Below are 288,358 nucleotides of genomic sequence, written 5' to 3'. Positions count from 1 at the left end.
CATTCTGGAATGATTTAGCTATGACTTGATGAGTGGCACAGATGTTGCACACTGTGAAAACTCAAAGCCTGGACATGTTTTCAGGTGCTGACTTGATTTCGACTCCAAAGTGTGAGGAGCTGCATCAGGGAGCACATCTGTGTGTTGTCTTGATTTCTGCTGCTGCTGCTCAAATGTATCAGGTGTTGCATCGTATATGTGAGGGAGCTGTTGTGCTGAGGGAGAAATGAATGAAAACACATACACATGCCCAACAAATGATAAACATGAAGAGAGAGGAATAGGTTAATACTCACAAGCAAATGTGTGAGCCAGTTTTTTCTGTCTGGAGGTGCCACATCTCTGATGACCCTTCATGATTATCAACCTTCCACTATGGTGTACAGAGCATGACTGCTGAATCCATCTGATGGTTAGTTAGTTTTGACACTTTGGATGAGTAGGGTGGGTAGGTGACTGCAGCAGTATAGAAATTGGGAAAACTAATTTGGGTTGGCAGCATTTCAGGGTGCATCGTGTCATCAGGCCCATTGTCTTGGATTCAGACATTATCAGTCATGTCATGGTAAATCTGATAACCTGGTAGACCACAAGAAGTTTAACCAGCTTGGATCACCATCCTGGATTCTAAACTTAGAAACATGCAGATTGCTTCGGTATCCTCAGGCCCATGCAGACTTGGTCAGTATCCTAAGTACACGATCTTGTACTGCCTACCTTGCAGACTGCACTAAGGTCAGTCATCAAGGGTTTTATACTAAGTGGCCATTTTTGATTCTATACAAAGCACAACTGACCTACTTCCAATGTGATGTCAGGGAAAAACCCATTAAGACAAATTGACTAGGTCCAGCATCTTGGATTCTATACTTAGCACAATTGGGCTTCTGGAAATCTGGGGAGGCATTGAATTTCAGAGTTTAAGTCTGACAGAATAACAACATTTAATGGTTGATCTTTTGGTAAAGTGTTAAACTATATGCTTATCAATAATACAGACTCTGATATATGTATTAAACGAACTGATTTTGGTGCAAAATCCACTTATTTCAACCCAAAATTTGTTGATTCTGTCCAAAACTCGCTGATTTCAACCAAAAATTGACAGTTTGTTACAATTTTGCTTATCATATGGCAGTTTGTTACAATTTTTCTGTAACATGGTATAATTGTTGCAATTTTTGTTGTAACCTGAGTCTACTTGTTACGGTTCTGATGCAACCAGTGGCAGCACCAGGGATGGACCAGGGTAGGCTGGGGCTCACCCAAAATTTTCTTGGTCCACTCTCTTGCTCACTCAAACAAGGAGGACAAATTTCAGAATCTAAGTACAAAGTCAAACTTTATTTTATAAAATTATAAAATTAAAATAACTTGCATACACTTATAGACATATGGCAAACCACTCTGTTAATTTGTTAAACAATTTTTTATTGTCCCATATTAAAGCCATAAAATAACACACATTGAAAGGGGCATTATATAAAATTAAAATAACTTGCATACACTTATAGACATACACCAAACCACTCTGTTAATTTGTTAAAAAAAATTTGTATTGTCCCATATTAAAGCCATAAAATAAAACACATTGAAAGGGGCTTTATGATGACAAAGTTAACATTGACCTATCTGTTGATTCGTACCTGTTGAACAACAAGTGAACAAACTAGTCGATCGTTCTATCGAACGAACAGTTCTTCCTCACTGTCTGTTCTGCGTTTGCATGTGTGTTCTATAGTTTACATTAATGGTAATCAACAAACGCATATTTGGTTTCATTGCCGTGTCAGTTTTGATTCTGGTAGTGAATTGTACGTGTTATAGAAAGTGAACATAGTAACATGGCAAAACAGCCTGGTATATCAGATTTCTTCAGTCAACAACAAAAAAACATTTAAACCAAATGAGGACCATTGAAGAATTAAACCAAATGAGGATATTACAACGTCTCTGTGACTGCAGACACTAGTTTCCATGATCCAGAAAGTGACATAGAAATTTTGTTGTTTGATGATGATGGCAAACAAGAAGAAATGGAAGTAGGAAAAGAATTAAATCAGTTGGAAAATGAAAAACTCAGTGAAAATAACGGTAAAGATTTATTTTCTATTCCCAGAAGTAGCACCAGCAGCACTGATCTTTCTACTTCAGTTTGTGATACATCTACGGAACATACTGAAGAATCAAACAGCCTCTATTTAGGCATTTTCCTTTTCACATGCTTGGAGATAGAAAAAGAAATTTCCAGCCAGGGTGGTACAAAGTTCATCCATGGCTAAAAAGTAGCATCGTACACGATGCTGTATATTGTCTGTCAATTTTTCCATCCCAAAATGCAAGGCACAAAAATCAAATTGTTTGATTTTCTAAGTGAGGATTTCACTGATTGGAAAAGATAAACAGAGTCTAATTCCAGCTTTAAACAGCATGGGAACAGCATCACACACAATGATTTTGTAGCTGCTCAGGACTCTTTCAAAAATCTAAAAGGTAAGTCTCAAGAGAATGCATCAGTTGTTACTGTGATAGACTGCCCTTCAGTATTTCAAATAGGTCATAATAAATTGAAACACAGTGCAAATAAGGGAAATTTTTAGAGATAATAGGCTTATAGGGCAAAAATATCTGAGTGTTAGGTAAAAACTTGAATCAAAAGGTAAAAACTTGAATCTAAAATGGAAAAAATGCACAGATCATGATACCGAAAATGAAATTCTTGGCACCATGAGCAACATCGTACTAGTAAATATCTCAGACGAAGTGAAGAATGCCCAGTCTTTTGCTCTAATCGTTGATGAGTCAAAAGATTTTTAAAAAACTGAGTAACTATCAATTATAATTCCATACTATTTAGATGGTAACGTATATGAAACGTTTCTAGGCTTTGAACCTGCAAAAAAACTGTATGCTTCTTCTTTATTAGTCTGCAATGAAAATTAACAAACTATAGAATTAATGTAAATTACTTTATTGCTCAAACATATTATGGAGCTGTGATTATGAGTGGTTCCTGTGCAAGTGTACAAGCTGTTTTAAGGGGGGAAGTCCCATAAGGCATCTACACACACTGTATGAACCGTACGTTGAATCTCATCATAGTAGCAACATGCAGAGGGATCAAGTCGGTTACAGATGTGTCAACACTGCATCAAATGTTCATTGGCACACACATAATAATGAAGATTGTAAAAGTGGAATTAAAAAAGTTAAGTGACACTGGATGGGTCAGTCAGTATGGTTCATGTCAGGCTGTGAAGAAGCAATTGAAGCTATCATTGTAACCTTATTAAACATTCAGGTGGAAAATTCAGAACGAGCTGCAAAAGCATCAGAATTTAGTGTAAAATTAATGTTTTCTTTTGTTTTCCTCTTATACTTGTTCACTTGATTGCTAGAAAAGTGCAAGTCACTATCTGATTTTCTTCAGTGCAAAGACTGTGATATTGTTGCTGCAGTCAACTCAGCAGGAGCTGGAAGGGATCAATTCAATCAAATGCTTAAACCAGACTCAAGTTTCACTTACGTATGGCAGATTCCCCTTCTCCTGATGGAATTTGAAAGTTTCCACAACATCTTGGGGAATATGTTTGTGATTTGCTGAATAAAGACAGCCTGGAACCTGTACAACTAACTGATTTCAAATCTTTAGTATTTAATGAAGTTTTACAAATAGTAGACACTGAACTTGAGAGACATTTTATTTCAAATGCTAGAATAGTTACAGGAAAATTGAATGTTCTCTCAAATTTGCATATTTTCTGGCATAATTTGTTTTTGTTGTGTGCTTTGTTGGGAAGTGGGTGTCATTCCTATCAGAATACGTTATATGTAAACACTACATCGTAGCAGTTTTAGGTATAGGGTGTTTTGGTTTTACCGGCAGAGGTCGGGCCCACTTGACACGTTTATGGTACTGCCAAACTGAGCAAACAATTACTTTGTAGCCTTCAGCGAAAATTTAGTGTAGTCTGCTTTGCCTTGCATTGTGCGTTGATTGTTGTTGTCTTAGTTTGAAACGAGTGAAGAAACTAAATAAGGTCCATGGTGGGTGTGAGTATGACCTTCACAACAGCAGAACAGATTGGCGATCTCTTATGAGCATTACTTTAGTTCTGCTTTTACAGGAGCACAGAACATGGACATAGGCTGCCAGTCCTGGGAGAGGAAGGCAGGTCTTGTTTCCTCTCTCTGCTCCTGTCAAAATTCTCATTTGTTTTTGCTGCAGCTAACTGCTGCGATACAGTGTCGGAAGATACTTTACAAGACTTTGCCTTTAACAGGATATACATCCCCCCCATGAACCATGGACTTTGCCTCAGCGATACAGATAGCCATAGCAAAGGTGCAACCACTACAGAGGAGTATCTGTTGAGAGGGCAAACAAACATATGGTTCCTGAAGAGGGGCAGCAGCCTTTTTAATAATTGCAGGATTGACTGATCTGCCCTTGTAACATCAAGCAAAACTGCCTTACTGGGCTGGTACTGCAAATGGCTGAAAGCAAGGGGAAATTACAGACATTATTTTTCCCGAGGGCATGCAGCTTTACTGTATGGTTAAATGATGGTGATGTCCTCTTGGGTAAAATATTCTGGAGGTAAAATAGTCCCCCATTTGGATCTCTGGGTGGGGACTACTCGGGAGAAAGTCATTATCAGGAGAAATAAAAGTGGTGATCTACAGATCGGACTGTGGAATGTCAGATCCCTTAATCAGGCAAGTAGATTAGAAAATTTAAAAAGGGAAATGGATAGGTTAGAGTTAGATATAGTGGGAATTAGTGAAGTTTGGTGGCAGGAAGAACAAGACTCCAGTCAGGTGAATACAGGGTTATAAATACAGAATCAAATAGGGGTAATGCAGGAGTTGGATTAATAATGAATAAAAGAATAGGTATGCAGATAAGCTACTATGAACAGCATAGCGAACACATTATTGTAGCCAAGATAGACACAGAGCCCATGCCTACCACAGTAGTACAAGTTTATATACTAACTAGCGTTGCAGATGGTGAATAGATTGAAGGAATGTATGATGCAATAAAAGAAATTATTTAGATAGTTAAGGGAGATGAAAATTTAATAGTCATGGGGGACCTCTGAAGGGTGGAATAGTGAAGGCAGCAGAGGATCAAGTAGGTAAAAAGGTGAGGGCTATCAGAAATCCTTGGGTAACAGAAGAGATATTGAATTTAACTGATGAAAGGAGAAAACCTAAAAATGCAGCAAATGAAGTGGGCAAAAAGGAATACAAACATCTCAAAAATTAGATTGACAGGAAGTGCAAAATGGCTACACAGGGATGGCTAGAGGACAGATGCAAGGATGTAGAGGCATATATCACTAGGAGTAAGATAGATACTGTGAGACCTTAACTGGTGAATTGAATGTTCAAATAGCTTACGGGTTGGCTGCCGGGTGACGTCATCGACCACCGCCGATATTTCGACAGGAGCACACCCTGCCATTCTCAAGGCACAACTGCAAGGAGGAAGCAATGTGCAAGGGAATTTAATACCTCAGTTCACAGAGGAGAAACAAGGAAGACACCATGCATGGAACAAGTAACTGCAGAGTCAACACACAACCAAAGTCAACCAACATCAGAAATGTCGAAAGTGACTATTAATCAACATGTGAGGTAGCACTAATTCTGTCCCTCTGTCTTTTGATGAGAGACAGAGACAGATTCCAAGCAGCATTTAAACAAAATCCACCATCTCTGTTTATAAGGTTGCTTGATATTTTGATTTCAATAGCTTCCTTAATAACACTACCCCAACAGCTGGACGTGCAAGCCAGAATTTCCATGTTGTTGTATTCCATAGGATGACCAGTGTCAAGGCAATGTTCTGCAATAGAGGATTTGCTCGGATGTTGTAAGCGTGTGTGATGCTTGTGTTCAATACACCGGTCTTCCACAGTCATGATTGTCTGACCAATATATGACATGCCACAGCTGCAAAGAATACGCGACACCAGCCTTACACAAACCAAGATCATCTTTTATGGATGCCAACAGGCCTTAATCTTAGAAGGTGGTCAAAAAACACATTTCACATCATATTTCCACAAAATATTGCCAATCCTGTTGGGAATGCTTCCTGCGTAAGGCAAAAATGCTGTAGACTTAGGTGCCACTTCGTTGCTAATGTGACTCACCCATTGCACAGAAGGCTGATAGCGCAACGCACGTTTGATCTGCCTCTCGCTATAACCATTCTGATGAAAGGTGAATTTGAGATGTGATAGCTCAGCTGCCAAACTTTCAGGGTCTGAGATAACGTGGGCCCTGTGAACCAAGGTACAAACTACTCCTTCACGCTGAGCTGGATGGTGACAACTATCAGCTCACAGATACAAGTCAGTGTGAGTAGGCTTCCTATAAACAGAGTGTCCCAACGTACCATCAGTCTTCCTTCTGACCAACACATCAAGGAAGGGAAGGCATCCTTTCTTTTCCACCTCCATAGTGAACTGGATATTTGGGTGGATGGAAGTCAGGCGTTCCAAAAACCAGTTTAAATTCTCACTACCATGAGGCCAAACAACAAAAGTATTGTCTACATATCTGAAAAAACACACAATGACGGATGAGGGACAGCATCATGCCAGAGATGAATGGTCTGCTTCAACTTGTCTTTGAACACTTGAAAAAAGAATTCATTGCCTTAATCTCAGAACTTTCTGTAGATACCTTGCCCCCATCTTCTATGTAGAGGCTCCTATGTCCTAGCACAAAGGATGTCTTGTGAATGAATGGAGCACTCTGATTGGCTCTTACTGAATTTACCCGGCAAACTGCTGCTGCTGTCGGTGTGGGAGCACTCTCCACCATTTTTCTGCAGAAGAGACTTTCAGCAGCAAAACTATTTTGTACAGATTGTAATACTGTACTAACAGTTAAACCCTGCAAAAGTCATCTACAAATCATCAAATATGGAAAGACACTTCCTCAATTAAACTGCTCTGCCACTGTCAACAGAAGCTTGAATGTTTCAGCGTGAAACCGGCCTCCACGTACCATATCGATGTAGTAAACACACAAGTCATATCCTGCGCCATACAAAATCATCACTTCTGCATCCTGCATATAGCTAGCGACCATCAGACACTCATACATATACTGCGAAGAGAGATAGGATAGGCACCTGCACCATATATACTCCTCAGAGCACTAGATATTTCTCGCGAGGTCGGGCAGTCATCCATTTCATCCAACGGTCACAAGTCATTCATCCCCCCCCCCCCCCCCCCACACACACACACACTGGTCTGACACATGACCAGAGCACCCTCAGTGGACCAAGGTCACTCTCCAAACTGTTGTACAAAGGCTGGGTCGGGTACTGTCGGCACAAAGGCTTTGCTGTTTCTGGTCCCTATCTACTTGCTTGTTTTCTATGCCCATCTCCAGATTCTGGGATTACAAGGACATTTATATTTTCACGTGGTTTACAGGATACCATACCATTTTCATGATACTTCTCGATATCAAGCACATAGCAACATCACTTACATAGCAGTATTGCTTGCGCAGTATAATTCTGAATTTGTAGACTGGATTATTTCTCTAGAAACCTGAAATTTTAGGAAGGTGGAGCGTGCTGCAAACCACTGAGCAACTAGAAACTTATTCCATGAGTGAAGACCTTTACATGAAATCTCAAAAAAAAAAAAATTAATAAATAAATAAAAAAATATAAAAATAAATAAATAAATAAATAAATTTAGAGGAAACTGATATTTCCTCTCTCGAATATGATGTTGGTGACATAACAGATTCCAAATCATCCTTATAATTTACAAAGTCAACTAAGGTGCTTTCATGTCTAGAGAACCAGAAAACATGTCTTTCACCTTTCTTTAACCTGCTAGATGCATACAACACATACCACAATCGATGTACTCTCAACCAAATAAAGATGGGAAATGTGCAAAAGCAGTCAGCTGGACAGTTTACATGGGAGGGAATAATGAGCAACATACTCGATCACAAAGACTGCCCAACACATTCTGAGTATTAGTTCACTATTCAGCCATCTAGAGGATGACAGACACAGTTAGGTCAGGTATATTCCTGTACCCTAACAGGCCTTTCCATTCAGGCAGCTCCTGCCATTAGCCAGAAACGTGATTCATTCCCGCCACAGGCCACCGCCGCTATGCGCCACATACCTCCAGACAGAATCATCCTAGGAAACTGGCCACATACATATTTGATCACTACACTTACAATTAAATATTACAATCGTGGTCTCAATTGGACGACGTTCCACAATGAGCAAAGTATCGAAAATAGCCCTGCTGACACCTGTGGCTCTGGAAATAGAAATATCTGTACCATTATTTTGACTTGACATACTTTTCCAAGTAAAACGAAAAATCTTTCATTCCCTTTGCGGCTATTGCAGTATTCCATGTCAAATTCATACCTTCCTTATGATTGGACATAGTCATTTTCATTGCACATATCTGAACACACACAAACATACATACTTTGTAATCCTGATGCCCAAGGTGAACCTATCACGCATCCCCTACTACTAAGTATAATACTTCGCTAATAACTGATTGCTGCCAATACAAAAAAACTACTGAGCGAAAGTCAGCGATGGGTGGACATGTCTCGTAAGTTTTTCTTGCAAGTGGTACCACAGTGTCTTAGAAAGGAGACGTAATCATCTTACAAGCCACCAGATGTCAAAAACATGAACACAACCACTATGTTATTGTCACAAGTGGTCTTGGTTCTATAGGTGCTCACAAGTATCACTAATGAAGTCCATGTTAAAAATTATACAAGCCTTATAAATCATGGTATGGCATTACCTCCAAATGAAGTGGTTTTTCCACACAAATACTGAAACACCGGATATAGATGTTGACCGCCGGATTGTATATTAACAGACCAAAAGTCCGGTTACACATCACCGATGGTTTAACCTCGTAATAAAATCACTGAATTCAGAAAGTGATTCAGCTAAGGAACGCAGTATGGAGCCAGTATTTGCAGCTCCCTTATGCCACCACTGCTAGATATTCCTCTAGTATTTGTAACACATTCTGACTTGATGCCATGTCAGAGATTCTGCGATACATCCACTGGGTTATAGGTGATGGTTGATTGAGAATGATCACAAATAGCAGATGGTGTGCTGATTGAGGTCATAAGAAATGTACACAGGCTTCTCAGATCGCTAGTGCCATGCTTTCCGCTAGGACTGCTGTCTGCAATTTGGAGTCAAGTCTTTCCATTCGACCACATACCTGCATTGGATCCTATGGAGAAGTCTTTTAATGACTGCAGCCACCAGTGAATCATATTTGTGTCATTCTCGTATCTTGAAATGGGTCACCTGTTTTGAACCTATCTGCTACAGTAAAATTTTAGATAGACCCTATGCATCTTGCAACTGCCCCTCAGACTGTGCGTTACCACCCCTGCAGCTTTGCGCATGTGATCATTCCAGTTTAAGACAGAACTGAGTAGAAGTCAGAGAAAGCTATATCTATCACATTCTGCAGTCCGTATAGAAACACGCTAAGCTGTGTTAGTGTGATAGGACCGTGTTTTGACCATCGATGGAAATGGGAACATGTTGTAGCTCCGCCAACAGTGGACAACGTGCAAGGTCGGCACCAAACGAAGCCCGCTCCTGCAACATGAAGTAGTACAAAAGACACTACAGGAACTAGGAGGAGGACAAGGATTTTTCTACTGCATTGTGGTGCATCTCCAAATTACATACAGGTACAGCAGTCTGAAGAATATCTGCGGCCCTCAGGCCTATTCGCATCTATCATCCCTACATGATATCATCATTATTCTTCACCATCCAACAGAGAAAAATTATGAACTACGAAAGCTCCACTAACTTCATCCACTAGAGAACTCGATAAGATTTTTACCACATCTCTCTCCTGCCATATATCGAAAACAAATACCATCTGCATGCCGGCATTGAGCACATGTGGTGATCCTATTAAATGTACAGACCAGTGTAAAGATTCATCGTCTGTACTGTAGAAGTCAGAGAAAGCTATATCTATTGCATACTGCAGTCTGTATAGAAACAGGCTAAGCTGTCTTAGTGTGACAGGAACTTGTTTTGACCATCAATGGAAATGGGAACATGTTGTAGCTCTGCCAACCATGCACAACATGCAAGGACGGCGCCAAACTGTATGCCACAGATGATATTATAAGTCACAAGAGATGCTCCCTGTGACCATGCATCATTGTTTGAAACATTGTTTTTTTCTGCTGTAGCATGCTTTGTACACTGTCATAAAATTTGTGTTTCCCGCCACGACTTAAAGGTCTGTGTCAGGTTCTAAACTGACATTAACACATTCTGAGCCATTGCCTCTCACAGAAAACTACACATCACATGGTGCAAATCATGTTGTTGCTGCTGCTATCATAACACACACACTGGATGATTTTAAATAAAAGACAGTTACAACATAAGGAAACTGGAAAAGTTTTGCGGTGTTATGGAGCTTTTCCAAACTGTTCTCTGAAGGTGATTGACAACCTCTACATTTAAACTCATCTGTCACAGTGACAGGATAGCTGTTGCTCCTCCACCAAAACTATTTCTCCATCTCAAACAAGTGATGTCAGTCAGTCATTATGTGGTAACCAACAATGTACCAGTGGGTGGATGGGATGGAAAAGATACCATCGATGTACTGTAATAATAAGCATCACAGTTGATAGCGCAAACAATTTTAGCAATTTTACAGTAATTTCAGCAGTGGCCCATGATGCAGCAGCATGCTTTTCGGTTTCAGTATCATTGCTAAACAGCCCCATCCTTTACTTTGTGAGTACCACTGCGAATCTAGATAGATGACTGTGCAGTACATCCATTCATTGTTAATTGTCGAACATATACATCATCAAAGTATAACAGGCAGTGATCTACATATTTCTAGCACCTCGAGCATAGTGCATGATTTACAGTTTTTCTCTATGTGGATGGGAGTCACAGGGCAGCCTCGGTTTCTTGGATGAAGTTAGATTCTGAAAGACCCCTTCGCACTGTCTTTGACCAACCTGCCCTGCAACACTGTTACCGATTTAATCTCCAGCTGACCAGAAGCAGACCGCTACATTCCAAGTCTGGTGAATGAATGGAGCTTGCCGAGTCTGTAACTGGTGTTCTGCACCCATCCAAGTGCACAATATTTCTACAGGTAGATGCATGTCGAGGTGTTTAGCATCCCTTATCTGTGTATAGTAGTAGATTTTAAAGTGTTGTGATGCAATAGCAGATGGTTAATTGTTATGCATGGTGGAGCTCCAGGCAGAGTTTGAAGCATTTTTCTTAAATCCATGGGCTCTGCACTGGTGCAAGCTCCATCCTTGAGTGTTACAGTCACTTGATGGCTGCTGCTCGGGTGTTGGTTGAGGTTGTTTCTTCAAACATTCACAATATCCGCAGGTATACGAGATCCATACAACAAGACAGTCAAGGGTTAGAGTTAGAGGTACAGTTGTAGCACTGGGAGTAGTCACTTGGTGCATATAATCTTTGTCATTCCATTCAATGATATGCGTGACTGCGTCATCAAGAGTGATTTGTCCATGCTCTTTAGCTAATAATTTGTTAACTGAATCTAAAAGTCAAATTGCTGTGTAACATCTGCAAGCCAGAAGGGTGTGATAACGCTGTAGGTACTTCAAGCAGGTATAACACCAAAGTGTTAAGAATAGTGTTGTGAGAGTAGGTTAAATGAGCAGAAAGCTTAACAGTGGGTGTAACTATGTCGTAGGAAAAAATGTTAAACAATAATCCACTGTTAGTTATGATGACCCAGTACATCTGAGACATGAGCATAGACAGACAGCAGATCAAAATTACTGAGAGAGATTGTGGCAAAAACTACAACAAACTGTTTCCGACAGAGAGGAATAAAGGTTCATGTGTCATAAGGCCTCTACGAAGGCAAGGAGGGGTTTTAGTCTCTTCTAGGAATAATGTGATTTCACAGTTCCTCCAGAGAGCACATGTAATAATTGGTGTGGGTACAAGACTGAAATCCATTAGAGATATTGTCGCATGTGTGATCTTTACTAATGATCAGGACATCCTGGGTTTGCTAGAGGATGTGTTTCTGGGTGGATGACCAAGTAACTGGAAAAGAGAATAGACAGTAACACTTGTATTCACAATTGGCACAAGTGACAGATAGAGATATTAGTGCCTGTAAAAAGTCTACCGATCACCATCAGTACACCTTGGCAATTGCATAATAATACACCAGAGATGATTCCCATATAAAGTAAACCATTTGCATTGGTGACCGTAAGTGAAAAGAAATGTTAGTGAGCCTTTGCAAGAACAGTTCAACAGGTAATAAGTTAGGGCTAAATTTTTGTTGTAAACCTAGCTGAATAATAGCTTGCAATGTAATAGCATGTAATTGGGCTATGTGGGTGTTATACAGTAGAATTTGTAGTGTGTTAATTCCTTTCAGGGTAGTGATTAGGTCTGACAGCTCCTGCTTCATAGCAACCAATTCATGCTAGACTGAATTCCTCAGTTCCTCATATTGTTGTGGCAGGCAGGAGATTGTCCTCGGTATGAGTGAGTGGCACATGCTGGTGTATGAGGGTTTAATGGTTTTGGGCAGTAAAAGAAATGACTTGTCGAAGAGTTTTATCTCAACAACCAGCATCAGCTCAGTCGAGGGTGCCGAATACTGTTTCCAGCACAGCATCGCTCGCATTAAATCTAGTTGGCTTGGTGTGTTACAGTGGCACAGCATACAAAATGTTTTGCAGTCATACATCAGCGGTAATACGCACCTGTTCACTGTCCTATAAGGCATGAAATGTTCCACTTCGGCCTGATCTTCGCAACAATGTTTCACATGCCATTAATCATTTGGTAATTTGTTGTAGTGCTATTTCTCCTCCTTTTGAAACTGTTAAGTCCAAGTGAAGGATGCACTGTACATTATCCAACTGCTCAAACATTAAATCACATGAGGATGGATGGTTTTGGAAAGGTGGATCAGCAGTAACCCAATACAGCACCTCATGGTACATATTGGTAGCAGCTGATGAGAGTGCAATGTTACTTAATTGTATCAGTGAATCTTGATATTATTTGTCTGTTTGGTTTTGGTAGCAGTGGCATGTGATATAATCCAGATGCCTACTATAATAAGTACAGTGTTATATTAAACTGAATAAGTTCTAGCACTGCTTCAGTTACTCAGCTTATTATGGAAAAGATGTATTTCACAAAGATAACAGCCAACAGGAGGCATGTTGGTATGTAGTTACCTGTATGTTGTTGAACGAACTGATGAAGTATGATATGTGGAATGTGGCAGTGTGAAACACCAAACTTGGACAGCAACTGATGGAACGAGCCACGTTCACACATGTAACAATAATACTTCACATCAACCCAAAATTTGAAAAGAGGGGGAAAATATGAGGCATTTTGCAGCTGCGAATACTTACAAATTATATGGGCTGGTGATTGTGTGGAAGCAGGTGTAATCAGGTGCCTGGAATTGTTTGTCTTATGACCCATGGATTTGGTCAGCAAAATTGATAGGACAGCAGGAAGTGCTAATTTGGAGTGGCAAGTAATGGAAAAATCCAAGCAAGCTCAGCTGTAAGCTTGGATGTACAGTTAGAAAATAGTGAATATTTCCTTACAGTGGCTAAGAGAGAGGCAGGAGGCTGATACAAGTAGTTCAGAAAAATGGTTACCAGGTGTAGCATGGGAAGCCCATTAGTAGTGATGTTATAGCTTTGAGGAGCCAGAAATTCAGTTATCTGTACCATTAGTGGTAGAATTATAGCAATAAAGACAAATTGTGCTCTCTGAACAGCAGGAAATTACTATTTAGTGTAAAGTGTTGTTGCATGTATGAAGAGTATTTTGTAGCATACTAAGTAGGTAACATTAAGACATACCAGATAATTGTCGAGTCTGACTGAATGGTACTACATGGTATATTAGAGCAAATCCAGATGGCACTCCCACATCACACATCCGTCAGTTTTGCAGGGGATCTCTCACAAGTGTACTTTATTGAACAGCAGCAATTTGTCTTTTAACATGCACATTATCAGAATTAGTCAAGAGGGAAAATGTGTCACACCACAAGTGTCCAAACACACGAAAAACATAAAAATGAAGACATGTATAGCAGTAAAACAATAGAGAAGACTGCATTGCGCATACACATTTGGCGTTGCGCTTGAATACAGGGAATCAGTGTGTGGCTGTAGGTCGCCAAGCACATTTGGCTGAATGGCTCTGAGCACTATGGGACTTAACTTCTGTGGTCATCAGTCCCCTAGAACTTAGAACTACTTAAACCTAACTAACCTAAAGACATCACACACATCCATGCCCGAGGCAGGATTCGAACCTGCGACCGTAGCAGTCCCGCGGTTCCGGACTGCGCGCCTAGAACCACTAGACCACCGCGGCCGGCGCCAAGCACATTTCCTGAGCAGATAAGGGACATAGCCTGTGGCAAATCAGTCAAAAGTATGCTGTCCACATTTTTCTGTGGCTTTTACAACCCCTGATGAATTTTCTTCGAAATAAAAATGGCTGATGGAGAAAGCAGACATGTATGACATATATTCATGTGAAATTGCTAAGTTCAGAAGATAGAGTAGCAGCAGTAGCGTCAATAGGGCGTAAATGTAGGTAGCAAAAGATGTGTTTCAGGCCTAGTGTGGGCTGCAATTATAGGGTTTTCTTCCTGGAACTGCCCAAGCACTTAGTGATTGGTCACTGATACAAATGGTTCAAATGGCTCTGAGCACTATGGAATTTAACTTCTGAGGTCATCAGTCCCCTAGAACTTAGAACTAATTAAACCTAACTAACCTAAGGACATCACACACATCCATGCCCAAGGCAGGATTCGAATCTGCGACCGTAGCAGTCGTGTGGTTCCAGACTGTAGCGCCTAGAACCGCTCGGTCACCCCGGCCGGCTCACTGATACGTCGTTTTGTGCTTCAAAACATTGGACGTCCAATTTGTTAACAGACTGAGACATCCCCTGTGCCTTACGGTGAGTAGTAGGGCAAAGAGAGCATGACCCCATATTGTGTGTTGCCTACTTCAGGGGCAAGTATACACTGGGTGGCAAAACCTATTGTTCTCTTTTCATTGACAGATCCTTAACCTTTTGTTCTGGTAAGAGGATTATGACCCCTGGGGATAACGTGTCCTTTCGATAGACAGGTTCTTAACTTGTTGTTCAGTTAATTGGTTTACCAAGAAACACCCGTGAAAGGCAGCATGGAATATTTAAACAATTGTATGCTGTTTTGTTCTAATTGCGCATGCAAACACTGAGTGGGCTCAGTTTATATTTGCTGACAGAGTCAGGGATGTTAAGGCTCTTATTTTTCAGTTTCCTCACTTTTCAAAGCACACTGGTTTCTAAGCACAGATGGGAAAATCAGAACAATTTACTTATCTAAAAGTTCATGACATATTTCAAAACCCACCGCCACTTTATGCAGATGGACAAATTACTAGAATCTCAGCAGCAAACTATTTTGTACGGATAGATAAACATACAGCAGTCATATTGCACTGACACTTAAACAATGCAAAACAGATCTACAGATCCTGAATGGAATGAAATGTGGTATAGCAGCCACAGTTTGGAGTCTCCTACGTGTGTGTCTATCATCAGGACACTGCCACAAAGGTGACCCACAATAGACTTGTGTCAATTTGATATCAATGATGTGCCACCTGGCAGGTGGAAGCAATGTGTTGGGTACCACAGGTATGATTTTTAACTTGGAGTGGTAATCAGGCATTGTTTTTTGTTATGGCGGATTCTTATAACAAAATATCACCTTCCCACCTACACAGGGAGAGATGACCATTGTAATAAAATCAGATACATTAAGGAATTTATAAAGTGGTATGTAGTATAAGCCTGATATTTACAACTTTTCTGTGCTGTTACCTTAGGATATTTCGTGTGTGGCAAAGTGTTTGGCTACTTTAAGGGAGTTCCAAACTGGGGAGGCATCCTATGATGTAGGTAGATCTTAGTATTCCATCATGAGCCAAAAATGAGTTTAATATTCTAGTCCTCCCCCCATGAACCATGGACCTTGCCGTTGGTGGGGAGGCTTGCGTGCCTCAGCGATACAGATAGCCGTACCGTAGGTGCAACCACAACGGAGGGGTATCTGTTGAGAGGCCAGACAAACGTGTGGTTCCTGAAGAGGGGCAGCAGCCTTTTCAGTAGTTGCAAGGGCAACAGTCTGGATGATTGACTGATCTGGCCTTGTAACAACAACCAAAACGGCCTTGCTGTACTGGTACTGCGAACAGCTGAAAGCAAGGGGAAACTACAGCCGTAATTTTTCCCGAGGGCATGCAGCTTTACTGTATGATTACATGATGATGGCGTCCTCTTGGGTAAAATATTCCGGAGGTAAAATAGTCCCCCATTCGGATCTCCGGGCGGGGACTACTCAAGAGGATGTCGTTATCAGGAGAAAGAAAACTGGCGTTCCACGGATCGGAGCGTGGAATGTCAGATCCCTTAATCGGGCAGGTAGGTTAGAAAATTTAAAAAGGGAAATGGATAGGTTGAAGTTAGATATAGTGGGAATTAGTGAAGTTCGGTGGCAGGAGGAACAAGACTTCTGGTCAGGTGACTACAGGGTTATAAACACAAAATCAAATAGGGGTAATGCAGGAGTAGGTTTAATAATGAATAGGAAAATAGGAATGCGGGTAAGCTACTACAAACAGCATAGTGAACGCATTATTGTGGCCAAGATAGATACGAAGCCCACGTCAACTACAGTAGTACAAGTTTATATGCCAACTAGCTCTGCAGATGACGAAGAAATTGAAGAAATGTATGATGAAATAAAAGAAATTATTCAGATTGTGAAGGGAGACGAAAATTTAATAGTCATGGGTGACTGGAATTCGAGTGTAGGAAAAGGGAGAGAAGGAAACATAGTAGGTGAATATGGATTGGGGGACAGAAATGAAAGAGGAAGCCGCCTGGTAGAATTTTGCACAGAGCACAACATAATCATAACTAACACTTGGTTTAAGAATCATGAAAGAAGGTTGTATACATGGAAGAACCCTGGAGATACTAAAAGGTATCAGATAGATTATATAATGGTAAGACAGAGATTTAGGAACCAGGTTTTAAATTGTAAGACATTTCCAGGGGCAGATGTGGACTCTGACCACAATCTATTGGTTATGACCTGTAGATTAAAACTGAGGAAACTGCAAAAAGGTGGGAATTTAAGGAGATGGGACCTGGATAAACTAAAAGAACCAGAGGTTGTACAGAGATTCAGGGAGAGCATAAGGGAGCAATTGACAGGAATGGGGGAAATAAATACAGTAGAAGAAGAATGGGTAGCTTTGAGGGATGAAGTAGTGAAAGCAGCAGAGGATCAAGTAGGTAAAAAGACGAGGGCTAGTAAAAATCCTTGGGTAACAGAAGAAATATTGAATTTAATTGACGAAAGGAGAAAATATAAAAATGCAGTAAGTGAAACAGGCAAAAAGGAATACAAACGTCTCAAAAATGAGATCGACAGGAAGTGCGAAATGGCTAAGCAGGGATGGCTAGAGGACAAATGTAAGGATGTAGAGGCCTATCTCACTAGAGGTAAGATAGATACCGCCTACAGGAAAATTAAAGAGACCTTTGGAGATAAGAGAACGACTTGTATGAATATCAAGAGCTCAGATGGAAACCCAGTTCTAAGCAAAGAAGGGAAAGCAGAAAGGTGGAAGGAGTATATAGAGGGTCTATACAAGAGCGATGTACTTGAGGACAATATTATGGAAATGGAAGAGGATGTAGATGAAGATGAAATGGGAGATATGATACTGCGTGAAGAGTTTGACAGAGCACTGAAAGACCTGAGTCGAAACAAGGCCCCCGGAGTAGACAATATTCCATTGGAACTACTGACGGCCGTGGGAGAGCCAGTCCTGACAAAACTCTACCATCTGGTGAGCAAGATGTATGAAACAGGCGAAATACCCTCAGACTTCAAGAAGAATATAATAATTCCAATCCCAAAGAAAGCAGGTGTTGACAGATGTGAAAATTACCGAACTATCAGTTTAATAAGTCACAGCTGCAAAATACTAACACGAATTCTTTACAGACGAATGGAAAAACTAGTAGAAGCCAACCTCGGGGAAGATCAGTTTGGATTCTGTAGAAACACTGGAACACGTGAGGCAATACTGACCTTACGACTTATCTTAGAAGAAAGATTAAGGAAAGGCAAACCTACGTTTCTAGCATTTGTAGACTTAGAGAAAGCTTTTGATAATGTTGACTGGAATACTCTCTTTCAAATTCTAAAGGTGGCAGGGGTAAAATACAGGGAGCGAAAGGCTATTTACAATTTGTACAGAAACCAGATGGCAGTTATAAGAGTCGAGGGACATGAAAGGGAAGCAGTGGTTGGGAAGGGAGTAAGACAGGGTTGTAGCCTCTCCCCGATGTTGTTCAATCTGTATATTGAGCAAGCAGTAAAGGAAACAAAAGAAAAATTCGGAGTAGGTATTAAAATTCATGGAGAAGAAATAAAAACTTTGAGGTTCGCCGATGACATTGTAATTCTGTCAGAGACAGCAAAGGACTTGGAAGAGCAGTTGAATGGAATGGACAGTGTCTTGAAAGGAGGATATAAGATGAACATCAACAAAAGCAAAACAAGGATAATGGAATGTAGTCTAATTAAGTCGGGTGATGCTGAGGGAATTAGATTAGGAAATGAGGCACTTAAAGTAGTAAAGGATTTTTGCTATTTGGGGAGCAAAATAACTGATGATGGTCGAAGTAGAGAGGATATAAAATGTAGGCTGGCAATGGCAAGGAAAGCCTTTTTGAAGAAGAGAAATTTGTTAACATCCAGTATTGATTTAAGTGTCAGGAAGTCGTTTCTGAAAGTATTTGTATGGAGTGTAGCCATGTATGGAAGTGAAACATGGACGATAAATAGTTTGGACAAGAAGAGAATAGAAGCTTTCGAAATGTGGTGCTACAGAAGAATGCTGAAGATTAGATGGGTAGATCACATAACTAATGAGGAAGTATTGAATAGGATTGGGGAGAAGAGAAGTTTGTGGCACAATTTGACCAGAAGAAGGGATCGGTTGGTAGGACATGTTCTGAGGCATCAAGGGATCACCAATTTAGTATTGGAGTGCAGTGTGGAGGGTAAAAATCGTAGAGGGAGACCAAGAGATGAATACACTAAGCAGATTCAGAAGGATGTAGGTTGCAGTAGGTACTGGGAGATGAAAAAGCTTGCACAGGATAGAGTAGCATGGAGAGCTGCATCAAACCAGTCTCAGGACTGAAGACCACAACAACAACAACATTCTAGTCCTGTGATGCATTATGTAACAGATATTAAGCTGATTAGAACAGATTTTTTTCTACTTGATGAGAAAATACTTAGAGGAATTGTAGCCTATGCCAAACTGTTACAGGATTTTCCAAATAAGTAACAATAAGAATGAGATTTTCACTCTGCAGTGGAGTGTGCGCTGATATGAAACTTCCTGGCAGATTAAAACTGTGTGCCCAACCGAAAGTCGAACTCGGGACCTTTGCCTTTTGCGGGCAAGTGCTCTACACTATCAAATTTTTTGTTTAACACCTTGCAGGACTCAAGTAGATCATTAAAACACTCATCTCCACCTTACGTTAATTCTTCTTCATAATAAAATATGTTTTCAAGGTTTGAGTGTCATATGCGAACGTTGTGGAAATCAAGTCACGAAATTCTTGCCAGAAATAGATCATAGTACTAAATATATCCAAAGTCTTGTATGCACCAACCTCTGAGAGCACAATGACCATCCTCCACCACAATGTTTCCACTAAATATATCTGGCCAAAAAATAAAGAAATTATACCAATCACACAAACTAGTGATCGCGAGGAGCACTGTTCACCGACTACAGGGTAGCCCCATCCACACCAGCCAAGAGAGAGACCCACACCCATGCAGGCCATGCCTGCCCATACCAAAAGCATACATGGTCACAATACAACTATCAGAAACAATAAATTGATCAATCGGGAATTTATGTTGCGATTGGATTTTTAGAGCACTATAGAATTCCTAAATTTAACACTACATTCGGAAAGAGGAGGAAGAGTCTATCACGTGATGGGATTGTGACAACAAAGAATACCTCTGCACGACAGAGTTCACTGCAATGTATTGAGAAGCACTATACATGACATAATTCAACCATGAGCCAATCCATAGCGATAAGTTGTCAGTGCTAGATGTTAGACATCGCTGTTAATCAGGAATTTGATGCCACGACTGGGTTTTTAAAGCACTATAGGATTCCTAAATTGGTTCTCTCCCCTACATTTGGAAAGAGCAAGGGTCTACTGTGTGATAAGATAGAAACAACAGCAAGTACCACTGCAAGACAGAGTCACTGCAGTGTATTGAGAAGCACTATACAGGCCACACTTAAGCCATGACCCAGTCCTTAGCAGTAGTTGTCATGGATAGAAGTGCTAGTGTTTCAGCAATCTCCGACATCTATCCATGACAACTACTGCTATGGACTGGATCATGGCTTAAGTGTGGTCTGTATAGTGCTTCTCAATACACTGCAGTGACTCTGTCTTGCAGTGGTACTTGCTGTTGTTTCTATCTTATCACACAGTAGACCCTTGCTCTTTCCAAATGTAGGGGAGAGAACCAATTTAGGAATCCTATAGTGCTTTAAAAACCCAGTCGTGGCATCAAATTCCCGATTGACAGTGATGTCTAACATCTAGCACTGACAACTTATCGCTATGGATTGGCTCATGGTTGAATTATGTCGTGTATAATGCTTCTCAATACATTGGAGTGAACTCTGTCTTGCAGAGGTATTCTTTGTTGTCACAATCCCATCAGGTGATAGACTCTTCCTCCTCTTTCCAAATGTAGTGTTAAATTTAGGAATTCTATAGTGCTCTAAAAATCCAATCGCAACATAAATTCCCGATTGATCAATTTATTGTTTCTGATAGTTGTATTGTGACCATGCTTGCTTTTGGTATGGACAGGCATGTCCTGCATGGGTGTGGGTCTCTCTCTTGGCTGGTGTGGATGGGGCTACCCTGTAGTCGGTGAACAGTGCTCCTCGCGACCACTAGTTTGTGTGATTGGTATAATTTCTTCATTTTTTGGCCAGATATGTTTAGTGGAAACATTGTGGTGGAGGATGGTCATTGTGCTCTCAGTGGTTGATGCATACAAGACTTTGGATATATTTAGCACTACGATCTATTTCTGGCAAGAATTTCGTGACTTGATTTCCGCAACGTTCGCATATGACACTCAAACCCTGAAAACATATTTTATTATGAAGAAGGATTATCGTAAGGTGGAGATGAGTGTTTTAACAACCTACTTGACTCTTGCAAAGTGTTAAACAATTAATTTGATAGGGTAGTGCAAATAGATTATTTCCTCTATTTTTCATATCGAAATTGCTTCAGCTCTCCTTTTGTCTCCAGCTTTAGCCACTAGGAACACTGTATTCTGAGGGGAGGTGAAAACCTCCGTCTACATGTTTTGAGACGTTGGTTCACACAGACAAACAGGAAGTGGCCTCTTGAGAAAGACAGAGACAGGAAGTGAGTCTGGAATTTCACAATCAACAGAATGCTGCCATGTGATGCTTTGTTTGGGGACAGCAAAATCAAAGGAGGCCAATAATCGCTCTGTGGTTGGTGGCATATAGTAATGTGATCTATAATTAGGACCTTGGGTGGTTTTGACCTTTGTGGCGGTGTCCTGACGGTAGGTACATGCATGGGAGACTGCAAATGGCAGCTACTATAGTACACTTCATTCCATTCATTATCTTTAGACCACTTTTGCAGGGTAACTGTCAGTGCAGTATGAGTACTATATGTTTCTCAATCTGTACAAAATAGTTTGCTGCTGAGATTCTAGTAATTTGTCCACCTGCAGAAAGTGGAAGTGAGTTTCGCCAAATATGTCATGAACTTTTAGACATGTAATTGTTCCGATTTCCCCATGTATGCTTAGACACCAGCATTCTTCGAAAATTGAGGAAAATGAACAATGAGAGCCTTAACATCCCCGACTTGGGCAACAAATTTAAAGTAAGCCCACTCGGCATTCACGTACACAATCAGAATAAGAAAGTTCCACAGTTGTTTAAATATTCCATACTGCCTTGTCACCCTCAAAATACTTGAATAAAAATAATTCCACACACTGCAGTCAATTTCCTATTAAATTTTTTGAATAAAAAAATAAACTATATTGCAGATACCCTATATCTTGAATGACAATTTCACTCTGCATCAGAGTGTGCGCTGATATGAAACTTCCTGGCAGATTAAAACTGTGTGCTGGACCGCGACTTGAACTCGGGACCTTTGTCTTTCACAGGCAAGTGCTCTACCAACTGAGCTACCTAAGCACAACTCACGTCCTGTCCTCACAGCTTTACTTCTCCCAGTACCTCGTCTCCTACCTTCCAAACTTTACAGAAGCTCTCCTGTGAACCTTGCAGAACTAGCACTCCTGAAAGAAAGGATATTGTGGAGACATGGCTTAGCCACAGCCTGGGGGATGTTTCCAGAATGAGATTTTCACTCTGCAGTAGAGTGTCCACTGATATGAAACTTCCTGGCAGATTAAAACTGTGTGCCAGACCAAGACTTGAACTCGGGACCTTTGCCTTTCGCGGGCAAGTATTCTACCAACTGAGCTACCCAAGTATGACTCACTCCCCGTCCTCACAGCCTTACTTCCACCAGTACCTCATCTCCTACCTTCCAAAGTTTACAGAAGCTCTCCTGCGAACCTTGCAGAACTAGCACTCCTGAAAGAAAGGGTATTGCGGGGACATGGCTTAGCCACAGCCTGGGGGATGTTTACAGAATGAGATTTTCACTCTGCAGCAGAGTGTGTGCTGATATGAAACTTCCTGGCAGATTAAAACTGTGTGCCGGTTCGCATGAGATCTTCTGTAAAGTTTAGAAGATAGGAGACAAGGTACTGGCAGAAGTGAAGCTGTGAGGATGAGGCATAAGTTGTTCTTGGGTAGCTCAGTTGGTAGAGCACTTGCCTGAGAAAGGCAAAGGTCCGAAGTTTAAGTCTCGGCCCAGTACACAGTTTTAATCTGCCAGGAAGTTTTGTATCAGCACACACTCCCCTGCAGAGTGAAAATCTCATTCTGGAAAAATCCCCCAGGCTGGGGCTAAGCCATGTCTCCACAATATCCTTTCTTTCAGGAGTGCTAGTTCTGCAAGATGCGCAGGAGAGCTTCTGTAAAGTTTGGAAGGTAGGAGACGAGGTACTGGCAGAAGTAAAGCTGTGACGACGGGCTGTGAGTCATGCTTGGGTAGCTCAGTTGGTAGAGCACTTGCACACGAAAGGCAAAAGTCCCAAGTTCAAGTCTCGGTCCGGCACACAGTTTTAATCTGCCAGGAAGTTTCACCCTATATCTTATAAATTGCTTAAATAAACAATAGTCCACACATTGACTTGTCTACCAGAAATTGTTTAAATAATATTCCATATTCTACAGTCGATTTCGAATCATGCTCTTTAAATAAATAAATAAACTATATTCCATACACTGACTTGTATCCCATAAATTGTTTAAATAAACAATAGTCCACACATAGTCAAAATTTGTTTAAACAATATTCCTTACACAGGTACCAATTTCCCGCCAAATGGCCAGTCAACAAGTGGGGGAGGGATAGGGCCGAGGATGTTTCCAAAAAAATGGTCCAAATAGCTCTGAGCACTATGGGACTGTGGTCATCAGTCCCCTAGAACTTAGAACTAGTTAAACCTAACTAACCTAAGGACATCACACACATCCATGCCCAAGGCAGGATTCGAACCTGCAACCATAACAGTCGCGCGGTTCCGGACTGAGCGCCTAGAACCGCTAGACCACCGCGGCCGGCAGGATTTTTCCAGTGGGGGGTTAATTAATTGATCAATTTAATTGATTATTCAATCAAATTGATATCAGTAGTGTGCTTGTATCCGTGAGGTGAGATCCCAGAGGGATACGGAGGAGGAAGGGGAAGAGAGGGGGAGGAGGAGAGGGAGGGGTGGGAGTTACTTGGTAACCACATAACCCAGTAATAGATTAAGAACCTGTCAATCATTAGGACAGATTATCCCCAGAGAATCATAATCCTCTTAGCAGAACAATAGATTAAGGACCTGCCAATCAGAAGAGAACAATAGGTTTGCCCCTGAATGTATACTTGCCCCTGAAGTAGGTAGACTACAATGTTGGGCCGTGCTCTCTTTGCCCTACTACTATGGTGAACCACAGTGAAACTAAATATGGAATACTGCAGCAAAGGAGGACCAATACTTCGTTGTTGTTTGATGGAAAAGATGAGATAGATTAGATGCTGTCAGAATGGATCAGTCCAGATTATCCTCGGCTGACCACTCCATGACAGAAGAAGGAAGTACAGAATAGAGTTGGTAATGTAGTGGTAGGGTAAGAAATACAGAGGGAGGACTTAAAAATTTACTGCAGCAGCATCCAGTTACGGATGCCCACCAAAATTTCACTGGCATAATGGATATGTGCACGCCATGCCCTGTCAATAGCATTGAGTTCACTCTGTTCTCCACAGGAAAAAGCGAATTTTCCCTCACAGGTAAGCCAGCAAACGCCCTGTCAACAAAATTGATTGTTCCCTCAATGTCATACATCATTGTTACTCAATGATGTAATGGTAAGCTGATACGTCCTGTATGGTGCCTCTAGAATGGTAATGTTATTAATGGGATCACACATCATAGACTTTTCTTGTCACAGTTAACTACTAACAGATCTTTTGGAAATAACCCAAGCTAACTCGTGCTCAGTTAGAATTGCTGTCACAATCGAAATCGAAGGTCAATATGGCAATTCATGTTAGGGGGCATGTGTTCCATTACAAATCCAACACCATAACATCTAGGGGCTTCCACGGGGTAAAACAAAAAGTCAATGAGTCAGCCACAGCAGTGGAAGTGGTTGGTTGGTTAATTTGGGGAGGACCAAACAGCGAGGCCATCTGTCCTGCATTACGGAAGGATGGGGGAGGAAATCAGCCGTCCCCTTTCTAAGGAGCCATCCTGGCCTTTACCTTAAGGGATTTAGGGAAATCACGGAAAACGTAAATCAGGATGGCTGGACGCGGTTTTGAACTGTCGTCCTCTCGAATGCGAGTCCAGTGTGCTAACCACAGCGCCACCTCGCTCCATGCAGTAGAAGTGACGTTAATGTTAGGAAGAAGCTTTTCCTTAACAATGTTATTTATAAATAACAAATATGAATAGACACACTCTACGTACTTTTATCAAAACATGTTATTGAGCAAAGCCTAGCTGCATTAAGGCACTACCTTTCATGAATTAATTTTCAGTATATACATGACACAAAAATGGGCTTAAACTCGGGGGCGGGGGGGATGGTCACTCTTTACATAAAACCTAATATACACAGATTCAAAAACAGCAAGAGGGATTTCAATAACCTTATGCTAAACACAATAATCATTATTAGTAGCTAGAGCAGCAGTTGACAAAGTCAACTCTTGCATTACTAATTCTGATGTGGTTCCCTCTTATCTTTTACTTTTCAACCTCTCAAACTCATAAAGGTGTTTTGAAAAGTTTGCTCGATTAACCTTTTTACATCTCATGTTATCATTGCTTTTTGAGTCTCCTTGGTAACGAAAAACTGTTTCCTTGTATCCGTTAAACTGTTACTGGCTCTCTCACATGCTTTTTTTATGGAACCTCCTCTCGTCGTTGATGTCACTGAGGCAGAGTGCCTCTATTTCAAACGTGAATCTGCATGTGATTTCGGACTTCAGTGACTTGTGCTTAACTTATCTGTCTATAAGAAAAAACGGCTGTGATGGATCAACGACTCTCGTAGGCAGTGTCGACAGTTCTTCAGTGACGAACTTACCTGTGTAGATGGGAAGTTTCATGCCGGTGCGACGAATAATGGGAGCTCAGTAATATACATAATATGCATTGTGCCTTTTTAAAAGAAGCATTGGACTGCCTTGGTGCGAAATATAGAAGTTGTTCCTGCCTTTAGGCGAATAAATCAAAATAACTGGGCTCATGAATATCTAGTTCATGTTCAAGTTTAGAATATATCATGGTACTAATAATAATACAACAATCAGTTTTCCACCATTGAATTTACTTGTAGTACTGCAGCATGTGTTTCATCATCAGCGTTTCAGTATTTACGTAAGTCTTCTAGTGCAATATTGTACGATTAAACAGGACAGAATATGCAAATGCAAAGAGTATCTCAAGTGCGTGGAATACAACATCATTATCAAAATTTTGAAACTGATTTGGTACTGTGTTCGATTGCTATAGATCTACTGTGTCTCCAGTGTGTTGTACTAGTGTTCAAAAGATTGATGTAACCTGACGTGATTGTCTAGCAGCTACTGCATAATTCCAGCACGTAGTGCAAGCTCGCCAGGGGCTCATTGCAAAGTTTGTAACACCTCTTTAGTCAAGGTTTCGCCAGTAAATCAGATGTAGGTCCTCCAAGGTGCATGGGGGTAAGCATATTAAGTAGGGAAGTTGCATAACTTGTGTCCTAAACGGTGTAGAGTTCTTTATGTTAGCAAAGTTTTTAAAGTCGGTTCTACTGGGTCACTAGTGCACTCAATAGGGATTGTTCGTGGTGCAGTGTGTTGTTTATGGTGCTCGATATGTGCGATTTCAGCAGCGCCAGGTTGCGCGCCCACAAAAGCGGCTTCTGGAGGTGCGTTGTTTTGGCTCCACAGGCAACTGTTAAGAAGAATATTCATGACTAATAGGCAGCAATATTCCTTTTTATTAGGTGGCATCAACCCCTACACTAATTTGTGGTACAAGCAAAAGACGTACAAGGAGTTCATGTTTATGCTAATGTAGCAAAATATTCAATGCGTATTTACTAATTTCAAAGTTGAAAATTGATAGCATGAATGGCTTCGTAGGCTGAATACACAAAATCAGTTGCGGAAGTTCAGAGTTTTAGTGTGAAACTGTTGACTACACAACCTATTTCAACTTGGTTTGATTGTGAAATTAAGGACGGTATTCTCGAATAAGTGTTGTCTGTAGCTTGACCAAGATTTCATGTTGTTGTTGTGGTGGCCTTCAGTCCAGAGACTGGTTTGATGCAGCTCTCCATGCTACTCTATCCTGTGCAAGCTTCTTCATCTCCCAGTACCTATTGCAACCTACATCCTTTTGAATCTGCTTAGTGTATTCATCTCTTGGTCTCCCTCTATGATTTTTACCTTCCACACTGCCCTCCAAGACAAAATTGGTGATCCCTTGATGCCTCAGAACATGTCCTACCCACCAATCCCTTCTTCTAGTCAAGTTGTGCCACGAACTTCTCTTCTCTCCAATCCTATTCAATACCTCCTCATTAGCTATGTGATCTACACATCTAATCTTCAGCATTCTTCTGTAGCACCACATTTCAAAAGCTTCTATTCTCTTCTTGTCCACACTATTTATCATCCATGTTTCACTTCCATACATGGCCACACTCCATACAAATACTTTCAGAAATGACTTCCTGACACTTAAATCTATATTCGATGTTAACAAATTTCTCTTCTTCAGAAACGCATTCCCTGCCATTGCCAGTCTACATTTTATATCCTCTCTACTTCGACCATCATCAGTTATTTTGCTCCCCAAATAGCAAAACTCCTTTACTACTTTAAGTGTCTCATTTCCTAATTTAATTCCCTCAGCATCACCCGACTTACTTCGACTACATTCCATTATCCTCGTTTTGCTTTTGTTGATGTTCATCTTATACCCTCCTTTCAGGACACTGTCCATTCCGTTCAACTGCTCTTCCAAGTCCTTTGCTGTCTCTGACAGAATTACAATGTCATCAGCAAACCTCAAAGTTTTTATTACTTCTCCATGGATTTTAATACCTACTCTGAATTTTTCTTTTGTTTCCTTCACTGCTTGCTCAATATACAGATTGAATAACATCGGGGATAGGCTACAACCCTGTCTCACTCCCTTCCCAACCACTGCTTCCCTTTTATGTCCCTCGACTCTTATAACTGCCATCTGGTTTCTGTACAAATTGTAAATAGCCTGCCGCTCCCTGTATTTTACCCCTGCCACCTTCAGAATTTGAAAGAGTGTATTCCAGTCAACATTGTCAAATGCTTTCTCTAAGTCTACAAATGCTAGAAACATAGGTTTGCCTTTCCATAATCTTTCTTCTAAGATAAGTCGTAGGGTCAGTATTGCCTCACGTGTTCCAAACTAATCTTCCCCGAGGTCGGCTGATACCAGTTTTTCCATTTGTCTGTAAAGAATTTGCGTTAGTATTTTGCAGCTGTGGCTTATTAAACTGATGGTTCGGTAATTTTCACATCTGTCAACACCTGCTTTCTTTGGGATTGGAATTATTGTATTTTTCTTGAAGTCTGAGGGTATTTCGCCTGTCTCATACATCTTGCTCACCAGATGGTAGAGTTTCGTCAGGACTGGCTCTCCCAAGGCCGTCAGTAGTTCTAATGGAATGTTGTCTACTCCCGGAGCCTTGTTTCGACTCAGGTCTTTCAGTGCTCTGTCAAACTCTTCACGCAATACCATATCTCCCATTTCATCTTCATCTACATCCTCTTCCATTTCCATAATATTGTCCTCAAGTACATTGCCCTTGTGTAGACCCTCTATATACTCCTTCCACCTTTCTGCTTTCCCCTCTTTGCTTAGAACTAGATTTCCATCTGAGCTCTTGATATTCATACAAGTGGGTCTCTTTTCTCCAAAGGTCTCTTTAATTTTCCTGAAGGCAGTATCTATCTTACCCCTAGTGAGATAAGCCTCTACAACCTTACATTTGTCCTCTAGCCATCCCTGCTTAGCCATTTTGCACTTTCTGTCAATCTCATTTTGAGATGTTTCTATTCCTTTTTGCCTGCTTCATTTACTGCATTTTTATATCTTCTCCTTTAATCAATTAAATTCAGTATTTCTTCTGTTACCCAAGGAGTTCTACTAGCCCTTGTCCTTTTACCTACTTGATCCTCTGCTGCCTTCACTACTTCATCCCTCAAATCTACCCATTCTTCTTCTACTGTATTTCTTTCCCCTGTTCCTGTCAATTGTTCCCTTATGCTCTCCCTGAAACTCTGTATAACCTCTGGTTTAGTCAGTTTATCCTGGTCCCATCTCCTTAAATTCCCACCTTTTTACAGTTTCTTCAGTTTTAATCTACAGTTCATAATCAATAGATTGTGGTCAGAGTCCACATCTGCCCCTGGAAATGTCTTACAATTTAAAACCTGGTTCCGAAATCTCTGTCTTACCATTATATAATCTATCTCAAACCTGTCAGTATCTCCAGGGTTCTTCCATGTATACAACCTTCTTTCATGATTCTTGAACCAAGTGTTAGCTATGATTAAGTTGTGTTCTATGCAAAAAACTACCAGGCGGCTTCATCTTTCATTTCTTAGCCCCAATCCATATTCATTGTTTCCTTCTCTCCCTTTTCCTACTACCAAATTCCAGTCACCCATCACTATTAAATTTTCATCTCCCTTCACTATTTGAATAATTTCTTTGATTTCATCATACATTTCATCAATTTCTTCGTCATCTCCAGAGCTAGTTGGCATATAAACTTGTACTACTGTAGTAGGCATGGGCTTCGTGTCTATCTTGGCCACAATAATGCATTCACTATGCTGTTTGTAGTAGCTTACCCACACTCCTATTTTCCTATTCATTATTAAAGCTACTCCTGCATTACCCCTATTTGATTTTGTATTTATGATCCTGTATTCGCCTGACCAAAAGTCTTGTTCCTCCTGCCACCGAACTTCACTAATTCCCACTATATCTAACTTTAACCTATCCATTTCCCTTCTTAAATTTTCTAACCTACCTGCCCGATTAATGGAACTGACATTGCATGCTCCGATCCGTAGAATGCCAGTTTTCTTTCTCCTGATAACAACGTCCTCTTGAGTAGTCCCCGCCCGGAGATCCAAGTGGGGGACTATTTTACCTCCGGAATATTTTACCCAAGAGGATGCCATCATCATTTAACCATACAGTAAAGCTGCATGCCCTCAGGAAAAATTACGGCTGTAGTTTCCCCTTGCTTTCAGCCGTTTGCAGTACCAGCACAGCAAGGCCGGTTTGGTTAGTGTTACAAGGCCAGATCAGTCAATCATCCAGACTGTTGCCCCTGCAACTACTGAAAAGGCTGCTGCCCCTCTTCAGGAACCACCCGTTTGTCTGGCCTCTCAACAGATACCCCTCCATTGTGGTTGCACCTACGGTACGGCTATCTGTATCGCTGAGGCACGCAAGCCTCCCCACCAATGGCAAGGTCCATGGTTCACGGGGGGAGGAAAGATTTCATATAACCGTGATTTTATCTGCAGTGCTGATAAGCATCAGCTATTTCACGCAAGGTTCAGAAGTTTTCTTCTCTTCCTCGCTGTGGGAGAATCACAAAGATATACACAATATTATAAATATATATGGACTTTCATTAATTACCTATGCCACAACTGGTAACACAGTCCAAGCCATCTGAAGAGGTGTCAACCCCATATCATAGGAGGGCGAGCAAAATTATGTTTAGCTAACAACTAAATTGCCCACAGTATTAGTTCCTGTGCATTAAATCGCGAAATCAAATTAATTGTGGAACCCAAAGAAATATTTTCAAAGGGCCATGGTCAGTGGATGTTATTATGAAAAAGGCTTAGTTTCGAAAGAGTACTGAATATTTCAGGAAATGAGCCATGAACCGTTTGTTCGGTATATTACAGTGGTACAATGCATAATCTGATGTCCATGAGTCAAACATTAGTCTAAATGTGCGATCAGTTCATCAGTAAATCTTTGAATTATGGTATTTCTTTTCCATTATTCTTGAAGAACTGCAATGGGATCGAAATCGTGTTTTTCCTATTGGGTGGTAGTATTAGGAACGGACGACAGAATGAGTTAAAGGTTGTGTCACACTTTGTTTACCTCATGTGGGTGCTTAGGGCATGACCGAACACAGACAAGCGCCGTGCATTGTGCAGGGATTGGGTACGTTCCGCGTGTCGTTTACGTGCTACGCGATGACTGTGACTCAGTGAAGAAGGGGAGACCCACACTCGATGTGATGGTGTATCAATATGGCGTCCTCACGAAATTTATTGGTATTCTCAGTTTATATCTATATCGCTGTGTCCTAATGAGATAACATTATGGATTTTTCTAGGTAATCCTTGGCTGCATAGCGCGAATACATGTTTCTCATAATATTCCTTGTGGTACTGTACTGCATGTCTCAGCACTGGCGAAAATAAACTTACCTCGGTTGACTACTTAGTTCAAAACCAGGTTCCTATTATTGCAAAGACATGGACTGCTAAGTATATTTGATCAATAGTGATTGCTTGCAAAATAACTCGTTAAAGGAACACAGCCTGCCGGAGTGGCCAAGCGGTTCTAGACGCTACATTCTGGAACCACACAACCACTACGGTTGCAGGTTCGAATCCTGCCTCAGGTATAGATGTGTGTGATGTCCTTAGGTTACTTAGGTTTAAGTAGTTCTAAGTTCTAGGGGAATGATGACCTCAGAAGTTAAGTCCCATAGTGCTCAGAGCCATTTGAACAAAGGAGTGTAAAATGGTTGGCAATTATGTCATCTACTTCAGAATCATTTCCTTAAATAACTTGAAAAAATACAATTACTTTACATATTAGTTGTTTCAGTGATTTTACTCCAAGTAATTGTAAGTCTTCCTAACTGACGTTGTTATGTAGATGTTGCTGCCTGCTTATTCGGTTAATGAAAAATACCAATTCAACAATATAATCTTATTTTCTCGATAGTCTAATGTGTCCAATAGGCCATTGCTTAGCTGCATAGTAGACTGACTGAGAATGAATAGTTAACCATGTGGTGGTATAGCATTAAGCTTGTTATGTGTCAGCGGAACCAGTGAGAAAGTTCAGCACACTATCTTCCTGGGAGAGTCTTGTTCGATCACCTTATTATAATAAATTCATTGAGTGTCACTGAGAACTGCATGGAAAGATAAAATTGATAGACTTTCTACCAGAAAGTAATTCATATTCTTTACATGTATACAGCCACTTAAGTGAGGTGTGTGCAGAATGTAAATGTTGTTATGAAATTGATTACTGGTAAGCATATGAGAGGCACTAAGTAATATTTGAGCAACTATTCTCTTTTGCTTATATTCCTCAACTTTATCTAATATCTGTCTGGCACAAAGTCATATTGTGTTAAATGAGAGTCATTAAGACCATGCGGAAAAAATGCAGTAAAACTTGGAAAAGCATATCTTCTTTAGTACAGGGTTGTGACACATACAATCTAGGTCACTCATATCTTGGCAGTTGCTATCAGTTTGACTCGATAGCTAATGTTCTCGAAGGCCGAATAGTACCTTCACAGTTTTTCCCTCAGTACTCCGCACAAACTTCCACAATTGCAACAGCTTCTACAGTTCAGTAGACCACCACTTCACACATCTTCTCCTATAAAATAGCACATTCTTATTCCACTGCTCTAGTTACTATTCCTTGAAGCTACAACCTACTCTATAGCACAGCACATATATATATGATACAGTGACACAAGCATCATCTTCTATCATTTTGAGGGGCAGTATGCATCTCTATTGCAGTTAAAACTGTCCATCTGACACATGTTTATATATACGCAATTCAAATAAAAAGCAAACTGGCACTGCAGTCTTCCTTATATCTGTACATAAATTATTCCTTACATTTTTATACTCTACTATAAATCTGATTATGCATTTTCTTTTCTGCTGACAGAACAAACTTAGTCCCTAGATCTTAGGGCAGAGGGCGTCTATTTCTTAAGGCTCATTGTTCGTGAGGACATGTGACCAGTGGCTTATCCTTCATTTTCTTTACTTTTTTTGTGGCAGGGCTAAGTGGTACAGCTGCCAGCGGCACAGCTGGGTCATGGTACAGCTTAAGCTGCTCAAAATGCACCGTCAGTATGATCACCTGTAAAACAGTGCAAGGACCCTCATACTTTTTAGTTCTTCCTTTCGTGCTATGGATTTCGGAGAAGCACCGGATCACCAGGTTTGTACTGCGGAGGCGTAGCCCCTTTGTTACTATGCAGCAACTGTGAGTAGTTTTGGCATTTTTTGCTTGACCTGTTTTCAGACTGGTTTAATTCTTTTACTTCGCTCATGTTTACTCCAGTGGGAGTTTATCAAATTCAAACAGGGGGTTCATGGGCCTTCCATAGACGGCCTCGTAGGGTGTACACCCAGTTGATTCGTGCATATGGCTGTTATACGCCAAAACAACATAAGCAACACACTTATCACAGTCTAAATGAGCCTTCCCCGTGTAATAAGACAGCATTCGACGCTCGTTCGAGGCGGCCATTAGCCTGCGGATGAAAGTGTATTGTGGGCCATTTCTTGATTCTTAACAGTTTGTATATGAGTCGCTTAGATGCAAAACTGACCATGTCCACTTTTTAAAACAATTGAGTTGGCAACTCTGGATTGTAGAACATGACACTTTACACATGCTTGAAATGCTATTTATGCTCAAAGCTCTCCATGTCCTATGGAAAACAGCTCACAAAAAGTGAAGTTAGATTCAAAACTGTCCATGTCCATCAGTAAGTTGGGTGCAAAACTTGCCTTGTCCCTTTTGACAAATCACATTGCAGGCTGGGGTCATGTGACTGTAATGCAAGATGGCTACCATATGCATGTAAACATTGTACTTGTGTGGTCTCTTACAGCTGTTTATTCTGAAAGTTATACACATTTTTCATCTAAATAAATTATAAATTATGGAACATAATCAAGGCATGACAGAAAGACAATCTGACTGTTTTTGGAAGCAGGTATGCTGTGAAGACCAGTGGAAACGAAATATGGCAAAATTGAAGAGGTATGTATTATTTTTGTCTTTACAACATGCAGTAAATGGTGGAAATCTGAACATTAGAATAACAGTTCAGGGTGTTAAGAAAAAATGTATACCCTATTAATTGTATTTGTGTGAAAGTAATAAATACGTGTGTTGACTATTATTATTGACATGACCTAACATTGATCTAGGAATAACTTTGTTTATATGTGTGATTTCAGCTATTCGTCAAAATGACTTCCTGAGTATCTTAAATGTGATCATAGAGTCGGATGGGACTGTACTAGCCTGACAATGACAGATATTAAGTCTTTTCATACCAGCTATTATGCAAAGTGTGATAAAATTTGCCAAGGTAATTTCCTTCTGAAATACATGACTATCAAGACACCTTCGAGATTTTGTTGTAAGGGAGAAAGACAAATCAACAGAGGACAGACAATCTCTTATTTCGTATGAAAAAAGGTACCTGGTGGGTCAGTGAAAGTGAAAGTATGTCGTGAAACATTTTTGAACATTCTTGGTGTTTCAAAAGCAAGAGTGCAAAACATCACACGCCATCACCTCAAGACTGGAGATATTCCTAAGGAGAGAAGAGGAGGTGATTACTAGATGATGAAGAATGAGCCCAAATGACAGGAAGTAATTGCTCATATAAAAAGGTATGTTCCAACTGAGTCACATTACTGCAGAGAGAAAAGCTGTTGCGTGTATTTACCTGCGAGTCTCAACATAGAAAGATGTGGCGACATTACAATTCTGTCGTTACTCCTGAAAAGCGAGTCATGTGGAATTTTTATAAGAACACATTTAATACAAAATTTAACATTGGATTTGGGTCTCCAAAATCAGATGTTTGTTCCATATTCTTCAGACTTTTCGAGCAGATCAAAACTGAAAAGTGTGACATTAAGAAAGCTCAACTTATGGGTCCAAAGAGACTTCATAACCTTAAAGCAAACAGTTTCTATTCACTGCTGAAGGAAAAGCAAGACAACCTTCTGACAATGTCCTTTGACTGCTGAAAGAATTTACCCTTGCCAAAAATATCTGATCAGAGTGTCTATTATAGTAGGCAATTATACCTACACAATTTTGCCATTGTAGTAGGTTCCTCTAAGTCAAAGTTAGCCACTAATAATGTCTTCATGTACACTTGGCTTGAACATGAAAGTAAGAAGGGTCAAATGAAATGTGTTCAGCTCTTTACCACCGTTTGTGCCATACAGACATGAGCAACGCACAATTTTTTGATTAATTGCCGGTGGATGCCCTGGGCAAAATAAGAACACCTTAGTTGTCTCAATACTGTGTCACTGGATGTACAAACATGCACCAGGCATAAACAAAATAGAAGTTATTTATCCCATAACTGGACATTCATTCATGCCTCCTGATAGAGTTTTTGGGCTCATTGAAAGGCAACTGCGGAAATGAAAAGTGATAGTTCAGCCATCGGAGTACCATAACCACTTGGAACAGTATGGGACCCTTCACATAATAAGAAGAGACTGGAAGGTAGTTGACTGGAAAGGAGCCATTCAAAACATCACTAAACCTGCAGCATCATTCCCCTTCGAGATAACGAAAGTAAAACAAGTGTGCATCATCCATGATTCTCAGAATGCTATAAAAGTCCAAGGGGAGCCTAATTATAATTCTGAAATCAACCTACCAGTGTCTGTATGCAAACGTGGGAAACACTTAGCACACATAAACTCGAGCTGCATTACGAACACGGTTGTCCCTATTAATGAAAAGAAACTGGAGGATGTTTCAAAACTCCTCGAGAAACACCATGGTGATTCCTGGAGGGAATGTGAATCCCTGTTGTGGTACATGAAATTAATAGGTTCCAGTGGGTCAGGGGCATAAGTTGAATCAGAATGCCTAACAGGAGAAGATGAAGACATTGTTCCAGATATGATGTATTAAGTGGATTGCAGTTTGTCAGTTGTTACACTATGTACCTTCAGAAATATTAAGAGAAATTAAAACTGAATACACAGTTTTATGTTCACCCCATATCCTCTCCTCATATACAACTAGTAAGGTTCAAAACTGTCCATATCGATTTCAGTTCCGTGCAAAAGTGGCCATCTGCAAAGTCAGACGCAAAACTGTACAAGTCCATTTTTATTTTGCTTATATTACATGCATTGAGTTCCTGATTTTTTTTTAATAGCCCAAATGGTTTTGTACTAATCCATACTTGTGTATACAACATACAGTGTAGGGCAGTGTGTATTTACCCAGTGAAAACAGTTTTTCCACTTTTTCTCAAAACCAGTTATGGAGGACATTGACAGTTTTGCATCTAGGCGACTCACTTGTACTAACAGGGCAGACATGAAGCTGGGGAACCTTGGTCAGTTAATATAGCATCCGGGTCTCTGAATAGGAGAACTAAGCGATTGGCAAAGGCGCAAGTGACTGTTTCGGCGGTCATATCTGCTGGAATTAAGTACCGAGAAAAGTGATCAAGAATAGACAAGATGTATTATTTTGGGCACTTTGTTGAAAGGGACCGACAGTGTCTAATGCGACGGTCTGAAATGCTCCTGTAGCTTTTGGGAGCATCTAGAGATTTTGTTCCTTGGAGAAGACGCTCCCTGTGCACAAGTTAAACAATTTTGAATATATTTCTGTACATCTGTTTTTCTTGCCTTTCCACCAAAAATGAGACTCTATCCTAGCATTGGTGGCATGTCGCCACTTATGGCAGGCCTGCAAACTGTCTTGACATTGTGCCATAACACGCTGCTGTAAGTCTTTAGGTATTACCACTACGTTACCCAAGGGGGCCTTTCGGTCGAGAATACTGTCTTCGGTGACAAACTCTTGGTGAGATGCGTACTGGTGACATTCTACATCCCTCTTGTGCTTTCTTTAGCTCCCCTATTGAACATCATCTGACTAAACAATTCTGACATTGCGACTTAACCCTTCTGCATTTTGGTGAAGACAGCTGGGTTTGCGACATACTCTATAATCATACTCTACCAGCTTCAACACCCATCGAGTTAAGTGACTACTCGGTCCTTTAAACTTAACATCCACTTGAAGGCTGAGTGGTCAGTGACCCTAGTGAACTTGCGCACCAGTTAAAAGTTTTCAATCACCCATGAAAACATTTACATACCTTTTTCAATTTACAAACAAAGCGTACTAAGTAAATAGATCAAGTAAGTAGACTCTCTCCATCATTAAGTAGAATACAATATGGTCTAGATTTTAGCCTCTTCTGAGTATCCACCCTTTGACCTAAGATCAGCTGCACAAACTCTCATCACACTGGAGATAACATGTATTTCTTCAGATATTGAGTCCAACATGTCTGTAAATTATTTCATAGATCCTCAGCATTAGATGACCCCATTTTTCTGACCTCTCTGTCCAGTTTATCCTATAAAAACTCAATGAGATTTAAGTCAGGTGACTGCCTTGGCCAAATCATATTCTTCAGTTCCCCACACTTCTCTTTTCTATTTACATATCCTCTGTACAAATGAGAATCATGTTTGGGATTATTGTCATGCTGCAGAACAAACCCACGACCAATAAGTCTTTTGCCAAATGGAACAGTAATCTTGTGACATCTTTCCTCCTTTAATGTTCCATTTATTATCACTAGATCATCGACTTTACCAAGTGCAAAACTTACCCACGCCTTGTCCGCCATGTTTCACCGTTGAGGTCACATACTGACCATATGCCCTCCATGAAGTCGACAAATAAACATTCGACGATGGCTTTCGAAAACTTCATGTTAGATTCGTCTGTGAATAACACATTGGACCACTGCTGCATGCTCCAAATTTTATTCTGCTGTGCCCATTGCAATCATCTGACCTTATTTTGTTTCTGTAACTAAGGCTTTTTGACCGCTATGCACCTTTCAAACGCTGTTCATGAAGACGGCGTTGCACGGTTGAGACAGAGATTGGAGCAGCTCACATACTATTTACTTCTTCTTTTCTGGTGCAGTACGACTCCTATGACGTTTACTCAGTACGCGTATGATTACACATATGATATTCCCTAAATGATGTTACTTGGTCTATTTCAGATCACGAAACACTTGCATTGGCATTAGTTCATTTGAACCGTTGTAATGCATACCTACACCACTGTATATTCGGCTGCGGCAACTTTTGTTGCTATTGTCCTATTAGAACAGCCTATCTAGTGCACAGCTCAGAGCTACACATAACAGCAAGTTTTTCAGTTCCAGTCTCCCACTTCCGTCCCGTGAGGAGGTAATATGATACAAACCTGATCAGGCATACAAACACACTGTTACATGCACACAGTGTACTGTAAACTAATGCAAACTGATTGGTACCCAGACTGCTGAAAGAATGAGATCCATTCGAATGGAACCGCCTTGGGTAAAGGCTCGTCATTGTTGTTACGGATACTCAGCAGCGCACCTCTACGCGAACAGCCAGTCAGATACACAACCCGGGTGCTTAGTCTTTACATTGTTATTCTAGTTTTATTATCAGAACAGGGATATGTAGAATATTCAAAACGAAATCCCTGTTTTGACCACAGATACATAGTTGTCGGAGATGATCGAAAACTTATGACCGGTAGTGTAAGTAGCATTCAAAATAGTTCACTCCAAACATACAGGCTAAAAGCTCGTTCCCGGTAGTTTTATAATTAATCTCAGCTAAATTCATCTGCCTACAGGCATAACCTATAAGTCTTTCCTCGCCATTGTATTCCTGAGAAAGAATTGCGCCCACAGTGTAATCAGATGTATCTGTGGAAACAATAAATGATTTTTCAAAAGCTGGATAGATTAACAAAAGTGAACGTGTTGAAACGTCCTTAATTTTATTTTTCGTATAGCTCTGTCACATTCCTCTGTCCACTGGAATTCAACACACTTCCTTAGCAACTTTGTCGATGGCTTGGTTATCATAGCATAATCCTCCACAATACAGCGATAGTAATTTGCTAGTCCCAGAAGTGATTGCAAGCCTTTAACGTTCGTAGGCACTGGAAAGTTATCTGCAGCTTCTGTCAACCTAGAATCTGGCTTAACTCCATCTGAACTAATAATATGTTCCAGGTACTGGACCTGTGAACAATTCTCTATATTCAAACTTAGATGTGTATTTTGCAACCTAGACAACACACTCCTTAATCTCTCTGTGTGTTTCTCAATTGTCCTTGAAAAATTTATCATGTCATCCAGATACATGAGACACATAGTAGGCTTCAAACCTCTCAATAGTATTGTATTGTATTGTATGGAACTGGGGACCTAGAAACGACGGAGAGGCTTCGTCCCCACCATAGCCCTCAGTGGTTCACAACTCCACAACAGGCTACAGCAGTCTATTCACCCCACCGCCGCCCCATACTGAACCCAGGGTTATTGTGCAGTTTGGCCCCCAGTGGACCCCCCCCCCATCCCCCCCCCCCCCCCCCTCTCAGGGAACGCCTCACACCAGACGATTGCAACCCTAATGTTTGCATAGTACACGTGTTTGTGCAGCAATCGCTGACATAGTGTAACTGAGGTGGAATAAGGGTAACCAACCCGCATGCGCCAAGTCAGATGGAAAACAGCCTTAAAATCTATCCACAGATTTGCCGGCACACTGGACCTCGACACTAATCTGCTGGGTGGATTCGTGCCAGTGCTTTATCTGATAACTACCTTGAGCAGTTAAACAGAGAACCGACTCGTGGCGATAACATATTAGACCTTCTGGTGACAAACAGACATGAACTATTTGAAACAGTTAATGCAGAACAGGGAATCAGCGATCATAAATAAAGTGGTTACTGCATCGATGACTTCAGCCATAAATAGACATATTAAAAAAGGTAGGAAGATTTTCTGTTTAGCAAAAGTGACAAAAAGCAGATTACAGAGTACCTGACGGCTCAACATAAAAGTTTTGTCTCAAGTACAGATAGTGTTGAGGATCAGTGGACAAAGTTCAGAACCATCGTACAATGTGTGTTAGATGAGTATGTGCCAAGCAAGATCATAAGAGATGGAAAAGAGCCACCGTGGTACAACAACCGAGTTAGAAAACTGCTGTGGAAGCAAAGGGAACTTCATGGCAAACATAAACATAGCCAAAGCCTTGCAGACAAACAAAAATTACGCGAAGCGAAATGTAGTGTGAGGAGGGCTATGCAAGAGGCATTCAATGAATTCGAAAGTAAAGTTCTATGTACTGACTTGGCAGAAAATCCCAAGAAATTTTGGTCTTATGTCAAAGCGGTAGGTGGATCAAAACAAAATGTCCAGACACTCTGTGACCAAAATGGTACTGAAACAGAAGATGACAGACTATAGGCCAAAATACTAAATGTCTTTTTCCAAAGCTGTTTCACAGAGGAAGACTGCACTGTAGTTCCTTCTCTAGATTGTCGCACAGATGACAAAATGGTAGATGTCGAAATAGACAACAGAGGGATAAAGAAACAATTAAAATCGCTCAAAAGAGGAAAGGCCGCTGGACCTGATGGGATACCAGTTCGATTTTACACAGAGTACGCAAAGGAACTTGCCCCCCTTCTTGCAGCGGTGTACCGTTGGTCTCTAGAAGAGCGTTCCAAAGGATTGTAAAAGGGCACAGGTCATCCCCATTTTCAAGAAGGGACGTCGAACAGATGTGCAGAACTATAGACCTATATCTCTAACGCCGATCAGTTGTAGAATTTTGGAACACGTATTATGTTCGAGTATAATGACTTTTCTGGAGACTAGAAATCTACTCTGTAGGAATCAGCATGGGTTTCGAAAAAGACGATCGTGTGAAACCCAGCATGCGCTACTCGTCCACGAGACTCAGAGGGCCATAGACACGGGTTCCCAGGTAGATGCCATATTTCTTGACTTCCGCAAGGCGTTTGATACAGTTCCCCACAGTCGTTTAATGAACAAAGTAAGAGTATATGGACTATCAGACCAATTGTGTGATTGGCTTGAAGAGTTCCTAGATAACAGAACACAGCATGTCACTCTCAATGGAGAGAAGTCTTCCAAAGAAAGAGTGATTTCAGGTGTGCCACAGGGGAGTGTCGTAGGACCGTTGCTATTCATAATATACATAAATGACCTTGTGGATGACATCGGAAGTTCACTGAGGCTTTTTGTGGATGATGCTGTGGTATATCGAGAGGTTGTAACAATGGAAAATTGTACTGAAATGCAGGAGGATCTGCAGCGAATTGACGCATGGTGTAGGGAATGGCAATTGAATCTCAATGTAGACAAGTGTAATGTGCTGCGAATACATAGAAAGAAAGATCCCTTATGATTTAGCTACAATATAGCAGGTCAGCAACTGGAAGCAGTTAATTCCACAAATTATCTGGGAGTACGCATTAGGAGTGATTTAAAATGGAATGATCACATAAAGTTGATCGTCGGTAAAGCAGATGCCAGACTGAGATTCATTGGAAGAATGCTAAGGAAATGCAATCCGAAAACAAAGGAAGTAGGTTACAGTACACTTGTTCGCCCACTGCTCGAATACTGCTCAGCAGTGTGGGATCCGTACCAGATAGGGTAAATAGAAGAGATGGAGAAGATCCAACGGAGAGCAGCGTACTTTGTTACAGGATCATTTAGTAATCGTGAAAGCATTACGGAGATGATAGATAAACTCCAGTTGAAGACTCTGCAGGAGAGACGCTCAGTAGCTCGGTACGGGCTTTTGTTGAAGTTTCGAGAATATACCTTCATCGAGGAGTCAAGCAACATATTGCTCCTTCCTACGTATATCTCGCGAAGAGACCGTGAGGATAAAATCAGAGAGATTAGAGCCCTCACAGAGGCATACCGACAATCCTTCTTTCCACGAACAATATGAGACTGGAATAGAAGGGAGAACCGATATAGGTACTAAAGGTACCCTCTGCCACACACCGTCAGGTGGCTTGCGGAGTATGGATGTAGATGTAGATGTAGAAAAGCAGTTTTGGGTCGATCTTGTGGTGCAACAGGAATTTGGTGGTACCCAGAACGCATGTTAAGCGTGGTAAAATACAGTTCCATAATCGGTCCAATGTTTCGTCGATACGGGGTAGAGGGTAAATGTCAGGAGAAGTGATTTTGTTTACTGCTCTCATGTCTACACATAGGCGATAGGACTTGTGGGGTCCTGCGCACCCGTCTTTTATAGGGTGCCTAAAGGATGCTGCTTTCTCAGATAGCTATACAACAATTCAAGAAATCCATTAATGCTTTTTATTACAATAAAGTAGATTGAAAAGACTTAAGTTTGTATTTACAACGAATTGTCACAAGCGATGGACGACATGGAAATAATCATTATCCTTTGTTATAGACAATGGCCATGAATGCAGTTGATGTAAGGCACAAGTCTCAGTAACAGTTAGGATGACGGCTCTTGTAGTACTGCTATTCTGCTAATGGCAGTCTACTCCTGTCCGACCGAGGCTGGCAGGAGCGGCGCTTATATGCTCTTCATGTAGAGGCCCCTCCTAGTCAGTGGGCTATTGGCTGACGTCGTCTCACAGCCTTCTCTGCTCTTGCGTTCTTAATCTTCGTGCAGGCGCTTCTCGTTACACTGGAACAATCCTCACCCCCCCCCCCCCCCCCTCACCCCAAAGCGACCGACCGTCGTCGTGTAGGGGTTGCGACCACGGCAGGGGAGGCAGCAGTGTGGGTGTATCGCGGGACCGGAAGCTGTGGCTGCAGGGGGCGGTCGTACCCCACCTTTGCTCTGGCGGAAACGTCCCCCTAGAAAATGACCAGAAGGGTACGTGTCCACCCCCTGAAGCCAGGAACCATATGAAGAAGGCAGCGACTGCTGTGGTGTGGGTGAGTCCAGCTCCATCGGTAGTACAAGAAGGGGCGGAGGAGGCGAAGGCTCCATCTCTGTGGGATCATCCTGCAGTGTCGTGATGACACCCTCTGGCGGCTGCTGTGATTGCACTGTCCTCTGGATCCGTGAATCTGGGGGAAGAGACACTGAAAGATCATCGTGCACATGACAGAGGCGAAGTTGGTTTTGGACCTGAAATAAGATACATGCAAGCACCAAGTCGACGGACGATTTCGCCTCGCGCCCACTGTCTGCTGTCGCTAAAAACCATGTAAAAGACAATATCACGTGGCGCGAAGCAATACTTGCAGCCTTCCTTTGGCGCCAGATGCTGAGAAGGGTGGAGCAAGTGGAGCAGTGTCCGATGGCGGCGGCCATGAAGCAATTCCGCCGGCGATGGTCGATCCCTGGTGTGTGCAGGGCGAAGTTTGGCTATCTGCTGCTTGAAGGCTTTGACGAAACGTTCCGCTTCGCCGTTTGACTGTGGATGGAACGGTGCACTAGTTAGATGCTGTATGCCACTGCGTTCACAGAATGTTTCAAATTCATTTGACGTGAACTGAGGGCAGTTGTCTGACACTACTACTTCAGGTAAACCTTCGAGGCAAAAAATAGAACACAGTACCTGAATTGTGCTACGTGACGTTGTCGAGTTCATTGTCACAGCAAAAAGAAACTTGCTATACGAGTCAACCACAAGCAACCAGCGAGTGTTCCAAAAAGGTCCCGCAAAGTCTATGTGTATACGTTGCTATGCCGATTGCGACTTAGGCCAAACAGAGAATTTTGCGACGGAGCAGACTGATGTCCCGCTCGTGCGTGACACTGTGACTTCATCTGTTCTATTTGGGTGTCCATACCCTGCCAAGTACAGTGTCGACGCGCTAACTGTTTCGTACGAACAATCCCCCAGTGTCCTTGGTGAAGTAACTGCAACACTTCTTTTTGCAAAGCTTTAGGGATCAACACACGTGACTGTCCACTGCCATTCTGAACAAGAATCACACCTTTCCGTACAGCGAGGCTATTCCGACGTGCGAAATATTGGCGCACTACAGAGTTCTTTATGCTATGCATGGAACGAGGCCAAGATGTGCGTAGGTACGTTAGCAAAATTTTCAAATCTGAATCAGCTTCCGTGGCCTGTGCAGTTTTCCTATAGTTCAGCGGCAAAGGCTGAAGCAATTCAGAATCCTGAGCGTGGTTGTGACAACAATATGCAGCAGAAGCGTCAAAGTCTCTATCAGCGCCAATCGAAAGACGTGAAAGTGGGTCCGCATTACCATGTTGAGCCATCGGAGTATACACAATCTCGTTCTGGTATTGAAACAACAAAGTCCATCTTTGCAATTTTTGGGCAGTTCGTACAGGAACCAGTTTCGTCGGATGGAACAAGGACTGCAAGGGCTTGTGACCCGTTACTAAGTAGAATTTTCTGCCATATTAGTGGTAAAATTTGGTGACACCATATACAGTAGCCAAAGCCTCTTTCTCAATTTCTGAATCGTTACACTGAGCCTTAGACCACAATTTTGATGCGGAAGCAATAGGCCTGCCTTTATCATCAATTCTGTGCGAAAGCACTGCACCGATTCCGTAAGAGGACGCGTCAACTTACAACACAACTGATTTGTCAAGATCAAAGTGAACTAAGCATCCATCACTGACCAATGCATCTTTAAGTTTTTGAAAAGCTACTTGGAACTCATCTATCCAAACAAAGGGGACATTCCTGCAACGCAAGCGACGCAATAGAGCTGCGATTTGTGTAGCATTCGATATGAACCGATTATAATAGTTCAGTTCCCCTAAAACTGACTGCAATTCTGTGACACTGCGAGGAACTGGCAAATCTCGTATGGCTAACAAATGCGACTGAAGAGGATTTACACCTTGACTGTTTATGACATGATCAAGATACTGCAACTCAGGTTTAAAAAAATCGCACTTGCCCAGTCTACACTTTAGTCCTGCCTCAGATAACACACGAAACAAAGCACGTAACTTTGCAATATGTTCTTCAGGTGTACAACCTGCTACGACAATATCGTCCAAATAGTTTGAACAGCTTGGCACCTGTGCAGTCAGCTGTTTCAAACACCGTTGGAAAATGGCGGGGGCGGAAGCATTGCCAAAAGGCAAACGCAAATATTTGAACATACCCAAGTGAGTATTCACTACACACATGGTTTGAGATTCTTCATTGAGTGGTATTTGAAGATATGTGTTGCGTAAATCAATTTTTGAAAAGTAGCGACCAGCACCTAATCTTTCCATGAGATCCTCTGGGCATGGCAATGGATAAGTATTGATCATAGTTTGTGGGTTGACTGTAGACTTAAAGTCAACACAGTGGCGAATGCGACCTGAAGGTTGGGGGAACAAAACCAGTGAACTTGCCTACTGACTAGCTGATATGGGCGCAATAACTCCGTTATTTTGCAATTCTTTAAGTTCAGCAACGACTTTGCCCCGTAATGCAACAGTTTTGGCCCGCCAAATTTTGGTTGAGCATTATCTTTCAGAGTAATATGTGCAACAAAATTGTTAGCTTTGCCTAAACCTTCAGAAAAGAGTTCCGGGAATTCTTTTAGCAACCTAGCGACAGTGTCTTTTGCATGGAATGCAGACACTGATAACACATTGTCCTGAATGTTAAAGCCAAACAAATCAAAAGAATCAAGACCAAATATGTTCTCACAATCGCATGATTTTAGAACTGTAAAAGTCACTGTTCCAGTATGCGAGCGATACATGGCAGGCAAAGAACAAGTTCCGAGAACAAGAATGTTTTGTCCATTATAAGCCGTCAGTTGCGTGCTAGTTTTAGACAGGCGTGGAAGCCTAGCAGTTCATATGTGTGACGATTGAGAAATGTGACACAGGCACCCGTGTCCAACCAAGATTTTACACATTTTCCACAAGTAAATAAACAAAAATTTGTTCGACTGGCAGATCGCTGAAGAAACTGCACCATTGCTGGTGTTGCTACTGCCCATTGCAGACTTTGGATGTACTGCATTAATGACATGGGCCTTGTGACTAGATTTTTGTGAGTGGGCCGAATTCTAATGTTTGTTCCGTTGCAAACATACGGATTGTACATGTCCTTTCCTACCACAAACGGAACACTGAGCTTGTCGGGAAGGGCAGTCTTGGTGTTTGTGCCATGAATAACACCAAGGGCAAGACTTAATTCTGTTCGCCTGTGTAGCCGCCCGTTTAGCGAGCTGCTTACGTGGCGTGGGGAAGTGTTTACTCGGCTTGACTGCACAAGCTTCCGCGAAATGGGCCGATCACACAGAAGGGACTCAACCCAGCACATAGATGGCTGCTCAGATTTATGAGTCGACAAGGCACCGGAATCGTACTGATCTAGTATTTGCACTATCTGTCGAAATGATGGGACTGTTTCAAAATCTCTTCTCTGAGTTTAACATTAGGTACATGATCGCGTCACGCAACATAGCACCAGAATATAAAGCACCGCAAGCACATTTGAATTTGCATTTCCTTGTCATACCCTGAAAATCTGTTACCAACTCGCGATAAGTTTGTTCTCACCGTTTTCTGCAATGAAAGAATTGATACCAAGCTGCTACCACATTCATTTGTAGGTCATAATACCAGCTGGTCGTAAGTAAGTTCACTCGGAGTGGCGTTAGGAAAAAGTTTGTTTATGAGGTGGAACACTGTGTGGCGTTCGCTGTGTTATTCAGTGGTTTGGTATTTAACTAATTTGTAAATGGAAATGATAATCTTATTTTATTACATTGAGTAATTACTAAATAATTTTTCTCCCGGCTAAAGATTTGATCAAGTTGCTGAAGAACTCCAAGTTAACGTCGTGTTGAAGTGTTGTCTGTAAGTTGTGTAAGTGTCACTAAATCACAGTTCATACAACAGATTCAATACAACTATTGATTAAGATGGAAGCAGTTATCTTCAGCAAAATGATCATTAAAACCGTCGAATATCAGCCGCGCACAACACTGACGTATGTTACCTGAAACAATATTCTTCGCAACTCGTGCGTAATTAATTTCGGCTCCATACATCAGCTAGAAAAGTTTCTTATAAGGATCGTGCTATGAGCACTGTTTTTAAAGAAACAATATAATTCGAATCATTTTCATTAAAATGAGTTCGGGACCATCGGTGCACATTTATTTTTTACACATTTGTATTACGTTCAGCATTTGTGTCTGCAGAGTTGCGTAATTTGAATTTTCCGCTGTGATAATTGTTAAGATGGCGGCAGACGATTGATAGAGACTTTCTATTGTTAGAGCAAATAAGTATTTTAAATGCTTATTGAACTTTACAGAAACTCTACTTTCGTATTGTGCACTATTTAGACTTCATCAAGCAAACATTTGATTTGTTTCTAAGGAAAACACAGACAAAAGCGCTATACAAACCGCTGTCATCAATGGCTGCGCTCCTTGCAGCGGAAAGAAATAATTAACACAGATAATGCTTACTGAGAGAGGAATTAAAGTTACAAATAATTATTCACTCATATTTATAATAATAATGAACTCTATTTTCAAGTAATAATCAACAAATAATTACAATTTCTTAACAGACCTCAGTTTGATAAGCGTCCGCAATCTACATAAGCCAACCAACAAAAGGTAAAAACAAAGGAAGACAAACGCAGATCATAAAAGGAATTTACAATTATCATTGTCTTTGTATGATACACATCGATATGTCTAATTACATCATAGAATATTATATAAATAATAAATATTTATAAGTTTTCACTGTTTTTTCATACGTCGAATACATAATGTTTATAACTGTTAGAGGCATAATTTCCTCTCGTCGCACTGTAACCAAAAATTTATCACGTGGATGTTACAACTGCACTTCCTAAAGTGGATAATAGGGATGGAAGTTTCACAGTAATTGGTACGTTGTGAGCAAGAAGATGCGCTTCCAACTGGGACAACCACTCGAGCCATTCCTCTTCTTTTTCATTAAACTGTCGAAAAGGCGGTATAGCAGTAGGTGTTGCTGTAGGTGTTGGTTGTTCCGTCGGGCGCGCAGCGTTGGCCAGTAGCTGCTGCATCATGTTTAGCAGAGTGATTTACTGCGTCTGGAACTGAGACATCTGCATTAGCTGTGTTGCATCTATCGCTTGCGACTGTGGTGCCTGAGCAGGGGGCATGATAGATGGGGTGGGCATCTTGGGAGAGACAAATGCAACAAACAGACCGAGGCAAGCAAGCAAAATAAGGACAAAAGCAAAGAAATTTTCTGCAACGCCCCCCAGAAAACACTGATAAGCAAAAATGACAAGAAAGTGTTGAAGCACATAAACGCCCCTGGAAAGTAAAGACAAGAGTGAATTAAGGCTCCAACAAACAAAATTCCACGGCCGTCAGGTGCGGGGTTTGTCGTATAGCACGTCGCCAATGTGGGGTCCTGCCCCATCATCTCTTATAGGGTGCCTAATGGACACTGATTTCTCAGATAGCTATACAACATTTCAAACAAATCCATTAATGGTTTTTATTACAATAAAGTAGATTGAAAAGAGTTAACTTGGTATTTACAACAAGTTGTCGCAAGCGATGGGCGACATGCAAATAATCATTGTCCTTCGCTATAGACAATGTCCATATATGCAATTGATAGAAGGCACAAGTCTCAGTATAGCAGTTAAGATAACGGCTCTTGTAGTGCTGCCTCTACTGTCCTGGTCTGCTAGTGTCCGTCTTCTACTGTCCGGGAAAGGCTGGAAGGAGCGGCGCTTATATTCTCTTCGGGTAGAGGCCACTCCCGTCGTGGTGACGTCCTAATCAGCGGGCTATTGGCTGAGGTCGTCTCACATCCTTCTCTGCTCTTACGTTCTTCATCTTTGTGCCGGCACTTTTGGTTACGCAGGAACAGGATTCCTCTCCATTTAATGATCTTATTGGGACCTCTACTACAGAGTACGACCGTGCGCTTGCAGAGGTATGAATTGTCCCTGCAGCGAGCTGCTGTTGAATATAATTGTGTAGGTTTCCGTGGACAGAGTCAGTCGACATAAAAGTTTTCTACGTATGGTACCGCGTCATAATGCTGCTGGAGAAAAACCAACGTTTCGGCCACGGTTGCAGTGGCCTTCTTCTGGGTCTAATGGTGCGTTCTAGCTATGCAGTGTCCTTTACATGTTGTTGTTACTGTTCACTGGGCATGCCATTACGTCATAATTTTAAAAAGGCAGTTAGATTCATTGGTCACTTAAGGAAGAAGGAGAGGGAACTTTATTTTAATAGGTTATGGCGATGGAGGGAGAATGTAACCTCTGTTGTCTATTGGCTCTTGTGTTATGTGCCATGATTGGTGGTCAGCGTCGAATGAGATGTTGGCTGCTGTTAACCATCTGCTGGACGTCGGCCTCAGGCGGCAGTTACTCTCCGGCAGTACTCGTGCCTCGTGTTGACCGTTGCGGTCTGTTGGGCTCTGATTGCTGGCAGCCAAGTGAGGCAAGCCTGAGTCCATCCTCCCTGTTCATGTTATTAGGATGTTTAAGTATTCCGGTGGCCTCTCTGATTTTGCGTTTCGTTATAACCGACTGCTTGGCCAACAAATAGTCTTCGCTGAATTTTATTTCTTTTCCGCAGTCTTGCTGATGTTCTGCCACAGCAGATTTGTTATGTTGCCCTGGACGAATATAGTGCTCGTGTTCCCGAATCCACGTTGCTATTGACCTACCAGTCTCGCCGATGTATGCCTCTCCACATTCGCATTCCACCTTGTTAACGGCTGCAGTGTGTAATGCATCCACGTTGTCCTTAGTGGAGCCTAGCACGTGCTGGATCCTACGACCACTATAGAAGACAGGCTGCACCCCAATGTGGCGAAGGTGTTTACCTATTCGGTCAGTAACATTTTTCACATAAGGTGAGCGCCCTGTTGGCTGCAGTTTGTCTATTTCTTGTTTATCTTTCTTACTTTTGTTCGCCGGCCGGGGTGGCCGAGCGGTTCTAGGCGCTACAGTCTGGAACCGCGCGACCGCTACCGTCGCAGGTTCGAATCCTGCCTCGGGCATGGATAGGTGTGATGTCCTTAGGTTAGTTAGGTTTAAGTATTTCTAAGTTCTAGGGGACTGATAACCTCAGAAGTTAAGTCCCATGGTGCTCAGAGCCATTTCAACCATTACTCGTGTTCATCGACAACGCTGTGTGGATCAATTTGTGGCTGTAGCCTCTGGCTAGAAACGTTGTGCGTAGCCTTTTAAGCTCAGGTGTAACGTATGTTTTGAGCATCACTTAGGCTCTGCGCACGGATTGCCAAATAACGAATGACAGAGTTCTTCTGCGCTGTGTGGTGGTAGGATTGGGCGTGGAGATACCTGTCTGTAAGTGTAGGCTTGCGATATACTCTGTGCCCCAGTGTGCTCTCCGTTCTCCTGTATACTTCAATGTCTAGAAATGGAATTGCACCATTCTTTTCTACTTCGAGCGTGAACTGTATCTTCCCGCGCATGTTGTTCGAATATTTGTGAAACTTGTGTAGCTCCGTTTCACCATGAGGCTATATAGCGAACGTATCGTCCACTTATCTAAACCAGCATCGTGGGCGTAAAGGAGCTGTACCGAGGGCCATTGCTTCAGAGGCTTCCATGAATATGTCGGCTGCCAGTGGAGATAGGGGGACCGGGGGACCCCTTGCTATTGCTACGCCATCTGACTGCTCGTAGTTTTTTTCCTTGCCATTTAAAGTACGTTGAAGTCAGGCACAACTCAACCAGGTCGCATATGTCTGGTGGGACATGCTCCTGAAGGATGCGGATAGTTTCATCTACTGGCACGTTCGTAAATGCTGTTGAATAGTTTTTTCAACGACAGATTGTAAATGACATGGTAATCTATATGGTTTCTGAGCGCTCGGTCTATCGTATCCCGTAGGAATTTCGTGCTGTACGACGTCAGCTGCTGACAAATACTGCCGTTCCTCGAATAACCACGCATATTCCCCACATCTGGGTAAAAAAGGTACTGATCTGACGTAGGCAATGTGACAACTTCTCTCGCAACAGACTCCTTAATATAGGCGTAATTGCAAGAACCTTTCTCACTGATAAATTCTTCCTCTTACTTTGCTTAAACTGTTCTTCACAATGAACTTCTGTTTCTATAACCTCTTCTCCACCTGTTAATAGCGTTCCACGAGGAATCACGATATATCGTTGAACGAAATTGTCAACGTAAAATGGTACTCTAAATTTCTGTCCTAAAACGTCTGGCTTACTTATGCTTTTCTTAAAATGGATTTGCAAACAGTCGAGAAAGTCGTTCTGGCTGAGCGGATCGACCAGGAAACCCGATCTTGGCAGCATTCGAGTTTCCACATCAATCCAGAGAACTTTTCCCATAACTCCGCTGATTCTGCACGGTGTTTTTAACGCCCATCGTTTACGGTTATGTTGGAGCCTTTGGAAGAGGTCTCGTACTACAAGTTCCTCGCGACCGAGGCGCGCGCTTACTGCCAAAACAGTGGGTTGCCTCAATGAACTGAAAAATTCCCGTCTTGTAATTCATCACCACCTGAAAACGCTGCGGGATATCATTCCCTATATAAAATGATATCGAAATCTCGTCTGCGTCTCCACACTACTTCCATGTCAAACCCATATTTTTTCCGTCAATTGCATGTCGACAGAAGAAGTACCAGCCTGTATTATTATCTCTCACCTAAGCCACTTGTATTATACCACGGCGGCTTCAGCGCACGCTTGTCATGTTGGGGCACAAATAAAACACTAATTTGAGCTCCGGTGTCTACTATCATATGGACAGTCTTGCCTCTGAGCATACCTCCTAGTATTAAATTTGGTACCTCATTAATCCTTGCCTTCTTAACTGGATTCATAGTTCTGGATTGGGACGAGGGTGTGTGGCAGGGCATGGCCCTCGCTCATTTCCCCAAAAAATGGTTCAAATGGCTCTGAGCACTATGGGACTTAACATCTGTGGTTATCAGTCCCCTAGAACTTAGAACTACTTAAACCTAACTAACCTAAGGACATCACACACATCCATGCCCGAGGCAGGATTCGAACCTACGACCGTAGCAGTCGCGCGGTTCCGGACTGAGCGCCTAGAACCGTTTTTTTTTTTTTTTTTTTTTTTTTTTTTTTTTTTTTTTTTTTTTTAAAAAAAAATCTCATGTTTGTTCGTCTTTTCGTTGTGTCTGCTCGGGGCGGACGTCGCAAGACACCCGTTTCAGTTCGTCATTGATCCATTAGCTCAGTTTTTTTTATTACAGAGGGCAGCTAACCCTCTGACCGAACACGCTGAGCTACCGTGCCGGCTGTTGGACCACCGCGGCCGGCTCTCATTTCCCCATTGTGTATTGTTCCACTGAGGCCTCTCATTTCGTCTATCATTTTGCGGAGCAGCCCTCTGTGGGGAACTTTGTATCTTGTACTGTGGACATTTGTCGCTCGGATGCCCGATCGTGCGGCATTTTCCGCACCAAGGTGCGCGACAATGCTCTGCAGTAGAGTTGGGCAACACGATTCTTTTTCCCGATTCGATTCCTACGATTCAATCTCACATTGCGAATCGATTCCTACGATTCGTTCACGATTCTTTCACGATTCATTCTAGTCTGCGCTGGCACGATTCTTACGGAATGCAAAAAGTTCTACATCTTACTCACAGATGGCAGGGACATGTCTGAAATTGTCAATGGGGTTAGAATCGAACTGTGTCATGATAAGATATGCCAGAAATAGTTTATTTATGAGTAAGCACGCATATGACGCTACAAGTGTGATTCTCGATTTATACGTGTGATGCCTTAATTGATGAAAGGTCAAATGCCGGTTTGGTTGTGTGGCTTGAACGTATCTAACTGCAGACGTCTGTTTTATAGTAACAAAATCTAGCAGTGAGGCAGACGTGGTTTGGCTCATATCATCCTATGTTGTTCTTTGCTAAGATGTCTTTCCAAGTCCACATCACCCTTGTAATTCATAACGCAGCTGACAGCTCTCCCACACAGCAAATTTAGCTTAACTTTCATTTCTTCTAAACACAAAGCATGGGTATTCTGCTTTTAATTTGTCTGAGAACTTGCCGCTGTCGCTACTATTTACGTGAGAAGACGACATACTTCTAAACAGTAAGATTCAATCGTATACAGCGACATTACTTCACTAAAATTTTATATGAATCTGAACATGATAACATTCTAAAACTCGAACTTGAAATTATTAATTAAAAAGTTTTTGTTTAAAGCGATCCGCCAAGAAAAGTATTGGTTAGAGAGCCTATATTCTCTCTATATAGGCTCTGTAATATTGGTCTAGTGCGACAGCCATTTTGTGGCAGCACTGGTGGAACTAACAGAATTAGCAAATTAGCAGTGAAGTAATGTCGCTGTATACGATTATATCCTACACTTTAGAAGTATGTCGTCTTCTCACATAAATAGTAGTGGTAGAAGCAAGTTCTCAGACAAATTAAAAGCAAAATGCCTATGCTTTGTATTTCGACGAAACACAAGTTAAGCTAAATTTGCAGTGTGTGAGGGCTGACAGCTGCTTTATTACGAATTATAAGGTGCTGTGGAATTGGAAAGAGCACAGAAAAACGTAGGATGATACGAATCCGCGCATGTGCACTATGTAGGGATAACTCGTGCATTGGCACAAGGGGGTACTACAGTCAGCTTTCTGCTTATTTGTTTATCGTTTACTGTTGCTATTAACCTCTGTGACCAGATCCCAACTTCAAGCTTTTATATAGAAGATTTTGTCCATTCTTCAAATTTTCATAAATACAGCAACTAAACAATTTTTTTTCCAGCAGACTTTCTTTACTCAAGCTATTTTCGAAAGAGATTCGTGGTACTTTGATTGCTTCGTATTCTAGAAATAGAATGGATCAAACAAGCATTAATCGCCTTAATTCAGGCATACTGCGAAGAAAGGTGTTTGTATTCCTCTCACGATCCATTGTATCGTGATTAGATACGCCACCAATCGTTTATTTCTGAGTAATCATGCATATGACTTTACAAGTGTCATTTTCGATGTGTATGGGTAATGTCTTAAAATTGACGAAAGGTCACGTTTGATTTGATTGCATATTTTGCTTTGTTTTAGTACGCCAGGAAAAAAAAAACTGACAGAAGTCGGTGAGATGGTCCGATCACGAAATGAATGAATAAACTGTGTGGATTTAACTTCTTCATTGATAGTATGATATGAGCCACATCACGTCTGCCTTCGTCCCTTCTTCCCAGTCATGGTTTAACCCAACAACGTCTAGCTTTTCGTCGTCGTCATCCTGCCCTATTCTTAGAGGTTACAGGCCAGCAGCTGGAATAACAATGCGTCCTCCATGGGCGAAATGCTGTATAAATGTAAATTTAGATAAATATATGCTTGTGCAACTTAAGTGCCATAAAGTAAAACGAATAGTTGAGACTATAAGTCAGAACACTAATACTGTAACGTAATTCGGTGATAGCTATATGAGAGAACAATTACTCAAGAAAAAATGACAATAAAAAGTATAACGACTACTTAATAAATATGAACTTTAAGCTCTCAGAAAATTTAATTAAAATGAACGGCTTCACAAGAAATCAGATGGTTCCCTAAGAGTTTTAATGTCATCTAGTGTGGATGCACCTATTCGCGTGAGGACTATCACCCGTGCATCGTCTGATCGGGCAACGTGAACCGGTCTGCAGTTCCCGATGTTTATGTTTAGGGAGCTGATGCGTAGGTGAACGCGATAGGCGTATCGTACAATACGGCCTTAAGAGCGTGAACGAGACAGTGCTAGACATATTACAATATATCAAATAGCGATATCTTAAGCTTGACTATGAATGAAAGATTTATCCAGTCACACCATTGGTTGCGAATCCCGTGAAAAACATACAGCCAAGAGTTTGCAATCTATACCTCAGTTCAATTACGCTATACTTAACTTCCTTACATGATTAAATACATCTTTGTTTCCACAAAGCACGATATTTCTAAAAAACAAAAACTCTGCCGAGCACTAAAAAAGGAACAAAAAAGTCGAACATGTCCGGAAAAAGCCGGACCGTTGGTAACCCAGTAAAAGCGTAATGATTTAATGGCAAGGTGTTACAACTTTACTGAGTTCATAACAATCGACATTTATTCTAGGGTTGGATCAAATAAATTATACATGATTTTAAAAGTGTTGCAAATATTTGGAAACTACTGTAAACATACTATAATTCGTTGAAAAAGAAAATGATTTACTAAGAACTGAGAGAATATAAGTTACATGTTCTTTATTTTTCTTCATTTGTTGGCTCTCCCGAAATGGGCAGAAAACAGGAATGTTTATATACTTTCATCTCTTGAGTTACTTGCGTCGTCGTAAACAGAAGTGATTGTCGTCTTCTTTGTATATGTGCATGTTAAAGTGTTAGTGTTTCTCAGTAAAATGGATCGTGATAAGCGAAAAAAAGGGTTATCTGGAAATATTTTCTAGAAATTAACCCTGGTCGTGCTAAATGCGAAATATGTTCTAGTATTTATTCTTTCAAAGCTGGAACGACTTCCAATTTAGCAAGACACTTAAGAACACAGCATCCTACTGCTGTTCTCACACCCGAAGGTCCTCAGTTGGTTATTGAAGACGAAGTAGAGGGTGTTACTGAAGTAAGAATATCATTATTTTCAACGTCTGCCATAGTGCCCTCAGCATCGTATTCTATACCCTCGACGTCGACCAAAGAATCGATTCAGCCACCAACAAAAAAACAGAGAACAGGACAGAGCACAATTAGTGATTTCGTCACGAGACCGTACCAGTGTCGAAGACCAAAATTTTGGACGGAATTGTTCTGAAATTAATTGTGAAGCAGTTTCACCCATTCAGAATAGTTGAACAGCCAGAATTTAGAGAACTGATACAGAATCTAAATCCAAATTATGTATTACCTTCGAGAAAGACCCCTCGAACGCACTGTTGGATTCAACGTACAATAGTATGAAAGAGAAAGTAAAAGCAAACATGTCTCAAGCTGTTGCGTGTTGTGTTACTACAGACAGTTGGACTTCGGCTGCTGGCGAAAATTATGCCGCAATAACTGTGCACTATTTAGATGAAGCCCCTAAATTATGCAGCGCGTTCCTTGATTGTTTTGCGTTCAATGAAAAACACGCAGCCGAAAACATCTCCCACGAAATAAGGAGGGTTTGTCAAGAGTGGGAAATTGACAATAAAATTGTGGCAATTGTGACTGACAATGTCGCTAATATGATTTCAGCTGCGAGATATTTGGAGTGGCAAAGTATTCCATGTTTCGCTCACACCCTAAATCTGGTTGTGCAAAATGCAACAGCTGAAATTTAAGAGCTACAAACAAAAGTAAAAACAGCAGTGGAATATTTTAAACGAAGTCCCCATGCACTTTCAAAATTAAAGGAAGTGCAATAACAAATGGGTCTTCCAGAGCAGACTATGAAACAAGACGTTCAAACAAGGTGGAATTCAACCCTGAAGTGTAGTGAAGAGCAGGGATGCTATTGTTGCAACTTCAGCAATAATGAATCCTGCAATAGTAATTGCTAAGGAAGACTTTGAAATGCTCGAAGAAATGTGCAAAATTTTAAAGCCTTTTTTTACATATCACTGAGGATGTGAGTTCTGAGAAACAAGTAACTATATCTAAACTAATTCTATTTTCTCGGTGCTTGAGAAAACATTTTGAGAAATACGATACTGCCAACAAACCTAGACAGGTATTATTTGTTATTAGAAAAATATAGGACGAACATGACAGACGTTTCAAAGATATTGAAGATAGAGCCATGTTGGCCGAAGCTACCTTGCTTGATCCCAGATTTAAAAAGCAAGCGTTTCTGTCAACAAATTCGTACAACAAAGCAGAACAGTCTGTTATACAAAAAGCTGCAGCATTAAGAACATCCAGCGACGAAGAGGCAAAGCAGCCTGAAGAACAGGAACACTCAGCATACACGGAGGAAGATTTATTTTGTGAAGATTTTGACTCCAGTGTTCAACGCTCTTCGAGTCAAACTATTATACCCAAGACGTCTACAACAATACAATTCGACAAGTGTATCGAAATTGATTTAGATGGTGGAGTGAACGTAAGATATACTACCCGAGACTGTACCAGCTCATGTTAAGACGCTTGTATGTGGTGGAAAGCTCAGTTCCTTGTGAGCGTGTTTTTTCAAGGGCTGGAAATACTCTCACAGACTTACGACGACGTCTAAGATCGAGTAAATTAAGAAAGATAATGTTTTTGAACTATAATTTATAAACTGTGTGTGTGTGTGTGTGTGTGTGTGTGTGTGTGTGTGTGTGTCTAGAACTTTTTCGCGAACTGAGCCTGAAATGTATATGTTTGTGACAATACTTGCTTTGAACTGTGTTTAGACAAGAAACTTTGATACAGTTATGCAAGTAATCAGTAATCTAATGCTGTAATGTGCATATTACTCTTGTTATTACCATAATGTGTGGAAGACCGAGCTTAGCTCTGTTTCTTTTTCTAAAAACGTGTTTTGGGAGAAGCTATTTATTCAAATAAAGTTGAAAACAAACAGTTAACTAAATATAAATTTTCATTTCCGAGATACCAGCGAACATGTTCTGAGGCATCAAGGGATCACCAATTTAGTACTGGAGGGCAGCGTGGAGGGTAAAAATCGTAGAGGGAGTCCAAGAGATGAATACACTAAGCAGATTCAGAAGGATGTAGGCTGTAGTAGGTACTGGGAGATGAAGAGGCTTGCACAGGATAGAGTAGCATGGAGAGCTGCATCAAACCAGTCTCAGGACTGAAGACCACAACAACAACAAGGAAAGACATCTACATAAAGATAAACATAAAAACATAAGAAAACATAAAAAAGATAAACATAAAAACCAAGACCTTAACTACATTCAATAAGTACTAACAAAGTTTTACGAGATGGCGTTAATGTGAAATAGCGTTTTTATAATATAAAATTGCGTTTTTACGAATGGAACTATGTAGGATATATATATTGTAAAATGGACTTTTTACGAAAGAATGCAACTATGTAGGTGAACTCAAAAGGCAAAAACCAGTCTAAATACAAAATTTCATCCAAATCGTTAGGGCCGTTTTCGAGATGCGCGAAATATAATACATAATCCAAGTGCTATTGCTCGTGTGTAAAGAAGGTGTGAGTGTTTTGCATTGTATCTGCAACAAATAAGAGGTACGTATTTATTCATCACACGCAATTGCTCTTACGATTCATTTGAACGACGATTCGTCCGTATCACCATTCGATTCTTACGATTCTTTATTTAGAGTCGTTCAAATGAATGACTCATTCACGAATCGCCACAACTCTACTCTGCAGTGTGATTTGACTTGCCACACCGCTGGCACTTGGTATCGTTAACAAAAGCTTGGCGCAGTTCGTTTCGGGGCGCGGGGATCGAAACAAACCGTCTAGCTTCTTTGCGGATTAACGCTAGTCGAACTGCCTCATGCAGAGAAGTACGAGAGACTACTTTTACCTCACTCCCGATCTCCCGGTTAATTCTCCGTATAAATACCGCAATCGTTCTTGCTTTGGCCTCCTCAATTCTTCCCTAAGGTATAACTGGGGCAAGATACAGGTCTGATGCGATCACCAAAGGCTTCGAAATCTCTCCCACTCTTCTATCGGAGTGTCGATAACCGATCTTGGTAATAACTGACACATCATTTGTTGGAGTAGCGCTCTACTAACCCCTTCTCCAGGACGTCGGACCGAGCGAGGTGGCGCAGTGGTAGCACACTGGACTCGCATTCGGGAGGACGACGGTTCAATCCCGCGTCTGGCCATCCTGATTTAGGTTTTCCGTGATTTCCCTAAATCGCTCCAGGCAAATGCTTTGATAGTTCCTTTCAAAGGGCATGGCCGACTTCCTTCCCTAATCCGATGAGAGCGATGACCTCGCTGTTTGGTCTCTTCCCCCAAAACAACCCAACCCCCAGGACGTCGAAAGTAACTGCGTCACGCAATGCGTCGATTGACTCCATATATGTGCATGCATCGACAGAAAGTTTTAATTTTGTTATGTTTAAAAGAAAGCCGTCTGGCCAGAAACATGGTTGCCCTACATCATGGATATTTTGGAGGAATGTGGAGAGATTTTCAGGTGATTATCGAGAAAATGTAGGTACAAAATTAAATGCCGGGAGCATACTGGTTACATTAGGCAAATACATGATAGGATCCCTTGCAGCGGCTTTAGAAGAGCTTGCAGCTGTCTGTATTGACTCCTGCCGGGTTTCACAGTTTCATCAAACTGTCTCTCTTACTCTAATTTGTCAAGCGCCGTTTGCTTAAGCTGCATTTGTAAGAGCCCGAGGCGATCTACCGCGTTGTTTGAAACAGCAGCGGCTGCAGATGTCATTTCTGGCTGCTCTGGCAAGAAAGAGAACGTGTATAAGACCTGTTTACAATATCAGGGCCCAGATTTCTGTAGACCAATAACATTTCAATAGAGAGGTCTCAACAGTAACCTGTATTACATTAACACTAGAACAGCAGTTGGGTCACTCGTGGCCCAGTTCTTAATTCATTTGTTTGTCACATTTTTGCATTATTGCCTAGAGTGCTGAATCTCTGTGATTTTTTATGAACTTAGGTAATTAGCGATTATACTTAATTTTACATTTTATGGGGAAACTTTAAAAAATAAATATGAAGATTGTCCTAGAACTGCGGACCCCTCTGCTACAGCGGCTACAACAATCGCATTTTTCGTTTAGATGGTGTTTGGTCAACAATCGCAAAACTTCCTTTTATCTTACTGCTTGATGTCGTTGCAGCTTTCCAGCACTGGAGGAGAAGGAGAACAGGTTGAAACATGTCTGTCCTTGTATACAAGTATTATGCAGCCACTGCTTTGTTTCATGCAATACGGTTTCAGTAATGCATTCTGTGTAAGTAGTGATTGCCACATACAAACTTATTATGGCCAAACGTCTATGGAGAGAAGAACACATTATAAATGCACTAAATGAGATTATGGATAATGAATCTGACGGCGAACAACTGGAGTCTTCATCTGAGGAATAATTACCACCAGCTGTAGTTTCAGATTTTTCATCAGAAAATGATGTTACTCCTCAAGATGTTCTACTCAGTATTGATGAAGAAGGTAAGCATGTTTATGTTGTTTTTATAATAATTATTGTTAATGTTTGTACTGCATAGACACAGAATTAAATTACAACACTTATATTTACACTCCTGGAAATTGAAATAAGAACACCGTGAATTCATTGTCCCAGGAAGGGCAAACTTTATTGACACATTCTGGGGTCATATACATCACATGATCACACTGACAGAACCACAGGCACATAGACACAGGCAACAGAGCATGCACAATGTCGGCACTAGTACAGTGTATATCCACCTTTCGCAGCAATGCAGGCTGCTATTCTCCCATGGAGACGATCGTAGAGATGCTGGATGTAGTCCTGTGGAACGGCTTGCCATGCCATTTCCACCTGGCGCCTCAGTTGGACCAGCGTTCGTGCTGGACGTGCAGACCGCGTGAGACGACGCTTCATCCAGTCCCAAACATGCTCAATGGGGGACAGATCCGGAGATCTTGCTGGCCAGGGTAGTTGACTTACACCTTCTAGAGCACGTTGGGTGGCACGGGATACATGCGGACGTGCATTGTCCTGTTGGAACAGCAAGTTCCCTTGCCGGTCTAGGAATGGTAGAACGATGGGTTCGATGACGGTTTGGGTGTACCGTGCACTATTCAGTGTCCCCTCGACGATCACCAGTGGTGTACGGCCAGTGTAGGAGATCGCTCCCCACACCATGATGCCGGGTATTGGCCCTGTGTGCCTCGGTCGTATGCAGTCCTGATTGTGGCGCTCACCTGCACGGCGCCAAACACGCATACGACCATCATTGGCACCAAGGCAGAAGCGACTCTCATCGCTGAAGACGACACGTCTCCATTCGTCCCTCCATTCACGCCTGTCGCGACACCACTGGAGGCGGGCTGCACGACGTTGGGGCGTGAGCGGAAGACGGCCTAACGGTGTGCGGGACCGTAGCCCAGCTTCATGGAGACGGTTGCGAATGGTCCTCGCCGATACCCCAGGAGCAACAGTGTCCCTAATTTGCTGGGAAGTGGCGGTGCGGTCCCCTACGGCACTGCGTAGGATCCTACGGTCTTGGCGTGCATACGTGCGTCGCTGCGGTCCGGTCCCAGGTCGACGGGCACGTGCACCTTCCGCCGACCACTGGCGACAACAATGATGTACTGTGGAGACCTCACGCCCCACGTGTTGAGCAATTCGGCGGTACGTCCACCCGGCCTCCCGCATGCCCACTATACGCCTTCGCTCAAAGTCCATCAACTGCACATACGGTTCACGTCCACGCTGTCGCGGCATGCTACAAGTGTTAAAGACTGCGATGGAGCTCCGTATGCCACGGCAAACTGGCTGACACTGACGGCGGCGGTGCACAAATGCTGCGCAGCTAGCGCCATTCGACGGCCAACACCGCGGTTCCTGGTGTGTCCGCTGTGCCGTGCGTGTGATCATTGCTTGTACAGCCCTCTCGCAGTGTCCGGAGCAAGTATGGTGGGTCTGACACACCGGTGTCAATGTGTTCTTTTTTCCATTTCCAGGAGTGTATATGTTGTTGCTTTGTTGAGTTTTTGTGCCAGGTGTGTTTTTTGTTCTAATATACCAAAATATATTGAATACCAATACGTGACTATAGGGACTACCTTCATATGAGTCCATTTTGTTAGTGTAGGCAGCCTACATCAGGGGCAGATATGCACTCAGGGGCAAACCTATTGTTGTCCTTTGATTGACAGGTACTTAACATATTGTTCTCCTTTGATTGACAGGTACTTAACCTATTGTTCTGTTAAGTTGTTTTCCATGTCACCTGCATTTCCTTTTGATTGACAGGCAGTTAACTTGTTGTTCCCCCACCCCTTTGCAGCCCCTTCCCCCCTCAGGAAACCTTCCCCCTCACTGCTACAGGCACACTTTCTGGTCTGAGCTATTGTAATAGCTCCTCTCACTCTTATCAGTTTGATTAACTACTTAATTAAATTGATCAATTAATTAACCTCTCACCCACTGGTAAACCCCTTCCCTCAGAAAATGGCTAGAAGTTCAAATTCCATCAGGACAATTCAACACTCCTTTGATTGACAGGTACTTAACCTAGTGTTCTGTTAAGTGGTTTTCCATGTCACCTGCATTTCCTTTTGATTGACAGACAGTTAACCTGTTGTACTCCACCCCTTGCCAGCCCCTCCCCCCTCAGCAAACCTCCCCACTCACTGCTACAGGCACACTTTCAGGTCTGAGTTATTGTAATAGCTCCTCTCACTCTTGTCACTTTGATTGACTACTTAATTAAATTGATCAATTAATTAACCTCTCACCCACTGGTAAACCCCCTCCCACGGAAAATGGCAGGAAGTTCAAATTCCATCAGGACAGTGCAACACACCTCTACTAACCTAAGAAAATGGCGGGAAAGAAAAGGTGCTTTGGCTACCTCCACTAACCTAAGTCATCCGACCACCATCTTGTCTTAGGAAATGGCGGGAAGAGGACTCAACTTGTGCTGGACGTAAGTCTTTATTTTGCATATACTATTTATTTAAACAATTAGGGGCATTACCACCATCAAGTGTAGTCGCCATGGGGTCTGGAGTCCAACTGACCTAGTACACAGTACTGCCACCAGAGGGTGCTGTTGTCTGTTCTGTGACATAATCCAAGGTGGCAGGGGAAAATGGAGGGAAACAGTGTGGTCGCCATGGGGTCCAGGCCTAGTACACAGTACCACCACCACAGGGCGAAGTCACCCATTCCGTGATGTAACCCAAATGGCTGTCTGGAGGGGAAAACGACTCAGCCTGTGCTGGGCTGCTGGAGAGAGGAAGGGGTGTACTTTATTTATTTTGGAGCAATTTATTAAGGGATGGAGTTTAGATAGTATATTTATCAGACTGATACAAAACACATGCTCTGACATGCTTGGGGTCATGCCACACAGCCTAGAGACCTGTAAACTACTCAGATATTACTGAAATAATGCTCTGCAGACACACAAACAACTCCTAAATTATTGAAATAATTTCAGTACACAGACATGCAAACTACTCCTAAATAATGCAGTACACTGATGTGCAGATACGAAATAAACTTGTAAACTGTCCAAATAACGCATAGCACAGCCTACAGACCTGCTCACAAAATAATGCAACTGACACGCATACAACACGCGCAGGTACCGCCCGCTGCCCCCTATCCACTGGACTGCACAGGATGCTACCGCACATGCTCCCAGAAGTAGGGATGCACTGACAACTGCCAAGCCACGCACAGGCGCCCGTTCGGGTCCCTCAAGCATGAGGCGGCGGCATCCCTTTCATACTTGACACCTGAGAAATTCCTCTCGAAATACGCGATCACCTAAGCACTGTTGCTGACGCGACTGGACGGATCCAAAGATCTATTTGCATAGCAAAGACCATCCAAGCACATGTACCCAGCCGTGCACGTGTACCCAGGGTGACTGATGCATCATGCCAAATGTTTGTCCTGCTATCAATATATGCCTCAGAAATGTTAAATGTTCTCACTGCTAAAAGCTTGTGCAGCCTCATGAAAACACCATTAATCATAAAAGCATTCTTGTTGTTTGGAAAGAGAGCATTCTCTAAGGACAGATGGGCAAACACTCTGCAAATGTGGAGGTGACTAGACACAGTCGAGTACAGTACTATACTACTCAATGCATTTGGGCTAGGTGTTGGCAGCTGTGCTATATTTACAAGCAATTTTAGAACACAGAACGGGAGGTTATATCATGATCGAATGGATAGATCTGACATAAAATCGATAGAATTGTGAAAAAGGACAGGGAATAGGTATAAATTAACTGAATATACACCGAAATGTGGGGTAATTGAGGAAGTATTTGCGTATCTTCTGGTTCGCAAAAACAATTTGTACATGGGCAGAAGTATGTGGCAGCAAGAGGAATCCTAGAAAACGTCGACATGGAAGTGAAGGGAATCAGGGCAGCAGTCAACTTTTCTACATCAAGGCAGCATTATACTGTGTGTCTATTGAGGTGCCAGTCATACACACGAGTTGACTAAAGTATTTGACGCTTTTCAGGAAGACAGAGAACCATCCGCCACTAAACTTACATGCATCTGCGTTAAAGGATAACAGAGAGTGGATGGACTGATCGATTGAGATGGAGCTGTAATAAGGTACGATTTAGTGGTAGACTGATGATGCATTCAAGAGAGGGAGAAGTTGGTGCTGGTCAATTTTTCCTCTGTTTTGTCTGGCTGCATCAGTCGCATGACATTGTAAGACGTATGTGTTGCCGGCGATGGGCGAGGCATGGCAGAGTCTCTGACCAGAGAGCAGTATGTAGTTAGTTGTTGCTTGTCGCGAGTCGGTAGTAGTCGGCAGTAGTAGTCAGTCGGCTGTAGTCTTCAGTCCGCGTTAGCATGCAGTAGTCTGCAGGTGTCGGCACGTGCCTGCGCGTGTCGGCAGTCTGCTCTGGTCGGGACTCTGTAGGATGAGTATTATTGTAGAAGGTAAAGAAGCAGCCTTACGCATATCTTGTAATGTATATTAACTGTTATTAACTTCTTTCAAAAATGCTGCAATAATAATTTTCATAATATAAAGTAATTTTTTAAAGAAAAGCATTCATTTCAATTTAAAGAATATTTCCAATGCATTCCTTCCAAGAATCAGAAAAAAAATATACGCCAGCATTGCACGAAACTGTGCCAAAAAATTTCTACATAAGAGCAGATATATTCGCAGTTTTTATTGAGGTAAGAATTTTTGCTTTTTTATTCAGGATACAGGGCCGAGGCACAGCGTTGCTGTCGTCATAAAATTTACCAGGTTACTGAATTTTTTTTTATTATTATTTCCGGGTTTAGGAATTGAAGTTTAAAAATTCATTTAATTATTATTTTTGTGCGGAAGTTACACTTGGCTCATGGTTCATTTCATTATTTTTGTGGGGAGTTTGTTCTAGGTTCATCATTTAATTATTTTTTTTTTTTTTTGTGGGGAGGTTACGCTTGGTGACATCCGGCCAGGATCGTATTTCTTTGTGAATCTTCTGAGAAGTAGTCATATATCTGCTCTTATTTATTTAAATGTAGTTTGCATCTGGCGCAACGCATTTACTAATTTGTCACTCTTTCTTTCACAGATAATCGGCAATTTGTTGCTCTTTGTTGGAATTGTGTTTGTTGCATTTTGCATTGTCTTTGTTTCATTTGTGTTTAATTCTGATTTTTGAAAAATGCCGCGAAAAACTGTTAACAGTACATCGCGATGTACAATGAGTGAAATAGCCGACTCTAATAATTTGACCGATAATACTTACGACACTCAGTGTCTTAATGATAGTCCTCCATGTACAGACAATCAGTGCCTACCGACCACTAGTAATGATTTTAATGCTAATGATGAGCAAACAAATTCAATTGTGTCCTCCGTTAATTTAACGACAATTGAAGACGCGGGACGTTCTGTTACAATGAACGCTGCCCAGCTTGACACACCCGGTTTGCAAAATTTACGTAACAAACAGATAAATGTTTCTAACGAAAATGAACAGTGTAATCAGAATACGTTAAAATTATTTAATTCCGGTGTTGTGACTAACAGTGCACATCCGATTGGCAAACCTTTTCGAGAATCACAGAATAACCAAATGGTTACAGAAAACGCGACAAAAGCAGATACGCCATCAAACAGCATAGAGAATAGAGTAGGTAATATTGACTGGGATCGAGTCATAGCTTTAATGCTACAACTTCATGAAAATCTCAAACAACAAATTAATGAAAGCAGTAGAAAACAAGACGACAATTTCAAACGACTTAAGGAATCGTACAAACAACGTAATGAAAATTTCGACAACCATTTCAAACAACTCAATGAAAAATATGACTGGTCGATCAAACAATTTAATGAAAGTTTCAAACTGCCGAACGAAAAACACAACAACCTTAACGAACAGAACAAACAAGTTAGTGAACAGATTACAGCTGTTACCGTGCAACGTCACGACACGAATGAACAATTATGTGAGGAAAGTAAGGCTCATGCTAGGAACAGTAATGAAGAAATTACATCTGTTGTACAAGAATTATGTAGTACACGTGTAGGCACAACAGAATCACTTAGAGATGAAATTAATGCAGTCACTGAACAATGTTCAGAAAATGCGACACAGATACGCGACGAGTTTAATTTAAAGTCACCAGAACTTTCACACACTCTGGATACGGAAGTCGATAAGAAATGTGAACAGCAGAACAACCAAATTGACGGACGTATTAAAGTAACAGAAATGAAAAATGTTTCAGTCACTAACACGTCACAGCATACGGCACATTCCGAACATTTGTCACACTCACACAGCCAGTGTAACTTCAGTAATTTACAGAGACTACGTGACTTAGAATATGAAGTGACACAGACAAATAGATTCTCATGCAATCCTGAACCTGTTCACAAAGTCAGAGACGATAACCTCGATTATAAGCAATTTTTATCTGTAAGAAAATCTAAGGTATTTGAAAGTGACAGAGCACATGTACACGCTTTGAACTGTATACGACAATTTATTTTTGTACTTTCACGAGCATTGCCTGTAATGCAGAAACTAGCTTTGGACTTGATACAACAACTTGCTTCTGAATTTTCAACGGCATTGCCTGTAACGCAAAAGCTAAAATTTATTTGCAGCGCGTAATAAACCTCAGGGGATTCATTACACTTTAATGAATATGTGCCATAGCGTGCACAGGGCCCCGAGCCATAGTAGTGCTGTTTCATCTTTAGTTTTCTGCACTGCTGCCTTCTCTTCTACTATCCTTTATATCTATCAAAACAGCTCTTCAACTATCGCCCTATCTATGTGTAAGAATGTGTAAAGAAAACCCGATAAGACAAGTTTTACCGAAAATGACAATTTTATCATTATACGTTCCCGAAATGACAAGAACTATCAGCGTAATGTTAATATCAGACAAAAATTTAATCATCAGTATGTGTAAAATTATCAGTAACAGCAAACATATTTTTGGTAACAATAGTGGTTTTTCACCGCAATAGCAACAAAACCAGCCGGTTAGCATACCTAACCAACAATGTAATGTACAAGGTCAACCAAGCTTTAATGTTTCGCCGCCTGCACGTATAGCATCAGCTCCAACAAATAGTAACGCACAGCAACATGGAAATAGCTACGTACAGAAAACACACCATTTCAATTCCTATCGCAATGCGCCGTATAGAAATGATTATCATGAGAGACGTCAAAGTAATGTGCACAATTTTCAGCGTACATTTAATAACAGTCGGTGTTATCAGCAGCAAAATCATCCGCAACAGCATATTATCATGAATGAACCAGACAGTAGGTATCATCCCGAACGAAATACGTCAGGAAGAAATAACAGAACAGTACAAATAGTGGAAATGCCGCAGCATCCTCCCGGAAATAATAGCACGTCAGATAGAATTTGACTAAATACAGTAGAGGTTGCATCTTCCAGTAACGCAAGCAATACTTTTGACACAGAGAATCTTGTACACGAAAATGTTATTACTTTTGACGACATCTGAGACATACTTTTACATGAAAAACCAATTGTCTAAATTAGTCAATCTGAAACATGCTTTGTTGAATGCACCTCTTTTATCGCACCCAGATCTTACTAGAAATTTTTCCATTGCCACCGACAGTTCTAACACCGCTTTAGGCGTACATATTTTTCAGGAAATTGAAGAAATTGGTTCTACAGTAATTAAAAAAAATCGCCTTTGCGAGTCGCATTCTGTCACCTGCTGAACGTAATTATTCTGTTACAGAGCTTGAAACATTATGTGTTGTTTGGGCATTTACGAGATTTCGGCATTTTCTTTATGGAAGACATACGACCGTTTACACAGACCATAGAGCTATACGGTTTTTACTTTCCGCTAAATTTACACACGACAGATTAAGTAGATGGAAACTTTATTTGCAGGAATTTAATTTTACAATAGTTCACATTCCCGGTACACAAAATGTTGTAGCAGACGCATTATCCCGTTCTCTCAGCAACAATCAGCAAGACATCGCAACCAACTTCTGCAAAGCAAATTTCAGCGTCATGTACATTCAACGAGTTGCATTTGAAAATTTCATTTCGTCGTCATTACGAGACATAGCACAAGAACAGAGTAAAGACAACGTATGGAAAGAAATTAAACACCTTTGGCAAGATAGGAATAATGTTACCATTAGAAACCATTACACTGTACGCAATAATATTCTGTTTCGCCGCTCTCACCCTGACAGCAACAATTGGTTATTATGCATTCCTGACGAGCTTGTTAACAAATTAATCTGGTATACTCATTTAAGTTACGCACATTACGGAGCCAGAAAATGTTTTCTTATACTGAGACAGAATGTTATTTTACCAACATGGAGAAACGTATTCGACGAGTTTTAGCGTCATGTAAAATTTGCCAGAAAGCTAAGTCAGACACGACTTCACATATTCCTCCGTTACATCCCATTGTACCTGTTAAATTGAGGCACATGCCCGTTGTAGATATTTTTGGTCCGATTCCCAGAACTAATAGAGGCTTCTGCTACATCTTTGTCGCTGTTGAACTCACTTCAAAATTTGTTACCTTCATTCTGTTACGCAAAGCTACTGCTAAAACTGTTTCGAAAGCATTTGTAAAACATTTTCTATTTCATGTAGGGCATGTATTGAAAGTAATTTCCGACAATGGATCACTGTTTCGATCTGCTATATGGACACGTATGTTACGAGCCTAGAAACATTTCTCCGATCTATAAATCCAGGTACCATGCTTCTTCGAACCCTTGTGAACGATTAATGAAAGAAATTGGTAAACTGTGTAGAATATACTGCCATAAAAGATATATTGATTGGGACACACACATACTCTCATTCCAGGATGTAATTAGTTCCATACCAAATGAATCTACTATGCTATCTCTGTCTGTTATACTGAAAAATGTTGAACCACCTAACAAAATTAAAGAATTAGTAACCTTTCCTACATCTCGTCAACTACGACACCATGAAATAATTGACATTGCGCTGAACAACATCAAACATGCCGCAGAGCGCCGGAGAAGACAGCAGAAACAGGTTTGTACACGCCGTGATTTTCACATTGGACAGAAGATATTAGTACGTACACACTATTTATCCAACAGAGGAAAGAGTAGATGCAGTAAATTTGAGCTTCTATACGCAGGTCCATATCGAATTCGCAGCATTCCTCACCCCAGTGTAGTACACGTCGAAACTTCGAGAACCAGAAAAACCAAAGGGAATCACCATATCTCCAACATCAAACCCTTTATTGAATGAACATACTTTATGATTTATCACACTGTAATGCCATTTCCTAATTTTTTTTATGACCACTTATGCAATTATATTCAGATGGACACTTACTGATGATTATCGTATTTTTTCTTGGCAAGTGCCCGGCAAGGTAAGGTTAGCAGGTCGCTCTTCTTGTCGTTACACATTAGACCGTGCACATTTTTCCAGATGAACTTACATATTTTATGACCACTTATGCAATTATATTTATGTGACTACTTTCTGATGATTATCGTATTTTTTCTTGGCAAGTGCCCGGAAGGTAAGGTTAGCAGGTCGCTTTTCTTGTCGTTACACATCAGACTGTGCACATTTTTCATGTATGTATGATTGTTTTCCTATTTTGTTTGTATGCACTATGAAATATTTAAGATGTAACAAACACCAGTTGACTTTCACATTATGCCTTATGATATCTCAACATCGTGACTATTTTACTTTTTTTTTGCTGCTACATTGTGATACTCTGTGTACTTTTTTGCACCTGCACACTATGTTTTTGACATATTACGTTTTCTGTCATGCTATGCTGTATGCTCAGTTATATCACTAGAAACCAGCTTTTATTTAGTGGGTATATGATTTAAATGCAAGACATTAATATTTGTTCATCATTTTCAGAAAGAAATAACGTGTAAAAGAAATAAATTAAACAGAAATGAGAATTTCACCTTCGCAATGAACGAAAAAAAGGATGCAGTACCTCGTCACGAAGAGTAAATGGATCAGAATTAACAAGCATTAACAAGAATATACTATACACATCGTAGAATAGCAGTCTTAACTAATTTTTTCTTTCAGAATATGAGGCGATTGATGCAGGCTGTCAGACAGAACTACACATCTTAATTTTAGTCATGAAATATGCTAGAATTAAGGAATAGTTGTATAATGAATAATGAAGTGACTTTTGCAGATGATAATGAATGGTGATGAATAATGATGAAGAATATAGTGATATGAATTATGAAGTTTTTCTTTGCAGGTGATGAAGTTTTTCTTTGCAGATGAAAATAATGATGAAGTTTATATATTTACTGTTAGTTAAGAAATGCTATGTAGTTATTTAAGTATTTGTTGCAGTTCGTTTTGACAGTATGTCTTATGTCGCATGGTATGATGACTGAATGTTTTGGAAAGGACAGCTAGAGAACATATATATTTTATACACATTTCATTACCTGTTAATTCGAAGTTCACTACTTTTCAGCATAATATGTGTTTCTTCTTTCAGTTTAATAATACCTTTTGTATTTTTTGCAGGAGAAATTATTCATGAAATTAATGTGCTATAAGCAGTTGGTCATTAAACCTGTGTCATTTATGAATGTGATCACATATACTGCCTTTGTTTCATAACCTTGCTACAGCTGACTCAGGACGAATGACATTACACATCTTCATTTGCAGCAATAACTCAAAAGCAAATATTGTTATGCCCCAGTAATTAATTATCGATCCCAATGCAATGCATTGCTAGCACAAAAAAAATGTATTACCAGTCTCAAATAATGCTACCAGTTTAAGAGAGTTCTGAGTAATACTGAATAATGTTTTCTAATCACAGACGTTGAGTAATAGTTACAGTGTGTTACATTTTCAATATCTCCTATGTCACTGGAATGATCAGTTCTGAGTAATATGTCATTTGAATGATGAATTCTGAGTAATACTGAATAATGACTCCCCCCATGAACCATGGACCTTGCCGTTGGTGGGGAGGCTTGCGTACCTCAGCAATACAGATGCAACCACAGGTGCAACCACAACGGAGGGGTATCTGTTGAGAGGCCAAACAAACATGTGGTTCCTGAAGAGGGGCAGCAGCCCTTTCAGTAGTTGCAGGGGCAACAGTCTGGATGATTGACTGATCTGGCCTTGTAACACTAACCAAAACGGCCTTGCTGTGCTGGTACTGCGAACGGCTGAAAGCAAGGGGAAACGACAGCCGTAATTTTTCCCGAGGACAAGCAGCTTTACTGTATGATTAAATGATGATGGCGTCCTCTTGGGTAAAATATTCCGGAGGTAAAATAGTCCCCCATTCTGATCTCCGGGCGGGGACTACTCAAGAGAACGTCATTATCAGGAGAAAGAAAACTGGCATTCTACGGATCGGAGCGTGGAATGTCAGATCCCTTAATCGGGCAGGTAGGTTAGAAAATTTAAAAAGGGAAATGGATAGGTTAAAGTCAGATATAGTGGGAATTAGTGAAGTTCGGTGGCAGGAGGAACAAGACTTTTGGTCAGGTGATTACAGAGTTATAAATACAAAATCAAATAGGGGTAATGCAGGAGTAGGTTTAATAATGAATAAAAAAATAGGAGTGCGGGTTAGCTACTACAAACAGCATAGTGAACGCATTATTGTGGCCAAGATAGACACGAAGCCCACGCCTACAACAGTAGTACAAGTTTATATGCCAACTAGCTCTGCAGATGATGAAGAAATTGATGAAATGTATGATGAGATAAAAGAAATTATTCAGGTAGTGAAGGGAGATGAAAATTTAATAGTCATGGGTGACTGGAATTCGTCAGTAGGAAAAGGGAGAGAAGGAAACATAGTAGGTGAATATGGATTGGGGGGAAGGAATGAGAGAGGAAGCCGCCTTGTAGAATTTTGCACAGAGCATAACCTAATCATAGCTAACACTTGGTTCAAAAATCATAAAAGAAGGTTGTATACCTGGAAGAATCCTGGAGATACTAAAAGGTATCAGATAGATTATATAATGGTAAGACAGAGATTTAGGAACCAGGTTTTAAATTGTAAGACATTTCCTGGGGCAGATGTAGATTCTGACCACAATCTATTGGTTACGAACAGCAGATTGAAACTGAAGAAACTGCAAAAAGGTGGGAATTTAAGGAGATGGGATCTGGATAAACTGACTAAACCAGAGGTTGTACAGAGTTTCAGGGACAGCATAAGCGAACAATTGACAGGAATGGGGGAAAGAAATACAGTAGAAGACGAATGGGTAGCCCTGAAGGATGAAGTAGTGAAGGCAGCAGACGATCAAGTAGGCAAAAAGACAAAGGCTAGTAGAAATCCTTGGGTAACAGAAGAAATATTGAATTTAATTGATGAAAGGAGAAAATATAAAAATGCAGTAAATGAAGCAGGCAAAAAGGAATACAAACGTCTCAAAAATGAGATCGACAGGAAGTGCAAAATGGCTAAGCAGGGATGGCTAGAGGACAAATGTAAGGATGTAGAGGCTTGTCTCACTAGGGGTAAGATAGATACTGCCTACAGGAAAATTAAAGAGACCTTTGGAGATAAGAGAACCACTTGTATGAATATCAAGAGCTCAGATGGCAACCCAGTTCTAAGCAAAGAAGGGAAGGCAGAAAGGTGGAAGGAGTATATAGAGGGTTTATACAAGGGCGATGTACTTGAGGACAATATTATGGAAATAGAAGAGGATGTAGATGAAGACGAAATGGGAGATAAGATACTGCGTGAAGAGTTTGACAGAGCACTGAAAGACCTGAGTCGAAACAAGGCCCCGGGAGTAGACAACATTCCATTAGAACTACTGATGGCCTCGGGAGAGCCAGTCATGACAAAACTCTACCATCTGGTGAGCACAATGTACGAGACAGGCGAAATACCCTCAGACTTCAAGAAGAATATAATAATTCCAATCCCAAAGAAAGCAGGTGTTGAGAGATGTGAAAATTACCGAACTATCAGTTTAATAAGTCACAGCTGCAAAATACTAACGCGAATTCTTTACAGACGAATGGAAAAACTGGTAGAAGCCGACCTCGGGGAAGATCAGTTTGGATTCCGTAGAAATGTTGGAACACGTGAGGCAATACTGACCTTACGACTTAAGAAAAGGCAAACCTACGTTTCTAGCATTTGTAGACTTAGAGAAAGCTTTTGACAATGTTGACTGGAATACTCTCTTTCAAATTCTGAAGGTGGCAGGGGTAAATACAGGGAGCGAAAGGCTATTTACAATTTGAACAGAAAACCAGATGGCAGTTATAAGAGTCGAGGGGCATGAAAGGGAAGCAGTGGTTGGGAAAGGAGTGAGACAGGGTTGTAGCCTTTCCCCGATGTTATTCAATCTGTATATTGAGCAAGCAGTAAAGGAAACATAAGAAAAATTCGGAGTAGGTATTAAAATTCATGGAGAAGAAGTAAAAACTTTGAGGTTCGCCGATGACATTGTAATTCTGTCAGAGACAGCAAAGGACTTGGTAGAGCAGTTGAACGGAATGGACAGTGTCTTGAAAGGAGGATATAAGATGAACATCAACAAAAGCAAAACGAGGATAATGGAATGTAGTCAAATTAAGTCAGGTGATGCTGAGGGAATTAGATTAGGAAACGAGACACTTAAAGTAGTAAAGGAGTTTTGCTATTTAGGGAGTAAAATAACCGATGATGGTCGAAGTAGAGAGGATATAAAATGTAGACTGGCAATGGCAAGGAAAGCGTTTCTCAAGAAGAGAAATTTGTTAACATCGAGTATAGATTTAAGTGTCAGGAAGTCGTTTCTGAAAGTATTTGTATGGAGTGTAGCCATGTATGGAAGTGAAACATGGACGATAACTAGTTTGGACAAGAAGAGAATAGAAGCATTCGAAATGTGGTGCTACAGAAGAATGCTGAAGATAAGGTGGGTAGATCACGTAATTAATGAGGAGGTATTGAATAGGATTGGGGAGAAGAGAAGTTTGTGGCACAACTTGACTAGAAGAAGGGATCGGTTGGTAGGACATGTTTTGAGGCATCGAGGGATCACAAATTTAGCATTGGAGGGCACCGTGGAGGTTAAAAATCGTAGAAGGAGACCAAGAGATGAATACACTAAGCAGATTCAGAAGGATGTAGGTTGCAGTAGGTACTGGGAGATGAAGAAGCTTGCACAGGATAGAGTAGCATGGAGAGCTGCATCAAACCAGTCTCAGGACTGAAGACCACAACAACAACAACAACTGAATAATGTTTTCTAGTCACAGACCTTGAATAATTGTTACAGTGTGTTACATTTTAAATATGTCCTATGTCATTTGAATGATGAATTCTGAGTAATACGACACAAGTACCGTTATTCAAGATGACGGCAGCCACTGTGTCCACCGCAGCTCCATGGCCCAACTGACGTAGTTCATATTTTCAACACCAGAGGACACCATCGTGACATCGCGTGAATCCGCAAGATCGTCTGCTCTCTCTCGCGCGCGTGTTCTAAGCGGACACGCGCCGTGCCACGAGGCCCGCGGGCGTCCAACCGCTTACATCACACACCCTTGGCCGCCATCTCCATACAAGCGCCGGACATAGTCTTCTGTAAATATGGTAACACTCACATTGCAAATCTAATCTGTCAATTACCTAATTAATGAATTCCATTTCAATTGTAATCACATTCAATAATACAATTTACAATTTCAATATATAATGATCAAATTAGAAGTTCCACATTTTCCCACTATATGCACGGCGTTCAGTCATGACCTACCACCCCCCCCCCCCCCAGCCCTAGAATGCTGCACCAATAGTCACGTGACTCTACGTAAGAAAACTGTGGGAAAGAAAGGGCACTTGTACTAACCTCAGCCACCCGACCGCCACCTCCTACTAGGAACCGGTGCCGAGTTTGAATTCTGACAATAAAGAAAGGTCACTTGTGTTTTTGCTACCAACGTAAGAAAACTGTTGCAAACGTAGCTCACCACCACCACTAACCTAAGTCACCAGGCCACCACCCCTTCCTATGGGCTGCTGGTAAAAGGACTCAGCCCGCACTAGGCTGATGGAGAGAGGAAGGAATGTATGTTATTTATTTGGAGGCATTTTATTTAGGGGTGGAGTATATGTGTCACAGATCACACGCACTGACATGCCCCACAGCATACAGATCTGCAAACCACTGCTACATAACTCATTTATAAGGCTCTACACATACCATTGTAATTGTAAACCGTCAAAAACAACGCACTGCACAGCCTACAGACATGCAAACCACTCGTAAATAACGCAATACATTTACGTCCAGATAGCCAAACAAATCCCAAATTGTCAAAATAATAATCCATCTAAAACACTCTCCCTGCTAATTGTCAACTGTCGAAATTATACACCACCCTTTATTTAAACAATTAGAGGCAGCACCACCACCATGTGTATTCGCCACTGAGTCCATAGCCCAACTGACTTCTTCATATCGATGCACTAGAGGACGCTGTAGTGACGTCAGGTGATGATGCAAGTCCCTTAAACCAAGATGGCGCCACCTAGTGGGTTCACCACAAGCTCCAGACCCCAACTGGCTTAGTACATTTCGTCGCCATCAGAGGACGCCACCGTGACAACAGCTGATGATGCAAGTACAGTTATCCATGATGGCGGCAAACACTATGTTCTTCATGAGGTCTAGTACTCAGTACCACCAACAGAGGACGTTGTCGCCCGTTTCCTGATGTAAACCAAGATGGTGAGGGAAGACAACTCAGCCTGTTCTGGGCTGCTGGGGAGTGTATGGAATGACTGCACTCTATTTATTTTGGAACATTTTATTTATCACACTATCACAAAACACCCACCCAGATGTGCCTGGGGTCATGTTGCACAGCCCACTAATTTCAGCAACAATAGCAAACTGCTAATAAATAATGCAGTACACATATCTGCAAACACGCTCAGTACCCATATACTGTCCAAATAACGCATAGAACAGACTACAGGTCCGCTCGCAAAATTACGCAACAGATGCGAGCAAGCACCCGCCATCACACCCTGTCCTCCGCGAAGTCACATGCCCGTCGGCTGCCAAACCGCGCACAGGTCCCTGCTCGGCTTCCGCAAACGTGAAGTGGCGACAGCCGCATTCATACTTCACATCCGTGAGATTACTATCCAAATAAGTGTTTACCTAGACGCCAACGATGACGCGAGCAAAGCTCTTCTGCACGTGCCACAACCCTGGCGAAGTGAGGCGACCATAGCTCGAGTCCCGCGCGCTCCGTCACGGTCCCTGAGCCAGCATCGTCAAACACCGGTGAAAGTTGCATTCCAAACAGCGCTCACGCCAGCCTCATATGCCAGGCATCTCCAGGTGCCGCTTGTCTCTGCCATTGAAGGCATAATAGCACAGGGCGTGTTGACACACACACACGTTTAACCACACTTAACTACGCAGCATGGCTCTCGCCTCGCCGCGAAACGTCTGCGTGACGACTCGCCATCTAAAACGTTCTCAACGTTATTCTTACGTCACATCGCAATGTAAAAAAATAACACACAAGTCAATCTCTCGGAAATTGTATAATGTCCCAGAAATAGTTAACGCTCGCTTGCTAGATGTCTCAGGTTGTGTGCACGGAAATTCTTCCCATAACAGAACCTGTTCACGAAAATAACATCGAATCCACTCTTCCGAACGCTCCTAAAGTTGTGCCCTTCCTGCTCTCAACATACGCAAACTTTCCCTCCTATATCCCACCACAATCAATCGAGCATTCTGATTCGCTCTTATCGAATTTACCCGCCGAATTAGTGATGCAACCTTTATCGAAGCATGATCCACTTATTCTTTCTGAGGTTTTCTGTGCTTATTTTGCACATATCGCTAAATTGCACTGACAGTTGAACACGCAAAATTTCCTACACATTATCAAATACACACCAGATTCACAAGAATGTTGGAATGGAGGAAGACATTTACCAGTGTAACTAAAATTAAATATTATATTGCTGCTACACTCTGACACCGGACTACAGTTAATCTCTCCTCTTGACGGCTGCACCTCAGTATCTATAGCGCAAATAATTTTCCACGTAAAAAATCGATCACCGTCATCTATGTACTCAATCTATACGTCCCTCACGATAGGACTCGCAGTCATCCTCTCTAGTCATCCCATAACATAAACAATAGTAACTTTACAATGCAATATATACACACTTTACACAGTGTAAGCCACACTAACTTTAAAATACAATACATGCACATTCTACAGAAAAAGCGCACTTATCTTTTATATCTGTACAGCACCCGAAAAAATTATGGTATGCCCACATTCACACTGCCTATATGTCACGATGCTCCCCCAGTCCTAGGGAAGCACTGTCATCCAGTTCTTTCTTTCTACAGACGCTACACTCAACGGTAAAAAACTAGTTTACACTGATCTCCATTTTGCACCGACAACTAAACATCACAATGTTGTCTACAGGTCATCAAATACATACCAGACTCACAGGAATATTGGAACGTCAAACCTACCTCCAACCAGGGAATATATCACCGAGTACCATCTCGATCTAGTAAACATGCAATTCATACCCCTCACCATACCAAATCATCCCCCTTACATCAGCGAACCGAAGTCATTCTCAGAACTGATGTGCAAGGAGAGGTTTTCCGCTTTCTTGAACACATTCCTACAGACATCTCCAGACTCATCGATTACAAGAACACCCATATATTCGCTATAATATTATACCATTTTCGCTGTACTTCTCGTTATCAAGCACCAGGCAGCATCCTACCGATCACTCACGAAATATAATTCTGAACATATAGACTTGGAATTATTTCTTTATGAACACGAAACTTCAGCTAAGTTGAGCCTGCTCTAGACAGCTCAATAACTAGAAACAAACAGACAATCCAACCTCGTTATAAAATCGCTTAATTTTGAAAGTCATTCTGCTAAGGAACGCGGTATGTGACCAGTATTTGCAACTCCCTCACACTGCTAGTTATTTATCCAGTAAGTGTAACGTCTTCTGTCTAGATGCCATGTCAGAGGCTCCGTTATATATCCACTGAGTTAAAGGCGATGACTGATTGACAAGGAACACAAACAGTAGTAAATCGTATGCTTATTGAGGTCGTAAGAAATGTACACTAGCTTTTCACACCTCTAGTGTTACGCTTTCCGCTAGAAATGATGTCTATGATTTGGAATCAGGTCCTCCCATTCAGCCACATACCTGCGCTGGATCACAGCCACAAATGAATCATATTTCTGGCACTCTCATATCTCGAAACGAGTCACCTTCCTCGAACCTATCTGCTACAATAAAAATCCAACATGGTCTTAGTCAGTCCCTACACATCTTGCAACTGGTTCCATTTCTACAGCTTTGCGCCTGTGATCATACCATTTTGAGTCCGAAATGGGCAGAAGTCGGCGAAAGCCATACCCACCACCTTCTGCAACCTGTCTAGAAACAGAGCGAATTGACTTACTGCGACAGGACCGTGTTTTGACCATTCGGCGGAAATGTGCGCATTGTGGTGCGTTCCCAAACGACATACAAGCACTACAGATCTACGTCCATTCAAACCTATAAGCCCAACATGCTATCATCGTTATTCTCTATCCCCCAGCACACGAAAATTAACAACTATAGAAGCTCAAATAACTTAATCCGATATAGAACTCACACAGACGCCATTACTCGTGCGATGACGCAAAGCTGCGTTGGGGGTCGAGCGCGGAGAGAGAGCGCCAGAGAGAGAGCCAGAGAGAGAGAGAGAGAGAGAGAGAGATTTTGCAATGCTTCTCAGAATAGCACAACGTGCAGCCTTCCAGGCATTCCTAATGGCATACTTCGTCCCTCACTGGATTTACCTGTCAAACTGCTGCTGCTACTGCTGCCTATGTGGACCGAACCTTTTAAATACACACGTACTGATACACTACAGAGGGTAGTTTAAAGTTTTATCACCTCTTACTCTAGGAGAATGATCGTATCCCACGTACAACACTGTAAATTGGAAGAAACGCCCCCCGTGAACCTGTTTAGTTGTTTGAAACACTGTTTTCTAACGCGCTCACCATCTTGGTTTACGTCACCATCTTGATTTACGTCAGGAAACGGACGACAGCGTCCTCTGTTGGTGGTACTGAGTACTAGACCTCGTGGAGAACATAGTGTTTGCCGCCATCATGGATAACTGTACTTGCATCATCAGCTGGTGTCACGGTGGCGTCCTCTGTTGGCGACGAAATGTACTAAGCCAGTTGGGGTGTGGAGCTTGTGGTGAACCCACTAGGTGGCGCCATCTTGGATTAAGGGACTTGCATCATCACCTGACGTCACTACAGCGTCCTCTAGTGTATCGATATGAAGAAGTCAGTTGGGCTATGGACTCAGTGGCGAATACACTTGGTGGTGGCGCTGCCTCTATTTGTTTAAATAAAGGGTGGTGTATGATTTCGACCATTGACAGTTAGCAGGGAGAGTGTTTTAGATGGACTGTTATTTTCACAATTTAGGAGTTGTTTGGCTATTTGGACATAAATGTATTGTACTAATTAAGAGTATTTCGCATGTCTGTAGGCAGTGCAGTGCGTTATTTTTGACGGTTTACAATTACAAGGGTATGTGTAGAGCCTTATAATGAGTTATGTAGCAGTGGTTTGCAGATCTGTATGCTATGGGGCATGTCAGTGCATGTGTTCTGTGACACATATACTCCACCCCTATCATAAAATCCTCCCAAATAAATAATGTACATTCCTTCCTCTCTCCATCAGCCTTGTGTGGGTGGAGTTCTTTTACCAGCAGCACGTAGGAAGAGGTTACATCCTGGAGGCGTAGGTTAGTGGTGGTGGTGAGCGACATTTTGAACAATTTTCTTAATTGGTAGCAAAAGCACAAGTGACCTTTCTTTAGTGCCAGAATTCAAAGTCGGCGCCAGTTCCTAGGAAGAGGTGGCGGTCTGGTCCTTGAAAAGTAGTGAAACTAGGTAGCTGAAAGCATAGCAAAACCCATTTTCCTAGTTATATGATAATTTAGGAGTTGTTTGGCTATCTGGATGTAAATGTATTGCATTATTAACAAGTGGTTCGCATGTCTGTAGGCTTTGCAATGTGTTATTTTTGACGGTTTAGAATTAGCAAGAGTGTGTAAAGCCTTATACATGAGTTATGTAGGAGTAGTTTGCAGGTCTCTATGATGTGGGGCATGTGAGAGCGTATGTTCTGTGATTGATATGATTGATCCCTAAATAAAATTGCTCCCAAGTAAATAAAGTACACCCCTTCCTCTCTCCATCAGCCTAGTGCGGGCTGAGTCCTTTTACCACCCGCCCCTAGGAAGAGGTGGTGGCCTGGTGACTTAGGTTAGTGGTGGTGGTGAGCTATGTTTGCAACAATTTTCTTATGTTGGTAGCGAAAGCACAAGTGACCTTTCTTTACTGCCAGAATTCAAACTTGGCGCTGGTTACTAGGAGGAAGTGGCGGTGGGGTGGCTGAAGTTAGTACAAGTGTCATTTCTTTCCCACAGTTTTGTTACGTAGATTCACGTGACTATTGGTGCAGCATTCTAGGGCTGAGGGAGGGGGGGGGGGCGCTAGGTCATGACTGAACGCTGTGCATATAGTGGGAAAATGTGGAACTTCCAACTTGATCATTGAATGTTGAAATTGTAAATTGAATTATTGAAAATGATTAAAATTGAAATGGAACTAATTATTTAGGTAATTGATAGGTTAGATGTGTGATGTTAGTGTTAGCATATTTACAGAAGACTATGTCCGGCGCTTGTATGGAGGTGGCGGCCAAGGGTGTGTGACGTAAGCGGTTGGACGCCCGCGGGCCTCGTGGCACGGCGCGTGTCCGGTTATAACGAGCGCGCGAGAGAGAGCAGACGATCTTGCGGATTCACGTGATGTCGCTGTGGTGTCCTCTGGTGTTGACGATATGAACTACGTCAGTTGGGCCATGGAGCTCGCAGTGAGCACTGTGTCTGCCGTCATCTTGAATAACGGTACTTGCGTAATGATCTGGCGTCAGGAGAGTGCCCTCTGGTGACACCGATATGACCTAAGCCATTTGGATGCCAGACTCAGTTGCGAACACACCTGCCTGAAATTCGTTAACTAATAAAGACAAGTCTGTTTTTCCCGCCATTATGGTAGATGTACCGTATCATCAAGTTGGAAGTTGCACTTTGTGTGGTTTTTATTTTGGAGGGGTTAGGTTAGTGGAGGTAGGCCAAGTGTCGAATCTTACACCACGTGGTGGATACACTGGGTGCAGCCATTTGGACCAATGTCACGGTCGCCATCTTGGATTATGTCACGGTGGCGCTCTCTGGTGGCGATGATATGAACTAAATCAGTTGGGCTTTGAGCTCATGGCGAGCACACATGCTAGAAATTTGTTACATAATAAAGACATGTCCATTTTTACCGCCGTTTTCCTAGGTGTGACGCATAATCATGGTGGAATTTGAGCTTCCAGCCATTTTTCTAGGGGAGAGGGCCGTGGCACTTTCCCACCGAAATTCAAACTTCCAGCCAAAATCCGCCATTTTGAATGACGTCACGGCCACCATATTGGATGACGTCATCGTCGCCATATTCGATGACATCATCGTCTCCATCTTGTATAACGGTACTTTGTGCCAAAATCACCCCTGTCCCAATACTCAGGTGCACAGCCTCCTGCATCTCTGCAGGGGGCGGGGCGGTCGATATCTGCATGGCGGCGTACACCACTACCGGCCTCCTCACAGGGGAGGTGGGGTGGAGAAAGGTGTCTTTTTCTTCAGAAGCTGCAGCTCCTCTAGCAGCTGCTGGAGCTGGCGATGGACAGCTGCAAGTTCGTCCTTGAATGCGGCCCTTACGGCCGCAAAGGCGGCTTGGAAGCCGGCCAGTGCGTCGTCGGTGGCGGCCAACGAGTTAAAATTTCATAGAGTGGCTGAGATACTAGTTACAGCGCTCCTAGCGGCAACCAACGCTAACTCGGCCGCCATGTTCTCCTTAGTCAAATCATTAGGAAAGCGTTACTGTTGTTTGTGTTGGAAGTGTGTCAGCTGTTGTGATATTACTGCAATATTTAACTTTTCTAGTTGACTTTTTTGTTACAAAATATAAAGTCAACACGCCTGCAGTGTGTTCAGCGTTCAACTGCACAAATCGCAGCGATAAAACAACAAATATTTCATATTATAAGTATTTTAGTACCGAAATACGACACACGTTTTTTAATGTTTATTAACGAGTCATTTGCATTGGAACTGTAATTATGCTTAAGACAAATGCAGGAAGTAATTTATTTATCGTTGATTACAGATTTCCTTTAAAAGATAAGGAAATTAGAAAAAGATGGGTTATAAATATGAAGCGAGAAAACTGGTTTCCTACTACAGCCAGTTACCTCTGTTCAGTTCATTTTGAAGAGAAATATATGTACCACACAAATGTCCAGAGGCGCCTTTTGTCAAAACCAGTACCTACTATCTTTAACTTTCCACCATATTTACAAAAGCAAGATTAAGTATTACGACCACAACCCAGAAAGCAATCTTTCGACAATTTGCAAGATAGTGCTATTACAGTGACATCATTAGCACAAAGTAAGTCAATAATTTAATTTTACTCCGTGTTCTTATTACTTTGAATTACATACTTTCTATTATAATCTTATGGTGTAACTCTGTTATAAACTTATGATGTAACTACATTCTTTCAGTGCCTGTCGGACCCACATCTGTTTCTGCTGACCACAATTACTGTCTACCAAGCCCTAAGAAGTTGAAAACACAATATAACAGAGTACAAGCAGAGAATGTGCGACTAAAGAAACGGATAAAGCAAATGAAGCAACTTAGTGTATGACACAAAAAAGAATAGTGCAGTTACAGACTTTAGTTGCTGGTTTGAGAAGAAGGCTATGTAGTTCAGTTTCTGATATGTTAAACAGTGAACATGTAGTTGGTTTGTTGAAGGAGCTATTGGAACTTCAGTGCAGTGCTAAAATATGCCATTATTCTCAACAAATAAGGAAATTTGCCCTGACCCTACACTTTTATTCTGCCAAGGCATACAGCTACTTACGAAAATTTGTGAAATTACCCCACCCAAGAACGCTTCGACTTTGTTATTGAATTACTATGCTTGTGTTAACTACTTGTAACACATATTTCAAATAAATTCTCGTTCGCAGTGTACTGGTTTTTGAGGCTTTGACTGTTTACTTTGAAATAGCGACAAAAATATCGCATTTCTGCGCCCTTTACTGTTTGTAATAGTTAACCACAGCATGTTTAGAAGTTTCACCGTAATATTCTGGTGGTACCTGCTCTAATTGCATTAATTTATGGGCAACAAGTAACGTTATAGTGGATGGACAGACTTATTTGAGTTGTCTTGTAGTGTTATCTACATCGAAAAGTTTAGCCATATTTCGACAAAAAGATCCCTTTTTGCTGTCAGTGTACACTGAAATCACTGCTGTCTATTGCTTGTTTTAGAAAAAATAAAGCTAGTATGGGCTATTTCAAGTAAGTCAAAAGCAGTTACAAGGGGGCGGGACACAGCAGACGAATGCCTTGACTAAAGAAAACATGGCGGCCAGAACTTCAATTTGCTTCAAACATGGCGGACCTATAGCCACTCTATGAAATTTTAACTCGTTGGTGGCGGCTTCTAGTCGGCGAGGCCCATTACCCTCACCAGAGCAGGGGGGGGGGGGGGAGGGGGGTCGTCTTAGCGCCAGACACCACCACAGGACGTGTCGCGGCGTGCTGGCGGCGGATCACCTTGAGGTAGCCGCAGCTATGTGAGATAGCGGCGTGGGGCCCGCCGCAGTTCACGCATTTGCAAACCACTCCATGTGACTTGGGGCAGTTGCGAGTGTCATGCGTTGCCACGCACTTCAAGCATGCAATGGCGCCCTTGCATGTACTCTCAAAATGCCCCACTCACTGGCAGCTGTAACACTGCAGCATTGTGTTATTTCGCTTGGGCTGTCTTTTGTGGTTGCAGTTACTTCCCACAGCGTCTATGAGCAGCTCAAGTGCGGCTGCAAGTCTGCCACCCTTGCGTCCAGCCATAACTTGCGGCTAGTGACGTAGGCGAGCGGCGATAGCGAAGTGAGCCCCAGCGAGTAGAGCAGCGAAGTGTGTAGCAATCTCCAGACTTCGTTCTATCGTTCTAGTTGGTTTACAAGAACCACGAGTGGTGGATATACAGTCACATCGCCATCCTAGGACACCAGAATAGTGTAGAAGGAAGGAGTTTTATCATTTTAAAGTTTTTCACTGTAGTGACTGGGGTAGGAAACTTATGGGTTGGTTGTATGTCTGACGTTGGACGAATATTTTGTGCATTATAGTATTGAGAGCGTTGCATTTTGCACGATGAATACTTCGGAAACTGTGTGGCATTAACAATATAGCATTTTTTAGGTGCAGAGCTGTGTAGCCATAATTTCTCTCATGCTGGCACCTTATTGGTACTGACTCTAGACAGTGAGATAATGCTTCAGAATTGACAGCGCAGTTGATTTACGTGAAATGTTTCAAACTCCATCCAACTGAAGTTCCATCTTGTATAAACCACAAGTTTCTTCTTAACCATCCGTCATATCACCATGACACTCTCATGTCTACTGTACACCAATAAGAGGTACTACTCTCCTCGACATGCACATTATGTGGAGAGATCTTGTAATTCTGGATGGATGTCATGGGTAAGATTGGTGTAGCAGCGAAGACTGATCAAGGACAATGTGGGAGGGATCTGTCAATCTCAGGCTTTATCTTACGAATGTGTGAATATTCTGTGATGCCTATCCACTCAGGTAAAGATGGCCAGTCGTAATCGTAAATTCCGCACTATGACTGACGCGCTGGAAGTATGTGGGTAACATAATTACGTCGGTATAGGACGCCAGCTGGTATACTTTGGCGTATATGGTCGAATGGACATACTGCACAGTTATCTAGCTGAACTCGAAATCTAGTATAGTGTAGCTGCAAAGTAGTCGAGGGGTGATTTACCCATGATACAGAAACTGGGAAAAATTCTACTGTGTCACTGGCTGGTGCTGAAATTACGCAACAACTGAGAAAATTGCTGAAATTGATCGTGATATCAACTGCAGAGTGTATTACTTTCCATCACCCCATATCAACAGTGTATTTCGCATCCGTCCGTCGACTGGTGCACTGTTGATTACCACATAATGATTGACTCACACCACTTGCTTGAGATTAAGGGAGCCTTGGCGGAACACTGGATATCTGCTGCTTGTCACTATGGAGAATGGGATTAAATGTAGAGACAGTTGTTTAGAAGCATTCCTCAGTGCTGCAGACTTATCCTATTTTCACATACTGCGGCCGGCCGCTGTGGCCGAGCGGTTCTAGGGGCTTCAGTCTGGATTCGCGCGACCGCTATGGTCGCAGGTTCGAATCCTGCCTCGGGCATGGATGTGTGTGATGTCCACAGGTTAGATAGGTTTAAGTAGTTCTGGAGCAGAGTGTGGAATGTCAGATCCCTTAATCGGGCAGGTAAGTTAGAAAATTTGAAAAGGGAAGTGGATAGGTTAAAGTTAGATATAGTGGGAGTTAGTGAAGTTCGGTGGCAGGAGGAACGAGACTTCTGGTCAGGTGACTACAGGGTTATAAACACAAAATCAAATAGGGGTAATACAGGAGTAGGTTTAATAATGAATAGGAAAATAGGAATGCAGGTAAGCTAATGCAAACAGCATAGTGAACGCATTATTGTGGCCAAAATAGATACGAAGCCCACGCCTACCGCAGTAGTACAAGTTAGTATGCCAACTAGCTCTGCAGATGACGAAGAAATTGAAGAAATGTATGATGAAATAAAAGAAATTATTCAGACAGTGAAGTGAGACAAAAATTTTTATAGTCATGGGTGACTGAAATTCGTCAGTAGGAAAAGGGAGAGAAGGAAACGTAGTAGGTGAATATGTATTGTGGGTAAGAAACGAAAGAGAAAGCTGCCTGGTAGAATTTTGCGCAGAGCACAACTTAATCATAGCTAACACTTGGTTCAAGAATCATAAAAGAAGACTGTATGTATGGAAGAATCCTGGAGATACTGACAGGTTTCAGATAGATTATATAATGGTAAGACAGAGATTTAGGAACCAGGTTTTAAATTGTAAGACATTCCCAGGGGCAGATGTGGACTCTGACCACAATATATTGGTTATGAATTGTAGATTAAAACTGAAGAAACTGCAAAAAGGTGGGAATTTAAGGAGATGGTACCTGGATAAACTGAAAGAACCAGAGATTGTACAGAGTTTCAGGGAGAGCATAAGGGAACAATTGACAAGAATGAGGGAAAGAAATACAGTAGAAGAAGAATGGGTAGCTTTGAGGGATGAAGTAGTGAAGGCAGCAGAGGATCAAGTAGGAAAAAACACGAGGGCTAGTAGAAATCCTTGGGTAACAGAAGAAATATTGAATTTAATTGATGAAAGGAGAAAATATAAAAATGCATTAAATGAAGCAGGCAAAAAGGAATACAAACGTCTCAAAAATAAGTTCGACAGGAAGTGCAAAATGGCTAAGCAGGGATGGCTAGAGGACAAATATAAGGATGTAGAGGCTTATCTCACTAGGGGTCAGATAGATAGTGCCTACAGGAAAATTAAAGAGACCTTTGGAGAAAAGAGAACAACTTGTATGAATATCAAGTGCCCAGATGGAAACCCAGTTCTAAGCAAAGAAGGGAAAGCAGAAAGGTGGAAGGAATATATAGAGGGTCTATACAAGGACAAAGTACTTGAGGACAATATTTTGGAAATGATAGAGGATGTAGATGAAGATGAAATGGGAGATATGATACTGCGTGAAGATTTCGACAGAGCACTGAAAGACCTGAGTCGAAACAAAGCCCCGGGAGTAGACAACATTCCATTAGGACTACTGACAGCCTTGGGAGAGCCAGTATTGACAAAACTGGTGAGCAAGATGTATGAGACAGGCGAAATACCCTCAAACTTCAAGAAGAACATAATAATTCCAATCCCAAAGAAAGCAGATGTTGACAGATGTGAAAATTACCGAACTATCAGTTTAATAAGTCACGGCTGCAAAATACTAACGCGAATTCTTTACAGACAAATGGAAAAAACTAGTAGAAGCCGACCTTGGGGAAGATCAGTTTGAATTCCGTAGATATATCGGAACACGTGAGGCAATACTGACCCTTACGACTTATCTTAGAAGCTAGAGTAAGGAAAGGCAAACCTATGTTTCTAGCATTTGTAGACTTGGAGAAAGCTTTTGACAATGTTGACTGGAATACTCTCTTTCGAATTCTGAAGGTGGCAGGGGTAAAATAGCAGGGAGCGACAGGCTATTTACAATTTGTACAGAAACCAGATTGCAGTTATAAGAGTCGAGGGATATGAAAGGGAAGCAGTGGTTGGGAAGGGAGTGAGACAGGGTTGTAACCTCTCCCCGATGTTATTCAATCTGTATATTGAGCAAGCAGTGAAGGAAACAAAAGAGAAATTCGGAGTAGGTATTAAAATCCGTGGAGAAGAAATAACAACTTTGAGGTTCGCCGATGACATTGTAATTCTGTCAGAGACAGCAAAGGACTTGGAAGAGCAGTTGAACGGAATGGATAGTGTCTTCAAAGGAGGATATAAGATGAACATCAACAAAAGCAAAAAGAGGATAATGCATTGTAGTCGAATTAAGTCAGGTGATGCTGAGGGAATTAGATTAGGAAATAAGACACTTAAAGTAGTAAAGGAGTTTTGCTATTTGGGGAGCAAAATAACCGATGATGGTCGAAGTAGAGAGGATATAAAATGTAGGCTGGCAATTGCAAGGAAAGCATTTCTGAAGAAGAGAAATTTGTTAACATCGTCTGTAGATTTAAGTGCCAGGAAGTCGTTTCTCAAAGTATTTGTATGGAGTGTAGCCATGTATGGAAGTGAAACATGGATGATAAATATTTTGGACAAGAAGAGAGTAGAATCTTTCGAAATGTGGTGCTACAGAAGAATGCTGAAGATTAGATGGGTAGATCACATAACAAATGAGGAGGTACTGAATAGGATGGGGGAGAAGAGAAGTTTGTGGCACAACTTGACTAGAAGAAGGGATCGGTTGGTAGGACATGTTCTGAGGCATCAAGGGATCACCAGTTTAGTATTGGAGGGCACTGTGGAGGGTAAAAATCATAGAGGGAGACCAAGAGACGAATACGCTAAGCAGATTCCGAAGGATGTAGTTTGCAGTAGGTACTGGGACATGATGAAGCTTGCACAGGATAGAGTAGCATGGAGAGCTACATCAAACGAGTCTCAGGACTGAAGACCACAGCAACAACAAGTTCTAGGGGACTGATGACCTGCGATGTTAAGTCCCATAGTGCTCGGAGCCATTTTCCACATGCTGGTATGCCCTCGTAATGTTTCTATTTCAATTTTTCTCCCATAGTATAACAGTACCTCTACTACCTCATGCGTGTTGTAAATGGCACCTCTCTGGCAACAGTCAACACCGGAACAGTAATCATGTACCTCACTGCAAATGCGGAAACAATGCTCTTTGAAATGGTACACCGAGACATCTGCTACACTGTCGATGTGGAAGATGAGGTTACCTGTATGTGTCATCAGCTTTGGATAGCTGTAAGGGCAGTGTGGCAGATGGTCTAGTGTGTTTGAGATTGCCGACACAGCTGTCGATGTCTGGGATGGCGGCATGTGGGTAGGTGGGGGGGTTTCTATATTTTAGACAAAAAATTTGAACTTGGGGTAGTCCTCCATTTACCTTCCGTTTTTTAGTTGACTACAAATATTTTTTTGTTGGCGAAGGTCTGTCACGTCAAGGTGGTCAGCGACTGCAGCAAGCATATGCTATGCCTTGCAGGCTACTCTGGCTACAGCTGATGAATGTTGTGCTCACAGGTACAGTGGGGTTTCCGGTCGCTTTAGGAGGAGGGCTTCCTGTTTTCCAAGTCATTTTTGTTTCTTGGGGGATCCAGCCTATCCAAGAAATACTTTAACAGATGGCAATAAGCATTCTCTTCTTGCCTTTGTCTATCTGTGACTGATTTCCACACACTGGAGTCAGTGTATCAATGCGACCAGAAGGATCCCTTTGTGGACCACTAACGGCAGGGTCGAACAACCTCTGTCGTTGTCCACAGTGAGGAGAGAGAGGGAGGAAGGGGGGGGGACTAAGACTGCCTCCAGGTTGGTTAGTTCGTAAGTGCCCATTGAGGAGAACGCACATTCAACTACCACCCCCCTCTGCAGTCATTTGGATCGACGATTTTCCCCAGTACATGTGTTGCATTATGACCCATTCATTATGAGTACTGGTTTTTTCACGACCATTTCGAAGTGTAATTAGAACAGTGTAGCATTTTTTACATTAGTGTGTACTGTCTTCGATTACCTGGGCTGCAAGGTGATTGTCGAGCAGGCGTCTGTAGCGAACCCTGGTATCAAACAGCCATATATACAGTCCTCAGATTTATGCTTACAGGTAATACACTTATTAAACTCATCTCTGTTCAACACCAGCATCTTGTCAGTAGAGTATATTTCCGCCAAAAAAATAAAAGAAATAAAGATAGTGCCTTACACCTCACCCTTTTTTTTGCAGGCTTGTAGTTGTATGGTAGAGTTTAAGTGCGTCTGCCACTAGTTTAGAGTCATATGGTAAATTTTTTTACCAGCAGGATAACACCAGGTGTACTGTGTCGTCAATATTTGAGCTGTATTGCGACACTGGGCAGTCCTTGTTTAACGCTATGGATATAGTTGTCTAATTAGGCCTATCTTTATGACTAATTACGTAATTAGGACCGATATTTACTTCAGTTTTCCAACCAAAATAAATAAAATAATCTAACATAACCTTACTCTCCCCTATCTGGGCAGCTTACATGTGTTGGGGTGTGCAATTGGGCTCTCTGTCCAGGAGGAGCAGGGTTCAAGTCCCAGAAAGGGCACTGCCACTTCTGATTTCCTGCCAATTCACAATTTGGGGGGGAGGGGGGGGGAATAAGTCAGCACAGCCCAGGGACAAAGATATTCCCCCAACAGGTAAGGAGGGGGAGTGGGCTTGGACCCAAGTTCAGGCTTAGGAAAACACATGACATCATCTGGGGGTAGGGGTTGGTGGTGCGGTTGGTCGGCAGTGGAGTGGCCGTGGTTGGGGCTGTAATTAATTTATCACCTTAATTAATTTGCATACCAATATGATATCAATTTGATATAAAAATTGCGCCGATACCCCAAGACCCTTCTACTCACACTTTGTTCAAGCATAAAGCATGTGTACGCATGTACCGTAACTGTCACTCGGAACTGGCAAGAATGCAATCACTGTCAGTGCCTCGAGCTGTGCGAATCGCCTACATTCTTGAATTGGACTATAGTGCTTCAGTAATGGGATTCCAAAGACTCAACGTTTTCTGTGACAAAGACTTGTCACAAATTCCCTGATGACATTCTAGGTTTCACAGTGTCCTTCAGAAACATCAACAAATTGAAATAAGAGCATTCTGTAACAATGATGCCATTTGCAAAATATCCTGACTTTGAAACTGGAATTTTTCTTAGTTCTACTGCAAACTAGTCTCTCAAATACATCAATTTCTTTCTTAACATGGTCTCTACAAATTAATTATTTTCCATGTTCCAATATTGCTGTGTCCTAGAAAATATTACTGGCGATTAAGAAAACTTCAACTTAAAACTTGTATTGATTTTATCATTTCATTTTAGGTATGTAACCAATAGATCATCTTTTAAGACGCTTGCATATAGCGGTAGGGCGAGGACATCAGCTGTTGGCAACGTTATAGATGAAACTGTTGTTGCATTGTGAGAGCAACTGCAACCAAAATACATGCCTGTTCCAATGATGGAGACTTTCAGAGGTATAGCAGAAGCATTTTATAAGACATGGAATTTTTTAATGCTAATGGTGCTATTGACAGCAAACATATTCTGAGCCAATGTCCGAAAAATGCAGGATAGATGTTTTCCAATTACAAGAAGTTCTTTTCAGAGTCCTACAGGCTATCACCCATGTTCATTTCAAGTTAGTAACTATGTGTCAATGGATGTGGTAAACAGAGAAGCAGAGTGTTGGTGGAATATTTCAACCATCTGCACTCTTCAGCTACTAAAGGACAAAAGACTGGACATTCCAGAGTCTAGCTTTTTGCCTCAACCGAATATCCACTACTACCTAACATTCTGAAGCGGTATGGTGAGAAGACATTAACTGTTGAAGAGCAATGCTTAATGAAACGTCTATCCAGGTGTACAAAAATGCTGGATTCTGCCTTTGGTATTTTGGCATCGAAATGACACTTATTATCGAAGAACATAGAAACCAATATGAGCCTCACAGACAGTACTATGAAGTACGTTTTTGTGCTGCATAACACCATGTTAGACAAAGAAGGTTTTCAGCAACACATAACTGATGTATTCTACAGTCAAGGGGAAAGTCGATGGCAAACTGTGAAATGACCATCAAATAAAAGCAAAACCCTTATAAATATAGTTATGGCATAGGTAGCAAATAGTCCCTTATGAGAACAAAGTATTTCACGACTGTTGTATAAAGCATTCTCGAGCTCCTTGCCTCGTCGAGCTTTCTACGATTTCCACTATCATCTTTGTCAGGAGAAACTGACTGTCAAAATTGCTACTGTGGTGGCCTTACATAGCCCAAAGAAGGCTTCTGATTGGTTGGTAGCTACATCACGCAGCCGCAGGTGGTGTCAACGTCTGCGCTGGTGGCTCCACCACTCCCAAAGTAGTGTAAAGCCGGGTTCACACAGGCAACAAAAGTATCGCCACTGCTAATGGCGAACTGCAGTGGCTTTGTAGTTCCATGTGTGAACGCCTAGTTTTCGGTGGCGCCATTTAAGAAGCGCAACTTTTGTCACGCCACGAAAAGTTGAACTTGTTCTACTTCGCTGCGCCATTTTGCCTTCTCCACAGTCGAATAACGTCATTCGATTGCTACCTCGCGGCTGGATTCAAACCTTTCTAGTGCGTATTCGTTCGCAGATAGAGCTTTTGTTTGTGCGTTTGCTATTAATATGTCGAAAACGTGGTCAACAGCGACAATTATCTGATTCTTGGAGGTGTATCAAGAATGAGAATTCCTTTGAAACTGCAAAAGCGAATCATACAAAGACAGAAATTTGAGAGATGCTGCATTAATTGAAATAGTTAACAGTATGCGTGAACATGTACCTGGAATTGTTGTAGCTACAACAAAATTAAAAATTCGAAGCATTCGAAATGCTTACATGAATGAATATAAAAAGTACTGAAATCACTTAAAAGTGTTGCATCTACAGATGGTATTTATAAACCCAGCCTTGCTTGGTTTGAAGCTGCAGACCGGTTCTTAAAACATGTAGTCGAGACAAGAGAGACGAGAAACACTTTGGTAAGTAATATTTTACATTTATTATGTTTCCAAAACATCTTATTTAGTAATATGTACAGCCGTTTAATAAGCTGAGACAGGTGACGCCATTTTACAAAGTGCGCAATTACGAAGAATTTGTGGCGACCTGTGTGACCAGTAGCTCACAGCGCCACTCCAAAATGACTTGACTTGTGGCGATACTTTCGTTGCGTGTGTGAACCCGGCTTAAACATTGTGACGAATACCTCTGTCTGTTCTCTACATAGAGAGTTCGCTTCCACCCACCACTAAGATTATATCCGCTGTTACAGTTGAAGGTTTTCTCACACATTTTTATTTCTATTGCTTCTTTAATTATTGAGTCCAGTATGTGGAAGCCCGGGAGAAATTTTTGTTTCGTCAAACAGTATTTTCTGTTTGTCTGTGAGGCAACTGTGACTGTTGATTTCTGCAGTTCTAGATTTTTAACATGCCTTAGATATTCTTCACAGCAGTCGGAAACGGTACAGATGGACTAATGGGTGTAACTGCTTCGGCCCTCACATTGGGTGCTATATATCCCAGAAATCCTGAGTCTGCGATTGTCTTTAATGGGGTGTAGATCTGCTTTATCTTCTTAGGCAGTCGGAAAATACAAGGGCCGTTTTTTTTTCAACCTCCGATAGGCTATAAACAAAAGATAAGTATATAGAAAACAATTATTTTATTACCAAAAGTTTTGTACACTTATGGTTACTTTTCAACATAATCACCGAAACAATTGAGACATTTATCGTACCTGTGGACAAGCTTTGCATTACCCTCTTCAAAAAATGTTGCCACCAATGATTGCAAATGAGCATTGACGTTGTTTTGAAGACCTTTGTTGGCCTCAAAGTGTTGCACTGTTCAGTTCAGGGAAAAGGAGAAAGTCGCTGGATGTCAGGTCAGGACTGTACGGTGGATGATTGAAATGTCCCATTGAAATTGTTCAAGAAGCCATTGGGTTGTGCCAGCAGTGTGTGGACAAGTGTGGTCATGGATCAACACAATTCCTGAAGTCAAATGCAAATTTGGTCATTCAAAACAAATGACTGACTGTAGACATGGCAAGGAGTGCAGCGCTCTCAAACCAATGAAGATCTTTGAAACAACGTCAATGCACATTTTCAATCATTGGTGGGAACATTTTTTGAAGAGGGTATTGCTAAGCTTATCCACTGGCACGATAAATGTCTCAATCTTTTAGGTGACTATATTGAAAAGTAACCATAAGTGTACAAAACTTTCGGTAATAAAATAATTATTTTCTATGCACTTGTCTTTTATTTATAGCCTATCGGAGGTTGAAAAAAAAAAGGCCTCGTAGATCTGATACCTTATCTTTTAGGGACTCTTCCTATTTTGCTGGCTGTAGCGCCGCAGAGGGGAAGGAATGCAATCGGTGGTTCATCACCTGAATGTTCAACATTTACACGTGTCGTTTTTTTGGAAAATGCTAACTTGATGTCATATTACCCACAGTAGTTCTTTCAGAACACGTATTACAAATGATTAATTTCTAAAACCACGTGGTCCCCGTCAGAAACGGCTTTTGTTCAGTGTACTAGTGTGTTTAATGCTGCTCTCTTCTAGACTGGATGGTGAAATCTATGGTCGCTAAGATATAAACCAGTGTGCATCGACTTGCAGTCAAAATCTGTTTAATAAACTACAAAGATTAGAGCTATGTGGAATTTACAACTCAGAATCTAATAATTTCCAGGTATGCAGCCGGATCCCGTCGACATTCTGCCACGATATTTCGGCCCAGAGACCTCCGGCCATCATCAGGTGAGTAAACAACTACTGAAGAGCTCAGGCAGTGTTGCCAACTCTAAAAAACCCGAGTCGCTAGATTCAATATCAAAAGTCGCTAGAAAGTCGCTATAACTAATTTTACTAGAGGTGTACTGAAAATTTCGTGCTGTGAATGGTGCAATAAGCCAGTGGGGGGAGGGGGGGAATAAAATATTAATAAAAATTGTCTCATACGTAATTGCTATATTGTCTTAATTAAATGATGCATCGCTTGCAACGACATACATATAAATACGCTAATGTTTAATTAAACATGTTACCATAATTGATGCAACACATAAATTGTTGTTTCAATCACAGTAGTCAAATATACTAGAAATATACAACTATATTTGTAACAAAAGAAAGTAAGAACTCGAATTAGGTTACAAAATACCTGGTGATCAAAAAGTCAGTATGAATTTGAAAACTTAATAAACCACGTTCCTTCCACATGCCGTGAATGTGTCGTCGAAAATAGGCAGGTTACTGAAGAAAAATAAAATCAAGGTTATCTTCGTCCACCAGCAAAGAACCGGGCCCTGGTTGGATCCATTAAAGACGATTTACAACTGAAGAAAGCAGGCGTCTACAAAATTCCCTGTGAATGTGGTTCTGCATATATTGGCCAGACGACAAGAACTGTCCATGAACGATGCACAGAACATGAAACATACACCTGTCTAGACACTGGACTCGCATTCGGGAGGATGACGGTTCAATCCCGCGTCCGGCCATCCTGATTTAGGTTTTCCGTGATTTCCCTAAATCACTCCAGGCAAATCCTGGGATGGTTCCTCTGAAAGGGCACGGCCGACTTCCTTCCCCATCCTTTGCTAATTCGATGAGACCGATGACCACGCTGTCTGGTCTCCTTCCCCAAACAACCAAACCATACACCCGTCTGCGGCAGCCGTCGAAATCGGCAGTAGCAGAGCACTGTATACCTTTGGGACATTCAATGGAATACAGTGGAACAAAAATTTTAGCTCCGGTTTCCGGATTTTGGGATTCTGTCATCAGAGAATCAGTGGAAATACATTTTATCATCTTATATATCGTGACAACGGCTTTCAGCTGGATAAAAATTCGAATCCTGTTATTAAAATTATACAGTCACAACGGAATCGATGGCGACATTCGATACTCAATGACTAGATGATCTTTTACTTTCACCACCGAGGGCAGCACGTACAACTCGGCTATGCCGCGCATGTCAAAACCTGGCGCAAGCGCTGTAGGATGCCAGTACATTTCGCGTACGCGAGATTCGGCATAAATACCGCGACTGTACCTGGGCTCAGTGTTGCCAACTTAGTGACTTTGTCTCTAGAAATAGCGACTTTTGCCTTCGTCTTAACGACAAAAAAAGCTTTTTAGCTACAAAAATTATTTAACGACTTATCTGGCGACTTTTGGAGTACTGACGACTTTTGAAGTACAAATCAGAACTATTTTGGGCCAGTATTTTCATTAAGATAATTAGGATTTTAACTATAGAATGGGTACTACACTGACTTTGTTCTAGATTTACTAAGTTAATTAAGTTCTTAGCAGATCATGTAGCATTGTTTAGCATTTAGTAAACCTGAACGTGGGAATTGCCTACAGAATAAGAAAACCTTGACTATAGGACAATTCATTATTCATTACCCACCAGCCTGTTATCGTCGATAGCGTATCGATCTATAATTCTTCAACTTTTGAAGTCACTTTATTTTTCGAATTGTCAAAAAACATACATAATATTAAGTATAATAAAATACATTTCTGTCCAGCAACCTCTCATTTTTCGAAATGTTAACTCACAGTCAAATTATTACCACATGCACAGCGGTAACGCAAGAACAATTCGGTGGGGGTATCTCAGACATTATTACGTTTTAAACAATGAACAATAGGACTGATATCGAGTCACCGAGTGAGTAGATTGTTTCATGACCTCTAGTTCGCCTGAGTTTTAATGTATTTTCAGTGATTATAAATTGGTGAAACTTATGTTGTGGTGGCTTACGTAACGGATTTACCGCAGAAGAAGAAGCAGTACGCTCAAGAATATCGGAATGCGTGGGAAGCAGAACCTGAATTCAATGGGTGGCTGAAACCAGTCGTTGGAGACTTATCCAAGGTAAGATGTCAAGTATGTGCAACAGAGTTTATGCTAAATTGTGTAACATTAGAAAGCATTCGAAAACTATTAAGCATAAACAAAAAAATGATTTAAAAAGAACACAAACCACCTTACCTGCGAAAATTGTTCAGAAAACTACAGTTAGAATAGCAAGCAGAGCGGAAGGCGCCCTTTCTTTATTTATTGCTGAACATTGCTCTATTTTAGCTGTAGATCATTCAGGAATACTGTGCAAGAAGGTGTTTTCCGGTGATGATGGCGCTAAAAACATGCAATTACATCGTACAAAGTGCACTAACACTGAAGTTTTGGCTCCATATTTTACACAATCATTGGTTGAAGATATAGGTAACCAAAAATACAGTGTACTAATAGATGAATCCACAGATGTATCAATATTTAAAATGTTAGGTATCGTTATACGGTACTATAGTGTAAACAACAAACTCGCTGTAGTAGAAACTGCAGATGCAAGAAATGTGGCTCCTGTTCTTGTGAATTCTTTGAAAGATCTCAAACGTCCAGTCACTAATATGGTAGGAACTGGCACAGATTATGCTTCTGCAATGGTTGGAATAAACATTGAATGTCCCAAAGAAATACAGTGCTCTGCTACTGACGATCTTGACGGCTGCTGCAGACGGGTATATCTCTCATGTTCTGTACATCGTTCATGGACAGTTCTTGTCGTCTGGCCAATGTATGCAGAACCACACTCACAGGGAATTTTGTAGACGCTTGCTTTCTTCAGCTGTATATCGTCTTTAACGGAGCCAACCAGGGCCCGGTTCTTTGCTGGTGGACGGAAGATAACCTTGATTTTATTTTTCTTCAGTAACCTGCCTATTTTCGACGACACATTCACGGCGTATGGAAGGAACGCAGCTGCTTTATGGTCGTCATCAGCGTCCTCAGTGCGTTGCTTTTTGTTGTGACAGTTGCGCATGGCCTTCCTTATTTGGCGTGAAGTGTAGCCATTCTCTTTAAAAACCTTCTCCAAGTGTTCTAATTCTGTGTGGAGGTTTTCATCGTCCGATATTACATGCGCTAGATGTATTAAGGTACTGAGAACACCAGCTGTTTGTGCTGGGTGATGGCAGCTTGACGCCTGGAGATACAAATCTGTGTGAGTCGGTTTCCTGTACACAGAATGTCCTAATGACCCATCATTTTTACGGCGTACTAGGATAGCTAGAAATGGTAAAATGCCATCTTTTTCAATCTCCATTGTGAATTTGATGTTCTCCTGTAGTGAGTTTAAGTGATGAAGGAATTTCTCCAGTTCCTGTCTGCCATGAGGCCATACAACAAAAGTACCATCTATGTACCGCCAGAAGACCGTAGGCTTTAAAACAGCAGACTCAAGTACTTTCTCCTCAAAATCTTCCATAAAAGGATTAGCTACCACAAGGGACAAAGGGCTCCCCATGACGACGGCGTTTGTTTGTTCAAAGAATTCGCCATTGAATAAAAAGTACGTTGAGGAGAGTATATATTCAAACAAGGCCGTCAGTTCTGCACTGAATAAGTTACCAGCACGTACAACTCGGCTATACCGCGCATGTCAACATCTGACGCATGCGCTGTAGGATGCCACTACATTTCGCATGCGCGAGATTTGGCATAAATACCGCGACTGCACCTGGGCTCTTCAGTAGTTGTGTACACACCTGATGATGACCGGACGTCTCTGGGCCGAAATATCGTGGCAGAATGTCGACGGTATCCAGCTGCATTTCCGAAAAGTATTAGATGAAGAAATACGCTGGGAAATTTTCAGAAGTCAACTCAGAATCTGACTACAATGCTGCGAAATAATTTAAGACCACTGAATAAAAACAAGCTTAGTTACCATTAGAAGGGTTGGGAGATAAAAATAGGTAGCCACAATTTTTTCAAAATTGAGTTGTTGCTACAACTTTATTCTGACTGGTCATTGTGTATAGCCAGGTAAGTCAATTATTCAATGGAAAGAAGCAGACAAGTCAGCAGTGACTCTTCCAGTTGTGAGAGAGCAGAGCAAACAGAATTCTCATGCAATCACTGCCCCCAGTAAACTGGAGGCAAGGAAAAACGAAAAGAAGGCAGCTGTGAAATTAAAACTTTTCCTAGCAAATTAAATGTTCGAAGAAATTTCGGGATTGCAGCCAGTCGTCGTAAACATCACTCCACTCTACGTGTGGACACCTGCCAGTCATCTTCAGGTGGGCCATCAAAGACTGACGAAGACGTTCTCCACTCCGCCCTACATAGTGCACTGGGAGTATTGCCGCAGAGTCACAGTGACAGATGCACCACAGTGCCTAGTGCCAGCGCCCTCGCTCTTGGAATCTCAAAGATTAGCTGTCTTTGGTGTTGCCATTCGCCGCAGTCATCGAAGTATTCTGGCGTCATCGTCTGGAGCAAACGGATTCTTTTACAATGGAGTCCCAACAAGATGTTGCTGTGGCCAAAATTAAAGTTTTGTCATACTCCATTGAATGTCCATTGTAGATACAATATTCCGCATTTACAGACTTGCTGGGTTGCAAAAGGAGGGTGTAATATTTTTGTACAGCGTTCTTCCACTATGTGTGTTGTTTGTCCTGTATGCACCATACCACACTGGCAGGTATTTTGTAAATTTCTGCCTTCTGCAATAAAAAAATTATACTTCATTGATCACAGCAGGTCTGAAATCTTAGATGGTGGTCGGAAATCACTTTCACCTTAAAATTACTGAGGATTCTTGCTATTTTGAAGGAAATAGTTCTGCCGAAGGGAAGAATAGCTAGCGACTTTGCTGGCACATTCTCCTCTTTATCCACTTCACAGTTCTTGTTTTTAGCTGAGAGTACCTTGCTAATTTGCTGGATAGAATATCCATTGTCTCTGAACACTGTATTTAAATGTCCAAGCACTTTAGGCAAACTATCAGCATCCGACACTGTATGGGCTCTATGTACAAGGGTTTTAAGCACAGTCATGGTTTGGGAGGGTGATGGCAACTTGAAGAATGTAAGTACAAATCAGCGTGTGTTGGCTTATGATAAACAGAGTGCCTCAGACAGCTATCATTCTTCATCTAACCAAAATATCCAGGAATGGGGGACAAGCATCTTTCTCTAATTCAATAGTAAATCGAATGTTCTCATGAATGTAAGTAAATTGATGTAAAAACTCCATTAACTTATCTTCTCTGTGGGGATCACTATTAAAGTATCACCTACATCCCTCCAAAACACAGTTGGTTTAAAAACCACTTATTCAGGAGCTCTTCCCTCAAAATCCTCCATAAATAAATTAGCCACCAAGGAAGACAAGGGGCAGCTCATGGCGATGCTGTCAGTCTGTGCAAAATATAAAATAGATTGAAAAAGAGCATGCTGAAACAAAGCAGTGAGGCCCACCTAAAACTATTTACCAATTAGTACCAAGGAATTAGCAAGAGGTACCTTTGTAAAAAGAGATACTACATCAAAACTCACTAAAAGTTTTGCACTACTTGGGTGGAGAGTCCCCTGTCTGTTGATAAAATCGAATGATTTCTGTATGATGTGGACATTTGCCAACCAATAGTCTCAGCAAGAAACAAGCTGTATGGCTAAATCATATGTGATGGTGTTAATTTTACTCACTATAGGCCATAAAGGAAGACCATCTTTGAGCACCTTAGGAAGGTCATACAGTCTTGGTGGTACATTGCCATGTAGTCTTAACCACTCAGTGGCGTCTGGAGGTAACGAGGAAGAATTCAGGAACGTATATGTCTTCCGTTACACATGTGCTGCATGGTCGTGATCAATATCCCTGCACATAGAACCACTAAGTAGGCCATACATCTTCTCTAAATCCAAACTATGAGGTAACAAAACAGTTGAGTTACCTTTAGCACTCTTCAGTACCACTATGTCTGGATCCTGTTGTTCAGCATTTTCTTCAGAGGTTGTGTTACTGCATTGAGAAGGATATTGCAAAAGAGCAAGGCTAGTTTCCCTTGTTCTTTCTTCAGAAGCATCCATAGGAAGACGTTGTACAGCTTCGTCAACACCACTCACAAAACTTATCGGAGATAGTGCACTAGGTGTAGGGGCAAAATTGCGTCCTTTACCCAATACAGACAACATCACATGGTCCAAATTCTTCTCTGTGAAGTTTTCAATATAGAAAAGATGAAAAAGTGCTCATAGCTCTTAAGGTATGCACTTCAGAGCCCACGTTAACTAAGAATTTTTTCTTGTTTTGGTCTGTAGTGCTTCCTCCCAAACTATAGAAAGCAAGGAGCACAATGTTTGCATACCCATGCTGTAGGCCTATCCCACAATCTTGAAAGATTTGTGGGTGAATAAATAAATAAACTTAATATTTAACCAAAAAAGTGAGTTGTATAATCTTTGTGATTTGTAAGATGAGGCACTGAATAGATTGTGAGTTATATGTCAGAAACAGCCTCTGAGTGTGATATGGCAGCTGTTAAACTAAAAATTAGTTATTCAAAATACCTAGATCAACGAATGCAATAAAATTCTATAATCTTGTAAGAGTAACATCTCTGCAGATGATGTTTATACATGCCATATATTGGTTAGTTTGTCATAGCGGACAGCATTTTCTTCTTCAATTGCATTTCTTATGTATATGTATTTGTGGCCTCTGATTTATCACTGCACAAAATCTATTTTCGGATCTAATATATAGGTTTTGCCTCCCTTGTATATAACTGTTGACACAGTTCTAATACCATAACCCACTTTATAATACTAATACCCACCCATATGGTTTCATTTAACGCCATGTTGAAAACTGTCCTGCAACATAGCATTTGTGGCATCCTGTGTGATTGGTAGGTCATGGTGCTACTACAGAAATACACAAGCTGTGGATCACATTTGTTACTTGTGTGAACTAGTCTTAAGGTCAATTCTAACTGGCCATCACATGTGATGCCACAGATCTTTTTACACTGGCCATCATATCATGGTACTGTTACATCAAGGTGTATTCACACTGTCCATCATGTCATTTCAAGTCAGTTCAAGTCACAAAGAACAAATAACAAAGACATTGCATAACAACTGACATTAACTAACAAAAACCGTAACCTAATGAAAGCATGGCAAAACGAACTATGGTGGATGGGAACATGGCAGTGTATTGGGTGGAGGATGAGAGCATGGCAGTGTACTGGGACGAAATGAGCTCGAGGGTCATGTGATCGATAATGGACGATGATGTGGTACCATGTCCCAAACTGATATGAGGGTCAGTGTTGATGCTACCATTTGAAATCCATTGTGAAATGTTTTGACGTTATGTGATGTGATGGCCAGTGTGAACTGGAAAAAATATCCTTAGCGTTGTACCAAATGGTGAAAGTGAGGTTAAGAGCTACCATCCATGATACAAAAAGTTGGAGTATAGTATTGGAACTGAGGAACTAAAAACGTTAAATTTTATTAATGGCCAAACCAAACTTAAGGGTGAACGATCATGAAATCGACCAAAATGCCAATTTTCAGTTTTTTTCATTTATTAGCAGAACTCATGGACAATAAGTTCCAAAAGTTTCAATGACGATATTGCATCCAGAGTGCCTGAAAAACAATTGAATATGTGATGCAACCTTCCTCCACCACCACTTTTTGAAACACTTCAATAGTAGACACCAATTCACATTGGCCATCTTGTCACATCACATCCCTTTCAGTCAAAAATTCTGCAGTGCATTACGAATGGCCTCATGCACACTGACCATCCCATCCCATCACGTCACACAATGGCACTACCAAGGTTTCTGAGGAAGCAAGTTTTGACAGCTGACACTGACTGTCCATTGTTGACCACATGGCCCAAGGCTATGTGCAGATCTCCGTATTTCGTTTTGTCGTGGTTTTCATGGTTGATATTAGTTTTTATTGTTGGTTGTAAATTGTTTCGTTACGTTTTTCTTTTGCTAAAGTTTATAATAACTCACGAAAGGTTAATTGAAGTTGTGATGCAGCAGTCTGAATTGTACGACATGAGTCTACAAAATTAGTTGCCCTCTAATACATTTATAAAGAGCATTTTTGTACATACCGATTCCATATTTTATATTTTACAATGAAATGGACTGAAACATTGCTGCAACTTCAAGTGAAGAAAGTACTGTGGGTAGAATCAGATTGATTAGTAGGTGGAATTTATTTGTATGTTGTCAGACATTCGTAGTAATTCATACAGAAATGGACTGAAACCTTCAGACACTGCAAGCTGTTTGATTAAATGTGTTTGTTGTGTGTTTATTTATTGTCAAGTAACTGTCTGGATTCTATGTGAAACAGTTTTGCAAGCATCAGTGGTCAATATTTACATGGTTTCTCTATCTAACCCCAGTACACGTAAGGCACTATTAAAAGACAAATACAAGATGTAAAGAAAACCTATAAATCTTGAAGTAAAAGGTATTTGAGGGAGATGAAATGAAATGATCATATGGCATTGTTAGCCAGGAGGTCCCATTCAGGTTTGGCCACCAAGCGCAAGTCTTATTTCAGGCGACGCCACATTGAGCGACTTGCAGCCGATGATGAGGATGAAATGATGATGACAACACACCACCATGTCCCTGAGTGGAGAAAATCTCCAACCCGGCCAGGAGTCGAACCAAGTACATTACCACCCAGCTAAGCAGGAGGACATTGAGGGAGATATGACTACTGCACAAAAATTTGCACTGAACCAGCAATTAAACTTAAACCAATTTTTCATGCAGTGTTATGGCTGTTCATAACACTGTCTTTCTTTTAGTAATTCTGAGTGCAATTTGATGAAACAAATGAGAAGAAGTGATGTTTCGACTTTTTGAAATAAAAAATGCAGTTTCTTCTTCCTTGACCTCCTTGTATAGTGTGTGAAACTCCCATTTTGTACCACGTATTGATATTTTCGTACCCACACTCTTTTTTGTGTTGCTTTGCATTTCTGTCTTCCTTCTCTAATATATAATCTATCCCTACAAGCTGCAAACCATTTGAGTCCAATAAAAGTCATTTTTGTACAAATGTGGACTTCAGCATCCATGTACACTACCACAGTGTATGTGCACTTTGCATGTGAGAAATGTTGAAAGTCATCTTGTGAAGATCGCAATTCCTGCAAAAAAAGAAGTAAAAATTTGAGGGCAGCCATGCAAGAATTCACTTTGACGTGACAGTGTGCTGACGTGATGGTGTCATGATGACCAGTGTGAATTGGCCTTAACTTGGTGAACAACGATTCCATGGATTATTTTGAAGCAAACTTGCATAGGATGCATCTGGAAGGTTGTGATACATAACCTTTGGTTTTATGGATCATCTGTGACTCTGTTTCGTATGAACAACAAACGAACTATTCTTGTTTTGTCACATTTTTATCTGCTACAGTTGTCAAAAATTACAAGTTATGATGCAATTCTTGTATTTAATGACAGGAACTTACGGACTATGAAGGTATTAGAGGAAATGAGCTTTAAGGTGGGAAAATTCACCCGAGATATCTTGAGGAAAATGGATTTACACCACCTCTCTGGAGCTAAAAAGTGATTGGAAGACCTGGTAAGGGAAAGAAGGCAGAGAAGAAGAAACTAGAAGAGATGCCTTGAAGGGAAAAAATCTGGGAGGTCTTCTGAAGAAGTGCCATAAGGAAAAACGTTAGGTTGAACCTGAAATAGCATTTCCTGAAAATTATGTTTTCTTGTCGTTTATGTCCCTTTTTCTCAGAATCTATGAATGATAAAATTATGAAATTTTGTACATCTATTTCTATAACCCCAATAAATATTGTCCCAACTGTAATTTTTGAAATTCTGAATCTAAGTTGAGGTATGGGAGAAAGTGCTTGGCATTTTGCTTATAGAATTATAACTAAAACATTATTAAAATTCTCCTATATATTCAAGAAACCTCATGAGAGAAGCTTACTATACACAAAGAGATTAAACAGGGACTACTTTCTAGAAATCTCTTTAATAGTTTCCGAGAAAATACAAGGAAATTGAGAGTAAATGTGTTAATTTCATGTATAGGATGGAACAAAATTTCACTGCCATATCTTCAAAATTGTGGAATTGATACATCTTTTAAATAGTGTGTGTTTTCATCAATTTTTATTCCTATTCTGCCAATGATATTTCATCCTATGTATAGGATAGAACAAAATTTCACTGCTATATCTTCAAAATTGTGGAATTGATACATCTTTTAAATAGTGTGTGTTTTCATCCATTTTTATTCCTATTCTGCCAATATTTCATCCTTCGAATAGACGCGCTTTTGAGGAGAACTATGTGATAGAATCGGAAATATTTCCTGAATGTACATAACATATATGTCTGAATTTACTTCTTATGGATTTCAAGGATTTTTTTAAATCTCTCTCTAATAAATTGTACTTTTTTAAACATTAAAGGCCACAAAACAGTTTCTGTTGGTTTTGTAGTTCAAAATTTATTTCTAATAACGTATTACCATCCTGAGTACAAACTGACCAATTTTTATATTTCTAAGCAGTTTATTTCAGAAAATAACATCAGCTGAAAAACATAAAATGTGCTTTTGAGAAAAATCAATATAAAATTTAATACTGCAGTTTTAGTGTACTTAATTATGAGAATTACTTGCAATTAATATTTTCCTGTGCCATATTGAGCATCATCTGAATCATCTTGGTCTTCTTTTCTTCTCTTGATCCATCTTATTTTTTGTCTTGCTTCTTTTGTGCATTTTAAATTAGCACTTTCTGCTGTGCAGATACTCTCTTCACCTATTTGTACCAATGATTTTTTAGTATTTCCACTAGATTTTATGCCCAGTGCTACCAAAAATTCAGTTAGGGAAGCAAAAAATTGCACCATAAACACCAAATTTGAGAGCTGCAATTTGAACAAATACAGTTTTTGATAGCCAGGGCCAAATGACAAATTTCACACATTCATTTAAATTTTGTGTTTTCTGCTGAAGACATTTCTCCAATGAAGTATATTTATAAAGATCTCTAAATATACGTATCACTTCTCATGTATTTGCACAAAGTGTCAGGATCAGCTGGGTGAAGAAAATGCAGAGGATTTTCATTTGTGGAAAGCTTATGGAAAAAAGAGTGATTGCAACTTTTTTCATATATTTTTAATTCCCAACATTTCTTCACATGCCCAAGCCATAGTAATTCTGTAATTATCTATTTTAACATTTGTCAGGCTACCTTTACTACATATCCTCCTACCATGTCCCAACACTATTTTGAAATTTAGTTCGATAAAATTCTCAAATGGGACCCCCTTCTCTTCTGAATGTGCCCAGTGTATTCTAATTTGGAAATTGTGACACTTGGACCATAAGGTTCTTCTGGATATATCTGGTCATAAGCCTCACTGTTACAGCCCCGTAAATACTGTATGTATCTACCACCTCTATTTGCATCTGAACAAACAATTAAAAATCCTGAGAACTCCTGCTACTTCCATCTCACCACTTGGACCAGCATAATTCTTCTGAGAGTTTTGTTCATCCTCTTTCTCAGTTCGCTGCCACAAGTAACACAGTACTTGCTTAGAATCTCTACATCAGTTACCTTGCTGGTATCAAATTATATAGTCATTTAGTGAAGTATGGGTACATTTCTGCCAGTTGCCATCAAAACGTGAACAAATGTATCCATTTTCACTGTCTTAACTTTTCTTGGGTGCTTCTTCAGCTGCTTCCTGCATTGAAAGGTTACATACTTCAGCAACAACACTTCTGATGATTTCATCATAAGTCATAAATTTTGCAGGAGTATTTAGAATGTGAGGCATTGCACGAAAGAGCTTGGCTGCCTCCATCCCCTTACCAACTGATCTAAGACCACAAACTTTTCTTATGTTATACTTGAACAGACCATTTTGCATCTGTGATGCCATCGTTGTAATGACTGCTTCACACTTTGCACAATTCAATGTCAGTTTTGACACAATCCTTTTGTGAGGATAGTGATTCTCTCCCAAAAATATGTGACTACCACACATTCTACGCACAGTATTTTTGGAAATAAAATAACAAAGCATATTGAAGTTCACCACAGTATTTTCAAATGAGTGTCCATCTCCACCAGCTCACTATGGGGAAAAGCCTTGAAGATGCTGGATCTCTTTCTTGAGGGACTGATTTTCTTTGATCTGACACTCTTGGTTTCTTTCATGTGCCTTTACACATTTATTTCCTCTGAATTTTATTTTAGGAGAGAATTTCTTTACTTGTAACGTTTTTATAAAGATGTGTGAACCCAGAGAAAATATAAATCAACACCTAGCTCACTCACAACAAACTTCACTAAGTACAAATAACAATGCTCCAAAACAATAAAGGCAGGTTTCCATACTCATGAATTTCTTACATCGCCTATGAACTTCAGCAGCTGCCAGCAGGTGGAACTGCTCTCATTATGCTCTGGTTTGTTGGACAGTACTGATCCAGACTCTTGCGTTTCTTTATGTGAAAAGTTAGCATCATTCCAGAATACTTGGCTTGGTCTTCAACTAGGTAAATAAATACTTTCTAAAATGGCAAATTGTTTCTAAACAGTGCAACATGAACAACTTTTTAGCATTTAACAACTGTAGTCACTATTTGTAACAGAGTTACACAACACCGTTTGAAGTGATGAAACGGATTAAACAGTGTTGTAACTGTGTGATGTTGCTAAGGCTAATTTTACTGCAGAGCAGTCAATACTCGAGTGTATTTTTTATTTTAGTATAATGGTAATTTTTACTTTAGTCATTGACAGTAAATATTGCGATGAAATGGAAACTCATTTGTGGTTTTAGAGATTTAAAACTTCTCTTGGCTCTCATTAAAATCCAAACAAATGTAACTGTTTGTACTAGGGCTGTCATTGAGTAATGACTGTTCCATACAGTAGCACAAAGACTGATTATAAAATTAAGTACTATACCCGGTAAAACAAACTTATATTTCTAGCACCAGTGACAGATCAGATCATTGACTAACCCTGAAAATGAAAGCAATGCTGAACTGCTGAGACAAAACCTACTCTCTGATGTACTTTCAGTGTATTGAAGCTAACATAGAAATTTAAAAACAGTGGTTTTTGGAATGAAATACCTGTATTGCAGTGACCCCAGCCACCAGATATTTCAATGTTACTTGTGATTTAATGCGAGTTGGAATGGTATCTTACATATGTGTATTGGACTTACACTGATCAGCCAGAACATTATGACCACCTACCTAATAGACGATATGTCCACCTTTACGAAGGATCAATAAGGTCTTGGTGAGTCGCTGGAGGGAGTTGGCACTGCACAAGTCACCTAATTGCTGTAAATTCCGACCAGGGGGCGATGAGCTCTGACGCCACATTCAATCACGTTTCAGATGTTTTCGATCGGATTCAGATTTGGCGAGTTGGGGAGCCTGCACATCAATTGGAACTCGCCACTATGTTCCTTGAACCGCTCCATCACACTCCTGGCCTTGTGACATTACACATTATCTTGTTGAAGAATGACACTGACTTTGGGAAACATGATCGTCATGAAAGGGTGTAGGTAATCTGCAGCCAGTGTGTGATACTCTTTGGTCGTCATGGTGCCTTGCACAAGCTTCACTGGACCCATGTATGCCCACGTGAATGTTCTCCAGAGCAAAATGGAGCAGTCGCTAGCTTGTCTCCATCCCACAGTGCAGGTGACAAGGAGCTGTTCCCCTGGAAGCTGATGGATTCGCGTCCTCCCAACGGCATAATGAAGAAAGTACCGGGATTCATCAGACCATGTAATGCTCTGCCATTGCTCCAACGTCCAGTGCCGATGTTTATGTGCCCATTTCGGTTGTAGTTGCCAATGTTATAGTGTTAAAACTGGCACATGCATGCATCGTCACTTACAGAGACCCATCATGGTGTGTTCGATGCACTGTGTGTTCAGACACACTTGTACTCTGCTCAGCATTAAAGTCTGATATTAGTTCCACCACACTTCACCGCCTGTTCTATTTTACCAGTCTGCCCAGCCTACAACGTCCGACATCCGTAATGAGGAGTGGCCGTCCAACCCTATGACATCTGAACCTGGTTACACCTTGGTTTCGCCACTTGTTGACGACACTCACCACAGCACTCCTTGAGCACCTGAAATGCTTGTGCTAAGCCTCCGGGCCATCACAATCTACCCTCAGTCAAACTCAGATAGATCCCACGTCTTCCCCATTCAACAAACGGAGAGCATGCTCATTGGTACTACATGCGCCATGGATATGTCTGACTAGAAGTCATTCTTTGCCAGGTGATGCTGCTGTCATCTGGATAAGTTTGTATCGATAGTAGTTTGGTGGTCTGTATTGAGATATTGTCTATGGAGAACATGTGGAATATTTCTTAGTAATGTACATTTTCGTTTGTTATACACTTGTATTTATTTATACTAAGTAAAATAATTTGTAATATTGTATTTACGTCTTATATGTATTCTGCTATGTGAAGTATCTACCACCATCATCATCTTACCATAATTTTTAACTGACTTTTCGTACATCATGATACATTTTTTTGTACAAAATGTGTCATCTGTAGGACTAATAATAAATAAGTAAATAAATAATGTTCATGCTGGTCAGTGTGTGTAAAGAGCCAGAAATATGGCTCAAAAATACTTCAAAATTGATTTTTCTCATTCGAAAATGATTTTCAAACGTAACGTCGCCCTCGGCAGATAGCTTGATTACTAGCGTATTGGATGTCCCAAAATTATTCCTACAAGATGTCCATTTCCATACTCAACATATGTGTGTCCGAGTTTTGTTCATCGATATCAGTATAAACTCTCCCGCTAAAAACTCTCGTATGAGTAAAGTAGGGTAAGCAGCATTTGCAACTTCGACGTGTGGGAACGGTAACGTACTTGTTAGCCTAGTGGTATGGGGAAGCAACTGTAAGAAATTCATGCCTGTGAAAACATGGCTTAACAAACGCAATCGGAACGGAGGATATCGATAGGAGATACAGAGTAGGGAATCTTGACCAGCGAGATCTATACTATTGAGCTCACTGATCTCGACATGAAAAAGCAATAGATGCCGCAAATGGCTACGAGAAATATCAAAATCGGTGCAATTTTCACTGCGTGGTACAAAAAAGAGGGCATGGCATTTAAATGAGGGATCGCACAGAGCATCATGAAAATAATCACAACTCACGAACAATTTGTGCCGTTTACACGGGGATTAGCGGGCTTTTCAAACACGTTTTTTTTAAGCCATTTGGCTTCTGTCTCCCCTTAACAACCCATGTTCTTGATCAATTCCATGTGGTAAAGTGCTAATGAAATATAGACATACAAACATATAAAACAATATTTATAAGGAAATAAATAGAGGCGGTTTACATTATCCATGTTTTTTTCCCTTTTGTAACTAATAATGTCATATACAACTGGATTTTTCACCCTGCCAGAACTCACTTTTTCACTAAAATTTTGTTAAATGATACTGCTTCTTTCATTTATATGTATTTATTTATAAATATCAGCTCCGTTCTGTTACTATAAAGCTATAATAATTTTTCGTTTTCAGATATCTGACTTCGCTTATGAAAGACCATGCAATGGAAAAAAAAGTCCAGTTTTGCCACGAAAACAAAGCACAGTAATGAAATGAATGTTAAGAAGATAAAAAAGTACAAAATTCATTACTATAACCCACGAAAACAGGTTCACTTTCGACATTACCAGACGACCATACTATGAAGACTTTCCTCCCAAAAACCTTAACGTGACGTTAAGTCCCATAATGTGATAGTCAGTTGAAGGCCTGCGTGAGTGCCGCCGTTTGAAATGTGTTTTGGAATGTTGATCAAATTCAATGAGAATTGAAGTTACTTTTTGTTATATAATATGATGAACTAAAACTATGCCATACATCGCGAGCTAAATAATTTGACTTTTATTGACCATCTTTGACTGATATGAACAGTAATTTTTACTGCCAGTTTCCAACATTTTAGCTAGCTCCCAAAATAAACGCCACAGATATTCCTGTGGCGTGTGGTGGACAGTAGGCAAGGAGGTGTGTTTTGTCATGGCGCGGATCAATATGTGATAGTGTTTGTGTTAATTTTGTAAATACTTTTTTCGTTGTTGTTGATGGTTGTTGGACGTGTTTTCTAACTTCTAAATTAACGAGAAGCAATGAAATGGCTCAGTCATTTCATTTGCTTTTTTCTGATAACTGCTGGTGTTCATGGTTTAGGTAACCCATATCAAATTTTAGGAATACATAGGAGAGCAACACTACAAGAAATAAGGAAGGCATACAAGCAGTTAGCGAAAGAATGGTGAGTTTCATTGCCTCTCAGCTTTTCAAAGGAACGGTTTTAAGCGTTCATAACAGTTGTCAGTAGTTTGTTAAATGAAACTGTGCAAAACAAAAGCCGCATTGCTGTATTGCGCTCAACGACATTTGACGTCTTAAAACACGTCGTTTGTTCTAGGCATCCTGATAAAAATAGTGATCCCGCCGCCGAAAATAAATTCGTGGAAATAAACCAGGCATATGAGGTAAGAATGACGTTTCACAGTTTGTTGTATAGCTTGTACTCACGTCTGCACTCACCTGAGTACCAAGTAATTGTAATGCTCTAACGATAGATATATTCGGGAATTCTCATCTTATTGGAAAAAATGTGCTGGTGATCTCGTGTATTTTTGAATAATCACAGCTGTGTTTGTAGACATCAGTTGTTCGTAACTCTAGTTGCGCTTTGATTTCACAACCCTTGTGGGCATTAAGCCTGAACGAACTTGCTTGGGCGCGTCTGGAAATGACGAATACGCATACTACTGCAAGACCAGAAAACAAGACTCAAATGGATTCCAACACAGACTCACTAAATAATACGCAACATCATTACTGCCTAAAAATGTTTTAAATCTCGATACGTATTGTACAGAATCATTAATATAGATCGGTTCTTGTGTACTGACATTTGTTTACTTGATCTATCATGGCCTGAAACATTATTTAGCCAACACCCTGTTTTTTCGTCTTCAGCGCAATACCTAATCAGAGACTACGGGTGTAGGTGTGAAAATTCTGTTCTGTTTACTATTTCGAAAAACGAATATATAGACAAAAAACATCATGCCACAAATATTTAGTAGGGACATAATAAGAGCAGGCCGAAGTGGCCGTGCGGTTCTAGGCACTACAGCCTGGAGCCGATCGACCGCTATGGTCGCAGGTTCGAATCCTGCCTCGGGCATGGATGTGTGTGATGTCCTTAGGTTAATTAGGTTTAATTAGTTCTAAGTTAAGTTGCATAGTGCTCAGAGCCATTTGACATAATAAGAAGTGTATTGTATTATATTTTGGAAGCATAATTCTGGTTGTACCTAAAGGAACAGCATGCCAATTGTATTTCTTTCGCGCCACAGCCAAAGTTGTTGTTTGTAGAGCACTTACATACAGATTGAAAAGAGCTGATATTTTATTAATGTAGATTCTTGGGATATGGCTGCAAGACTTGGATTATGTCATTATAAAAGAAACGTGTAAGACTAGTTTATAGAGTAAAATACTGGCTAATTTGTAGGCCTCCTGTTGACAAAACTCTAATGGCATAGCATTCTCCACAATACCATCATTGATGATGTCATTGTGTGACATAAAGTCTTGTAGTTAAAATTCGTCAATAAGTGTCTTTTATTTGCTATACAGTGTGTGGTTTTGTCACTAACGTCTGGCTTATTTTGTTTATTAGTCATCCTGAGAGTTTCTCCACTTGCTGTCAGGAGTTCTGGTGTTTTACATGTGACTGGTGACAGCAAACATAATGTTCTTGGCCACACCTGATTGTGTCCCTATATCGTATCCTGATGAATCTTTATTATGCTAATGCATTTAGTATATAATAAATATTTACTTCTAAAATTGTATGCCGTCCTTTGTATTACAAGTTAATGGTCTATTCCCAACTTGTTTACAGCTGTCTCTGAGGTCTTATGAACAGTGTCACTGATGACACAGGTGTCCATTGGATAGTTTCTGTAATTGTGGGGGGGGATTGTCTATCTGGGACTGTTTTTACATAACTCCGTTATGCAAACTGAGAAGCTATTTAACAAATAAATACTGAACTTGACCTGCAGCTAAAGAGCCACACAATATTTATTTGTTGATGCCCAACGTACATTCTACTTTGCTAATGAGCAATATCAGTATGAATGTCCAGAATTCTACTACAGTTAATGTCATACTTCTTCCTGATGGGATAGCATTATTTTCTTTCATTTTTAATGAAGATGATACTTCGAAAGTTGGATAAACAATTCGAGACCAGGATGTATGTTCTTAATATGGATTATTCTATTCTTGTCACCTGTTAAATGAAGATACTGCTTTAATTTTGTGTGTGTGCTAGCAGTAAGTCTATTACTTTTGAAGTATTTTGATGTAAGTTCCCTGTGTTACAGTAGTGAACATGTGATATTTAAGCTGATCGTACAGGTAAACTGTGAAAGAGGTAGACCTAAGATTGCGAAGTTGTATCCCATTGATTTACTCCAGATTTTTCACCGTGACATTGCCTAGAACCTCTCTTCTTATGAAGCAAACATAAGAAGGAATAGGCCTTTACAACATGTATTGTACCAAGCAGTATAATATTAAATTGAATTACATTTTATGAATCAAATTTCTGTGGTCTTGCAGTGAGATATGTGCAAACCTGAAAAGTTAGATGTGTACAATTTAGTTAAGTGTAATACAACAGTGACTTAACGAAATATTATAGTTACATTGCTGATGTCTGCAGCTCATGATCTTGCGGTGGCATTCTCACTTCCCGTGTACGGGGTCCCGGGTTCGATTCCCGGCGGGGTCAGGGATTTTTCCTGCCTCGAGATGACTGGTGTTGTTGTGCCGTCTTCATCATTATTCATCCCCATTACGATCGGATGAAGGCAATGGCAAACCACCTCCACAAGGACCTCGCCTAGTACAGCAATGCTGGTCTCCCACATCGTCCCCTTCACTCTTTGGAGTATGGGACCTCATCATCGTCACATTCCTAATATTAATTGTAACATTAGCCTAGAATTTTGAGTCGCAGATAGGCACAACAAAAAGACTATCACAGATAAAGCTTTCGGCCAATAAGACCTTCATCATTAATAGACGACAGACACGCACACACACACACACACACACACACACACACACACACACACACACACACACACACACACACACACAAATGACTGCAGACTCATGCAACTGAAACCACACTGCAGGCAGCAACACCAGCGAATGATGAGAGTGGCGACTGGGTGGGGGGTAAAGAGGAGGCTGGGTTGGGGAGGGATATTATGGTGGGGTTGGTGGACAGTGAAGTGCTGGAGGTTAGACGGATGACGGGGGAGTGGTGGGGAGGAATGATGGAAAAGGAGAGAAGTTAAAAGACTGGGTGTGATGGTGGACTGATAACTGTGTAGTGCTGGAATGGGGAACAGGGAAGGAGCTGGTTGGGTGAGGACAGTGAGTAACGAAGGTTGAGGCCAGGAGGGTTACAGGAAGATAGGCTGTATTGCAGGCAAAGTTTCCAGCTGCTCAATTCAGAAAAGCTGGTGATGGTGGGAAGGATCCATGTGGCACAGGCTGTGAAACAGTCATTGAAATGAAGGATGTCTGTTGGGCAGTGTGCTCAGCAACAGGGTGGTACACTTATTTCTTGGCCACAATTTGTTGGTGGTCACTTATGCGGACAGACATCTTGTTGGTTGTCATGCCAACATAGTATGCAGCACACTGGTTGCAGCTTAGCTTGTAGATCACATAACAGGTTTCACAGGTAGCCCTGCCTTTGATGGGATGGGTGATGTTTGTGACTGGACTGGAGTAGGTGGTGGTGGGAGGATGTTTAGGACACGTCTTGCATCTACGTCTGTTACAGGGGTATGAGCCATGAGGTAAGGGGTTGGACGCAGTGGTTGTGTTTGTTACATTCCATCCTGGATTTTCCACTGTTTGATTTTAGCCTAGAATTTTAACAGTTCCTGTGAAGATCCTCTGCAGTGGAGTAGAATTATTTTCTCATCATTTGATTCCCTGAAATTCAATTGCAGCAGAGTTTCACTAATCCATACCCCAGTAATCTGAAAGTTTGGTTAATCCGAACATGAAACATGTTAGTCTAAGTATGGAAAACTGTGTGGTAAACTGCCCCACATACACACTATTTTAATTTACACAGTACAGTAAACATGTATTAGAAAAATTGGTAAGAAAACATTAGGTTAAACAATGCATAACAATGAAAGAAAAGCTGTCAAACTTACTAAAATACAGCCGACATTTTATCCCTACTTTTTAGATGAGAAAAACTCAGTCATTGTTTTCTGGCATAATGAAGACAGCCTGTTATATGACACATAGTTGTGCGATTGTCTCATAAACATAAAATCAGCAGGTGTAGCAGTGGGCTGTTGCTCCAAACAATGCAGCACGAGGTCAAGGGCTTCTGCTGCGTCACTGTGTGGCACCAGCTGTCCTTTGTTGCTTTCAGGCTCATTGTCACTTCCATCGCAGCAGTCCACTTCTTCCTGGTCACAGCAGCAACTAAATCAGCATCATTGAGGTTCTCCACACATGCCCCATCTGCTGCCACCCACTCATCTACGTCTCCTTCACTAGCTTCTTCACATCCAGGGAGTGTCTGTATCATTTGTAGTAGATTTTCCTCTTCATTTTCAACCAGGTTGCCCTGAAATTCAAGAGATGTCCACAGTTTTCTCCATGATTTTCTCATAGTATTTTCTGAAATATTCTGCCATGCCTCAGCAGCTCAATAAACAATATCCTTCACGTTGGTCTTTTTTATTTTGCCCACGAAAGGAATGCTATCTTCTTGGATCAGCATTCTTAAAAATTGTTTTCTGTAGATCAATTTTGATGTTTTCAGTATGCCCTGGACCATCAGCTGTAGAAGTGGTGTAACATTCGGCAGCAAAAACTTCGCCACAAATTTTCCATTACATAATTCCTCCGTGCTGGGGTGAGATGACACGTTATCAATCAATAGGATTGCACAGGGAGACAAATGATTCTCCTTAGAAAACTGTTGAACAGAGGGAACAAACTGGCCGTGAAACCATTTTTTGAACAGCTTACCATCCATCCGTGCATTTTTCTGGTTGCTATAATATACGGGCAGGGACTTCATGTTGCAGTTTTTAAAAGCTCTGGGCCTAGCATATTTGCCAATCAGCATTAAAGGCAGCTTGTGATTACCAGCAGCATTGCTACATGCTAATAAAGTCACACGATCTTTGCACATTTTAAAACCAGGAGCATGGTCTTCTGCTTTTGATGTCAGGCTTTTTGTTTTCAATGCCCTAAAATTAAGGCCAGTCTCGTCAGTGTTATAAATTTGTTGGGGAGAATACTCTCCCCCTCATATCATTTTTTCAAGCTTACCCAACTATTCCTTTGCTGCATCATGGACAAAAGAAAGCTTCTCTCCAGTAATTGTTAGCTGACGGATTCCATGGCATTTTTCGAATCTGTCCAACCAACCTGTGCTCGCACTAAAAGACTCCTGACCATCCATTAGCTTGGTCAGGTAGACAGCCATCTCCTGAACCTGTGCTCCACGTAGAGGAGTTCCCCTTTCTCTTTCCTGCATAAACCAAAGGAAAAGAGTTTCATCCATTTTATCATACTGGGACTGTTTCAAAGTCTGCCGAATTTTGAGTGTTTTTCCCGAAGATATTGCACAAGACTGTTCAAGCTTCACTCGGTTCTTCTTCCAATCACAAATGCTTGCTTTGGCAACACCCAGTTCCATTGCAAGTTTAGATACATTCTCACCATTGTCTCTCCGCTTCAAAGCATTCAGTTTTTCTTTGAGAATTAACATTGTATGTTTCCATTTACTCATAATGAAAATATGCACACCACTACACCTGAACGAATACAACACAAATGTTACGCTTGCCAGCTATCAATAACTTAACATAACCCAGCGCTTTGTGAGCCAATTGGCAGTGCACTGACTGCAGCTGTGCAACACAGCAAGCTCTTGATTCCCATGAAGTAATGAGTGCTGTTGACAAGGGATCTCAGATTGATTCCATATTCATAGATTTCCAGAAGGCTTTTGATACCGTTCCTCACAAGTGACTATTAATCAAATTGCGTGCATATGGAGTATCATCTCAGTTGTGTGACTGGATTTGTGATTTCCTCTCAGAGAGGTCACAATTTGTAGTCATAGATGGTAAATCATCGAGTAGAACAGAAGTGATATCTGGCGTTCCTCAAGGTAGTGTCATAGGCCTTCTGCTGTTCCTGATTTACATATAAATGATCTAGGTGATAATCTGAGCACCCCACTTAGATTGTTTGGAGATGACACTGTAATTTACCGTATAGTAAAATCATCATATGATCAATTCCAGTTACAAAATGATCTAAAGAGAATTTGTGTATGGTGCGAAAAGTGGCAATTGGCACTAAACAAAGAAAAGTGCGAGGTCATCTACATGGGTACTAAAAGAAACCCGATAAATTTTGGGTATACGATAAATTGCACAAATCTGATGGCTGTCAATTCGACTACATACTTAGGAATTACAATTACGAGCAACTTAAATTGGAAAGACCACATAGATAATATTGTGGGGAAGGCAAAACAAAGACTGCACTTTGTTGGCAGAACACTTAGAAGATGCGACAAACCCACTAAAGAGACAGCCTACATTACACTTGTCCGTCCTCTTCTGGAATATTGCTGCAGAGTGTGGGATCTTTACCAGGTAGGATTGACAGAGGACATCGAAAAAGTGCAAAGAAAGGCAGCTCGTTTCGTGTTATCGTGCAATAGGGGTGAGAGTGTCACTGATGTGATACGCGGTTTGGGGTGGCAGTCAATGAAACAAAGGCAGTTTTCTTTGCGGCAAGATCTATTTACAAAATTTCAATCACCAGCTTTCTCTTCCGAATGCGAAAATATTTTGTTGACACCCACCTACATAGGGAGAAATGCTCATCATAATAAAATAAGAGAAATCAGCTCAAACACCGAGCGAGGTGGCGCAGTGGTTAGCACACTGGACTCGCGTTCGGGAGGACGACGTTTCAATCCCACGTCCTGCCATCCTGATTTAGGTTTTCCGTGATTTCTCTAAATCGCTCCAGGCAAATGCCGGGATGGTTCCTTTGAAAGGGCACGGCTGACTTCCTTCCCCATCCTTCCCTAATCCAATGAGACCGATGACCTCGCTGTCTGGTCTCCTTCCACAAACAACCCAACCCCCTCAGCTCAAACATAAAGATTTAGGTGTTCCTTTTTCCCACACACCATTCGAGAGTGGAATGGTAGAGAAGTAGTATCAAAATGGTTCAATGAACCATCTGCCAGGCACGACAACTACGACAAGTTTTGCTACCAGCAGAATATCTGATCACTGCAGAAGATTCTCATGTCAGGCTATGTTTTAATTCATTTTAGGTGGGCCGATCCCGGCGGTACTGTAATGCCGGGCCAACTTGTGACAGAGGTGGAGCAAGCCCCTAGCACTCTGTCATGAGCCAAAAATGAGTTTAATATTCTGGTCCTGCGATGCAGGACGTATCAGATATTAAGCTGATAAGAACAGATATTACACTTTGATCTTAGCCAAGTGTGAATTGCAGAGTAACCATGTAGATGTAGAGAGGTCTCAACAATGCACAACAACAAGGGCAGGGAGTGAGAGTGAGCCATTGTTCCCACACTTGTTCCCATTTGTTACCATGGTGTACCTACTTATCTGCTTGGTATACTTCATTCTAGAAACTCGTCACCGTAATTCCGGCTAATCCGAACAAGGTCCAGTCCCAATTACTTCACCGAGCGAGGTGGCGCAGTGGTTAGACACTGGACTCGCATTCGGGAGGACGACGGTTCAATCCCGCATCCGGCCATCCTGATTTAGGTTTTCCGTGATTTCCCTAAATCGCTCCTGGCAAATGCCGGGATGGTTCCTTTCAAAGGGCACGGCCGACTTCCTTCCCCGTCCTTCCCTAATCCGATGAGACCGATGACCTCGCTGTCTGGTCTCCTTCCCCGAACCAACCAACCCAATTAGTTCGCATTAATGGGACTCTACTTTGCATGGGTTATATTTTTTACATTCCATGCTGGATTTTCCACTGTTTGATTTTAGCCTAGAATTTTAATAGTTTTTGTGAAGATCTTCTGCAGTGGAGTAGAATGATTTTCACATCATTTGATTCCCTGTTAAATTCAATTATATTGCTGTGAAATATTGAATTTGCTTTACCAGGTTGTTGCATTTACCTTTTAATATCACTTGCCTATAATAACCTCCTCCTTCAATGTACAAGGTCTGCACCAACTTCCTTATAACCTGCTCTGGCTCCTGAGATATGAGGGTCACCTTTTATGATTTTACTAATGACTGTGACTGATGTTGAGGTATGACATTACCATGATTCTACAATTTACCATTTGTTGTTATTAAAGCAATGGCAGCTCAGAAATGGGCCAAGTTGTTTATATGCCAGCTCAGAAATGAGCCTAGTTGTTTATATGAAGTGTGCGTGTGAACAAAGTGTAGTGAAAAAAATGGAAATTTCCTGTGAATGTTTTTGACAGCGGATTTTTTAACCGTATTTGTTACAGCTTCAAATAACAATGTTTCAAATCACTTTTTTCACCTTTTGGTAATCAATCAGCTTCAGAAAAGATTGTTTGCGATTGATTTGAAGAATTTTGCTATCAGGATACTTCCGGCAGAGATGAATTTTGGAAAGATCGAACAAAAGCCATTGATCCAAAAGATATCAGTGCTGTGCTCAGCATAATTGAAGAGGACCAGCACTTCCCTTCCTGTGAGACAGAGACATCCTTAAGCATATTGAAGATTGCATGTACATTTAGCTCTGAAAATATGTCGTACTGATGGATTCTGCACAGGTTGACCTAAACAAAAAGAGGCCTCATGTCAATTCATATCATAAAATGCCCAATAAAGTCTGTTGTATAAATGTAGAACCCATATACTACATTGTAACAGGATGCGAAACCTGAATATATTCATTGAAGCTGGAAACTAAACAGCGATCAACTGTTTGTGTGTTCCAAGATGAACCGAAACCAACAAAATGGTTTATTTGTCTTTTGTTATATTGGGATGTCGCAATCATTGCTTTACAGCAGTGGTTCCGAACCTTTCCAATGCCATTTACCTGGGTGTAATGAGATCTTAGCTAGTACCCCTCCTTCCCCACCATCCTTAACATTAGCATGTAATAAAACTTCTGAATGAAAAAGAATTGTCTTTGAATACTTTCATTTTTAAAATGATGAAAGGTAATTGAGGTTTAGGTGTTGTGTTAAACTACCAATTAAAAAGTTTGAGAGACAGTTGCGTCTACATATTTGTAACAAGCTTTTTAATAGAATAATGAAGCAGTTCTTAGTGCATTGTGAGTTTTACCTAGAGCTACTTCTCGGAAAAGAAATCTAACCGTCCATATTATGGGTAGACACACAGTACAACATGTGGTTCCTGCACGCCAATCCTCTCCCAAGGAATACTTGCTTCAACCCATCCCTGCACCACAATTTAAAATCAACCAAATTAAAATGTGTGTACTGTACTTAGGCTTGCTGTTTGTAAATCACTTGATTGCTGGGCTTCTTACTTCTGAAGTGGCAGAAATTGGGAGACTTCAGTTTGCCATTCCATTGTTCTGTGTTTGACGACTAGCAATAATAATAATAATAATAATAATAATAATAATGTTTAGGATCTACAGCAATGTGGTAGCCATTATGTGGTTACTGTCATGTTGTGCTGTCAATTAGTTTGTTTATCTGTTATGAAGTGAGTAATGAAGCAATTTTTGGTCTATTGTAAGAACTATCATGAGATATTTGAGCATGATGTATACGTCTCAATTTTGCTGACATGAATGCATGTACATAATGCAAACTTCACATGCTGTGGGTAAACTGCATGAGGAAGATGTTCATACATTTGTTCCACAAGCTATAACCTCCAGAACATTGTTTCATATATTAATGTTAGTATTTTGAAAAAAAAAGAGAAAGAAAGAAGAAGAATTTATTGGTAACTTATGGAATCAGCATTACAGTCCTACAAAATAGTGATAATACTATCAATCTTTTACAAATAACTTTATTTCATGACTGAAACACAGTTAACCTTTTGTTTTTACCCCTCGGAACATTATGTTTAACCCCCAGGCTAGGAACCAATGCTTTAGAGGATCAAAGAACATTGAGTGCTGAATAGTATACAACAGTTTGTTTGCTATAAGTTATCATTGATACCCGAATGAACAACTGAAAAGGTCATGTCGTTCTTCATCATAACAATGCACTAAATGAGTCAACTGAACCTACTGATACTGGATGTTGGCTTCATCCTGTGACATAACGATTTTGGGGTGTGTGACTTCATACATGCATGAACAGGTAGAGAACAGACTGCCGTGTGTGTGTCATCTTTTTTTTTTAAATTTTGGTTGTGGTGACACTGATCTGTAGCACAAACTGATGTATGTGCTAGGTTGAAGGGTGACAATTTGCTTATGAGTTGGTGGCTTCAGATAGTATGACCAAACCATAAATTATTAGACAGAGAAAAGTTTGGAATTAATGTCTTGTTGTCCCAATGTGTGGATAGTGATTTTTACTACCTCAAGAAGCTGTTGATGCTTTCCAAGCCCATGTACTTTAGCACCTACACCGGAGTGGAAAAAATGTTTCCAGTATTGGTTTGAACACACACACACACACACACACACACACACACACAAAGAAGTATGAATTTTAAAAATGAGTATTTAGAAGGGAACAAAATTATTTGTACACCAAAATTTCTTTCATTGTTTTTGTAAATAGTTACAAGGCAAGCCATTCTACGTTCCCAGTGGAAAGAAAATAAAGAACACCTTTCTCTGCAGCATTACCCTATGATGTGTGGATTCGCCCTGTGCCATCAGTGTGTGACACTTGTGGTGGGTTTACAAGTCGTCGATAATACCAGATAAAACAACTGAAGATGCTATGTCATTCTTCGTGATGACAATGTCAGTTGTTGCACAGCAAACCATATAAATCAGCTGACAGTACCAATACCGGAACTCAGTTTCTGTTCGCCACATTTTGACGGGCTGTATGTAATCTCATGTTATGGACAGCAACCAGTTTACCATAAATCTTCCCTCTGTGTTAAGTGACAGTGAGATGAGTGTGATAAATATTGAACATTTGATTACATATATAGGGTGATGGGCTATTAACTCTTCCTCAATCACCTGTTATGCAGTTTTATGACTGGTGTATTGAATTTTTAAAATTGTTTTATGAGTACAGGGCAGTACCAAAAGTTGTGATACTCCCAGACGGCTTTGATCTGTGATGTTGTCAAGATGATGCAGTAATGCACGAAATATTTAACTCATGCAATAATATGAAATGAACAGGACAGCTGTGGGAAGTAGGGAGTTTTAGGTGGGACAAACTGAATACATGACAGTAAAAATTGCATTACTATTCCAAACAAATACTCAGCCAAAAGTAATGTACATGAAATCGATAATCCACCCTGACAAAAAAATGCACTGTTAGTAATTTAGGGTTTCACTTGACCTATAAAGCTCAAACAAAGACAGCGATACCAACAGCCCACACACAATATAAAAACCTGGTACCATAAATTTTGCTTGAGCTATATAAGTCAAATGAAGACGGCAATACCAGGAACATCCATTCAATGTTAAAACCCAGTACCACAAATTTTGCTGGAAAGAAAGGTAGCAGTACCAGGATCCCACAACAGCTCAAAAACCTGCTGGTGCAAATTTCATCTGACCTATATAGCTCAAACAAATTCCATTGTACCAACAGCTCAGACAAGCAGAACTAAGTATTTTAGAGAGAGTGAGATAGAAGAAAAAAAAGGGAACACTGAACAAGACCAAAATACATACAACACACTCCATGATACGCACTACTATAAACTACTGAACATGAATTTATGCTACCAACACAAACCACACACACACAAAAGTACTCCAACATAAATTTTGATTTCCACTTATCAATGAAAATTATGAACACAAGGAAACACACTACACTTCTTTTGATAAACATCAAAAATACAGGAAAATATACTTACCACTCTAGGTCAGCTGACAAGTAAAAAAAAAACAGACGCTAAGAAGCCAAAATAAACATCCCTGAAAACACTGCCACATACACCTGTCCCAGGTTTGAGAAGCAGAGATTTTTTTCAATTTCATAAATTCTGCACACTGCTGACACTGTAAACATTCCACCATGAAGTCATACAACTGAAGAAATTCAATTGTAGCATCCATACTGTCACCCATAGCACCTACCAACAAATGACTGGTAAATTTTGTCATAACATCCATGCCAATTGAATAATGAAAAATTAACTTTCAAACCATTAACAATAGCGCAACTAAAGATCTCAAAACTGAAGACTGATCAGTGGCCACTAATTGGCGACATTAAAAAGCTCACTGACAAGTCAGTCTGTTTGGATTCATATGTGTTATGTAACCACTGAAAGCAGATGTTTCCACATGATATCAGTCACCTTTACCTTGTGCAAGTGCAGTTCCTTTTATGTCACTGGCTGTGTGTCACGATTCTCCCTAATTGGGCCCAAGATTTTTCTTTTCTTGGTTCAAATGTGTAGGTCAGACCTTTCCTACTCACTTCAAGGTATTTTGTTGCATTTAAAGCCATTCATCTAACTTGACATTAAACAAATAAGATATTTGCTATAACAGGAGTGGACTGTCTTCGTCTTGAGGTAAATGCAGGTTACACAAAGCAAAATCAGAGCCACAACAGTACTATAAACTGAGGCACTGAAGGTTGTAATGCTATTCTGCTGCCTATTGTGATACTGCCACACATACTGAAACATTTGCTCAGCGATAATACACCCCTTTTTTGCTGTAACTTAATTTCATGAGTGATGTCATTTCTATGACTTGATATGACCTTTGATACTGTAAAAGGATTTTTTTTTCATTTTACCCTTCGGTGTGAAGGGATTTGCCAGCTTAATCCGTTGATCAAATCTGTTCGTAGGTAGTTTGTCAACACGTCATCCCACTTGCTCTTGCCAGCTGCTCGAATGCTTTTGTATTCACTTTTGTCACAAATTTCCACACAACCTATAACACCTTCACGAACATCTTCACAGACTCCCTGTTTTTCCCAACTTACGGCTTAGTCACTTCAAAAGGCGACTGCATCTTAGAACTATGTATTGCCTCATATGGTGAAAGCACACTGCTATCATGTATTTCAAAATTGTATGCAGCTGCAACATCACAATTGTTGTAATTTCAGTTCACGTAATTAGCTTAATATTTTGCAGACTGTGTGATGGATATGTTTCTTTCTTCCATTTGATTGAGGGTGGAAGTCACTAGTTCTTAGCATCCACATTTGCAATATATGGCACAACTGCTTAATCAGCTTGGACGTGAAGTTAGTGTACTAATCTGTAATTATTGTGTCGGAACACCAAACTTCAATAACCAGTTGTTTACCATTGCCTGAGCCACTGTATTTGCTTGTTGATTTGAGATTGCAGCCATCGCAACATAACATGAAAAGTGGTCTATGATGGTTAATATGATGCAGTTACCTGCCAGTATTAGGTTGAAATGACCGAAAATGTCCATTCTCACCATTTCAAATGTCTTGAATGCCTCGTATAATGTCTGCACTGTGTGTGATGATGGTTGATATCAGCACATTGTGCACGTGGTATGCAGTTCCTCACATGCTGATCAGCGTCCTGTCTCTCTGTCCTCCACCAGTAATTGCTCAGCTGTTTGACAAAAAGTTGTTTTGTGCCCTCCGTGACCTGCTAACACTTGTTTGTGTTCTAATAGATCTTATAATTAAATGTTTCCCTGAGACATTTAAGTCTCTTTTTATTATCTACGATAATGATCGAAGCAGACAAAATGAATTAAAATTTGTGCTGCAGCCAGGACACATGTTTGTGTGCTTCTCTGAACACTTTGTCCCACAGCGCTGTGGGTACACCACAACACAAGGGCCAAACTTTGTCAGCCTACACAGCAGCCCCTCATGCATCGAGAAGTGTGGATGTGTTGTAAATAGCTGGCAGTCTGCTCCTTTTGCCACTCTGCAAGGCTTCTACCAAGCACTCTTACAACTCCAGTCTATCTGCTCAAGCAATTGGCATTGCTGCTTCTTCCAGGTTTGTGTACTAACTCATAATCAAATTCACTCAACCTTAATGCCTAGCAAGTTCATAGACAGACTTTCTTTTAATCCACATAGCACTCCATTCAATAACCTCTGGAACATTGCCAGCATATTCATGATTCCAAACAGCAGGCATTGATGCTGGTAGTGTCCCCGTGGAAGAGCGAACCACTTCCAACTGGTGACATCCACTCTTTAAATCTGTCATTGAGAAGCATTGACACTGACCTGTAGTCTCCAGCCGGCCGCAGTGGCCGAGAGGTTCTAGTCGCTTCAGTCCGGAACCATGCGGCTGCTACAGTCGAAGGTTCGAATCCTGCCTCGGGCATGGGTGTGTGTTATGTCCTTAGGTTAGTTAAGTTTAAGTAGTTCTAAGTTCTAGGGGACTGCACTTATAAATGCTGTAGATTCTCGCACAGTGCAGATGCATCTATGGCGTGCTTGTGGCAAAGGTCTTCACTTGACCTGTATAAATCGTCCTCGTCTAGTATGTCCAAGTAGGCAATCAATAATCCCTTTAACAGCTCCACTTAGTCAGAGACAAAATTATCCACATCCACTGGAACCATGTAATCCCCATCTACTGCCTGTATTTATATGCAACTCTTATACATACAAAATTATGCAAATTATCCAATTCCAACAGCTCCATAGCAGTACCCACACACACTCAGAGTAGCATCCCTGTACCTCTCGGCACTTTGTCATCCGAATTGGGCTTTAGTGAATGTGTCTACAGTTTACTCGACTCGACCTTCATGATTGGCGGACCGTTTTGGTTATTGTTCCAAGCAGGAACAGTCTGTCACCGAGCACGATAGTTTGCTGCGAAAGAACAGTTCTTCCGTGATGCTTATTCAGAAAATTTAGTCCTAGGATTGTTCAGTATCCCCACTAACACAGGGCTGTACTTCCATATATGTCTTGCTCCAATGAAGAAATTGAGCAGAGTTTATCCCAAAAATGTCACATCATTATCCTCTACTCCACATAACCTGTATCTTACCCAATTCAGTCTCTTTCTACTCAGGAGGTCCATACTAGTTACTGACACATGAGCCACAGTGAATGCTAGAAAACTATGTTCCATTCTGTTCACAATGCCCACCAAGCAGCACTCTGTCTCTGCATATGCCTTCATAGCTTAATGCTTCACTGGGAAAGCCATAAGTCAGCTGAGGAATTGCTGTTGATGTTTAACAAGCCCTTAGCCTCATACCATCCTCTTTGCTTTCTATGCTAGTAGTTTTGCACCCATTGCTCCACCACCTGCATTTAGCATTGTGATCAGTGGCATTGTTTCTGAATGTAGGGCTACGTTTGGAAGCAACTCAGTCCACACCTTTAACACTTCACATCAGAGGAAAAAACACTCAGTTTATCTCGCACCTTAGTCACTATGTCTATTTCCTGTAGTTCCATAGCAACCTTAATGGCAGCAGCCAGACCCTTTGCATTCTCCGTCCATACCATACCATACCATACTATATCAAGTGGAAGTCCTCTCAAAAATATGTCTAGCACTCTCTGTTCCTCCTCTTGCAGAATAGGTTTATCCATCTCCTCATTCTGTATTAACTCATATGTTTGTGCATTGATTTCCCTGTTCCTACCTAAGAATGCTTGCACCAATACGTTTTATTTCTGGGACATCCCATTCAGTTGCATCCTGAAGAATCTAGCACTATTCTGCTTGTGATAATGCTGATAAAATCCTTTCTTAAGTTGTTCGAATGTGACACCTTATTCATGACACATTATGTATTTCTTTGCTGCATCCACAAACTGTAACATGGTCTTGGGCAAACATACATTTTTCTGACCAATTACCCAGAGTAGCAGAAGGATACAGATTGTGAATAAAGGGTGACACATCCTCTGTTGGTTTACGCGTAAAAAAGAGCATCAAGACTTGCCACGCTGGGATCCACAGAGGGAATGGGTACACTAAATTATGCTTTTGCATCTACCGTCGCAGCTAGTTCACCTTGTTTGCACTTATTATCTGCTGTTAAAGTATATGCCTGCCTTGTAGTATATCATTCTTCTGTGGTACTGAAACCATCTGTTTCAACAAAGTTTCAGCTCCTTCCTGTATCATCATTACTTGTGTTTGTGGCATTTGCACAAACTCTATTTAAAAAAAATTAAAGTACACCACATGACAACAAAGCAAGGCCACCAAAAACCCTTGGGCAGGTGTACAAGGAAAATAACATAAATTCTAACAACAGATCATAGTCACACTAGGCTCTGAGCATAATGCCCATGATGTCGGCAAGTCCCACGCATAGCTTGTACTGCCTTCATAAACAGCAATTAGTTACCCCACCAAATTACAATATTTAGATGTATCTGGCCGCAAAGTGTACCCTCTACAATTCCCTGTAAACTGCGATAAGTTGCATGTTTCTCAAACAGCACCTGCAAATTCTTGTGCACTTCAGTCCAATCCACCATTACCGTACACAAGAGCAACACAAAAACACACCAAAAAAAATAAAGCCCATTCACCATACACCTACTGTTCAAACCACATCCAGAGCTGATGATTGCTTTGCAGCTGCAGTGTCCTCTTGACAAATGGCAGCAGCTGATGTTGCATTAGACACTTCTGACACCAGATTGTTGACACTAGGTTGTTATCACAAAAGAGGCAGAGGAAATGGCTTTTCAGGATGAAGCACTGCTTCCTTTATCTGCAAATGGGTTGACAGTGGTGGTGGTGGTGATTGGAATCAAGTGGTGGACTGCTAGTGAGACATCCATGGATGGACTAGACTTTCAGCCATGTTAGGTACAGAGGTATTATTGCTGCTGGAGTGGGCACTGTTGGCCTTGGGATGACACAGCAGGCCGCAGAAAGTGAGCAAGCCACCACCAGCATGACTGCTTTGACAGCTGTGTGCATAGGCAGTGTCACCTAGTGATGTCACCAAGATGTCAGTGGCTGACAGAGAGACTATGCACCACAGCTGATGAACAGCAGCCATGTCCATGCTGCATGCTCACCTAGAGCTGCTGAATACACTACAAGGATGAACGATACTCAAACTGTATGCTCCACCATAACTGACATCAAAGGTGTATACCTACCTTGGGTGATGGTCAGTGACAGGGTGGTCAACAAGAATCAGAGTGCAGCGAAGTACCAGTTGGGTTGGTTGATTTGGGTGAGGGAACCAAACTGCGATATCATTGATCCCATGGATTTGGTAGGGGGGAGGAAGTAAGTCAGCCATGCCCATTCAAAGGGACCATACCAACATTTGCCTGAAACGATTAGGGAAATCACAGAAAACCTAAATCAGAATGGCCGGACACGGGTTTGTACCTTCATCCTCCCGCATGCGAGTCCAATCTGGGTGGCATACCAGTCCAGACTTGAATACACATCCCAGCAGGGAAGCAGACATCCTCTGGAAGTAGTCACCTGGTAGGTGATTCTGCTGTGTGAAGACTGCAGGTAGTCCACACATGATCTTTGCCCTTGTGGATGCCTGTAGCTTGTGAAGCCTAAGTCCAGAGGGAAGGATAGCAGAAGATGGGTGTGGGGAGAGAACAGTCCTGTCTGGTGGAGCATCCAGAGACTAGGAGGGGGCAGGATAAGCCTGCAAGGGGAAGGGGGGACCCATTTTCAAGACAATGTAAATCCTTTCAGGCTCAGCCACTTTGAAAAATAAGTCATTGCACAATTGTATGTTGGAAACGAAACATGTCATCAACAATCTAGAAAACTATTTGGTTGTATTACATAATGAAGCCAATGGCAAGGTCTCAAATCTGTTAGAAAAACTGGAGATATACGTCCACAAAATCAAAAACCAGAATCGATGGTAAATGAACAAACAGATTTTGCAAGCCACAGCTATTTCAGTAATTTTAAAGATCTGTTCTAAAGTTATTTCCTACATGTATCAACTGTTTCCTACATATGTCAATTGTTTAATAATTTTATCTTTAGCACTATGAAAAATTCATTATTGACCACACCATGTACAAAAACATCTGTGAAGTGTTTACAAGCATGTGTTTGCAAATGTGCCTCGTGAATGAAGTAATATGTTTGTAATCGATGGAGGAGAAAACTGATGCTGCTGCTAAAATGTTAAAAACACTTTTCTTGGATTATTTGGTAAGTTTACACTATTCACCTTTTCCAGTATTTCACACACATTTTCCACGTCTGGCTCATGAAATTCATAAACTAACATGAAATCTTTTCGCGACAGGTATATGCACTTCATCTTATTCAAGAGAACAAATGAAGCCTGTATTAAGACGAATTACGCCTGAAGATGCACCTATAGGGTCCGAAATGCGTCGTGTACTGAATAAAACATGAAAATTTGTGACTGAAGGCCTTTTTTGCCCCCCCCCCCCCCCCCATACCTTGAGTGTAATGATATAATAGCTGTGGAATCTGAAGAACATTGTGAGAGGTGTTCAACAGCAACAAGATGATGGGCATCAGGGTTCTTGATGCTTGGGGATGTAGGGTTTGTGGATTTTGAGGAGCATTTACAAGTTGAATTTGTGGGTTGTCTTGGGTGTAAGGAGGGAAATGGATTCAGAGGAGAGGTTCTGGAAAGGGCCTAACTCTTTAAGTAGGAATTGCAGGTCATGTTAGGCCTCTGGGATGGGATCACTCTAGCAAAGACTATATGTGGAGGAATCAGACAATTGGGAAAAGTCTTCTGCCAGGGAGTCACTGTGATTCATAAAGACAGTGGTGGAACCTTTGTTTGGATGTAGGATGATTAGGTGAGATCTGTTTTGAGGTTCTGTATGGCTGTCATTTTTTTCTGCTGAAACGCTGGTGTTCTTGCGAAGGTACTTGGGGAAGGATAGTGAGGCCAAGCTGGAGGTAAGGAAGTCTTGGAAGGTGCAAGGGGTGTGGGTGGAGTAGAGGATTACAATTGGATGGTCATATGAAATGAGGCTGGGTTCAATGTTGAGATTATGACTGCCATGGTTGAAGGGATTGTTGGGAAAGAAGTGTTTCCATCCATTGCTTGGATCAGGAGAAGAAGAGTAGGAGTTTGACAAGCCCAGCGTGGTTAAATTTGGATGTAAGGCTGAAGGTTAGGCTTTTTGACAGGACTAAAACTGCTGTGAGGCTGAGGATTTTGGTGGAAAAGGTCAGTTAGGTAGCATCTGGGTGCTCGGAGGGGTTAACAAGGAAGAACACTGTGGGTAGGATAAGGTTTGGATAGTGGTGCCCCAAGGTGGCAGTAGGATGTCAGCAGGTTGGATAACTTGTGGAAGTGATGTCTGAAATACCCTTCCACATGCTGGAGAGCAAGGGATTGAGTTTCAGAGATATGATGCGTGTGGTAAGAATTGCACAGTAGAAGTGTCTTGTGGAGGGAGCAGAGATATACTCTGATGCCTGTGCTATGGAGGTACTTTTTTGGGAGTACCAGGTTCGTGGTACACACACTGAAATCTGAAAAGGTGAAAGTCATTGTGAAAAGAGGGGTGGGGTCCAGAGAAGAAAATTTTTATGATTAGGCTGTTATGGACAATTCCAATGAAGGCATTAGATGGCTTATGGGAGCTGGATAATAAGGAAAAGACAAGCACAAATACGTACACACACACAAAAATATGCACAAATAATGTAAAAAACATGTACCAGTATGTAAAAACACACATCAGTATGTAAAAATATTAATCACTACTGAAAATATGTAATAATATGAGCAAACAAATTTATGAAAAAATATTTTAAAAAATGTGGGAAAAGGGAAGAAATGGATGAAGTGTGGGAGTATTCGCGTTTTGGGATAAGGGAAGAGAGAGGGGAATTCGTTAGGTCGAGATTCACAAGTTCATGTGACACAGCAAGGTGGGGGGGGGGGGGGGGGACGTGAATATCTGCGAGGATGATTAATGTTGATACAGTGTAGCTGGTATGTCAGAGCGTGAGGGGTTTGGAAGGTGATGAAAAAACCACACCTTACTAACTTTACCCTAACACACAACTAGTACTTCTCTGTAGGGAGGCTGTACAGACAGACCTGTGGCACAGCCATGGGCACCCGATAAGGCACACTCCGACACAAACATGTTTATGGGCCATGTAGAGGAAACCTTCCTAGCCTCCTAAAAGCCCAAAATTGCGGTCTGGTTCAGGTTCATTGAACGATAACTTCATGATCTGAACTCAGGGCTAAGAAACCTATCCTCATTCCTTTGCAACCTCAACACCTTTTCTCTTCTCCACTTCCCCTGGTCCTTCTGAATTCAGTATGCCACTTTCCTCGACTCCACCTCCTGCTCTGTGTTGGCTCCATCCACAAGTCAGTCAATATTAAACTCAGCAACCACCAAAGTATCTGCATTTTGACAGCTGTCATCCCACCAAAAAGTCCCTCCCACATCGCCTGGGGTATGATGTATCTACCTGCAATGACAAGTACTCTCTTTCCCAGTATGCTGAAGGTCTTACAAAGACTTTCACAGACAGACACCTGTGGAAGACCTACATGCAAGACCTGCCCAATCCACTCACCCAGCACTGCCTATTCCAGTCCTGACACAGGCTTATACTGTCCTATCAGAGGCCGGGCCACCTGCAAAAGCAGCCATGTCATATACTGCAGTTGCAGTCACTTCACATACTTTTGTACTGGTACGACTACCAACCAGCTGTCCACCAGAAAGAATGGCCACCACCAAACTGTGCCTAGAGCTTGCTAGGTCACCTCGTGGCACGACATGCAGCTATACATAGCTTGCTTGATTTTCATGGCTGCTTCACAATCCAGGCCATCTGGATTCTCCCCTCAACCACGAGGTATCTGGAACTGCACATAGGGAGTAACCTTTACAAGCATTCTCCACTCCCAAAATTATCCTGAACTCAATCTACAATAACCTACTGTTCCCACACCCTCCACCCAGCCGTTTCTGACCCCTGTCCTATAAACTCCACCCAATTCATGTCCCCTCTTAATCATTATGTTCACTCTCCGCCAATGCACCCAACACCCCTCCCCTCTCTGCTCCTCTTCCTTTCCACCACCTCTCCTCTCATCCCATTCCCTCTGCCACTGCCTCTCAACAAAGCCCCTTGCAGGCTTGTCCTGCCACCTTCTAGTCTCTGGAGCTCCGCCAGACAGGACTGTCACCCCCCCCCCTCCCCTGCCCATATTCTGCTGTCCTTCCCTCTGGACTAAGACTCCACAACGTACAGGCATCCACAAGAGCAGAAGGTCATGTGTGGACCATCTGGAGTCTTCACACAGCGGAATCACCTACCAGGTGACTACTTCCAGAGGATGACCATTTCCCTGCTGAGATGTGTGTTCAAGTCTGGACTGGTGTGTTACAGAGCTAGGTGGTGCAGTGGTTAGCACATTGGACTCACATTCGGGAGAATGAAGGTTCAAACACTGTGTCCGGCCATTCTGATTTAGGTTTTCTGTGATTTCCCTAATCATTTCAGGCAATTGTTGGTATGGTCCCTTTGAATGGGCACGGCTGACTTCCTTCGCTCTCCCTACCAAATTCATGGGACCAATGATATCGCAGTTTGGTTCCCTCGCCCAAATTAACCAACCCAACTGGTACTTCGCTGCACTCTGATTCTTGTTGACCACCCTGTCACTGACCATCACCCAAGGTAGGCATACACCTTTGATGTCAGTTATGGTGGAGCATACAGTTTGAGTATCGTTCATCCTTGTAGTGTATTCAGCAGCTATAGGTGAGCATGCAGCATGGACATGGCTTCTGTTCATCAGCTGTGGTGCATAGTCTCTCTGTCAGCCACTGACAACTTGGTGTCATCACTAGGTGACACTGCCTATGCACACAGCTGTCAAAGCAGTCATGCTGGTGGTGGCTTGCTCACTTTCTGTGGCTAGCTGTGTCATTCCGAGGCCAACGATGTCCACTCCAGCAGCAACAATACCTCTGTACCTAAAATGGCTGAAAGTCCAGTTCATCCATGGATGTCTCACTAGCAGTCCACCACTTGATTCCAATAATCACCACCACCACTGTCAACCCATTTGCGGACAAAGGAAGCAGTGCTTCATTCTAAATATCAATTTCCTCTGTCACTGTTGTGATAACCACCTAGCCTCAACAATCTGGTGTCAGAAGTATCTACTGCAACATCAGCTGTTGCCATTTGTCAAGAGTAGTCGTCAGCTCTGGATGTGGTTTGAACAATACATGTTTGGTGAATGGGCTTTATTTTTTTGATGTGTTTTTTGTGTTGCTTTTGTGTATGGTAATGGTGGATTGGACTGAGGTGCATAGGAATTTGCAAGTGCTGTTTGAGAAACCTGCGACTTGTTGCAGTGTAGAGGGAATTGTAAAGGCTACACTTTGCAGCCAGTGATTTCTATATATTGTAATTTGGTGGGGTGACTAATTGCCATTTATGCAGGCAGTACAAGCTATGTATGTGACTTTCCGACATTATTGGCAAGAGGCACATCAGTGGTCAGAGTCTATAGGGGCCATGATCTGTTGTAAGATTAATGTAATTTTCCTTGTACATCTGCCCAAGTATTTGTGGTGTCCTTGCTTCGTTGTTATGTGGTCTACTTATCCTACCCCCATCAGAAGCTGGGTCACATGTGAAAGCAGCCATGTCATATACCAGCTCTGCTGCGATCATTGCATGTGTTTTTATATTGGTACAAACCACTACCAAACCGTGCAAAGAGTGAAGAGGACCAGCCTATGACACTTGCAGCTGAACATAATATGCTTGATTTTAATGCTGCTTCACATTCCAGGCCAGATGGATCCTCCCCTCCAACACCAGCTTTTCTGAACTGCACAAACGGGAGTTATCTTTACAACACATTCTCTGTTCCCAAAATTATCCGAGCCTCAACTACAATAATCTACAGTTCCCACACCCTCCACTCAGCAGTTTCCACCTCATCTGTCCTGTAACTGCTTACCAGTTCATGTACCCTCACCCTCCTTGTTCTCACACTCTTCTAATGCATGCACCAGTCTTTTCCCCTCGCTGCTCCTATTCTGTTCCACTGCTTGCCCCGCTCCCATTCCCTTCCCCACAGTCCTAACACTGTCTCTTGCAGCCTTTTCCTGCCCCATTCACATCCCTGCATACTCTTCGAGACAGCGCTCTTCTCTCCGCCCTTCCTCACTCCTGATTGCTGCTTTCATTCAATACAACAGCTGCAGTCCAGCTAGAGCGACCAGAGATGTTGGTTATCTTAGTGTGAGGTGTCTGAATGTGTATTCGTTTTCCTTTCCTTTTTGAAAAAGGATTTGGCCGAAAGCTTAACATGTAACAGTCTGCTCGGTGTGCCTGTCTGCATCTCAATGTGTTATCTTTACACTGCATAGAAATCAATCCTTCTCAAAATTGACATTCCAACCATTGTTTAAACGTAAAATATTGCATGTATGTTGACAAAAGATATGTTATTGTTTGATTACACTATTTCAAAACAGTCACTGGCAACAGTTACTTCCATAAAATATCTAGGAGTATGTGTGTGGAGTAGTTTGAAGTGGAAGAATAACATAAAAATAATTGTGGGTAATGCAGATGCCAGACAGATTCATTGGAAGAATCCTCTAGAAATGTAGTCCATCAGCAAAGGAGTTAGCTTACAAAACCCTCATTTGATCAATACTTGAATGTTGCTTATCAGTCTGGGATCTGTACCAGATGGTATTGATAGAGGAAATTGAGAAGACCAAAGAAGAGCAGCATGTTTTATTACATGTTTGTTTAGTAAGTGCAGAAATGTCACGAAAATGCTTAGCCAGCTCCAGTGGCAGATGTTACAAAAAAGGCATTCTACATTGGGGTGTGGTTGCTGTTAAATTTCTGAGAATGTACATATGTGTAAGAGTCAACCAGTATATTACTTGCTCCTACATATATCTTGCAAAAGACCGTGAAGATAAAATAAGATTTGAAGCAACATGGAGGCTTACCAGTAATCGTTCTTCTTGGAAACCACTCACAAGTGGAACAGAAAATGGGAAAGTGACAGTGGTATACAAAGTACCCTCTGCTATGCACCATGCGGTGGCTACCGGTGTATAGGTGTATGTATGTAGATAGAGGTAGATGTAGATGTATGTTCTCCCCTCAGTCCACCTGAAAAACTGAGTCAGCATCTCCCCATGCTGAGTGAGATGTTGAACTGAGAATAATGACAAGACGTTACTGTCATGCACTGAAGATCTTGGCACATGATTCTCTTGCAGAAGTGTTACAGTATTGTAATGTGACAAGATGTTTAGTAACCCCCTTTCATTAAGGACCACTAAAAAAATCTGAATCTTCTAAATAATCTTTGATTACATATAATGCCTTACTTGTTTTAGTAAACTTTTTCATGTTCTTGGGTAATTTGTTATATTCAGTTTCATTCCCTGCCAGAAAATGCTGCTTTAATAATCCAATGTCTCATATCCCAAGCGATACATGCAGATGTTTATAAGTAAATAGAGAAAGGCAGCTGGGAGTAACCATTGATCTGGCCCTACGTCCCATCCTGTTTTTTAGTGACAGTAAGTTTTCTGCAACAGTTGTCAATTAATGTTGCTAATTAAGTGAATACAGTGAAGAACAAACTTGTTTGAAATTCTTCCCCTCTCCCCACCCTCTTTGTTAAGTTCAAAGAAAATTTATATTTAAATCTGTAACATAGTCACAGTGGAAGAAGATGAGAACTCCCAGGTCACTGACATTATGCCATTTATGCCATCGTTGAATTTTTGTACAGTTATTTAAAAAAGGCCTTGTCTGGATGTGCGCAGTTGTATACAAATAAAGAAAAAAATAACAGCTACAGGCAGTATCAGGTCATGCAAAGAGTTTGTCGGGGATGCGGACACAAGTTCAGTGAGGATCTTTAGTATTAATGTTTTAGAGATGGACATGTGTACCATATGCAGTAATTAAATGTTTATAAATATTATAATAGTCAGCATAATAATATTTTATTTCCTTCCATTAAGCTTTTAACTGATCCTGAACGAAGAAAGAAGTATGACAATTTTGGGATAACGGAAGAAACTCCACCTCTACGTCCAAAACGTGATTATAGTCAGTATCGAAGAGATCCATTTGATGATCTCTTTGGCACTCATGGAGGTAGTTTTAAATTTCAATTTCAGGATCGTGACATCACTACGTTTCATCAGCTTAGTGTCACAACTCGGTAAGTGATCTTCAGGGAACTCATCATCTACAATTTTATACTATCAGTGTTTTTTATTATTTGTAATTTTGTACAGTTTGATGTTCACAAATATTTCCATCTTTTATACTAATTTTATATCAATTTTCAGGGCTTTTGAGAACAAAATTGTACCAAAGAGTTTCAGAATTCCATATCTTGTAATGTTCTACTCGGATTGGTGCTTTGCTTGTCTGCAAGTGGAGCCAGTATGGAGAAGATTAATAGAAGAATTGGAGCCATTAGGATTTGGCATTGTTACAGTTCATTCAGAAAATGAGCCAATGCTGACAAAAAAAATTGGCATCCATACACTGCCTACCCTTGTTGTACTGTTGGATGGGAAAGCTAGTATTTATAGAGACTCACTTTTTAGTGTTCAAAAAATTGTTGGTAAGAATCAGAGAATTATTGATATCTGTGTATTGTTAAATAAAGTTAACATTGTTTCATAATTCCAAAAATATTTTCAGAATTTGTGAGAAGTAGATTTCCATATCGATTAGTTCAGCCAGTTGAAGATGAAACAGTCTCCTTATTTCTGAGTGGTTGGAAAGACAACAGAGTTAGAGCACTTATATTTGAGCGCCACGATTCAGTGAGGTTACGGTACCTATTAATGGCATTTTTCTACAGGGAACGTGTTGCATTTGGGTAAGTGTCATCTAAAACTACAACCTGATGTGAAGCTAGTTCAGTAGATATTATTTAAATTGATTTTGTGTGTGCCATAAATGACATGTAAGGGTATCATTTTCATACAATTGCAACCATGAAAATATCTTGATGGCACAGTTCTTTATTAAATATGAAATGTTTCGAAAAATCATTGTCAGACAAGGTATGGGACAGGGTACACAAATTTCTGTACATTGCCCCACAGCTTTTGTCTGACAATGATTTTTCAAAACACGTAACATTTGTGTGATCAAGACTTCTACATAGTTGCAATTTGTGTCAGATCTGAATGATCACCTACCCCTACTGTATAAGAAATCCTGTCAAGTAGTGGAAGTCATTTCATGTGTTGTGAGAACATGTAGCTGTCAACTCCCCCAAATTAACTTTTCGAAAAATTGACTGTACCATTGCAGTATCCGAACAGTGAGAAAGTTTCTTACCTTTTCTGAAGGCAGTAGAAAACTGAGTGTAAATTTCCTTATTGCCTTCGTTAATTGCTAGCAGAAGTTGAACCCTGTGTAGTTCTGGTCTTAAATGTTGTCATAATACTTTCCATATTGTTTGATGGAGAGTTCAAAGCTATTAGCCGAGCGGTCTAGGGCGCTGTAGTCATGCACTACTGTGCGGCTGGTCCCGGCGGAGGTTCGAGTCCTCCCTCGTGCATTGGTGTGTGTGTGTTTGTGCTTAGGATAGTTTAGGTTAAGTAGTGTGTAAGCTTAGGGACTGATGACCTTAGCAGTTAAGTCCCATAAGATTTCACATACATTTGAACATTTTTCAAAGCTTTTAAATCCTTGCCAAGTAGATTTTTATTTCCTGTTGTCAAATTTACTCAATATCTGATGTGTGTGGACAGTCTAAGCATATTATTATTATTATTTTTAATGTACAAGCATTGTGTCTCCTTAAAGGTGCAGTACAACCCCTAATTATCTTGGGAGTTAAAACTGCAATATCAGAGTGTCAGCAGAAGTCAGGCTGCACAGTTATAATAGATTCACACATATTAAAACCAGAGAATATAAAAGCACTAGCTCACTATTTTGAACGAACACTATTTCCCCAATCCTGTACAGCATCTGTCGTCCAAATGGAAGTAGACTGCTTCCTTTTTCATAATGTATGTAGTTAATTCACACATGCTTACGTATTCATCTGTTTCTACATATACTCTCCACAAGCCACTCTTCAGTGCTTGGTGAAGAGTACTTCTTGCCAGTGTTAACCACTCTGCCCTACACCATTAACATGTAGTACAAGGAAGGAGGGACACCCTACACCTCTTCACACACCTCAATCTCTCCCATTTCCCTTGTAGGTGGGATTGGATATGCATTTTGTCATCTAGATATATTGTCAAGGATGTAGAACACATCATAAAAACAAGACTACATAATACAGAGTAAGTAAAATGATCTGAAATGTAATTTAATTTTGGAGGTAATTTGAAAAGTTGTTACAGATGTGTTAATGTAGGTACACTGAAGTACATAAGAAAAGTCTTAGGCTATTGTAGCCAAGCATCATCAAGCAGAAAGCAGTTTGCAACATTTATTTACATTGATCATATTACTGCGCTGTAGATGTGCTGAAGTCAAATTTTATGTAACACATTTGGTATTACTAATAATTTTATTTGTTTACATGTCTAGTTTTGTAGGATCAAATTAAGGAGCCAATCTCCATGGCACAAGTCAGTACATGAAATTACACCAGAAAAATTAATAATTAATAAAATAAATTTCACATGAATGCTTTGGAAATGACAAACTGCTGAATATATATTCACAAAATCAACAATATGACATAGGAATTTGCTTAAATTTTCCCATTATCTCTTAGACAGATTAGAAGGAGTGACCTATGAAGAAATTCTTCAGTTTAGATTTGAAAGTGCAAGGACTACTGCTAAGATTTTTTGTTCTTCTGGTAGCTTATTGAAAATGTATGCAGCAGAATACTGTACACCTTTCTGCGCAAGAGTTAAGGAGATGCGACCCAAATGCAAGTTGGGTTTCTGCCTAGTATTAATTGAATGGAAGCTGCTAATTCTTAGGAATTAACTCTTATTATTAATAACAAGAAACTTTAAAGAAAATGTTTTAAGAGGACAATGTAAGGATTCCCAGAGTTCTGAACAGGGGTTCCCAGAAGTTTCATGAACTTGTATCGCATATTGCCAAAATGTCCATTTCTGAGTCAAAAATATTCTTTGAGAATGGGAAGAGTTAACCCAGAATATAATGCCGTACGTCATAAGCAAATGAAAATAAGGGAAGTAGACTAATTTTTGTGTTGGATGACCACTTATTGCAGATTCAGCTCTAATTGTAAATATAATAGTACTGAGGTTTTTTTTTAACTAGATCCTGAATTTGGGCTTTTCATGACAGTTTACAGTCTATCTGAGCACATAGGAATTGAGATTATTCAGACTGGCTAATCATATGCTCTATCTGTGTATTCAGAATGCTAGTTTTAGCTAAATTGTATGTTTGAAACTGTGAAAACTGAGTCTTAATGTGATTTGGCATCAATTTATTTTCTAGAAGCTGTTAACTTATGTCTTGAACTTTACTATTTGATATGTAGCCTACATTGCACTCAACATCCTTCACTACCAGCTAATGTCATCATCAAATAGAAATATTTGAGAATCATCTGTCATTAGAAGGTATATCATTTACACAGGTTGTACCTCCTAAGAGTCATCAGGCACAAACAAATACTGCTAATCACATCTTTCATGCAATGCCCAGTGTCGACAGAAAGTGTCAGTTTGTTTCCTGTTACAAACAAAATGATTTTCAGAGCAGAATTTTATTTGCCCGTTCGATAGATCGGTTCCAGATCAGTTTAGTGTGATATTTGTTTTATCAATATGTATTAACAGGGGCAGTAAAACATGAAACGTAATCAGTACTCCAGCGTCAACTGACCAGTGCTGCAGCATAGCAATAGTAGTCAGCACAGACTGGGGTGGTGGTGCTGTCACTGCTGGAGTCCTGGTTATTTTTCATGTTTTGCTATCTCTGTTAATATGAAGATGTGCTGAAAAGTAATGCCTCCGAATTTTGTATTCTCTTCTCAATATCAGTCGAGGTATTAAACGTCATGCATATTACTCGGTCGACTTTCCCACTTCGGTAATGAAAGTTGCAGCCCTCTGCCGCTATAGCACTCAGAATTGTAACATGTATTGTAGCAGTGCGTAAAGAAAAAAATCTGCTGTGCAAAAAACAGTGTGTTGTAATCGAGTTACTACTGCAGAAAACATTTGTTCACACATGGAACACCCTCTCCTTCAGCATGACAATGGCAGACCACAGACGATCACTACAACAATTTGACGCCTTGGGTTCACTGTCATCAGTCATCCTCCGTACGGTCCCAACCACATCCAATTTTCATCCGTTTCCAAAACACCTTCAAGGACTTCACTTTGATAATGATGAAACAGTGCAAGCAGAGGTAAGGTTGTGGGCCTGTCAACAGAGTCAGTCATTCTACAGTAATGGTATCAACAGACTGGTCTCTCATTGGGAGAAATATGCTCATACCTGGATGAATACGTTGAGAAATAAATATGAACACATGAAGAATAAGGATGTAGAATGTAAACAAAATTTTTATTATTTAAAATTATTTTAAATTATTTTCACATAAAAAATTCAGAGGCATTACTTTTCAACTTGCCATTGTCCATATCAGTAAAATGAGGATCACAGTAGACTACCTTCAGACCATTCTATCGAATGAGCATGTCAGATTCCACTTTTAAAATCATTTTTTGTGTAACGGTGAAACAAATCGACGATTTGTGTCCTCACTGAACATTGCATAAAAGATGTGATGAACAGTATTTGTTTGGGGTGACTCCAGCTATACACTGTAAAAACAAAATTGCAAATAGCTGCCGAAAAACCAGACAAAATGCACCCAAAGACTCAGAGGGACACCTGGTATATATACTGTTAGGTTCTTTATTTTTGTTAGGAGAAGTACCTTTTATTTCTGCAGATTTGAAGGGAGCTGCCACTTGTTACCTGAAGCGAAAGTTCTTAGTTATTCTTCATTTCTTTACAATTTCATGATCATCATGCTTTCATATTGGCTGTGGAGACATCTGCTGGCCCTATCTGTTAAATCCTCTGTACGTGTTGAGAACATTATTTTATTGATTATTTTATGTCTCAGTGGTGCGCATTTGATGTTACTGTTGAAAATTTATGCGGTGCAACATATTGGATTCTGACAGTGAAAAATTCTTCAGCTAGTACGTATTTGTGAAGTATTCCATATGGTCATCTCAGTTGGCAATATGGTACATTGGGGAACACCTATTAAAAAGGGAATCTACCTGTTCAACTGTGTCTACTGTTTGCAAGATATAGGATGAAAAAGTAATCCATGTTTTACACAAATGATTTTTTTCTGAACACATCAGAGTCTTTGAGGGATTCTGTTTTCTTGGAAAATTTTATAATACTGGAGTTTATAATATACTCCAGTAGGATTCTGCAACACATGGATGCTAGAGATACTGGTCTCAATTAATGCATCTATTGTTCTACATTATTAAAAATGAGTCACCTACTCTCTTTTTCCACTTGCACAGGATCCTTTGCTACCAAGGAGATTGTCAGGAGATTGTGTAGGACAGGAAGTAATTCAGCAACATATTCAATGCAAAACCTAATAGGAGTTATGTCAGAACGTAGTGCCTTGTTATTTGTGTATTGTGTTAGTTTATCCATTGGAAATGATTGGTAGAAACCTGAAACTGTAAAAACAATGTTTTCGTTTCAATTGTTTCTCAATACTAAGAGTGCTTATTTTGTTTTCACCTGTTTTGAAGTTGGTACAGTTTTTCAGCAAAGCTAAGGTAGTAGAATCTTGGTATGTTTTCTGAGTCTGGTCAAAGAGAGACTGTGGATTTACTGAAAGTTATTTCATCAATATGTGATTGCAAAAAGTATTGCAAACTTTACTTATAATTCTTGCAATGGCTACATGAGCTGCCATTAAGTCTCCTCTTCCAATTTCCCTAAATGTCTCTTATGTAATGAGAGTGTAAAAAAAAACTCTAAAATTTACCACTAAATTGAGGTAAGTCTTTGTCTGGTTTTGTTGCTTTGCTTTTTTAAGTAGTGCCATTTTTTTTAACTATGTCTCTCCTACATTTTTCTGCAAAACACGTCAATTTACCTCTTGAGAAGGATGTTCATGAATATAATTTCTGCCAAATACAAATACTTCCTCAGTCTTCTTAATGAACTTTTGATGAAGTTGCAAATCCCTGTGCCTTGGATGCCACTGTTGAAAATATTCTGTGGTGGTGGTGCTGGTGGTGGTGGTTGTTGTTGTTGTTGTTTTTGTTGTTCAGCAAGACTATTTATCGTTACCGTCACTAACATGTGCTTAATTTTCCTTATAACAACAATATAAGTGTAGAATTTTTATAATATTGAATGTAGCTCATCCTAGAATCACACTGCTACTATTTTGCTTAAAGTTGGCAGCTGTCAGAAAAATCAAATAACTGATTTGAGTCCTCCATCAGTGAATATTCTTGTTCATGTTGTCTCTTCTTAACCTCACTCAAGACCTAATGTGAAAGCTTGGTCATCATTGAAATACAACACGTAGCATTGAAAGCATTTAACACTATGATACACTGCAAACTATGGATGAAGGGCAACAGACAGTTTGCATACTCCTAGATTTCCAAAAGGCATTTGACATGGTACTGCTCTGCAGACTGTTAACAAAGCTACAAACATATGGAACAGGTTCCCAGATATGTGAGTGGCTAAAAGACTTTTTAAGCTATAGAACCCAATACATTCTTCTCAACAACAAGTGTTCATCAGAGACAAGGGAATCATCAGGTGGGCCCAGGGAAGTGTGATAGGACTGCTATTATTTTCTGTACACATAAATGATTTGGCAGACAGAGTGGATAGCAATCTGCAGTTGTTTTCTGATGATGCTGTGGCGTAAGGGAAGGTGTCGAAGGTGAGTGACCATAGGATGATGCAAGATGACTTAGATAAAATTTCTAGCTGGTGTGATAAAGGATAGTTGGCTCTAAATGTAGAAAAATATAAGTTAATGGTGATGAATAAGAAAAACAAACCCGTAATGTTCAGATACAGCATTGGTAGCATTGTGTGTGACACAGTCACATTGTTTAAATATGTGGACTTCACATTGCAAAGTGATATAAAATGGAATGAACATGTAAGGATTGTGGTAGGAAAGGCGAGTTGTTGACTTTGCTGTATTGGGAGAATTTTAGGAAACTGTGGTTCATTTGTAAATGAGACATATAGGATACTAACGTGACATACTCTTGAGTGCTACTCACGTGTTTGGGATCCACACCAGGTCAGGTTAAAGGAAAGCATCAAAGCAATTCAGAGGCTGCCTGTGGTTTGTTACCAGTAGGCTCAAACAACACGCAAATGTTATGGAGATGCTTTGGGAATTCAGTTGGGAATCCCTGGGTGGGAGGCTATGCTCTTTTCAGGGACCACTATTGAGAAAATTTGGAGACCCGGCATTTGAAACTGAGTGCAGAGCAATCCTAGTGCTGCCAACACATATTTGGCTTAAGGACCACGAAGATAAGATACTAGAAATTAGGGCTCATATGGAGGCATATAGGCAGTGGTTTTTCCCTTGCTCTATCTCTGAGTGAGTGAAACAGTAAATGAAACAACTAGTTGTGATACAGGGTACCCTTTGCAATGCACTCTATGGTGGTTTGTACAGTGGTTTGGTCCTCATACAACTATTGAATGTTACAGGTAAAGAAACATTGCAAATATAAGACACCACACCGATGGCTCTAGAGCTCACAGCATTCTTCCCTTTCCTGCAGAAATAGTAACCCACTGTTTCAGAAGCTGTCATTGGAGCCTACTATTGCATTCTGGATCTAGATCTTGTCACTGTACAACAGTGCTGGTGGATCCTCATATTCTGGTCGTATTGTTACATCCTCTAAACTATGACGAGCATCGAAGTAACCCCTTCCGTCAAAACTTTGCAATCATGAAGTGAGTTGTCAGATTCCTTGAACCTCTCATAGTCTGTCTTTGCCTCTGGACAGTAGTAGGGCTACATGTGGAAGACACAGACATAATCTCTGCGTGCTGACTTCTTAACATTGGGTCATAATCCTTTACTTAGGTATCCTGAGCATTGTCCAGATGAAATAAGAACAGGGTTTCCATTATCATTTCAGCCTCAAGACCGTGGAGCAGAAAGAACAGTGTGAAACCTGTTTTGTATGTTGTGTATTGTTTCACTGTGTTGTATGTGAAGGTCACAATGTGTTTTGTTGTATCCCAATTTCTACATTTGACACCAATGTAGATTGAGACCACATCTGCCAGCATGTCATTAAAGTGCTCTGTAAGGCCATTCTATGTAACAGATCTACTAAGGAGACTGCCTACACCACGCTTGTCCGTTGTCTTAAAGAGTACTGCTGCGCAGTGTGAGATCTTTACCAGATAGGACTGATGGAGTGCATTGAAAAAGTACAAAGAAGTGCAGCACATTTTGTATTATTGCGAAATATGGGAGAGAGTGTCACTGAAATGATACGGGATTTGGGCTGGACATCATTGAAAGAAAGGCAATTTTCATTGCAACAGAATCTTCTCACGAAATTCCAATCACCAACTTTCTCCTCCAGATGCAAAAATACTTTGTTGACACTGACCTACATAGGGAGAAATGATCACCATGATAAAATAAGGGAAATCAGAGCTCATACAGATAGATATAGGTGTTCATTCTTTCCGTGCTCTATACGAGATTGGAATCGTACCGAATTGTGAAAGCAGTTTGATGAACCCTCTCGCAGGCACTTAAATGTGATTTGCAGAGTATCCATGTAGCTGTAAATGTAGATAGATTCATCTGTGGATGCTAGGCAGTTGTCATCCTGTGGGTGATATTACAATGTGAAGTTACCTCTGGTGCGAGCCTCAAATGGAAAACATCTCCATGCTCAGAGATTGTCACACAGGGTGCTTCAGAATGGTGGTGTCCACAAGGAATTTTTCCATTTCCAGAGCGTTAACAGTCGGTACATCTTTGGTGACAGAGTAGTGGGTGAGGTAGTCATTGCCGACTATTATCTATAAATTCCCCTTTGTCAGCTTTGTGACTCTTGCCAAGCCGCCAATTCAAATGTGGTGGAATAGTGCTGCTGTAGGTGGGATTCATACCTGTGCTCCGGAGGTAACTATGTCACGTGCTTCCATTGTTGGAATACCTCACAGTGGCTCACATAGTGCTGTAACAAATTGACGGGGGCATGATCAGTGATACTTGCCTCTGATTCTCTACAGAATCTTGATGAATCCAAGGTGATCAGATGTTGGAGTGCTATAAAAATACTTTAGGATCACTGGCTGCAGATGAGGTGGGATGAGAGGCAACCATTTCTGCCCCATTGGATCATAGTTCCTCTTATACAATGTTTCATTTATTGACTGGAATCCTCCTTCGATCGACTCATCATTCTTCAATATTTCTGTAGTTTCCAGCAGTGCTGTGTCTTCCTCCTGTTCAACAACCATGTCATTTAATGCAGAGTGACAAAGATTTTGTCGATGCTGCTGTGCTCCACTATTGGGTTCCTTGAAAAATGGTCAGCATCATTCTGTTTGCATTCTTTTTTGTATGCCATTGTGATGTCACACTCCTGAAAGTCTCAATGCCCCTCTCACTGGTCAGCTTGACAAATACCTTCAGCCTACTCAACAAGCATAGAGAGTGATGATCCATCACAGTGGTGAATGATTTCCAAATAAATACAGCTGGAACTTGTTGATAACTCTGACAACTGCAAGGCACTCTTTGTCTGTTGTAGAGTGGCACTTCTCAGATGTGGAAAGTACTCTGCAAGAATAAGCTATCAGTCTTTCAGCACCTTCCTGAATTTGTACTACAACTGCTGCTATGCCAAAACAGCTTGGTCAGTGTGAACTTCCTTCTCAGCATTCTTGTCATACAATAATAGAACGGGACAAGATGTTAGAGCCTCTGCATTGACAAAGAAAGATTTTTCTTGTGCCTCATACAAAAAAAAATTTTGTGTCTTCCTGCAGTAGTTCTTGCAGGAAAGTTTCATGGTACAGAAGTCCTTTATGAATTGCTGATAATATGGGCACGTTCCAAGAAAACTTCTCACATCACAGATATGCTGAGGAGTCATAAAATCTGCGATTACTATTACTTTCTTTGGATCAGGACGGACTCCTTCACCATTCGTCAGGTGCCCCAAGATCAACATTTCTTGGGTGATGAAGAGGCACTTTTTGAGATTCAGGCAAAGAGGGTTGGGTTGTTTGGGGGAGGAGACCAGACAGCGAGGTCATCACTCTTGTCAAATTAGGTAAGGATGGGGAAGGAAGTTGGCTGTGCCCTTTCAAAGGAAGCATGGTGGCATTTGCCTGGAGTGATTTAGAGAAATCCAGGAAAACCTAAATCAGGGTGGCCGTACGCGGGATTGAACCGTAGTCCTCCCGAATGCAAGTCCAGTGTGCTAACCAATGCGCCATCTCGCTTGATCAGACAGAGACCTACCATCAGAACACACTTCAACATGGTTGTCAATTGGCGTAGAAGTTCTTCAAACGTCTTCGAAAAGTGACAGTGCCGTCCACATAGCAAAGACACAGTGTCCAGTTTTGGAGCAAAGCAGGTTGTCCATCATATGTTCGAAGAGGGCTGGAATGTTAAGTCCAAACACCGTGACTTTGAACTCCTAGAGGTTGTCAGGAGCTATGAAGGCAGGCCTTTCCTGGTCAGCCTTCTCAGCCTTGTTTTTCCTGGAACCTGTGTGAATGTCCATAGTAGAGAAATGCTTTGCTCCTTTCAAAAGTCTAGGGTATCATTAGTGTGCAGCAATGTATATACATCATTATGAGAAGGAAAGTTGCTACTCACCATATAGCGGAGATGTTGAGTCGCATATAGGCACAACAAAAAGATTTTCACACTTAAAGCTTTCAGCCAATGGCCTTTGTCAACAGTAGACACACATACTGGTGCGTGCAAACGCGCGCGTGCACACACACACACACACACACACACACACACACACACACACACACACACACACATTTTGCAGTTGCAGGCAAGTGAAACTGCAATGTGTATATATTGTTAACAAAGGCCAGGCCAAAAGCTTTAAGTGTTAAAATCTTTTTGTTGTGCCTATCTGCAACTCAGCATCTCCGCTATATGGTGAGTAGCAACTTTCCTTCTCATAATATTGTTACATTACATCCTGGATTTTCCATTGTTTGATAATGGATAGACATCTTTACTTGTGATTTGTCACTGGTAGTCGATACAGAAATGCTGTGTGCCACAGGAGAGGACCAAGGACTATGTGAAAGTTCAACAAAGTCATCTTGTAGCATCTCTTCCACTTCCTTAGATTATCCATTGTTCAGCTGGCAATACTAGTTCTGGCTGATTGGTGGATGATTTCCAGTGTTCATAAGGTGTTTTACCGTGGGCTGCTTGGTCTGTGTTTTCTCCACTCTGGATTTGAAAGCATCCAAAAATAGACTCACCAACATTGTTCCTCAGTCAGGCCAAATCCTATTTGCGTTCGATAGTAACTTTGTTCCCTGCATTGTCTTAGTGGTAGCAAGGCATATTTCTTCATTAAAGCCCATCCTTTCACAGTTTAACTGTGCGTCTTCATTGACAACTGGAAAACTTATTATTGATGATCACAGGATAATTATGTTTTCAACAGCAGCAAACAGCTGCCCGGAGAGTCTTTGTTACATGTGATTGTTGGAATAGCTTCAGCAGTCTGGAGCTGTGATCTTCTACATTCTATGATTGCTTGTGTTGCTTGCAAGAAGCTCTGGTGGAGAATGACATTATGATTGCATTCTGCTAAAATGACGAATTCGAAGGGCTGCGTTCTGTCATTGTTAGTTATCCTTGCAATACATGCTTCTGTCAAGTGGTTGTATTTTTCATTCACGACCTTCAGTGCAGTCACTTTTGTATCATGGAACATAGTCTTCTGTAGCTGGTGATAAGCATTTGAGATTCCAGGAAGAAAGGGCCGGAGTGCTGAGGGTATTTTGCCTGTCTCATACATCTTGCTCACCAGGTGGAAGAGTTTTGTTGTCATGGCTGACTCTCCCACGGCTATCAGTAGTTCTGAGGGAATGTTGTCTACTCCCTGGGCCTTGTTTCAACTTTGGTCTTTCAGTGCTCTGTCAAAGTCCTCATGCAGTATCATATCTACCATTTCATTTTCATCTACGTCCTCTTCCATTTCCCTAACATTGCCCTCAAGTATATCACCCTTGTATAGACCCTCTATATACTCCTCCCACCTTTCCGTTTTCCCTTCTTTGTTTAGGACCAGTTTTCCCTCTGAGCTGTTGATATTTGTACAGGTGGTTCTCTTTTGTCCAAATGTCTCTTTAATTTTCTTGTAGGCAGTATCTATCTTACCCCTAGTGATACATGCTTCTACATCCTTACATTTGTCCTCTACCCATTCCTGCTTAGCCATTCTGCACTTCCTGTAGATTGAATTTTTGAGGCATTTGTATTCCTTTTCACCTGCTTCATTTACTGCATTTTTATGTTTTCTCCTTTCATCAATTAATTTCAGTAACTCTTGTGTTACCCAAAGATTTCTTCTAGCCCTCAACTTTTTACTGTCAGTATTCCAATCCTATGTTGCCTTCACTATTTCATCTCTGAAAGCTACCCATTCTTCTTCTACTGTATTCCTTTCCCTTGTTCTTGTCAATTGTTCCCTAACGCTCCCTACGAAACACTCTGCATTCTCTGGTTCTTTCAGTTTATCCAGGTCCCATCTCCTTAAATCCCTACCTTTTTGCAGTTTCTTCAGTTTTAATCTGCAGTTCATAACCAATTAATTGTGGTCAGTGCCTACATCTGCTCCTGGAAATGACTTATGATTTAAAACCTGGTTTCTAAATCTCTATCTTACTATTACATAATCAATCTAAACCTTGCAGTTTCTCCAGGTCTGTTCCACATGCACAGTCTTCTTTCAAGATTCTTAAACCAAGTGTTAGTTATGATCAAGTTGTGCTCTGTGCAAAATTCTACCAGGCAGCTTCCTCTTTCTTTCCTTATCTGCAGCCCATATTCACCTTCTACTTTTCCTTCTCTTCCTTTTCCTACTATTGAATTCCAGTCCCCCATGACTATTATATTTTCATCTCCCTTAACTATCTGATTAATTTCTTTTATCTCATCATACATTTATTCAATTTCATCATCTGTGCAGCCAGCTGGCATATATAAGGTGGAATCCTGAATTTTCGAGACTGGTGCTGCCATCTGGAAAGTAGGAGTAGTAGATCTTTGCACCGCTAGGTGGCGAGAGCTGCATATCTTATGAGTCAGTGTGCAGAGTGGCATTCAGCTGGGAGGACATGTTGCGTGTCCACAGTGATTTCCGTAATACTCTGTGTTTGGTGTGTGACAATTTTATGATGGATCCGTGAACAGAACAGCGCGTGTGTATCAAATTCTGTGCAAGTCTCAGGAAAAGTGCTACGGAGACCCTTGCAATGATTCAACAAGTGTTTGGAGGACAGAGCATGAGCCGTACGCATGTGTGAGTGGCATGCGGTTCAGGGCTGGCCTTACAGATGTTGAAGATGATGCTCACACTGGAAGGCCTGTTAGCTGCACAGCACCAGACGTTGTTGCCAAACTTCAACAATTGGTTCGTGCGGATCGACGTTGAACCATTCAGGAGCTTGCGGTTGAAGTGGGTATTGGTTATGAGACATGTCAACGGATGTTGACTGACGAATTGGGCATGCATCGTGTCACTGCAAAATTTGTGCCAAGGATCTTGACTGCTGATCAGAAGGCACAGCATGTTGAAGTGTGCACAGACCTTTGTCAGACTGCATCTGATGATCCAGCCTTCTTGTCACGGGTTATAACCGGCGACTAGAGCTGGATTTATGGTTATGACCCAGAGACAAAGCAACAATCGTCCCAGTGGAAGAGCCTGGGCGCTCCAAGACCCGAAAAAGCAAGACAGGTGAAGAGCAAAGTGAAGAATATGATCATCATTTTCTTTGATACCAAGGGAATTGTGCACAAAGAATTCGTCCCACCCAAGCAAACAGTGAATTCCGCATACTACTGTGGCGTTTTGAGACGGCTCCATGAAAACATGCGGCGACAACTGCCCAAACTTTGATGTCAAGGGAACTTGCTGTTGCATCACGACAACAAGCTCTGTCGCAGGTCCTTGCTCACTAGGACCTTTTTGGCAAAAAACAACATGGCGGTTGTACCCCACCCACCGTACTCGCTAGATTGGCACCTTGCGACTTTGCGCTAATCCCAAAACTGAAACTCAAGTTGAAAGGCCGTTAGTTCGACACTCTAGAGAGGATTCAAGAAGTATCGCTGGCGGTGATAAACACCCTCAAAGAACAGCACTTTCAGGAAACACTTGACCAGTGGCAGAAGCACTGGGACCGGTGTGTACGTATGGATGGGAACTACGAGGCATATTTTTTAAGTAAGTACCGTTTTGAAATTTAAAAAAGACATGCTAAGATATCTGAATAATTTTATTTTTACATGAAAGCCTGTACCTTAATTTACTTTTCTACATAATTTCTGTCAATATTGAGGCACTTGTCATGACGTTGTACCAGTTTTTGAATACCCTCCTCATAGAATCCTGCCGCCTGACTTGTTAACCACTGCATCACCACTGTTTTGACTTTGTCATCGTCTTGAAGATGCTGACCACCCAGGTGTTTCTTCAAGTGCAAGAGCAGATGGTAGTCACTGGGCACAAGATCTGGGCTGTACGGAGGATGATCTAGAGTTTCCCATCAAAAAGATGTGATCTTTGGTCTGATTCGTCACGTGCGGACGGGCATTGTCTTGCAGCAAAGTGACGCCCTTGCTCATCTTCCATGAACTGTTGCTTTGATTCTGGTGTGATGTAGGCCACCCATGTTTCATTGCCCATAACAATTTGGCTTAATCAATCATCACCGTCGTTGTGGTACCACTCAAGGAAAGTCGATGCACTGTCTAAATGTTTGGTTTTGTGCACATCCGTCAACATTTTCAGTACCCAACATGCACGCAGTTTTCGGTAATTCAAGTACTCGGTCACAATGCCATACAAAACAGTACGAGAAACATTAGGAAAGTCATCCTGCAAGGAGGAAATCGTAAAACGTCTCTTTTCTCTCACCTTATTGTCCACTTCCTGCACCAAACTTTCATTAACGACCGAAGGACACCCATTCTGTTGTTCATCATGCACATTTGTGCGGCCATCTTTAAATGCTCTCACCCACTTTCTTACCATTCCATCACTCATAATGTTTTTTCCGTAAACTGCACAGATCTCACAATGAATATCGATCACTTTTAGGCCTTTGGCACTAAGAAATCTTATAACAGCCTGTACTCCACAGTCGGCGGGACTCATGATTATCGGAGGCATGTTAAACACTCAGTACACAATCTAAACAAGGAAGAATCAGACTGTAATGGCGTCAGTGCCTAGATTAAGGTACAGGCTTTCATGTAAAAATAAAATTATTGAGATATCTTAGCACGTCTTTTTTTATATCAAAACAGTACTTACTTAATAAAACATGCCTTGTACTTCGAGGGTGATGGTGACAATTGGTCCAAAGGTAAGGTTTTCAACAGATGGCAGCACAAGTCCCGAAAATTTTGGATAGCACCTCGTGAACTTGCACTACTGTGGTAGGTGTGGGCTTCATGTCTATCTTGGCTACAATAATGCGTTCACTATGCTGTTCATAGCAGCTTATCCGTGTTCCTATTTTTTATTCATTATTAAATCTATTCCTGCATTACCGCTATTTGATTTTGTATTTATAGCCCTATATTCACCAGACCAGAAGTTCTGTTCCCCCTGCCACTGAATTTCACTAAATCCCACTATATCTAACTTTAACCTGTTCATTTCCCTTTTTAAGTTTTCCAACCCCCTGCACGATTAAGGGATCTCACATTCCACACTTCGATCCATAGAACACCAGTTTTATTTCTCCTAATAACAACATCCTTCTGAGAAGTCCCTGCCCGGAGAACCAGATGGGGGTCTATTTTACCTCTGGAATATTTTCCCCAAGAGGACGCCATCATCATTTAACCATACAGTAAAGCTGCATGCCTTCGGGAAAATTATGGCTGTAGTTTCCACTTGCTTTCAGCTGTCTGCAGTACCAGCACAGCACAGCAAAGCTGTTTTGGTTGATGTTACAAGGGCAGTTCAGTCAATTGTCCAGACCGTTGCCCCTGCAACTACTGAAAAGGTTGCTGTCCCTCTTCAGGAACCACATGTTTGTCTGGCCTCTCAACAGATACCCTTCCGTTGTGGTTGCACCTATGGTATGACCATCTATATTGCTGAGACCCGCAGGCATCCACACCAATGGCAAGATTCATTGTTCATCTTATATCCTCCTTTCAAGACACTGTCAAATTTATTCATCCGCTCTTCTAAGTCCTTCACTGTCTCTGACAGAATTACAGTGTCATCAGCAAATCCCAAAGTTTTTATTTATTATCCCTGAACTTTAATTCCTACTCCAATTTTTTTGTTTTTTCTCTACTGCTTGCTCAATGTACAGACTGAATAAAATCAGGGATACACTACAACCCTGTGTCACTCCCTTCTCAACCATTGCTTCACTTTCATGTCCCTTGACTCTTATAACTGCTGTCTTAGAGATTTTCTCCACTTGTGGACTTGGTGTTGTGTTGTCATCATTATCATTTCATCCTCATCCCCGTCGCACAAGTCGCCCAATGTGGCGTTTTGCACTCGGCGACCGAACTCACCCGGATGGGGCCTCCCGGCTAACAATGACACACACTCATTTCATTTTGCCTTGTGCATTCCTAAATTTCTCCGGAATCCAAAGTGAGCTTCCCTGAGGTCGGCTTCTACCAGTTTTTCCATTCTTCTGTAAAGACTTCATGTTAGTATTTTGCAACAATGACTTATAAAAATGACAATTCAGCAATGTTCCCACCTGTCAGCAACTACTTTCTTGGAATTAGAATTATTACATTCTTCTTGAAGCCTGATGATATTTTGCCTATTTCATACATCTTGCTCCCAGATGGAAGAGTTTTGTCATGGCTGGCTCTCCCAAGGCTATCAGTAGTTGGAATGTAATCTCGTCTACTTGCAGGCTCTTGTTATGACTTACACCTTTTGTACAGTGCTCTGTCAAATTTTTCCCATACTATCGTAACTCCCATCCCATAATCATTTATGTCCTCTGTTTCTGTTATATTGCCCTCAAATACATCTCCTTGCGCAGAACCCCCATACGCTCCTTCCATCTTTCAGCTTTCCCTTCTTTACTTAAGGCTGATTTTCAGTCTCAGCTCTTGATATTCACACAGGTGGTTCCTTTTTTCCAAAGGCTTCTTTAATTTTTCTGCAGGTGGCTTCTAGCTTTCCCCTAGTGATATATGTTTTTACACTCTTATATTTGTCCGCCCATTATTCCTGCTAAGCCATTTTGCACTTCCTGTCAATCTCATTTTTTAGTCTTTTGTACTACCTTTCACCTGCTTCATTTACTGCATTTTTATATTTTCTCCTGTTATCAACCAAACTGATATCTCTTATGAAACTTCCTGGCAGAGTAAAACCGTGTGCCCGACCGAGACTCGAACTCGGGACCTTTGCCTTTCGCGGGCAAGTGCTCTACCATCTGAGCTACCGAAGCACGACTCACGCCCGGTACTCACAGCTTTACTTCTGCCAGTACCTCGTCTCCTACCTTCCAAACTTTACAGAAGCTCTCCTGCGAACCTTGCAGAACTAACACTCCTGAAAGAAAGGATATTGCGGAGACATGGCTTAGCCACAGCCTGGGGGATGTTTCCAGAATGAGATTTTCACTCTGCAGAGCACTTGCCCATGAAAGGCAAAGGTCCCGAGTTCGAGTCTCGGTCGGGCACAGTTTTAATCTGCCAGGAAGTTTCATATCAGCGTACACTCCGCTGCAGAGTGAAAATCTCATTCTGGTGATATCTCTTATGTTACCCAAGAATTTCTACTTGGCTCCTGATGCCTTCTGTTATCCATGAGTTCTTTTTACAGTTTTTGTCATATGCTGTTATGAAGGGGAAGCATTCATCGAAAAAACTCATGAATTCTGATACGAAAGCATTGTAGTTTGTGTTTACTGAGTACTGCTTGCTGAAAGACCAGGATGTTTCATTTAGTCTTGAGACAAATGTATTTACATTGTGTTAGCTGAAGTTGCTGACTCGTTTCACTGTTACAGTTTTATCTAAATTTGTCAATGAGTTAGTAAAGCAGTAAAGGAAACAAAAGAAAAATTTGAAATAGGAATAAAATCCATGGAGAGAAAAAAAAAAAAAAAAGAATTAGAGGGTTGCCGATGACATTGTAATTCTGTCAGAGACTGAAAAGAACCTAGAAGAGCAGTTGAACAGAATGGACAGTGTCCTGAAAGGAGGATATAAGGTGAATACCAACAAAAGGAAAATGAGGGTAGTGGAATGTAGTCAAATTAATTCAGGCGATGCTGAGGGGATTAGATTAGAAAATGAGACACTTCGAGCAGTAGATGAGTTTTGCTATTTGTGGAGCTAAATAACTGATTATGGCCAAAGTAGAGAGGATATAATATGTAGACTGGCAACGGCAGGAAAAGCGTTTATGAAAAACAGAAATTAGTTAACATCGAGTATAGATGGAAGTGTCAGGATGTCCATTCTGAAAGTATTTGTATAGAGTGTGGCCATGTATGGAAGTGAAACATGGATGATAAACAGCTTAAACAAGAAGAGAATAGAAGCTTTTGAAATGTGGTGCTACAGACGAATGTGAAGATTAGATGGGTAGATCACATAACTAATGAGGAGGTTCTGAATAGAATTTGGAAGAAGAGAAATTTGTGGTGAAACCTGACTAAAAGAAGGGATCGGTTGGCAGGACACATTCTGAGACATCAAGGGATCACCAATGTAGTCCTGGAGGGAGTGTGGGGGTTAAAATTGTAAAGGGAGACCAAGATATGAGTACAGTAAGCAGATTCAGGAGGACGTATGTTGCAGTAGTTCTTTGGAGATGAAGAGGCGTGTACTGGATAGAACATCATTGAGACCTGCATCAAACCAGTCTTTGGACTGAAGAAGACGACAACAACCTCACAGTTGATTTCTGCAGAGATTTTTTAATATATATCTATTATTTTTTTTATAACTTGAAATTGGTAAGATCTTACTATCATGTGAGTACAACATGTTCCATCTCACATTTGCTATTTGAAATTCGCATGTGAAAAATTTGCAGGGCACTCCTCTCACTTAATGTTCTTACTGATCACTATGTTAAGAACATTGGTATAGAAGTTGTCTTCCACCTGATAGTGGAACCTATACAGGTATCCAGTATGCCTCAGAAAAATCAAACTTATCCTTCCAACCATGTAGCTCTTACACTGATTATGATTCCCACCTAGACCATGGCTCAAGACTCATTGTAATTGTCACAATTCAGTACGTTCTTCATTGCTTCCACACTAGATCGTGTTTGGAATATCTCAAAATGTAAACTGAGATTCATCATAGAACATTGTCAATGACCAGTACTGTTAGCTCTATCATTACGTCCCGTACATCACAGTAGTCTGGCATGGCAGTTAGTGGCGATTGTTGAAACACACTATGCTGCCATCTGGCCATTCTACTGGACACTGTGCTTTCTTCACAGGTCACCTATGAGATGAGTAGGAAAATGAAGTCGATAGTCACTTTTTTATATCATGTGACAGGAACAGACATACATACAAACCGCCCAGATTTGATGCTAATACATCATATTTGCATCGTATGCAAAATACTTTGAATAAACGAGTGATTGCATTTTAAATAAGTTATTCATGAGTTTGTTGTTTCATTATTTAATCTCTGAATTTAGGCATTTGTCCACAAGTCCATACCCACAAAATTTAAATACACCAGTTAAAAGTGTACAAGCCAAGAGAAAATGAAAAAGAGAGAGGGAGAGGGAGAGGGATATGCGGAGCAGTGACAAACATGTTCCAATTCACTAGTTGGTCTGTGTACCATGTGTTGTATACCTTCTACAACCTCCACAGTCATATTCACAGCTGTTCCTTCTCCAAAAGCTACTTTATTTAGTCACGAGAAAATACCTTTTGCCCCTCTCTTTACACTTGCAAGGAACTTCCTTCAGTCACGAGGAAACACTCTTTGCAACTCTTAATTACATTTGAAAATGGTGGTGTTGCTGTGACTCATCTCAAGCTGGTCAACTACTCTTCCACTATCATAGCCACTTGGGTTGTTTTTAGACATATTACAATAATATTACCAAGATAGGTGGCACAGTGGTTGAGCGTTGGTCTGACATTGGGAGGAATAATGTTCATTTCCCTGTTGATCATAAATAATTATGTTTTATGTTTCCCCACAATCACACAATTTAAGATGGCGCCGATAGGAAAGTGTAGTGACGCTTCTCTCTCGTTAAAAAGGCAAAAAATGAACAGTTCTTCGTGTAGAGAATGTAAAAAGCGTGTGATGAAGGGTATTCTGTGTATCAAATGCAACTTCTGGTTACACGAAAAGTGCGCGAAAGTAAATCTAAAGTTCGTCAGCGATGATTTTCCGTGGACATGTCACGGTTGTTTACGTGACGAAACGGCCGATCTTGTAAGTGCAGTTGATACAAAAAACGAAATTATAAAGTTACTACGAAGTGACATTGAGGCATTAAAAACCGAACTTTCAACCATCAAGAAAGAAAACGATACATTAATACAAGAAAAGAAGTCCTGTGTGTGTAAAAGCCATCAAACGGAAAAGCAAGAAGATCGCGAAAATACGAATGACCGATCGTACTTTAAAAACAACATTTTTTCAAGTGTTCCCGTTGATGTCTCGGTAAACTCAGTAAGCCAAAAACCGGAAGATAAATATAAATGGAAGGTGGTGACATACAGCAAAAGGAAAAACAAGGCGACAGATACGCAACAAAAGGAAAATGACTTTTTAATAATTGGCGATTCGCTGCTGAAGAATATCGCTGTCCCCAATTGCAAGATCGACGTACGACCTGGCATTAGAACGCATCAACTCGGTAAACATTTTAAAAATATGGTAAATGCAAGACAAGATACTGCAGAACCAGATTCTGAAACCAGACATAACTATAATGGGGTGTTCATACATGTTGGGACGAATTCGTTAAGGAGCAGCAGTGAGGAAGAAATGGCAAGCGAAACAAGAAACATGATTCGTACTGCAAGAAATATGTATGCAGGATCTCGTCTGATACTTAGCAGAATCATAAACAGAAGGTCGGTGAGTGAAAAATATATCGCCAAAATAAACTGTGCTCTTAAAGAACAATGTGATCGTCTTGGGGCAATTTTTATAGACCCAAACAAATTCCTATGTAAAAACTCACTAGCGAAGGATGGCTTGCATTTAAATAGACTGGGGTCTGTAACGTTCAGCAGAATGTTTGCAGATGTCTGCAAAATCATTAGATGCAAGGGAAACTAATATGGCCTGAAGGGGATGAAAAATCATACACTCCAGCTGGAAAAGAAAAATATAAGCACCATACAAAAAAAGACGATACTAAAGAATTTGCCCCAGAATACAGCTCACAACATGTAAACCAACAAAATAAAAATTACATAAAAGTACTTCATCAAAATATTCAATACTTTGGTAACAAAAAATTAGAAGCAGAAGTACTCCTGAGTGAAGTAAGACCAGACATATTATGCATAAGTGAACATGGACTAACTGAAAGTAAAATACATAATGTGGCAGTAAAGGACTACAAACTAGCTAGTTACTTCTGCAGATCTAAATATAAGGGTGGTGGCGTTTGTATATATATTAAAACAGGTACTCTTTCAAAGAATGTAAACAGTGAAGCTGCTACATTTCCCATAGCTAGAGAAAAAGACTTTGAAGTTACTGGTATAGTGGCAGAAGATTTTAGAGTGTTTTGTGTGTACAGGTCACCATGTGGCAATATTAGCATCTTTCTAAAAAAAGTTGCTAGCTTATTGAGAATGAATATGAAGAGAAATCTTATTATATGTGGAGACTTCAACATTGACATGGGAAAAGACACAAAAATAAGACAGGATTTTGAAGAATTGTTAATACAGCATAACATGAAAGTGACAATAACTGCACCAACAAGAGTGACTTCACAAAGTGAGACAATTATTGACAACATAATTACTAATATGTGTAACTATGAGTCACATGTAGTTCAGACAGAAATATCTGATCATCATGGACAACTAATCAGCTTTTGCAGAAGTAATGACACAGTATCAGAACCAAAACAAACAACCAAAGAAATTAGGATCATCAGTGAACAAAATATCAACATCTTTAGAACAATGTTAAGTAAGGAAACCTGGAATGAAATCCTACAGGCCCAGAGTGTAAATGAAAAATATGATGCATTTATTTCAACAATTAAGTACCATTTTAATGTAGCATTTCCCAAAGTAAAGAGACAAGAAAGGCATCAAGATCAAACACAGTGGATTACGAGTGAAATACTAGAACAGCGAAGGAAGCTTCAGGATGTGAGACGGATGGGCGAAGCTGAAAACTATAAAATGTTAAAAAAGAAGTATAGAAAAACAATAAGAGAAGCGAAAGCAAGAGCAATTGACACCACTATAGCGAACTCAAAAAACAAGGCAAAGGCAGCTTGGAAGGCAATCAATGCTGAAAGAAAGGAAAAAGATGGGTCAAACAAAGAAGAAGGTATTAGGTCAATTAAAGTAGACAACACAGTGGTCACAGATGGTATGGAAATAGCAAACATACTGAATAATAACTATATCAGTGTAGTAGAAAACCTAAAATTGGAAAGAAATAGTCAAAAACAGAAGGGTATTAAGGTACCAAGAAGATCATGCAGTACTATGTTCTTAAGACCAGTCACGGAAGATGAATTGCGGAAAACTATACAGAAACTGAAGTCCAAGAAATCAGCTGGTGATGATGAAATATCAAATCATGTAATAAAGCTGGTATGTGAGGAGATAATAACACCACTGCTGAACATAGCAAACTGTTCTTTCAGAGATGCAATTTTTCCAGAAAAACTGAAGATAACGAAGGTAGTGCCAGTGTACAAGAAAGGGTGTAAGGATGATCCCAACAACTACAGACCAGTTTCACTGATATCAGGTTTCTCAAAAATCCTAGAAATGCTTATGTATACCAGATTAGTTAACTATTTGGACAAACATAACATTCTCATGACCTCACAACATGGTTTCAGAAAGGGTAAATCTACAGAATCAGCAATTGTCAGTCTAACAGAATACATTTTACAGTCCTTAGATGAGAAAAAGGTTGTCTCTGCAATGTTTCTGGATCTTTCAAAGGCATTTGACACCATTGACCATGAAATGCTGATACAAAAATTAAGCAACTATGGCGTTCGGGGGCAACCAGGTGAATGGATAAAATCATACTTGTGCAACCGCAAGCAGTATGTATCATTAGGAAACTCATACCAATCAGAAACCCAATCCATCAAATATGGAGTGCCGCAGGGTTCGGTAATGGGGCCATTGTTATTTAATGTATTTGTTAATGATATAGGTGTTGAGGAGGAAGAAAAGAAAATATTGTATGCTGATGACATGACAATACTAAATAGTGACCAAAATATGGAACAGCTTGAGAGAAGAGCATACATATCTGCAAATGTCACAGCTCAATGGCTGTTGGAAAATGAACTGGTTATAAATCTAAAAAAGACTATGTATGCAGTGTTTAAAAACAAGGAAAAGGCTGTAGACATGGATTTAGAGGTTGACGGAACAAGGCTGGAAGAAGTAGAATCTTCTAGATTCTTAGGTATTCTTGTGGATAATGAACTGAAATGGAAAAAACATATTAATAATGTCTGTAAGAAACTGAGCTCTGTCATATTCTTAATGATGCAGCTATCACAGTATTCAGACAAGAACCTTCTGTGTACAGTGTATCATGGACTTTTCGAACCATACTTACAGTATGGAGTGACGGTGTGGGGAAACTCAAACAAACAAGAGACAAAACGAGTGTTCACATTACAAAAAAAAGCAATTAGGACCATTTTAAGAAGAAAGACCTCTGAAACATGCAGAAACTGTTTCAAGAATTTAGGTATCTTAACTTTTTCATCATTATATATATACAAAACAATAATGTACATCACAAAAGGTAGTGAGGACTGGATTACAAATGCTAGTGTACACACCCACAATACAAGAAAGAAGAATGAAGTACGGAGCATACCCCACCGACTGGCAATGCTAGAAAAAGGACCCCAGTACTCTGGTATCAGACTACTAAGAAGTCTGCCCAAAACCTTGCAAGATAGTGTACTTCACAATGAATTTACAAAGAAACTTAAAGACTATCTCATTGAAAAAGAGTTTTACAGTGTTGCAGAATACTTATGCCATTAAATTTGTATATATTGTTACTCATTATCAGTGATGTAAAAATGCAAGCTAAAGGTGTAGAAAAATAATTGATAAAGAATTTTAATACTTTGACATGTCCTATATTACACGTACATTTACTGTACATGATGTAATCTTACAGGATCAAATAAAATTCAATTCAATTCAATTCAACTTTAGGGGTAGGCTTTTGAAAAGAATAATACCCTTCCCAACTTTTGTCAATCTGAGCCTCTGTTCTGTCTCTATAGTGATATTTATGTTCATGCCAAGTAGCCTCACACTGTAGCTGTTGTTGTTGTTGTTGTTGCGGACTTCAGTCCTGTGACTGATTTGATGCAGCTCTCCATGCTAATCTATCCTGTGCAAGCTTCTTCAACTCCCAGTACCTACCGCAACTTACATCCTTCTGAATCTGCTTAGGGTATTCATCTCCTGGTCTCCCTCTATGATTTTTACCCTCCACAGTGCCCTCCAGTACTAAATTGGTGATCCCTTGATGCCTCAGAACATGTCCTACCATCCGATCCCTTCTTCTAGTCAAGTTGTGCCACAAACTCCTCTTCTCCCCAATTCTGTTCAATACCTCCTCATTACTTATGTGATCTACCCATATAATCTTCAGCATTCTTCTGTAGCACCACATTTCGAAAGCTTCTATTCTCTTCTTGTCCAAACTATTTTTCGTCCATGTTTCATTTCCATACATGACTACACTCCATACAGATACTTTCAGAAATGACTTCCTTACACTTGAATCTATACTTGATGTTTACAAATTTCTCTTCTTCAGAAACGCTTTCCTTGCCATTGCCAGTCTACATTTTATATCGTCTCTACTTCGACCATCATCAATTATTTTGCTTCCCAAGTAACAAAACTCCTTTACTACTTTAAGTGTCTCATTTCCTAATCTAATTCCCTCAGCATCACCTGACTTAATTCGACTACATTCCATTATCCTCGTTTTGCTTTTGTTGATGTTCATCTTATATCCTCCTTTCAAGACACTGTCCTTTCCGTTCAACTGCTCTTCCAAGTCCTTTGCTGTCTCTGACAGAATTACAATGTCATCAGCGAACCTCAAAGTTTTTATTTCTTCTCCATGGATTTTAATACCTACTCTGAATTTTTCTTTTGTTTCCTTCACTGCTTGCTCAATATACAGATTGAATAACATCAGGGAGAGGCTACATCCCTGTCTCACTCCCTTCCCAACCACTGCTTCCCTTTCATGTCCCTCGACTCTTTATAACTGCCATCTGGTTTCTGTACAAATTGTAAATAGCCTTTCGCTCCCTGTATGTTAGCCCTGCCACCTTCAGAATTTGGAAGAGAGTATTCCATTCAACATTGTCAAAAGCTTTCTCTAAGTCTACAAATGCTGGAAATGAAGGTTTGCCTTTCCTTAATCTATTTTCTAAAATAAGTTGTAGGGTCAGTATTGCCTCACATGTTCCAATATTTCTACGGAATCCAAACTGATCTTCCCCGAGGTCAGCTTCTACCAGCTTTTCCATTTGTCTGTAAAGAATTCGCGTTAGTATTTTGGAGCTGTGACTTACTAAACTGATAGTTCGGTAATTTTCGCATCTGTCAACACCTGCTTTCTTTGGGACTGGAATTATTATATCCTTCTTGAAATCTGAGGGTATTTCGCCTGTCTCATACATCTTGCTCAACAGATGGTAGAGTTTTGTCAGGACTGGCCCTCCCAAGGCTGTCAGTAATTCTAATGGAATGTTGTCTACTCCCGGGGCCTAGTTTCGACTCAGGTCTTTCAGTGCTCTGTCAAACTCTTCACGCAGTATCATATCTCCCATTTTGTGTTCTTCTACATCCTCTTCCATTTCCAAAATATTGTCCACAAGTACATCACCCTTGAATAGGCCCTCTATATACTCCTTCCACCCTTCTGCTTTCCCTTCTTTGCTTAGAACTGAGTTTCCATCTGAGCTCTTGATATTCATACAAGTGTTTCTCTTTTCTCCAAAGGTCTCTTTAATTTTCCTGTAGGTAGTATCTAGCTTACCCCTAGCGAGATAAGCCTCTACATCCTTATATTTGCCCTCTAGCCATGTAGCTATTTGCTTTCAAACTTTGGTCACTTATGGAGCGAAATGTGCAACTTTTATTTCTGGATATATGCCCCAATCATTTTCTCCAAATTTTAAGTTTTCAGTGGTTTCCTTGTACTGCTGTATGTGAATGCTGATATGGTGGATTGAGCTTCTGCTCAATTCCTAATGTCAACATTGCAGAAGACATGTTAAATTCTTATCCTTCTCAAGTCTCCTTGGATCAACACACAGACCGATTCCAGAAGATCGGTCCTGATAGTGAACTTGATAACACTTGCCCTTACTGTTGAGACAACCAGGTTGATAGGGACCCATAACAGTTCATTGCATCACTGCTGCACATTTAGAGGTGTGGAAATCTTGGTGTGGCTTAGCAGTTGTCACTCAGTTTTTATTCTTTATTGATATTTTCGTCTTCATTACAGAGGTATCTAAAATATATAGACTGTCCAGTAACATTAATGAGGCCACTGCCTATGTTCAATGTCAACAAGAAATAGCCACTCAGTGACAGCAGGTGGCAGCACTAGCAGTGGAGGGTGTATATAAAGCATGTTGGGGGATGCGGAAAACAGTGCATTTGTTGTAACGCAGAAATGAGCAATTTAGCAGATGTCCAGAAGGGCTTGATAATTGGCTTTCAGGCCAAAGGTGGTAGCATTTCCAAAACAGCTAAGCTTGTAAACTGTTCACCTACATCATGGCTAAAGTACGAGGGGGGACCCAAAAATAACCGGAATCGTAATGCTGTACATTGTGTACTTGTAGTAGCAGCTTGTGCCGCCAGAGGCTTGCAGTAGGAGCTCTGCTGAGTCATTCTGCCACGCGGTGTCACCCAACAGTGAGAAGTCTGGTTTCTTTGGCAGTTCTTTGAGTGTGTATACAGTGCAGACGTGACACGAGGAAATGGTTAGTTCTTACGAACAACATGCGGCAATAAAGTTTTGTTTCATGCTCGGCAAGAACCCAGCAGAAACTGTTGCAATGATTCAGACAGCCTACAAAGACCATTCTCTTAGTAAAACACAAGTGTACGAATGGTTTTCTCAGTTTAAAAATGGAGAAATGGTGGTTGAAGATCAGCCCCATTCCGGTCAACTTTCAACTGCTCGAAGCAAAGACAACATTGACAAAATCCGTGATCTCATCAGTGAAGATCGACGCAAGACAATCGAGCAACTCTAGAACTTGTCCAGGTTGTCCTTGAGCTCAATTCAGCGCATCTTGACAATCGATTTGGGGATGCGAAGAGTGGTAGCAAAATTCATGCCGAAGCTTCTTACCGGAGATCAAAGGGATCATCGCATTCAAGCCTGTCTTGAAATGAAGCATGCATTCAAAGATGATCCACATTTTTTTCAACAAAATCATTACAGGTGATGAGTCACGGTGCTATGGGTACGATCCAGAAAGTAAACAACAGTCATCACAATGGAAGTCACCTGGCTCACCTCGACCAAAAAAAGCTCAACAAGTGAAATCGAATGTGAAAATGATGTTGATCTGTTTTTTTGACATCAAAGGAATCGTACACTCTGAATTTGTCCCTAAAAACCAGGCAGTAAACCAACAATTTTATTTGGAGGCTATGAAACGACTTCGCAGAAGTTTGTCGCGAAAACGTCCGGCTTTGTGGGATTCTGGCATGTGGTTCTCACATCACAACAACGCTCCCGCACACACAGCTCTCAGCGTTCGCCAGTTTTTGGTCTCAGCGAAGACGACTATCTTGACCCACTCGCCATATTTATCGGATTTAGCACCCTCAGACTTCTTCCTATTCCCGAGGATGAAAAGAGACTTTAGAGGGAAGCGTTTTGTGGATGTGGAAGTCGTAAAACCCGTTGTCATGAAAGTGCTAGCAGGTATCAAAGAGGACGAATTTAAAAGGTGCTTCGAACACTGGAATGAACATTTGGACAAGTGTATTAATGCTAATGGAGAGTACTTCGAAGGAGATTAAGGTTGTATTTGAAAACAATAAAGTATATGCTTTCTAGAAAGAAATTCCGGTTATTTTTGGGTCCCCCTCTTATGCAATGATGGCGAAAGGGCGCTGCCTAAAACTGGTGCCAAGGCAACTGCCACAGCCCATAGATGACAGGGATGACCGACGGCTGCGGAGATGTGTATAAGTGAATAGATGTGCAGTTGGTTGAGCAACTGACCTCTCAGATTAACCAAGTGTCTACCAGCAGTGTCTCCTCAGTGAACGTTGCTGCGCATGAGCCGTCACAGCAGGCACCTGGTTCATGCACCCATGCTGACTGCTTTCATCAGCAACGAAGGCTGAAATTTGCACGCTAATACCACAACTACATGTTCGTTGAATTGTGACAGGTTCCCTTTTCGGAAGAATCACATTTTATGCTCAATTGTGCAGACGTGTGGTGTATATAGCATGAAACGTCGTAAAGCAAACGCCTTACAACCAGGCGGAAGTGTATGGTCTGGGGAATGTTTTCATGGAATTCCCTGGGTGAGCTCATCATTCTGGATGGCACAGTGGATCAACACATGTATGCATCTATCCTTGTGGACCAAGTCCACCCCTACATGCAGTTTGTTTTCCCTCGGCTCAGTGGGATCTACTAGCAGGACAGTGCAACATGTCACGCAGCTTGCAGTGTATATGTGTGGTTCAAAGAGCACCAGGGCGAGTACTATACACCCTTGGCCACCAAACTACCCAGATTTAAACCCAGTTGAGAATCTGTGGAACTACCTCACTCGAGCTCTTTGCACCATTGGTCCTCAACTGAGAAACGTAATGCAGCTGGCCATAGGACTGGAGTCAGCATGGTGCCACATCCCTCTCAATCCCTCTCAGAACCGTGACTGCCTTCCTGCATGTCTCAAGCTGCAAAAGGTGGTCATTCAGGTTTTGACAGATGATCATATTACAAATTCAATTTCTTGTATTTGGCAGCATCTTAATAACTATTAACATATTGTTGCTAATCTTTTTTTCTCTTTTCAGGTTTGTGCAACTGAATTCTCCTGCCACTGGATCTGTTCAAAAGAAGTACAAAGTTCCTAGTGATATTGATACTCTATTGCTTTTCAATGAAAATATTGATCGTCCGGTTGCAAGTCTGAGCATGTCAGACATGCCAATAAAAACAATGCAGGATATTATTAATAGTAACAAATATCTAATGCTTCCCAGATTGTCTTCACAGGTCAGATGCCAATCCTAGATTTCTTTGTAACATTACTGTAATCATTCTGATGTCTTATTTGAAAAAGATAAGAATTCTTGTACAGTTTACCGTTTTATATGCATTTACAGTGACTTTATGTGGAGTTAACATTTTGGAGACTGGTCTTGCAAAACAATGTAAGGATTGCTGGAATAGCGTTTTAAAGAAGTTTTGGAATATTTAGGTATCAGGAATGAGAGTTAATAAGTACGCTCAATATTACAGAAAATAAAGGTCTAAACATCTGTTTGTAGATGGATATAAATATCAATATTTTATCAGCCTGCATGAAAAAATGACACGTAAAACATTCAGTGTTCTAATCTTGAAAGAATTCATAAATAAAAATTTTAAATTTTGTGTTAGAACAATCAGGCATACAAAGTGCTACAGTGCAGTCAGACCACTGTCAGCAAAACTTTTTCCTGGAGGATTATTTTGTTTAATTCTGTACAACAAACATAAAAAAAGGTTTTATATCACCTCGGTTCTGAGAGTTCCGGAACCTGTACAGAAAATTGGAATAGAGATCGACATAAACATCATTTCCGCCCTTTTTATTGCTCATAGAAACCACACATTGCATGTTGTACCACCATACAGTGAGACCTTCAAAGGTCGTGGTCCAGATTGCTGCACACACCGGTATCTCTAATACCCAGTAGCACATCCTTTTGCATTGATGCATGCCTTATTCGCCGTGGCATACTATCCACAATTTCATCAAGGCACTGTTGGTGTAGATTGTCCCACTCCTCAACAGCGATTTGGCATAGATCCCTCAGAGTGGTTGGTGGATCACATCATCCGTAAACAGCCCTTTTCAATCTATTCCAGGCATGTTTGATAGGGTTCATGTCTGGAGAACATGCTGGGCACTCTAGTCGAGCGATGCCGTTATCCTGAAGGTAGTCATTCACAAGATGTGCATCATGCGACGCAAATTATCGTCCATGAAGACAAATGCCTTGCCAATATGTGTATTGTACAGCCGTTACAGCGCCTTTCATGACCACCAACGGTGTACATCGGCCACACATAATGCCACCCTAAAACAGCAGAGAACCTCCACCTTGCTGCACTCGCTGGACAGCGTGTCTAAGGCGTTCAGCCTGACCGGGTCGCCTTCAGACATGTCTCGGACGACTGTCTGGTTGAAGGCATATGTGATACTAATCGGTGAAGAGAACGTGGTGCCAATCTGTAGCGGTCTATTTGGCATGTTGTTGGGCCCATCTGTAATGCGCTGTATGGTGTCGTGGTTGCAAAGATGGACCTCGCCATGGATGTTGGGAGTGAAGTTGCGCATCATGCAACCTATTGCGCACAGTTTGTGTTGTGAAACAACGTCCTGTGGCTGCACGAAAAGCATTATTCAACATGTTCGTGTTGCTGTCAGGGTTCCTCCGAGCCATAATCCATAGGTAGCGGTCATCCCACCGCAGTAGTAGACCTTGGGCAGCCTGAGCGAGGCATGTCAACAACAGTTCCTGTTTCTCTATATCTCCTTCATGTCTGAACAACATCCCTTTAGTTCACTCGGAGACACCTGGGAGCCCTTTCTGGCACAAAATAACAATGCGGACATGATCGAACCGCGGTATTGACCGTCTAGGCATGATTGAACTACAGACAACACGAGCCATGTACCTCTTTCCTGGTGGAATGACTGGAACTGATCGGCTGTCGGACCCCCTCCATCTAACAGTCGCTGCTCCTGCATGCTTGTTTACATCTTTTGGCTTGTTTAGGGACATATCTGGTCAGTCAAAGGGACTGTGTCTGTGATACAATATCCACAGTCAACGTCTGTCTTCAGGAGTTCTAGGAACCGAGGTGATGCAAAACTTTTTTTATGTGTGTATATATTCTGTACACAGTATTAAAAAAACTTGTTAGATTTGCTTTCTTTGTGAGCGACTGTATCTTGTCTACACATCTGTCTACATATGTACACTGCAAGCTGATGTACAGTGCATGGCGGGGAGTACATTGATAGATATTAGCGACTTTCTGTTCTGTACCATTTGCATAAGCTATAATTAGAAATAATATTAATTCTGTGGCTCTGTTTTCTATTGTCCCTACTGGTGATATATGCTGAGGTGACAAAAGTCATCGGATAGTGATTTTCCCACATACAGATGGCAGTAGTATCATGTAGATGGGGTGTAAAAGGTGCATTGGCTACTCTGTCACTTGTACTCAGATGTTTCGTGTGAAAAGGTTCCAATGTGATTATTGCATGGTAGTGTCCATTTCAGGAATCGTTAGGGAATCTAATATTCCAAGATCCGCAGTGTCAAGGGTGTGCAAGGAATAATAAATTTCAGGCATTACCTCTCACCATGGATAATGTAATGGTCAATGGCCTTCATGTAATGACCAAGAACGTGGTGTGTGCACAAAGTTGTCAGTGCCAACAGACAAGCAAATCAGTGTAGGATGTATGATGAACATATCTATTAGGACAACATGGCAAGATTTATCGGCAGCAGACGACAGATGCGAGTGCCTTTGCTAACAGCACGATATTGCCTGCAGTGCCTCTCCTGCGCTTGTGGGCCTATCAATTGGACCCCGGAAAACTGTGGCCTGGTCACATGAGTCCTGATTTCAGTTGTTAAAGAGTTGATGGTAGGTTTCAAGTGTGGTGCAGACCCTACAAAGCCATGGACTCACATTGTCAACAAGGCATTGTGCAAACTTATTAATGGTGTGGGCTGCATTTACACAAAATGGACTGGGCCCTCTGGTACAACTGAACCAATCATTGACTGGTAATTGTTATGTTCGGGTACTTCGAGAATATTTGCAGCCGTTCATGGACTTCATGGTCCCAAAAAATGATGGAATTTGTGTGGATGACAGCGTGCCAGGTCACAGTTGCTTACAATTGGTTTGAAGGACATTCTGGACATTTCAGGCGAATGATTTGGCCATCCAAATCACCCGACACGATTCCCATTTAACATTTATAGGACATAAGCAAGAGGTCAGTTCATGTACAAAACCCCACACTAGCAACACTTTTGTAATTGACAGCTGTAGAGACAGCATGGCTCAATATTTATGCAGGTTACTTCCTATGACTTTTTCAGTGCTTACCACGTCAAGTTGCTGTACTGTCCTGGGGAAAGGAGGTCCGACATGATATGAGGTGGTGTCCCATGACATATATCACCTGTGTATTCATTTAAAACAACACAATTGTGACACAGTCTTTCTCAAATATTGTTTCTCTAAATATACCCAACAGTATTTGCTAAGAGCACATTATTGGATAACAGATCTGCCAAACAATAATTCTCTGCTCATAATAAACTTTGGTGGCTATCATCCCTGTAACAGCACATTAGTCCCAAATCTCTGTGTCTTTGATGAAATTGTTGAAGATATCAGATCCGTTAATAGGCTGTCAGAGTAGTTGTTGGAGCCAGTTATGCAGTAATGAATTCAGTATTACGTCGTAATAGTGTTTGTCATACAGGTGGTCCATTGATACTGACCAGGCCAAATATCTCACGAAATAAGCATCAAACGAAAAAACTACAAATAACGAAACTCGTCTAGCTTGAAGGGGGAAACCAGATGGCACTATGGTTGGCCTGCTAGATGGTGCTGCCATAGGTCAAATGGATATCAACTGGGTTTTTTAAAAATAGGAACCCCCATTTTTTATTACATATTCATGTAGTATGTAAAGAAATATGAATGTTTTAGTTGGGCAACTTTTTTCGCTTTGTGATAGATGGTACTGTAATAGTCACAAACGTATAAGTACATGGTATCACGTAACATTCCGCCAGTGAGGACGGTATTTGCTTCGTGATACGTTACCCGTGTTAAAATGGACCTTTTACCAATTGCGGAAAAGGTCAATATCGTGTTGATGTATGGCTATTGTAATCAAATTGTCCAACGGGAATGTGCTATGTACGCTGCTCAGTATCTTGGACGACATCATCCAAGTGTCCGGACCGTTCGCCAGATAGTTACGTTATTTAAGGAAACAGGAAGTGTTCACCACATGTGAAATGTCAACCACGACCTGCAACAAAGATGTTTTAGCTACTGTCACGGCTAATCCGCACATCAGTAGCAGACAGATTGTGTGAGAATCGGGAATCTCAAAAACGTCGGTGTTCAGAATGCTACATCAACATCGACTGCACGTGTACCGTATTTCTGTGCACCAGGAATTGCATGGTGACAACTTTGTACGTCGTGTACAGTTCTGCCACTGGGCACAAGAGAAATTGCGGGACGATGACAGATTTTTTGCATGCGTTCTATTTAGCGACGAAGCATCATTCACCAACAATGGTAACGTAAACCGGCATAATATGCACTATTGGGCAATGGAAAATCCATGATAGCTGCGACAAGTGAAACAACAGCAACCTTGGCGGGTTAATGTATGGTGCGGCATTATGGGAGGAAGGATAATTGGCCCCCATTTTATCGATGGCAATCTAAATGGTGCAATGTTTGCTGATTTCCTACGTAATATTCTACCAATGTTACTACAAGATGTTTCACTGCATGACAGAATGGCGATGTACTTCCAACATGATAGATGTCCGGCACATAGCTTGCACGCGGTTGAAACGGTATTGAATATCATATTTCATGACAGGTGGATTGGTCGCAGAAGCACATTCACCGGATCTGACGTCCCCGGATTTCTTTCTGTGGAGAAAGTTGAAGGATATTTGCTATCGTGATCCACCGACAACGCCTGGCAACACGTGTCAGCCCATTGTCAATGCATGGGCGAACATTACTGAAGGCGAACTACTCGCTGTTGAGAGGAATGTCATTACATGTATTGCCAAATGCATTGAGGTTGATGGACATAATTTTGAGCATTTATTGCATTAATGTGGTATTTACAGGTAATCACGCTGTAATAACATGCATTCTCAGAAATGATAAGTTCACAAAGGTACATGTATCATGTTGGAACAACCACAATAAAATGTTCAAACGTACCTACGTTCTGTATTTTAATTTAAAAAACCTACCTGTTACCAGCTGTTTGTCTAAAATTGTGACCCATGTGTTTGTGACTATTACAGCGCTGTCTATCACAAAGCGAAAAAAAGTGGCCCAACTAAAGCATTCGTATTTCTTTATGTACCACACGAATATGTAATAAAAAATGGGGGTTCCTATTTAAAAAAACGCAGTTGATATCCGTTTGACCTATGGCAGTGCCATCTAGCAGGCCAACCATAGCGCCATCTGGTTTCCCCTTCAAGCTAGACAAGTTTCGTTCTTTGTAGTTTTTTCGTTTGACATTTATTTTGTGAGATATTTGGCCCGGTCACAATCAATGGACCACCCTGTATATGCTTAACTTCCCATTCAGCCTTGGGTGAATGAGTCAGTCCCTGCTTTTACCATATGGTCGGGACCTGTCTGTCCTTTCAAGTTTAGGCTATCTGTGAATGACTCAACAAATGATACATCTGTATCTGGCAGCTGGTTGATACCTCCAGTTATTAATCTAAATCCACCGATTCCAGTTACTCTCACTTGTATGCATTTTGAACTTTGCTGGACTTAATGTTTTGACTTGTTGCTGTAAATAATTTACCTCCTTGACCATCTAATGTATTTTTCCAATATATGTTACATTTGTGGTTATAGAGTTGAATGATTTCTGCTATGAATTTCACAATATTCTCAATTCTTTATGTCATTTGTATGTGTCACCTTTCTATGAGAGATTTGAGTTCTGGGAATTTGCTGTGACTGTTTTATTTGTTATCAAATAAGATAGTCATTGTCTGTATGTGATAATCTACCAGTTTTTATAAATTGTTTCTCAGTTTGTTGGATTTTGTCTGGGATCTCAAGAGTTTTTCTTGTCCTTAAGAAAGTGTTTGCCACACTTATTCTGTCATCGAAGTTGCCATTTTCTTTTACAGTGCACACGTTCTTTATCCAGGGTGACTTTACAGGCCTCATTCCCTGTAAGGATGGCTGAGGACTCAGCAGCCAAGTTCCCTGGTCTAAAAGCTTCACTTGGATCCATAACAGTAAACACTCATTTGTCCTCAGGACAATACTCCAAATTGACTGCTACAATGACACTGAACATATGAGACTTTCATGTAGTCGATTAGTACTGGTCTCATAGTTACTGTTTATTATATTTGTTGCCGTCCATACAAAACTGTCATCTAACCCTATGAGAAGGCTTCCAGTTTTTCTCTCGCTTTGGTTCCTGGTTTCCCAAAACAGGATAAAAATAAGTAGCGGGATAACAGTGTTTGCAGTACTGATGAGAAAATGTTTCTCCAATTCAGTTGTTTCTTTTGCTCAGATCTGTCAACACCTGTCTTGTAAATGCTGCAGTATACTAGAAAATTTGTAGTGAGACGGGGTTGTAGCCTATCCCCGATGTTATTCAATCTGTATATTGAGCAAGCAATAAAGGAAACAAAAGAAAAGTTCGGAGTAGGTATTAAAATCCATGGAGAAGAAATAAAAACATTGAGGTTTGCCGATGACATTGTAATTCTGTCAGAGACAGCAAAGGACTTGGAAGAGCAGTTGAATGGAATGGACAGTGTCTTGAAAGGAGGGTATAAGATGAACATCAACAAAAGCAAAACGAGGATAATGGAATGTAGTCGAATTAAGTCGGGTGACGCTGAGGGAATTAGATTAGGAAATGAGACACTTACAGTAGTAAAGGAGTTTTGCTATTTGGGTAGTAAAATAACTGATGATGGTCGAAGTAGAGAGGATATAAAATGTAGACTGGCAATGGCAAGGAAAGCGTTTCTTAAGAAGAGAAATTTGTTAACATCGAGTATAGATTTAAGTGTCAGGAAGTCGTTTCTCAAAGTATTTGTATGGAGTGTAGCCGTGTATGGAAGTGAAACGTGGACGATAAATAGCTTAGACAAGAAGAGAATAGAAGCTTTCGAAATGTGGTGCTGCAGAAGAATGCTGAAGATTAGATGGGTTGATCACGTAACTAATGAGGAGGTATTGAATGGAATTGGGGAGAGGAGCAGCTTGTGGCACATCTTGACTAGAAGAAGGGATCGGTTGGTAGGACATGTTCTGAGACATCGAGGGATCACCAATTTAGTATTGGAGGGCAGCGTGGAGGGTAAAAATCGTAGAGGGAGACCAAGAGATGAATACACTAAGCAGATTCAGAATGATGTAGGCTGCAGTAGGTACTGGGAGATGAAGAAGCTTGCACAGGATAGAGTAGCATGGAGAGCTGCATCAAACCAGTCTCAGGACTGAAGACCACAACAACAACAACAACAACAACTAGAAAATTGGAGTTCAACCCCCCCCCCCCCCCCCCTCCCCTTTAGTGTTGAACAAATCCTCCTCTTCTAGTGCTCTCATCATCAACAAGCTGTGAAATCTTAATCTTCCTGCCTCCTTTTCTGCCAAGAAATTTAATCTATGTCATGTACAAAGATATCATTATGTAAAATGCACCACACTTGTTCTTCTGACTGAACTGTTCACATAAATCTTACAAATGATAGTGCAGCTTGTGTGATTGTTTTGAAAAGAGAATGAAGTTATCATTTCTCATTCTCTCCTATCCAACCTTCTATTCTATCCTTAATTATCTTGTCATTAATGCAGTGTTAAACTTTCATCTTCCTTCCTTGCTGATAGTGCAGTTTTTGGTGTCCTTCATGTATACTACATTCAAGAGAGAGTAATTCAGGCACTCATTTCTTATGTCAAAAAACTGAAGAACAAACTCTTGGCAGTAAACCTTCTTAAAGATAGAATATTATGATGACACAGCATTCCAGACTTTCATTGTTTCACAAATGTACCAACATAATATAAACAAAATTTCATTTATGTGAACACCGCCCCTTTGCTGATCAGAGAACTTTTCACATTATCTTCCTATGTTTTGGTGTTCTGCATTCATACAGATGTTCTATAATTTGTAAAATAATTATTTTCCAAAGTACTTCAGTGCAGGCTTCTCTTATTTTGTGTGAATGTTAGATTTCAGATGCCAAACAAAGACGAGGTTTCCTATGATTGAAGATTAGACAGGTGGGTTTCAGTATAACATCTGAAACTAGTAATTCAGATTATAAAATTAAATTGATGTAGGTGAAAGTTAAAAGAGAGACCAGGAAATCATTTAACAAATGTTACATATAACAGCCAAATAATAAATGATAGCAACCGGATAGCCAACATATTTAATAATCACTTCCTTGAGGTAACTCAGCAGATTGTCGTGGACAGTTCCAGAAATAAGCCAATAGAGTAAATGCAAGAAGTAACATACAGGCAAACTGCAATTCTCCGTGTCTGTCAAGAAATTAAGAATGTAATAAACTCCCTCATAACCAGAAACTCAAGTATTTGATGATAATGTCTTGAGTAAAGTAATAAAATTCTGTTCTTCACATATATGCAGTGTATTAGTGACATATGCAATACATCACTATTACAAGGGATTTTCCAGACTGAAAGATACTTTTGCCAAATCTCTTTATATGAAAGGTAGTAAGACAGGTATATTAACAATTACTGATCATTCTCACCACTTACCTCTCCACTGAACATGCTGTTTTTCAAAACATGAATTGGATTGTGCAAAATTTAAAATGCAAAATATGGCCAACTGATAATTTTTGTAACTTGTCAAAAAGCATTTGATAGAGCAATTCACAATATTCTCTTACAGAGGCTCAAATTTTATGGTATTAGAGATCATGCTGGTAGAGCTTGAACATTAAAACTTGGGATCTGTGCAGAACCACATTATTGTTCTCTGTTTTGGCCAGAAACAGCCCTTTGTTTCAAAGGAGTGGTTTGCTCATGCCTTCTGAACTGTATGGTTTGTCCATTGAAAGTGGCTGTCTCAGTTGTTTACATACTGATTTTCTTATTCAGTGCTCTAGTAAAAAGAAACAAATGATTTATTGAGTCATTGGTCATACAAGTGTTTGCAGTCTCGCTACTATAGCTTAGGAGTTCCACTTGTAAGTAGTTTTCAGCTGTTGAACTGCACCGCCCAAACTGTGCGGCGGCCACGGTAAATGAAACACCCACAACTACCATTGCCCCACCTCTACCATGATGTGCGCACATATACAATTGTTTTACATCCTATCTAACCAAAATGGTGCATAGCATCGCATTAAGAAACTTAAGGATTGTATGGAATGAAAAAGCACCTTCATGAATAATCATCATAGGCATATCATAGGGATCAATATTGGGTCTGCTCTTGTTTTTCGATCATATACCCAAGAAGCAGAAATAATACTCTTTGATGACCATGCAACATTATAATAAAGTCTAATGGAGCAACTTCAATACTTCAGAATGTAAATATGAGGGGCATTCCATATTGATTTACACTTAATTTTTTTCTGAGAGTCATGGTGCGCTATTTGACTCATCGTTACAGTTGCAAGTACGCAGTACTTTGGTCCAACCATAGGCAGCAGGACAGTCACTAGAAGTTTAATCCCTATATAGTGCAACCCATTTTCCCAACTGCTGTCATTACGTGTGTGGACAACAGGTTGGCACTGTACAATGTGGTTGGTTTCTGTGGAAGACAGGGGGTAAACGCAGGATATTCACAGGTGATTGGTGGCGATGTGCGGAGTGTGTGCACCATCACAAAAAATGGTCTTGCAACATGGCAGTGCTCATCCCCATGTGAGTCAAACAACCAAGGCTGCCATTGGTGAAATGGCATTCCATGTATTTCCAAACCCTTTGTATTCTCTGACTTTGCCCCTTTAACTTCTGTTTATCCTTTTCACAACATTTTTCTGCAGTCTGCTTGCAGTTTCTGGAAGTCTGTCGAATGAAGTCCATGCAGAGGTTTCTTCACAGCCGTAAATAAGTAGTAACCAGAATGGGCCAAGTCCCTGGAATCCCATTACAGTGATGGCAGCCGTGGTGTTCCAACTTGCATGGAGACTGACACTGTTGTGCTGAAAGAGCACTTTTCGTGATGGTGCACATTCTTCACACACTGCCACTAATAGCCTGTCAATATCCTCTGTATTTACACTCTTCTTGTGCAGAAATCATATTTTACAGTGCCATCATGGATTATTGCACAACTTGTTATCCACACACTTAGTGACAGCAGTTGGGAAAATGAGTTGTACTGTGTAAGGATTAAAATTTTAGTGATTGTTCTGTCACCTACTGTTAAACCAAAGTACTACATTGTTGCAACTGTAATGATCCAAATGGCGTAACATGAATGATGGGAGAAATTAAAGAGTAAATCAATATGGAACACTCTTCACAATATTTTCTTGAAAATAAATGATCAGTTTTCTGGATATGGATTGTCAGTGAATTTAGATAAAGCACAAGACAAGTGATTCAGTACAAGGACACCATTAGAAATAATGCTTCAACAAATGAAACAATATTATAAATTATTGGGTGTTTATATTGATAAGAACCTCAGCTGCAAGTCAGGTAACAGAGCTTCTTACACATTAAGCTATGCATCTTTTGTTACAGATAATATCAGATTTTGGATACGAAAATGCCAACAAGTTGACTTACTTTTCCTGTTTTCATTTACTAGTGTCTTATGGCATGATATTCAGGTGTAACTCATCATTGACATTGACTAAAACATGTTTGTTGCACAGGAGCATGCAATAAGGATAATGTCTGATTTCCACTCTAGAATAACTTGTAGACAACTCTTAAAACAATTGGGCATACTGGCAACAGCTTCACTTTACATGTACACCCTTATAAAGTTTGTTGTCAACAATCAATCATAATTTAAAAACAACATCATTGTAACTATAATTCTAGAAGAAGAAATGAATTATACTATTCAACGGCTCAGCTTCAGTGAGCCATAGAAAGGAAAGAGTAGTATTCAACCATTAAAATCTGTGATCACCTTCCCAATAATATAAAAATTTCTCATTCTGAATCATAGTAAAAGGTTGCGATTATTATCCACCGGACTTTCAAATAACTATCAATGGCGTGTGATTAAATGCATTTTTCTAATGTAATAGATAAGAGTGGCAGTAGATAAGAACTGAAACTTCAGAACTGTTTAGGATTACTGGAAATAATTTCTCTGAATTTTGTTGTAGGGGATGTTTGATGCATTATGTCCTCCTGAGTGGTCACGACCAAGAAAGAGACTCTGTGTAGTGCTAGTATCTCAAGATACACCATACCATGATGATGCAAGACAAGCACTAAGGGATTTTGCCCAGGAATCGTCATACAATGTGGAAAGAGTTCGTTTTGTGTATATTTTCCAGGAGAAACAAATGGAGTTTATAAATGCACTAACAAGCGGTATGTAACAAGGGCAGTACTCATTCCTCAGTATGTCAGATTTATTATGTACTCTAATATTTTGAAGTTTTTTGATTTTGTATTTCATGTCTACAATTAGTTTAGTAAGCAGTGGATTTACTATCATGGAAACTCAATTTGTTTCATGTGACAAATGTTGTAATTTAGAGTGCAAGCTGCCAAATGAATACCAAGTTTTGGAAAGTGAAATATCTTTTAAGTCAGCCAAAAAGTTGTTGGGATTTTCCATGAATAATATTTGTTTCCAACTCAGGCGTGTACTGAAAACTAAAACTAGTGGCTCATGTAGATGTATTCCAGTTTGTTCCCACTCATCAAAATCAAGGCAGAATATTCATTTGACTTTAAACGACTTACATAGATTTGTGAAAAGTTTCTGCTTTTGTCACATTAATTGCTCTCTAACTAGGTACACAAATCTCTTCAAATACCAGAACAATTCAGATAACCGTGCATAATAAGCCTTTTGCTGCTTGTGAGAATGTTGTTCAGAATTCTTAAACTTGAAATTGGATGTAAGTAGAATAATATAAGTTAATTTTATAGCTTGTGGCTCATGATAGATTTCAAAAAGTAATACAAGGTGAAGCCCATGCGTTTATTCATTTGCATAAAGATTACCCAGCTATTTTACAGTCTTAACTGTACGTCTTCTGATGATTTTAAATGTTTTCCACCTCTTTACAGTGTTGAAATCTCTTTCTAGTGCAACAAATGGTATGAAAATATCTTGGTTTTTCTTGAGTCTTGCTTCAGTATCAAGCACAATGTCAGAACTACCTTTCAGTTACCGTTTCCTCTTCCGAAGTCAAACTGTGTCATCTAAGAGTCCTCAGTTTTATTTTCCATTATTTTATATAGTAATCTGTTCAGCAAATAATAAAAAGACACATATTGCCCTCCATTACACATGCTAAGGTAACTCATGGAGTGCAGATAGTGGTGAAAATTTGATGGTACCTTTTTAATTTGACAACAGAATTTTGTAACTGGCATAACTTATTCCATGACACCAGATAGAAATAGTTAAATTAATACTCTAGCACACAAAACAGGACTAATGTAGAAGGAACAATGGAAAATAGGTAAAATAAGTGAATTATCATTTTGTATTAAACAAGAAGTTGAGCAAATATTCAGATGAGCTTGTGTACAGCTTCTGAAACTACTGAAGGCTCCCTCTTTTTTTTTTTTTTTTAATATAAAAAAACTTGCTGCTTTATATATAGAAAATAATAGCTTTATAAAAACTTTTGATGTAAGTGGAAACAGATTTTTGCCCGGGTACAAAATTTCATTCTCAACAGGTGAAGGCGGTCCACTGGAGCCTTCCTTACATATTGTTATCATATGGCGGAGAGATGCAAATCATATTAAATATGAATGGTTACCACATACTTGGGATTCTGCCAAGATTAAGGAATGGAATGAAACAAGGGATCAGCTGGAATCCACTATTCAGCGATTACTTCATTCAACAGAAGCATTAACATATGAGGCTGTTATCAAGGTGCACTTTTTTTTGTTACCTCTTTGCAAATTTTTCTCATTTGTTCATTACTTTTCTGTATACTCGTAACTCTTCCACCTGACAGTATTTTTTTTGTTTTCATCCTATGATTAAGGTTATACATAACATTTTATGGGCACATATATAAATTCATGGTAATGTTATGTTACCTGTTGCATGTGTTTTAACATTAAATGCATGACATACAGGGTGAACATAAATAAAACCAACAAACTGCAGGGACAGATTCCTGACTAGAAATGGAAGAGAAAAGGTCCTGTGAACATGTGTTCAGAAATGGACGGTGTGTGTGCAACTATAGCAAATCATCTCGGAACACAGTGCAGTACTGCATTGCATCTAAGTCACAACTTATGTTCAAAGTGGCCTCCATAGGATTGCAGGTGATAGGGATAGTAGTGGTTATCATGCGTTATACACATAATCGTATGTCGGCTTATACCCTGTTTGCGGGCCATTTGCCTGGAGTTTGTACTAAGGTTCATCTCGATATCCTTTAGGAGCTGGTCCTCCAGATCTTGTTTTTGCACAGTCCGCCACCTCCCTGCACATTCGTCCACCTGAAAGGATCCATGATCACACAAGTGCCCAAAAAGGGTGTGAAATGTTGTGCAATGGGGTTGGTGTCTATGAGGGTACTTGTTTTGGTACTGTCATGCCGCCACTCGACCATTTCCATCTGCATGGCGTACACAGATACCATCTCGGCTTGTTCCTGACATGAATACCAGACCTTTTTGCTGCTTACAGTATGCTGTGTCAATCACTGAGGCTGCAACACACAAAGGATATGGTCAGAGGAACAGTCATTTGTCAGTGCCGTCTATTGTGGCTATCGTGTGTTTCCGGACATATGTTCATAGGACCTTTTTTCCTCCATTTCCAGTCAGGGATTGGCCCTGCAGTTTATTGGTTTTATTAATGTTCACCCTGTATATGCAGATGGGAGTATTATGCTCAATTATTGATGATGATACAGTTGATGAACATACTAAAACAATGTAGATAGAAGTTGAATCTCACCTGTTTTTTGGGGTTGACATGTAAATTGTGAATATATCCCCAAGTATTTTTCTGATTCATGGTCTTGCAGTCTAAATGTATTAAATAAAATAATATGAATATCTTTATCGAAACAGACCACGTAACCTATTTTTTGACTTTTATGTAATTTTCATTTGTCTTCCATTTGAACCATAAATCAGTGAAAGTTGTCTTAGTAAAATGAGGCTGTATCAGAATTGTACGCTATGATTTTTATCTATTTAGTCTAAGACATGTTGAGGCAACTGAAGTTTATTATAACTATGGAATTTTAAATTATGAAATTCCTTGATTCACTCTTTCTAAAGTTGTCTGGTGTGGAAATCCTCTTATTTTAACCAGTCAATAATGTCCTCTTTTCTGGAGCTAACTGTAGGCATTGTCCATGATACGTGTGAAAGATGTTCATAAATTTTTCAACCAGATGTCCACAGGCAAGGGAAAGCCCAGGATGAAATAACAGGGACCTTATGAAAGGATAGATTACTATTCACCACATAGAGGAGGCATTGAGTTGCAGACAAGCACAGTGAAAAGACTACTAAAACTTCTAGCTCTCAACCAAAAAGGACTTCTTTGGAAATAGAAGCCATGCAAACACAAGCATACGCACACGCTTGCACAAACATACACTCCTGGAAATTGAAATAAGAACACCGTGAATTCATTGTCCCAGGAAGGGGAAACTTTATTGACACATTCCTGGGGTCAGATACATCACATGATCACACTGACAGAACCACAGGCACATAGACACAGGCAACAGAGCATGCACAATGTCGGCACTAGTACAGTGTATATCCACCTTTCGCAGCAATGCAGGCTGCTATTCTCCCATGGAGACGATCGTAGAGATGCTGGATGTAGTCCTGTGGAACGGCTTGCCATGCCATTTCCACCTGGTGCCTCAGTTGGACCAGCGTTCGTGCTGGACGTGCAGACCTCGTGAGACGACGCTTCATCCAGTCCCAAACATGCTCAATGGGGGACAGATCCGGAGATCTTGCTGGCCAGGGTAGTTGACTTACACCTTCTAGAGCACGTTGGGTGGCACGGGATACATGCGGACGTGCATTGTCCTGTTGGAACAGCAAGTTCCCTTGCCGGTCTAGGAATGGTAGAACGATGGGTTCGATGACGGTTTGGATGTACCGTGCACTATTCAGTGTCCCCTCGACGATCACCAGTGGTGTACGGCCAGTGTAGGAGATCGCTCCCCACACCATGATGCCGGGTGTTGGCCCTGTGTGCCTCGGTCGTATGCAGTCCTGATTGTGGCGCTCACCTGCACGGCGCCAAACACGCATACGACCATCATTGGCACCAAGGCAGAAGCGACTCTCATCGCTGAAGACGACACGTCTCCATTCGTCCCTCCATTCACACCTGTCGCGACACCACTGGAGGCGGGCTGCACGATGTTGGGGCGTGAGCGGAAGACGGCCTAACGGTGTGCGGGACCGTAGCCCAGCTTCATGGAGACGGTTGCGAATGGTCCTCGCCGATACCCCAGGAGCAACAGTGTCCCTAATTTGCTGGGAAGTGGCGGTGCGGTCCCCTACGGCACTGCGTAGGATCCTACGGTCTTGGAATGCATCCGTGCGTCGCTGCGGTCCGGTCCCAGGTCGACGGGCACGTGCACCTTCCGCCGACCACTGGCGACAACATCTATGTACTGTGGAGACCTCACGCTCCACATGTTGAGCAATTCGGCGGTACGTCCACCCGGCCTCCCGCATGCCCACTATACGCCCTCGCTCCAAGTCCGTCAACTGCACATACGGTTCACGTCCACGCTGTCGCGGCATGCTACCAGTGTTAAAGACTGTGATGGAGCTCCGTATGCCACGGCAAACTGGCTGACACTGACGGCGGCGGTGCACAAATGCTGCGCAGCTAGCGCCATTCGACGGCCAACACCGCGGTTCCTGGTGTGTCCGCTGTGCCGTGCGTGTGATCATTGCTTGTACAGCCCTCTCGCAGTGTCCGGAGCAAGTATGGTGGGTCTGACACACCGGTGTCAATGTGTTCTTTTTTCCATTTCCAGGAGTGTATGTGCATACTCACTTTCTCCGACTATAGTGCTTTTTATTTCCAAAGACTTACTGGAATAAATTTCCATTCATTTCATCTTAACAGTTTTATGAGTTCTATTGAGAGGCATCTTCAGTTTATCAAAAGAGCTGATCTTTTTCTTTAATAAGGAACTTAAATTAGTCTCCAAACTGCATCTACTAGAAAAAGGTCAGTGTTAATGATGCTCTTCTCTGCATGTCTCCTTTTTCCTAAAGAGTGTGTGCTGTGTGTGAGGATACTACCATTGGAAAAAGCATGACACGAAAATTATTTTATCATTTTAAGGAGGATTATTTTGATGTTAGTAACTCTCCATGTTCAGGAAGACCTCCGGGCAATTATTCTTGGGACCAAGAGCTGGCTGAAACTGAAAGTGGAAAGCTCTAAGATATTTAGCAAGTCGTGAAACATATGTCAGAAAGACAGATTAGAGGCCATAGGAGGGGCGTGTTCATTGCAGTTGTCAAAAATATTGTCTCTATTGAGGTCTACATCTACATCCACATGGATACTCTGCAAATCACATTCAAGTGCCTGGCAGAGGGTTTATCAAACGACCTTCACAATTCTCTATTATTCCAATCTCGTATAGCGCGCGGAAAGAATGAACACCTATATCTTTCCGTACGAGCTCTGATTTCCCGTATTTTATCGTGGTGATCGTTCCTCCCTATGTAGGTTGGTGTCAACAAAATATTTTCGCATTTGGAGGAGAAAGTTGGTGATCGTAATTTCGTGAGAAGATTCCACCGCAACGAAAAACCCCTTTCTTTTAATGATTTCCAGCCCAAATCCTGTATCATTTCTGTGACACTCTCTCCCATATTTCGCAATAATACAAAACATGCTGCCTTTCTTTGAACTTTTTCGATGTACTCCATCAGTCCTATCTGGTAAGGATCCCACACCGAACAGCAGTACTCTTTAAGAGGACGGACAAACGTTGTGTAGGCAGTCTTCTTAGTAGGTCTGTTACATTTTCTAAGTGTCCTGCCAATAAAACACAGTCTTTGGTTAGCCTTGCCCGCAACATCTTCATCTACATCTACATCTACATTTATACTCCGCAAGCCACCCAACGGTGTGTGGTGGAGGGCACTTTACGTGCCACTGTCATTACCTCCCTTTCCTGTTCCAGTCGCGTATGGTTCGCGGGAAGAACGACTGTCTGAAAGCCTCCGTGCGCGCTCTAATCTCTCTAATTTTACATTCGTGATCTCCTTGGGAGGTATAAGTAGGGGGAAGCAATATATTCGATACCTCATCCAGAAACGCACCCTCTCGAAACCTGGCGAGCAAGCTACACCGCGATGCAGAGCGCCTCTCTTGCAGAGTCTGCCACTTGAGTTTGTTAAACATCTCCGTAACACTATCACGGTTACCAAATAACCCTGTGACGAAACGCGCCGCTCTTCTTTGGATCTTCTCTATCTCCTCCGTCAACCCGATCTGGTACGGATCCCACACTGATGAACAATACTCAAGTATAGGTCAAACGAGTGTTTTGTAAGCTACCTCCTTTGTTGATGGACTACATTTTCTAAGGACTCTCCCAATGAATCTCAACCTGGTACCTGCCTTACCAACAATTAATTTTATATGATCGTTCCACTTCAAATCGTTCCGCACGCATACTCCCAGATATTTTACAGAAGTAACTGCTACCAGTGTTTGTTCCACTATCATATAATCATACAATAAAGGAGCCTTCTTTCTATGTATTCGCAATACATTACATTTGTCTATGTTAAGGGTCAGTTGCCACTCCCTGCACCAGGTGCCTATCCGCTGCAGATCTTCCTGCATTTCGCTACAGTTTTCTAATGCTGCAACTTCTTTGTATACTACAGCATCGTCCGCGAAAAGCCGCATGGGACTTCCGACACTATCTTCTATGTGTCCCTTCCAATTTAAGTTGTTCGTGATTGTAATACCTAGGTATTTAGTTGAATTTACGGCTTTTAGATTAGACTGATCTATTGTGTAACCGAAATTTAACGAGTTCCTCTTAGCACTCATGTGGATGACCTCACACTTCTCGTTATTTAGGGCCAACTGCCACTTTTTGCACTATTCAGCTATATTTTCTAAATCATTTTGCAGTTTGTTTTGATCTTCTGATGACTTTATTAGTCGATGAACGACAGCGTCATCTGCAAACAACTGAAGACGGCTGCTCATATTGTCTCCAAAATCGTTTATATAGATAAGGAACAACAAAGGGCCTATAACAGTACCTTGGGGAATGCCAGAAATCACTTCTGTTTTACTCAATGACTTTCCGTCAGTTAGTATGAACCGTGACCTCTCTGACAGAAAATCACAAATCCAGCCACATAACTGAGACGATACCCTATAAGTACGCGATTTCACTATGAGTCGCTTGTGTGGTACAGTGGCAAAAGCCTTCTGGAAATCCAGAAATGCGGAATCGACCTGAAATCCCTTGTCAATAGCACTCAACACTTCATGTGAATAAAGAGCTAGTTGTGTTTCACAGGAACGATGTTTTCTAAACCCATGTTGACCGTGTGTCAGTAGACCGTTTTCTTCAAGGTAATTCCATAATGTTCGAACACAATAAATGTTCTAAAATCCTGCTGCATGTTGACGTTCACAATACGGGCCTGTAATTTATTGGATTACTCCTACTACCTTTCTTGAATATTGGTGTGACCTCTGCAACTTTCCAGTCTTTGGGTACAGACCTTCCGTCAAGTGAACGGTTGTATATGATTGTTAAATATGGAGCTAATGCATCAGCATACTCTGTAAGGAACCTAATTGGTGTACAGTCTGGAACAGAAGACTTGCTTTTATCAAGTGATTTAAGTTGCTTCACTACTCCGAGGATATTTACTTCTACGTTACTCATGTTGGCAGCTGTCCTTGATTCAGATTCTGGAATATTTACTTCATCTTCTTTTGTGAAGGCATTGTGAAAGGCTGTGTTTAGAAACTCTGCTTTGGCAGCACTGTCGTCGATAGTATCTCCATTGTTATCGCGCAGAGAAGGCATTGATTGTTTCTTGCCGCTAACATACTTCACATACAACCAGGTTTAGAGACAAAGTTTCATTGTGGAAATTGTTATAAGCATCTCACATTGAAGTCCATGCTGAATTTTGAGCTTCTGTAAAAGATCGCCAATCTTGGGGATTTTGCATGTGTTTAAATTTGGCGTGTTTGTTTTGTTGTTTCTGCAACAGTGTTCTAACCTGTTTTGTGTACCAAGGAGGTCGAAGTTGAGTGTGACAGTGAAGTTATCTGGTTGCATATAACAAGTGTAGGTGAAACCAAGTTCATTGTTGGATGTTTTTACTGGCCACCTGGCTCTGCTGCGACAGTTCTGGAGTTATTCAAAGAAAGCGTACACTCAGTAGCACGTAAATACTCAGATCATGCAATACTCGTTGAAGGTGACTTTCACCTACTGAGGGTAGACTGGGATGTCTGTGGATTCATTGTGTGTGTGTGTGTGTGTGGGGGGGGGGGGGGGGGGGGGGTACAGACAGACAGTAATACAAAATACCTTTGAACACATTTTCAGAAAACTGTCTTGAGCAGTTAGCTAGCAGCCCACACACGATGGGAATATTGTAGACATTGTAGCTACATATAGGCTGGACTTCATCAACAATGTCAGTGGTAGAAATGGGGATTAGTGATCAAGATGTCATTATAGCAACTATGGTTACGAAAGTTAATAAATCAGTCAAGAAGTCTAGGAGAGTGTTTCTGCTAGATAGAGCAGATGAGCAATTATTTGGTTTCACTTAGACAGTGAATTGGCGTCACTTAGTTCCAGTAAGATGGATGTAGAGGAATTATGGATGAGGTTTAATCAGACTGTAAATTGTGGTCTGGAGACTTATGTGCCAAGTAAGTGGATAAGGGATGTAGCTGGCTGTTTCTTGAGGAGTTCCTTGGTGCGTGGGGGAGTGGCTCTGTACGTAAAAAACAGTATTCCATTTGAGTCCATAGACATATCACGACACTGCACTGAACAGATATTTGAAAGTTGTGCAGCATTAGTTGAATTTAGTGAAACTAAACTTCTAATTGCTGTTGTTTATAGGTCCCCTAACTCCGACTTCAGAGCATTTTTGCTTAAGCTAGAGAGGGTTCTTGATTCACTTTGTAAGAAGTACCAGAAAGTAGTTATATGTGGTGACTTCAATATTAATTTTGTACATGATTGTGTAAGAAAAAGGATGTTGGTAGATCTCCTAAATTCATATGACCTGATGCAAACTGTGTTTTTTCCAACTAGGGTGCAGGGGAACAGTAGCACAGTCATAGACAATATTTTTATTCCTTCTTCATTACTAGATGGGCATTCTGTTAGTAAAAGGTGAATGGCCTTTCAGACCATGATGCAGAAATTTTAACACTAAAAGGTTTTTGTACTCAAACCAATGTCGTATTTAATTACAAACTATGTAGGAAAGTTAATCCAACAGCAATAGAGAGTTTTTCAAAACTTGTCAAGGAACAAGAGTGGCAAGATGTTTATTGTGCCGACAATATAGATGATAAATACAATGCTTTCCATAACACATTTCTCATGCTCTTTGAGAGTTGCTTTCCATTAGAACATTCTAAACGGGGGTACTAGCAGTAATGTACAGCCCGGTTGGCTGACTAGTGGGATAAGGATATCATGTAGAACAAATTATATGAAAATGTTAGAAGTAGTCACATTCAAGCTACAGTAGCCCATCTCAAACAGTATTGTATGGCGCTTAAAAATGTTATTAGCAAGGCAAAAAGTATGTGGTATGCAAATAGAATAGCTAATTCACAGGATAAAATTAAAGCCATGTGGTCAGTTGTGAAGGAAGTGTCTGGTCAGCAGCACAAGGTTGATGATATAAAGACAGTTCGCAGTAATAATATTTCTGTTACTGATAAATCAGATACATGTACAGTATTTAACAACCATTTTCTGAGCATTGCTGGTGAATTAAATAAAAATTTAGTTTCTACAGGAAATCATATAAATTTCTTAGCAAATGCCTTTCCGAGATTGACGTCTGAAATACTCCTCTGTGATACAGACAAGAGGGAGATTGAGTCAATAATTAAATCACTGAAGACTAAGGACTCTCATGGTTATGATGGAGTGTGTAGTAGAATATTAAAGTACTGTGCTGCACATGTTAGCCCTGTATTTAGCCATATTTGTAATTTTTCCTTTAGGAATTGGTCACTTTCCTGAGCAATTAAAGTACTCAGTAGTAAAGCCGCTTTATAAAAAGGGAGAAAGGGATAATGTAGATAATTTTAGACCTATTTCTATGCCATCAGTGTTTGCAAAAGTTATCGAAAAGGCTGTGTATGTAAGGTTAATTGATCATTTTATATCACACGATTTGCTATCAAATGTACAGTTTGGCTTTAGAAGTCGTTCGACAACTGAAAATGCTATATTCTCTTTTCTCTGTGAGGTACTGGATGGGCTAAACAAAAAGTTTCGAACGCTTAGCGTATTTTTTGATTTAACAAAGGCATTTGACTGTGTTGATCTCACAATATTGCTCCAGAAGTTGGACCATTACGGAATAAGGGGAGTAGCTCACAATTGGTTCACCTCTTACTTTAGCAACAGGTAGCAAAAGGTCATTATTCACAATGTTGATAACGGCTGTGATGTGGGATCTGAGTGTAGTACTGTCAAGTGGGGGGGGGGGGGGGGGGGGGGGTGCCAGGGATCAGTGTTGGGGCTGCTCCTGTTCCTTATTTATATAAATGATATGCCCGTAGGTATTATGGGTAACTCTAAAATATTTCTGTTTGCTGATGACACTAGCATGGTAGTAAAGGATGTTGTGTGCAACATTGACTCGATTTCAAGTAGTGCAGTACATGACCTCAGTTCATGGCTTGTAGAAAATAAACTAACGTTAAATCACAGTAAGACTCAGTTTTTACAGTTCCTAACACACAATTCAATAAAACCTGACGTTTTAATCTCACAGAACGGGTATATGATTAGTGAAACTGAACAGTTGAAATTCCTAGGTGTTCAGATAGATAGTAAGCTGTCGTGGAAAGCCCACGTTCAGGATCTTGTTCAAGGACTTAATACTGCCATTTTCACTCTTCGAACGGTATCGAAAGTGAGTGATACTTCGACACGTAAATTAGTCTACTTAGCTTATTTTCATTCACTTATGTCGTATGGTATTATGTTTTGGGGTAACTCTTCCCATTGTAGGAGGATATTTTTGGCTCAGAAGCGGGCGGTTCGGGCAATAAGTGGTGTGAGTTCGCGAACCTCTTGTCGACCTCTGTTCACGAGTCTGGGTATTTTGACATTGGCCTCTCAATATGTATATTCCTTATTGTCGTTTCTTGTTACCAATATTAGTTTATTTCCAACAATAAGCAGCTTTCACTCGGTTAATACTCAGCAGAAATCAAACCTCCATTTGGATCGGACTTCCTTAACTCTTGTGCAAAAAGGTGTGCAGTATACTGCTGCATCCATTTTCAATAAGCTGCCACTCGAATTCAAAAATCTTAGCAGTAATCCACGCGCTTTCAAATTGAAACTGAAGAGTTCCCTCATGGGTCACTCCTTCTATTCTGTCAAGGAGTTCCTTGAAAAATTAAGCCGATTCTCATTGTATAGCTGATAGTGTTTGCTTAAACTTATGGACTGATTTTCTTGTAGGTTCATGAACATTTATTTTTATCTGTTATTACTTTTATGTTGTAAGTTCATGTACTGACACGTTACATGACCTTGGAGATTTGCTCCTCAATTTGGTCCTACGGAACTTGACGTGTAAATAAATAAAATAAATAAATAAAAACATCCACCATGGTTTAATGACGAAATTCGGAGGATGCTGAGGAAGCAGAGACTATTGCACTCTCGGTTCAAAAGGGAATGCACAAATGACAACATGCAAAGGTTAGTTGAGATTTGTGTGTCAGTGAAAAGATCTATGCACGAAGCCTACCACAACTACCACTATCACACCTTAGCAAAAAATCTGGCTGAGAACCTGAGAAAGTTCGAGTCTTATGTAAAATAGCTAAATGGGTCTAAGGCTTCCATCCAGTCCCTTGTTGAACAGTCTGGTGTGGCAGTTGTGGATAGCAAAGTGAAAGCCAAAGTTTTAAATTTCATGTTCAAGAAATTGTTCAGAAAGGAGAATCGTACAAACATACCACCATTTGACCATCGAACAGACTCCCATTGAGATTACATAGTAATAAGCATTCATAAATGAGATTTTCACTCTGCAGTGGAGTGTGCACTGATATGAAACTTCCTGGCAGATTAAAACTGTGTGCCGGACCGAGACTCGAACTCGGGACCTTGCCTTTCGTGGGAAAGTGCTCTACCAACTGAGCTACCCAAGCAAAGGTAGGGAGTTCAAGTCTCGGTCCGGCACACAGTTTTAATCTGCCAGGAAGTTTCAATAAGCATCCATGGTGTAGAGAAACAACTGAAAGATTTGAAAGCAAGTAAAGCACCATATCCAGGTGGAATCCCAGTTCAATTTTACAATGATTGCTCTACAGCATTGGTCCTTTACATAGCTTGAATTTATCGTGAATCTCTCACCCAGTACAAAGTCCCTAACAACTGGAAAAAAGCGCAGGCCACTCCAGTATGTAAGAAGGATAAAAGATCAGACCTGCAAAATTACATACAAATATCCTTAACTTGTGTTTGCTGCAGAATTCTTGAACATATTCTGAGTTCGAATACAATAAACTTTCATGAGACTCAGAAGCTTATGTTCATGAATCAGCATGGTTTTAGAAAGTATTTCTCATGTGGAACTCAGCTTTCCCTTTTCTAACATGATATACTGCAGAGTATGGATGAAGGGTAACAGGCGGTCCATATTTCTATTTCTGGAAAGCATTTGACGCGGTGGCCCATTGCAGACTGTTAATGTAGATATGAGCATATAGAATAAGTTCATAGATATGTGAGTAGCTGGAAGACTTGTTAAATAGTAGAGCCCTGTATGTTATCCTCGATGGTGGGTTTTCATCAGAGACACAGGTATCATCAAGAATACCCCTGGGAAGTATGATTGGACCGCTATTGTTCTCTATATACATAAATGATTTGGTGAACAGTGTGGGCAGCAATTTGGGGTTGTTGCTGATGATGCCATGGTGTACTGTAAGGTCTCGAATCTGAGTGACTATAGGAAGATAAAAGGTGACTTAGCCCTAAATGTGGAAAAATGTAAGTTAATGCAGATGAGTTGGTAGATCAAACCTTTAATGTTCAGATACAGTAATACTAGTGTCCTGTTTGACACAGCCAAGTCGTTTAAATGTCTGGACATAATGTTGCAAAGCGAAATGAGATGGAACAAGCATGTGAGAACTGTGGTATGGAAGACAAGTGGTTGCCTTCAGTTTGTTGGGAAAATTTTAGAAAAGAGTGGTTCACCTGTAAAGGAGACAGCATATAGGACACCGGTGCTACCTTTTCTTAAGTACTGCTCAAGTGTGTTGGATCTGTACCAGGTCAGATTGAAGGAAGACATTGAAGCAGTTCAGTGGCAGCTTTCTAAATTTGTTTCCAGTAGATTCAAACGTGTATGAGTTAGAAGATGCTTCAGGAACTCAAATGGGAATCCCTGGAAGAAAGACATTCTTTTCGAAAAACACTATTGAGAAAATTTAGAGAACTTGAATTTGAGACTGACTGCCGAACAATTCTCCTGCCGCCATTGTACATTGCGTGTAATAACCGTGAAGATAAGACACAAAAAATCAGGGCTCATATGGAGGCATATAGACGGTCATTTTTCCCTTGCTCTATTTGTGAGTAGAACAGAAAAGGAAATGACTGGCAGTGGCACAGGATACCCTCCACCACGCACCGTATGGTGGCTTCTGGAGTACCTGTGTAGACGCAGATTGTTTAAATGCATTAATCCACAGTCATCCATGTCATTGTCATTAAGAACTGGCAAATATGATGAAATGTGATCATTCCACCATCATGTGACATTTGCATGCAATGGGGAAGGTTAAAAAATCAGGGGGTGTGGTACCAAATCCTCTAAGCAAAAATCACAGAAAGCTGCGGGTAGCCATATGTGCGTCTCTGCTTGCTTGTTGTCGGTTAACTCGCGAACTATGTTGACTATTCGTATCCTGTATTGTTACTGGTGACAAGAAATGGTGTGTCTATGCTAACATAAGGAAAAGAAAGCAATGTTTGAGCCAACACAATGCAGCAACTCCCCTTATGAAGATCTGCACGCTTCCACAAAAGGTAATGTTATGCATCTGGTGGAACAACAATGGTGTGGTCTACTACGAATTGCTTTTCTGAGGTGTAGCCATGACTGCTGAGATTTATTGTCAACAACTAAGACATCTTGCAGATGCAGTCCAAGAACAATGACCAGGACGACTGCAGGAAGTGATTCCACCCCATGATGATGCCTACCCACATCCTCCTCGACTGGCAAAAAAACTCTACACTGGAGTAGGGTTGGAAAGTCATTCCACACCCACCTTATTCACCTGATCTTGCGCCCTCAGATTTCCACCTTTTCCACTCTCTATCAAACAACCTTCAAGGACATTCCTTTTCAGATGAAAATGCGCTCTGAACATAGCTCACTGAGTTATTTGCCTCAAAATCACATGATTTCAACAGTTGCGGAATCAAAAATTTACCCGCGCCATTGGCAAACTGTTGCAAGCAGCAAAGGAGAATGTATCAAACAATGAAAAATCCAGGATGGAATGTAACAGTATAATGAAAAGGAAAGTTGCTACTCACCATATAGTGGTGACGCTGAGTCGAAGATAGGCACAACAAAAAGATTGTTCCAAATAAAACTTTCGGCCCTTAAGGCCTTCATCAAAAATACACACACACACACACACACACACACACACACACACACACACACACACTCACGCGAACACAATCACAAACACAAGACTGCAGTCTCAATGTATTGTTGATGACTAAAGTCTCTGTTATGTGTATGTGTTGTTTGTATTAAACTTATGGAAAAATGGTACGAACTTACGCACCAACTCTATATAAGGTGTCCCAAAACAAGCTTTAGGGACAGGTTCCAAAACAAGAAAAAATGTCTAGCAAACATGGGCTCTAAAATGCCCAACTTAAGAGCTGTGAGCACTGGTTCATCTTCGATACTATGAAACACATGTCTTCTGCTGCAAGGACTTTGTTTTCCATACTTTGGGAGGAGGTAGTGCAGATCAAACTAAGAAAAAGTGTCCAATAAATGTGGGGTCTAAAATGTAAACCCTAAGAGCTATGACTACTTACTCATCTTCACTAGTGTAAAATGCTTCTCTTCTACTGAATAAATGCTCATGACTCATTAAGACATGCATTTTAGAGCCCATGTTTACTAGACTTTTTTTGACACCCTGTTTGCATTGCTGCTTGTTCATTTTTATTGTGGCTTGACCAGTATTGGGCTATACAAACATCTTCAGCAAGCCTACAGAAGATACACAGTGAGATATAAATAATACACACCAAATTGCTCTTTATTGTAGAACATATCAAAGATAAGTTTTGTGAAGTTGACTCACTCAGATGTGATCTGGTTCCTTACTGATTAAAACCTCCTCTGCCAGTCATTTGGCTTCCGAATGTGCTTGCGAGTGATTAGGTGACATCCGGGTTCAACATTACTCTTCACCAGTCCTTAAATGTGACCTAAGACATTATTTTCCACAGGGATCTCCTCCTTCAATCTGACAAGGAACTCGAGAATAATATGGAATGGCCTGGCTTTAATTTCGTCCAGAGAGAGGTCCTAAGGACAATAGTGTTGGTACTGGTGCTTTCATCCTGGCCTTTGAGGAGGGTACCCTCCCACAGAAAGTAAAGTTATGGTTTACTGGTGTGACTTGAAGCCCTATAACCCACCTCCCACGCGCTGTTCCCAGTGTACTGCTTTTGGTCATATGTCTTCACGGTATGATGCAAATCCTATTTGCCTCCCTTACACACCACTGCCCAAGTGCGTGAACTGTTCTGGCCACATTCTCCTCACTCGTCAGATTGCCTGATTTACAAGGAGAGTCAGTAGGAAAGGTAAATGCTTTGAGGGGTGATAATATTAGTGATCCTGAACAAAAGACTTCATATGGACGTATGCCCTAGTCCAAATGGTTTCCAAGATAGAACACATTTAATATCACTTTTGTATGTTTTTCTTGAATAACTCGAAAACCACACCCTCCAGCGAAAACGTGTGACAGTACAAAATTAAACAACATTAAATTTCCTACAAAAAGTGTCCGATTCAGTTTTTTCTCTAGAACTAGTAGTTTGAGCGAAGGGAGCGCGAGAATGTTGAAAAACTCGCTTGATGAACATGCACTCTAGTTTACGTAGTTTTTGTAGGCCAATTTGAGGTAAAGAATCATAAAAGAAGGCTCTATACATGGAAGAAGCCTGGAGATACTAGAAGGTCTCAGATAAATTATGTAATAGTAAGACAGAGATTTAGGAACCAGGTTTTAAATTGTAAGATATTTCCAGGGGTGGATGTGGACTCTGACCACAACCTATTGGTTATGAAATGTAGATTAAAACTGAAGAAACTGCAAAAAGGTGGGAATTTAAGGAGATGGGACCTGGATAAACTGACTAAACCAGAGGTTGTACAGAGTTTCAGGGAGAGCATAAGAGAACAATTGACAAGAATAGAGGAAAGAAATACAGTAGAAGAAGAATGGGTAGCTTTGAGGGATGAAGTAGTGAAGGCAGCAGAGGATCAAGTAGGTAAAAAGACGAGGGCTAGTAGAAATCCTTGTGTAACAGAAGAAATATTGAATTTAATTGGTGAAAAGAGAAAATATAAAAATGCAGTAAATGAAGCAGGCAAAAAGGAATACAAATGTCTCAAAAATGAGATCGACCAGAAGTGCAAAATGGCTAAGCAGGGATGGCTAGAGGACAAATATAAGGATGTAGACGCTTATCTCACTAGGTGTAAGATAGATACAACCTACAGGAAAATTAAAGAGACCTTTGGAGAAAAGAGAAACACTTGTGTGAATATCAAGAGCTCAGATGGAAACCCAGTTCTAAGGAAAGAAGGGAAAGCAGAAAGGTGGAAGGTGTATATAGAGGGTCTATACAAGGGCAATGTACTTGAGGACAATATTATGGAAATGGAAGAGGATGTAGATGAAGATGAAATGGGAGATATGATACTGCGTGAAGAGTTCGACAGAGCACTGAAAGACCTGAGTTGAAACTAGGCCCCGGGAGTAGACAACATTCCATTAGAATTACTGACAGCCTTGTGAGAGCCAGTCCTGACAAAACTCTACCATCTGGTGGGCAAGATGTATGAGACAGGCGAAATACACACAGACTTCAAGAAGAATATAATAATTCCAATCCCAGAGAAAGCAGGTGTTGACAGATGTGAAAATTACCGAACTATCAGTTTAATAAGTCACAGCTGCAAAATACTAACACGAATTCTTTACAGACAAATGGAAAAACTGGTAGAAGTCAACGTTGGGGAAGATCAGTTTGGATGCTATAGAAATATTGGAACACGTGAGGCAGTACTGACCTTACGACTTATCATAGAAGAAAGATTAAGGAAAGGCAAACCTACATTCCTAGCATTTGTAGACTTAGAGAAAGTTTTTGACAATGTTGACTGGAACTCTCTCTTTCAAATTCTGAAGGTGGCAGGGGTAAAATACAGGGAGCGAAAGGCTATTTACAATTTGTACAGAAACCAGATGGCAGTTATAAGAGTCGAAGGACATGAAAGGGAAGCAGTGGTTGGGAGGGGAGTGAGACAGGGTTGTAGCCTCTCCCCGCTGTTATTCAATCTGTATATTGAGCAAGCAGTAAAGGAAACAAAAGAAAAATTCAGTGTAGGTATTAAAATCCATGGAGAAGAAATAAAAGCTTTGAGGTTCGCCGATGACATTGTAATTCTGTCAGAGACAGCAAAGGACTTGGAAGAGCAATTGAATGGAATGCACAGTGTCTTAAAAGGAGGATATAAGATGAACATCAACAAAAGCAAAACAAGGATAATGGAATGCAGTTGAATTAAGTCAGATGATGCTGAGGGAATTAGAACTGATGATGGTCGAAGTAGAGAGGATATAAAATGTAGACTGGCAATGGCAAGGAGAGCGTTTCTGAAGAAGAGAAATTTGTTAACATTGGGTATAGATACAATTGTCTGGGTGTCGTTTCTGAAAGTATTTGTATGGTGTGTAGCCATGTATGGGAGTGAAACATGGACAATAAATAGTTTGGACAGGAAGAAATAGAAGCTTTCGAAATGTGGTGCTACAGAAGAATGCTGAAGATTAGATGGGTAGATCACATAACTAATGACGAGGTATTGAATAGAATTGGGGAGAAGAGGAGTTTGTGGCACAACTTGACAAGAAGAAGGGATCGGTTGGTAACTTGACAAGAAGAAGGGATCGGTTGGTAGAACATGTTCTGAGGCATCAAGGGGTCATCAATGTAGTATTGGAGGGCAGCGTGGAGGGTAAAAAGTCGTAGAGGGAGACCAAGAGATGAATACACTAAGCAGATTCAGAAGGATGTAAATTGCAGTAGGTACTGGGAGATGAAGAAGCTTGCACAGGATAGAGTAGCACGGAAAGCTGCATCAAACCAGTCACAGGACTGAAGACCACAACAACAACAACAATAATTTGAGGTAGCATATTGAGGGAGCAAGTTGAGGCGAACAGTTTGATACGGGACATCTATCAAGTCGGGGAAACTACCTCAAATTGGCCTACAAGAACTATGTAAGCTACAGTGCCTGCGCGTTGAGCGAGTTTTTCAACATTCTCACGCTCTCCCCGCACAAACCGTTAGTTCTGGATTGCTACATCTCAGTGCTGGCTTAGTGTTAATCCGTCAACTTCTCCTGGTGTACCATCATGGATCTACCTGAACGGTTTGCTTCCGTACAGTGCTGAGAAAGTGTCATTATCTCTTTCATTTTTAAGTTTGAATATTACACTGTTCCTCTTTACACATTGCATACTGTAGCAGCTTTTCAATTGGAAGTGCTTTCTTGAACATCAATTTGTCTGTTCAGAACTCCCTGTAGACCATAAAAACGTTTTGCTACAAGCTCTTCTGGAATGTCAATAGCTCAATAGCTGTATTAGTTAAAAATGGTTATAAATGTTTCATGTTCACAGATTAATCATGGCTGTATTCACTAGATCCCAATAATTTCAAGTGTGATGATCCAGTTTGTCAGAACTGTTTTGGAAACTTGCTCAAACACTTTTTTTACAATTAGCTGTCTGTTAAAAGGGGACCTTATTAACTGGTGCTCTTTGATTTTCTTTATACTTAAAAAAGTTTGGAGATCAAGTGCTGAGATACCACTTCTCTAAAGCAGTATGACACAGTTCCCAAAAAATCTTTAAAAAATGCCATTGAAGATTAGAAGGATTCTGAGCGCTGTTACATATAAAACATTTGCCTCATGTTAAAAGAATGACTGATAGCTAACTGCGTAGTGTGCAAGTCATTTGTGCATGAGGTTCTTGTGAGAAAAAACTTTTTTTTCTTTCAGTTGTAAATTTTACATCTGTTATCAAATGAAAATGTTAATTAACAAATAGGGATGGGTAATTTTAGCTAAGAATGACTTTATTTTTTAATTACTAATTACATAAAAATAAATTAAAATTTCATACAGACATGTGAAGCACATTGTTGTTAAATGAAGCAAGTTATATGCCTCAGTGATACTTGCCAATCTCCAGAAATTAAAAATTATTTTATTTTTGCCTTTTTGTATCAAATTTATGATTCAGTTTTTGTTAATTAAAATTTCCATTTGCTAAGAAATTGATTGATAAATTAAAGTAAAAGCAGATGTTAGTAGCAAGAATAGATTCAAGAATCTCGTGATTGCAAGATTTGTATGCTGCAAACTCGGCTACCTCGAATTCTTTAATACATTACATATGTTTTGTGGTACATCTTTCAGAAATCGTCTAATCTTCAAAAACATTATTATTATTATTATTATTATTATTATTATTATTATTATTATTATTATTATTATTACCTTCTTTCCTTTCTCAGACCTTAGGTCTGGTTAAAAATGGAAAGTGACGCGGACCTTGATCAAGCGTGACTTCCTTTTAACTGTACTGTATATGTTACATTGCATTTAGGAACTTTTGGGTGATTGAGCATGTATCAATAATTACAGATTTCTGTAGTTGTATGTATAAGTTTGGATGTAGCTGTATTGCATTGATGTACTGGTGGATATTGTGTGGTATGACTCCTGTAGTTGATGGTATAATTGGTATAATGTCAACTTTATCCTGATGCCACATGTCCTTGACTTCCTCAGCCAGTTGGATGTATTTCTCAATTTTTTCTCCTGTTTTCTTTTGTATATTTGTTGTATTGGGTATGGATATTTCGATTAGTTGTGTTAATTTCTTCTTTTTATTGGTGAGTATGATGTCAGGTTTGTTATGTGGTGTTGTTTTATCTGTTGTAATGGTTCTGTTCCAGTATAATTTGTATTCATCATTCTCCAGTACATTTTGTGGTGCATACTTGTATGTGGGAACGTGTTGTTTTATTAGTTTATGTTGTATGGCAAGTTGTTGATGTATTATTTTTGCTACATTGTCATGTCTTCTGGGGTATTCTGTGTTTGCTGGTATTGTACATCTGCTTGTGATGTGATCTACTGTTTCTATTGTTGTTTGCAAAGTCTGCATTTATCTGTTGTGGTATTGGGATCTTTAATAATATGCTTGCTGTAATATCTGGTGTTTATTGTTGGATCCTGTATTGCAATCATGAATCCTTCCATCTCACTGTATATATTGCCTTTTGTTAGCCATGTGTTGGATGCGTCTTGGTCGATGTGTGGCTGTGTTAGATGATACGGGTGCTTGCCATGTAGTGTTTTCTTTTTCCAATTTACTTTCTTCGTATCTGTTGATGTTATGTGATCTAAAGGGTTGTGGAAGTGGTTATGAAATTGCAATGGTGTAGCCGATGTATTTATATGAGTGATTGCTTTGTGTATTATGCTAGTTTTTGCTCGTTCTAGAAATAATGTTCTTAAATTGTCTACCTGTCCATAATGTAGGATTTTTATGTCGATAAATCCCCTTCCTCCTTCCTTTCTGCTTAATGTGAATCTTTCTGTTGCTGAATGTATGTGATGTATTCTATATTTGTGGCATTGTGATCGTGTAAGTGTATTGAGTGCTTCTAGGTCTGTGTTACACCATTTCACGACTCCAAATGAGTAGGTCAATATTGGTATAGCATAAGTATTTATAGCTTTTGTCTTGTTTCTTGCCGTCAATTCTGTTTTCAGTATTTTTGTTAGTCTTTGTCTATATTTTTCTTTTAGTTCTTCTTTAATATTTGTATTATCTATTCCTATTTTTTGTCTGTATCCTAGATATTTATAGACATCTGTTTTTTCCATCGCTTCTGTGCAGTCGCTGTGGTTATCCAATTTGTAATCTTCTTGTTTAGTGTGTTTTCCCTTGACTATGCTATTTTTCTTACATTTGTCTGTTTCAAAAGCCATATTTATATCATTGCTGAATGCTTCTGTTAACCTCAGTAATTGGTTGAGTTGTTGATTTGTTGCTGCCATTAGTTTTAGGTCATCCATGTAAAGCAAATGTGTGATTTTGTGTTGGTATGTTCCAGTAATATTGTATCCATAATTTGTATTATTTAGGATGTTGGATAGTGGGTTCAGAGCAAGGCAGAACCAGAAAGGACTTAATGAGTCTCCTTGGTATATTCCAAGCTTAATCTGTATTGGCTGTGATGTGATATTATTTGAATTTGTTTGGATATTAAGTGTGGTTTTCCAATTTTTCATTACTACGTTTAGGAACTGTATCAATTTAGGATCTACTTTGTATATTTCCAATATTTGTAGTAACCATGAGTGGGGTACACTATCAAAAGCTTTTCGGTAATCAATGTATGCGTAGTGTAGCGACCTTTTTTTAGTTTTAGCTTGATATGTTACCTCTGCATCTATTATCAGTTGCTCTTTACATCCTCGTGCTCCTTTGCAACAGCCTTTTTGTTCTTCATTTATAATTTTGTTCTGTGTTGTATGTGTCATTAATTTCTGTGTAATTACTGAAGTTAATATTTTGTATATTGTTGGTAGGCATGTTATGGGGCGATACATAGGTGGGTTTGCTGTGTCTGCTTGATCTTTAGATTTCAGATAAGTTATTCCATGTGTAAGTGTATCAGGGAATGTGTATGGGTCTGCATTGTAACTGTTAAATAATTTAGTTAGATGTGAATGTGTTGAGGTGAACTTCTTTAGCCAGAAATTTGCTATTTTATCTTTTCCAGGGGCTTTCCAATTGTGCGTAGAATTAATTGCTTGGGTGACTTCATGTTGCCATATTATCACTTCAGGCATTTGTGGTATCATCTTGTATGTGTCTGTTTCTGCTTGTATCCACCGTGCATGCCTGTTATGTTGTACCGGGTTTGACCATATGTTGCTCCAGAAGTGTTCCATGTCTGTTATGTTTGGTGGATTGTCTATTTTAATGTGTGTGTTATCTATTGTCTGGTAAAATTTCTTTTGGTTTGTGTTGAATGTTTGGTTTTGTTTCCTTCTATTTTCACTTTTTTTGTATCTTCTAAGTCATTTGGCCAATGCCTGTAATTTCTGCTTCTTTTCATCTAATTGCTCTATCGCTTCTTGTTGTGAGATTTTACCTAACCTTTTTCGTTTTTTGTCTGATATTTCATTTCTTATAAATTGTGTTAGCTGTCCAATGTCTTTTCTCAGTTTTTCTATTCTGATCTGTAGCCTGTGTCGCCATGCTGGTTTTGTGGGTTTCTTCTGTGTGTTGGTTGGTTCTGATCTCTGCCTAGTGTGTATATTTAGTGTAGTGAGTGCTCCTATATAAACCAGTAGTTGTAACTCTTCAATAGTTGTGTTTTCATTTATTTTGTTGTGTATGATTGTGTTGATAGTTGTTATTGTTGTTTTGACTTGTGGGTTATTTGGCGGTCTATGCAAGAATGGTCTAATGTCTGTATTTGTGTCTTTGTATTCTGTATATGTCAGCTGAAATTTTTCTTCTATATCTAACATGTGTGTCTCTTCGTGTTCTATTTGTGCTTGTTCTGGTGGCTCTCTTAAGATTTTGTTTTCCTCTGATTGTTTAATTGATGTGTGTTGTTCTTTGTTTGTTTGCTCTGGGATGTTTGAGTCCATTACTGTATTTTCTTCTTCTTCTGATTGCACATTATTTTGTTCCAGTATTTGTTGTACTTGTTGTTTGATGTGTTCTAATTCTGACAGGGGTATCCTGTTATTTTTGATTATTACACGAATCTGATCAGCTAGTCGTTGTTCTGTTAAAAATTTTAGTTCTGGGTATCTGGTAATAAATGTTGTGTATACTTGTGATCTGTATCTAGTTGTGTTGGTTCCTAGGTTTGTTGCTTGGTAATAACAGAACATGAGGTGGCGGTTAACTTCATCTGACCATCTCATCCTCTGTCTTTGTTTTCCTTCTAGGGTGGTTGCAGGAAGCATATCCTGCAAAACACCTCTATTTGGATTTAAATCATTTTCCAGTTGGCTAGCAGTGTCGTTACCATTGTGGGCGGGCATAGGGTTCAAGCGTCGTCCCCGACCATGACGGCACTTGTCCGAGGCTTCTTTAGTTCTGTCCTGAACCAACTAGTTACACTAAATGGGGTGGTTAGCCCTATTAGTGGTTTGTCCTTTTCGTCGCCTTTTACGACTGGCAGAACATACCGGAGGCCTATTCTTTTCCCGGGCCTCCACAGGATTATTATTATTATTATTATTATTATTATTATTATTACTACTACTACTATTATATTGTTGTGCTGTACTGGTTTATGAAATTGACGTCCTGACACTGACCTACAAATGTTATAAGTAGAAGAAAACTGAAGCGGGCTGGTCTGTAAGGTCACATTATTAGTTTATTATGTGCTCTAAAAATGTTCCTTCAGCTATTGTTACATGTTCTTTTTCGTAATAGTTAATTCGTTTCCATTGTGTATAAAGTGTGAATTATGCATTTAGATAGGAAAATAACTAAGGAATGGTAAATTTTTTTCTTTAAATAATCTTTCTCTGATGGGTTTGACAGCAGCATTTTGTAGTAATGATTTATTAGTAATGGAAGCCCTGCAGCCAGGCGACTAGCGCGAGTTTTGGTGTTCTCGTAAAGATAAGTCATTTTAGATTATAAAACATATAGATTAGTACTGATTACATGGCAAATAAGTGTATTAGTGTGCCGTGTAAGTGTACCATTAAAGGTTTCATTTTTCTTTACGTAATATAGCAGAAAACGCGAAAAGACCGAACAGTCGTATTTTCTGTTTACGTTCTGCTGCAGCAAATTTATAGAATTTCGTTTAGTTGTTCCTTGCTCTCTCCAGCAATTTAACTTAGCATACCTCTTCATTATTTAACTAGCATTTCCGGAAAGTAGTGTAAAGTTTAAGTTGTTGTTTCAGAAACTTTGCACTTTTGTTTTTGTTTACACACAGTTGCGTATAGGCCAAATTTGTGTAACCATATTTTCGTGTTTATCTGTAATTTAACTGACTTATTCTTAATAAACTATTACATTTATCATGAGTGAAAAGTGCTTGACTTGCCGTAGAATTGTTAGGTCGGGGCTTTGGTGTGATGGGTGCTGTAGTTTTTTCCATGTGGGTGACTGTAGTGGCATGGGAATAGGGGAAGTAAATGAGACTCATCAGTGGTTTTGTAGGATTTGTAGTAGAGATAGGAAGATACTAGAAAAGGAGGGGAAAATTGCCGCCCTTCAGGCTGAGTTAGACAAGGCCAGGGGAGCTCTTGACAGGTGAAGGAGGGAGAATGGTAAAGAGAGGTGGGAAGTGGCAACAGGCAACAGGAGGAACAGGCCTAGAACTTTGTCTGACAGCTTTATGGTGAATGTGGAAAATAGATTTGACCTGTTGCTTCAGTTAGAAGCTGGTGAGCCTCAAACAGTTGCAGGTGTAGACAGGGCACAATAAACTTTCAGCAGCAAATTGAAAAGTAAGAATGTAGGGAAATTAGTAAAGAGAAAGAAAGTGTTGTTGTTAGGTAGTTCCCATGGAAGAGGTGTTGGCCAACTTTTGCAGGATGAACTAGGGTCAGAATACCAGGTCACCAATTTTTTAAACCTAGTGCTGGTCTGGAGCAGGTGACAGAGGATTTAGGATCACTTTGCAAAGATTTCACTAAGGAAGACAGCGTGGTTATAGTGGGTGGGGCAGGTAACAGTATTGACAGAGATCCTGGGTACAGTATAGAGTGTGACCTGGCGAAGATTGCATCAGCATTGAAGCATACTAGTGTTGAGTTTGTATCTGTTCTTGGGCGCCATGACCGACCTCATTTGAACTCTTCTGTCAAGAGAGTTAATTTGGAGCTGGAACGGCTGCTCATGTCGGGTGCGGGGTCACACATTGGTGTGGTTCATGTTGATTCTCTCAGTAGGTGGGATTATACTAGGCATGGCCTTCACCTCAACAGGAAGGGGAAGGGTAAATTGGCTGGGGAAATAGCAGGAAAGTTAAAGGGGGGAGGCACTGTCATAAGTGGTAAAATACCAGTGGTTATAGGATTCAGAAAGACCCTTTTTTAGGGTAGGGAGGACAGAAAGAAAGCAAATTTTAAGAGAGGTTAGAACTGAGACAAACCTTCAGTTTGAGAAAGATATCAAAAAACATAATTCCAGCTTATTACATCAGCATAAACAGCCATTGGTTAAGAATTTTCAACTGTCAGCAGATATTTTAACTCCACCCAATTTTAACTCAGTCAATGTGAAATTTCAGATATCTTTATTCCATCAAAATATTCGAGGACTGAGAAATAAAATTAATGAATTAACTATCTGCACAGATGAATTAGAGTCTTCAAACCATGCTGACATAATCTGCCTCTCTGAACATCATGTGACCACTGGTATAGAACTTTTAAGTGTTACAGGGTTTAGGTTAGCATCTCACTTTTGTAGATCAGAAATGGAGAAAGGAGGAGTTGCCACATTCATCAGGAACTGTCATAAATTTAAGACCATAGACATTCATAAATTTTGCCTAGAACAGCATATGGAAGCATGTGCAACAGAATTAGATTTTCACAAAAAATCCTTCATAATATTAAGTGTATATCGAGCACCTGCAGGTAACTTTAATCTGTTTGTAAACCACCTTGAAGCTGTACTGGCCCATTTAACAACCAAAAACAAAGAAATAGTGGTTGCTGGTGATTTCAATGTAGATTTCCTTAAAGACTCTCCCAATAAGAACTTATTTGAGTTAGTAACACTATCATTCAACTTAATTCCCACAGTAAAGTTCCCCACTAGGATAGCCACTTGCTCACAAACAGCCATTGATAATATCTTTATAGAAAAGTCCAATGAACAAAATTATATTACAAAACCAATAGTCAATGGCCTCTCAGACCATGACATGCAGTTCCTTCTGTTAAATGTTAATACTGAACAGGATATAAAATCTGTTAAATCTGAGCTCAAGAGGGTAATCAGTAAGCCAAAAAATTGATTATTTTAGGACACTCCTCAGAGACATTCACTGGACTGATGTTTACAGTGCTCATGGCATGAATGAAAAATATAACATTTTTGCTAATAAAGTGCTTACCTTATTCGAACACAGCTTTCCCCCAAAACTTGCCATGGATTACTCAAGGAATAGGGGTATCTTGTAAAACAAAATGAAAACTGTATCTGTCAATCCGAAACAATTCCAATGTTGATGCTATAGCACATTATAAGAAATACTGCAAAATATTAAAGACTGTAATACGGATGTCAAAGCAAATATATTACAAGGAAAAGATAGTCATATCAGATAACAAAATAAAGACAATATGGGATATAGTGAAGGAGGAGACCAGTAGAACCAGACATGAAGAGGAACAAATAGCATTAAGAGTAAATGATACATTGGTGACAGATGTGTATAGTGTTGCAGAACTTTTTAACAAACATTTTATAACTGTTGCTGAAAAGATGGGGTTGTCAGGTTCGGTAGATGCTGCTATGGATTATCTTAGACCAGACATTTCAAGTAACTTCCATAATATGAATTTGACCCTCACTACCCCAACAGAAATAATGTCCATCATAAAATCTTTAAAATCAAAAACATCTAGTGGGTATGAAGAAATATCAACAAAGTTAATTAAAGAATGTGATTCTGAGCTAAGTAACATATTAAGCTATCTGTGTAACCAGTCGTTTATCAGTGGAATATTTCCTGAATGGCTGGCGACCACGGGGTCCCGAGCTGAGTCCTGGCATTGCTTCCACTTACTTATGCCAGGCTCCTCACTTTTATCTTTCCTATTTGGCCACCCTCGGCCAACTCTCGTTCTTTTCCGACCCTGACGCTATTAGGTTTCGAGGGCTAGGGGTCTTCCATTTCCAACCTATACTTCTACTGAGCCGAATATCTCCCGGGATAAGGAGATTACCTTTTATCAAGTGCCAACGGCCTTCTGGGAGGACGGATGAGCGGCTAGAAGGAAGGGCACTCTCTTGCCCTTGGGGTGGGAAACTGCTCCTAAAGGCGGAGGAGCCACAAGGTGGCCAACGGCATAGAATGGAGAAGGCAACGGGAAACCACTCCATTAAAGACCTGGGTGGGTATCCCAAGTATCAACAGCTTATGATGGAAAGCTCTTTGGTTAAATTCTCCGGAGGTAAAATAGTCCCCCATTCGGATCTCTGGGCGGGGACAACTAAAGAGATACCAAAACCCAAAAGCATTAATGTAAGAAGGATAGCAACATGGAACGTCAACTCACTTCTTAAATGTGGTAAACTGGAAAACTTGAAAATGGAAATGAAACGAATGGATATTGATGTACTGGGAGTCTCAGAAATGAGGTGGCCAAACGCTGGCGACTTTTGGTCAGGGGATTGCAGAATCATACACACTGGAACAGCACAAGACAGTCCCGGGATTGCAGGAGTGGGAATTATCCTCAATAAAGAGATGGGGTTAAGAGTAAAAGGATTTGTTCAACATAGTGAGAGGATAATTTATGTCTGATTGGAAACTAAACCAAGAGACACAATCATAATCCAAGTATACATGCCAACTACGAGGCACGAGGATGATGAAATCGACATGATGTATGACCACCTTGAAGAAGTAATTGGCAGAATTAAAGGAGCTGAAAACCTTGTCATCATGGGAGATACGAATGCCGTTGTTGGGGAAGGTAAAGAAGAGGATGTGGCAGGGAATTTTGGATTAGGATTAAGAAATGAAAGAGGGGATAAACTTGTAGAATTCTGCCAAAGAAATAAACTTTGCATTACAAATACCTTCTTTAATCATCATCCAAGAAGAAGATATACTTGGAAAATGCCTGGTGACATTAACAGATACCAAATTGACTTCATATTAGTGAAGCAAAGATTTAAAAACCAAGTTAAGGACAGCAGATCATATCCAGGCTGTGATGTGGAAAGTGACCACATACTCGTTATGATGACGACTGAACTAAAATTCAAGAACATTGAAAGAAGAAGTACATGTAAATGGGATTTGACAAACCTGAAAAACGAAAATACACTGAAGCACTATCAACTAGAAACAGACAAGAAAACAAATACACAGGGCTGCAATGACATCCAAAGCAGCTGGGAAAAAAATAAAAACTGGTATTTTAGAAGCAGCAGAAAAAGTAATAGGAAAAGATAGGACAGAGAAAAGGAAGGAATGGATCACTAATGACCTACTAAATATGATGGAAGAAAGAAGGAAATTAAAAAATTCTGTGAAGAAGGAAGACCAAGAGAAATACAAGAGTCTGAAAAACAGAATCAACAGAGAGGCAAAACAAGCAAGAGAAAAATCCCTTGTTGATCTCTGTATTTCAGTTGAGGACAACATGAGCAAGGGAAATATCGACAAGGCCTATAAATGTGTGAGACATTGCTTTGGAGACAGAAGAAACAAGTGTAGGGCTGTGATGGATGAAAATGGCAATATGTTGGATGACGATGATGAAGTTGCAAGAAGATGGAAACTGTATATAGGAAAACTGTACAGCGGACCAGACCTGTCTGAAAACATCATGGAAGAAGAAACAGAAGTAGATGCACACAACATAGGTGAACCTATATCAAAGGTAGAGTTTGAACTAGCTCTGAAAAAATTGAAAAACAACAAATCGCCTGGTATAGACAATATCCCAGCCGAACTTCTGAAATCTGGAGGAGCAAAACTGAATCAGGAGTTGTATAATCTTGTTTTCAACATGTACGAGCAGGGTAAAATTCCTACAGACTTTGAGAAAAACATTATGATCCCCATTCCAAAGAAGGCAAATGCTACAAGATGTGAAAATTATAGGACACTCAGCCTAGTTACTCACGCCTCTAAAATATTAACCTCAATTATCCTAAAACGCATAGAACAAAAAGTCGAAGCTACACTCTCCGAAGACCAGTTTGGATTCCGGAAAGATAGAGGAACCAGAGAAGCAATATTTGCTCTAAAACTAATAATAGAGAAACGACTAGATAAGAACCTGAAAACATACATAGCTTTCGTAGATGTAGAGAAAGCCTTTGATAATGTTAAATGGGATAAGATGTTTGAGGTACTCAAAAAAGTAGGAATAGACTATAAAGATAGAAAAACGAGACAGCAGTTATCCGTGGACGGACAAAACAAGAAGAGGTGCAGATACGGACAAAAACGAGACAGCAGTTATCCGTGGACGGACAAAACAAGAAGAGGTGCAGATATGGAAAGGTGTCCGACAAGGTTGCGCACTATCCCCTGTTATCTTTAACGTATACATTGAAGAGGCGCTGAAAAAAGTAAGGGAAAATTCACAGACAGGTGTAGTAATTCATGGCCAACGAATAGATATGATAAGATATGCCGATGATATAGCTGTCCTGGCTGAAAGTGAAGAAGATCTTGTTGTCCTACTGAATAGAATGGGTAAAGGTATGGGTGAAGAATATAATATGAGAATTAATAAAGCAAAAACAAAAGTAATGACATGCGACAAAGAAGATCAAGTGAAAGTCCAAGTTCATGTAGGCAATGAACTGCTTGAACAAGTTGATAAATTTACTTATCTGGGCAGTAATATTACCAGGGATGGAAGGAGCAAGGCAGAAGTGAGAAGTAGAATAGCTCAAGCAAAGGCTGCTTTTAACAAGAAGAAAAACATATTAACATCTAAGAGCATCAGCCTTGAAACCAGGAAAAGATTTTTGAAATCATATGTGTGGAGTGTGGCATGCTATGGGTGTGAAACATGGACACTCGGGACAGAGGAACAGCAGAAGATAAATTCTTTTGAAATGTGGTGCTATAGACGCATGCTCAAAATAAAATGGATCGACAAGGTCACCAACGAAGTGGTTCTGGAAAGAGCAGGTGAGAAGAGAAGCTTCTGGAGTTTCATTGTTAAAAGAAGAGTGCAATTTACAGGCAATCTATTAAGACATAAAGGACTCCTGAACACAATCATAGAGGGATATGTCGAGGGAAAAAGACCAAGAGGAAGACCATGACTGAGGTACATGGATCAAATCGTGAAAGATGTGGGATGTGACACCTATAAAGAAATGAAGAGAAAAGCTGAAAGACGCACAGAATGGAGACAAGCTGCCATTGTAGCTGTTGCAAACCAATCCTTGGATTGACCACTACAGAAGAAGAGAAAGAAGAAGAAGGCTGAAATATGCTGAAGTTAAGCCACTGTTTAAGAAGGGAGATAAAGAAATAGCATTCTCAAAAAATTTCGAAAAAGTAATGTACAGTCGTCTTTATAACCATCTTATCTCAAATAACATACTGTCAAAGTCACATTTTGGATTTCTAAAAGGTTCTGATATTGAGAAGGCTATCTACACTTACAGTGAAAATGTGCTTAATTCATTAGACAAAAAATTGCAGGCAACTGGTATATTTTGTGATCTGTCAAAGGCATTTGACTGTGTAAATCACAATATCCTTTTAAGTAAACTAGAATATTATAGTGTAACAGGAAATGCTGCAGAATGGTTCAAATCTTATATCTCTGACAGGAAACAAAGGGTGTTATTAGGAAAGAGACATGTATCAAGCTATCAGGCATCATCCAACTGGGAACTAATTACATGTGGGGTCCCACAAGGTTCCATTTTGGGGCCCTTACTTTTTCTTGTGTATATCAATGACCTTTCATCAGTAACATTACCAGATGCCAAGTTTGTTTTGTTTGCCGATGATACAAACATTGCAATAAATAGCAAATCAAGTGTAGTCTTAGAAAGATCAGCCAATAAAATATTTGTGGACATTAATCACTGGTTCCTAGCCAATTCTTTGTCACTAAACTTTGAAAAAATACACTACATGCAGTTCAGAACTTGTAAGGGGTGTCCCAAGAGTATATGTCTAACATACAATGACAAGAAGATAGAAGAAGTGGACAGTGTTAAATTCTTGGGATTACAGCTTGATAATAAATTCATCTGGGAGGAGCACACCACAGAACTGCTGAAGCGTCTTAACAAATCTCTGTTTGCAATGCGAATTTTGTCAGACATAGGGGATATAAAAATGAAAAAGCTGGCATACTATGCTTACTTTCATTCCATAATGTCATATGGGATTATTTTTTGGGGTAATTCATCAAGCCAAGCTAAAGTTTTCCGGGCACAAAAACGTGCAGTAAGAATTATATGTGGTGTGAACTCAAGAACATCCTGCAGAAGCCTGTTTAGGGAACAAGGGATACTAACTACTGCTTCCCAATATATTTATTCCTTAATGAAATTTGTCATTAAAAATATATCACTTTTTCAAACCAACAGCTCAATTCATGGAATCAGTACTAGAAATAAGAATAATCTTCACAAGGATTTAAAGTCACTTAGTCTTGTACAAAAAGGTGTGCATTATTCAGGAACACACATTTTCAATAATTTGCCAGCAGCCATAAAAAGCTTAACAACCAATGAAATTCAGTTTAAGAGAGGCCTAAAGGATTTATTGGTGGCCAACTCCTTCTACTCCATTGATGAATTTCTTAGTAAAACCAACTGATTTGTATATAAGTACAACATAACTTCTGCACAATTTCAGTACAGTCATGTGTTCATTGAAAATTTGTGTGTGTGTGTGTGTGTGTGTGTGTGTGTGTGTGTGTGTGTGTGTAACTTCTGCACCATTTCAGTGCAGTAATGTGTTCATTGTAAATAAGTATTACAGTAGTTGTATTACATGTTTATTACCTTATAAATAAATAAAAAACTTTTTTCTCCCGTATAACAACACATTTGTGTATATGTGTTTGTGGGGTGGGGAAAGGGGGGGGGGGTGAGAGAAGAGAAGAGAATATTATGTAAAATAGCATTTGCTTCCAAGACAGAATTCATTTACTAGTTAAGTAGTTGTATTGCAGTCTAAGTTAAATCATTCTGTAAATTGTCAAAATAAGTATATTATTCTGTTTCCATTTTGAACAGGAGTTAATGGATGAGCATGCACAAGGGATCATGATGCGCATACTGGCCAAGGTTTTTTCTGCCGTGGACTACCTCAAAGACAATATAACCAAGGAACAGTTACTGCCACTTCTGTCTGTTTTAGGAACAGTTGTCTTCATTGTGATTGGAGGGTACATAATGACATATCTTGTGTAAGTAGTGAAAAATTAATATATACAATATAACAACGGAACAGTCACTGCCACTTCTGTCCTTTTTAGGAACAGTTGTCTTCATTGTGATTGGAGGGTACATAATGACATATCTTGTGTAAATTGTGAAAAATTAATTGAACTTGGAAAGATATTGAGAAGAGACTACTAACTAATAGCAAGAGCAAATCATTAATATGCACTAATTAGGTATTCATTACACAAATCGACAATAAATTGCTATCAGGCACTTATAGTTTGTTAAACTGCACTTTGGCAATTGCTTCATATGTACTATGGAGAACATTACAAACTGTCAAAGTTGCAAATGTTCATGGGTGATAAACTTTTACAGTTTATGTAAGAAGTTAAAGTATACTGCCTGCTTCTATGGCAGAGGGGTCTGCCTGCCTTGGCTGTCACACTGAGTCCTTCAGTTCAGTTTCCCATCTGTGTAATTCAGAAAAGCTGGTGTTGGTGGGAAGGATCCAGATGTCACAGGTTGTGAAGCAGTCAGTGAAACGAAGAACATCATGTTGGACAGCGTGATCAGCAACCGGGTGGTCCAGTTGTTTTTTGGTCACAGTTTGTCAGTGGCCATTCATGCAGATAGACAGCTTTTTGGTTGCTGTGCCCATGTAGTACAAAATGTAAATATCCCATAGTGCATGAGTCATACTCGCACCTCTCCAGGTGGTGGGTTTTTTTTTTTTTTTTTTTTTTTTTTTTTTTTTTTTTTTTTTTTTCCCCCCCCCCTGGAACTCAGTATATGGGTTAACTTTTAGCACTTTTGGTGGTTTATTTTAACCTCATCTATGCTTGTAAAGTGATAGTTCTTTTTTTGGGGGGGTGGGGAGGGGGACAGAAACAAGTCCCTTGGAACCATGTCTGTAGATTGTCTGCTAAGGCATCATTACAGTATTGTTTTGGCCAAAAATTAACAAGCAAATAATGAAGTGTGAGCAGGCACATTATGTGGTGCAAAAGCTATGAATTGTTTTGCCACAAGTGTAGGTAGTGTTTTCCACACTGTATCATGCAAACTGTGTTGAATTTGTAAGTAATGCTCCTTATTGTTCATTCGACCCTCTGATAAGAACTCGTGGTGCACTGTGCTGTTAAAATCGAAGAACACAGTGAGCATAACCTTTGTATGTGACCACACTGGAGCTTTCCTCAGTCATTGTCATCTGGAATGTTTCTACTGGGACAACTGAGCTTTATTTACAGGATAATATCTGTAAACCCATGTTTCATCACCTTCAATGACGCAGTTCATTTGTTTCACATCATTGTAGACTTCATTTAGTGACTCCCAAGTATTTGTCGCTGTGTTTATTCAAAATGCAACAAAAATTTTGGAACAAAGCTTGCTTTCACGGGTCCACTCCCACCTGAAAAGATTTCATTACATGAAACCCTTCATATGCCAGCATCATCAGAAAATTCCACGATTGTGATTCGGTGATCCTTTATAATTATTTCTTTCACTTTTTCTGCAATTGCATCGGTTGACAATGCCCTGGGGAATCACCGGCACTTGTCTGCACGGCGTTTGAAATGCTTATGCCACTCTTAAACCAGTGTTTTCCTCATCAAAAGCAATATTTAACATTTTTAATATCTTGTTGTGCTTACTCCAATCTTGTATCAAAAATTATCTGGTTCATTTTCATATGAAATAAATAATCATCTCACCTCTTTGACAGCGGAGAACAAACTAAAAATCTGATATGGATAACACTATAGACATTCTTTCCAGCCACATTTACCAGTACAAAACTGGAAAAAAAGTGCAAATGATATGAAGGCAACACGCTAAATTAAAAAATTCCCATTACTTTTTAACACACGTGATATGCTCTACAAGGCACTGTGCGTGATATGCTCTACAAGGCACTGTGCGTGGAAGGTGGAGGATACATCAAACCAATATTGATTTTCTGTCCTATTTTGTTAACGTGTTGAGAGAGGTGAAATTGACAGTCTATGTGGTTCTAATCTCTTTAGTCCTGTTCTCATGATCACTACATGAGATATGTGATGGTCGCAGCAGAATGATCATACAGGCTTCCTTGGATATAGGTTCTCTGAATTTACCAAGTAGGGTTTCTGAAGAATTAAGCCTCCTGCCTTCCAAAGCTTCCCATTTATTTTACTCTCTCTTACACTTTATATGGTCTGTGCCAAACTTACACAATATTAGCAGTGTGCATCTAAATTTGTTCAACATCTGTTGTCAAGCCTACCTCATAAAACTCTTAAATGCTGAAGCAGTAATCTAGGATTGGTTGCACTTGTGCCTTGTGAAGAATTTCCTTTATGTACACACTGCTCTTTCCCAGAACTCTTTCAATAAATCTAAAGTCTTCCATTTGCATTTCCTAATACAGTAACTTTCCAAATCAGGCAAGTTTCTGGATTACATAAAACACACTAGGCTAGATAAAATTTGTCAAGTACCATGCACAAAATTATGATTTTGAAATTATGCACATACCCTCCTGGAAATTGAAATAAGAACACCGTGAATTCATTGTCCCAGGAAGGGGAAACTTTATTGACACATTCCTGGGGTCAGATACATCACATGATCACACTGACAGAACCACAGGCACATAGACAAAGGCAACAGAGCATGCACAATGTCGGCACTAGTACAGTGTATATCCACCTTTTGCAGCAATGCAGGGTGCTATTCTCCCATGGAGACGATCGTAGAGATGCTGGATGTAGTCCTGTGGAACGGCTTGCCATGCCATTTCCACCTGGCGCCTCAGTTGGACCAGCGTTCGTGCTGGACGTGCAGACCGCGTGAGACGACGCTTCATCCAGTCCCAAACATGCTCAATGGGGGACAGATCCGGAGATCTTGCTGGCCAGGGTAGTTGACTTACACCTTCTAGAGCACGTTGGGTGGCACGGGATACATGCGGACGTGCATTGTCCTGTTGGAACAGCATGTTCCCTTGCCGGTCTAGGAATGGTAGAACGATGGGTTCGATGACGGTTTGGATGTACCGTGCACTATTCAGTGTCCCCTCGACGATCACCAGTGGTGTACGGCCAGTGTAGGAGATCGCTCCCCACACCATGATGCCGGGTGTTGGCCCTGTGTGCCTCGGTCGTATGCAGTCCTGATTGTGGCGCTCACCTGCACGGCGCCAAACACGCATACGACCATCATTGGCACCAAGGCAGAAGCGACTCTCATCGCTGAAGACGACACGTCTCCATTCGTCCCTCCATTCACGCCTGTCGCGACACCACTGGAGGCGGGCTGCACGATGTTGGGGCGTGAGCGGAAGACGGCCTAACGGTGTGCGGGACCGTAGCCCAGCTTCATGGAGACGGTTGCGAATGGTCCTCGCTGATACCCCAGGAGCAACAGTGTCCCTAATTTGCTGGGAAGTGGCGGTGCGGTCCCCTACGGCACTGCGTAGGATCCTACGGTCTTGGCGTGCATCCGTGCGTCGCTGCGGTCCGGTCCCAGGTCGACGGGCACGTGCACCTTCCGCCGACCACTGGCGACAACATCGATGTACTGTGGAGACCTCACGCCCCACGTGTTGAGCAACTCGGCGGTACGTCCACCCGGCCTCCCGCATGCCCACTATACGCCCTCGCTCAAAGTCCGTCAACTGCACATACGCTTCACGTCCACGCTGTCGCGGCATGCTACCAGTGTTAAAGACTGCGATGGAGCTCCGTATGCCACGGCAAACTGGCTGACACTGACGGCGGCGGTGCACAAATGCTGCGCAGCTAGCGCCATTCGACGGCCAACACCGCGGTTCCTGGTGTGTCCGCTGTGCCGTGCGTGTGATCATTGCTTGTACAGCCCTCTCGCAGTGTCCGGAGCAAGTATGGTGGGTCTGACACACCGGTGTCAATGTGTTCTTTTTTCCATTTCCAGGAGTGTATTTACATACCTTTAATCCTGTACAGTAGATGTTCGCTTACTATTACACTAATTGACACACAATACGACATGTCTGCTGCATTTTTGCTGTAACTTTAAATTTGTGCAATGTTTTACATACATGAGACTGGTCAACAGGAGTTACTACAAGGACCTATTACTTTTGTTGTTTGCAAGATTCAATTTTCTTGTACTACAACAGAAATAGTTAGTGGCAATTCATGGTTAACAGTTGCTATTGTAAGAGGTACTGATATACCTCTTCAAGGATTTGAGGCCTACAATGAAAGAGTCATTATTTCTTATCGCACCTTTGCAGTTGGAGTTGTACCGAACAGGGATTATGGAACATGTGTGGTTACAACAGACAAGCCATTTTCATTGTATACAAGGTGTAATTGAAAAGGTGTCCACTGTCTTGTACACTGGCTATCTGCTCCTTCTTCTATACATTCTCCTCCTGTACGGCATGGCTGTGTGTATCGTGCGGCTGCCTCGAGTCGAATGAGCCTGCAGCTGCCTGCGCACTCTGATATCAAGCAACATGGGCGTGGCAGGAAGTAAGCCCGCGCGCCAGCGCAATGGCGGCGCATATTGCGCAACCGGAAGTGAATTTTTGGAGCAACACGGGCTTAGTAATACTAGGGCCCATTTTGCGCCCGGCCTCGTCCAACAGCTAAGTCCCGTTCAAGGTCACCCGCCTCACACAGCGGCATACGGTCAACGCACACAGCCATGGAAATTGCTTTACATTTCACATTTTTTTGCCACATATCAGAGAGGGAAATATGTTTGAATTTCCTATTCAAAATTGTTTTTTCTGTTCAACATTTTCCACAGAATTTATGTGCACTGCAAATTGCATAGATCGTTAATGCTGACAATAGTTTCTTCATGCATCAGTTTTTCTAGGGACATCATTTTGCTCCTCTTCTTCTTCCTTTGTTTCATCATCATCATCAATTGCTTAAGTAAAAGTGGAGTGAGTTGACAGTCATCACTTAAGATGTATTCATCGTGACTGCTTGAATTGTTTTGCGTTTGAATTAATTCAGAAGTGGCTGTTGCATTTTCTTGAGTTTCAGTGAGTACAGAAGCGTCTTGTTCACCACCTCCAAACCCCGCTTTGATGAAGCACTTGGTGACGGTTTTGGGCTTTATATCCATTACTGCCAAGCCAATCCAATTTACTGCATCCAGGACAGAAACTGACTGTGCAAGAGCAAATGCACTTTTGGCTTCTTCAACACTAAGAATAAGAGACTGCATCAGTAATAGGCTGGTTGATTCGACGGGAACCGAGTCAGTTTCATGTTTGATATCTTAATTTCAGGGTGATAGGGTGCGTTGCCTAGGAAAAAGAGAGCTTGGTGATGTCCTTTCTTCATTTTGTCATTGAAAGAGCCCAGCCATTCTTCCATAAAACCACTCACCATTCATGCCATTTTATTGCTTCGCCTTGTGACTGGAACATTACTGACGTCAGAACATTACTGGTATCTATGTTTTTGCAACACCAAGGTTTTGCCACCTCTCCAATAATCAGTGGCTTCTCCATTTCAGCTAATATGTACCCATGAAGCAGTCGAATGAGTCTTACCTTTGACATTTTCCCATTGATGCACTTCTCTCCTCAAGTTAGAGATTTCGAAGGCAGAGTGTGGAAAAACAGTGCCATTTCATCAATATTGCACAAGTCTTTTGGGTCATAATTCACAGTTACATTGTGCAGTATTGTCTTCAGTTCTGTTGCAACACTTCCCTGCATATACTTATATTTTCCACAAGCTTCATTCCACACGACGTGTCTAATTTTCAAACTTCCAACCATCCTGTGGATGCCTTAAATTCCATATTCCCAAGCTCTTAAGCGACTTCAGTCTCACTCTGCAACATCCGTCCACACAGAGGCATGTCTTTTGCTCATGCACTTAAAAACTGTTCCCATACTGTCTCAACAGTTTCTTCAGTTCCCATCATCTTTGTGTTTCTTTTTGTTTGCCCATTGTCTTTCATCACTCCATCCCATGTCATATCTCATATCCTTATTTCTTAATGTTTCATAAATTTGTGTGCTACCACATTTGAAAACACAACATTGTGTCGTGCCAGAGAGTTTGTCTTTCTACTTGCCTTGATTACCATAATCTTTTCATTAAGTGTTAGCAACTTACTTTTTTTGACATCATGTTGTCACTTAAAGTGCTACAAATCAACTGAAACTGGCATAAAATAATGCAGGTAGCGCATTTCTTTGAAAAGCTTGACCTTACTGGGTAAAACCATTGTTTAGCAGAACATCAATCACATCTTTTCACATAACAGCATTGTCAGGGCTCTACAATATTAATGTTAAAAATAGTATTCTTGCATAGACATGAATAACTAAGGTATACCGTAATACATTAGTATTGTATAAGCTTTTTTCTGCAATCAAGTCTTAAAATTTGCATTCCATTTCTGCATTAGGCACATTCCACTTTATACAAAAAATTGGTCTATAAAAGTGTTCTGAGTGCCTCAGGAGTGAAATACTTGTACGGCTAGATCAGATTTCTGAATTACCGTATTTACTCTTGCACTTTTTTCTGGTTTTGTAATCCAAAAAAACGCCTACAGCTTAGAATCGAGTGCAAAGTAAGCGTTAGTTCTGAAAAATGTAGGTAGGTGCCGTCACAACTAACTTCTGCCGTCGAATATATGTAGTGCTACACAGGCATGCTTTGCAGGCACAAAGATAAATACTGGTGCCAAAATCTCTGCATCAGTAAATAAATTAAAAGAAAATGTAGAAGACTCATTATCAGAATGCAACAAACAATGCATGACATAGTACAATAATGCATTTTGAGCTTAGAGTGACGTAAACACCTATAACAAAGAGAACATCACTTATCAGATCAAAGCAAAATAAGCAATCGATTCAAACCAGATGAAGCACGTGAAAAAGGAAGAGTACCCATATAAATACAGATGGAGTGCGTGACACATAGCAATGGCTACTTGGTAAAGCTTAACTGTTAAGCTTATGACTCAAACCGAACTACTGTAGCTGTATCTTTATCCGTTCTACCTAAATTGTGTCCCTTGTTACAGTGGACCAACTTTTTTTCAATTTGGAAGTGCGGTCTAAAACTTTTCTCTCCCCTTGAATTTCGAGTCTCAAATTTTAGGTGCAGCTTACCATATTTACTCGAATGTAAGCCGCACTTTTTTTTCCGGTTTTTGTAATCCAAAAAACCGCCTGCGGCTTAGAATCGAGTGCAAAGTAAGCGTAAGTTCTGAAAAATGTTGGTAGGTGCCGCCACAACTAACTTCTGCCGTCGAATATATGTAGCGCTACACAGGCATGCTTTGCAGGCACAAAGATAAATACTGGCGCCAAAACCTCTGCGTCAGTAAACAAAAAAAAAAAAAAAAAAAAGAGGTGGAAACTAGCTTCTTTCTCTGCCCCGAGTTTCGACCACTGCATTTTCATACTTTACCCAACGAAGTAAATACAAATTCCGTATTGTTCATCTCCGAATGTAGCAGCCTTTCAATGTACTACAAAAGTCCGACTGGCAAGACTGTTTGGGATGTGTGTCAATATGGCCAACTCTACATTCTGAATTTTTTCGTACCTGTGACAAGAGATGGTTGCTAATAGGAACTTCTATGAATTGTGAATCACTCTTCACCATAAGAATAATACGAATGTAAACATTTTGCCATGTATTCCTACGTGCTTCCTGCTATCTCATTTAAATCCTGTCTTCCTAATAAACTACGAAACTAGAGTGAGACAACAGCAAATGCGGAAGAATATATATATCATGTCATGTTAATATTCGTATTATTCCTATGCTGAATAGTGATACAGTCAGAAATGAGGCATGGCAACTGACTAGATTTTTAAACCTAAGATGCTCAAATTTCTGTGCAGAATGTAATGTACTAAAGAGGTGTCTGCAAAAATTTTCAAACGGAGAAAAATTTTCGCTTAACTTTCGTTCAGAACATTTATCATATGCAGTCTATTATGTGGTTCTTGTTTATCATTAGCAAAGAAAGCAGCAGTGTAAGTAACAACAAATAGCAGTCTCTTGCCATTGTTTCACTAACGAGATGATTCCTCTCTCTTTTTTTTAAAATTGTAAGTGGCAGTGGTGTGCACAAAAGCAAGCCATGCCACGAGTGGTGACAGGCCGTAAACACGCATTATCAAAATGCGACAAACAATGCAGGGCACAGTACAATAATGCATTTTGAGCTTAGAGTGACGGAAACACCTATAACAAAGAGAACGGCATTTATCAGATCAAAGAAAAATAAGCAATCAATTCAAACCAGATGAAGCACGTGAAAAAGGCTCTCTAGTATAAATACGGACGGAGTGCCTGACGCATAGCAGTGACTACGTGGTAAAGCTTAACTGCTAAGTTTACCACACGCACCAAATTACTGTAGCTGTATCGTCATTCATTCGACCTAAATTGTCTCATATTACAATGGACCAACTTTGTTTCGGTTTGGAGGTGCGGTCTAAAACGTTTCTGCGGTCTAAAACGTTTCTCCCTCTTGAATTTCGAGTCTCAAATTTCAGGTGCGGCTTAGATTTGGGAATTTTTTTTTTCCTTGATTTCGAGTCTCATTTTTCAGGTGCGGCTTAGATTCGAGTAAATACGGTAGATTCGGAAATATCCCCCCCCCCTCCCTCCCCCCGTTGATTTCGAGTATCATTTTTCAGGTGCAGCTTAGATTTGAATGCGTATTAGATTCGAGTAAATACGGTATATACATTCTGCATTGATCAAGTATTACTGTACTAATTTCATGTGATTAACCCATTTCGTGCCACTTCTTAGTTTTACCCACAACTACTTACACAATGTGACATGCTTAAGATGTTTTATAATTGTGTACTTCTGGATTATTTCTCTGTATTATGGGCGTTATTTTCCATTTATCCACATTTGAAGGGAAGTGTTAGATCACCATGATCTAGGAATATTGTCTGTTACAACTAATCAAAATGTCCTGTTTCCCAAATTATTAAATAAAAGTCATCAGCAGACAAAGACTGCCGATAGAAGGAATTACCCCCAGTTCTACCAACAACCTTGCAAGGAGGGAGGAGAAGCGGTCAAAGGTAAGAGATCCTCTCGCCCTTAGGGTGGGAATTTGCCCCGAAAATGCAGAAGAATTGCCACTGATCATTGGCTTGAGGATTCAAAAGGCAGCGGAAGTTCCTGCATCAAAGACATGTAATGTTTATCCACATTACATGTGGCCTGTAATTGAAAAAGTGTCACGATGATCTTTCCACATACAAATGGTTATGGATTAGTAGCCCTATTCAGATCACCATTGTGAGGGGACTGCCAACGAGAGGTAACCATTAGAAAAAGATTGTGTAACCAATCACAGGGTAATTATTCTACAAATATAGGTTCGGAATGTCAGAAGTATGAAAGTAGTAGAGAAGCTAGAACACCTGAAAATGGAAATGCAAAGATTCAGTCTAGGTGGTGGTGGTGGTGGTGGTGGTGGTGGTGGGGGTTGAAATTAAATAGAAAGAAGATAAGGTTTTCTAAAGTTATAAAAATATAGGGTAATATCAGCCGCAGCAGAAAATAGTGTGATAGGAGTAGGATGGATTATGAGAAAGAAGGTAACAGAGAGAGTGAGTTACTGTGAACAGTTCAGTGATAGGTTTATTCTCATCACACTCAATACAAAACCAATGCCAATAACAATAGTGTGGGTATACAAGCCAATGTCATAAGCACAAGAAGAAGAGACAGAGAAAGTATAGAGGGATATTGAACAGATAATTCATTATGTAAAGGAATATAAAAATTTAATAATAACTGAGGTATAAGATTCTGTCGAAAGCTTTATATACTAGATCCACAACTGGAAGAGTATCAAGGAGGTTTCAGGAAGGGTTAATCATGCGTCGAACAGGTAATGAACCTCAAATACTTCCTTTCATACCTGAAGCTCAGGAATAAAAATTTTGTTGTGACCTTTGTGGATTTCAAAAAGCCATACGGCTTGATTGATCGTAAAACCCTGATCAGAATTCTAGAACAACTTGGCCTAGACAAGAAGACCCAAGTGATAACCCAGCAAACACTAACCAACACAACCTCAAAAGTGAAATTTAGAGGAGAAACATCAGAAGCTTCTCAAATAAAGACTGGAGGGAGGCAAGGAGATGGGCTCTCACCTCTGCTCTTCAACTGTGTCCTCGAGAAGGTGATTCATGAGTGGTGCAAAGAACTGGAAAACCAAGAACTTAAAAATGGTGTCAGCCTAGGTTACAAGAAACAAAATTTTGAAATCGATTGTCTCGCTTTTGCAGATGATCTTGCAATCTTTTCTAATTCCATGGGAACAGCTGAGAGACAGATTAATGAGCTTAATGCACAAGCACAGAAGACTGGCCTCCAAATTCCATTTGAGAAAACCAAGTTTATAACAAATGTAAATTCACCACCAAGGGAGCTTGTAGCGGGTGAAGGCAAAATTAAGCGAGTTGAAAAGTTTAAATATCTTGGAGACTGGATAACAGCCACCTTATCAGAGAAAGAAGCCTTCATATCAAGCATCAACAAAATGGAAATGGCATTTCATTTAACTAAAAACATCGACACCAAAAGATCAGTATCATTCATTGCAAAGGTAAGGTATTACTGCAGTGTTATCCGTCCAGAGGCTGTACACTTCTGAATGCCTAGTAATGAACAAAAAAGGCCTAATGGAAAAACTGGAGGTCAGGGAAAGGAAGATTTTGAGAAAGATCTTAGGTTCCATCAAAGAGAATGGGGAATATAGATGATGTCATGAACTGTATTCCCACCTAGAGAAGATAACCAATACCATTCGGAAAAGGAGGATTATGTTTTATGGACATACGCCCTGAATGAGCCCTGGAAGACTCACCAATTGTATGATCACCTACTTTCAGGAGAAGAAAACAAAATGGGCCTGGTTCACAGAGGTGGAGTAAAATCTTAAAGAAGTGGGGATCACCCATGATGGCATCTTGGAGTGTGTTGCACTCAAGGAGAAACTTACGGCGTGGCAGGGTTTCCAAGAAAAGCCAAAACTAAAAACAGGAAAAGCTTGGACCCAGGAGAAGAAGGAGCAACATTGAGAACGAATGTGGGAGCACTGGGCAAACATCAGAACATGTAAAGCAAGACAGTTGAAATAACGTGGTCCAAAGGTGGCCTATACGAAATGATTAAATGTATGAGGTATAAGAATGATATAGTAGGGAAAAGGAATAGAAGACAAGTGTTGTGGGTGATGTGGATTTGGTAGTAGAAATGAGAGAGGGGAAAGAAAACTTTGGTTCTACAATAAATTTCAGTTAGTAATAGTGAATACACAGTTCAACAATCATAAGAGGAAGTGGCATATTTGGAAAAGGCTTGGAGGCACAGGAAAATTACAGATGTATTACATCATGGTCAGACACATTCTGAAATCAGACAGTAGAGTGTGAGGTGTGCCTATGAGTGGATATAAACTCAGATCATAATTTAGTGATGATCAAGAATAGATTAAAGTTTAAGAAAATCGTCTGTAAAAATCAGTGTGGAAAGAAATGGGATACTGAAGTGCTGAGAAATGTTCAGATGTGTTTGAAGTTCTTTAAGGATGGAGATGCTGCAATAATGAATACCACAGTAAGCTGCTCAGTTGAAGAGGAATGGAAGGTTCTAAAAAGAGCAATTGCAGAAGTTGGTCAGACAAAGAAAGGTATAATGAAGGTGTCTAAGAAGAACCTTTGGTTAAGAGAAAAATATTTCAATCAGTTGACAAAAAAGGAAGTACAAAAATGTTAAGGAAAAGAAAGGAATACAGCAATATAAGACACTTGTGGATTAAATAAATAGGAAGCATAGGGAAGCTAAAGCGAAATGGCTGCAGGAAAAAATGTGAAGAAATAAATGAAGAAATGTTCATATGAAGAAAAATTTAATATACAGGGTGATTCAAAAAGAATACCACAACTTTAGGAATTTAAAACTCTGCAACGACAAAAGGCAGAGCTAAGCACTATCTGTCGGCGAATTAAGGGAGCTATAAAATTTCATTTAGTTGTACATTTGTTCGCTTGAGGCGCTGCCATTTCAGCCAATAAAGTTTTTGGTCCCTTTTTCTTCGAAGGTGCTACTGTAACTGGACTACAGTATCTGGAGACGTTAGAGAATTGGCTGTTCCCTCAGCTCGAACAAGAAGCACAACAATTCATATTTCAGCAAGATGGAGCGCCACCACATTGGCACTTATCTGTCCGTAACTACCTGAACGTCAACTACCCGAGGCGATGGATCGGCCGCCAGGCAGCCCGTGACAGAGCACTTAATCACTGGCGTCCAAGAAGCCCTGATCTTACCCTCTGGGGTATGTTAAGGATATAGTGTTTCAGCCACCTCTCCCAGCCACCATTGATGATTTGAAACGAGAAATAACAGCAGCTATCCAAACTGTTACGCCTGATATGCTACAGAGAGTGTGGAACGAGTTGGAGTATCGGGTTGATATTGCTCGTGTGTCTGGAGGGGGCCATATTGAACATCTCTGAACTTGTTTTTGAGTGAAAAAAAAAACATTTTTAAATACTCTTTGTTATGATGTATAACAGAAGGTTTTATTATGTTTCTTTCATTAAATACACATTTTTAAAGTTGTGGTATTCTTTTTGAATCACCCTGTATAACGTATAGAAAAGTCAAAACAACCCATGGTAATGTTAAAAGAAAAGTGTCATATTCCACTGTTAAACACAGAGGAGAAAGCAGATAGAGGAAAGAGAATGTTGGAGGTCTCTACTGCAGGGAGGAAATTTCTGATGATGTGATAGAAAGAGATATGGGTGTTGATTTATAAGACAGAGGTAACCAATATTGGAGTCCGAGCTGAACAGAACTTTGGAAGATGTGTGATCAAATGAGGCAGAAGGCCTAGATAAGATTTCTTTGAAATTTCTAAAATCATCAAGGGTATTGGCAGCCAAATGACTATTCAAGTTGATGGGTAAGAACTGTGAGACTGGAGACATACTGTCAGACTTACAGAAAAATATCATCTACACAATTCCAAATATAGTAATGCCAGATAAGTGTTAGAAGTTTCTGATAAGAGTAATACAGGGTGATTCAAAAAGAATACCACAACTTTAGGAATTTAAAACTCTGCAACGACAGAAGGCATAGCTAAGCACTATCTGTCAGCGAATTAAGGGAGCTATAAAGTTTCATTTAGTTGTACATTTGTTCGCTTGAGGCGCTGTTGACTAGGCGTCAGCGTCAGTTGATGCTAAGATGGCGACCGCTCAACAGAAAGCTTTTTGTGTTATTGAGTACGGCAGAAGTGAATCGACGACAGTTGTTCAGCGTGCATTTCGAACGAAGTATGGTGTTAAACCTCCTGATAGGTGGTGTGTTAAACGTTGGTATAAACAGTTTACAGAGAATGGGTGTTTGTGCAAAGGGAAAAGTTCTGGACGGCCGAGAATGAGCAATGAAAATGTAGCACGCATCCAGCAAGCATTTGTTCGCAGCCCAGGAAAATCGGCTCGCAGAGCTAGCAGAGAGCTGCAAATTCCACAATCAATTGTATGGAGAGTCCTACGAAAAAGGTTAGTTATGAAACCTTATCGTCTGAAATTGGTTCAAGCACTGTCTGCAGCTGATAAGATCCTTGCTCAAATGGAAACAGATGAATCTTTCGTTTCAAAGATTGTGTTTAGTGATGAAGCAACTTTCCACACTAACGGGAAAGTCAACCGTCACAATGTCTGTATATGGGGCACTGAGAGTCCACGGGAAACAACTCAGTATGAACACGACTCGCCTAAGGTGAACGTTTTCTGTGCCATTTCAGCCAATAAAGTTTTTGGTCCCTTTTTCTTCGAAGGGAGCTACTGTAACTGGACTACAGTATCTGGAGATGTTAGAGAATTGGCTGTTCCCTCAGCTCGAACAAGAAGCACAACAATTCATATTTCAGCAGGATGGAGCGCCACCACATTGGCACTTATCTGTCCGTAACTACCTGAACGTCAACTACCCGAGGCGATGGATCGGCCACCAGGCAGCCCGTGACAGAGCACTTCATCACTGGCCTCCAAGAAGCCCTGATCTTACGCCCTGCGATTTTTTCTTATGGGGGTATGTTAAGGATATGGTGTTTCGGCCACCTCTCCCAGCCACCATTGATGATTTGAAACGAGAAATAACAGCAGCTATCCAAACTGTTACGCCAGATATGCTACAGAGAGTGAGGAACGAGTTGGAGTATCGGGTTGATATTGCTCGTGTGTCTGGAGGAGGCCATATTGAACATCTCTGAACTTGTTTTTGAGTGAAAAAAAAAACCTTTTTAAATACTCTTTGTAATGAATATAATAGAAGGAAACATTCCACATGGGAAAAATTTTATATAAAAACAAAGATGAGGTGACTTACCGAACGAAAGCGCTGGCAGGTCGATAGACACACGAACAAACACAAACATACACACAAAATTCAAGCTTTCGCAACAAACTGTTGCCTCATCAGGAAAGAGGGAAGGAGAGGGGAAGACGAAAGGAAGTGGGTTTTAAGGGAGAGGGTAAGGAGTCATTCCAATCCCGGGAGCGGAAAGACTTACCTTAGGGGGAAAAAAGGACAGGTATTGGAATGACTCCTTACCCTCTCCCTTAAAACCCACTTCCTTTCGTCTTCCCCTCTCCTTCCCTCTTTCCTGATGAGGCAACAGTTTGTTGCGAAAGCTTGAATTTTGTGTGTATGTTTGTGTTTGTTTGTGTGTCTATCGACCTGCCAGCGCTTTCATTCGGTAAGTCACCTCATCTTTGTTTTTATATAAAACTCTTTGTAATGATGTATAACAGAAGGTTATACAGGGTGATTCAAAAAGAATACCACAACTTTAAAAATGTGTATTTAATGAAAGAAACATAATATAACCTTCTGTTATACATCATTACAAAGAGTATATAAAAAGGTTTTTTCCACTCAAAAACAAGTTCAGAGATGTTAATATGTCCTCCTCCAGACACACGAGCAATATCAACCCGATACTCCAACTCGTTCCACACTCTCTGTAGCATATCAGGCGTAACAGTTTGGATAGCTGCTGTTATTTCTCGTTTCAAATCATCAATGGTGGCTGGGAGAGGTGGCCGAAACACCATATCCTTAACATACCCCCATAATAAAAAATCGCAGGGGGTAAGATCAGGGCTTCTTGGAGGCCAGTGATGAAGTGCTCTGTCACGGGCTGCCTGGCGGCCGATCTGTCGCCTTGGGTAGTTGACGTTCAGGTAGTTACGGACCTATCAGGAGGTTTAACACCATACTTCGTTCGAAATGCACGCTGAACAACTGTCGTCGATTCACTTCTGCCGTACTCAATAACACAAAAAGCTTTCTGTTGAGCGGTCGCCATCTTAGCATCAACTGACGCTGACGCCTAGTCAACAGCGCCTCAGGCGAACAAATGTACAACTAAATGAAACTTTATAGCTCCATTAATTCGCCGACAGATAGTGCTTAGCTCTGCCTTTTGTCGTTGCAGAGTTTTAAATTCCTAAAGTTGTGGTATTCTTTTTCAATCACCCTGTATTATGTTTCTTTCATTAAATACACATTTTTAAAGTTGTGGTATTCTTTTTGAATCACCCTGTATACACTGAAGTGACAAAAAGTCATGGGATAGTGATACTCAATATACAGATGATGATAGTATCATGAACCCAAGGTATAAAAGGGCTGTGCATTGGCATAGCTTTCATTTGTACTCAGGTGATTCATGTGAAAAAGTTTCTGATGTGATTATGGCTGCACAATGGAAATTAATAGCCTTTTAACACAGAATGGTAGTTGGAGGTAGATGCATGGGACATTCCATTTTAGAAATCGTTAGGAAATTCAGTATTTCGATATCCACAGTATCAGGAGTGTACTGAGAATACTAAATTCCAGGCATTACCTCTCACCACATATAACAGTGGCCAACAGCCTACACTTGATGACTGAGAGCAGTGGCATTCACATAGAGTTGTCATAACAGACAAGCTACACTGTGATGACTGTATGATGACTATATAAGTTAGGGCACTGCGTCAAAATTTTCCATTAATGGGCTATGGCAGCAGAAGACTGACGCAAATATCTTTGCTAACAGCACAATATTGCCTGCAACATCTCTCCTTCGCTTGTGACCTTATCAGTTGGACTCTAGATGACTGGAAAGCTGTGGGCTGGTCAGATGAGTCCCGATTTCACTTTGTAATGGTGATGGCAGGGTTCAAGTGTGACACAGACTCCACGAAGCCATGGATCCAAATTGTCAACAAGGCACTGTGCATGTTGGTGGTGGCTCCATAATGGTGTGTGCTGTTGTCACATGGAATGGACTGGGGCGACTGTTCCAACTGAACGGATCATTGACTGGAAATGATTATGTTCAGCTATTTGGAGACCATCTGCAGCCATTCATGGGCATCATATTTCCAAATAACAATGGAATTTTTATGGACGAATGCACCATGTCACTGGGCCACTGTTGTTTGTGAATGGTTTGAAGGACATTTTGGACAATTTGAGCAAATGATTTGGTCATCCAGATTGACCAACATGAATCCCATTAAAAGTTTATGGGACATAGGCAAGAAGTCAGTTCGTGCACAAAATATTGCACCAGCCGCACTTTTGCAATTATGAAGAGCTATAGAGGCAGCATGGCTTGGTATTTCGCAGGAGACTTCCAGTGAGTTGCTTAGTCTATGCCACATCGAGTTGCTGCACTATGCGGGGCTAAAGGAGGTCCGAGACAATATTAGAAGGTATCCAATGACTTTTGTCACCTCAGCGTACAGAAAATGGAAAAGAAAACTGGAGATCAGTTAGATAAGTCAGTTTGGCTTTAGGAAAGATGTTGCTCATGGTAATGGAAACACGATTTAAGATCAGGATATGTCACAGGATTTGTTGATGTGGAAAACACTTTCAGTGACATAAAATGCCTTAAGATATTTGAAATTCCCAGAAAAATTATTATAATCTGTTGGGAAAGATGGATAATATACAACATATTCAAGAACTGAGAAGAAACAATAATTGTGGAAAACCAAGAACAAAGTACTCATATTAAAGATGATGCAGATTTTTTGCCTCTGTACTTCAAAGAAGCATTGACAGAACAAATGAGAGAGGTTCAGGAATGGGACTAAAATTCAGGATGAAAGGTTATCAGTGATATGAGTTCTTGATGACATTGCTATCCTCATTGAAGTTGTGGAAGAATTACAGGACTTGTTGAATGAAATGAACAGTCTAATGAGCATACACTATGGACTGAGAGTAAACTGAAGAAAGATGAAAGTATCAGAAATGAGGTTAGCGATAAACTGAAAATCAAAATTGGGGACTGCAAAGTAGATGAAGTAAAGGAATTCTGCTATCTTCAAAGCAAAAAACCAGGGGGGAGGGGGGGGGGGGGGACATATTAGCTCACATAAAGAGAGGATTCCTGGCCAAAAGAAGTCTCTTCGTATCAAACATCAACTTAAATTTGAGCAAAAAATTTCTGAGAATGTACATTTTGAGAGCAGCATTGTATGATGGTGAACCATAGGTTTTGGGGAAACCAGAAAAGAAGAGAATCGAAGCATTTGAGGTATAGTGCTGCAGAAGGATGTTGAAGATTAGGTGGACGAAATCAAGTGGTTCACTATAGAACCAGAAGGAAGAGAAACATATAGAAAACATTGACAATAAGAAGAGATAGGATGATAATACATGCATTAAGACATGAAGGAGTAGCATCCATAGTACTTGAGGGAACTGTGGAGGGGAAGACAGAGATTGATGATGTTGAGTGCAAGTGAGTGCTACTCTGTGATGAAGAGGCTGGCACAGGAGAAGAGTTCATGGCATGACAAATCTCTGTCAGAAAACTGATGTTATACCCCCCAACCCCACCCAAATTAAGAAACCGGGAGGTTAGAGAGAGAGAGAGAGAGAAAAGTTTCTGTCGATAACAGCATTATCATCAAACTATCTTATAGTGCTACTGGTCCTGTCTGATAAATTGTGTTGTATGTTAGAGATCCAATTATGCTGACTTGGGACATACCTGATCTTATTTTCATTTTTGCATTTGCCATCCAATGTAATGCACTGGATTCTACCAGTTAAATATTTATCAAGCCAATCATGTATGTGAAGATACTCCTTACAATCATACCTTGGTTGGTAGTAGTTGCTGATTTGATAGAGATAAGTGCCTGTGGATTTCAAGATAGATACAATATAACTGTTCAACTTAAAACGTAACTATCCCAGCTCATCAAATCATTTAAAACTTAACCAGGTCTAGAAGCACAGATCTAACGTCAAATCTAACGTAACTTCTCGTATGAGCTCCATTCATCAAATCTTAATGCAGCAATCCCATCAATTCAGGTTTAACATAGTATAGCTGATCGCACCTTTTTTTACATTTTTGGAGGTGATAACTTCGCTGCAGAAAGTCATGGGTCACTACCAGACGTGCACCAAATAATCTGTTAACAACACTTCTTTATTCTACACATATATACCACAACTGACTGTTACAACTTACCAGGAACCGGAACACACCAGATAGTACTCCAACCTCATTCCCTCTGCCCTCCTCAAAGGCTTTCGACTAGATGTATTTATACATCCTTTAACAATTATGTTCTTTGTCATTATTATGTTATTTCGTGTTTGATGTTACAATTGCAATAAGTTAAACCAGCAAAAACTGACATTCAGAGTTTTAGTAGAAATTAAAACAAGTACAGTGATAATGCAAATTTCCAAAATTAACAGTCTCTTACAAGTGCAATTTTGAAATATACGTACAGTTAACAATTAAGTTCTTATTATTCAGTCCAGAACATTCTCAAATAGCTTTACGTAATTTAATTAATTATGCAATTTTATGAAACAATTTTGAACTGGTAATATTTCTACAACATCAAAATACAATTCAAACATTCAAAATGATATTTTACAACATTTGATGGCTAAAATGCGGAATAATTACGTACATCACAAAATCTTTAAATTGTGTGACAAAGAATTAATGAATCGTTCTTCTAACATTATTTATGATACAAATTGTCTTTCTGAATCAGGTTATGTCTCCAGTTTAAGAGAATATTCTCTAGTTTTCGTAATAAGTGGACATTGCACTGAATTTCTCTATAGAATGTTCCAGAAACATTAATTAAGAGTTTAATTGCAGATTTTTAGTTGATGATTTCTGTAAGAATATGTTGTCCTGACTTTCAAAGATACATAAATGTTAAACTTTTTGAAAATTAATGGTTTACACAGTTAATTTGCATTATGGCAACAATGAATTTTACTAATCAAACTACAATTACAAAACTGAATGATGATGGTTTCTAACATTTATAAACTATTAACACTGACTCCAGAACTTGTTCTTTTCTTCAAAACATCCCAAAATTCATATCAAAGTGATAATGACCTATCCCAACTGTACATTACTTTACCTGATAAAGATCATACATTAATTGGTCTGTGACACAGTTTAACATATTTGTTACAACTATTTCACACTGTTGCGCTAAGTGTCCTTATACGTTACCCACATCTGATTTAGCGTGTATTGCTTACTACGAAACCTGCTGTATCTGGCACTCCAAATGACCCAACACAGCCTGTTTCGTTTCACAAACCCCCCTGTCATGGAAGGGATGATGTCCCTACTTTAGAAACCCAAACAAATTATATATATAAAAACAAAGATGAGGTGACTTACCGAACGAAAGCGCTGGCAGGTCGATAGACACACAAACAAACACAAACATACACACAAAATTCAAGCTTTCGCAACAAACTGTTGCCTCATCAGGAAAGAGGGAAGGAGAGGGGAAGACGAAAGGAAGTGGGTTTTTGGTAAGGAGTCATTCCAATCCCGGGAGCGGAAAGACTTACCTTAGGGGGAAAAAAGGACAGGTATACACTCGCACACACGCACATATCCATCCACACATACAGACACAAGCAGACATATTTAAAGACCAACTTCCTTTCGTCTTCCCCTCTCCTTCCCTCTTTCCTAATGAGGCAACAGTTTGTTGCGAAAGCTTGAATTTTGTGTGTATGTTTGTGTTTGTTTGTGTGTCTATCGACCTGCCAGCGCTTTCGTTCGGTAAGTCACCTCATCTTTGTTTTTATATATAATTTTTCCCACATGGAATGTTCCCTTCTATTATGTATATATAAACAAAGATGAGGTGACTTACTGAACGAAAGCGCTGGCAGGTCGATAGACACACAAACAAACACAAACATACACACAAAATTCAAGCTTTCGCAACAAACTGTTGCCTCATCAGGAAAGAGGGAAGGAGGGGGGAAGACGAAAGGAAGTGGGTTTTAAGGGAGAGGGTAAGGAGTCATTCCAATCCCGGGAGCGGAAAGACTTACCTTAGGGGGAAAAAAGGACAGGTATACACTCGCACACACGCACATATCCATCCACACATATACAGACACAAGCAGACATATTTAAAGACAAAGAGTTTGGGCAGAGATGTCAGTCGAGGCAGAAGTGCAGAGGCAAAGATGTTGTTGAATGACAGGTGAGGTATGAGTGGCGGCAACTTGAAATTAGCGGAGATTGAGGCCTGGTGGATAACGGGAAGAGAGGATATATTGAAGAGCAAGTTCCCATCTCCGGAGTTCGGATAGGTTGGTGTTAGTGGGAAGTATCCAGATAACCCGGACGGTGTAACACTGTGCCAAGATGTGCTGGCCGTGCACCATTGGTCCCTTCCCTACAGCCTAGGTCTTCGTGGCAAACGAATCTGCTCCAGTCCGGAATCCCTGAAGCATTACACCAACAACCTGACAACAGCTTTCGCATCCCGCAACTACCCTCCCGACCTGGTACAGAAGCAAATAACCAGAGCAACTTCCTCATCCTCTCAAACCCAGAACCTCCCACAGAAGAACCACAAAAGTGCCCCACTTGTGACAGGATACTTTCCGGGACTGGATCAGATTCTGAATGTGGCTCTCCAGCAGGGATACGACTTCCTAAAATCCTGCCCAGAAATGAGATCCATCCTTCATGAAATCCTCCCCACTCCACCAAGAGTGTCTTTCCGCCGTCCACCTAACCTTCGTAACCTCTTAGTTCATCCCTATGAAATCCCCAAACCACCTTCCCTACCCTCTGGCTCCTACCCTTGTAACCGCCCCCGGTGTAAAACCTGTCCCATGCACCCTCCCACCACCACCTACTCCAGTCCTGTAACCCGGAAGGTGTACACGATCAAAGGCAGAGCCACGTGTGAAAGCACCCACGTGATCTACCAACTGACCTGCCTACACTGTGACGCATTCTATGTGGGAATGACCAGCAACAAACTGTCCATTTGCATGAATGGACACAGGCAGACAGTGTTTGTTGGTAATGAGGATCACCCTGTGGCTAAACATGCCTTGGTGCACGGCCAGCACATCTTGGCACAGTGTTACACCGTCCGGGTTATCTGGATACTTCCCACTAACACCAACCTATCCGAACTCCGGAGATGGGAACTTGCTCTTCAATATATCCTCTCTTCCCGTTATCCACCAGGCCTCAATCTCCGCTAATTTCAAGTTGCCGCCACTCATACCTCACCTGTCATTCAACAACATCTTTGCCTCTGCACTTCTGCCTCGACTGACATCTCTGCCCAAACTCTTTGTCTTTAAATATGTCTGCTTGTGTCTGTATATGTGTGGATGGATATGTGTGTGTGTGCGAGTGTATACCCGTCCTTTTTTCCCCCTAAGGTAAGTCTTTCCGCTCCCGGGATTGGAAGGACTCCTTACCCTCTCCCTTAAAACCCACATCCTTTCGTCTTTCCCTCTCCTTCCCTCTTTCCTGATGAGGCAACAGTTTGTTGCGAAAGCTTGAATTTTGTGTGTATGTTTGTGTTTGTTTGTGTGTCTGTCGACCTGCCAGCACTTTCATTTGGTAAGTCACATCATCTTTGTTTTTAGATATATATTTCCTACGTGGAATGTTTCCCTCTATTATAACCATATCATTAATTTGAACCCAACAATTACGTTTGTTATTGTCGCTGTTGCATCTCGAAATCTTTCCTGTCGTCTTATTTTCTCTTTATTTTCTCTTTCTGCGTTTACCAGTAGTCTCACTTTCTATTCACCTTCCCTTTTTACCGTAATACAAATTTATCCCGCCTATATATACTCTATAATACGTAACCCACTTCCAAACCGTAACCAAAAAATTTTTATTTTGCGCTTTCAACAATACCGCTAACCGTTTCTAGTTCAATAACAGCTGCCTTCACGTATTAAACAACGATTTCGGCTAGTTCTAATAACTTTTACTTTATTTCCACTTCCGTTTTCGTACATCGCTGATCATTTTTAGCCGCTCTCCACAGGTTTTAACGTCATTATTTACAATTGTTAGCCCCATTTTCGTAATCTTTCACCACAACACCACGCCTTTTAATACATTTACACGTTTTTTTCGAAATTTTCCCGAATTTCTCTGTCCTTTAACGTGTTTTAGCGGCAACATAACCACCTAACCTTCATGCACATCGCTGTTTACCAACCCAAGTTCACCACAGGATCAACTTAACCAACACTTTTTCGCATTTTTTCATACCAGATCTCCAGTTATTTTCTAGTTCACCCTTATCTCTCCCCATATATTTTTATCTTTTATTTTCATTTCAACCTCATCTTACACTTTCCACCTTCTAATACCATGTCACCCTCACAACACCCCCACAACGACCCCATTAAGTTTTATTTACATTCCCTCCGCAAACATGCCTTCACCCTAGCCAGATTACGCTCGCATATTTTATTTTCTCAGGCTTGTCTGACATTTGGCGTAACCCCCAAAGGCCTCACACTTAAAGTTCCCATCTCTGGCTGCAACCCTTCTTTCCATCAGTCCCTATACCAGTTCCAAACTAAACAATCCACTGCCCTCACCCACCTAATCCTTCACCTACACATCAACTCAGCCAATGAACACACCCGTCAACTCCTATCCTTAATAAAAGTCCTCAATCTTTCCTCTCCCACATCCACACGGGCTATTCAGAGCATCCTCCTACAGGCCAACCGCAAATTAGAGCAGCATGCCACCCTTCACCTCAAAAAACTATCCAATCTCCTGGTTTCCCACCTCCGGAAAGGCAACTCACTCACCCTTCACAACCTTTCCAGCAAACCTCAACCACCTCTCATTGCACACAAACCCAGTCTCTCCCATCTACTCAGTCTCCCACTTCCAGCTCCACTCCCTCCAAAACCTCAAAATTCCAAGCAACACAATCTGGCACCACAACACCCTAATTCAGTAGTTAACCTTTCCTCCAAACCTCTCTCCCAATCTGAAACCTCTGTCCTATCCAAAGGCCTCACCTTCAGCCCCACTCCCAGATTCAACCAAACAGCCCTCGTCAAAGATTTACTGTCCTACACTCGTACTCTCTGCTGGAAGTATCACTTTGCCACGAAGAAAAATGATCCTAATCCTACCCCTAATGATCCAACTCCCCAAGACACTATCCAAATTGAACCCTGCCTGGAACAGTTCCGTCCTCCGTCACAGCGGGACCCACCTCCTCTTCCTCAAAATCACCCTCTCCAAACCTTCCAGGAATTTCTGACTTCCAGCCTTGCCTCTCAATCCTTCTTAAAAAACCTTAATCCTACTCCCAACATCACCACTGCTGAAGCCCAAAAAACCTTAATTCTACTCCCAACATCACCACTGCTGAAGCCCAGGCTATCCGTGATCTGAAGGCTGACCGGTCCATCATCATTCTTCCAGCGGACAAGGGTTCCACGACCGTGGTACTTGATCGTCGGGAGTATGTGGCTGAGGGACTGCGTCAGCTTTTAGACAACACCACATACAAAGTTTGCCAAGGTAATCCCATTCCTGATGTCCAGGCGGAGCTTCAGGGAATCCTCAGAACCTTAGGCCCCCTACAAAACCTTTCACCTGACTCCATCAACCTCCTGACCCCACCGACACCCCGCACCCCTACCTTCTACCTTCTTCCTAAAATTCACAAACCCAATCATCCTGGCCGTCCCATTGTAGCTGGTTACCAAGCCCCCACAGAACGTATCTCTGCCTACGTAGATCAACACCTTCAACCCATTACGTGCAGTCTCCCATCCTTCATCAAAGACACCAACCACTTTCTCGAACGCCTGGAATCCTTACCCAATCCGTTACCCCCAGAAACCATCCTTGTAACCATTGATGCCACTTCCTTATACACAAATATCCCGCACGTCCAGGGCCTCGCTGCGATGGAGCACTTCCTTTCACGCCGATCACCTGCCACCCTACCTAAAACCTCTTTCCTCATTACCTTAGCCAGCTTCATCCTGACCCACAACTTCTTCACTTTTGAAGGCCAGACATACCAGCAATTAAAGGGAACAGCCATGGGTACCAGGATGCCCCCTTCGTACGCCAACCTATTCATGGGTCGCTTAGAGGAAGCCTTCTTGGTTACCCAGGCCTGCCAACCCAAAGTTTGGTACAGATTTATTGATGACATCTTCATGATCTGGACTCACAGTGAAGAAGAACTCCAGAATTTCCTCTCCAACCTCAACTCCTTTGGTTCCATCAGATTCACCTGGTCCTACTCCAAATCCCATGCCACTTTCCTTGATGTTGACCTCCACCTGTCCAATGGCCAGCTTCACACGTCCGTCCACATCAAACCCACCAACAAGCAACAGTACCTCCATACGACAGCTGCCACCCATTCCACATCAAACGGTCCCTTCCCTACAGCCTAGGTCTTCGTGGCAAACGAATCTGCTCCAGTCCGGAATCCCTGAAGCATTACACCAACAACCTGACAACAGCTTTCGCATCCCGCAACTACCCTCCCGACCTGGTACAGAAGCAAATAACCAGAGCAACTTCCTCATCCTCTCAAACCCAGAACCTCCCACAGAAGAACCACAAAAGTGCCCCACTTGTGACAGGATACTTTCCGGGACTGGATCAGATTCTGAATGTGGCTCTCCAGCAGGGATACGACTTCCTAAAATCCTGCCCAGAAATGAGATCCATCCTGCATGAAATCCTCCCCACTCCACCAAGAGTGTCTTTCCGCCGTCCACCTAACCTTCGTAACCTCTTAGTTCATCCCTATGAAATCCCCAAACCACCTTCCCTACCCTCTGGCTCCTACCCTTGTAACCGCCCCCGGTGTAAAACCTGTCCCATGCACCCTCCCACCACCACCTACTCCAGTCCTGTAACCCGGAAGGTGTACACGATCAAAGGCAGAGCCACGTGTGAAAGCACCCATGTGATCTACCAACTGACCTGCCTACACTGTGACGCATTCTATGTGGGAATGACCAGCAACAAACTGTCCATTCGCATGAATGGACACAGGCAGACAGTGTTTGTTGGTAATGAGGATCACCCTGTGGCTAAACATGCCTTGGTGCACGGCCAGCACATCTTGGCACAGTGTTACACCGTCCGGGTTATCTGGATACTTCCCACTAACACCAACCTATCCGAACTCCGGAGATGGGAACTTGCTCTTCAATATATCCTCTCTTCCCGTTATCCACCAGGCCTCAATCTCCGCTAATTTCAAGTTGCCGCCACTCATACCTCACCTGTCATTCAACAACATCTTTGCCTCTGCACTTCTGCCTCGACTGACATCTCTGCCCAAACTCTTTGTCTTTAAATATGTCTGCTTGTGTCTGTATATGTGTGGATGGATATGTGTGTGTGTGCGAGTGTATACCCGTCCTTTTTTCCCCCTAAGGTAAGTCTTTTCGCTCCCGGGATTGGAATGACTCCTTACCCTCTCCCTTAAAACCCACATCCTTTCGTCTTTCCCTCTCCTTCCCTCTTTCCTGATGAGGCAACAGTTTGTTGTGAAAGCTTGAATTTTGTGTGTATGTTTGTGTGTCTGTCGACCTGCCAGCACTTTCATTTGGTAAGTCACATCATCTTTGTTTTTTTTATATATATATATATATATATATATATATATATATATATAAAAAAAACAAAGATGAGGTGACTTACCGAACAAAAGCGCTGGCAGGTCGATAGACACACAAACAAACACAAACATACACACAAAATTCAAGCTTTCGCAACAAACTGTTGCCTCATCAGGAAAGAGGGAAGGAGAGGGGAAGACGAAAGGAAGTGGGTTTTAAGGGAGAGGGTAAGGAGTCATTCCAATCCCGGGAGCGGAAAGACTTACCTTAGGGGGAAAAAAGGACAGGTATACACTCGCACACACGCACATATCCATCCACACATACAGACACAAGCAGACATAAGCAGACATATACAAAGAAACTCTTTGTCTTTAAATATGTCTGCTTGTGTCTGTATATGTGTGGATGGAGATATGTGTGTGTGTGCGAGTGTATACCCGTCCTTTTTTCCCCCTAAGGTAAGTCTTTCTGCTCCCGGGATTGGAATGACTCCTTACCCTCTCCCTTAAAACCCACATCCTTTCGTCTTTCCCTCTCCTTCCCTCTTTCCTGATGAGGCAACAGTTTGTTGCGAAAGCTTGAATTTTGTGTGTATGTATGTGTCTGTTTGTGTTTCTATCGACCTGCCAGCGCTTTCGTATGGTAAGTCACATCATCTTTGTTTTTAAATATATTTTTCCCGCGTGGAATGTTTCCCTATTATATTTATATATATATATATCTCTTTGGTGTCGTCTTTTGTTGAGGGTTGGTGTCTTCTTTCTTGAAGATTGGTACACCCATTGGTACACCTTAGTGGCACACTTCAGTTTTCAGTCCCTATCTGATACTTGGCGTGGCTTTCTTGTACACTGCTGGCTACTATAGGCTGCAATAGCACAGTCCACTATGAGTACACAGTATACAGTGGTCAATTCCAGTTAGGAATAAGTGAAGGAGGGCCAATACTTTTGTGGACAAGTTCTCGGGTACAAAACCGATTCACAGATATTTTTACATGTAATTGCACAAGGTTCTAATTATTCTAAAAAATTTGTTGAAAAGTAAGATTAATTTTAAAAAAAATCTTAACGCTAAGAGAGGATAGATTGACAGTTGGAGAAAATTGATTATACAAGGTTACAGAATAAGAGTAAGATGCAATGCCAGAATATGAAAATGAAACCTGGCAGTTGCACAGTTAGGGGACCCAGTGTTCGCCAAACACTTAGCATACCAAGGATGCATGCTCCCCCGAGGAACAAAAATATACAGCATAACATAGTATACACTATATCCTGGGAAAATTACAGCATGAAAGTATTTAAAATGTCTGTAAACATCTATTATAAAATATTTTCTTACATTTTGTTTTATACAGTTTCAGTTTGGTTACATTTCGTAGGCCAAACAGTCTCCCAGAACTTGGGTAGACTAGACGGTAAGCGTTCGGATGTGGGTTGTCCTGAATTCTGAAAGGTCCAGTTTATATGTCAAAAAACTTTTTTGATTCCCCACTGATGGCTTTAGATTTCCCTTGTGTTTTAACAGGGACTAAGTCATCAATTTTAAACTGTGTAGGGTTCAGTCATTTTTCATGTCTACATTTCCTTATGTCACATTGAGATTTCATGGTTTTTCTTACAATTTACACTATCTCTATTGGGTACTTAATGGTTTGCGGACTGGGAAATCAATGAAATCACTAATTGGATGTGGTGGTTTGCTATTATACTGTATTTCATAAAGTGAAAAACTTGTTGAGGAATGATGCAGGCAGTTTATAACATCTTCAAATTTCTCAACATAGTCAACCCAACTAGCATGATTAGTATTACAGTATGTACTAAAGAATTGCCCAATTTCTCTCGTGTATCTCTCTGAAGGGTTTCCCGGTGGGTGATAGGCTGAAATAAGAATGTGGTTTATCCTTTCATCTTCAATAAAAGCTTTCCATGGTCCAGAAATAAATTAAGTGGCATTATCTGATAAAATTTTCGGACGTTTTCCTACCCTGCCAAAATAATCCCCTCTGATTTTTGAAATAATGCTTGTACTTTTTCCTTTCCGAAGAGGTTATAACTTAATGAATTTTGAAAAAACAGCAACCATAACAAAGATGTACCAATAGTCTCCTTTGGTCTTGGGTGACGCTCCATATAAGTCACAGTGACTAACTCGTGTTGTTCTTTTAGCAAGATGTTCTGTATCAATCCTCTACAAGTTTGATTGGATACTTTTACTCTTTGGCACCTGTCACAAGCTGTCAAAATTTTTTCTAACTCTCCTAGCTATATTGTTAAAGTATACATTCTCTTGGATTTACTGGATACACTTTTGAATTCCACAATGGCCAAAACTTTCATGAATGTATTTGATGAGTACATCAATGTATTGATCAGGCCAACATAATTTCCATACATCACTATTGATGCTGTTTCTCTTGAATAGCATCTCTTTGTAAATTTTGTAATAATCTCCCCCTTTCTCATGTCCCCTTTTTCCTAGATAACTTTTGACCAGTTTAAAGTTCTTGCCATGGTTCTGATTCTGGTGGATGTCATTACAAATGACTCTGATTTCTTGTTCATTGTCCACCCCACTTAAGTACATAATTTTGAATTCCTTTTCACATTCTCCACTGTTATCTTCAAAGTCACTCCCCACAGGTAGCCTAGACAAAGCATCAGCAACTACATTATCAAACGCTCTAAGATGTTTTATTGAGTAGTTAAATTGCTGTAACAAGAGTGCCCACCTGGTAATCCTTACATGATGAACCTACATTCTTGAATATAAAGTAATGCCTTTTGGTCAGTGTAGACAACTATCTGATGTCCCAATAAATAATTTCTGAATTTAGCAAATGCCCAGTAAATGGCCAAAAGTTCCTTCTCTGTAACAGTGTATTGTTTCTCATGTTTTTTTCAAAGTTCTACTAGCAGAAGCGCTAGATCTGTGTTCTGTTTTCCCATTTACATCTACTTCATGGAAAAAGTGAAGCCCTAGACCATAATCAGTGCTATCTGCCATAATGCAAAAGGGTAAACTCATATTGGGACGCTACAAAATTTGACTGTTACGTAATTGTGTTTTTATTTCTTCAAAGGCAGCTTCACATTCCTGATCCCAAACCCACATTGTGTTTTTCTTCAGCAGTCTGTTGAGACTTGGAGCATTCAAAGCTTGGGTACTAATGAATTTTCAGTAGTAACTGCACATCCCAAAAAATGACTTCGATTGTTTATTGGTTTTAGGAATTGGGATTTTGCAGTTGCCTCAAGTTTTTCAGAATCTGGCAAAATACCCTCCTCAGAAATGCTGTGGCTAAAAAATTTCAATTTTTTCACAGCAAACTTATATTTAGATAGTTTAAGTGACGTTCCCCCCTTCCTCAGTCTATTGCAAACATCTCTCAATGTATTAATATGTTGCTCCCAAGTTTCCCCAGTAATCAAAATGTCATCTATATAAACAGTTAATTTTGACAAAGATCCTTTCCCAAAACAGAGTCAAGAGCTGTAATGAATTCTGCTACCGAAACGTTAAGGCTCCTTGTTTTAGATGTATATTCTAAGCAGATTATCAAGACTGCCAAATCTGAGTGCAGGAGAGTAGTCAATCGACCAAAAACTGAGCGTTTTAAAAAACTGCTCAAAGATATGAACTGGAAAGGTGTTTATAGTGATCATGACATGAATGAAAAATATACACATTCATGAACAAAGTCAGTACCATGTTTGAAAACTGTTTTCCTTTAAAAGTTACTCAGATTAAACAGAAGTCTATAATAAAACTGTGGATTACACAAGGAATAAAGATTTCCTGTAAGACAAAAAGGAAAATGTATCTGTCGACCAAGAAAAGCTCCAATGCTGATGATTTAGATAAATACAAGGAATACTGTAAAACATTAAAAAAAGTAATTCAGACATCTAAACAAATGCACTACGAGAAGAAGATAGCAATGTCAGGGAACAAAATAAAACAATATGGGATATAGTGAAAGAGGAGACTGGTAGAACCAGAAAGGAACAGGAGCAAGTAGCACTAAGGGTAGATGACACATTAGTAACCGATGGGCATAGTGTGGCAAATCTATTTAACAAGTACTTTATATCCGTTACTGCTAGAATGGGATTGTCAGGATCAGTAAATAATGCCCTTGAATATCTGAAACTAGCCTTTACAAATAGCTTCAGGTACATGAATATGTCACTCACTTCACCAAAAGAAATAACTTCCATAATAAAATCTTTAAAAACAAAGCATTCTGGTGGTTACAATATCAACAAAGTTAATTAAGGCATGTTCTTGTGAGTTTAGTACAATTCTAAGTTACTTGTGTAATCAGTCAATGATAACTGGGACATTTCCTGACTGGCTAAAATATGCAGATTTAAAGCCTCTATTCAAGAAAGGGGTTAAGAGATACCATCAAACTACAGGCCAATTTCACTTTTGCCAGCATTCTCAAAAATTTTAGAAAAAGTAATGTACAGGCAGCTTCTCAACCATCTGACCACAAATAACATATTATCAAGAACACAGTTTGGATTTCCGAAGGGTTCTGATATTGAGAAGGCTATTTACACCTACAGTGAAAATGTATTTAATTCATTAAATAACAAGTTACAAGCAGCAGGTATTTTCTGTGATTTGTCAAAGGCATTTGATTGTGTGAACCACAACATCCTTTTAAATAAATTAGAATTCTATGGTGTCACGGGCAGTGCTGCAAAATGGTTCAAGTCATACCTCACTAACAGGAAACAAAGGGTGTCAGTGCAAGGGACTAGTGAATTAAGTCATCAGTCATCATCAGAATGGGAAGAAATTACATGTGGTGTCCCACAAGGATCCATCTTAGGGCCATTGCTTTTTCTTGTGTACATTAATGATCTCTCATCATTTACACTTCCAGAAGCAAAGTTCGTTTTGTTTGCAGATGACACAAGTATTGCAATAAATAGTATGTCAAGTGTAGTTCTAGAAAGATCTGCTAATGATATTTTCATGGGTATTAATAAATGGTTTAAAGCCAACTCACTGACATTAAACTTCAAAAACACTCACTATATGCAATTCAGAACCTGTAATAGGTTTCCACCCAGCATATGCATAAAGTATGAAGAAGAGCAGATGGAAGAGGTTGACAGTCTTAAATTCCTGGGATTACAACTTGATAATAAATTCAGTTGGGAGGAGCACACCACAGATCTGCAGAAATGCCTTAACAAATCTGTATTTACAATTCGAGTGTTAGCAGACATAGGCGACATAAAAATGAAAAAGCTTGCATACTTTGCCTACTTTCATTCCATAATGTCATATGGTATAGTATTTTGGGTTAACTCTTCAAGTCAAACAAAAGTTTTCAGAGTTCAAAAGCATGTAATATGTATTATTTGTGGAGTAAATTCACGGACGTCCTGTAGAAACCTCTTCAAAGAACTGGGTGTACTAACTACTGCCTCTCAGTATATTTACTCCTTAATGAAATTTGTCCTAAATAATATACCTCTTTTTCCAACAAACAGCTCAGTCCATACATACAATACTAGGAACAAAAATGATCTGCACAAGGACTTAAAAGCACTTACTTTAGTTCAAAAAGGGGTCCACTACTCAGGAGCACTCATCTTCAATAATTTGCCAGCAAACATAAAAAATTTAGTTACAAATAAAGATCAGTTTAAAAGGAGGCTGAAAGACTTACTAATGGCCAACTCCTTCTACTCCATGGTGAATTTTGTAATAGAAACAAATGTTGTATTGTATATATTCATACTATTAGTATTGTTATTTCAGCTTTAAAAAAAAAAAAAAAAAAGACATGTTCCACATCCACGAGGATCTCCTCAGCGCAAATCTATGGAACAAAAAACTAATCTAATCTAATCTAAGGCCAAATGGTGCTAGACAATACTGGTAGCATCTTCCCCCATACAAAAAGGCAGTATACTTTCTGGAATCATTTTCTAATTCTACTTGGAGAAATCCTGATGTGAGCTCTAAACTAGTCATGTATTTCATTCTTTCAAATTTATGTAGTAACTTGTCTATGTTCTCTGGGTGATCAGTTTCCCTTTCCAAATACTTGTTTAGGTGTCTTGAATCAAGCACGAGCCTAACACTACCATCACGTTTTGTTGCTTCTACCAATGGGTTATCGTATTGGCTCTTACTTCTCTCAATGATGTCCCACTCTTCCATCTTTTGAAGTTCCTTTTCTACATCTTTTCTTTTTGCAATGAGTACCACATAAGGCTTTCTGAAGAAAGGCTAATGTGGTTTTAATCTGAGTTTACACCGATAATCTTTTACTTTACCAGGCCTGTCATCAAAAAGTCGTAGTAATTCCACAATAATTCTCCTAATTCTGCCTTTTGTTCTTGTTTCAATTTACCTGATTCCCCTAATTTTTCTTTAACTATCTCCCCATAATCTTTATCATCATAATCTTCAATAATTTCCTCTACATAATAACCCCTGTCTTTAGAAAAGATAACTTCCCCAATTTCAATCCCCTCCCCCAAAGCACGGTTTTGAATTGAAATGTCAGTGCTGGATCTTACCCCTGTCTTGGGGTCATTAAGGATAATTGGGTCCCTGTGTCAATCAAACAAAATCCTTCCCAATCTGCAGCTTTAATTTTTATGTAGGGACTGCCAATAGTGGTGTTTTCCCTGTCTTCCTGTCCCTCATACAAAAGATCTTCTACTATCTCATCAAACCTCTGTTCCATGTTTGCATTTTCTTTAATAGGCAATACCTTCTTCAAACATATAGTAGAATTTATTGCAATTTTTGAGTTGCTATTTACTTCACATGTTCTGAATAGTATCCTGTCTGACAATTTCATTTGGCTTAGAAGTAGTTTATTCACAAATTTCCCTTAATTTGATCTTAGCTTCATTGTCATCATTGTAATCTTTAAATTTGTCCCAAACAGATTTCAAGATAATCTCAGAAACATCAGCACAGTCAACCCCCCCTGTCTTCTGATGCATTACTAAGCTGGACTGGTACAATCTGATTCTCACGTGGTATGTAATTAGAGTTCATGGAACTGCTATTCTCAACACTGTTACTGATAGCATCCTCCTTGACTTCAACATGTACTTTTCCATTCAATTCACCATCAGAATCTTCTAGCACATAATCATCATAATCCCTATCATCATCACCACCACCATCACCTGAGCTTACACTAAAAACACTATTAACATCACCATCACCACTCACAAAAACATTTTCACTAACCACATCTACATGAACATCAGACTCTACAGAAACTTCATTAGAAACATCATTATGACAACTTACATCTAAAGCATTATGACACATAAGTTTGCACAACCCATAATTATCAAAGTTATTCTTACCTTTCATTTCAGCATTAGATTGTTCTTCTTGGTTATGTAAACTTGCAATAACATCGTCTTCTAAGCCTACTTCATCAAAAGTAACATGGCTCATATTACAATTGTTACTAGTAGTTTCTCTGATGACTTTCCAAAATTGCCTGTAAAATTTAAGTTTGTTTATATAAATGTATTCTTTTATTTCCTCTATCTGCAGGTTGATCATTTGCATACTGTCTATAATGGATTAGTTACTGATGTTATTACTGTCTGTTCTGGGTGAAGTTAGCCTGATTTTGGTAAGATACATTCCTTGTCCCAAAGTGACAGGCTCACAGTGGGGCACTTAGTTGTTTAAAGGCCTATGTCTGTCATCTCCCTGCCTTTGGTTACCTCTCTCTTGTCATTTCCCATTCTCTGTTTGAGGTATAGTACTGATCATTTTTACTGAAATTTCTCCTGTCATTGCCATTATAATCATCCCTGTTATTATTATTATTATTATTCTCATGGTTTGGTCCGCACCCTCTCTGTGACTAAGTCATTGGGATTAACATTAAATCTGTTATTCTGTTCAAAGTCTCTGTCAAGTTTGTCCACATATTTCAAGAATTGTTTTATGGACTCATCTGGTCAATAGAATAGACCCCACTCTACTCTTTTTGGAAGCCTCTGTTTTAATGCATCGATATGAGTGAGCTCATCAAATGGTCTATCCAGATGCGTTAATGTTTGTAACAGTTTCTCACAATAAGCTTTCATTGTCCCGTCAGATTCTTTATAACTAGGACTGTTCAAGACTTTACTTTTAATTTGTGCTTGCTCAGTTTCAGACCAAAATTTAGTTAGAAAACATTTTTCAAAATCTTCAAAAGACATTTCCACGGAACAATACTGATCAGCCCACGAAGGTGCCTCACCATCAAGTAATTTCTTTACAAATTTTATCTTAACAGTGTCACACATTTCTGTTACTTGCAGAATTGCAAAAAGTCTTTTGGGTGTAGTTTGTTATCCCCTGGATAAGTTTTTATTGGGAAATTTCCCCAGACCCCACTACAACTACTACTAAAAATTTTTTTATACATACTTTCTTGTATTTCTACACATTTTTGGTCTACAGTTTTTCGACATTAACTACCCTACTACCAATTTCTGTGACCTTTCTGTCAGTATCAGTTTTGAAGGTCTCAATTTCGTTTCCAAAAAATCGTTTCGACTGGTCAAATTCATTTCTCAGTTGAGAATTTTTCTTATTTACAAAATCAGCAATGTTTTTAAATTTTGACCAGTTGTTTGAAATTTCATTTGTTGAATTAATTTCAAACTCTGCAATTTTGCCCTCAACAGTGTCCACTCGAGTACTAAGTGCTTCATGACTTGACTCAAAAGTAATATGCCACTTTTCGAAAGTTTGCTTAGTTTGCACTATCTGCTCCAAATTTGCATCGATTTTTTATTTTAATCATTCACAGCCTTCGAAATCGAACTGTCAATCTGTTGGTTCAAATTTGGACTTACAACTTGTAGATCTGCCTGAGAATCGTCGATTTGTTGGCTCAAATTTAAACTTAATTCTACCTGAGAACTTTCGAGTCTTGAATGTATGCCTGCATGAGAATTTTCAGTTTTCGAGTTAAAAGTCTGAAAACATCTTTTCTAACACTGTCAACATTCTTACCCTGTCAGAAACACTTTCCCTAACATCTGATAGTGTTATAGGTGTGCTCATATTTACTGTCATTAACACTAAATTCTGAATCTTTCTCCATGATAAAGTAGAAATTTTAGAATGTAAGTACTTATCTCTTTGTCAGTCGTTGGTGTCCGTGTTTTCGAAATTCCTTCAATTCCAGAATGTTTCGTTCGATAGTTTCACTCAACTTGTGCACACAAAGTAGGCATATTTTCTTCTGAAGAATACACTGGTATGTCATAAATCCTCTGATCCTCTACCATTTAAAATGTAACTATCCCAGCTCATCAAACCATTTAAAACTTAACCAGGCCTGGAGGCCCAGCTCCAACATCAAATCTAACATAACTTCTCATACCAGCTCCATTCACCAAATCCAATGTAGCAATCCCTCCAATTCAGGTTTAACATAGTATAGCTGATCGCACCTTGTTTTACATTTTTGGAGATGATGACTTCACTGCAGAAAGTCATGGGTCACTACCAGACGTACACCAATTAATCTGTTGACAACACTTCTTTATTACATACATATATACAACAGCTGACTGTTACAACTTACCAGGAACCGCAACACACCAGATAGTACTCCAACCGCGCACTCCCTCTATCCCTCTCAAAGGCTTTGAGCAAGATGTATTTATACATCTCTTAACAATTATGTTCTTTGACATTATTATGTTATTTCATGTTTGATGTTATAGTTACAATAAGTTAATCCAGCAGAAACTGACATTACAGAGTTTTAGTAGAAATTAAAATGAGTACAATAATAATGCATATTTCTGAAATTAACAATCTTTTAGAAGTGCAATTTTGAAACATACATACAGTTAACAATCAAGTTCTTAGTATTCAGTCCAGAACATTCTCGAATATCTTTATGTAATTTAATTAATTATGCGATTTTATGAAACAATTTTGAACTGGTAATATTTCTACATAAAAAAATTACAATTCGAACATTCAAAAATGCATTTTACAACATTTGAAGGCTAAAATGCGGAATAATTACGTACATCACAAAATCTTAAGTTGTGTAACAGAAAATTAATGAATTGTTCTTCTAACATTATTTGTGATACAGATCGTCTTTCTGAATCAGGTTATATCTCCAGTTTAAACGAATATTCTCTAGTTTTCGTAATAAGTGGACGTTGCTCTGAATTTCTCTATAGAATGTTTCAGAAACATTAATTAAGAGTTTAATTGCAGATTTTTGGTTGATGATTTCCATGAGAATATTTTGTCCTGACTTGCTAAGATATATAAATGTTAAGCTTTTCGAAAATTAATGGTTTACACAGTTAATTTGCATTACGGCAAACAGTGAATTTTACTCATCAAACTACAATTACAAAACTGAATGAAGGAGGTTACAAACATTTATACGCTATTAATACTGATTCCAGAACTTGTTCTTTCTCGCCAAAACATCCTGAAATTCATATCAAAGTGATAATGACTTATCCTAACTGTATTACTTTACCTGATTAAGAACATATATTTATTGCTCTGTAACACAGTTTAACATTTTCATTACAACTATTTCACACTGTTGCACTAAGTGACCTTATTCACTAAGTGTCCTTACACATTACCGACTTCTGTTTTAGCATGCATGTACTACAAAACATGCTGTATCATGTACAAAACATGCTCCACATGACCCAATACAGCCTGTTTCATTACAAGCTGCATCTTCTGTTTGCATGATATTTTGTATCAGTAAGTGCAGTTGTGTGTTATAGAAGTGAGTTTTCGTGAATCTATGTCGATGCACTAATATTGGAAGTGGATTATCAGATGGCAGATTATTTGTGTGAAATTTCTCAGAAACCAATTTTGTGAATTGAGCAAAAACGAACCTGGAAAGCGAGATTTTAGTGGTATCTGGTTTAAAGGTTAGTGGTAAACTTTTGGACCCATTTACATTATTTAAATTTTGATAGGTGATACTAAAAAGTGATACGAAATGAGATGAATAGGTGAAATCGGTAGCAGGGAAGACAAATGGGTGGCGGGGATTTGTTGGAAGGGTTGTTGGAAACTGCATAAAGATGCTAGCATGACATTTTCTAGAACACTGTACCAATATTTCTAGTCCTTCTAAGATAAGCATTACAGCATGCATCAAAGGAATTGAGACTTGAGCTGCTAGGGTCATAACTGGGCAATAAACCCTAAAAGAAAGGGTAATGGAGATGGCCAGCAAACTACTGCAACCTTCATCCATTTGAACCTGCTTACTGTATTCATAGTATGGCTTCCCAATTCACCTCTTACACCCCCCCCCCCATCCCCCCCTCCACACATTTCCCTCCGTTACCCCACTGATGATTCGTTGATGCCTCAGGATGTGGCCGTTGAATCGATCCTTGATTTTAATCAAGTTGTGTCATATATTTCTTTTTTCCTCAATTTGCTTCAGTACCTAATCATTATTTGCTTGGTCTACTAGTCTAGTCTTTAGCATTCTCCTGTAGCTCCACATTTCAAAAGCCTCCACACACTTCTTATCTGAACTGATTATTGTCTACATTTCAGTTCCATACAAAGCTACACTCCAGACAAATACATGTATTCATTATTTTGTCAGTACTTGGAGAAACATAGATATATTAAAAACTGAAATACACTGTATTGATGATCCACTCTTAAATTGGTATTAGATGTTAACAAATCCCTCTTTTTGAGAATTGCTTTGTTTGCTGTTGCCAGTCTACTTTTTACACCTCCCTACTTCAGCCATCAACATTTATTTGGCTGCGCAAATAGCAAAACTCATTTGCTACCTTTAGGTTCTCATTTGCTAATGTAATTGCCCGATTTAATTCAACTGCATTTCATTACCTTTGCTTCAGTTTTGTTGATATTCATCTTATAACCTCTTTTCAAAACACTATCCATTCAGTCCAACAGCTCTTTCGATTCCTGTGTACAGAATTATAATATTATCGGCAAATATCAGTGTTTTTATTTCTTCTCCCTGAATATTAGTTCCCTTTCGGAATTCCTCCTTGTTCTAATTTACTGCTTGTTAAACAAAAAGATTGAGCAACGTTGGAGAGAAGCCACAACCTGCCTCACTACCTTCTCAATCACAGCTTCCCCTTCGTGTCCTTCCACACTTACAACTGCAGTCTGGTTTCTGAAAAAGTTTTAAATAACCTTCCACTTTCTGTATTTTATACTTGCTACTTTCAAAATTTCAAAGAGTGTATGCCTGTCAGCATTGTCAAAAGCTCTCTTTTTAAATCTATAAATGCTACAAACATAGGTTTTCTTCCTTTAAAGTACCTTGTAAGATAAGTTCTGAAGTCCGTGTTGATTCGTGTGTTCCCACATTTCTCCAGAACTCAAATTACGTTCCCTGAGGTTAGGTCAGCTGCCACTAGTTTTTCCATTCTTCTATAAATTCTCTCTCTCTCTCTCTCTCTCTCTCTCTCTCTCTCTCTCTCTCTCTCTCCCCCTCTCCCCCTCTCCCCCTCTCCCCCTCTCCCCCTCTCTCTCTCCCCCCCCTTTCCCTCTCCTCACCACCCCCCAATCTCTCCACACACACCTGGGTAATTGTTTTCCTCATAACTACAGGGTTATTACAAATGATTGAAGCGATTTCACAGCTCTACAATAACTTTATTATTTGAGATATTTTCACAATGCTTTGCACACACATACAAAAACTCAAAAAGTTTTTTTTAGGCATTCACAAATGTTCGATATGTGCCCCTGTAGTGATCCGGCAGACATCAAACCGATAATCAAGTTCCTCCCACACTCGGCGCAGCATGTCCCCATCAATGAGTTCGAAAGCATCGTTGATGCGAGCTCGCAGTTCTGGCACGTTTCTTGGTAGAGGAGGTTTAAACACTGAATGTTTCACATAACCCCACAGAAAGAAATCGCATGGGGTTAAGTCGAGGGAGCGTGGAGGCCATGACACGAATTGCTGATCATGATCTCCACCATGACCGATCCATCGGTTTTTCAATCTCCTGTTTAAGAAATGCTTCTGCTTTAGCCTTTTCCGTAAGATTTTCCAAACCGTCAGCTGTGGTACGTTTAGCTCCCTGCTTGCTTTATTCGTCGACTTCCGCGGGCTACGTATGAAACTTGCCCGCACGCGTTCAACCGTTTCTTCGCTCACTGCAGGCCGACCCGTTGATTTCCCCTTACAGAGGCATCCAGAAGCTTTAAACTGCGCATGCCATTGCCGAATGGAGTTAGCAGTTTGTGGATCTTTGTTGAACTTCGTCCTGAAGTGTCGTTGCACCGTTATGACTGACTGATGTGAGTGCATTTCAAGCACGACATACGCTTTCTCGGCTCCTGTCGCCATTTTGTCCCACTGCGCTCTCGAGCGCTCTGGCGGCAGAAACCTGAAGTGCGGCTTCAGCTGAACAAAACTTTATGAGTTTTTCTACGTATCTGTAGTGTGTCGTGACCATATGTCAATGAATGGAGCTACAGTGAATTTATGAAATCGCTTCAATCATTTGTAATAACCCTGTATTTAAGCTGTTTTTCATGATTAGTAGTTCCTTCCGCAAGAGAGAGAAAGAAGTAGATTGGGAAAGGTGAAACAAGAAAGGAAGGACAAGTCACTCATATCGCAGGATGAGATTAGAGGGTCCCTGTCCCCTCTTTCTCGCAGCAGGGAGATTTCGTGTAGGGGTCTTAGTGATTTGCCCTTCCTTTTCAACCTTCCCAAATCTATCTTTCTGTTCTCCCTAATAAAGGAACTATTAGTTCCACAAAGTAGGATAATGTATATACTTGCTGTAAATGTGTCTGTGAACTTCTGCTGAGATAAGTACAGCCGAGCAGTTCTGTCTCATAACTTTATAGCTTTCTCAGGAGAATTTTTGTTTTGATACAAAGTTTATTTTTCATATCTTTAGCAATACATGTCAAGTTTTTTTCATTCAGTGAGAGGTTTTGTTATGTCATTTTTCAATAATTTGAGTCATAGTTCTCCTCTGACTTCAGATGAAATGTGATATAGAAAAAGCGCATGAAAATTAGTGGATGAAAATTTGGCTCTCCTTGGAATAATCCATGTCTTGTGCATATAATGTCTTTTGTGATCCTTCAGGCTTTCTTGGCAAAATTGATAGTTTACAAGTTTTTGGGATTGCCATATTGTGGTTTTCTCTTTACACAATATTTCAACAAATGTGCTAGTTGTCTTCATCAGGTATTGAGTCCAGATTTTGTTTTTCACTGTTTGGATTCCAACTAAACTGTGAACGGGTCGTGCTGAGTGCCATCCTAGTAATTGTTTCTTAGTGCTGTTAGAAATGAAAAATATTTGTGAGTAATCCACAAGACATACAGTCATCAAAAAATAATTTCTTTTAAACATGAGTTACACCCAAAACAAACTGATTACCACCCCAGTTTGCTTAACAAAATGAAATCGGTTACAGAAAACTTAGAGGCGATGCAAGTGAGCTGTTTTAAATAAGCATGCCCCTCAAAAACCAGTTTGTGCAATATCAGAGTTCATCTGCTAACAGAACTTGGAATGTAAACATTGTAAAACAGGCAAATATGCCAATCCACATAGATGTCACAAATAGCATTACAACTGACTCAGGCTGGTCCGGGGACGAATAATACTCAGGGTGTCCCCCTGATGACACATCACCTTGGTAGTGGCACCATGGTGGACAGCTCAACTCCTCAGTTTCCATACCGACGTTTTCAGTGGTGCATAACTTCCCTTCCTTTTTAGTCCTTTTGCTACTAGTGCCCGGAACAAGAGCGTGAGGTTCTCAGTTGTGACTAAGATCTGACCAAGCTGTGCAGAACATTTTGGAACACAATGTAGTAAACAATCCATAAAATACTAGATTATGGCAGGGGCTGAAGAGATTTCAAAGGTAACTGAGAGGCCATATGATTTATTGAGCACCAGGTAAGCTTCTGATGCTACATTCATGAGAATTTGAAAATATGCTCCTGCAAGGTTGAATTTCCTTAATGAACCTCACATAATGCTATATATAAGTAACATATTGTTTACATAAAAATACAGTTACTCAGTTAACATTTTTATGCTTTGTGATTTTTTTTAATAACATATTGGTAATAGCTTAAAATCCTAGATAAATTAAAGAAAGGCATATAAATATCATGACATTTCAAAAATCTAAATACTTTTGTGGCTCAGAATTGGATGTGAGTTTCATTGTAATGTAAAATTATTTGAAACAATACCCATACATATTAAAGTGTTGTGCATTTTCCATTAGCCGACTTGAGGAAGAAAGCATCCGAAAAAAACAGTGTACAAATGGTGCAGCTCCAAAACCAGAGACTGGAAATTATGAAACTACAACAATGAAGAAGACTGGAAAGCCAACAGCACCGGAGTTACGATTACACGAACTTCGAGCTGAAACATACAATGGGATGGTTCGCCTTTTGAAACCTGGTTGTCGTACAATTGTACTTCTAGTTGATACACAGTCTCGCAACCAACTTATAGCTGCATTTCACAAAACAGTCTGGCCCTATCGCAAGTAAGCTACTTTCTGATTACCATAATTTTACTCAAGAGAAGTGTTTGAAAATGTTATATTTGTAACCCATTGAGTCCAAGTTAAGGTTTTTTTTCATATCTTTTGTAGTGTAGTTATGGTTACTATGTAATGAGTTTGTTTCCATAAGAGAGAGATACTTTATTATGAATCCAAGTGGTTGCTTTGACTGTATTGCTGATGAGCCCCACAGACAGATTCAGCTGACACACAGGATAGTATTTATCAGCAGCTTGTTTCTAGATGTAGTTCTAATAAATGTAGAAGGATGTTATTTGAGTCAGTAATGTTCAACAGGACATTATTTTTGTAAGGCATCATTTCAACCACTAGTTAAGCCCTTGGCATTAACCTGGATATCATTACTGGTGGCCCCATCTATTACAAAGGTCTCCTTTGACATGTCCTATACTCAGTTCATTACAAATGGAGTAGCTTCTTAAACTTGGAATTGGCTTTAATCACACTCGCTCTATCCTGTACCATCTCTTATGTTAGTTTACTGCAAGCAGATGATTTGAGATGTCTTGACTGCTCACCTTACCTGAAAAGTGAATATACATATCAGTCTTGGAGTGTGTTATATGGTCAATTGTTTATCATTCTGTAACCTATCAAACATGAAATTAAATTTTTAATAAGGTAAGGTGGGGTAAATCCGACCGGGTGGGTAAACCCGACCCCACACTGTTTGTGAGAAATGGCAAAGTGGAGCAATTTCGCATTAGTGTTACCATATAGAGCATTCGAAATAACAAAAATGTCACCTTGACAACTTTGCTGTAATTGACATTTAGACACTCAATTGACAATTGTGTTTTCGACTGTTTCAATTTAATTTTTGTGCAAATTGCATCACTAGATTTACTTTATTAAATAAAGTGATTGCAAAACAAACGGTAAGTGATTTAGTAGTGCATTTAGTGACCTATTTAGTGTATGTATTGTTTTTGTTGGAAATTTCATCTAAATTGTTTCTGTGTGTGTTAAATGACAAATCCAACCGCTAAATCATGGGGTAAATCGGACCGTATATTTTTTATTGTTTATGTGTATGAAATTATTTATTTATGGAAACAAAGTGAATTTTTGTTTATTTTTAGGGAAATGGTACGAAAAATTACGAACAAAAAACAACAAAACACAATCAAAATGATATTCGCCGAGCAGTTGCTGCAATGCAAATGGGAATGTCTGTACGAGCTGTCGCTCGTGATTTTAACATTTCGAGATCGACGTTGCTGTTGCACCACTGTGCAATGAAATCATCTTTTTTCAATTAAAATTTACATTCATTTAACTTTCAGTTCATTTAGTACTCTAAACATTGTTATTTGTTTTAATACATTTTGTTCATTTATGTAAAAAACATAATTGCTTATAAGTATTTCCCAAAAAAAAACGTTCATTTAGAACTATTTCTGGGCAAAATCAGCCAAACAAATAGGGGGTCGGGTTTACCCCACCATTTTTGCATATGGCAAAAATGGACGTTTCTTAAAATACCGATATCAAAAACTATTGATGGTATAACAAAAATATTTTGCAAACAATTGCTCCTTTATATTACCTATAATTTAATGTACATGATGTTAATATCCGACCCCGGATAAGCATTTTATAGCCACAAGAAATTACTAGGTCAGATTTACCCCACCTTACACTACTATTTTATTATCATCATCACAAAAAATGTTGTTCCTCTTATTGTAATTTTCTTCTTTCATATTATAAATCAGAATAGTGTACTTAATGAGATTTATTCATGTAACTGGATGTAGTCGATTTCTTGTGTAAAATGCTGATGAAATAGAGATTACTTTTGAATGCATTATGGGAACAGCAGTGATCAATGTCTTATAAATAATTACTATTAAAAACAGTCTTGACCACAATTTATTTAATAAGGTGACCGGTTTCGACCACTACTGTGGTCATCTTCAGACCATTGAGTAGGAACCTCTTTGTTGGAGAATCACTACTATTCTCCAACAAAGAGGTTCCTACTCAATGGTCTGAAGATGACCACAGTAGTGGTCGAAACCAGTCACCTTATTAAATAAATTGTGGTCAAGACTGTTTTTAATAGTAAATAGAGATTGTTGCATTCTCAGTTCAAAAAAGAATGCAGAAATATTGACAGGCAACAATTAGTAGAAATTCATGTGTGTATAAAAAGACCAAGCATGAAGCATGCTAAAATTTTCTTCAGCAAATGTTAGTGAAAGATCTTGCCAAGAACCTGAGAAAATTTTAGTTCTACATAATATCGCTAAGTGGGTCAGAGGCTTCTATTTAGTCACTCATCAACCAATCTTGTGTGGCATTAGAAGACAGCAAAATGAAAGCTTAAGTTCCATTTTCAAAAAATCTTTTGACCATCATGCAGACTCCTGTTTGGATGGTGTAGAAATAGGCATTCCTGGTGTTGAGAAGCGACTGTTACAGTTGAAAACAAATAAATCGTCATGTCCGGATGGCATCCCAGTTAAGTTTTACCATGAATACTTTTCAGCATAGTCCCCTTACTGTTGTGGTCTTCAGTCCAAAGACTGGTTTGATGCAGCTCTCCTGCAACTCTAGCCTGTAAAAGCCTCTTCGTCTCTGAAAACATACTGCAATCTATATCCTTCTGAATCTGCTTACTGTTTCGATCTCTTGGTCTCCTCCTACAATTTTTACCTTCCACACTTTCCTCCAGTACTAAAACAGTGGTCCCTTGATGCCTCAGTACGTGCCCTGTCATCTGATCCTTTCTTCTAATCAGGTTGTGCCAAAAAATTTCTTTCCTCCTCTGTTCTATTCAGTACCTCCTCATCAGCTACGTGACCTACCCATCTAATCTTCAGCATTTTTCTGTAGCATCACATTTCAATGGCTTCTGTTCTTTTCTTGTCTAAACTGTTTATTGCCACATTACTCTTCCATACATGGCTACACACCATGCAAATATTTCCAAAAATGACTTCTTGGCACTTAAATCTGTATTTGATACTAACAAATTTCTCTTCTTCAGAATCACCTTTCTTGCCATTGCCAGTCAACATTTTATATCTTTTCTACTTCAGCTAGCATAAGTTATTTTGCTTCCCAAATAACAAAACTTGTCTCCTTTCAGTGTCTCGTTTCCTAATCTAATCCCCTTAGCATCACCTGATTTCATTGGACTACATTCTATTATCCTTGTTTTCCTTTTGTTGAGGTTCAGCCTTTGTTTAAGTTTCTTCTACAAGAAGTCATACAGTCAGTATTACCTCATGAGTTCCACGTTTTTCCAGAACTGAAACTGATCTTCCCCAAGATTGGCTTCAGCCAGTTTTTCCATTTTTCTGTAACCAATTCATGTTAGTATTTTGCAACCATGACTTATTAAACTGTCAGCACCTCCTTTCTTTTTTGGAATTGGAATTATTATATACATCTTGCTCACCACATGGATCAGTTTCGTTGTGTCTAGCTCTCTCAAGCGTATCAGTAGTTTCGACTTAGGTCTTTAAGTGCTCTGTCAAATTTTTCTCACAGTATCATGTCTCTCATCTCATCTTCATAGTCATCCTCTTCCATTTCTGTAATATTGCTCTCAAGTACATCTCCCTTGGATAGACCCTATATATACTCCTTGCACCTTTCAGTTTCCCCTTCTTAGCTTAGGACTGGTTTTCCATCTGAGCTCATAATATTCATACAGTTGCTTCTCTTTTCTCCAAAGATCTCTCTAATTTTCTTGTAGGTGGTGTCTATCTTTCCACTATATATAATAGCCATTCCTTTTCAGCCATTTTTCATTTCCTGTCAGTTCCATTGTTTAGTGTTTGTATTCCCTTTTGCCAACTTCATTTACTGCATTTTAATTTTTTCTCATTCCATCACTTAAAATTCAGTATCTTACGTTCTGTCCAAGGATTTCTACTAGGCCTTGTCTTTTTACCTGTTTGATTCTCTGCTGCCTTTACTACTAAATCTCTCAAAGCTACACATTCATCTTCTTCTTGTATGCTTTTTCCCTATCATCATTGCCTAGCGCTTACTCTGAAACTCTCAACATGCTCTGGTTCTTTTCACTCACCCAAGTCCCATCTCCTTAATTTCCTAACTTTTGGCGATTTCATCAATTTTGATGTACAGGTCATATCCAATAAAGTATGATCAGATTCCACATCTGCCCTAGGAATGTTTCACAATTTAAAATCTGGTTCCAGAATCTCGTGTCTTACCATTATATAATCAGTCTGAATCCTTCTGGTGTCTCCAAGACCTCTTCCAGGTGACAGCATTCTTCCATGGTATTTAAACCAATTGTTAGCTATGGTAATATGCGCTCTGTGCAAAATTCTGCCAGGTAGCTTCCTCTTTCATTCCTTTCCTCCAGACCATGTTCACCTACCATTTTTCCATCTCTTCCTTTTCCTACTATCAAATTCCAGTCCCCCATCACAACTAAATTTTTGTCTTCCTTAACTACCTGAATAATTTCTTTTATCTCATCATACATTTCTTCAATCTCTTCATCATCTGCAGAGCTAGTTGGCATATAAACATGCTATTGTGGGGGTGTGGGCTTCATGTTTACCTTGATTACAATAATGCATTCACTATGCTGTTCATAGTAGCTTACCCGTATTCCTATTTTGTTATTCACTATTAAACCGACTCCCTCTTAACCCCTATTTGATTTTGTATTTATAACCCTGTACTCACCCAATCACAAGTCCTGTTCCTCCTGCCGTCAGACTTTACCCCCCCCCCAGTCTGTAGAATGCCAGTTTTGTTTCTCTTGGCCCATTAATTTATCGTGAGCCTCTCACTGAGTGCCAAGTCCCAAGTGACTGGAAAAAAAGTACAGATGACTCCCGTATATGAGGAGGATAAGAAAATGGACCCACTTAATTAAAGACCAGTATCCTTGACATCATTTTGCACCAGAAGTTTTGGCCATGTTCTAAATTTGAATTTAATATATTTCCTTGAAACATAAAGCTTCTACCAACAAATCAGCATGGACTTACAAAGTGTTGCTCTTGTGAAACTCAAGTTGCCCTCTTCTCGCCTGATATCCTGTGCCCATAGATGAAGCACAACAGATACATTGCAAATTTCTAGATTTCTGGAAAGTATTTTGACACAGTGCCTTGCTGCAGACTGTTAATTAAATGTCCAAGCCTACAGAATAGGCTCCTGGATATATGAGTGGCTCGAAGACTTTTTAGGTTATAGAAGCTTGTCAGTTGTCTTGGATGGCGATTGCTCTTCAGAGACAAGTGTATTGTCAGTAATGTCCCAGGGAAATGTGATAGGAACAGTCTTGTTCTCTATACATATACATGATCTGAAGGATAGGGTGTGCAGCAATATGTAACTGTTTGCTGATGACACTATAGTGTATGGGAAAATTTTGTCATTGAGTGCTGGTACGAGAATATAGGATGACATGCAAAGAATTTTTAGTAGGTGAGATGAGTGGCAGCTTCTTATAAATAAAAAATGCAAGCTTATGCAAGTGAGTAGGAAAAACAATTCTGTAATGTTTAAATACAGTGTTAGTAGTGTCCTACTTGTTACAATTACGTTGATTAAATGTCTAGATGTAACATTGCAAAGTGATATGAAATGGGATGATAGTAAGGAAGGAGAATCGTTGACTTTGATTTATTGGGAGAATCCTAGAAAAGTGTAGCTCATCTATGAAGTAGACTGCATGCTGAACACTGACGAAACTCATTCTAGAGTACTGTGCGAGTGTTTGGGATCCCCAGCACATTGGATTAGAAAGTGACATCAAAGTATAATTCGAGGGCATGGTATTAGATTTGTTACTGGTAGGTACATTCAACATGCAAATATTGCAGAAATGCTCAGTGAACTCATATTGGAATCCATGGGCGGGGGAGGGGGATGGTGATCTTTTTTAGAAATACTTACGAGAAAAAAGGAGAACCAGCATTTGCAACTACTGCCATCAGTGTACATCCTGCATAAGAAATGAGAAGACGACATACAAGAAATTAGTGCTCTTTTGGAGCTCTTTTTCTCTCCCTCCATTGCAAGTTGAACAAGAAAGTGAGTGACAACAGTGTTACAAGTTACTCTCTGCCATGCTCTATATGCTGGCTTGTGATGTTTGTACATATGTATACATATATGTAGAAGAAATGGTTACACCAAGTTGCAGGCCTGAAATGGCATCATGGAGTTAAATACTAGGAAAGCTTGATGTTTCTAGCAGATTTATTAAAATGAACATGCTGAAATTTATTATATTTACAATATAATTTCAGTGTAGGATATTGGTTGTGTTTGTGATACAGTTGATGCATCCTGCATATACAGCAACATACACAGTATTGTTATGATAGATATGCAGCAGTTAAAATAAGTACCTTTTGAGAGTAAACAAATAGAAAAATTTCACTACATTTTTATGAATATAATAGAGGGAAACATTCCACGCGGGAAAAATACATCTAAAAACAAAGATGATGTGACTTACCAAACGAAAGCGCTGGCACGCCGATAGACACACAAGCACAAAATTCTAGCTTTCGCAACCAACGGTTGCTTCGTCAGGAAAGAGGGAAGGAGAGGGAAAGACGAAAGGATGTGGTTTTTAAAGGAGAGGGTAAGGAGTCATTCCAATCCCGGGAGTGGAAAGACTTACCTTAGGGGGAAAAAGGACAGGTATACACTCGCACACACACACACACACACACACACACACACACACACACACACACACACACATATCCATCCGCACATACACAGACACAAGCATGCCTGCGAATGGATGTGTGTGTGTGTGTGCGAGTGTATACCTGTCCTTTTTTCCCCCTAAGGTAAGTCTTTCCGCTCCTGGGATTGGAATGACTCCTTACCCTCTCCCTTAAAACCCACATCCTTTCGTCTTTCCCTCTCCTTCCCTCTTTCCTGACAAAGCAACCATTGGTTGCAAAAGCTAGAATTTTGTGTGTATATTTGTGTATGTTTGTGTGTCTATCGACGTGCCAGCGCTTTCGTTTGGTAACTCACTACATTTTTAAATAGATTAGAGAAGAACACTAATGTCGTCATAACCACAGAGAGACTGTAGTATTTTAGCAGTCATTTACAGCATTAAAAGCAACAGTCAGCACGGAGAATAATGTGCTATGTGGTTGTAGGAGATTAGGAGATTGTAACGTGTTGTTGTTGCTTTTGGTGTGTGTGTGTGTGTGTGTGTGTGTGTGTGTGTGTGGGGGGGGGGGGGGGGGGGGGGGAGCTTGTCTTGTTTCCATGTGTGTGAAGTGAATGAAAGTAAGTACAATAAAACTTCTGAAAAGTGGACATCTATGGGGAAAATAAAAATGTCTGCTCGTAAGAAGTGTCCATTATTGAGAAAAGGGTAAAGATACAGTATACAATTCTGTACATACAGTAGTGCCATACAGCAGTATTCTGTATATCTAAACTAGTGAAAAATTATCTGTAACTACAGTACTTCATTAAAAATGTCCGTACACTATTATAATATGAAAAATTATTTCATGCATTTTGGATTGTTTGAAATAATCATATATTTTTTCTGAACCAGAATCATGTATAATGTCTTCCCAAGATGTGTTTCAACAGTTAACATTAAACTGAGCCACCCTTCATCACTTTTCACTGAAAAGTAGTGTTCCAGTTTTTTTACTGCTTCAGCTTCAGTTATGTCATCTACATCTTCATCCAGTTGTCCATTCTCGACATTGTAACCACATCCTTCTTTATGAAGCTGTTGGATAAGTTCACGTATAGTAGTTGATGTACTTTCTGTGAACACATCATTAATATTGGCATATTCTTCAGATCCTGCCAGATTCCTCTACTAAAGTCTGAAATTTATGCTCATGTTCCTTCAGGTTGTTTTCTTCGACACCATTGTCAATTGCTGAAGCACAGTCATTAAAAATGAACCCTGTCTTACTGAAACAGTTGCTGGTTGTAGTGGTTGTTACTTGGTTTAAGGCTGAAGAAATCCAAAGAATTGTATCCAGTACACGAATAGATCTTCGGAGTTCATTACCAGATTTAACATTGTCCATTCGAGATGAAACACAAGTATGCTTCAACACTTTTTGCCTGTAAAACAGTTTGAAATTGTGAATAATCCCCTGATTCAGTGGTTGGCAACTTGAAGTTGAATTTAGTGGAAAATGTTATTTTCACATTTTTTAGTGCAGCATCACAATGCGAAGTGGCATTATCCATAAACAAAATCACTTTCCTTTATTCTATCAAATGCCAGCAATCATTCAGTCATTATTACCCTCGTCATCCCAGATTGTTTAATGGCATATCACTCACTCCTCATTCAGTTTACCCAAGTCAGTACCTGCAAAGCATCGTAGCTTTGCACTTTAGCCTTCTAATAATTAAAGCTTTTCAAATTCTCCTATTGTATTAATGCACAGTAAAACAAACAGTGAGTCATTCTTTTTCTTTCGAGGCCATTGTTTTACGAGGAAGAGTTCTGAAGAAAAGACCAGTCTCGTCATACTTAAAATGTTTCTTTCTTTGTAATGTTCACATATTCCTGTAACCTGGTTTTGCCAGTCTGACAAGTCCACCTAACCTGGATACACCACACACGGTTAGAAATGATATGTTGTGCCTACTCCTAAATTTGTCAACCTAACCTACAGATGTTTTAAAATGTGACGCCCTAACTCCTTGGCGATTGCAAATGGCAGAACCAAAAGTCAAATAGTGCATGGTGTATAATGCATGGTGCATTGGGAAAAGTGCGTTTACTAGCAAGGTTATCATTTCCAGTACACAATTTCAGCATGTCACTTTGTTGCTTAAACAGCCACTGAACTGTTTTTCCGATAGCGAACATTGTGGCCATGTCTTTAACACTAAACTGTTCCTTTTCGTAGACATTGATGATCTTGATCTTTTCATTTGGTGTTAACCTCTTCCATTTTTATTACATCTTAGTACTGCAGTATATAAGCTCTCGTGTTTCAAGACAGAGACAGTATGCACTTTAACATAATAAAACATGGAAATTTGTGATAATGATTGCTGCCATTTAATTTACAACCATCTTCTTCTTTCACACAAACCATCATTAAGAAGCTTCAATTGTTGTTGAGGGATACATTTCAGTGCCAGCATCCATTATTGATAAAGTCCACCATTTGAATGAATTTTACCATAAGGGCTAATGTTATTTTGCAAGAGAGTTTTAAAATGTCTACTATTGAGAGGAGTCTGTCCGTTAAAGATCGGCAAATGTCCATTAAGGGAAGTTTTACTGTATATCGAAAGCAATTGCAAAAGTCTCTTGAGTTCATACTACTGCTTTGATGAATGGTTTCAAATTGAAACCACTGGGGCAGGATATAGTTGTGATACAAAATTTATTAAATTTTAGACCCTATTTGCTTGTTATGTAGGACTGTAATTTGTTTTAGGTATTACACTAAGTTGTCAAAAGTCATGGGATACCTCCTAATATCATGTTGGACCTCTTTTTTCCCAGCATAGTGCAGCATATCAGTAAGGCATGGACTGAACGTCCCCTGCAGAAATATTGAGCTATGCTGCCTCTATAATTATCCATAATTGTGAAAGTGTTGTCATAGCTGGATTTTGTGCACAAACTGACTTCTTGATTATGTCCCACAAATGTTCAGTGGGTTTCATGTTGGACAGTCTGGGTGGCCAAGTCATTTGCTGAAATTGTCCGGAATGTTCTTCAGACCAGTCACAAAAGTTGTGGCCCAGTGATATGGCACATTGTCATCCGTAAAAATTCCATTATTCTTTGGGAACATGAAGTCCATGAATGGCTGCAGATGGTCTCCAAGCAGTCCATTTGGACAAGAGGTCCCAGTCCATTCCATTTTAACATAGCCCATACCGTTGTGGAGCCACCATCAGCTTGCACAGTGCCTTGTTGAAAACTTGGGCCTACATGTGAACCCTACCATCAGCTTGTTCCAACTGAAATCGGGACTCGTCTGACATTGCCACATGTTTCCAGCCTTCTAGGGTCCAACCAATATGGTCATGAGCCCAGGGGAGGCACTGCTTGCGATGACGTGCTCTTAGCAAAGGCACTTGTCTCAGTCACATTTGTAAGTTATTTGCTGTGGTTCAGCTTTTAATTCTTTTTGTTACTTCATCCATTATAGTAATGTGGGAAGCAAGAGACTGCTGCCTTGTTAGATACCTGGTTTAGTTTGGATGGCTCACATATGTCATACATTGCTTTAATTAGGCTGCTTTATTAATAATGTTAGTGTTTGCATCATACAAGAAGTCATGCTCACTGAAAATGTTGTGCCACCCACAGATTGATTTGTCCATTTGAACTCTTACTTGGTATTTGGTATGAAATCATCGCAGAACCATCACAGTTGACTCACATTTAGTGAAGTCAAGGACCACGACGCACACATTGCTCCATTATACATCATGTTCTGACGTACCTGCCAGGTACTGTTGCTCTCTGCATTTACGCCGCAGTGCAGATTACATATCGAAACTTGGAGAGGTTCTCTACCCCAGATATGTGCTATTTTCTGTATGTCTCATAGTTTCGTGCAGTTGTCTTCTGAAACCCTGGAGGTACAATGGTACAATGCTAGTATAATCACCAGGAGGTGGTATTGCACTGCTGCTGATAGAAACATCAAAATTGAAAAGTTGTTACATAACCTTCAGAACCCTTAACCCCATTCTCAGGAGGGGAGAGGGGGAGGGGGGGAGGTTTGGAAATGGTGGTTGCGCTGCCACTCAAATACCAGGTTGAGAGGGACCCACCCCTTATGACTTGTGACCCTCTCAGCCTGGTGCCTGAATGACTTCAACCTCCTTCACAACCTTTCCATGCCCATCCTGTAGAACGGTTCTGAAAGTTAAATAATAATTTTACTAGTATTGGTAGCAATGGAATTTTGTCTTCTGAAGGCAAGTGCGGGGCAGCCAAGTTCTCTCATAGTTTTTCAATTTTCACAAGTGATTATCATTGTAATACAAGTTTGTGTGTTACTTATATTTCTCCAAAACAATAATCTAATTCAGTTTTTTGGAATTAATTTCTATAGAGTTCCTAATTGTCTGAGGGCGTCTGTTTAGTCTTTCCCTGTTGCAGGAATTTAAACACTTCTGGCAAGTGCTTTAGCTATAGTCTAATTAAAATTACTTGATAGTTGACCTATCAAGTGTGGGGAGCTGGTTTCCTCCAATCTGCATCTACATGCATACTCCGCAATCCACCATACGGTGCGTGGCGGAGGGTACCTCGTACACAACTAGCATCTTCTCTCCCTGTTCCACTCCCAAACAGAACGAGGGAAAAATGACTGCCTATATGCCTCTGTACAAGCCCTAATCTCTCTTATCTTATCTTTGTGGTCTTTCCACGAAATATAAGTTGGCGGCTGTAAAATTGTACTGCAGTCAGCCTCAAATGCTAGTTCTCTAAATTTCCTCAGTAGCAATTCACCAAAAGAACGCCTCCTTTCCTCCAGAGACTCCCACCCGAGTTCCTGAAGCATTTCCGTAACACTCGTTTGATGATCAAACCTGCCAGTAACAAATCTAGCAGACCGCCTCTGAATTGCTTGTGTGTCCTTCCTCAATGCAACCTGATAGGAATCCCAAACGCTCAAGCAGTACTCAAGAATAGGTCATATTAGTGTGTTATAAGCGGGTCTCCTTTACAGATTAACTACATCTTCCCAAAATTCTACCAATGAACCGAAGACGACTATCCGCCTTCCCCACAATTGCCATTACATGCTTGTTCCACTGCATATCGCTCCGCATTGTTACGCCCACATATTTAATCGATGTGACTGTATCAAGCGCTACACTACTAATGGAATATTCGAACATTACGGGATTCTTTTTCCTATTCATCTGCATTAATTTACATTCTATATTTAGAGTTAGCTGCCATTCTTTAGACCAATCACAAGTCCTGTCCAAGTCATCTTGTATCCTCCTACAGTTACTCAACGACGACACCTTCCCGTACACCACTCTATCCAAAAGATCATTTATGTAGATAGAAAACAACAGCGGACCTACCACACTTCCCTGGGGCACTCCAGATGATACCCTCACCTACAATGAACACTCACCATCGAGGACAATGTACTGGTTTCTATTACTTAGAAGTCTTCGAGCCACTCGCATATTTGGGAACCAATCCCATATGCTCGTACCTTAGTTAGGAGTCTGCAGTGGGGCACCGAGTCAAACGCTTTCTGGGAGCCAAGGAATATGGCATCCTTCTGATACCCTTCATCCATGGTTCGCAAGATATCTTGTGAAAAAAGGGCGAGTTGCGTTTCGCAGGAGCAATACTTTCTAAAGCCGTGCTGATGCATGGACAGCAACTTCTCTGTCTCAAGGAAATTCATTATATTCGAACTGAGAATATGTTCGAGAATCCTGCAACAAACCGATGTTAAGGATATTGGTCAGTAATTTTGAGGATCCGTCCTTCTACCCTTCTTATATACAGCTACAGGCGTCACCTGCACTTTTTTCCAGTTGCTCAGGACTTTACGTTGGGCAAGAGATTCGCAATAAATGCAAGCTAAGTAAGGGGCCAATGCAGTAGAGTACTCTCTGTAAAACCGAATTGGAATCCCATCAGGACCTGGCGATTTATTTATTTTCAACCTATTCAGCTGCTTCACAACCCCAGGGATGTCTATCACTATGTCCTTCATAGGGGAATCTGTACGAGACTCAAATGGCGGTATGTTTGTACGATCCTCCTGTGTGAAAGATTTCTCAAATCCTAAATTTGAAATTTCAGCTTTCGTTTTGCTGTCTTCCGTTGCCAGGCCAGACTGATCAGTGAGTGACTGGATGGAAGCCTTCGACCCACTTACCGTTTTTACGTAAGACCAGAATTTCCTTGGGTTTTCCGCAAGATCTTTTGCTTAGGTATGACGATGGTAGTGGTTGTATGCTTCGCACATTGCTCTTTTTACAGCAGCATGAATCTCTACTAACTTTTGCCTGTCCTCATTCTGCCGATCTTTCTTGTACCGCGAGTGCAACTGTCTTTGCTTCCTGAGCGTTCTCCGAATTGCGCTGTTAAATCACAGTAGGTCTTTTCCATCCGTAACCCACTTTTTCGGCACATACTTCTCCAATGCGTGATTTACAATGTGTTTAAAATTTGCCCATAATTCTTCCACGTCCGTCGTACCGGAAATAAAGTCGATTCTTTTACTAAGTGGGGTGCTAGCAACTGCTTATCTGCTCTTTCTAGTGAGAATTCTCTCCTAGCCTTCTTGACCGACTTTTTAACTTTCGTAACCATAGTCGTAATGACAACATCATGATCACTAATCCCTGTCTCAACACTGACACCATCGATGAGGTCTGGTCTGTTCGTGGCTACCAGATCTAAAATATTTCCATTACGCGTTGGCTGTCAATTTAGCTGCTCAAGACAGTTTCCTCAACATCGCACCTGAACTGTTCACCGTTGCCAAACTGCCACACAACAGTTGGTCAGTTCACTTCCAGTTCCTTGTCTGGTATTCTTTCTTGATGTGTTTGGTGTATTTTAGTGCAATTGTTAGCATAATAACCTGCCATGTGGAATGTCGTAGATTCAAATCTTGTGTGATGTCAAAAAAAATTACTTCAAAATCTAATCAAAAGAGTTTGATTATAGTTTTTACTCAATGTGATTTTAGTTCTGCCACAGATTGTTGACCACCGCTATCTCTTATACATTACATACCTTGAGGTGGTTGTTAGCTTTGGACAAGAGTTTAAATTCAGGTCTGCAAAACCCATCTCGTGCCGCAGTACAGTCATTGGTCACTTAAAATCAGCTCTCGACAGAGCATCTTACGTTTCTGACATATCTAGCGGCAGCCACATCCAACATTGCTATGTGTTACACATTAACAGCATTTGTGAAGTAATTTTCCGTGCTTATGTTCACTTATAACTGATTGGTGGCCAATGTGACAACACTGTAGCAGCAAGTTACAGATGTCGACTATCAAGTAATTTTAAGCAGACTGTATGTTATATGAAAATTTGTCATCCCAGGAAATAAATGTAAAATGAACAAAATGTAAATTAAAATTAGTTCATTATATATGAATAGAAGAGAAACTCAGTAACATACAAGCATTTGGAAAAGAATGCTAACTTGATCCTCCTTCCATTGAAGTCCATCTTATACTATTGTAAGTCAGTTGCTGTGTGACTGACTGTATGGCAAAGGCAAACTTGGAAACTAATCTTATACTTTCATGTTTTGCATACAGTAATATTAACAATTAAATTCAGCCATTTTATGACATTTTGGTTTGTATTTATTGAATTGATGTTTTATACAGAACTTTCCCTCATTGTTTCAGAAATAAGACATTAATGTTTGGCTACTTGATGCTGGATCGTGCTTTAGAGTGGTACAAGTGTTTACTAACACTGAGCTTACCGGAACCAAGAGATCTTAACATAAATCCGAGGAATTGCATTGGGACCGTCCTGTCGCTAAATGGCCATCGGAAATACTTTTGCATGTACCATGCTAAGCACCCTGAATGCGGTAGAGGAAAAGGTTCAAAGGTAGGACAGTATTGGTGACTTCCATATTTTAGCAGCTGTAATTAAAGTTGTTCTGTGCATGTAACATAGTGTTTCTATTATATGCAAGCCTCCCCATTTGCAACTTTCGACAGTCTGTTCTTTCTCACTAATGTGTTAATTGGGAAATAATGTTCCCCAGTGTAGAAAAATTTCATTCATTTTTGTTTTTGCAAATAATATTCAGCTGCAGACATCAGAATTTAAATATCTGGTGTAATTGATTATTTGATGTCACAAGTCAGAATTTAAGCATTAGCAATATTTTGCATCAGAAAAATACTTCAAGTGCACCATATGAGAGAGTTTTGTGTATTCTTTATCCTTAAGGATGTACAGTAATATTGATAGTAGATACAGCTGAGATGTCTGAAATAAATAATTTCAAAAGTAAGAAAACTCCACATGAGACTTGAGACAGCTAAAGTTGCAAAGTGTGTGATGAGATGGTAAATTTTCATTTCTGGTGTTTTGATTGAAAAATTTTGAATTAACTCCAAATCAAATATTTAAGAGTTTTGAAAGATTCTTGAAACTTCTTGTAAATAAAATTTTGGGCAATTAGAGAAAATTCAATATTGTATATAAATCAGGGCTGTCACCCTTCAGAACCCAGTTTAGCAATGACAGTTATTTTTGTGTTTATGTGATGAACATACTTTTAATATTATTGATTGTTTTCATTCACGGACATGTTCTGATTTTCAGTACATGATTCAGGTAATTTTGTGACAATGTAAACATTATATAAAATGAAAGAGACATGCTTAATTTACCAAGAGCTAAACAAAAAAATCCTTCCTCTCATCAACTTTTAATCTCCTGCTTTCTCCAAATTTATAGTCTTTTTCAACAATTAGGAAACACAAGATAGGTACAGTGCAACATCATTATCAGATTTAAGTCTTTCATGTTGCTTATCAGTCTCATGTCATGACCACATACTATTGAGTGATCAATACACACTCCACAGGCTTTTAGCCTTTTCAGTGTATCAAGATTATGATTTGTCACTCACTTTGATGCTGTGTGAATTATCACTTTGTTACAACACAGGTCTTCAATATGAGATTATGAGCGCTAGAGGGAGGCCAGAATATATTGCCACTACTGGTTAACAGTGTCTCGTATGCCCTGCCTCACAGCACAGTTACGTGTTGGCAACAATACAGGCTGCCACTATTATCCATGCAGTGTTGTGGTAGAACAGTAGGAACATTCCAGAGAGATAAATGACGGCTTCTGGAGTGTCAGTGACACAGTCAGAATGATTTCAAATACTTGTACCATAGCTCACATATATTTAATGAAGTAATGAATGAATAAACAGTTATAATGGACATATCTGACATGCGCAGGTTTGAATCATATTTGACGTGTCTTCAAATGTCCATGTGTGACAAGGTTGTTAGCTGACTAAGCAATTTTTTCATGTAATTTAATTTCACTCAACTTGACATCCTCATTAAATATGCTGCTAAAATTCTTTTACCCACTCTAGAAATCAGGACATGAATGCAAAATTGTATCTGTTATTTATGAGCTTTGTCTCAGCATAAAGTGGTGCACCTTGGGGCCACAGTCACACCTGCCTTTTCTAATGCTTGATGCATTAAACAACATATTGACCACAGCTAATTTGAGTGCAGTCTCCTTACATTCTTCCCAATGAAATATAGTTGACTCTTTTAAACACACATTTTTAAGACAGCCACAAAATTTGACTAACCCTACTCTACTATGAAATCAGCTGGTGCACTTTGCCAACTATGGCTATTTTAAAATCACGTCATTTATAAAAGCTGATGTAAATATTTCATATCTGTTGACAAGATTGAAAGAAATAAATATAATATTTTTAACTTAAGCGAAAAATAATATTAGGACCTGTGCTGAAAATATTTACTGAATGTAAAAGGCCAAAGATTAAAGTACTCTAAAAAAATAATTTACTTTATGTGAATATGCTTTTAGTGGATTTGAACATGTAATGTGATTAAGGTAGTGATGAATATGCACATTCACTGACGAACCAAAACATAATGACCACAGCCCACCTGAGATTGAATGCCACTTGATGGTATTCCCGTCATGTGATGTTGTAGGGAAAGTGTTACAATGTCAAGTTGAACACATATGTTTCGAAACGATACAACACATATAAGTCACTGAGCAAGTTGACAAAGCAAGACATGTGAACACGGTAACATTCGAATGAGCACTGAGTCCAAGTCTAGCGGCTGCTGGCTGGCTGGCTGCTTAGGTGGCGTGGCTGCTGCATGGCTGGCAGCCAGCGCCGCATGTAGATGACGTGCGTAATTGCAGGGCGGCACTGTGAATGATCGGCGAGTCACAACACTTTTCCCCCCTTTGAAATTTTTGCACTGGTCGTGATGGAGGTGGCCTGTAGAGTGCTAACGTCCATAGGTGTTGTTTGACTGGCCGTAAAGTCTCGAGGAGGCGGCTTCCCATAAGGACGGAAGTGTCCCCGATGATAACGGGTCGAGATGACAGGAGATGTAGGGGTCGAATCAGCTGGGGCCCCGTGCACTAATCTGCCCGTTGCGGCAAGTCCAGTGGATAAAACAGGAGACATGGGCGATGTGTCAGCGTCCATATGGGAAGGAGGCGAGTAGATTGGCTGCGACAGATGATGGTCATCTGGTTCCTGCATGGGCACGTCTCCCGGTGGCGTCCGTTCTTGTACTGGCACCAAGATGACGGTGAGAGGGCTGTGTTGTGAGTAATGAGAGATGCCAAGATCCTGAGCGTGAGGTAGAGCCGAAGGTGGTGTAGCGGCATTCAGAACAGGCGTTGCCGGCACACAAGGCCGAAGCTGGTCCGAATGACACACTGCAACACCTGTGTCCGTCTGGATTTCATACAGGCATCGGCCACGGTGTCGTAAGATGCGGCCCAGACTCCATTTTGGCCACCTGCCATATCCCCGTACCCAGACAAGGTCGTTGGCGGTGAACTGGCCAAGCAAAGGCACCCGCGGCCGTGAGGTGGAAGGCCGCAGAAGAAGAAGTAGTGTGTGGGGCTGTCGGCAATGTAAGAGCTCAGCCGGGCTGTGGTCACCCATGGGGGTGAAACGGTAAGAAACCAGAAACTGGAGAAGCGCATCATCAGCAGCAGAAGAAGTCAGGAGTTTCCGCATCTGAGCCTTAAATGTGCGGACCAGTCTTTCAGCCTCACCGTTTGATTGTGGATGGAACGGAGGGGCCGTGACATGCATAAAGCCGTGATGAGAACAAAAATCCGCAAATTCGGAAGAGGCAAATTGCGGACCATTATCAGTAACGAGAGTAGAGGGAAGGCCTTCCAAAGAAAAAATGCGGGTGAGAGCACTTGTGGTTGCCACGGTGGTAGGCGACGTACGATGGACAATGAAAGGAAAGTTAGAGTAGGTGTCAATTATGTGGAGCCAATAAGTACCTAAAAAAGGTCCCGCGAAGTCAGCATGAATGCGCTCCCAGGGCGTCTCAGGCGAAGGCCACGGTGACAAAGATGACTTCGGGGCGGCGGCCTGTGATGCACAAGGACCGCAGGCAGCGACCATGTGTGCTATTTCAGAGCCGATGCCAGGCCAGGCCAGTACACATGACAGAGATTTTGTGTGAGAGACACCCCAGTGCCCTTTGTGAAGGAGGCGCAAGACCGAAACACGCAAAGACGCAGGTACCACAACACGTGGTGAAGCATTGTCGGTGGAAAGGAGGATAACACCATCCCTAGCTGTGAGGCGGTAGCGCAAAGCGTTGTAGTTCCGCAATGGGTCAGAAGTCTTAGGAGACAGACGATCTGTCTAACCCTTCTGAATACAGCGCAAAACCCGGGAGAGAGTAGGATCAGAACCCGTAGCAGCCGCCAGCCAGTCCTCGGTGATGGGGAATCCGTCCACAACCCGCTACTCAGCAACATCCAGGTGGAAACACAAAAGTTCATCCCTATCGAATGCCAGATCAGGACCCATGGGAAGGCAAGACAGTGCATCAGCATTTGCATGTTGAGCCGTCGGCCGGAAATGAATGTCATAATTGAAATGAGACAAGTAAAGAGCCCAACGCTGGAGACGGTGTGCAGCCTTGTCGGGAAGTGACGATGATGGATGAAACAAGGAAACAAGTGGTTTGTGATCCGTAACAAGATGATATTTGGATCCATAGAGAAAAACACCAAACTTATGAAGAGCATAAATAATGTCCAAAGTTTTTTTTCAATTTGAGAATACTTTTGTTGGGCATCCGTGAGCGTTTTGGAGGCATAAGCAATGGGTTGTTCAGAGCCGTCAGAAAAACGGTGCACAAGGACTGCACCGACCGCGTCCGTGGCCAGAACAAGATGTTGGCCAGGTCGATAAGTAGCCAGGCACGGGGCCTGTTTCAGCATAGTTTTCAATTTCTGGAAAGCCACATCGCATGACGCGGACCGGTGAAAAGGCACGTTTTTATGCAACAGACGATGCAACGGCTGAGCCATCGAAGCAGTAGACGGTAAAAACTTGTGATAGTATGCTATTTTCCCCAAGAAGGCCTGCAGCTCCTTAACAGATGTAGGGCAAGGAAGGGCATCGATCACAGCGACAGTTTGCTGAAGCGGACGAATACCATCCCGAGGGAGTTGAAACCCCAAGTACGTGATAGATTCCTGAAAAAGTTGTGACTTCTGAAGATTACACTTAAGACTGGCAGTCTGTAAGACAAGAAAAAGGGTGCGGAGGTTCTGAAGATGTTCTTCAGTGGTAGAGCCAGTGACAACAATGTGGTCCATGTAATTTATACACCCAGGGACAGGGAGCAATAATTGTTCCAAGAATCTCTGAAAGAGAGCAGGGGTGCTGGCAACCCCGGATGGCAATCGTTGGTGTTGATAGAGGCCGAAAGGCGTGTTAAGGACCAGAAACTGCCAGGAAGCAGCATCGAGAGGAAGTTGATGATAAGCTTATGACAGGTCAGTTTTAGAAAAATACTGGCCTCCCGCAAGTTTAGTGAACAATTCTTCAGGTCGGGCATGAGATAAGTGTCGATGAGGCATTGCACATTTACAGTGGCTTTAAAATCGCCACAGAGACGAATATCACCATTGGGCTTAGTAACAACAACGACAGGAGAGGACCACTCACTGGAAGTGACAGGAAGCAAGACCTCTGAATTAGTGAGACGATCCAGCTCCCATTTTACCTGATCCCGAAGGGCCACAGGAATGGGCCGAGCCCGAAAAAACTTAGGCCGAGCAGTGGGTTTGAGCATGATATGAGCTTCAAAGTCGTTTGCACGGCCTAACCCAGGAGAAAAAAGGGACGAAAATGTCGTCGACGAGGAATCCAATTGAGCATAAGGAATAGCATCAGAGACGATATTGACAGAGCCATCTATGGAGACCCCAAAAACGTGAAAGGCATCGAAACCAAAAAGATTCTCTGCGTTACTCTGGTCGACCACAAATATGGGAACAGTGCGAACGATGGATTTGTAAGATACCTCAGCATTAAATTGCCCCAAGAGAGAAATCTTCTGTTTATTTTATGTCCGTAATTGCCGAGTGACAGGTGATAGGAGTGGAGAACCCAACTGAAGATACGTCTGAGAATTAATTATAGTGGCAGCAGAACCAGTATCCACCTGAACGCGAACATCCCGACCAAGGATTTGGACAGTGAGGAATAACCTCCCTGAAAGGGTAGAAGTGCAATTGACAGACAACGCAGAAGCAGAATCAGCATTAGCGTCACGGTCATGAACATCGTGTATGCGGTCGGATTTGCAAACGGCAGATACATGACACTTCTTTTTGCAATTGTGACAATGGCCCAACGTTGGGGACAGCCCTCCCGTGAATGTTTCGTAAAACACTGCGGACATGAAGGGAGTTGCCGAGGGTTGTGCTGCAGTTTCTTAGAGGGTTGTTTACGGTTAGGCCGAGGCTGCGCGTGGGAGCGTACTGCGGCCACGTCGGCCGGCAGGGACTCACCGCACGCATCTTCAACAGCGCTCAGGGGCTGTATTTCCCCGACGTCGCCCCATGCCTCTATTTGCGTCCCAGCGGCGCAACAAATTTCAAAAGACGGCGCAATGGATAGGACTTCATCTAGAGTCGGATTGGCCAACTGAAAGGCACGTTGCCGAACGTCTTTGTCGGGCGCCGACCGGATAATAGCATCTCGGACCATGGAATCAGCATAGGATTCTTTGTGAACATCGGTAACAAATTGACACTTTCGACTGAGGCCGTGAAGTTCAGCAGCCCAAGTGCGATAGGATTGATGCGGTTGTTTTTGACAACGATAAAAGGCAACATGAGAGGCTACCACATGCATTTGCTTATGAAAATATACGGACAGAAGTGAGCACATTTCAGCAAAAGACAAAGACGCAGGATCTTTCAAAGGAGCCATTTGCGACAACAACCGATACATTTGAGGTGAAATCCATGAAAGGAACAGATACTTACTTGTTTGTTCGTACATGACATGAAAGGCCGAGAAGTGCTGTCGAAGACATTTTTCGTAATCAGACCAGTCTTCCGCCATATGGTCGTAAGGAGGAAAAGGAGGTATAGACAACAACGAGAAACGCCCGCATTTGATGCCGCGCCGAAATCGTGAATCGCCGATGTGAGAAGCGTTTGCTGTTGAATGAGACCTTGCAATAGTTGCTCGACAGTAGCCATGCAAACCTGTGGGTCAACAATGAAAAGGAAAAATCCACTACCTCGTCGCAAATTGTTATAATGTCAAGTTGAACACACATATTTCGAAACGATACAACACATATAAGTCACTGAGCAAGTTGACAAAGCAAGACATGTGAACACGGTAACATTTGAATGAGCACTGAGTCCAAGCCTAGTGGCCGCTGGCTGGCTGGTCGCTTAGGTGGCATGGCTGCTGCGTGGCTGGCAGCCAGCGCTGCATGTAGACAATGCGCCTAATTGCGCGACGGCACTGTGAATGATCGGCGAGTCACAACAGAAAGTACATAAGCGGAGCAGAACGATTGGAGAGTCATTCTGATGTCAATATCGGCTCGAAAGGGGGAAGTCCATTGACACAAGTAAATTTTACAAGGGATAGATTATTATGGTGTGGCACCTGGGAACAAGCATCTCTGACGTGGTAAAACTGTTCACACATTTGCTTTTGTGAGCAGCAACAGAAAGTGGTTGAAGGACATTAAAACCACGATTAGATGACAAGGTGTTTGATGCCTTCGCCACATCACAGAATGTGTGCTAGGAGACTTACATGTTCTGCAAAGCAGGATAGTAAGTGATTTGTTTCAGAACTGATAACAGAGTACAATGCTGGTGCAGGCACAAATGTTTCGGGCACACCACTCAGCATGCATTGATGAACATGAAGCTGTTCAGCAGATGACACCTACCCATTCAGATGTTGACCAAATGACATCATCAGTTAAGATTGCAGTGGGCATGAGATCATTGGACCATGCATCAATGGATTGGACCATGCACCAGTGAAAATGTTACATGTGGTCAGATGAATCACGTTTCTTGTTACACTAGGTCTGTGGTCATGACTGGATACAATGCCATCAAGGCAGACAGCTGCATAAAACATTCGCTGTGCCACAGGCACTGGCCAGTGGGGACAATATTATGCTATGATCGTCTTTAAGTCCGGCTTCAGTGGGTTCTCTGGTAGTAATCAAAGGCATCATGACAGTTGTGGACTACATGAACATTACAGCAAACTACTTGCATTCCTTCATGCTCGACGTCTTCAATTGTTTTATATATTGTCTGTCTTGCACGACGACGGTATCTTCTGTAAAGCATCTTGGCAGCGTTCAATGCAGTTGCCTGTGCAGCAGCAGCAGCGCGAATGATCGGCTCCACCGGCTGCGCTCGCCTTTATAGACGCGCGATAGCGCATGACATTGATCCGGACTTAGAATATTTCACAGTGCCAGCGGCGCGTTATCCCAGATGGGAGCACTAGCCGTACTAGGTGCTCCCGTCCGCTGTGCGCTAAGTCCGCGGCTGGCGCGCTGCCAAGATGACGTAGCGCCGCCTTATCGGCGGGATCAAAGGTCATGCGCTCAGAGAGCTGACGGCATCTTTCAGTAGGGTACCTGCCCATATCACAAGACCAGAATCATGGTACAGTGCTTTGAGGAACATGACAGTGAACTCATATTGGTGTCTTGGTCAACAAATTCGCCTGACCTGGACCCAATGGAACACGTGGGAGATTAAGGGCACCAGCTCTGCACCCACAAACTACAGGCATAATTTACAGGAATTGCTTAACCTGTGCATAGGTATCTGGTTCTGCGTACCTGAAGAAAGCTACCAAGGACTTGTTGAATCCTTGCCATGTAAAAACACTGCTGCATTGCGTTCCAGCAGGTGCTCATGTTTTGGCTCATTGATATAAAACATAGTTTGGAAATTTAGTGAAATAAACTATCTCTGAGGGGTGTTTTTGGAGGGACTGTTTATGATCAAGCAAATCACATTCTGTGATACCTTTTTATTAGTTTACTACCCACTTCATTCAATAGAAAGGCTAGTTTCACTTGACATTTTGAGTAGAAATAATTGAAACTATATACAATATGCACCTGAAATTACAACTTAGGAGATCAGCACTGTATGTTAGGATATGGTCTGGATTAAAAACATGGACGGATTCTTACTGGAGTATGTATTTTGAGTATTTACCAAAAACTAAATATAAATTCAAGTACGATAAGGGGCAAAGATTCAAGATACTGACAGGCAAAGACAAAGTTATCATTTCCTGTTTATTCAGATTCATCGAAATGGCAGCTTGCTATCTGTTATATTAATTTAGTAGTAATCTTTCATCTGACATTGAAACCTTAGGTTCTGATGGACCAGGTAGCACTTGGGGAGAAAACCTGTGCTCACATAACAAATGGTTCAAATGGCTCTGAGCACTATGGGACTTAACATCTGAGGTCACCAATCCCCTAGAACTTCTTAAACCTAACTAACCTAAGGACATCACACACACCCATGCCCCAGGCAGGATTCGAACCTGCGACCGTAGCAGTCGCGCGGTTCCGGGCTGAAGCGCCTAGAACCGCACGGCTACAGTGGCCGTCGCTCACATAACAGTATTCGTCAAGTGAGAGGGGGTTTGTCACATATTTGGCTAGTATCACATGGAGATACCGGATGCCATTCATTCATTCCTTCCATGGAAACCTGCACAGTGAGCACTGTTGAGATAGAATACCGCAGCCTCTTACTTTGTGTTTCCATCACGTTGTGAAAAATTCTCACTTTCAAGATGTAAGCGCAAACACATTTTGCATCAGTCTTTTGTATGTCTCCCTTAAAGATGCAGGAATATAGTGCATGCAATAATCTGCTTTATCCAGATGTGAACCCACTAATGATCAATTACAACCAACTGATAGGTCATTGTGGTAACATGGGTATTCTTTTCACATCTTGGGTAACCATAGTAGAGTTGTGATCTCATTGCCTTGCTCAGATAATAAGACTTTTTAGCCAGTGCAACTTCTTTTATTGTTCTCTTATTGATTGGGACAAGTCTTTATACATGAGTCATGTTAATTTTTAATACATAGGATCGATGTGTTGTTTAATTTTTACTTGTATTTTTTTTTGTTGTAGCGTATGGTAAAAATGACAAAACGCATCAGCAATACACCTAATGCAACAAATGGAGCATTTATGGGTTTTGATACTAGTGAATCAGATGACACAGAAACCTCTGACATTGAGCAAGGGTACCAGCAAGATGATGTAAGTATCCTTACATTATCTAATTTTTACTAGTATCTTTGGCAGAAAAATTTTACTTGGACTAGAAGGGTTTGAAAGTGTAAAATGCAAAATTATTTTTCTAATTGACATGGTACATTAATGATGGCACTTTGAATCCCCATTTAGCAATTTTTCTGTGGTTTCCGTAAATCATGTAAGGCATATGCCAGGATGATTCTTTTGAAAAGGATGTGACCAGTTTCCTTCTCCAGTCCAATTTGTGCTCCACCTCTAATTACCTAATCCCTCCTTTTGAAGAATTCCTGTTCATTTGAAATGCAGATAATTTTTTGTGGATTGTAGAATAAATGAATTGTGGTTGTTTGATTTGGGACCTGAAAATGTAACATCTGTTTTTGGACAAAGCATCATCTATGTTTAGGAAAGAGATAAATTTCAAAGGATTTTAATTCCTACCATTTACTAGTGTTCATTACACCTAGTAGTAAGTAATTACTTTCTTAAATACTGATCAACCTCCTTGAAGAAAGAAACAAGTGACAAAAAATGTAGTGAACCTTTCTTATTGCTCATATGAATGATTCCTTAAGTTTACACCCATTTCTGAACAATAGTATTGTAGTGAGGCTAAATTTTCGTGCTGTCAACATTATCTATTGATATCCACAGGAACTATGTTTGGCACACACATCATACTCAGCCCTAATGACAATCAAGACACTTCCATCAGCTTTATTATTCTGTTTTAGCCGCATTTCGACTAATTTCCTGAAATGTCATAGCTTCTCACCATGTCTGGCATTGTTATATCTAAAACACTCAATTATTTTTCTCTATTTCAACTCATTTACAGTGTTGCATAAATTCACATTTCTTGGATAAAATGTCCAGTCTTAGGATTCAAAAATCTCATGATTTTGATCTTTGATATTCAGTATTGCAAGATTCCATTTTCCCAGCATTAGCTTTATTGTGAAACACATCCTCATATAGAGCTTGTACTTCTGTAGTTAGTCCACCTAATTCTGTTTCTGTTGTCTCAGAATACTTCACATATAAGCCCAGAATTAAATTTCGCAGAATAATAAGTGTTATTTTAATCCCTCAAGTAAAGTTAGAATCTCAATTAGCTGACTGAAGATCTTCTTTAAAAACAAGGGTGTATATCCTGTTTACATCCCTCCCTGTTAAACATTGTATAAAATCTACAGCGCTCTTACTAGTATCTCTCATTTTTATCAATTTAAAGTTTATAATGTCCCGACAATAAATCTGTTGCATTACATTATATTGCAAGAAGCTTTATTTCGTTTAAGATTTAATACCTTCATTTTAATTTCTTTTGAATTGCTGTAATTTAATACTTGTTTTCAAAACCTGGATGTATTTGTTTTTGTGACTTTTGGTGTTTAAAAAGGCTGATTTCACCATTGTGAAATAGTAAGACATTACTTCTTCTTTAGTCTTTTTCCTAGAGTTTTTAATCTGTCTAGTAGATGGCCAGCTTTTCAAGATTTGGCAAATTTTATTATATAACTTTGTGGCTGGGAGCTCTTCCTAATACCACAGTCGTCAGGGTTACCTAAGAGAGGGAAGTTATTTCCACCATCTGTCTGCGAGTTATTTATACTTTGTTCTGTATGTAGTTGTGTTTTAATTGTTTGTTTATCATATTGTTGGAGGCAGAATTTGAGGACGAGCCCAGCATAGTCCTAAAAAAACATGGAAAACTGCTTAAAAACCATGTTCAGGCTGGCCAGTGTACCATCTCACAGTCATTAAGTTTAAGTTAGTTACATATTCCTTGGATCATTGTGCACTATAGATCGTAACAATATGTAACAAGTGATTTTACATTCACATCACGGATTAATTGGTACACGTGGTCACATTCTGAACATTTTGAAGTTCTTGTTGTTTTTACAAAAAGAAAGAAAAGATATACAGATGTGAGTTACTAATTCCTACCCAACACCTTTTAGACATAATGGTAATAGAAATTCTGCTACGGAGTAGGAGGAGTTGTTTCTCAAATTTTACTTTGCTGTCTGTCAAAAATACTATATACTGGATAAGTGATCAAAATTTTTTTTCCAGTATTATGCACCCTATTTTGTGCTAAAGACAACCTCAGTGTGGAGTAATGAATGTTGTTTTTCTTTGTGGCATTGTAACTGTGTACATCATGCTCCTTTTGAACTGTAGTGGATTATTTACAACAAACTTCATAAGAGAATAAATATACTGTGAAGTAGTTGTCATAATGCCCAACTCTTTAAACAGATGTCTACAAGATGACTGTGAGTGATCACCACATGAGTGACCACCACATATTATTCTGATAGCACATTTTTGTTAGATGAAGACTTTCTTTCCTAAAGATGAGTTACCCCAGAACACAATTCTACGTGGCATTATCAAATAAAAATATGCAAAATATGTCAATATACTGATTTGTCCCTCCCTAAGATTGGCAATGATTATAAGTGCAAATATAGTTGAACTAAGTTTTTAGGAGTTGTAAAGGCCTTTACAAATGTATGCTTGTGTCTGTGTATGTGCGGATGGATATGTGTGTGTGTGTGTGTGCGAGTGTATACCTGTCCTTTTTTCCCCCTAAGGTAAGTCTTTCCACTCCCGGGATTGGAATGACTCCTTACCCTCTCCCATAAAACCCACATCCTTTCATCTTTCCCTCTCCTTCCCTCTTTCCTGACGAAGCAACGGTTGGTTGCGAAAGCTTGAATTTTGTGTGTATGTTTGTGTGTCTATCGACCTGCCAGCACTTTCGTTTGGTAAGCCACATCATCTTTGTTTTTAGATATATTTTTCCCACGTGGAATGTTAATGAAAAAAGTTAATTTATATTGTTTAAGTAAGTATACTAGATGTGTTGATATGGAACTAGCAGACGTAAATGCATAGGCATAAATACATAATACATGAATGAAAAAAAAATACGATGTCAGGTACAACTTATGCTAGATGTTCCCAACAGTTCTTTGGTTTTCATTTAAGATATTTGTCCAAGTGTAGAAACAATACTCTTGTGAAAACAGTTTTACAGTTTTTTTTAAAAGAATACTTACTGCTAATTTCTTTTATATTCTGGGGCAGATTCTTATAGATTATCACGCCTCACTAATCAAGATTGTTCTGAGCTTTTAGCATATTTTTTCTATCTAAATGGAGGCAATGACTCAACCTTGTGTTATGATCATAAATAATGTTATTCAAGTTATAATTGTCAAGATTTTTTCTGATATATATTATGGTCTGAAAAATAAACTCACAAGGAACAGTCAGAATGACCTGGTTTTTAAATAATTCTTTGGTAATATGAAAACTGTTTGTAGATTCTGTGTACTATTTCCCCAAGAAAGATTATTACATAGCTAAAAATCGCATGCACATAACCAAAGTAAGCTGACCTTACACAAATGTCACTGCATACTGATGCAAGAACTCTTAAGCATGTAGCATGCTGTGGGCACCCTCTTTGAGATAATCATGACATGTTCATTCCATTTTAGTTGGCTGTCGATGTGCAGTCCTAGGTATATCTGTTATCTGTTATTGAAGTGTTGCATAGTTTTAAATTTATGGACTTGGGCTTCTTGTTTATTCTAAAGTACATGGTGTTGGTTTTCTTAATGTTGAGAGTTACTCTGATCTCTGTAGACCATTTGTAAACATCTGCTAGTGCTTCATTGGCTTTTTCCAATAGCATGGCAGGTGTCTTGCTGGTAATCAGTATATTGCTGTCATCAGCAAAAATTACCTTTTCTCCATGCTCCACACATTGTGGAAAATCATTAATATAAATTAAGAACAATATTGGGCCCAGAACACTTCCTTGTGGGACTCCTACATTAACATACTGTGGGTCAGGTAAGTGATTTACCACATATTTGGATGTGTTATGTGAAATTTCTACTCTCTGCACTGTTATTTAGATATGATTGGCACCATTTATTTACCACTCCCCTGATTCCCAGAGACTCCAATTTGTGTAGAAGAGTGTCATGATCAATGGTATCGAAGGTCTTCAATAGATCTAGGAAAATTCCAGTTACATAACTATCCTTGTCAAGTGATTCAAGAACAATTTTTATTAACAGAGCTATTGCTGTTCAGCACTTCTGAGCGGTCTGAAGCCATGCTGTTCCTTGCAGAGAAGATTATATTTATTTAAGTAGCTCATAAGTTTATTTTTCATTAAAGTCTCCACCAACATCACCTTTTTTGTGAAGGGGTATGATTTTAGCTAGTTTCAGGTAGTCTGGGAAGCAGCCAGTCCTAGAAGACTGGTTAGTGGTGTCAGTTACTGGAGCTTTAATGCTGTCTAGGCACTCCTTTAACACACAAACTGGGACTTCATCCAATCCTATTGAGGGTTTGTTTTTTAATTGTTTTATGGCACTGCTTACTTCTCCCAGAGTAGTGGAGAGCAGAACCATTGAATGTTTTACGTAATTTTGCACTGGAATATCAGATCTTTTTGGAAATTTGCTCTGCAGTTCTTTTGCAATACTGATGAAGTATGAGTTTATGAAGTTAGCCAGTTCCTTTTGATCACTGATTGTGTTGCCTGATTTATTGATTTTAGTGTTTGAGTGCCTCCTCCTTTTTTTCCTCCCAGTCTCACATTTAACTAAAGTCCAAGCAGCTTTACTTTTATTATTTGCATTTTTTTTATCAGTTTGTCGTTGGCTGACTTTTTAGCTGCCTGAAGGACCTTCTGTAGATTTTTTTGCCTGAGACTGCTTTTTTGTGTGTGTGTGTGTGTGCGTGTGTGTGTGTGTGTGTGTGTGTGTGTGTGTGGTCTATTTTTGATGAAGGCCTTACTGGCCGAAAGCTTCATTTATGACAGTTTTTTTGTTGTGCCTATCTGCTACTCTGCATCTCTGCTGTATGATGAGTAGCAACTTTGCTTTCCTTAATATTGTTACATTCTGTCCTGGAGTTTTTATTGTTTAATCTCATTCTCATTTGCAAGATCCAAAAGCTCTTCACAGATTGTGAGGCGAAGGTCTTTCTGGTCTTCACTTGTAAGCCATGGGACGAACTTGGTGTCAACACATTCCTTTCCAAGATGCTATGTCAGGATTTCGTGACATGATCCAACTGAAATTGTACATTCGTCTGAAATCTGTTGGACATTCAATCTTCAATTGGTACTCACAATTTCATTGACATTTCTGACATGAGTGTCATTGTTGGACGTCATACTAAATGCCCTTTATTGGAATACATCTAACTCTTTCCGAATTATGCTTCACTAGATATTTTCCTATACCAGTAAGTGAAAATTGATTACTTTTGTGAATATTTATGTGCAGATAATAGAGTTATTTTAAATTATTGTTAGTAAAGTAGTTTGTGTGGACACAATTCTTGTTGCAATGAGCTGCAGTTTGAATTTACCATAAAATGAATTTTTTAAGCTCACTAGTTATGTCATCTCCTTCCCTTTGACAACAAAGTGGAGTTTGGAAGAACTCATGCCTTGGAAAGATGGAGAGAAGATTTTAATTTGCCATTGCTCATCCCCATTATTTCTCAACCATAAACACAACCTCCCTGATTTTAAAAGTTGGGCAGAAACTGCTATTTATATACCTCCACTGTGGTCAAATGTAAACAGTATTGCTAAAAGCTAAATGTTGTTTTTGAATTATGTAATCGAATCTTGACACCTGTTGCAGCTAAATTTTCTGAAGATGTACCTGGTAGCATGCCATACAGAGCCACAACACTAAATTGTGCCTTTAGTACTTCTACTAATATTTTAGTATCATATTGTTTTTTGTCACAGTGAAATTGTCTGTGACACATCTCCATATGATGATAATGTTTGGAACTGATGTATGTCACGCTCAGAATTGCCATATCCATGTCGACACTGTTAAAGTAACATGATTTCATTCCCATATGCCACTTTTATGAGTTCGCTGATTTGAGGAAGATCTTTTAGTCTTCTGACGTGCCACAGTGCCTACTGTTAATTTGTAAAGCAAGTCAGTGGTATGTTTTACAAGCAAATATGATTATTCAACTTAAAAGAATGGAAACTCCATGTTATGTTGTCAACAATGTAAGAAAGATAGATTGTACTTACCGCAAATATGACATGTTAATTTGCAAACAGACACAATTACAAGACAGCCATAAGTTCTGACCACGTTTTCATCAGAAAGGATTCTGGTCCAACAGAACACCACATCTATCTCATAAAAATGTTCATAATAGAGGAAACATTCCACGCGGGAAAAATATATTTAAAAACAAAGATGATGTGACTTACCATACGAAAGCGCTGGCAGGTCGATAGAAACACAAACAAACACATACATACACACAAAATTCTAGCTTTCACAACCAATGGTTGCTTCGTCAGGAAAGAGGGAAGGAGAGGGAAAGACGAAAGGATGTGGGTTTTAAGGGAGAGGGTAAGGAGCCATTCCAATCCCGGAAGCGGAAAGACTTACCTTAGGGGGAAAAAAGGACAGGTATACACTCGCATACACACACATATCCATCTGCACATACACAGACACAAGCAGACATTTGTAAAGGCCTGCGGATGGATATGTGTGTGTGTGCGAGTGTATACCTGTCCTTTTTTCCCCCTAAGGTAAGTCTTTCCGCTCCCGGGATTGGAATGGCTCCTTACCCTCTCCCTTAAAACCCACATCCTTCTGTCTTTCCCTCTCCTTCCCTCTTTCCTGACGAAGCAACCATTGGTTGCGAAAGCTAGAATTTTGTGTGTATGTATGTGTTTGTTTGTGTTTCTGTCGACCTGCCAGCACTTTCGTATGGTAAGTCACATCATCTTTGTTTTTAAATATAATAAAAATGTTCTCTATATTTTTGATTCTTTCAACTAAATTGATGTTTTGGTTGACAGTCTTTCAACATACGCATTTGGTACCGACATGAGTGAGTGTCTGACATCTGGATGTTTGGTTGTGTGAGGGGAAGTACACAGTAACTTTAGAACCAAAACAGCTTTGGAGTGTGATAGCAGTTCTTGTAGGTGCATGTGAGCACTCAGTCTGTCACAATTGTGAAACACTGTCTAGGCACAGTTGGTATAGGTTGCACTGGTGCCCACTGTGCTCTGATGGGTAGACTGGCAGGACTTGTCACGTTAAGTCAAGACATCGAGATCAAGACTGGAATGTGCACTCACTGCTAAGCTGCTGGGTGGTGACATAAAGCTGCCCTGCAGAGGGATACGTGGATGTTTAGTGTCACATGGCTTGTGGACACAAGCTATTGCTGTTTGTACCTGGTGGATGTGGAACTCTCAATACTGCAGCAGCTGTCACAGGCAGGATGAGTTGTGATTGAATTGCAGGCGTCTTGACAAGGATACATGTTACTCTTTGTATATCCGTATTAGTGCTGAAAGGAACTAACCAAATTGGTGGGAAAAGAGTTTCACAGTGGCACAAAATGCAGCATTCATCATTCATCCTTGTATGTCTCCGGTATAGTAATTCTCAGCAACTTTCTGTATGCAGGGTTATATTATTTTGCAACAAAGAGTATACTGACAATCAAATGTTGTTCACTATCATGATCCTACTGTATCTAAATGTGTCAGTAAAATTTTATGTACATTAGTTACTAGCTATAATTCTTTTTTCAGTAGGCAGTTGATAGTGACTAACAGGCAATTTATCTGTACAGTAAATGTGAGGGGTGTGTTTGTGTGTGCCAAGTGTTGATTAGTGAAATAGCATGATCTGCTCTTAACATACCCATGGAATGCATTTCTAAGACAAGGCAGACGCTGCAAAATGATGTCAGCAATCACAATCTCAAATTTACCACACAGCTCTGAATATTGAAATTCTGATTTTTCTTAAAGGAGCAGCTTGGATTGCAAACATATTTTTGATTTCTTTTCTTTTTTTGCAGGGTCTACTATCTGACAAATACAGCAATGTTGTATTCCAAGGTAACCTTCTTGATGGTTTACCCAATTGGCTTGATAGGCTGTTCGAAGGAACAACACAACGATACTATATAAATTATTGGCCAGATTTTCCACTGAAGTAGGCAGTTGGCCAATGATCTGTATAACAAGAGGTGCTGTACTAAAAAGTATAACTTGTCTGCTTTTGTAAAATAATATAAAAATTTAAAACATTTTAAAATATCATGTAAATAACTTTTCATAAATTCCTTAGAAGCCCATTTCTCTTAAAAGTTTCTGCAAGTTCCATGTTCCGAAGAAGTTCTGTACCCTAATTGGAAATCTTTCTCCCAAATGCTGTGATGTGATTAAGGAGTGTTGTTGTTTTCTAGAAGAGGAATGTACTTTGTTAATGTGGCTGTTACTAAAAAAACTATAGTGTATTATTTATGATGTGGCATTTTGAGGGTCCCATGACTGACAGAAATAAGAATGTTGTTTTTTAGCATCAGCTGTTGTTGTGGTATGAGCAAATTTGATTGTATTATCGGAGAAGATTCTGAATACTGTTACAGTTTTAAGAACAATTGAAGCATAGCTTGAGAAACTGTGTTCACTGTGTGCATCACAATTCAAACTTCATAGGGGAAAATAATCCCTCTCTGTGTACAGGAACAATCTGTGAAACATAGTTCTACAGAAAGAAAAAAATCTCGTTGATTTTTTAAAATAATAGTTCTGTAAATAAATTAAGTCCTTCACCACAAATATACAGATGCCTATTACGCAAGAACTGAAGCAGCTTAAAATTAGTAGATATTTGCAACATGGATATTTTATGCCATGTTTTTAATTATATTGAAGGACTCCTGGAAAAAATAAAGAGACTTCATCAACTATAAGGACATTGTTCCATTTGCATTGATATATAGATTTTCACTGCCATTTAGCTTACAGAATTGTTGCTAATGTAGGTCCATTGCCTCCTAGAAAGTGACTCTGTGTCACTTATCAATTGACTTTTTTGCAGATATTGCATGATTCTGCTTAACCAAGAGCAAAGAAACATTCGTCTTGAAAGTTCATATATCTTTAAGAAGAGTATTTTTGAAAACACTGTTAATTAGGACCACGTATAGAATAAAGATTGAGCTTTCTGGTCGATAATTCATTCAGTTCACTATATGATGCTCTATGGAAGCTCTTTTTTATGTAGGTAGTACCACAAAGGAAGTTACAGTTGCAGCAAAATCTTTAACTTTTGTCTTCAGATTCAGCCTGCAATAACTCAATACTTTGTTAAGTAGAAGGCAACATACCCTTTTTTGTATTTCACTCTTAATGTATTCTATTAATCTAAATTTTAATTTCTGCATGTGGAATAGGAACGAGACAAAATTTCTTTACAAAGAATATTCTTTAACTGAAGTGCATCTTATTATCTAATTTATAGAGTTATTTACACTTTTAGTATAATTTCTAGTCACTGACTTTGTTCTGTAAGAGGGAAAAACTAGTTTCCCTGAAAATGTAATGTTTTATCTAGTCAGATCGCAAATAAGATTTTAACACTTGAAGTCCTATTGGCTGTTTGAGTGACAGACATACTCCATTTTTAGCCTTACATTTTGTGGGAGTATGCTGTTCCCTGTATCTGTGATTACTTCAAATGAACTGTATCCTATTGAATCGTGCTACTATGCTGATTTTAATAACCTGTTTAAACATTTTCCCTGTAATTTCTATGGTTATGGTTTACTGTAGCTGTTCTTTTTTAATACATATTCGATATATAAAAGGAAGGAAATATGTTATTAAAACTTATAGTTATATATACCATAGTGATATTGAAGAGAAATCTTAGTTTACTTTAATACAAAGACTTTAGATACAATGTACCAATTAAATGAACACTAAAGTTGATAAATTTAATTGCACGTGATGACACAAAATATACAATCAGTTGTAAATAAAGATTTTTAACAAATTAGTGTTAATGATGAGACATGTAGTCTAAAATGTAGAAGGTAAAATGCTTTCACTGAAGAAAGGAAAATTATGTATGAATATAAATACAAAGTCTGATGAATAAGTCTTAACATTTTGTTTATCAGAATTTTTGAAACACACTTGTTTTGTGCTTAAGGTTAACTTCTCAGTTATGCTTAATGAGAGTGAAAGGAAATATTAGATTTTGATATTTCATTTTTCATAAGCAAAAAATTGTAGTTGTTAGTATTTATTAGTTGTCATTAGTCTCTTTGTTTCTGTGTGTGAGCCAATGATTGTAATTTCATATTAGAATTTATACAGTGTTTTGCAAAATAAGACATTATTTTTTGGACTACAGTTTTTAACAGTGTATAAGTGTTCATGTTTCATGCTGAATTTTTGAGAAACTGTCAGAATTCTTAATTAAAGGTCCGTTTGTACAATGTTGTCATGATATGACCTTTTTATTTTATATTTACACACTCTGTGATATTATACAGTTTAATTGTACCATTGGCTCCCATTCAGCTTTCACAGACCCCCATAAAATGACAGTATGTACAATAATTTCTTTTTTTAGAATTTTTGATTTATTTATTTTTCTGTTACATGTGGCGGGTAATGTACCATATTTGCATAAAAAGCTAAGTTATGTATATTTTTTGAATTCCCAGCATTAGAAAGAAGGCTCATTATGTTCACACTCATACTTGGATGCACTATCCTCCCAATCCCTGTCTATTCCTCCCCTCCTCCAAGCCCACACATACATTCCTAGTCATGCACAACTTCATTTGTGTGTGTGAGTGAGTGGAGGAAGGGTGGTACATAGTTGTCATTGCTTTTTGTACATAATATTCTGTAAAATTTATGAAGATTCTAAGAATGTCTGTCATTTAGGGGGCTTCTACATATATTTTTATTTCCTGTAAATGAGCATTATTTGAAAGTACATGCTATTCAGTAAAACTTTCTGTAGACTGTAAATAGAAATGGAATATTACTAAAAACAAATTAAGCCTTGTAATCCCCTAGGGGATTGACAAATTTTCCAAAGTGCCATACATATTGTTTACATGAGGGTGGGAAATGTAATTTTAATAGCCTAGAGCAGAACTGATCTATTTGTTATATATTAATCTATAATGCTAAAGGTGAATGGCTCAGTTCTTGTAATTATTAATGTTCTCTCATTGTTTATCATAGTTTGTTGCACATCTAAACTTGATATCTCCCTCTACATTTCACTGCAATAAGTAAACATTTATCATTTCCTTTATCCCTGTGACATTCCTACACTATTTATTATTTAATGTGTAAAATTTTCAGCAGTGCTTTCTTGGTTAATCATTCTTGTTGTTGTTGTTGTTCTTCTTGCTGTTGTTGTTGTTATATTATTATTGTTATTTATGCAAGCTTACTGCTCTAAAATTGCAGTGAATGATGGGACACTGATTTTTCAATACTTACATGCTCATTAAAATTTCAGGGTAAGTCGTCGATGTGGAGTGAATTGCAAGGACTGTGTAATGGCACTCTGCCATAAACTTCTGGTGACTTTTCTGCATTTTAAACAGGTCATTGCAATTTGCTCTAGGTTTCTAATAATATTTTATAGTATGGTCGCAAATGCTATTTGCATTATAAAATCAAGAACATCATTGAAAATGCAGTACAAATTATTTTACATGTATTGCCTTTATACTAGAAAACCAATTATACATGCAAATACATTCTTTCTTTCAAAACATTTGTTTTCATTTGATTAATGAAAAGTTTTTGGTTATGTTTTTCCTTTCTTTTTACAGAATAGTGTATCTTTGATTAACACTTAATATAATGTGCATCTGACAGCAGACATTGGCAGTAGGGAAAAAGAGGCACTGTTAAAAATAAAATATACAAAGCTGTGGGTTTTTATCTTCCTCATGTGTGTTTTCTTTCGTACCGCCTTAAGAAATATTGCTGCATACAGGCAGGATATATTGAAAGAACAGGGTACAAGTAAATGAAATAAAATGATTGAGCTGGCACATTGAAAGAGTTTAAAAAAAAAAAAAGGAGAAAACTATGGTTGGCTAAGAAAAAATTCCAATCATTGTAGAACAAAATAAAAAGCAAGAATACAGTATGCATGATATACGAAGAAAAAAAAAACTGGAATGAGAGAGGGCAGTGAAAGACTCAAGAAAGGAAAGCGTAAATGTGTGAGACAGTGCAACCTAAGAGCAGAATGAGAACTGATGGGGAATGTTGTGATATGTGGTATATAAGACTGAAAAGTTTACTTATTAGAATTAAAACAACTTGCATGAGTAATCCCAAGTAGCTGTGGTCAAACTATGAGGCAGAGCATGTGCACTACTTGCTTAATCAAAATCTTCAGTCTGCAAGTCATCATGTCATGAACCAAGTGATTGAACATAAAACGTCCAAAATGAATGTTTAGTAGTGTTACTGTAACACTAGTCTGTGTTGTAAAACTTTTTGTTGTCAGATGGTTTGTTAAAAATAAGTGTTTTTGCTGTTTCTAGAAATAACTGCCAATTTTGCCTATCACTTCAGGTTTTTACATAAAAAAGAAATAATATTTTTAAAACAAAGATGATGAGACTTACCAAACAAAAGTGCTGGCAGGTCGATAGACACACAAACAAACATAAACATACAACATACATGTATGTTTGTGTTTGTTTGTTTGTGTGTCTATCGACCTGCCAGCGCTTTTGTTTGGTAAGTCTCATCATCTTTGTTTTTAGATACATTTTTCCCATTTGGAATGTTTCCCTCTATTATATTCAAATAATATTTTGAAGTTTTTAACTTCTGAGACCACAAAAATAGTCGAACACCATTTCATACAATGTGAGTTTTTAATGACAAAGTACATTAAAAAAATAAAATACATTTAAAAAATACTCTACAGAACTCCCCTAATTCATTTCATGTTTACCATGTATCAAGTCAACAGTATTCTATTAATTTTTAAACTTTATCTTTCTTGACGTCCTGAAAAATCCTCCGTGACTCAGTATCTCCGCTATATGGTGAGTAGCAACTTTCCTTCTCAAATATTGTGACAGATTCTTATATATGATGACTGTCCCTGTTCAACATCCAACAATAATTGGCCATCGCAGTTGCATTCCAGTCCCCCTGGTACTTCCTCTCCATCTCCTTAATATCTTGGTGAAAATGTTCACTCTGATCCTCCTCTCCATCTCCTTAATA

The 288,358-nt window shown here is 40.2% G+C and overlaps 1 protein-coding gene and 1 non-coding gene across 2 annotated transcripts; one reads left to right on the top strand and one right to left on the bottom strand.

Annotated features, from left to right (window-relative positions):
• The first annotated feature begins 110,529 nt into the window (after nucleotides 1-110,529).
• LOC124788021 (dnaJ homolog subfamily C member 16) lies at nucleotides 110,530-286,875 on the top strand. The gene is made up of 13 exons (XM_047255082.1): nucleotides 110,530-110,810; nucleotides 110,967-111,033; nucleotides 135,771-135,973; nucleotides 136,104-136,384; nucleotides 136,465-136,645; nucleotides 165,319-165,520; nucleotides 176,662-176,872; nucleotides 178,201-178,403; nucleotides 209,112-209,284; nucleotides 250,573-250,842; nucleotides 265,233-265,443; nucleotides 275,095-275,226; nucleotides 283,138-286,875. Exons 1-13 carry the CDS (start codon nucleotides 110,665-110,667, stop codon nucleotides 283,276-283,278), a joined length of 2,421 nt encoding a protein of 806 aa, XP_047111038.1. The 5' UTR covers nucleotides 110,530-110,664; the 3' UTR covers nucleotides 283,279-286,875.
• On the bottom strand, nucleotides 117,979-118,177 carry LOC124790903. Its single transcript, XR_007016365.1, has one exon. It is a non-coding gene; the product is annotated as a U2 spliceosomal RNA (small nuclear RNA).
• Nucleotides 286,876-288,358: the final 1,483 nt, after the last annotated feature.

The sequence above is a fragment of the Schistocerca piceifrons genome, chromosome 3 (assembly GCF_021461385.2).
Source record: "Schistocerca piceifrons isolate TAMUIC-IGC-003096 chromosome 3, iqSchPice1.1, whole genome shotgun sequence".
In the NCBI taxonomy this organism is placed as follows: domain Eukaryota; kingdom Metazoa; phylum Arthropoda; class Insecta; order Orthoptera; family Acrididae; genus Schistocerca; species Schistocerca piceifrons.
Note: the sequence above shows the minus strand (reverse complement) of the source record. Positions and strands in the feature narration are given on the sequence as shown.

What these genes read in the sequence shown, in the direction of transcription:
- LOC124788021 (XM_047255082.1), top strand. Translation starts at nt 110,665, where the DNA reads ATGAAATGGCTCAGTCATTTCATTTGCTTTTTTCTGATAACTGCTGGT. An exon ending in CATATGAGGCTGTTATCAAG is followed by an intron (nt 178,404 to 209,111) that starts GTGCACTTTTTT and finishes CATTTTGAACAG; the next exon opens with GAGTTAATGGATGAGCATGC. An exon ending in ACAGTCTGGCCCTATCGCAA is followed by an intron (nt 250,843 to 265,232) that starts GTAAGCTACTTT and finishes TCATTGTTTCAG; the next exon opens with AAATAAGACATTAATGTTTG.